Source organism: Heterocephalus glaber, unplaced genomic scaffold (assembly GCF_053883595.1).
Source record: "Heterocephalus glaber isolate CG9 unplaced genomic scaffold, H.glaber_assembly_v1.0 deba00001531, whole genome shotgun sequence".
Classification (NCBI taxonomy): domain Eukaryota; kingdom Metazoa; phylum Chordata; class Mammalia; order Rodentia; family Bathyergidae; genus Heterocephalus; species Heterocephalus glaber.
In genome coordinates this window covers 17,875,325-18,148,931 of record NW_028258329.1, presented here as the reverse complement: position 1 = coordinate 18,148,931, position 273,607 = coordinate 17,875,325, and the positions used below count along the sequence as shown (strand labels likewise).

The 273,607-nt window shown below is 47.5% G+C and overlaps 3 protein-coding genes, 1 long non-coding RNA gene and 2 pseudogenes across 16 annotated transcripts; 3 read left to right on the top strand and 3 right to left on the bottom strand.

Moving 5' to 3' along the window:
• Positions 1-20,860: 20,860 nt before the first annotated feature.
• On the bottom strand, positions 20,861-29,108 carry LOC147824881 (zinc finger protein 713 pseudogene; annotated as a pseudogene). Its single transcript, XR_015441759.1, has 3 exons — positions 28,906-29,108; positions 28,338-28,509; positions 20,861-25,571 (listed from the first exon to the last, which is right to left on the bottom strand). The product of XR_015441759.1 is annotated as a zinc finger protein 713 pseudogene (transcript).
• A 25,609-nt stretch (positions 29,109-54,717) lies between these two features.
• Positions 54,718-65,648, top strand: Mfge8 (milk fat globule EGF and factor V/VIII domain containing). 8 transcript variants are annotated; one of them, XM_021264807.2, is made up of 10 exons: positions 54,718-54,870; positions 57,446-57,571; positions 57,891-58,022; positions 59,980-60,161; positions 60,421-60,576; positions 61,252-61,396; positions 63,550-63,743; positions 64,592-64,747; positions 64,862-65,013; positions 65,150-65,648. In XM_021264807.2, exons 1-9 carry the CDS (start codon positions 54,798-54,800, stop codon positions 64,997-64,999), a joined length of 1,302 nt encoding a protein of 433 aa, XP_021120466.1. In that variant the 5' UTR covers positions 54,718-54,797; the 3' UTR covers positions 65,000-65,013; positions 65,150-65,648. The 8 variants fall into 8 exon arrangements, with proteins under 8 accessions (XP_021120466.1, XP_087044500.1, XP_004852806.1 ...); XM_087188374.1 differs by having other exon boundaries at positions 54,719-54,870; positions 63,553-63,743; XM_004852749.3 differs by having other exon boundaries at positions 54,719-54,870; positions 63,553-63,743; positions 64,862-65,648.
• Positions 65,649-65,781: 133 nt separating this feature from the next.
• Positions 65,782-92,641, top strand: Hapln3 (hyaluronan and proteoglycan link protein 3). Of its 2 annotated transcripts, XR_002397555.2 has the most exons (9): positions 65,782-68,706; positions 75,486-75,663; positions 76,718-77,086; positions 79,267-79,569; positions 80,194-80,282; positions 82,077-82,166; positions 89,575-89,831; positions 89,951-91,018; positions 91,394-92,641. XR_002397555.2 is itself a non-coding variant. In XM_004852747.3 (5 exons), exons 2-5 carry the CDS (start codon positions 75,534-75,536, stop codon positions 80,478-80,480), a joined length of 1,089 nt encoding a protein of 362 aa, XP_004852804.1. In that variant the 5' UTR covers positions 65,782-68,706; positions 75,486-75,533; the 3' UTR covers positions 80,481-80,987. The 2 variants fall into 2 exon arrangements, 1 of the variants encoding a protein (XP_004852804.1); XM_004852747.3 differs by lacking the exons at positions 82,077-82,166; positions 89,575-89,831; positions 89,951-91,018; positions 91,394-92,641 and having other exon boundaries at positions 80,194-80,987.
• Positions 82,536-145,428, bottom strand: Acan (aggrecan). 4 transcript variants are annotated; one of them, XM_087188371.1, is made up of 18 exons: positions 145,087-145,428; positions 118,672-118,748; positions 116,116-116,502; positions 115,085-115,259; positions 112,788-112,915; positions 111,888-112,181; positions 109,837-110,229; positions 108,107-108,281; positions 107,534-107,661; positions 106,030-106,323; positions 104,182-104,397; positions 97,809-101,231; positions 89,386-89,499; positions 86,385-86,543; positions 85,774-85,856; positions 84,981-85,125; positions 83,839-84,021; positions 82,536-83,448 (listed from the first exon to the last, which is right to left on the bottom strand). In XM_087188371.1, the coding sequence occupies exons 2-18, from the start codon at positions 118,739-118,741 to the stop codon at positions 83,381-83,383; spliced, it is 6,435 nt and encodes a 2,144-aa protein (XP_087044497.1). In that variant the 5' UTR covers positions 118,742-118,748; positions 145,087-145,428; the 3' UTR covers positions 82,536-83,380. The 4 variants fall into 4 exon arrangements, with proteins under 4 accessions (XP_087044497.1, XP_087044498.1, XP_087044499.1 ...); XM_087188372.1 differs by having other exon boundaries at positions 116,116-116,499; XM_087188373.1 differs by lacking the exon at positions 89,386-89,499.
• On the top strand, positions 126,908-135,807 carry LOC110350746 (uncharacterized). Its single transcript, XR_002397557.2, has 4 exons — positions 126,908-127,127; positions 127,870-128,015; positions 128,415-128,515; positions 133,409-135,807. It is a non-coding gene; the product is annotated as an uncharacterized LOC110350746 (long non-coding RNA).
• Positions 145,429-231,168: 85,740 nt separating the features above from the next.
• On the bottom strand, positions 231,169-231,766 carry LOC106010003 (ubiquitin-conjugating enzyme E2 N pseudogene; annotated as a pseudogene).
• Between the last annotated feature and the right edge of the window lie 41,841 nt (positions 231,767-273,607).

The following is a 273,607-nucleotide window of genomic DNA, read 5'->3' as shown; positions in this document are numbered from 1 at the left end:
ATACCCTCTCTGCCACTGCCACTAAGTCCTGAATACTCTTTTCTCCTAATCTGTCTACTTTCTGCAATTTTCTCCTAATATCTGGTGCCTCCTGGTTGACAAAATGCATTATTACAGCTGCCTTTGTCTCAGTTGCTTCCAGGTCCATGGGAGTATACCTACAGAAGGCTTCCTGAATTCTTTCCAGGAAGGCTGCAGGGCTTTCGTTCGGCCCCTGCTGTATATCTCCTACCTTGGCCAAATTGGTGGGCTTGCAAGCTGCCTCTTCAAGACCTCCCAACAGAGCCTGGTGATAGACCTGGAGCCTCTCCTTACCTTCTGCTCTGTTGAAGTCCCAATTGGGCCAGGACAAAGGAAAAGAAGTGTTGATAGTATCAATATTGGTGGTGGGTTGATCATTGTCACCAGGAACCAATTTCCTGGCCTCGTTCTGGATTCTTTCACACTCCTCTGTTGTAAACAGGATCTGGAGGAGCTGCTGACAATCATCCCAAGTGGGCTGATGAGTAAACAAAACAGTTTCTAATAGGTTAATCAAATCCCTAGGGTTATCAGAGAAGTTGGCGTGTTGAGTTCGCCAGTTATAGAGGTCACTAGTGGCAAAGGGCCAATAATGGTGAGGCTGGTTACCCTGCTCATCAGGGGGTCCAGCTGCCCTTAATGGGAGGACAGTGGAATCTGCCGGCCCCGCCGGCGAGGCCCTGCGGCGATTACGGGTGTTTTGGGCAGGGCTGTTTCCTCTAGTGGCGCCCGCCTGGGCTGGAACGGGGTGTGGGTGGTAGGGAGGGGGAAAGAGGAGATCTTCATCAGTTCCTCCTTGAAGAACTGGGTAAAACGGCGCGGTTGGCTTGGTCTCGGTTTGCCTTTTTCCGTCGCGTTCTCTGGAAATCTTTTCACAGGCTGTCAGGATTACCTCCGGCTGCTGTTTCTGTGGAGGCAAAAAGGACTTGACCCATGGTGGGGGGGTCGCAGATTAAACTCTCCCAAGTGACAATGTAGGGAACCTGATCAGGATGCCTGGTGTAGGGATGGAAAACAGCTCCACGGACCCTGAGTATGATCTGCAAATCAAAAGTTCCCTTGGGGGGCCATCCCTGCTCAAAGGAAGGCCACTCCGAACTACACAGAAGGACAAGTCTGGACGTTTTTATTTCTAGACTTAGATTATGAGCGCGCTCTTTAACCTCCCTAAAATGGTCCATCACAAGGGATAGAGGAGTGGTCACGGTCTGTCCCATCGTCTCAGTCCAAGTCAAATGGCAACAATAATACACAGCGATAGACAGACAACCAAGCACAACAGAGAAACAAGAGACAAGACAAAACAATCCTCCAGAGGCAAAACTGAAAGTAGGACGACGGCCTCATGCCGTGCCGCGGAAGCGACCTGCACCATCCTTCCAGAGGTTGTGGGGCACTCCATCCCCTCCAGAAGGGTCTGGAACGTCTTCCAAGACCCGGGGTTGGCGGCCCGCCTGCGCGTCCACTTAGACCATCTGCCGACCTACTCAGAAATTGGGCCCCCAAATTACAGACAGAAAATTTCATAAACACAGAGACACTCACCAGCCGGTATCGACCCTCTGGTTTGGGGTCCTGGGGGTTTTGGGGATCCCGGATGAGCCCCCAAATGTTATGCCCAGATCGCGAAGTCCCAAAGACCACCAGGAAGCCGATTCCGATGTAAGCACACGAGGGCCATTTATTCAAGCTCGAGCAGGGGCTCCCAACCGTCACCGACTCAGCGGATCAGAATTGAGAGCCCCGAATTTCAAATTAGCGGGGTTTTTATTGTGGTTACAGCAAGGTTTGGAGATTTTTCACTTAGCAGTTACATGATTGGTTGGCATTTAGCAAGCATGAAGTGTATATTTCTGATTGGCTAGGCCCATCGGGGATTTGAGGGGTGGTTACATGTAGGTTTTACGGGGGAAAAGAGGGACAAAGGTTAGTGGTCGACTGTCACGTACTGATGATGGTCAGCACATTGACAGATTGTTCTATAGATAGTGGACCCGGAACGTTCATTTCCTGGGCAAACAGATGGTTGAGTAATTAACTTGGGAACTTTGCTTCGTTACAGATTGTGTCTTTTGTCCCAGAGCAAGCACATTTTAACCATTAATTTGTGAGGACAATAGAGACTAGGGGAATGGTGGATTTTAGCAAAATGGAGTCGCTTTGGTCTCACAATATCAGATCTAAAGTGTAACAGTTTAGGTATGGTTTGGGACTGTGTCCCCAACACGATTGTGTGCTGGAAGCTGGCTCTCCAGTGTGGTAGTGGTGAGATGGTGGAAGCTGTAGAGGTTGGGCCCAGTGGATGGTAACTAGGTCACGGTGGCTTCATTTTCATGCAGAGGTTAACTCTGCACCATTGGAGTAGGTTGGTTTTTTTTTTTCCCATTAAGTTTATTGGTACATTTTAGGTAGGAAATACAGATACTTTCATCATTGAGATCTTGTACCTTTCTTTACATGATGCACCTTGGTTCTTATTTTTTCCCCATTCCCTGCCCTCCCTTCACCCCCCCTTCCCTATTTACAAAGCCTTTGTTTCCATTTTTTTCCTTTTCTCATATTTTTTCTTTTCCCTTCTTTCCTTTCCCCTCCCCTTTCCCCTTCTCTTTCCTCTATTCCTTTAGACCTTTTCCTCCTATTACACAATATCAATTACACATTTTTAAAATTACAATATCAAGATCTGGAAGATATTACCACAGATTTTACAGAATTTAAAAGGATATAGAAAGCATATTACAAAAATCTTTTTTGAAATAAATTTGACAACTTTTAAGAAGTACCTTGGAAGACAAATTAATGAAACTAACTCTGGAGGAAATATATATATATTTTGGTACCGGGGATCGAACTCGGGTCCTTGCGCTTGTGCAGGAGGTGGTGAAACCACTGAGCTAAATCCCCAGCCTGGAAATATATAATTTGAATAGCACCTATTAAAGAAATTAGATTTCTAGCTTGAAAACCTACCTATATGACAACAGCAGGCTCATATACATTTTAACTGATAAATTATATGAAACATTTAAAGCAGAAAAAAGAAGGAACACTTCTCCCCTCATTTTAGGAAATCAACATTGTGCTAATATTAAAACTGGATAAAGTTAATAGAAGAAAAAATATGAACATAGATAGAAATTTGTTTAACACAACAAACTATTAGAAGTCATATCTGGCAGTATGTAGAAAGTGGTTTTATTATAGAGATGGCAGTGTTGGTTCAGCATTGGAAGATCCACCCCCAAAAGTCATCATTCTAATAGAGGAAAGGAAAAAGCCATATGATCCTGTCAGTGATTGCAGAAAAAGTATTGAACTAAATTCCACAGCTGTTCATGGTAAAAGGTATCAGGAGACTAGAAGTAGAACAAGGTTGGGTTTTGTCGGAGTGGATCAGTTCTCTTGAGAGCAGGTTGTTAGAAAATGAACATGCTTGATCTCTTCTGTATGTGGCCAGTTCCCTTTTTGCTCTTCTGCCATCGTGTGACACAGGGCTCTCACTAGGATGCCAGTGCCATGAGCAAAATAAGCTTCTTTACTTATACATAGCCAGCCTCAAGTATTTTGTTATAGCAACACAAAATAAACTGGGACAGGTTACATTGAACCTGTACCTGAGTTTGACTAGTGTTACCATCTTAACAACATAAGTCTTCCAATCCATGGACAGGGGATGTCTTTTCATTAATTTAGCTCATTAATTTCTTTCGATGATGTTTGTAGCATTTAGTGTACAAATCTTGCACCTCTTTTGTTAAATGTAATTCTTAGGTATTTTTCATGCTATTGTAAATAGAATTTCTAGAATTTCATTTTTGAACTGTTTACTTCTAGTGCACAGAAATATGGTTGAGGTAGGTGGAGTGATGTATGCTTGTAATTTCAGAATTCTTGAAGGCTGAGGCAGGAAGATTGCCTGTTCAAGCCTGATCTGGGAAACTTTGTGAGACCATATTTCAAAAATAAAATAAAATAAAATAAATAGGATTGGGGATGTAGCTCGGTGTGAAGGCCCCGAGTTCAATGTCTATTACCACAAAAAAGAAAAATAATAAACCTATATTGATCTTGAATCCTGCAAGTTTCTTGAGTCTGTTTGTTAGCTCCCATAGTTGTGTCTTGTGCCATCTGTGAATAGAGGCTCATTAAGTCACTCATTAAGTCATTAAATTACTTCTCCTTCTTGGTTTGTGTGTGTGCGTGCATGCATGTGTGTGTGTGTTTGTGTGTGTGGTGTGGGGTATCAAAACTAGAGCCTGTTGAATGCTAGGCAAGTTCTTTACACTGAGTGAGAGCCCCAGGCCACTTCTTCCTTTGCAATATGGATGCTTTTTATTTATTTTTCTTTCCAAGTTGCTCTGGCCATACCCTTTAGTACAATGTTGAATGGAAGTGGTAAGAGAAGACATTCTTGTCTTGTTCCTGATCTTAGTAGGAAAGCAGTCCTTTACTGCTAGTATGGTGTTAGCTGCAAGGTCTTCATAGGTGCTCTGTATCTGGTTGAGGAACTTCTTTCCTCTTCCTCCTCTCCCTCCTCTTCTTCCTGTTCCTTTCCAGTGCTTCCTAGGGCCTCTCACTTGCTAGGCAACTGCTCTTACTACTGAGCCATATCCTTAGCCCAAAGAAGGTCTCTTTTATTTCCACTTGTTGATTTTTTTTTTTTAATCACGAAAGAGTGTTGGAATTGTTAAATACTTTTTTCTGCATCTATTGAGATGACCAAGTATTTTTTGTTCTTTATTCTGTTACTATGATGTATTATATTGATGGATTTTTAATATTAAACCAACTTTGCATCCCTAGGCTAAATACCACTTGGTCATGATGTATTAATTCTTTGGTTGCTAGTTTCCATTCACTTTCTTTCTCTCTTATAGCACATACCTCATTGCTTCATAGATTAGATTAGTTTTTAACCTAGCTTCATAAAATACCTATTTACATTATAAAAATAACCCATGAACTCCATAAAAAAATAGTAATTCCTTCTATATGAAAAGATGTAACATGAAACAGCAGACTCCTGCTTCATCCTTCCCCAGACCCACAGGCAGCCCTCTTCCCATCTCTGTTTTTGAGCTCTTCTGGTGGTTACCACAGTAACACTAAATAATTTTTGTGTTTCATATTTATTTTTCAGTTTTTCTTTTTTAATTTCTTACAGTCTTGGGGATTGAACCCAGGGTCTTCATACTGAGCCATATCCTCAGCCCTTTTTATATTTTTATTTTGAGACAGAATCTCATTAAGTCACTAAATTGCCCACACTGGGCTTGAACTTGTGATCTTCCTGCCTCAGCCTCCTAGAGTTATGTTTCATATATTTTGATTTATCAACATTTGGCCAGATCTGGAATAATTGTCAAGCTCATACTCTCTCAACTCCCTTTCCACTTTTCATCTCCCCTAATATCAGTTATCTATTGATTTTCTTCTAGTGGTTCAATAGATTGTGTTTTCAAAGTTGGCTCAACAGACCTCTTACTCCAAAAGCTCTTTAGCAATGTTAATTTAGTTGTCCTCCAGTAAGAGGTAAAATGTATTTTTTTTTCCTTTGAATTTTGGCAGGCTCTATTTCAGTCAATAAAATGCAAGAAAAGTGATCATTTGACCTTAAACAATTTGCAGAATCTACCTTCATCTCTTGGAATGTTCCTTCTTAGACCTCAGCCAGCATCCTGTAGGAAGCCCATGCAACCAGCAGGAAGGCCTGCAGGAGGAGAGCAGAAGCTCTGCCAGCCAGCATCCCCTCTAAGCCTCAGCCAACAGCTGGCTGTTCCAGAGTCTCCTGCTATCCCAGGGCCTCAGAGGCTACCATGAGAAACAGAGCTACATGACCAAGCTTTGCTTCAATTCCTAGCTCACAGAATCCCAAGCAAATAAAATAGTGGTATTTCAAGCCCCTAAATGTTGTAGTAATTTTCTCACCCAAGAGTATGTGACTGACAAGAAGGGCTACTTTATAATTCTAAATTCTATATATAAACTTCTAATTATCAATTCACCTCTATTACACAAAGTAAAACTTTGTTCATGCTGCTATCTTCCAACACTTACCCATCTCTGTGCCTATATCATTACTTTTACTTTTGCCGATGTTTATAACATGTATATTCCATCCTCTATGATAAACAATTCTACACATATGAACATACACTGTGCACTAAATTATTCTGTGGATTATCTAAACTAGCGGGGTCCATTATGGTGGCCTTGAACATGGATACTCCGAACTGGTATGTGATATATTTGTTTTTGTTTTTGTTTTATTTTGTTTTGGTATTGGGGATTGAACTCGGGTGCTTGCCCTTTTGAGACAAGCGGCAGAACCACTGAGCTAAATCCCCAGCCCTGGTATGTGATATAAATGTAAAATAACAGAATGCCAAGACTTAGTGCCAAAAAAATTTGTTTTTACACTGGGTGTGATAGTGCACACATTTAATCCCAACACTCTTGAGGCTGAGGCAAGAGGATTTTGAATTCAAGGCCAGCCTGCACTACATAGTAAATTGAAGGCTGGCTTGTACTATGTAGTGAGACCCTGTTTTATGAAAGGCAAAAAGAAAAAGTAAAATATCTCACTAATATTTATTTCAGTTAAATGTTGAAAGATAATGTTTTGGATATGTTTAATTAAATAAAATAGCATTAAAATTAATTTCACCTGTTTCTTTTTCTTTTTTCAGTGTAGCTATTGGAACATTTAAAATAACATATGTGGTTCATGTTATATTTCTATTAGTAATTCTTGTTTAGAGGTTGGCTTTAAGGGTAGACCGTCAAAAGATATGTCCTTTTCCTAATCTCTGGAACCTATGAATATGACCTTATTTTTTTATTTCCCCATTTTAATATTTTTCTTCCCTCTTTATTAGTATATGTTTGCAATACACAATAAATACATTCATTGTGAGGTATCGGTACTGTACAGCAATATTGGTATTGAACTTCTTTGGAAAAAAGTCTTTGCAAATGTAATTAAGGATCTTTGTTTTGTGTTGTTGTTGCAGTGTTGGGGAGAGAACCCAGGGCTTCACACAGGCTGGGTAAGCAGCTCCACCACTCAGGCCCAGCCCCAGTTCTAGCCCAAGTCAAGGATCTTGAAATGGGATTATCCTGGATTATCTGTGTGAGCCCTGAATCCCGACAAGCGTCCTTAAACACAGAGGAGAGGTGCAGAGAAAGGGGAGGCAATGGATATGACCACGAAGACAGAGACCGCAGCAATATGACCGCAAGCCAAAGGGTGTCTTCCACAGGTGCAGAAGGCAAGGACCCTTCAGTGGGTCCGCACCTTGTCAGCTGTGATTTCAGACTTCCAGCCTGCACAAGTGTGAGAAAGTAGCTGTAAGACACTAAATTTTCATTGTTTCTGGGGATTTTAACACTTTGAACTTTTTTTCCCCAGAAAAATGCACGTGGATTGTGTGTTACAGGATTGTAGAATCAAAACTGAGAATCTTGAAAGTATTCTAGAATCCAGTATGGTTGATAAATTTGAGGCTAGTTGAATATTTCTTCTTTTGCAGATGACCTGTTTTTCTCTCCAGAAACTTTCAGAAGTGTTTTTTAGACATGCCTGCCTGCGTGTCTAAGGAATTTTTTGTTGTTTGCAGAGTGACGCAGTCTCATCAGGCTGTGTCCAGGAGGTTTTTTTTTTTTTTTTGCTTTGTTGACATTAGAGCCCTGCCAATCAGAAGATGCCTTTCTTTCTTCTACTTAGGAACATTTTCTTCTGTGACTTCCAACTTCTGCTTTCTGTCTTCCGCCCCCCTCACCTCGCCTTGTTTTTCTCTGGAACTTCTTGGTCGATGGTCCATCCCGTCTCTTATTTGGTCTCTGTTTGGCACCTTTCTATGTGACTCCTGTAAGTGCAGGAACTCCCCCAGTATCCTGCCAGGATGGCTCTTGTCTCTCACCCCTTCCTCTCTGGATGGCCAGGTGATCCCACCCATTCTTCCACTCTGCTCAAGCCACAGACCTCTCTCCACAACTGTCATGGTCTCCACACTTCACTTCCTCCTGCCTCCTCAGCCTGTCCCAGGTACTCTCAGCATTGCAAGCCGAGATCACTTTCTTCTCTGTCGCCAACTCCCTCCATATCCTGTGCTGGCAAATGGATGCACCACCTGGCCAGCCTCCCCATGCTGCTGACCCTTGCTCTGCCTCCTCTGTGGCTGCCCACTGAGCCACTGAAGGAGCTCCTGGGCCTGCACCTGGCCCAGCCTTTCCCTGCCAAGGGTTTGACAGCTTCTGGTGCTATTTATGACAGTCAGAGTCGTCCTCAGTTCTGTCCTCACTGTCCTCAGTTTTGTGGAAATGAGAGAAAAGGTGGGAAAGAAGGAGCTAGGAAGGAGGAAATAGAGGGAGAGAGAGAGGGAAGAAGGGGTGGAGAGGAAGGAAAGGAGGAGGAAAGAATGAAGACTCAGGGTCAGGTGGCTCCTGAGAGGGGAAAGGCTGCCAATAAACTTATTTTGTCCTGAAGTCGAGATAAGTCACACTCAGAATAGTCTGAAAGGGGAAGAGAAGTGAGTGGTATATATGGAAGGAAAGGGTGGGAATTTGGGGGAGGGACCCAGGAGGGGGCAGGATTCCCACCTCACTGGGGTGCAGGGGGTGCTCCTCCTTCTATTCCAGGTCCCTCCAAATCTGAACAGCACCTCCTGAGATGAGACCTCGGCCTCAGAAACCCCAGGGAAGGGGGAACAGTTCAGATCTATGAAAGCAGTAAAATTCAGTCTGGCTCTGGAGAGTAGGATGATGGAGGAGGGAGAGAGAAAGCTATCATAAGGCAACATTCCCCAATATTTTTGGCCCAGGGATTGGAAGACAATTTTTTCATGGACGGGGGTGGGAAGGATGGTTTTGGGATGATTCTTAGCACATTACATTTATTGTGAACTTTATTTCTATTATTATTACATAATAATGTATAAAAAGAACTATCCAACTCACCATAATGCACAATCAGTGGGAGCCTTGAGTTTGTTTTTCTGCAACTAGATGGTCTCATCTGGGAATGATGGAAGACAGTGGCACCTGAAGTGTGTTTCTTATGCTCTGTCTACTCTATAATCTCCTTTTGGTTGCTGTCACTGCAGAAAACCCTGCCCCACAAAAATAGCATATTGGAAATGGAAGCAAGATTTTCAGTGCTTTTGTGGCAATCTCAGGATACACCATCTTGACTTTAATCCAGAAAGTATAGAGATTTGCAGTTGTTTCAAACATATTTTTAAGGCCACATTCATTTGCAATTTCAAGCAGTTTATCCAAGTCTAGCATGGAAAAAGTTGATTCACCTGGCTTATTCACAAATGGGTCTTGGATCCATTCCCTCCCAGTTCAGGATTTTGTAGTTTGGAAGCAATGCTCAGACTCTTTTGAAAGCTGATATGGGTGATCATGCTCCATTTGGGAGAAAGAAGGGCTTGGGTAGGTCTCCTTCCAAATATCTGCTGCTGTTTGGGACATATCAAAAAACCCAATGTTCACTTTTCACCCTGTAATTCCAGTTTGGCTTTGAAGGCAGCCACTTTATCCACTGACTTGAACACAGTTATCTTTCTTCTCAGAAGTGACAGACTGACTTCATTGAGCAAGTTGAAAATGTCACATGAGAAGGCAAGTTTTGTAACCCATTCTATGTCACTGAAATGTGCTGCCAGTGGTGACTGTTTTTCTAAAAGAAATTTCTAGAGTGGTTCTTATAACTCACAAACCCTGGCCAGTGATCTTGCCTTTAGAAAGTCATCTAAATTCTTTGTGTAAGAGAAGGGGTATTTACGCTGTGCATCTATCTCCTCACAGAGCTGCATGAACAGATATGAGTTAAGGGCATGTACTTTAATGTGGCTGATAATTTAATTGCATCATGGGGAACATTATTAAGTTCAGGTGACATTTTTTGTCTAGCCAGCATTTCTCTGTGGAAGGTACACTATATAGACTCACATTTAGAAGTGACCTCTTTGATTTGAGTAATGAAACCAGAAAGCAGTCTAGTTGTGGCGGCCACTCTGTCCATGTATATACCAACATAAAACAACCAGTTTGCTTTTCCTGATATATAATCATTCAAAGACTCAAATAGTTCTGCCCCTATGGTGTTGACTGGCAACAAAATTGCATATAACACATCCTCCTGAAAGATATATTGCACAAAAACAACCATTGTTGCCTTGTTGTCAACCTTGATAAATTTATTAACCCAGATTGTTTACCAAGGTGACTTGTTAATCCTCTCTAACAATTGTGGCTCAAGATTCTCCGCTATTTCATCAATTTTTCTAGACATGGTGCTAGCCAAAAGAGGAACATGTGTCACGTTTTTGAACTGCAGTTCAAAAGTTCAGTACAAATGACCTTAGCAGCCTGCGGAGTCAACTCCAAACCAATAGTAAAGGGCTTCTTAGCTTTAGCAATGTGCTCAGCGGCTAAGAATGATTCTCTCAGTGCAGACACATTAGATGAAGTGATGGCCTTCAATAATTGCTTTTGTTCTTTGTATTCATGTCTTTTCTTTTAAAAGATTCTAAAGGCTTGTCTTTTAATGCAAGGTTCTGGGTCTCCGTATGGCAAATTTTAAAGCTTTCTTGGTTTCATTAGATAGTCTGTTGTCACATATTATGCAGAGTGGGCTTGGAGAATGTGAATCACCTGTTGCAAAAAACCTGTAATTTAAATGAGATTCTTGGTATTTCCTTTTAAATGCAGTTTTATTTTCATTGGAAGCCTTAGATCTTCTGCTCTCTCTCTTTTTTTTTTTTTTTTTTTGTACCGGGGATTGAACTCGGAACCTTGCATGTGTGAGGCAGGCGCCAGAACCACTGAGCTAAACCCCTGGCCCTCTTCTGCTCTCTTATCATCAGGTCTTTCCCCTTCTCAAACAAGTGCTCCAGTGATATTTGTATTTTATTCATTTAGCTTATGGGTTTGCCAAAACTGTGACTGAGGCAAGAGCACAGTGCAGGAAAGAGGTGAAGATGGAAGTGGTAAATAAAATAATGGGCAGGCAACAAGCTGAGTAAAATAAGTGTCAGATTCTGACTTACAGCCTGCCACAAGATGCAGCTGTACAATTGAAGTACATCAACTCATTTGCCACTCTAAAGGCTGCCACCCAATACAGCTTAATTCTCACTTGCCACTCACTGATAGGATTTTTGTAGAAGTCTATAAGCAATTGATTTGTTATGGTCTCTGTGCAGTCAAATCTCTCTGCTAATGTAAATTTGCCGCCACTCCCCACCAGTAGCATCACCACCTCAGCTCCACCTCAGATCATAAGGCATGAGATTCTCATAAGGAGCACACAACCTAGATTCCTTGCCCATGCAGTTCACAGTAGGGTTTTTGCTCCTTGAGAATCTAATGCTGAAGATGATCTGGCACAGAAGGTGGAGCTCAGGCAGTACCCGAAGCAATGGGGGAGAGGAGGGTAGATATAGATGCAGCTTCCATCACTCACCAGCTACTCACCCCCTGCTGTGCAGCCCAGTTCCCAATAGGCATGGACTGGTACTGCTCTGTGCCCCAGGGGAAGGGGACCCCTGTTGTACGTGATGGCTGGGAGTTCTCAAATCTGTAGTACAGGTCAGCAGGCTGGAGACTCAGGCAGGAAGTCACCCTACAGGTGTTAGGCAGAATTCCTTCTTCCCCAGGAAATCTGATCCTTTGGCCTTAAAACCTCTCAACTGTTATAGATGTCAACTGCATCTATGAGACAGTTTCACAGCAGCACCTAAATTAGTGTTTGATTAAATAGCTATGTTATTTGACACTATAATACTACAGTATGATTCCCACAGCTGTGCCAAGTTGACACATCAAACTAACCAGCACGGAAGGTAAGGTAAGTTAAAGAAAAGCCTAATGTTAAATTAGGTCTGAATTCTGTGTAGTTTCTATTTCAAAGCAGCAGAGAATCATGTGGAGTGAGAAATAGGAGTGCCCTAATGTACCTCACCTTTTCTTTTCTTTTTTGCAATGGTGGGGATTAAAGGGCCTTGTGCATGCTAGGCAAGTGCTCTACTACTGAATTCTATCCTCAGTCCTATTTTATTTTATTTTATTTTTTATTTTGAGACAAGGTCTTCCTAAATTGCCCAGGTGGGGCTCAGACTTTTGATCCCCAGGCCTCAGCCTCTCAGAGTGCTGGGATTATGGGCATGCACAACCATGCACCGCTCTGGTCAGCTTTCTTGTCATAGTTACAGCTGGCCTTTAGCAGCATTATTTCATAAATGTGGCTAGCAACAGAGAGAATCACTTCATACCACAGAGTCTGTGGAGAACAATGACAAACTAGGCACTGTGGTAGAAAAGTCAGTGCTGGGATGGAGGGCTCTTTTTCAAGGTCATGGCACTCCTCCAGGTCAGAAAGGGGCCAAGCCCTGGTCAGGGCAGCAGAGATTCCCCTGAGCACATGCACAGAAGGCAGCCAGCTGACCACCCTCACAGGGTTAAGGGTTTGGCATCTGGGACCTTATGGCAGGGTGTGTGCGTGTGTGTGTGTGTATGTGTGAGTGTGTGTTTCCCCTAATAAACAAAGCCAGGGTTCAGATGCTGGCCACGGAAGTGCTGTGGTTTCCAAGGACTGTAAACATCTGGGTGCAGGAGGAGGTGTGGGTGGCTGTGTGGGCAGACCACAGCTTGATTTCTTTCTCTGTTGTTCTGGCAAAAGAATCAAACTGCTAAACTAGTAGAATTTTAGATCAAAAATAGAACTGTACTGAGCTGTAGTGGCAGAGCGCTTGCCTAGCCTGCATGAGGCCCTGGGTTCTGCCCCTAGTATCTAAAATAAAATGAAATAAAAATAATTAAATAATTACCAAAGGAAGGTTTGGAAGGGGCCGTAAAAGTCATCTGGCCACAGCCCACTAAGAAAAGAAATCCCACAAGTGCTAAGTGACCAGCCCAAGGCCACAAGGGAAAGCTACTCTGGGCTGTTTGTCCTGAGTGAGTGGTGGCAGTGGACGGGATTCCTTCAATAATCTTGAATTCTTTTTTCTGTTCCGCCCCAGGGTTTCCAGATGACAGTGCTCAGGTGGGGAGGCCAGGCCACAGCTTAAGGGTCTTGTGTTTGGGATTCCAGTGGCCAAGTCAGGTTGGAGACGGGCACCTTGAAGTCCTGCTGCTTTGTGTGTCCAGATTTTCCAGGTTCTGTTGACACTCTGCCTAAAAGCATTTTTGAATGTCCTGTGACCAGACACTAAGTGGGTGAATCAGGGCAAGAAGCTCCCGGGGCCTAAACATCTGACTGAGCAGGACTCTTTCTTTCCTTAATGCAGACCTTGCCCAAACTGACTGGTGTCACTCGTCTGAGTTACACTTTAGACTCAGATGCCAGTTGGGGCGGGGAGGCTTCTGGGTGTGAGTGGAATGTATGAAATGTCCAGTTAAATAAAATCCAACAGGTTGTGTTATACCAGTAACAAAGCCAACCTTTATGGAGCCCCTAGTGCCTGCTAAGTGCTGTTCCTAATGCTCTAAGATGCTCACTTTTGAAATTCTAAAAAAAACTCCTAATTGAGGAGATATCAGTGTGAAAATACAGGAGGGTTGGAGCTCAGTGGTACAGCATGTACTTAGCACTTGCAAGGCCCTAAGTTCCATTCCCAGGACACCTGCCCCCTCCCCAAGAAAAGAAAGAAAAGAAAACACTGGAACACTGAGGTCAGAAACTTGTTCTAGATCTTATAGCTAGAAAACAGCAAGGGCTGGGATTCGAACCCAGGCAACCCTCACTCTGAGCTCACAGCACGCTGCCTCTAGTGAGGACCATTACTAAGGTATCAACTGAGCACTTGCCTTGGGTAGAGCACTGGGCTAGTGCCTCAGAGCTACCTTGTTTTCTTTACTCCTCCAGGAATGAGACACTGAGGAAGCTGAAGCAGGAGGGTCACAAGTTAGAGCCTAGCCTGGGCAACTTAGCAAGATCTTGTCTCAGAATAAAAAATGGACTGAGGATGAGCAAGATGCAAAGGCCCTGGGTTCGAGTGACCCCCAAAACCCCTCCTCTCCCATATTCTTAAATGTTGATCTTTGCTGAAGAGAGATAAAGGGTCCAAAGCATTTATTTTGATCTTTTGTGTGTGTGTGTGTGTGTGTGTGTGTGTGTGTGTATTTGAAAACTGCCATAAAAACAAAGTCAAACAAAAGCAATGTTCTAGGTCCCAATGGGGTCCCAGCTTAGGGATTTCCCAGATGGGTGGGGGTGGGGAAGGGGAAGGAAAGGTTAAACTTTGGTCAGCAGAATTTCCCCAAGCTTTTCAACCATAGAGCCTCATTTGTTTTCTCTGAAACATTTTATAACATGGGAAATCTGTGACCTTTCTTTGGTTTTGTTTAACATTTTGAGACTGAGTCTCACTATGTAGTCTAGGCTGAGCTTGAACTGGGATTCTCCTGACTCAGCCTGCTGGGTGCTGGGATTACAACTGAGGCCTTTCTTTGGAGAGCAAATCTCTCATTCATGCTGCTAGTTTTTGCCATCAGAGCTCTGCCTTCTGGTGGCTATTGTCCGGGGGTGGGGGGTGGACAGCAGAAGACAGGAGAGCAGGAAGGGGGCACTGGAGCTGGGGGACAGGGTACAGTGAGCGGCTCACAGGGCCCCATGCAGCATCCAGCCAGGCCCTGAGAAAAGTGCTGAGCTCCCCTGGGGGAAGGGAATGGGATGCAGTGTTTCCAGGTCACTGCAGAAGATAGCTGGCAGGAGCCAAGGCAGGCCGGGACTTGAAATTCCCCACGCTCATTGAGAGAACTTCTCTTTGTTACATACCTTTCCATTTACCCAGCACTTTCCCACACAGCAGCTTACCACACAGCACTCAAGGCAGATGAGCAATGAGTTGTCAGTCCCCCTGCTGCACAGTGCCCAGGGGAGTTTACAGGACTGACAAGGTCAAACAGTCAAGGTCATGGAGGGAGAGCTTGCCCAGTGCCCTTTCCACCCTGCCTCCCAGCTTGAGGCGAGAGGGGTTGGAATCTTTGCCCTTGGGGGATGTTAGGTCTAGAAAACGTGGCTCTAGTTGGGTGTGATGCTGCACACCTGTAATCCTAGCACTCAGGAGCCTGAGACAGAAGGATCACCAGTTTGAGGTCAGCCTGAGCTACAGGGCAAGTTTAAGGCCACCCTAAACTATATAGGAAACCCTGTCTCCAAAACCATAAAGCAAAACAGAGCTAAATAAAAATGTGGATGCAGCCTGGGCATGCCCAGAGGAGGACAGGCAGGGGAGTCAGACAAAGCCAGGCATGAAATGAGTCTGGATAGAAAGGGGTTAAGAGTCAGATTTAGGATGCAAAGAGGATTCCTGAGCCCCCAGGGAGCCGTGATCTTGTTTCAGGAGTAGGGGCAAGGATGAGTCCAGAATGGGTCCAGGAAGGCCTTTGGGCCTGGGGACCCTGACCGGACCAGAGGTGAATGTGTTCCTGCACGGTGCCTTCTCTGTCCTGGATGCCTGGCCACCCCTTTCCTGGGAGTCCCCCTGTCACACACCATCAGCAGCCGGTCCTTTCAAAGTTGGTTGTCCCTGGCTTTATGCACAGTTTCCATTTCCTGCACCTTGTGTCACCACCAGGGATTTATTCTGAGTGCTTCCTACCTAGTTTGTTTCTTTGTTCCACACATTTTTAAAAGAGTCATTTGATTGTTTTCCAAAGAGAAACCAGGCGGGCTGTGATAATCCAGGCTTGGAAAAGGTGGTCCCAGTTACAGTCAGGAGCAGGAGAAAGTTTAAGATAGGAAAAGTTCAAAAAGTACAAAGTGGATCCGGAAGATCCTAATTTTAAAATTGTACCTTCAAGAAAGCTTAAGCTTCAGGACACAATCAGAGTTACCCAAGGTTACAGTTTTTGTTTTTGTTTTTTAAGGTCATTTACCCTAAATTCCTCAGCCTTAAGAAATAAGGTTGGCCTATACTTTTCTGATATAAACTGGACCTTTCATTTATTAATGGAGACTTTGCTTTCTATAGTTACAAATTCTGCAGATTTCCACCCTCAGAAACAGATAAATCTACCCAATCCTGCACCACAGCCTGTTCTGTTTACTGAACCTACCTTTGCCTCTCACGGATGTGACCTGAAATGCTTTTCTGTGCCGAATCAAGAACCTATGTCACAGGTGGGGATGAGTTAAGATCCCCATCTCCTCTTTGGGGAACCTCCTCAGAGCATCTAGTGACAGGAGGGACATAATTGTGATTCTGGTTTGCCTTTTTTTTTCTTGTTTATTGTGGTAAAATATATATAACATGAGATTCACAGGGGCTGAGGCATAGCACAGTGTAGAGCACTTGCCTAGCATGGGCAGAGCCCTGGGTTTGATCCCCAGCACAGCAAACAAAAAAGAAAAGAAAAGCAAAAATAAAGGTATTGTTTTAAATGTTCTGAATTTGGTTATTAAACCTAGAAGTCTTTTTGTGGAGTTTTGGGGGTCTTCTATGTAGAGTATCATGTCACCAACAAATAATGATAATTTAACTTCTTCCTTTTCTATTCTTATTCCTTGTATTTCTTTCTCTTGTCTAATTAGCTCTGGCTAATGTTTCCAGAACTACATTGAGTAAGAGTGGTAATGGACATCCTTGTGTTGTTCTTGATTTTAAAGTGAAAGCTTTCAGTATTTGACCATTTAGTATGATATTGGCTGTTGGTTTGTCATAAATGGCTTTTAACAGATTGAGATAAAGACCATCTATCCCAATTTTCTGTAGGTTTTTTTTTTTTTATCATGAATGGGTGTTGGACTTTGTCAAAAGCTTTTTCTGCATCTATTGAGATGATCATGTGGTTTTTGTCCTTGGCTTTGTTAATATGGTATATTACATTCATTGATTTGCATATGTTGAACCAGCCCTGCATCCCTGGGATGAATCCTACTTGGTCATGGTGTATGATCTTCTTGATGATTTGCTGCATTCTGTTTGGCAGTATCTTGTTGAAGATTTTTGCATCTATGTTCATTAGGGAGATTGGCCTGTAGTTCTCTCTCTCTCTTTTTTTTTTTTGGAAGTATTGCTCTCTTATATTTATTTTGTTTATGATACTACAACACTGCTTTAATTAATGTTCATATAATTTCAAAGCTTCATAGCATAAAACTTACATTTGAATAATAATAGTTATTTCCTACAAAATTTCTGTTCATTTATTTAAAAAGTTTTATATCAGATTTGGACCATGGCTCAACATATTTTTGTTTATAAAATAATTTTTACTAGTTATAACCCCTACTGGGAATATAATGTTACTTGTTTAAAGCATACATTTATTTGGTTTCTATGCATCAGAAGTTTATTTATAAACTTTCTCTCCAAAATGAGTAATTTGAGGCAGAGAAGGTGAGCCAATCCCAGTGCCTGGGAAGAGGCTCCCCCACTGCCATTCCACAATCCTAGGGCAGAGAAGGTGAGCCATGTGGACGCTAGAAGCACCTCCCCCCGCCCCATAGAAATGAGAAGACATGTACACAGACCTCAAAACCAGACTTCCAGGTCACCTACAGCAACCCCAAAAGGAAACGAGATGGAACAATCTGATACTCAACCACCTGGACTCCCTGAACTGGCAACAAAAAAGGATCTGGAAAAAATGAAATCAGAAATAATTTCTCAGATAACAGCAAAGATTGTGCCCATAATGCAAGACATGATTAATAAATCTAGAGAGGACACAGATAAAAAAATAGAGGATCTGAGGAACATGATGGAATCCCAACATAGGAAACAAATGGAATCCATAAAACAGATGCAAACAGATTTCCAGGAGATTAAAAACTCCATCGAAAGTCTACATGGCAGAATGAACCAATGTGAGGATAGAATTTCAGATATAGAAGATAAGATTGCAATTAGTGACCAGGAAAAGAAAAATTGCTTTAAAATTGTAAGGGACTATAAGAAATCAATCCAGCAGCTGCTAGACAATGCAAAGAAGAATAACGTAAGACTAATTGGAGTCAATGAAGAAAGAGGAGAGAGTGCAGATGACATAAAAAAGCTGTTCATAGAAGTGATGGCAGAAAACTTCCCAAGAAGGGGAAAAGAACTTGACATACAGATAAGTGAGGCATATAGGACTCCAAATAGACTTGATCAAAAAAACTCTACACATAGGCATATAATAGTTAGGATTCCAGAAACCCAACAGAAGAACAAAGTTCTACAAGCAGTGAGAGAAAAGAAACAAATCACATACAAAGGAAAGTCCATCAGAATCACAGCAGACTTCTCAGTGCAAACCCTCAAGGCAAGAAGAGCTTGGAGTGACATATTTCAAGCCCTGATGGAAAACAGTCTCCAACCCAGACTGATGTACCCTGCAAAACTATCTTTCAAAGTTGATGGAGAAATAACATAGTTTCATGATAAAGAGCACCTCAGGAACTTCATGAATACCAAACCAGCACTCCAAAAAATTTTAGACAACATCCTAGGAAAAGACAGTGAGGATCACAACCCCAGGAAGCCCAGCAGAATGAATCTGTTGGGTGTGAGAAATTAAATGCAAAGAGGGAGAATCCAACAAAAACAAAAAGTCATGACAAGGCTTTTAAAACTTTTAACTTCATTTCCCTCATGAGTATATAATTCAATCTTGTTATTGTTCTTGATTAGTATTTTTCTGGTTCTAGTGTTGCACACCTTTCCTTGTGCTGTACTGGCTATTTATCATCTTCTTGTGTCTACTTTTTAATTGGGTTGTCTATTAATGAGCTCTAAGAGTTCTTTATTCTGGTCATAGGTTATATGCATTATAAGTATGGTCTGTTTAAGGACTACTTTTCATTTTAAAGATGTCATTTAAAGTTCTAAATTTTGATGGAATCTCATTTATCAATAATTTTTCTTTTATACATCATGTTTTTTGTATCCTATGAAGTTCTTGCCTACCCTGAATTCATAAACATTTTCCCTTATAATTTCTTCTTAAAGTTTTATACTTTTAGGCTTTCTTATTTAGGTTCATAGATCCCTTCAAGTTATTTTTAGGTATGGAAATAAAGGGTTGAGGTTAATTTTTTATATACGGATACCAGGTGTTCTAGTGCCATTTGCTGAAAACACTATCTCTTCCTCTGCTCTTGAATTGAGTTTATATTCTATAAAATGTTAATGTTAAATAATCTTTCAAAATATAGACAATATATGTGTGGTTCTATTTCTAGATTCTCTGTTTCATTCCAATGATCTATATGCCTTTCCTTACACCAACACTGCTTTGATTACTGTAGCTTTAGAGAAAGTCTTAAAATTAGGTACTAAACATCTTCCAACACTGTTTTTGTTGTTGCTGTTGTTGTTGTTTTTACTTTTCTAGGTCCTTGTACTCCTACATAACTTTTAAATTTCAATATCCAATTCTTCATTTATAGCAAGTATACACAGACCTGAATTTTTATATATACCTTGTGTTTTCTAATCCTGCTAAATTCAAATACAAGTTTTTAGGGCACCTAGAGATTTCTTAGTATTTTCTCTGTAGATGATCATTTCATCTACATATAAAGATTTTGCTTCTACCTTGCAATCCTATCCTAATTGTGTCATTTTATTGCCAGACTATTTTGGTTTGGGCCTAGGTTTCAAAGTTTAATGGACAGATGAAGAGTAAGCATATCTGACCTTGGTCCCCACCTTAAAGAGAAAGCATTGTATCTTCGCCATTCGTATAAGACATTTTTGCTGGAAATGTGGAGTACATGTCTTTAATCTGTTGAGAAGTTTCTGTTCTACTTCTGGTCTCCTGATAGCTTTTACCATGAACAGCTGAGGAATTTAGTTCAATACTTTTTCTGCAATCACTGACAGGATCATATGGCTTTTTCCTTTCCTCTATTAGAATGATGACTTTTGGGGGTGGATCTTCCAATGCTGAACCAATACTGCCATCCCTATAATGAAACCACTTTCTACATATTGCCAGATCTGACTTCTAATAGTTTGTTTTGTGAAACAAATTTCTATCTATGTTAATACTTTTTTCATCTATTACTTTTACCCAGTTTTAGGAGTAGCACAATGTTGACTCCTTAAAATGAGGAGAGAAGTGTTCCTTTTCTTTTCTGCTTTAAATGTTTGATATAATTTATCAGGTAAAATGTATATGAGTCTGTTGTTGTCATATAGTTAGGTTTTCAAGCTAGGAATATACCTTCTTTAATAGGTGCTATTCAAATTTTATATTTCCTCCAGAGTTAGTTTCATTAATTTGTCTTCCAAGGTACTCCTTAGAAGTTGTCAAATTTATTTCAAAACAGATTTTTGAAGGGCCAGGGATTTAGCTCAGTGGTTCCACTGCCTGTCTCACAAGCACAAGGACCCGAGTTCGATCCCCAGTACCAAAAAAAAGACAACAACAAAAAACCCCCCAGATTTTTGAAATATACTTTCTATATCCTTTTAAATTCTGTAAAATCTGTGGTAATGTCTCTTAGATCTTAATATTGTAATTTTAAAAATGTATAATTGATACTATGTAATAGGATGTAAAGGTCTAAAGGAGCAGGTGAAGTGGGAGGGGTAGCGGAAAGGAAAGAAGGGAAAAGAAAAAATATGAGAAAAGGAAAAAAAATGGAAATAAAATCTTTGCAAATAGGGCAGGGTGGAGGGGGTAAAGGGAGGGTAGGGGAAGGGGAAAAAAATAAGAACCAAGATATTCATGTAAAGGTACAAGATCCCCATGATGTATGTAAATGTATTTTATACCTAAAATGTACCAATAAACTTAATGGGGGGGAAAAAAGAAAAGAAAATAAAACAAAACAAATAAAACCCAAAATGAGTAATTTGTTATTGAATAGAAAGGTCTGATAAAAAATTTCCATATTTATAAATTCACAGTTTACCCTGCCAAGCACTGGGGATTTAGCTCAGTGGTTCCAGTGTCTTCCTCAAAAGCACAAGGTCCCAAGTTCAATCCCCGGTACAAAAAAGAAAACAAAAACAAAACAGTTTACCCCGCTACAACTTATATGCTGCTAAGTGAAGGCCTGTGGCTTAAAGTTTTCTCACATTTATAGTCACGTAATTTCTCACTGACATGGATTTTCATATGTTGATTAAGGTGTGCACTTTGGCTAAAGGCTTTCCCACATTCATTATATTTGTAGGGCTTCTCTCCTGTATGTGTTCTTTCATGTTGATTAAGATGCGTCCTCTGGCTGAAGGCTTTCCCACAAAAACTACATTCATAAGGTTTCTCTCCAGTGCGAAGTCTGTGACGTTCAGTAAGAGATGTGGTGAGGCTAAAGGCTTTCCCACATTGATTACATTTATAGGGCTTCTCTCCAGTATGGATTCTTAGATGCTGAGTGAAGGAAGAATGTTGATGGAAGGCTTTCCCACATTCATTGCATATCAAAGTTCTTCCCCTGTGTAAATTCTCTGATGTTGAAGAAGATGTATTCTCTGGGTGAATCTTTTTCCACACTCATCACCCTTATAGGGTTCCTCTCCTGTGAGCACTATATGAGGTTGGGTATGAGACAAATTATGGCTGAAGCCCTTTCCACATTCACTGCGATTCTCTCCAGTATGAGTATGATTAGTGAGAATATGTTGATTGAAGATTTTTCCACGTTCAGTATATTCATAAGGATTTTCTCTTATATAGTTTCCCTGATAATAAATCAAGTCTGAATTATGTTTGATGCTATTTTCTGTTGTGTCATAATTAAGGGGCATTTTAATTGAAGGAATTCTCTGATAAGGTTTGAGTTCTTTTTATAGTTCTCTTCAAATTTGTTACCTTTAATGCTTCTTTCTTGTGTAATCTTTTGGTGGATGAAAGATACTTGTTCCAAATGTCTCTGCTGAATTTCTTGGCTAAATACAAACTGATAATCAAAATCCCAGAGTCCTCCTAAGATGGAATACCAGAAACTGTCTCCGGTTAGTCTTTCCATAATGATGTCACAGGTTTGATTTTTATCAGAAATATTCTGGTTTAGAGTTGACTTTTTGATTTTAGGTCCATTATCCCCATCTAGGTGAGCTCCCACAGGGTGGCCTCCTTCTCTTCTCCACAGCTCTTCCTGCTCTTGGTGGGTGATCATTGCCAGTTTATAAACCTGATGCTCCAGAGCAACCAGATTCCTGTAGTTCTCCAGCATCACGTCCTGTAGAGGTTCTTCCGAGCAGGATACAGCTGTTCCCACTCCTCCTTGGTGAAGTCCACAGCCACATACTGGAAGGTCCGGGATTCCTGAGACCTGACCCTCTGTGATCCATCATCCATTTCTCTCTCCTTCGTGTTCCCTTCCTTAGTCACAACATTACAGGAAGAACATGGGCAAACACAGATGGTTTCTTTGGATACTGGCATTCAGGCCCCAGCAGAATGCTACACCTCTGCAGTTCTTGTGTGGCAGTGTCACTGACGCTTTGTTCTCCTCCAGCACAGCGGCTCAGTTGGAGGCGCTGCAGCACTGGCAGCCTCAGCATCTCGGAGGATCCTTGAGAGCTGGTTTTCCAGTCTGAATGTGGCTCCTGCCTCCAGTCATTTATCTAGAGACATTTTTTCTCTGAGACTCAAATTTGTCTCCTGTCAGGGATCTCATGAGATACAATTTTAGGTTGAATTCCTGTAATAAGATTCACCAGAGTTGGCAGAAGAAATTCCAAAGTCTTGGTAACTCAGCGACCTAAGGAGTATTTCACCTGCTTCTTCACTTCGTTCTTTCTGAGATCTAGGATCCTGCATTAAGTTAGCTCTCCTTAGTGTACTCTAATCTGTAAGTTTTTCAAGCTTTCTGTTTTTCACAAGGTTGACATGCCTCCACATCCATAGACCCAGGGACCGGGCCATCACCTCCTGCAATGGCCCCCAAGCTGCACCTGAGCTGTAGTTCTCTTGTTCGGTTGGATCCTTCTCTGGTTTTGGTCAGGGTAATGCTTGCTTCTAGGAATGAATTTGGGAGTATTGCTTCCCTTTCAGTTTCATCAAAGAGGTTGAGAAGTAGCAGCACTAGATCTTCTCTAAATTTCTTGTAGAATTCAGCAGTGAATCTGTCATGGGCTGGGCTTTTCTTTGTAGGTTTTTAATTCCATCTTCAATTTCATTGACTGATAATGATTTATTTAGAATTTTTATATCTTCTTGATTTAGCATGGTAATTCATATGTATCTAGGAATCTGTCCATTTCTTCTGTGTTTTTCATCGTATTAGAATTACAGATTCTTGTAGGTATTGATGATATTCTGGATCTCTGCAGGATCTGTTGTGATTTCACCCTTTTCATTCCTAATTGCATGAATTTGAGTCTTTACTTTTTTTGATAAGGTTGGCTAAGGGTTTGTCCATTTTATTAACTCTTTCAAAGAACCAACTCTTCGATTCATTGATCCTTTGTATTGTTTTCTTAGTCTCCACTGCATTGTTTTTCTCTAATACCTTTTAAAAATTCTTTTCTTGTATTGGACTTCTGGGATTTTTGACTATGATGTATTATGGAGAGGTTATTTTCTGGTCATGGCTATTTGGGGTTCTATATGCATCCCTCATCTGTATGTTAAATTACTTTACCTTAGAGGGGTGTGGTGGCTCATGTCTATAACCCTAACAATCAGGAGGGTGAGGCAGGAGAATCACCACAAGTTTGAGGCCAGCTGGGGCTACATAGTGAGTTCAAGGCCAACCTGCACTACAAAGTGAGACCCTATCTCAAAAAACAAACTAGCAAAAAAATCTTAGCTTATTTGGTAAGTTTTATACTATTATTTCAGTAAATAGGTTTTTTATGCTATTTGTGATATCTTCTTATTTTTCACAAATTCCAGTTAATCTTAGATTAGTCTTCTTTGAGTCATCTAGGAGGTCCATTTTTTTCATGTTCTCTTGTTTTTAAGGTATCTCTCATTAATTGGTCACTAACAACAGCCCTGACTTCTAGTTCTGAGACTGTCCTCACACTGGTCACTTTGCTGCTCATACTTTTGACAGAATTTTTAATCTCTTGAATTTCTATTTGGAACCTTTTTATGGATTCTAAGTCTTTTCTATGCGGCTCAAGCATGTTTTGCATCATTTTCTTTAGCTTTTCTACCTTTTTGTTAGTGTCTTTTTAGACTCACTGATAATTTTGTTTATTTGGCTCAATATTTTATTACTTATGTTTTCTGTGAGCTTGTCAAATGCCTTATTGGTCTGTTTTTTTATCTCCTTTGATATCATTCGAATAATTGGGGTGTGGCTTGGTTTTTTGTTTCAGTCTCTTCCATGCACCATGGATCAACTTTGGGGGAATTGGGAGTTTTTGGAGGCATTTTGTTGGCTTATCTTTTCATGTTTCTGTGTTTGTTTGTTTTTGTTGAGGCTCCTGGGTTGATTGTAGTGGAAAGCTTTGTTTCTCTTATGAAAACCTCTTTACTTAATGTTCTTTTTTCTGTGGTATCTCTGGGTGTGGCTAACTATTGGACTTTCTCTGTGTCTCAGGATTCAGTCATTTCCATTGGGTGGCAGTATATGGCCCAGTACCCAGTTTTCCAGGAATGGACTTCAGTATTGTTATTAACCCCAACGTTATCCAGTTATCGGCATCTCAAGAAGACCAATTCATAGCAAGAGCTATGTCATCTTGGTTATAGTAATAAAATCAGCATCAATTATAGCACCAAATATGAATTGAATATTTACAAACCCTAAGGACCAATAAAGTACTACCCCGTCCCTTAGAAAAGAGATTTACAATTATAGCATAAACACTAAGACAAACCAAATATTGACCTATTAGGGACCTACAGTAAATATCCTCTAAATGGAACAACTTTATTTCTGCTATCAGTAACACAGTATTCAACAGCAATAGCGTAAACTAAGTCTAGAGATTCCTAAAGCTTAGTAGTTATACTAGTAAAGGTGGAGCAGTTGGGGAACCAGAGAATGAAAAAAAGCAAAATTTGAAAAATTATTTGATGAGATATGAGAAAGAGGAGAGAAAGGAAGATAAGGGATCCTACTGAGGAGTAAAAGGCAATTAATAGTAATAGAGAATAGTCACTGGGAAGAAAAGAGAAAAATAAACAGTGCTATCACAGGAGTTGAAAGATAAGAAGGAAAAGAAAAAAGTTGGAAGAGAAAAGAAACTAACAGGAGAGAAAAAAGGAAAAAAAAGGGTGAAAAACTTCAATCCCTCCCCCCTAAATCCTGATAAAGGCAAGAAAAAAATAATACAGAATAGAAAAACCAAAAAAGATTGAATCGAAGAAAACAATTCCTGTGTTATTGAATGAGTAGTTTCTTCCCAAATCTGCAGTCTTGGGATCCAGACAGTCATGATTCTCTGCTTTGAGGTGCTCTCCTTGCATTTGAGGCCCCTGTTTGTTCCCCATGACTGTGGTTACTGTCCAAGCCAAGGCGTGGCCTTGCTCCCAGTGGCAGATGGAGACTTAATGTCCTCAGCTCTGGGTCTGGTTGCTCCCTTTGCTCCCCAGGTGTCGTCTTTGTCTGGAATCAGGTCAGTTGGTTAGTCTTGACCTCTGCTGCTCCATGCTGTTGCTCCCTGGGGGCAGGCACTGCTCCTGCAGCATGGGTTGGCTCCCTGTGGTTTTGGAGACAGAGTTTAGCTTTGCAGTTCAGGCCAGACTGGAACTTGCTAAGTTGCCCAGGCTGACCTCAAACTTGTGATCCTCCTCTTGCCTCAGCCTCCTGAGTGCCACAATTATGCAAGTGATGCAAGGTATGGATCACTGACTTTTTTTTTGTAGTACTGGGGATGGAACCTAGGGACTTCCCGCTGAGCTATATCTCAGCCCATATTTTATTTTTAATTCTGAGGCAGGTTTCCCTAAGTTGTCCAGACAAGATTTGAACTTGGCACCTTCCTGCCTTACCCTCTCAAGTGCTGGGATTATAGGCATGTGGTTTGATTTTTGATACACAATTTGAACCCTAATTTTAATGTCATGGTGCCTCAGTTTCCCTACCAAAACATGTAAAGTGAGACCAAGCCCCTCCTTTTTTTTTCCTTCATTATAGGGGATTGAACCCAGGACCTTCACATTGAGCTATATCTGCAGTTTCTTCTTTTTTTTTTGGTACCAGGGATCAAACTTGGGACCTTGTGCTTGCGAGGCAGGTGATGGCACCACTGAGCTAAATCCCAGGCCCTGCAGTTTCTTTTTTACTTTTTGAGAGTCTTACTAAGTCACTAAGTTGCCCAGGCTGGGCTCAAACTTGGGATCCTCCTGCCTCAGCCTCCCAGAGTGCTGGGTTTATAGGTGTGTGCCACCTCACCCAACTGTGTATGGCTATTTAACAAGTCCAGTTTACCATGTCTCAGAAACCCTCAATCACTGAAGGAGGACTCGTGTCTGGGGTCTTAGGACCTCTGAGCATAGCTGCAGCCTCTCCTGTCTGTGACTTGAGCCAACTCCCTTAGCTGTCTATGCCTGAGAGCTTCATCTGTGGGAATCAGCATTGCTTCGTAAGGCTATGGTGAGGGCAACAATCACGTGTAGCATAGATGTCCATGCAGCCTGCAGAACCTGCCAATGTGACCTTATTTAGAACAGTCTTTGAGATGTAATTAAATTAGGGATCTTGGAATGAGGAGATCATCCTGGATTACTCAGGCATTGGTCTAAAACCAATACCAATGACAGAGGTGGAAGAGAAGACACTCAGTCTTCCCAGTGGAAGAGGTGTATTATTCAGTTTTCTTATTGCTGGGACAAAATACTTGACACCTGCAACGTAAAAGAGGAGAGGTTTATTTTGACTCATGTTTTCAGAGATTTCAGTCCATGGTCCGCTGGTTCCAGGGCAGGAACATCATGGCAGAAGGGCCAGACGAAGGAAAGCAGCTTCTTTATGGAAAGAGCCTGAGAAGAAAGGGCCAGGGACTAGATACAGACCCCAAGATTGTACCTCATGTCCACTTCCTGCAGTCAGCCCCGCCTCCCAACAGACCATTCAACCATGAACTCACCAATGGGTCAACCTGCATGAGCTTAATGCCCTCATCACCCCATTACCTCCCCAGGAGCCTCTTAAGCCAGTGCAGCTGACAAGATTAACTTGTACAGGAGGAGGAGGAGGCCATGTGAGGGCAGGGACAGCTTGGAGTGATGTGGCCACAGGCCCAGGAACACGGGAAGCCACTGGGAACTGGAAAGGGCAAGGAAGGGTCCTCCCCTTGAGCCTGTGCAGGGAGCTTGACCTAAAGAAACACCTTGATTTTTGGTTCTGGTTTTCAGAACTCTGCGAAAATCAATTTCTGTTGTCTTAGGCCCTTCAGCTTGTGGTCATGTATTACAGCAGCCCGGGAAAGGTAACCGGGCATGGAAAGGAGAACCCTTCCTAAGTCTGTGCTCCGTGAGAGTCAGCTACTGCCATAGTCAGCAGTGATCTCATTCCCTGGATGGGCTGACCTGCAGTCCAGAGTGTGCTGGGCCTTACACTGGGACCAGGGACAGCTCTGGGCTCTGCATTCTTTAAAAGGACGTGGCTGCCTGGGCTTCCATCCCAGTTCACACTCCCTCTCCGGGGAACAGGAGGCTGACCCAGAATTCCTGGAGATCTCTGGATTCAGCCCAGGTCCTCCAGCATCTCGGAATATCCGGCTACAGGGAGTCCCCTGGGTACTGTTCTAGCAGGGGCTGGGAAAGGGCCTTCAAGGACCAGTGGGGGTGTCTACCCTACAGGCTCAGGGACACAGTGTGCATTCTGGCCCAGTGCACCCTGTCCCTTGGAGGCAATGCCCAGCGGTCCTCACCCTTGTTGAGGGTGAGCTCATCTCCTTGAAAGCCCTGAAGGCTGAGGCAGACAAGTACTGCTTTCTCCAGTGATGATCAGTTGGACTGTGGGCTTTGCTTCTGGGGGAAAATCAGGATTAAATTCTAGGCATTTCCAATAGGGCCAGGCCGAGTGAAGAGAGGCTAAAGGGAAAGGACTGGGGTCCAGCCAGGAAGCAGGTGAGGCCCTCAGGTCCCCTGGGAACAGGGTCTTTTGGCCTCTGGTGCTTTGAAGCAGCAGCAGAAGGTGCTAAAGTTACATTTCTTTCTCCGTCCTCTGCTGGGACTGTCTTCTCAGGATCTCAAACTACTTACAAGATCTCAATCATTGTGTCTGCGTGATGGCTGGATCTCTGCTTTTCAGGCTTAACTAAAGCTGTGAAGACTCTGACACTGGTCGCTGGGGCATTCTGCAACTAGAGGCATCACCAGTTGGCTTATCCTGTCTTCTAAAATTTAAGTTTTTCTCGCAACTGAGAGGTCCTGAGTTCAATCACCAGTACCAAAAATAAAATAAATTAAAATAAAATAAAATTAAATTTAAGTTTTTGTAGAATGAGTCCCCCCCACACCTTTTTTTTATGAACAAGTTCTCACTATGCAGTTCAGGCTGGTCTTGAACTCACGATGTAGTCCAGGATGGCCTCAAATTCTCGATGATCCTCCTGTGTTGACCTCCCGAGTGCTGGGTATTATAGGTGTGTGCCACCACACAGGGCTTATAAATTGAGTTTCCTAAAGTAGCTATACATTTAAAGAAAGAAAATGAGGAAAGTAATCTCAACTCTCCTATGTTCCAAAGAAGTAGCCAGTATGTATTACTCAGGGCTTTCTATATGCCAGACACTAATTTAAATCATTAAATATATTATCTCATTCAATCTTTATAACTACTCCTGTGATAAGTATTGTTATTATTTTATTCCTCTTTGTAAGGATAGTTTCAGATTTTATGACACCATGAAGCTTATAAAATCAGGGAAAGTGCTCCTTGCTAAGAAAACTTAATTGTAATTATACAATTATAAACACAAAATTAGGTACAGAGCCTCAGACAGTAAGGGGTCCTGAAGCTTGAGCTCCCTCAGCTTCCTGGCCTGGTTGGGAGATGCAGAAATGGACCATCCGTCCACCTCCTACCTTTGTCACCAGGATCCTCTCCTTGCAAGGGCCTCTCCTCTGTGCTCAGCTTCAAGGTTCCACTCCACTTCTATCCACCTGCGGGATCATTCTAGACCACCTGTGCTGCTGCTGGGAGTCTCTTTGGTGTATGTTGTGGTGCTAGGGATGGAACCCTAGCCTCCTGAATGCTGGGGAAGCGAAATCCTGACCCACCTCACTAATCTGTTTTCCTGTCTTGAAATACCCCTTTCCCTTCCTTCCTGCCTGACAATGGTAGATAACAGAGCCGGGCATTTGCAATGGACTACTTACATGTTGTCTGTGGATTATGTCATTTAGTTCTCAAATAAACAAGGTGGTTGCTATTTTTCTCCAGATTCTGGGAATTGAAACCAAGGCCTTCACACTGAGCTACATCTTCAACCCTTTTTAGTTTTTGTCTTGAGACAGGGCCTCTCTAAGTTGCTAATTTGCCCCAGGCTGGACTTGGATTTGTGATATTCCTGCCTCCGTCTTGCAGAGTGCTGGGATTCAGCTTGGTGGCTGTTTTTATCATTTGTGCCCATTTCACAGACAAGGAAACAAAGCCTTCAGACTGTCAGGTCACACAGTTAGGGAGTGGCAAATCTAGAACTCCAAGAGAAGATAACAATGTACTCCTAACCTGTCTGGTGCTTAGCATTTCCTTTTCCTTTTCCTCCTCTTCCCTCTTCTTCTCCTCCTGTTTCTCCTCCTCTTCCTGCTCTTCCTCCTCCTGTTCCTTCTCCTCCTGCTCTTCCTCTTCTCCTCCCCCCCTTCCTCCTCCCCCTCCTTTTCCTCCTCCCCCTCCTTTCCCTCCTTCAGAATCTAGCTATGTAGCCCATCCTGGCCTGGAACTCACAATCTTTCTGTCTCAGCCTCCCAAGTGCTGGGATTACAAGCATGTGCTGCCATACCTAGCTCCAATTTACCTTCTGACTAAAGTAGCAGCACTGAGCCTGGGTGTGGTGGCACACACCTGTAATCCTAGCACTTGGGAGGTTGAAGCAGCAGGATTGCCATGAGTTCCAGGCCAACCTAGGCTACACAGTGAGTTCAAGGCCAATCTGAACAACATAGTGAGACCCTGTCTCCAAAAAACCAAAAATAAATAAATAAATACTTAAAACAAACAAACAAACTAGCAGCACTGAGAGTTGCCTTAGACCTCCGGTAGCAGCCCCACAGCCTGGCCGAATGCTAGCACAGAGTGGGTTAGCAGAAGAGGAGTCTGCTGGGCACGGGAGGGGCTGGGGCATTTTGAAAAGGGATTTGCCTCAGGTGAGTGCCGGGTGTGGGAGAGAAGTATGCATTCGCTCTGCAGATGGGCCCCTCTGGTTCCTGGCTTTGGGCAGAAGCTCCCTGCCTGGGGCCCAGTCCACACTTCCTGTCATGACCAGGGAGAACTCAGCCTCACCCTTCTAAAGGCACCCACAGAAGTCTAGTACACTACTCTGATTTTTCCCTTGGCACTTGCGTCTCTAGGAATCTTGCTCATTTTTCTAGTTTCTATAAATGTCCCCAGGCCTCTGGGACTTGGAGTCCAATCCAAGAGCCACCATTCTCATTTCTGGCTGGGTGACTCTTCAGGACCTCAGGGTCCCTGTGTGTGGCAGGGACCCCTCTGAGTGGGCACGGGTGCCCTCCCCTAGGCTCCAGGGCACTTCCTGAGGTCCTGCCAGGATGTGCCACACTGTCACTAGGTGCCCTGCTGCCTCCTCATCTGTGTTCTCCTTTTTCTTTTTTGGTACAGGGGATCAAACTCAGATCCTTGTGCTTGCACAGCAGGCGGCGAAACCACTGAGCTAAATTCCCAGCCCCCTCCTCATCTGTGTTAACTCCCTTTGTGCCCACAGCAATCCAGCTGGCCCTCCTTAGTACCCTGGCTACCCTTGTTTTTGTTTTTTTTTTGGTACTGGGGATCGAACTCAGGACCTTGCATTTGCAAGGCAGGCGAGGTGCCACTGAGCTGAATCCCCAGCCCTAGCTGCCCTTGTTTTAATCATTCAAACTGACTTTTAATATATAGTAATTGAGATAATTAAAACACTTAAAGCTGCAAAAGGTAAACAGTGGGCCTCTGAATTCTCTGAAGGAGGTCATTATGAAAAAAACATAAAATACATATAGATCTTTTTACTTCTCATTATTCCCTTAAAAATGCAGTATAGCAATTGTTTTCATAGAACTTACATTGTTTTAAATTTTTTTAATTTTCAGAGAAAATTTTAAGTGTAAGAGAGGAAGTGTGTAGGTTATATGCAAATACTACATCTGCCATATCTCCAGCCTAGTGCTATGCCACTTTTTATGACAGACTTGAGAATTCTCAGATTTTTGGCATCGGGAGGAATTCAGGAACATGTCCTTCACAAATACCAGGGAATGGCTCTCAAAAAATATCAGCTAGGGCTGGGGATTTAGCTCAGTGGTGCCACCGCCTGCTTTGCAAGTGGAAGGTCCTGAGTTCGATCCCCAGTACTTAAAAAAAAAAAAAATCAGCTATTGCCAGACATGGTGGTGCATGCCTGTAATCCCAGTTAGTAAGGAGGCTGAAGCAGGAGGATCTCAAGTTTGAGGCCAGGATAGGCCACTTGTCAAAAGCCTGTCTGAAAATAAAAGTATAATATAGGGCTGGGAACAAAGCTCAGTGGTAGAGTGCTTGCCTAACCCAAGCAAGACCCTGGGTTCCAATTCCCAGTAATGCAAAAGTAAATAAATAAATGAGTTAACTGTTCTGATGTCCCTCTATTACAGATGGGGAAATGGACACTCAGTTGAACTACCACTGTGCTTGGAAAAGTCCTGCCCCTCCCCTCTTCCCAGAGCAGCCAATTTCCCTCTCTGGAAGGGATCCAAGCAGCACAAGTTTTGTTTACCCTTTCAGATGCACTTTATGCACCAAAGCCAGTGTATAAATAGCACCCCTCCTGCTGTGAGGGGCGCACCCTGCACCATTCTGCACCTGGCCTTTTGTAACTAATGCCCCCCCCCCGTTATTTTAAAGGGATTCCACGGCTTGCAGGTTAGGAGCAGGTGGCAGGCCTAGGTCTCTGGATGCAATCCTCAGCCTAGCCCATTCAGTGCTGCTCCTCAATGAGCCTGGGCAGCTCCAACCGCCACACCTCCTGGTGCCAAGGGAGCTGGGAAAGGACCAACCAGTGGCCCGGACTGGCAGAGGGTTCGAAGACCTGGAGAGAAAAGGGTTTTGTCCTCCACCCCCTGAAGACTGGCAGGGGTTGGCTGCTTGGCTTTCTGTCTACCCTCTCTGAGAGCAAAAACGTTTTCTCCTCCTGCCAAAACCCGGTGGCCTCCTGGCGGGCCCCGTGGTGGCCCCCCGAGGGCCCTGCTCCCACGCCATGCCTCCTTTTGATGGCCTCGCAGGAGATGGCAGCTGCGGGGTCCCTGCCAAGGCCTCGGGATCTGGCCTCCCTGGGAATAGTGCATCTTCCCCATCTCCATCTGGAGTTGGGGCTGCCCGGGCAGGAACGTTCCGTGCCCTGCTCTGCACCAGCCGGCCTGCTGAGGATTGGCCGGGGCTCGGGCCCCGGGCGGGGGCGGGGGCCCTCTCATCAGGAGTTAAGTGTGTACTTGCACTTCCCCTACAAAGAGCCCCGTTTGTAGCCTCCCTGTCACCCGCTGGCTGCCTTCCCCAGCTCTGCTGTACTAAAAAACGGCTCTATCCAAAAAAGTCTGTAGGGTGGAGGCAAGCAGCTTCCAAAAAACGGCTCTATCCAAAAAAGTCTGTAGGGTGGAGGCAAGCAGCTTCCGGTGCCCGGTTGGCCTGGGAGTCTGCTCCCCTCACAGGCTGCTTGCAGAGGAGGGAGCGGGAATGGGACTGCTTGGAGGGCTTTCTCCCCTGGGACCTGGTGCCTGAGGGCTGCCAGGCAATGCAGAGACCGCTCTGTCCCTGAGCACTCAGCCCAGGAGTGGGGTCTCTGCTCCTCCTTCCAACTGTGAGAGGTCCAAGCTGGGGGAGGACAGAAAAGGGGCCCCTGGGGAGGGGCGGGGGGGAGGGCTCAGAGTCACCCTCTGGGAAGTGGCCCCCGAACCCGGGCCTGGTGCTCACCAGGGAGCCTGTCCGACTTGGCCGCGAGTGGGCACCTGTGTTCTGGATGTAGGGCCTGTTTCCTGGGCACTGAGAGGCAAGGTACCTGTTGGTGTCCCCCCTCTGACAAGGGACCTGGCAGACACTGCATCCTCAGGAGGAGGGGGGAGAATTTAACGAACCATCTGTAATTTTCCAGGACCATTTTGCAGGTGGGGATAACTACTCCGGATCCACTGTGGCTTCTAATTGCAGGGGTCCCGCTGGCTTTCTGGATCGCTCCCCACCTTTGCACTCTAATCTGAACAGAGTGGAAAGGGGGCTTTTAGCATAATAATGAGACAAAGTTGAGTTAGCGGAGGGGTAGGAAATCTTGGTGAATCTGGGAGACCTGAGCCCAGCCTGTGAGGCTGCATCCTCCCACCTGGGAGGGAGCCAGGAAGAAGAGCCGGTCTCTGGATCACACCTGGCACGTGTGAGGGCCCCGCTTACAGGGAGTCACAGAGGACAAAGGGGAAGGGGGGGAGCAGAGAGAAACAGGGAAGCCTGGGTCTCTGTCCATGTCTGCTCTTTTGGAAAAAATAAGGTTTCTTGTGTTCTGGGAAATTCATGATTGACTAATAAAAAAGGTTTTTATTTTCTTTTTTCAGTAAGGGACAGCCTCTGACATATCTTCTTCTTTTTTTTGGTATCAGGGATCGAACTCAGGACCTTGTGCTTTCCAGGCAGGTGGTGGCACCACTGAGCTAAATCACTGGCCCTGACATATCTTCTTTTTAAAATTGACACATAATGATTGTACACATTTATGGGGCTCAGAGTGACTGCTCAATACAAATATGCAATATGTTATGATCTGATCAGGGAATTGACGTATCTGTCACTTCAGATACTCTTTTTGTGTTACAAACATTCAAAATCTTTTCTTCTAGCTTTTAAAAAAATTTTCTTGGTACTGGGAATTGAACCCAAGGCTTTGGCACTAAGCTACATTCCCAGTCATTTCATTTATATATATATATTTAAATTTGAGACAAGTTCTGGATAAATTGCTAAATTGCCTAGACTTGGACTTGAACTTGCCACCCTGCTGCCTCGATCTCTCAGAGTGCTGGAATTTTAGGTATGTGACACCATGCTCAGCCTGCTATTTTGAAATATATTATTATTTCAGATAATAATCATCATCAACCATAGCTCTCTTGCTGTACTATAAAACATAAGGAGTTATTCCCTTATCCAATTGCATCTGACCACTGATGGAGGAATGGGTAAAAACAATGTGGAATATATACACCATGGAATACTATTCAGCCATAAAAAGAATGAGATCCTGTTATTTCTGGCAACATAGATGAGCCTGGAGCACACTGTTATGTGAAATAAGTCAGGCTCAGAAGGACTGGTCCTGCCACTTCTCACTCATGTATGGAAATTGACAGTTGCTCTCATAGCAGCCAAAAGCAAACTGATACTTGCAGTGGCCAGGAAGGGTGGGGAGGTGGTGGAGGGAGGATGTAACACCTTCTTGAGTACTGCAGCTGGGGCTCAAGCAGATGGGCATATGGCTAAGATTCCACCTACTGCTGGGAGGAAGCTAGAGAACTGAATGGTCTGATCCCTGGGGTAGAGATAGAAATTTGGCATCAAAGGCAAAGGGCATGGTGACTTGAGCAAAAAGTAGGACATAGAGTAATAGAACTGGCAGGCCTATCCTCTTTCAGGCTGGTTCTAGGTTCAGCAAGAGCTGAAGAACACAATGAACATGAGAACAATTATTGAGCATCCACTGTATGCCAGGCATTGTGCTCTCCAAGAAGACTTGTTTCCCCTCCAGGGATCAATGCTCTTGTGGAACAAAAAAGGATAAGAGAACAAAACTAATTTTAGCTCCTTCTGTGTAGCCAGGATCACACAGGTAACAGGTGCTTCCTTTCACATCAACACTTTGAGAAGTGTGTGCTTCCCACCTCATTTAACTCTTTGCTAGTTTCTTGAAATTGTGTGTGTGTGTGTGTGTGTGTGTGTGTGTGTGTGTGAGGTACTGTGGCAGGAGATTAGGGTGTGGCAAACTGACTGGGCAAGTGGGCATGACCTGTCAATCACAGAGTTCCAGGACGCTTGTGCAAAACAGTTCCCAAAGCCTTGCTCCTGGGACCAATCAGAAAATACTATCTTCAATTCTTCTGCCAAGAACTCAAGCAGGGTTTTGATAAGATAGCCTAGACCTGCCCTCAGCCTGAGGAGTGGGAGATACAAAAGATGGCTGCCATTGAGCAGCCACTGAGCTCTGGTTCACCGTAGTCTGATCTCACCCTACAGAGTGTACTACTTTTAATTGACCCACACTTGCTTTGCAGAGTACATTTCTTTTCTTATCTTTTTTTTTTTTTTTGGTACTGGGGATCAAACTTTGGACCTTGAGCTTGCGAGGCAGGCACCAGAACCACTGAGGTAAATCCCAGGCCCTCTTTTCTTACCTTTAATGAATGTAAACTCTTGCTACCTTTTTGTGCTTGTTTTGTCCAGTTCTTTGTTCAGGACAAGGGGAACCTAGAAAGGACCTCTAGAAGAAGTCCCAGGACCTCAGAAAACTGGTCACAGTAGTGGAAATTGAACCCAGGATGCTCCACTGAGCTATATCCCCTGCCCTTTTTATTTTTCTTTATTTTGAGACAAAGTCTCTCTAAGTCGGTAAATTACCCAGGCTAGGCTCCAGGTTTGGATCCTCCTGCTTCAGCTTCCCAGTATGCTGGGATTACAAGCATGCATCACCACTTGCCCTGAAATTCTTAATCATTTCTGAACAAAGAGCCTTGCATCTTGTTTTGCTCTGTGCCCAGCCTGGTCACCTCATGTCCTGATGTTACCTTGATGACTAATGACACTCAAAGCCTCTTGGTTCTCTTCTGCCCCTTTGAGTTCTTGAAGTGTTTGGGGGGGCTGGGTCAGGGGTTGAGGAGGTCATCTTTGCATCTTCGAATGGGATGCACCCCCATGTTCCCAGCCTGAGCTGCCCTTTTAACGCTGATGATTCACATGTCTATCTGTATAGATCAACTTGCTCCTGGGGGCGCTATTCCAACAGCCAGGATGGTTCCCCCACCTCAAGTTACACATCTAACACTAAGATCCAGGGAGCAGGAGCCCCTTCCTTGCACCTGCCCCAGCTTGGGACCCTTCGTGTTCCTGGCAGGCCCAAGGGTGTCACAAGGACCTGCTCAGTATGGGAAAAGTGGCCTTGTATGTTATAGGTCCCATTCCTCCTCAAGACCTTGGGGATAGGGAAGATATGGGGGTAACTGACTCAACAAGTATGAGCTATAGGGTTGGAAAAATGAAGAGGGTTTTCTACAACTCACTTTGCTTGTGAGAGTTTTATTTATTTATTTATTTATTTATTTATTTATTTATTTATTTATTTGGAGACAGTCTCCCTATGTACTCCAGGCTAGCCTTGAACTCACTATGCAGCCCAGACTGGCCTCGAACTTGTGGTAATCCTCCTGCCTCAGCTTCCCAAGTCCTGGGATTACAGGCGTGTGCCACCATGCCTGGCTGCTTGTGAGACTTTGAAGGGGCCTAGGCCAGATACACCAAGTTCACCTTGCTGAAGGCCACCTCGCTGTCTGGCAAGAGGCGCCCTAGGCATTAGTTTAGTCTAGATTCCACATATAAACAAGTTAGTCTTGAGAATGTGCTGAGGAGGAGGGGGCTCTTGCTCAAGGCCTTGTCCCAGGCACCTCCTCTTCCAAGGTTGGGAGACACTAGGAGATGAAGGCAGAAAGGCAGAAGTCTAGGAATAGGGATGGTCCCCAACAGCCCTTAAAGGCTTAATGTCTTAGGATTAAGAGGTCGTCAGGGGCCCAGAGGGGTTAGGGGCTCCATGCTCTGTTGAGAACTAGAGGGAGAAACAAAAGTCCTTGCAAACCAATCTTGGTAAGAAAATAGTTTTTCCCCTACCCTCTTATGATCTGTACCCAAGGACTTATAAATTAAATTGATGAAAGGCCAAAGATTGCCAAGAGAAAAGAGTTGATGCATGTGTGTGACACCAACACTCTGGACTGCTCAATGAAGAGCACTCAAAGGGACGGTGTATTAGTCAGCTTTTTATAACTAACTATAGCCAAATACAGGAGGCAGCTAACTTTATAAAGGTAAAAGGTTAGGGCTCACAGTGTTGGAGGTTAAAAGGCCACGATCAGATGGGAATGAGAACAGGAAGTTACAAAGACCAAGCCAGGGCATGGTGGTGATGCCTATAATCCTAGCACTTGGAAGCCTGAGGTAGGAGGATTGTTGCATGTTCGAGGCCAACCTAGGCTACATAGTGAGTATGGGGACCTTAACTCTGATGCCACAGTGTTAGAGATAGGGTTGAACTGCAGGTGTTCAGATCATGAGGATTCCACCCTCATCAACGGATTAATGAGAATCAAAGGGCTTGGGGTTGTGAGTTTGAACTCTGTTTTCTCTCTCCTATATATGTGTGATCTCTCTCTCTCTCTCTTTCTCTCTCTCTCTCTCTTTCTGTCTGCCCTTCTGCCGTGAACTAGGGATTCTCCTACCTCAGCCTCCCAAGCAGCTGGGATTTATTCCCAGCTTTATTCTCCATGCACCTTTATTCCCCACTCACTTTTAGGCATTCTGTTATAGCAACACAAAATAGGTAAGACATATAGTACACCTAACTTAGTAGGAAAGGGACAGAGACAGAGGCTCCTATGTAAAGAACAAATAGAAGTCTTTAGGAAAGACAAATGGGGTTTTCAGGAGAACAAAGGGGAGATAATGTTTGCACACTGCTTGTCTAAAAGGTCTGAATGGTCTTCTGTCTTGGGGTAGAAAACTCCCCAGGTTGGGAGTTAGGGTAGATTTACTCTTTTTTTTTGAGACTGAGTCTCACTATGTAGTCCAGGCTGGCCTGAGCTCACTATTGGCCCAGGGTGGCCTCCAACTTGTGGTGCTCCTCCTGTCTCCTTCCTGAGTGCTGAGATTACACATGCACACCACCATGCCCGGCGGTAGATTAACTTTTGATCTCTTTCCTGGGAGTCGACTCACTCCCAAAGACAGAATGTATGGGAATTCTGCTCGCAGAAGTTTCTGCTCTTATTCAGATAAGCAAAGTTGCTGTAGCTGTTGAGTCTCAAATATCTTCAGCTTAAAACAATCATTATAGGGCAGGGGATTTAGCTTAGTGGTTTCGCTGCCTGCTGCGCAAGTGCAAGGACCCGAGTTCGAGCCCCTGTACCAAAAACAAAAAAACAACAAAAAACCCCACAATCATTATATAAACTGGGGTCTGAGTGGGTTCCATATTGCACAGTGAGTGCTCAATAGAGGTTTTTGAATGACTGCATGAGAAAACACAGCAGGGGTAGACAGAGAAGGGGTTTTTTGTTTTGTTTTGTTCTTTGGTGGTACTAGGGATAGAACCAAGGGCCTTCATGCCAAGCTACATCCCGAGCCCTTTATATTTTTCATTTTGACAAAGTCTCACTAAGTCACTAAGCTGCCCCAGCTGGGCACAAAATTTTGATCCTCCTGCCTCAGCCTCCCAGAGTGCTGAGATTACAGATGTGCATGATCATGCCTTCCTGGGAAGCTCTGTGTGTGTGTGTGTCCTTGGGATCCAACTCAGAGCTTTGTGAATGTCAGACAAATGCTCTGCCTCTGAGCCACGTCCCCAGACTGGAGCTACTGCTTTATGGCCAAGCTTGCAGCGCAGGGATTTGGGTAGCAGACAGAGTCCACACTCCATCCCCTGATGAGGTTGCCAGGTACAGCCCTGCTGGGCTGGCTCCCCTGGAGTCAGTGGCATGTTTGGGAATTGGCAGCGGCTGGGCCCACCCACCCTGCCCCTGATACCTCTGCTTTCCTGACATCTGCTAGGACTCAGGAGTTGATTCCGAAGAGGATTTGAGGCTAGAGCTTCTGAGCAATAAGGTTTGGAGCAAGAAGTCAGAATTGTTTTTTCTTCCAGTACCAGGGATTGAACCCAGGGCCTTCACACTGAGCTACATCCCCAGCTTCCCCCACCTTTTATTTTTATTTTGAGACAGGGTCTTGCTATATTGCTAAACTGCTCAGGCTGGGTTTGAACTTGCAATGCTCCTGTCCCAACCTCCTACAGTGCTGGGATTACAAATCAGAAATTTTAAGTCTCCTATTCAAGTCACTGGCAGGGGTTGACTGTCTTGGACAAAAAAAAAAGGAAATGAGTGTTTGACAAGTTCTCCTGGGGCTGCTTTCTGGCTTGAGATGAGGGTAGAGAAATAAGACACCCAGCTCCCCTGTGGGTCGGGGGTCTCTACATGGCGGAGGCTCCTGGACCCTCAGAGCAAGGCCCTTGGTGGGTGGAGAAGGACAGAGAGCCTGGTGCTGGCTGGGATGAGCCACGCAGCTGCTCCTGTGCCGCCCCCACCCTGCCAGCCTGGGCTCTCGCTGCCCACCCCCCTTCTGGGTGTCGATTTCAGAGTGAGGACTCGATGTTCTTCCTGTGGACTCAGGCGAGAGACGCGCTGTCCAGATGTCCAGCTGGTCCAGTGAGAAGCCGTGAGCAGCTCCTCATAAAAATAGCCCTTCCAGAGGCCTCTCCTCCCATCCTAGTCCTCTGTGCATGTTTCTCTTCAGCAACAGATGTGGCCCCACGACTGTTCAGGGCCAATGGGTGGCCTTGGCTGGTGTCTGGGAAGGAAGAAAGATGATTTTCTTCTCTCTCTCTCTCATTTGCAGTACTGAGGATTGAACCCAGGGCCTCCCCACTGAGCTAAGTCCCCAGCTGCTATTATTATTATTATTATTATTATTATTATTATTATTATTATTGACACATGGTCTTGCTAAGTCACTGTTTCTCAGGCTGGGCTCAAACCTGCGATCCTCCTGCCTCAGCTTCCCAGAGTACTGGGATTACAGCCATGCACCACTGCACCAGGTTTAGGAGATCACTTTTAAAGAAACAAAGTAAATGTGCACAAGCACCTGCCTGGCAAAGTCACTGGGCAGTTAATGCATGGAATTGGGATTCAAATCCAGGTCCAGGCCCTAAATCTTTCTGGCCTGCACTCAGCTGAGGGTCTCAGAGTAGCAGACACATGGGGAGGGAAATGCACAGGGCACCTCTCAGCTGAGCAGACACTGGGCACCAGTTCCAAGTGTCAGGGCTGTAGGTGTTCAGAGAAGGGAAACTGAGTCAAGGCTGAAGGAGGAGCCCAAGCATGAGAGTGGAGCACAGCGGTCAACAGAACTCTCCCCCAGGTATGGAAAGTCACTAAAGGAGGCTCAGATTCTGACCTTCGAGAAAACAGTTTTAGACTGAGGCGTGTTTATTCTCAGCCTGGCCTCCGGCCCTTGGCCTCTGGCTGGGGAACAAAGCGGGGTTGTTTGATCCTGGGCTGGGCTGTTCGCAGCCGCCGCCGAATTGCGCCCAGAGCGCCTGGCTCCGCGAGAGGCATGCGGGTGGGCTGAGGGGTGTGCGGTGTGAGGAAGCAGTGTTTGGGTTTGCTGGGGCCCTGCCCACCTGGCTCAGGCATCCTGGAGATGGGCAGACCTCTGAGGTCGCTTGTCCTCACCGTCCCTCTCACACTCTGTCCTCCAGACATAGCTCTTTGCTTAAATCCGGGTCACTGGAAGCTCACCACCATAACCACAGCCCCACCCCACCCCAAGGCACGCAGCGCTCCACCATGGTGGGAGAGAGCATCTTCGTCCTGGATGCATCTATTTCTCTCTCTCTCTCTCCCCTTCCTTCCTTCCTCTTTCTATCTTTGTCTATCTGCCTGTCTCTCCCCCCCCCCCGCCCCCATCACATCCGGGGCCTCATCCCTGCTAGGCCAGTGCTCTAACCCTGAGCTACACCCCCCGCCCTCCATCTGCTGTTCTCTCACATCCACCCCAGCTCTGCTTCTGCCAGGAGACAGTCATTCCATTCCTTCAGTGACCTTTTTTTTTTTTTTTTGGTACGGGGGATCGAACTCTGGACCTTGAGCTTTCAAGGCAGGCAGCGGAACCACTGAGCTAAATCCAACCCCCCCTTCAGTGACTATTTGAGTGGCGCTTCCTTTGTGCTGGGCACCATGTCCATCCAGTCCCAAAGATAAGGAGATGATCTGGTTTAGGTGAAAAAGATAGATAATAGGCAATTGATTTGAACGTATCCTTTCCCTCCAGGCTGAGGAGCCATCGTCTCTCTCCCGGACCATTGTGCCAACCTCCTACCTGGTCCTGCATGTCCCCATGTTCCACACACTGTAGCCAGAATCATCCTTTTGTTGTTCTGCAGTACTGCAGGTTGTACCCAAGGCCTTCGTAGCAGCCCTTTCTTTCTTTTTTTTTTTTTTTGGTATCGGGGATCGAACTCGGGTCCTTGAGCTTGCGCAGCAGGCGGCGAAACCACTGAGCTAAATCCGCGGCCCATCAGCCCTTTCTTTTATTTTGAGACAATGCCTTGCTAAATTGCCCAGGCTGTGGAACTTGTGATCCTCCTGCCTCGCTTCTCCTTAATGGCCTTCAGTGGGATTTTAAAAAATGTAAACTTTTCACAAAGTGCATTATGTATGCGAAACGTTACCCGAGGACCTGGGGTGTAGCTCCTTGGTGGAGCGCTTACCTGGGGTGTGTGTGTGAGGCCCTGGGTTCCATCCCTGGCCCCACAAAAACAAGTAAACAGCAAATAGCAACAAAAACAAGAAACAGGGCAGAGGATTTAGCTCCATCACCTGGCTGGCAAGCGCAAGGCCCCAAGTTCAATCCCCGGTACCAAACCAAACCAAACAAAACAAAACACCACGAAACAAATCCTAAGTGCACATCTTGATGAATTTTTCCAGCCCTCCTCCATGAGCAGCTGCTTTGTCAACTTCTAGGTCATTGATTTTCTTGTTTGACTTTGATATTTTGAGGGGGCTGGTTTGCTGGAGATTGAACCTAGGGCTTTTGCATTGAACTATATCCTTAGCCCCTTTTTATTTCTTGAGGCAGGGACTTACTATGTTTCTAAATTGCCTAAGTTGGGCTCTCCCTTTTTGTGCTCTTGCCTCAGCCTCCCAGAGCGCTAGGATTACAGGTGTGCACCACCACACACAGCTTGACTTTGCCCTTTGTATATACAGAATTACAGGTCATGCACACCTTTGTGCCTGGTTTCTTTTATTCAACCTTCTGTTTACTGAATGAATGGTAAAAAGTGTAGATTTTGCCAGTTGCTCAAGAGGCTGGGGATCTAAAGTTTGAGTTCAGCCTGGGCAATTTAGAGAGATTCTGTCTCAAAATTAAAAATAAAAAGAAAGGAGGATCCAGCTCATTGCAAAAGCTGTAGGTTCAATCCCCAGTACTGCAAGGAAAAAAAAAGCATAGATTTTTAAATCTATATGCAGAAAAACAAACCCACATAAAACCCACTGGAGAAGTAAACTACATTGGAACACTGGCAGTATTTTCTACAGCCTTACAGTTCAGCAATCTCAGGTAAATTCCAACAAGTAGTAGGTACACGTTCACCAAAAGATAGGTACAAACATGTTAATATTAGACCCACACTAGAAACCAGCAGGAAAGCATAATTTTTTTCTTTTAAATTCTTTTATTGGTACATTTTAGGTATACAATACGTTTACATTTATCATTGGGTGTTTGTACCTGAACGTGATGTATCTTGGTTCTTATTTTTCCCCCATTACCTGTGCTCCCTTCACCCATCCACCCTTCCCTATTTACATAGATTTTGTTTCCATTTTTTTCTCCTTTCTCATAATTTTTCCTTTCTCATCTTCCTTTTCCCCTTCCCCTCCCGCCACCTCTACACCTTTGGACCTTTTCCTACTTCAAATTATCAATTATTCATTTTAATCACTTTAATCCTTATTTACATTTTCAGTTTCTCACACTAGAGAAACTATTCTGTATTTACACATGTGTGTCCTATTTATTTCACTTAAGAGTACGGCCTCAATATGGATCCATTTAGCTATTAATGTCTCTAGTTTCTCATTCTTTATGGCTGAGTAGTACTCCATTTTAAAAAACCACATCTTTTTTTTTTTTTTTTGGTACTGGGTACTGAACTCGGGTCCTTGTGCTTGCACAGCAGGCAGTGAAACCACTGAGCTAAATCCCCGGGCCCTTAACCACATCTTCTTTATCCAGTCTCCGGTTGATGGGCACTTGGGCTGTTTCCAAGCTTCAGCTATTACAAACTGTGCCGCTATAAACATGGGGGCACATGTAACACTGTGGTATGATTCTTTTAATTCTTTGGGGAAGATACCCAGCAGGGGAATAGCTGGGTCAAATGGGACCTCTAGCCCTAGTTCTTTGAGGAAAGCATAATTAGTACCCATTTTACAGATGAGGAAAGTGAGGCTCAGAGAGAGGTAGAAGAACTTGTCCAAGGGCCTGCTTGGTGTAGGCAGAACCAGGACTCAAACCAAAGCACTGCCAGGTCTGGCCCCTGTCTGATGCCGAGGCCTCTTGTCTATTCAATGATGTTGGCCTTTGTCCTCTTTGTCCCTTAGCCAGGATTGTGTCCTTCTCAAGAGCATTTTTTAAAAAACAAGTTTTATGGACTGGGATGTAGGTCAGTGGTAAAGAGCACCCCTAGCCTGTGTGAGGCCCTGCATCCCACCCACAGCAGCCCCTAAGAAAGTATAAAATTTTAGAATTGTGTCAAATGTATAGAGAACTTGCAAAGGAGCCAGGGATGATTGCGTATGTCTGTGATCCCAGCACTACAGAGGCCGAACCAGGAGGATTGCTGTGGGTTTGAGGCCAGCCTGGCTACATAGTAAGTTCAGGATCAGTCTGAATTAGATAGTGAGACCCTATCTCAAAATGAAAAACAAAAAACCTCAAAACAAAAACAAAACAGCAAAAAAAGAAAACTTGCAAAGGAGCTGATGGTGTAACTCAGTGGCAGAACACTGGCCTACCATGTGCAACCCCCTGTGTTCCGTCCTCAGCACCCCAAAAACATGATCAAAACTAGAAAAAACTTGTCAAGAGAGTTCAGAGTTCCTGTCTACATCCAGCCAGTCTCCCCCACTGTGAATATCTGGTGTTACCTAGGATGTTTGTCACAACTCAGAAGCCGGAGTCAGCACCTTCTTATTGACTGACCTTTGTATTTTATTTGCCTTTCCCTAGCTTTTGCACTAATGCTCCTTCTGTTCCCAGACCCCAACAGGATCCTGTGTGAGATGTAGTCATCGTGTCTCCTCTGGCCTATGACAACTTCTCGACTTGCCCTATTTTTTTTTTTTGGTACTGAGGATCGAACTCAGGACCTTGTGCTTATGAGGCAGGCGCTGGAACCCCTGAGCTAAATCCCTGGCCCTACTTGTCCTATTTTTGATGACCTTAACAGTTTGGGGGAGCCCTGATGTGGTATTTCTGAATGGGCCCTCAATCTGGCCCTCAATCTGGGATGTTTTTTCGGGAGGAAGCCCACAGAGAGGGTGTGCCATTCTCTTCAAACGACATTGGGGTCCCTGCTGTCACCACTTCACTGATGTTCATCTTGGCCCTTGGTCAAGGGGTCCCTGCCACCTTTTCCATGCTCTGCTCTCTGGAAGTGAGTCACCAAGTGAGGCCCCTGCACAGAGCCAGGGAAGATCTGCGTCAGTGATCTGCAGTTCTTCTCTAGGAGGCTTATCTCTTCTTCCCTATTTCTTTTCTTTCACGCGATTATTTATTTAAACCAGAGTGGACCCCATACCTATCTATTTATTTTATTCTTTGGGTTATAATCCAATATTACATTATTTATTTTGTTGCTTATGTCTTTCTTGTGGGGGGTACTGGGGATTAAGGCCAGGCCCTTTGCCCTCAGTTGCATACCTACATATCTCTCAGCCTTTAAAAATTTTTTATTTTGAGACAGGGTCTTGCTAAATTGCCCAGACTAGGCTCCAGTTTGTGAGCCTCCTGCCTCAGCCTCCCAGAGTGCTGGGATTACAGCCATACCCAGCTTATCTTTCCAGTTTTGATAATTGAGAATACTTTCAGGTTAGCTCTTGTGCCCTTTGACATGCCCTCATCCCCCTTACTTCTACACCACCACCCTTTTCAAGGCTGGGGATTGAACCCAGGCCCTTGCACACACTAGGCAAGGGCTCTCCCACTGAACACACCCCGAGCCATCCTTTGGTCTCTGAAAAAAATCTTACTTTCTATTGTTAGAAGCTCCAGGCTTATCTTGTATCTTCCCTGCTCTAGCCCTGGAATTAGTGGTTCATCCAAAGAATCTGGTTCTTTTTGTTGGGGAATAGGATTAGAGACCACAGTTTGAGCAGTGGGGTGCTCACTGCTATTGGAGTGCCCCTGCCTCTGGGTCTTCTCTGCAGATACAGCTAGAAATATATACATGCTTCTCACCAGGTCTACCACACTGCCATCAGTGTTTCTGTATCAAAGTGGGACTCCTCTGACTCATCTGGTGCTGTATGGTTTGGTCCAGCCTCCCCTTCCTAATCTATACCTTCCCTGTCCAACAGCAGGGAACCTGGTTCCCCGTCAGCCCTCCGTTTACCTGTTTGCCCCTTCCTGTGCCCATCCTAGCCGCTTTGCCACAGGCACCACCTTCGCTGACAAGTACGGTGAGACAGTGAGTGCGGTTCCTTATGGTTTCTAATCACTGGTGCTGCCTCCCCCCACTTACTAAGTTGATTCTTTTCTCCCCAGGTACCTTCAGGGAAGTTAGGTCATTCATTTACAATACAGCTAGATTCTTCTGTCACAGTCTGGGGTCCCTCAACATCTTGGCTGGATATTTACAAATATGCACACATTAAAATTCACTCTTTGTGCTGTAAAGTTGTGGGTTTTGGTGGTTACATGGCATCATCCACCACCACTCTAGTGTCATACAGAACAATTACACCATCTAAAAACTTCCTCTTTCAGCTAGGAGTGGTGGTCCCAGCTGTGATCCCAGCTACTCAGAAGGCTGAGGCAGGAGGATTTGCAAGTTCAAGGGTAGTGAGACGTTGTTTCAAAATAAAATAAAATAAATGCTGGAGAAGTAGCTCAGTGCTAGTGTGTCAGCCTAGCATGTGTGAGGCGCTGGGTCCAATTCCCAGTACCATAAAACAAACAATGTTTTATGTATTTATATGTTTCCCCCCCCTTCCGTTGCTTGTGTTTGGAGTGTCATATCTAAGAAACAATTACCCAGTCTAAGGTCAAGAAGATTAATATCTGTTTTCTTCTCTATGGAGCTAGGCCAGGTGTTACATTCCTATAATTCCTGCACTCTGGGAGGCTGAGGTAGGAAGATCACAAGTTTGAGGCCAGCCTGTGCAATCTGGCAAGACTCTGTCTCAAAATAAAAATATAAAAGGGTTGGGAATACAGCTCAGTGTGAAGACCCTAGGTACTGTCCTCAGTACCCTAAAAAGAAAAAAGAGTTTTACGGTTTGGGCTACTGCATTTAGATCTTTGATCTGTTTTGAATTAATTCCTCTATAAACTGTGAGGTAGGGGACCAGCCTCATTCTTTTGCAAGTGGCTATCCAGTTCTAACACAATTTGTTGAAAATACTGACCTTTCCCCCCACTGAATTTTCTTGGTGCCCTGTTAAAAATCATGTACCAATAAATGTGCTATAAAAAAAAGAAACCTGTCAAGCGCAAGGACCCGAGTTTGATCCCCGGTACTAAAAAAAAAAAAAAAAAAAAAACCTGTGCAGAAAAAATATCAAGTAGATAAAAAGCATTCAAGAAAAAAAAATCAGTGACTGTAGAAATATGGATTAATTTGTGGACTCCATCCTGTTCTACTGATCTTATATGTCTCTTGTAATGTCTGTATTAAATAGTCTTGATTACTGTAGCTTTGTAGTGTGTTTTGAAAAAAGGAAATGTTAGTCATTTAAACTTTTTAAAAAGATTATGTTGGTTATTCTGGGTCCTTTATATTTTCATATGAATTTTTAGGATCAATGTGTTCATTCTTGCAAAAAAGAGAAAGCTGAAATTTTGACAGCAATTATATTGACTCTGTACATCAATTTGGAGAATATTGCCATCTTACAAGTCTTTCGACCTAATATTATCTAAGCCTTTAATTTCTTTCAACCATGGTTTTAGTGTACAAGTCTCATACTTCTTTTGTTAATTTTTTTTTTTCAGTACTGGAGATCGAACCAAGGCCCTTTGGACCTAGATACATCCCCAGCCCTTTTAAAATTTTTATCTTGAGACAGTCTCTCTAAATTACCCAGGCTGTACTTCAATTTTTGATTCTCCTGCCTCAGCTTCTCAGAGTGCTGGGAGTACAGGTGTGTACCACCACCCCTGGCTTTTTTGTTAAATTTATTCCCAAGTATTTTATTTTTTAATCCTGTTATAAATGGAAAAATTTTTTCTCATTTAGCAAAGTGTTTTATTCAAAAGCTCCTCAGCACCATGTAGTTGTCAAAAAGAACAAATATCACCTTTTCCTGCCTGGAATATTTTCTTAGTTACAATGGATTATTTCTAGCATACAAAATACAATCAAGAGTGCTCCCTGGTTGGCGTGAGAACTTCTGTGTTGTCATCACTGTCACCATGGCTTTGGGCCTGGTTGGTGCCACATCCTCTTGGGAGACCTGGATTCTCTGAACCACTTTCGTGCCAGAGTCTGGGCCACAGGAAGCCCACAGCAGAAGAGAACAGAGCCTGTGGAGGGCTCTTCCTAGGAAGTTCGATAATTTCAGCAGCTGGACAACATTCATATTAACATCTGTCTGTCAGCGGAGTTGTCCCATCCTTTCACTGTGGTGGCAGGGACTCAGCTCTGAATTCTAAACAGGAAAAGTACCCAGATCTTTGTCTTTTGATGGCTTCTGGTTAACCAGGAGTACCTAGTCTTGTGTCTAGTGGATGTCTAAGGCAAGATGTTCTTGCCCGTCAGGATGGGCACACAGCTGTGATGGGTGCCCTAGGACCCTATGTCCGTGACCCTTCCTCCACTGGACACAGGCAACATTGTTGGAAAGCCAGCAATTCCAGAGCAGAGGTATCAGTACCTCACCAAGGTAGAGCACGGAGGGACTAGGGTGTCTTCTGCTTCCCAGGTTCTGGGGTTCTGGGGACTCCTTCTAGAGGTCCTTTCTAGGTTCTTGTCCTGAACAAATCATTGGACCAAACAAATGCGAAAGGTAGCGAGGGATAACACTTATTAAAGGTAGGAAAAGAAGAGTGTGGGACAACTAAGAGTAGGAAAAGAACACTCTGTAGGGTGAGAATGGATGACTGTGAAAGAAAGAGTGCAGCCTCCAAGAGCTCAGTGGCAGCCATCTTTTATGTCTCCCACTCCTCAGGCTGCGGGCAGGTCTGGGCTGTCCTATAAAAAACCTGCTTGAGTTCTCCTGACAGGAGCTGAAGATAGCATTCTCTGATTGGTCCAGGATCAGGGCTTTGGGCACTGTTCTGGACACGTGTCCCAGAACTCTGTGATTGACAGGTCACATCCCCTGGCCCAGCCAGCCTGCTATTCTCTAATCTCTTGCTTTCAATGGTCATGACAGCACAGACAAACTCCCAGTGAGGAAGGCTGACGTGATCTATAGCAAAGAGCATTTTCTGATTACAGAACAGACTCAGGAAAGTATTCAGTGTTTGGAGCAATTGGCAGGGCTGAGAGACTTGGGCTACACAGCCCAAAGAGGCCTCAGCACAGAGCAGACTGATTAGCAGAGGGAGGGACAGCAAAGGGAGAAAGCAGCAGCCCAGGGTGCCCCAAGCAGCATCCCACTTTTCCGCTGCACAGAGGCCTGGAGCTGCTTCACCTCTGGATCCTCCACTGCCTTAGTGGGCCCCATCCTGGCACTGTGGATCCTCACACCACCCAAGAGGGACATCTCAACCTGGGGGGGGAAGGAGCAACCCCTGCTCCTTAAGTGTTCCCATGCCCTGGCTTCCGGAGCCCTCACTAACCCAGGGGCTGTCAGGGGAGGGGTTCTTGTGCCTCTGCTCATAGGAATGGTATAGTATTTGTCTTTTTCGCCATGCTTTGTTTTGTATTTTTTTGTACTGGGGATGGAACTCAGGACCTTGCACTTGCTACGCAGGAGGTGGAACCACTGAGCTAAATCCCCAGCCCGTAGTATTTGTCTTTTTAAATAAAAAATTTAAAAAGTTTTTTTGCATTGCTGGTGAAGTAGGATAAAAGAAATAAAAGATAGGTAGAAAAGAGCCAAGGAAATCATATCTAAAACTGCACTTTTAAGAAGACTGTAACTTCCAGGGCTCAGTGGAAGTTCCTCCCACGGCAACATTCTTCAGGTTAGATTTTGTCTCCTTCGGGACCAGACCCACCACTAAAAGGCCATATGTTGGCTCAATTAAGAAAGTGATTGACCCTAAGATAAAGAAGAAAGCTGACAGAATCCAGAGAATGTTTAAGTTACCTATCTGCAAAACAAAAGAATAGCCCATGCCTGTGAAATGGGCTAGGGCCCCCCCTTTTGGGGGGCTCCTTTTCCCCAGGAATTCCACCCCCTTAAGGAAAGTATAAATGTCCCCAGCACCAATCTGTAACGTATCTCATTTTTCTGAGCATCCATACTTCGTACCTAAATCTGTCTAATAAACCTGTCTCTTTCTGATGAGTCCCGAAGATTCTTTTTGCGCCACAGGTCAGGGAACCTGCTGCAAAAGGGTGAGTTAAGTTCCTATTTCAATTTCTCCTAGACCTGGCCCAGTGGCACCGGTGGTTGAACCAGGACCCAGGAACAGTGTGTTTTAAAAGTCTCTTGCTCTGAGGCTGGAGCTGAAGAAATAATTGATTTAAAGATTTGTGTGTGTGTGTGTGCTGGGGATTTAATTCAGGGCATCATGCATACTAAGCATGCGCTCTGATAATTGATTTTTAAGAAATATTAGTGTGGAGCACGTCCTTTTGTATTGCTTTCAAGTTGGACTAGATAATCTCAGCACTGATGTTTGGGGGGCTTCATTATTTATTCTTGTATGATTTATCCTGGGCAAGAACTTCACTTAGTGCTTACGAGGTAAGCAATGTTTGTGCTGTTCCAAATCCTCAGCATTTTTTTTTTTTTTTGGTACCGTATATCAAACTTGGGACCTTGTGCTTTTGAGGCAGGTGGCAGAATCACTGAGCTAAATCCCTGACCTTGTCAGCATTTTTTTTTTAAAGACAAGCTCTCATTATGTAATCCAGGTTGGTCTTAAATTTGCAATCCTCCTGCCTCAGCCTCCCAAGTGCTGGGATTATAGGTGTGCCACCATGCCAGGCTTCTTCTAAGCTTGTGTGTGTGTGTGTGTGTGTGTGTATGTGTGTGTATGTGTGCACTTTTTTTTGAGACAAGGACTTGCTATGTATTCTAGGCTTGCCTTGAACTCTCAGTGATCCTCCTGCCTCAGCCTCCTGAGTGCTGGGCTTGTAGGTCTGTCTGCTCCACCATGCCCAGTACTCCTCGGCTTTTCAATCAATTCTTTTACCACTGTCCACATGAACACTGACCAGCTATGGCATAGAGGCGCCTGCTGACTAGAGGGCTTTGGCTTGGCTGTGCCAGGCCTGTACTCCATCCAGCCTCACTCATAGGGGACTAGAGACCGATTTGAGATCTGGGTGCAGTTAAAGCCAGGCTGGGCAGGGACCCCACTTTCTAGGCTGAATCTGGAATCTCCTTACTTCTTGGCGGCCTGATTGGGTCACCATGTCCTGCAGCCTGCTCTTCCTGGGCTATTTCTTGGCCCAGTACCGAGGAAGTCTGCATCTCTTTTATATGTCCCACAGCAAACCTGGTCTTGCATTTTCTTTCTCGTACTTTAAAGTGAGATTAAATCATGCCTGAGGATCTGAGTTTTATCCTCAGAACTGCACAGCAAAAGAAAGTAAGTGAAGCCAGGCATGGTGGCAGCCACCTATAATCCTAGCACTTGAGGGAGACCGAGGCAGGAGGATCACTGAAAGTTCTAGGCCAGCTTGGGCTACATTGTGACCTAGACTACAGAGGAGATCTTGCCTCAAAAAACAAAACAACACCCCCAAGTCCAGAAACAAATAGAACAGTAAGATTAATTTGACTCCTATCTAGTTGAAAACTTCCTAGGGGAGAAAATTCAGTCTACTGATTTGATATAGATAAATGAATGCTACATGTTTAAAAAGTGAATCAGACGGGATGTACAGTTAGTTATAGTCTTGAGGTTTGTGTGAAATTAGTGCCACTTAAAAAAAATTTCCTTGTCTACGTCAGGGCCCAAAGCTTTTGCGGGGAGAGGGTGGAAAAAATTCAAAACTTTCTTATATGAAAGCATTTTTCACTAAAATGAGCTTCATACTTTGATGTAACACAGACCTTGTTGAGGACAGGACATAGAGAAACAGCCTTTTTATTTTGATACATTATGGATGTTCAGTTTCTGTCTTTTCTTTCTTTTTTTGTACTGAGGATTGACCTGGCGCCTCCTCACTGAGTCATATTTTCAAAATTTTTTAGTTTTTATTTTGAGACAGGGTCTCTCTAAGTCACTAAGTTTCCCAGGCTGGGCTTGAATTTGTAATCCTCCTGCCTCAGCCTCCCAGAGTGCTAGGATTATAGGCATTCATCACCAGCCTGACTTCTAGTTCTCTAAAATTTTCTTTTGTTCTGAGATGGAGTCTCCCTAAATCGCCCAGGCTGTACTTGAACTTGTGATTCCTCCTGCCTCAGCCTACCAAGTAGGTGGGATTACAGGTGTGTATATGCAACCATGTTTGGTTATTTATTAGCTTTAGCAGTTGCTTTTGTGTGTGGCTTCTTCAGGGTTTTCTATCCCTAAGATCTATGAATAGAAGCAGAGATAGTGAGATAGTTTTACTTCATTGTCCTGGCTGGAACCTCTTGGACAGTAATGAATAGAAGTGATGAGAGCAGACATCCTTGTCTTGTTCCTAATTTTCAGGAAACACTGGATCTTTCACCATTAGCTGTAAACTATGGGCTTTTCATTGGTATTTTCTTATCTGGTCAAGGAAGTTCCCTTTTACTCCTATTGCCTTGAGTGCTTTGTCAGGAAGGATTGTTGGGTATTATCAAATGCTTTTTCTGTTGAGTTGATCACATGTGGTCCTTCCCACATAGTTTATTTATTCGCAGTCCTGGTGATTGAACTGAGGGCCTTTGAACTGAGCTAGATCCTCAGCACTTTTTTGTTTTTTATCTTGAGACAGGGTCTTGCCAAATTCCTAAATTGCCCAAGCTGGGTTGGAACTTGCAGTGCTTCTGCCTCAGCCTCCCAGAATGATGGGAGGAACAGTTTTAAAAGGACCTCCAGCCAGTGTGTGGCTTCTTTCTCTTTCATTTTGTTAGTCTGATGGAACACAGTACTCGCCATTTCTTTCTAAACAGTACTCACAGATGATTTTTTTTTTTTTTGCTTAAATTCTTTTATTGGTACATTTTAGGATTACAATATGTTTACATTTACCATTGGGTGCTTGTACCTGTACATGATGTATCTTGGTTCTTGTTTTTTACCCATTCCCTGTCCTCCCTTTATCCCCTCCACCCTTCCCTATTTTCATAGACTTTGTTTCTATTTTTTCCTTTTCTCATAATTTTTTCTTTCCTTTCCCCTTCCCCTCCCACTTCCCCTACTCCTTTGGACCATTTCTTCCTATTTCAAATTATCAGTTGTTCATTTTAATCACTTTAACCCTTATTTACACTTTCAGTTACTCACACCAGAGAAATTATTTGGTATTTACACATGTGTGTCCTATTTATTTCACTTAAGAGTATGGCTTCAATATGCATCCATTTAGCTATAAATGTCTCTAGTTTCTCATTCTTTATGGCTGAGTAGTACTCCATTTTATAAAAAAACCACATCTTCTTTACCCAGTTTCCAGTTGATGGGTATTTGGGCTCTTTCCAAGCTTTTGCTATTACAAACTGTGCCGCTATGAACATAGGTGCACATACATCGCTGTGGTATGATTCTTTTAATTCTTTGAGGAAGATACCCAGCAGGGGAATAGCTGGGTCAAATGGGACCTCTAGTCCTAGTTCTTTGAGGTATCTCCATACTGATTTCCACAGTGGTTGGACCAGTCTACACTCCCACCAACAATGGAGAAGGGTTCCTTTCTCCCCACACCCCTGCCAGCATTTGTTATTTGTTGATTTCTTGATAGCATCCATTCTTTCCGGGGTAAGGTGGAATCTCAGTGTTGTTTTCATCTGCATCTCTTGAATGATCAGTGATGTTGAACATTTTCTCATATGTTTATTTGCTGCTTTTACTTCTTTGTCTGAGAAATGTCTGTTCATTTCAGATGCCCATTTTTGAATTGGGTCTTTAAATTTGGGGGGTCTGATTTTTTTCTTCTTTATATATTCTAGATAGTAGTCCTTTGTCTGAGGTACAGCTGCTAAAATTTTTTTTCCCACATTGTCGGTTGTCTCTTAGCTCTGTTGGTGGTTTCTCTTGCAGTGCAGAAGCTTTTTAATATGATGAGATCCCAGTTGTTGATTCTTTGTGCTAGTTCCCATTCTACTGAGGTTTTGTTCATAAAGTCTTTTCCTATGCCAAGTCTTCAAGAGTTCTACCTAACTTATCTTCCAGCAAGTTTAGTGTTTCTGTTTTAATATTTAGATCTTTAATCCACTTCGATCTTAGTTTAGGGCAGGGTGATAGATATGGGTCTAGTTTTAATCTTTGGCATGTTGAAATCCAGTTTTTCCAACACTGTTTATTAAATAGGCTATCTTTCCTCCAATGAGGGTGGTTGGCTCCTTTGTCAAAGATGAGGTGGCTGAGTACGTCTGGAGTTGTTTCTGCATCTTCTAACCTATTCCACTGATCCTTGGGTCTGTTTCTTTGCCAGTATCATCTGTTTTTATCACAGTAGCTTTGTAGTATAGTTTCAAGTTGGGGATTGTAATGCCTTCTGTTCACAGGTGATTTTTATAAACAGCATCAGTTGGTGAAAAGCTTGCAGTGACCAGCAAGTGCTCATTTCCTTGCTATTGTTGGGGGCTGCTTTCCTGCCTTGGAGACAGAGGTGAAGAGAGGCCACCGAGCTCTTAAGGCCCAGGGTGCTAGGATATTTAACTTTTGGACCTTTACAGATCAAGTGTATGGTTGGATTCCTCTGCAGGTCTTTTTTCCATTTCCGATGCTGCTATGAAGCATTAGTTTAGGCGTCATTTTGCACGTGGATTTCTGTAGAGTGAGTGCCCATGACAGAAATGCAGTGTTTCCGTGCCGAATCTGTCATTTTGCTAGGGGTCACTGAGCGAGAAGCCGAGCCCATTCACACTCTGTGCCAACACAACGCATGCCCGGGCCTAGCGCGGACGACTCCCTCCTTGCCCATCTGATCAGTGAAACATGGCACTCGCTAGAGTCTTCCTTCTCGGATGAGGAATAAGCAGCTGCGTCTTTGCAGATGTCTAAAACTTTTTCCTGGTCCTGGGGGTTGAATCCAGGGCCTTCACACTGAGTCCCCCCATTTATGTGTGGGGGGTATTGAACTTAGGGCCTCATGTACTCTAGACAAGGACTCGAACTTGCAATTCTCTTGCCTCAACCTGTCACGACCGCTAGGATTACAGGCGTGAATCATCCTGCCCGGCTTGAAGTCTAAAATTTAATCTTCCTAAGTTTTTTTTCTGCCTGGTCCATTCGCAGGCCCGGCAGCGGCCGCCCAGGGACTCGAGCTGCGGGGCGTGGCCGGTGAGAGGGGACCCCGTGCTCCCTCTGCGTGCCGGGCCGCAGAGAGCCCCGCCCTGTCCATTCCCGCCCACGGGGCGGAGCTCGCGGCCAGTGGGAGGTGCCGAGCGGCCCGATTTATTCCGGGCCGGGCGCACAGGCGGCAAGGACCCGCGCCGGCCACAGCATGCAGGAACCCCGCGTGCTGGCCGCGCTCTGCGGCGCGCTGCTCTGCGCCTCCGGCCTCCTGGCCGCCTCGGGTGAGTCGCTGTCGCTATCGCCGTCGCCGCCCTCTCCGCCGAGCCGGGCTCCCGCCCCCGTGCGGACAAACTCGGGCGCCGCGCCGAGGACCCGCGCAGGGCGCTTCCCGGCTGCGCCCAGGGGGTGAGCGCCCAGCGGCTCCGGTCCCGCGCGGGGCCCTGGGCGGGGACAGCTGCCGCCGCGCCGGGCGGGACGCGGGCACTGGGTTACAGCCCGGCCGCCCCCAGGATGGGGCTTACACAGAACAAAGGAATCCGCTGTGTCTGCCTCTCTTTTGCCGTCTGTAGAATGAGGCCATGGATCTGCATCCGACGCTGCCTGCGCCAGAATTCCTGGACTCATGCGGGACTGCGTCTCCTCCCACCGCTTTCCCCGCAGCTCCCCCCGGAGTTGCCTGCTGCGCCCCGCTTTGGACTTACTTTTTTCTTTTTGGCGGTATTGGGGATTGAACCCAAGGGTTTCATGCTGAGCTTCATTCCTAGCCCCCTTTAATTTTTTTTTTTTTTTTTGAGATAAGTTCTCGCCAAGTTGTTAAATTGCTGGGCTCGAATTTGGGATCCTCCTGCTTCAGCCTCCCAGAATACTGAGATTACAGGCATGCGCCACCGCTGCCCAGCAGTGCTTTGGACTTTTGCGCCCCCAGTCGTCTGTGTTTGACCAGATAAAAGAAAAGCCGCTGAGGCGGTGGGACTGACTGGCTGGCTGGAGGGCCGGGGAGCTATTGAAAAAGGGCCGCCCTTGGTGCGGGGGCTCCGCCTCCCTCCCTCCTGTGGCCTTGGCTGCAGGCGGTATCTTTCCTGGTCCTCCTCCCCCGCCGAGGCCCCAGGGACTGTGGGGCCTCTGGCAGGCTGCTCCGCAGGATGCTGCACTCCCTTCGCTGTCGGGTGACGGCAAGGGCTTCTCAGGCAGTCCCCCATCATCTCATAGGAATGGGGTCTACTGAGGCAAGGAGGTCCCAGCTGGGTTCCAGCTCCGCTGTCCTGTGAAATATCTGCCACCCGGGCTGGAGCTGAAGCCTCCTGTACACCCCAGCCACCCGGAAAGATGTCCAGGTCTTCGCAGCGCCCCCCCTCCCCCCCAACCTGCGGCCTGGCCAGAGGCCCCGGTTGGTGGTTCCCCTGGAGCCGGACCCTGAAAGCCAACCCTGGGCGAGTTTGTAGAGGGCGATTTGGCTCTTCCCGGGAGGAGGCACCAGGGCCACCTTAGACAGTGACCCCGCCTTTCCCCTTTGCCCCCCCCCCCCGCCCCCAGCCGCACCGGGAGGGTGTGGCTGGGAGGGGAGGCCTTGGAGCCCAGGCTCCTGGTCCTAGCAGTGCCCTCCTCCCGCTGCCGGGTCAGAGGCGGGATTAACCTGCTATTTAAAGCCAGTGACTAATAGCTCTTTGGGAGCTGCCTGAGCTCCCTGGGCTCCGCTGAGGAGGCCAAGCTGATCACGCTAAGGGCCTCCCGCCTGGGCTCCCAGGGCCTTGGGACTGCAGGAGGGCCGTTGGCTCAGGCAGATGAGTCAGGGGGAGAAGAGTTTTCTCTGGGTCAACGCTAATGGCCAGTTTGGGTGGGGGACACATACAGTCCTTTAAATCCAACCCAGCCTGCTCCTGTGTTCTCTGGAGGGGTTGAGTGCACATCTGTCACCTAGGGCCCCACCTGGGAGCCATGATGGCCTCCCCAGCCCTCCTGCCACCTCCTTGGCCGTCGCCCCACAGTCTCTCAAATGTAGCCTGCTTCTCACCCCTCTGCCCTGACTCCTTCCCTCGGCTTTCATCCAGGGGGCTCAGCCTGCAGCCCTACGCCCTTCTCACCTTGGGGAGCCCATCCAGATCTGCACCCACTGGGGCGCCTCACCTCCTCCTTCCCAGCATGGAACAGGCTTCCCACTCCCACCTCACATTGAAACTCTGTGTGTGTGTGTGTGTGTGTGTGTGTGTGTGTGTGTGTGTGTGCGCGCGCGCGCGCGTTTTCCTGCTGGACTGTACTGGAGAGGTTGGAGGAAGGGTAAAAGCTACTGATCTGCTGCATACAAACTCCAAACTTCTCTTTTTTTGGTACTGAGGACCAAACCCAAGGCCTTTGCACTGAGTTACCTTCCCAGCCCTTTAAAAAATTTTTTTCGTTTTCATTTTGAGACAGGGTCTCCCTAAGTTCAGTCTGGGCTCAAACTTGCGATTTTCCTGTTTCAATTCCCCATGCACTGGAGTTACAGGTGTGTGCCACTATGCCTGAGAGAAACTTGTCATTTTTAAGGTCCCTCCTAGTCTAGCCCACCCTGCTCTTCCGCCACATCTTATTCTCCAACATCGTATACCCTCAGTGCTTCAGCTTTTCTCTAGAGTGCTCTTCCCTAAAGCCCCAGTCTGCCTCTGACCAGATTGTCTTTTAGACCCAGCTCAAATGTCCCCTCGCTTGTGAACCTTCCACTCCCTGGCAGGATCCCATGCCAGAGGATCAGTTCAGTTCCTGGCCTCCTCTTTCCCACTGGTCCCCCTGCACCTCACTTCCATTTCAGAGCCCAGCATACACGTGGCAGTTGGCCTTCTACATGTTTATTGAGTATTTGAAGCGGGGTTGCTGTTGCAGGTGACTTCTGTGACTCCAGCATGTGCCTGAATGGTGGGACCTGCTTGTTGGGCCAGGACAGTGTCTCCTCTTACTGCCTCTGCCCTGAGGGCTTCACTGGCCTCCTTTGCAATGAGACTGAGAAAGGTAAAGGGCCCTGCAGGGGCCTGGCCTGCTGCGTCAACCTCCAGCCTCTCTCTTCTTGGGTGGGTGGTGGTCCCCACCTCTCCCTATGGCAGCCAATGTCCCCCTGGAAACTCCCAGGCCACTTGGAAATCTGGGCAGATTCCATATTTGCTGTATTTGGGCAGATTTGCCTACTCATGTGCCTGCTGGCTTCAGCACAAGCTGCGCCAGGCGACTGGAGGAGGGGACATCGCGGCAAGGGTGGGCTGAGGGTCTTTCTGTGCTAGGCCCAGCTGCCACTTCTGATCATCTGCCCATCTTCCCTGCCTCTTGTCCCCAGGTCCCTGTTCCCCAAACCCTTGCTACCACAATGCTGAGTGCCAGGTGGTTGACAGCTCCCACCGAGGGGATGTGTTCACCCCGTATGTCTGTGACTGTCCTCGGGGATACGCGGGCATCCACTGCGAGACGAGTGAGTTCCCGGGTGCTGCTTGGCCCAGGCTGTGGGCTGCTCCTATTCCTTGGGGAGACATCGAGGCAAGGCCAGAGCCTCAGTGAAGGGGGAAAGGGTCGGGCTGTCCCTTCTTTTGGCCTGGCCCTTTCTCCTGGGACCGCGGGCCAGGCCTGATGTCGCTGCTGGGAGCGAGGGTTGTGGTGACCCTGGCGGTTGTGGGAGGCCTGTTTCCTGAGTCAGCGTGAGCCACACACAGTATTAGGGTTAATTCTTGGGATTTCCTGCCAATCAGGGCAAATAAACACATTCTTAATCTTTTGGGATCCAGGAGTTCAGTAAATCAGGTTTGGCCCAAGTTTGACCTATGCCCTTGTCACAGAGGTTAGGGGGGAGAGGGGGAGGCCTGGGCAGGCTGGTTTGTCCCCTCCAGTCAGGTGGCCAGAGGCCCAGCTTGTGCAGAGGGCTGAGCCCCCACTTGCTCAGTTATCCACTTGGCCGCAGGATGGTCCGAGAGGGTGCCCAGACGGGGCCCCCACCCTGTGCCCCACTGCCTCAGGACTCTACCTGCCCCGCCGGTGCAGGGGGTGTGTTGTGCCCAGGATGGGTGGGTGAGGGGTACAGGTTCCTGCTGCCCAGCAGGTCAGCAGCTGAGTGCCTGGGGCTGAGGGTAGGCAGCATCTGTCCTCCAGACAGATGTGGGCTGGGGCTGGGAGAGCACGCAGGGAGCCCAAGATGCCCTGGGCTCAGAGGAGGCCGGGACTGAAGCCAGAGGTGTTTGAGCCTGGGCGGCGGAGGAGGGGGCGGGGTTGTTAAGGCAGACAGAGCCAGGGCTGGTAATTACTGTGCTGGGTGCTGAGGTAACTACAGGTCTAGGTCTGCCTGTGTGGAATTACTGCCCCCCCTTTGGTTGCTGAGGATGGAACCCAGGGCCTTTGCACTGAGCTACATTTCCAGCCCTTTGTGTTTTTTGTTTGTTTTTTAAGACAGGGTCTCAGTAAGTTGCTTAATTACTGAGGGTGGGCTCCAACTTTCAGTCCTCCTGCCTCAGCCTCCCAGAGTCCTGGGATTTGCAGGCATGCGCCACCACACCTGACTAATCTGGCCTTCTTCGAACTTCTTGGCCTGGGGTCTTCCCAGCTGGATATGGTCATACCTGAGACACGAGATGGGAGGTGACCTCGTGGGCCAGGGGAGCCCCACAGAGCCCTTGGCAGCCCCTCCTTGATTGTCCTGTGATGTTTCCCTAGAGCCAACACTGAGGTCACACAACGGGTTCCTCGGGGTGGCCCTGGGGGGGCCATGAGGATGGTCCTGGAGGCAGAGCCAGGTCGCTGGCTGTGCCTGATCTCAGGCGCCTGGCCACTGAGCAAGACACAGTGCTGGCCCTGAGCTCAGCATCAGCTGGGACTCTGGGTCGGGACGCTGGGTCTCTGTGTCCTCACCCTGGCATGTGAGCAGGAGAGGCCCGGCCTGCTGGGGGTATGGTGGCTGTCCCGAGTCCTTGGTACCATGTTGCCGGGGTGACGAGGGTGATGGGCGGCTGGTGGGTGAGGACCCTTGGGTGGTGCAGAGGGCACAAGGGAGAATAGAAAGGTGTTCCTGCCTCACCCAGAAACTCCTGCTGGGGTGTTCTAGAACACCAGGCAGGTTCACGTATCGCTGTGTTCCATTCTTGATTGTCTAAAAGCCACCCTCCTGGGAACACCGAGGAAGAGTGTCACACTGGTGTCCCTCCCACAGTCCACCCACACCTGGCTGCTGCCGCCGAAAGCAGAGCATGTGCCACAGCCTGGGGGACACTCCCTGCCAGACACATCTGTCCCGGCTGGGTCTCTGGCAGCGCTGGGGCCCAGGCCCCCTCTCCCTCTTGGCACTGCCCTCTGCTCCGAGTTAGCGTCTGAGGTGCCCTCTGGGGGCGCACCCTCTGTGTCCTTGTGTTGTCCTCTGTCCCTGACTGGCCCCATCTTCCCTGCAGACTGCATCAGGGGGCTGGGCATGGAGGGGGGCTCCATCGCTGACTCGCAAATCTCCGCCTCGTCCCTATACTTGGGCTTCATGGGTTTGCAGCGCTGGGCTCCGGAGCTGGCCCGGCTGCACCGCACGGGCATTGTCAATGCCTGGACGGCCAGCAACTATGACAGAAAGCCCTGGATCCAGGTTCGGAGGGGACACTTGTGGCCAGGGTGGGGAGGGGCAGTGGTAAGAGGAATGTGCCTATGTCTGGGGGGTTGTAGCCAGGCCCAGACAGGTGACAGGTGGCTGTGCTGAAGGTCTGATGGTGGAGCAGCCTTGGGGACCTGGCGGAGGCGGGGGTGGGGCAGTGGGTGGGAGAGGAGGACAAGGCCTTGGGCCCTCCCCTGGGGCCAGCGGGCCTGAATCTTGGCGACGAGGTGCTGTCCTCCTTGTCCTGGTGCAGGTGAACCTCCTTCGGAAGATGCGGGTGTCAGGCGTGGTGACGCAGGGTGCCAGCCGCGCAGGCAGTGCCGAGTACGTGAAGACCTTCAGAGTGGCCTACAGCCTCGATGGACGCAAGTTCCACTTCATCCAGGATGGAGAGGGCTCTGGGGACAAGGTGGGGCTCATTGGGGTTCCAGAGAGGGGCTAGGCTCAGCACCCCATAGAGTTCTAGCGTAGGCGGAAGCAAGGGCACCCTGGGTGATTGGATGGTAGGTGCTGCTTAGTGTCTAGAGATGGATCAAACCATTGTATCCACGTTCTGTGGTTAGAAGTCATAGCCCCACTTTATAGATGAGAATAGAGAATCCCAAAATGGTGCCATGACCTGCCAGGCGGAGTAATGTTGGTGGAGCTGGACTTCATTCTTAACGTTCAGGGTTCAGAATGTATATAGGGTTCAGAACATTCAGAGTTTGCTGTGTACAGTTGTGCAGATTGTACACAGGTCAAGAATGTCATTACTAAGTGGACACCATTCACAATACAGACACAATACATCATGGTTCTAGATTTTGGAAAATTATCCTAATAAAGTGTCATGTAGAAGGAGTGCCTTTTCCTAGTATGCACAGAGGTACTTCTAGGTTATGGGTAGCCTTGCACAAAATGTGGAGGGATTTATATCCGGTTCCCTCAATGACCAAGGAAGTTGCCGAAGGAGAATCTGTACTGGGGGCGGGGGGCACCGGGGAAGGGCTGTTTGAGCCCCTGCAGGCTCTGCCGAGTCCTCACTGTCCAACTGTCCAGCCTGTCTGCCCACGCTGACCGCAGTCCCGGCCCTCCCTGCTAGGTGTTCGAGGGTAACATGAACAACAGCGGCCTGAAGCTCAACCTGTTCAGCACCCCGCTGGAGGTCCAGTATGTGAGGCTGTACCCCGTGGCCTGCCACAGGGGCTGCACCCTGCGCTTTGAGCTCGTGGGCTGTGAACTGAACGGTGAGTGTGGAGGCTGCGGCCAGCTCGGGGGTAGCCTTCTCTGCTCCCTCTTTATTGAGCTGGGCAGGGCCAGCATCAAGCCCCAGGGACCTGGGTCAAACCGGAAAGGGACATCAGAAGGTCACCTGTCTGGGTATGTGCTGTCTGCCACTCCATGGCTCTGGATGCTCTGGTTAGTCAAGAGAAAACTCCAGTTTCCAAAGTACTTTCACCCAGCCTGGTCGGGCCCTGGTGACTCTAGAACACAGGTGCTGGGGAAATCTTGATGAGTGGCTGGATGAAGGAAGGAGGGAAGTGGCACCCAGGTACATCGTGGAGCAGGGTTACACAGCTGCAGTATAACACAGGGCGGGGAGCCTGGGAGCCTAGGGCTTCTTGGATTACAGGATAGGAGCTTTTGCTTCCTACTGCCCTATCCAGAGAGAGTCCTAAATGGAGAGATGGGAGGAACCAGAAGGGAGCAGGCTTCTGCTGAGCCAGCAAACACCATTGGAGAGGTTGGAGTGCATGGTTTGTGCTGATAGATGCCACCTTCAGGTCTGAATATTTCGGTTTTTTTTAAAGTCGCAGCGCCACCTTCTGGCCCTTGGTAGAACTGCATATATCCGGCAGCCAGGCCGAGGAAAAAGGTGGCGTGGTCACTGCCTGCTTTGTCGAGCTCCACCCCCTTCCCTTCTGTGGCCCCTCTTCCCGTTACCTGGTTTCACATACCATCCAGAACCACTTGGACCTGGGTCTTGTGGCTTTCTGGGTTTCATCTTTTGTGTGTGTGCGTTGCTGGGGATGAGCTGAGGGCTTCATGCATGCCGGGTGAGCACTCTACTGCTGAGCTACACCTGTAGTCCTCCTGTGCCTGTCTTTCTCTCTCCTTTCTTTTGTGATACTGGGGATTGAACCCAGAGCCTTTGCACTGAGCCGCATTCCCAGCCTTTTTAATTTTTTTATTCAGGGTCTCACTAAATTGCTACGTTGCCTAGGCTGGAGTTGCACTTGTGACCCTACTGCCTCAGGCTCCCAGAGTGCTGGGATTACAGGAGTGCAGTGCTGCACTCTATCTCTGTTTGACACGCATCCTCTCCCAGGCCCACTGCCTTTCGAGCCATGTTGTTTAAGTGGGGACTGAAAGGCTTTGCCTTCTGCTAGAAGGAAATTTAGGTAACGGGTGAGAGAGAGTCAAGTCTGTGGCCTCTCCTTGGGGCCCTGCCCCTCACTGTCTCGACCTGAGGCCTTTGTGCTTAAAGTTGCCTGTGTGATCACTGCTGGCTCCGCTCAAGGCCCTGAGATCGAGCCTCCCCTGTGGGCGGTGAGGTTGCCTTGCCTCCCAGGGACAGGAGAGGACAGGGTGTGCATGAGCACAGGGGTGCCTGTGCCTGCAGCAGCACCCAGGACATCGGCGTGGGTAGGAGCTAAGGAGGTGTGGCTAGAGTAGGATGCAGGGTGCCTGGGCCCCAGGGCTCTGACTTCTCTAACTCCTGGGTGCTGGAGGGCAGGGGTGGCAGAGCCTTTCCCAGCAGGCCTGCAAGTCCTGTGCTTCCTGCCTCAGCCTCCGTGTTCTCATCTGTAGCATGGGTGACTCATAGCTGTACCACTCAGGTTTTCCTGGGGCTGAAGTAGCAACTGAGGTCAGCACTGGGCAGACAGTAGTTGTCTTATTGTCTGTGTGGTGCGGCTGTTGGTGGTGCGCAGGTGCGAGGGAGGGCACTGTCCATCTCGTGGGCTGGGTCCTGGAGGAGGGCGGGAGGTAGTGTGGCGGGGTCCCCTGGTGTCCGAGGAGATGAGCAGCAGGAGGTCTTGTGTGGTCTTCGAGGCACCGGTCAGGGTGAGGGGGCCGAGGCCGCCAGGCTGCATGAGGAGAGAGCAGGACAGGCGGTGGCAGGTGGGGTATTTGGATGGAGCTTCTTTCTCTTGTTCATGAGGATGACAGCCTGGGTATGGTGGCAGCACCTGTAGCCCCAGCTACCTGGGAGGCTGAGGCAGGAGAATTGCTTGAGCCCAGGAGTTCAAAGCCAGTCTGGGAACCTTGAGGCTCTGTCTCAAAAAAAGTTCAGGGGCAGATCAGGATCCACACTCTTTCCACTCTTGCCCCTTCATGGATTTGTGCTCCCGCCCAGGGAGCTGCAGATCTCAGATGGGGTGATGATCCCCCTTGCCAGCAGGATGCTCCGAACCCCTGGGCCTGAAGGATGGCACCATCCCCGACAGGCAGATCACAGCCTCCAGCAGCTATAAGATGTGGGGCCTTCGAGCCTTCAGCTGGTCGCCCTTCTTCGCGAGGCTGGACAATCAGGGCAAGTTCAACGCCTGGACAGCACAGAGCAACTCTCCCAATGCCTCTGAGTGGCTGCAGGTGGGCATCCTGGGGGGCAGGTGGGGTGACCGCACCCGTGACCTCTGTCTGTCCACCCGGCCAGGCTTCTGCTCCCGGGAGACGCAGGCCTTGTTTTTCTTTGGGTTTCCTTGCTCCTCTTCCCACGCACCCTACCTTTCTCCGTTTGCAGGTGGGAAAAGGGTGTGTGTGTGTGTGTGTGTGTGTGTGTGTGTGTGTGTGTGTGTTTGGGGCAGGGCCAGCTGCAGTGGCTGCCACCGGGTTCACAAGGAGGGAGGGGGACACTGAACCCAGGAATCTCAGGGCCTCCTCCCCCTAACTTGAGCACAGAGCTGATGCCCTCTGACTTGGTGGGACTAAAATACAAGAATGATGGAACCAGAGCCCGTGTTATAGATGGGGAAACTGAGTCCCCTGGCTGGCAGCGAGTGGGGCTTGCAGGCTGGATGGTGGGACTCTGTCCCAGGCTGGTGGGGTGGGGGCCTGAGGTGCCCAGGTGGGGTGGGTTCCATGCCAAACTGCCCGTCTTGGGAGCCCCCAGGACTGATGCAAGGGACCTCAAAGCAGTCTGTCCCACTGCAGGCTGTGGCCTCTCCCTCCCGTCCCTGTCCCATCCTACCGTGGTGCCCGGCTGAGTCAGGGCTGGGTGTGGAGTTGGCAGGGCCAGACTGAAGTAGGAACTGTACCACAGCGAAGTGCCCGCTGCTGCATGCGGCCAAGGGCGTGTTATTCTTTGTGCCCGTTCTATAGATTAGGCCGCTGAGGGCCAGGCAAGGAAGTAGGGGTCCCTAGGGAGCTCCCCGGGGCACCTGCCTCCTTCCACCTTCCCAGTGGTCCCGGCAAGGGACACATGGTGGTGTCTCCTGTAGGTTGACCTGGGCTCCCAGAAGCAGGTGACGGGGATCATCACCCAAGGCGCCCGTGACTTTGGCCACATCCAGTACGTGGCTTCCTACAAGGTGGCCTACAGCAACAATGGTGTCAACTGGGTTGAGTACAAGGAGCCAGGGGCTGTGGACAGCAAGGTGGGTGTCTGTCACCCTCTATTCGCTACTTGGGAGCGGCGGTGGGGGTCTGGCCCTGGGGGCTTGAGGGGAGGGGCTGACTCTGGGGTGACCCCACACCCTCCCTGCCTCCAGATCTTCCAAGGCAACTTGGACAACAACTCCCACAAGAAGAATGTGTTTGAGACGCCCTTCTTGGCTCGCTATGTGCGCGTGCTGCCTGTGTCCTGGCAAAACCGCATCACCCTGCGCCTGGAGCTGCTGGGCTGCTAGCATTTGCCCCGCAGGTCAGACCTGAGGGACCTAAGTGACCACAGGGCTGCCTCTCCACACCCTGCCTCCTGCCTGCTGCAGCCCCTTGTTCCCCTTCGGGCCTTAGAGGAGGCACCCAAGGCTGCCATCGTCCCTCCCCTTTCCTTCCAGCTCTACAGGCCTCCCCTTCCCAGGGCCTTCGAGGGTCGGTCTGGGATTCACTGGGATGCACGCTGAGTCAGGTGTGTGGCTTTTCGGCACCTCCACGGATCCCAGGCCCCCAGCTCTGGGTTGACTCTAGAGGGGCCTCTGGGCTTCCCAAGCCCCTTGCTGCAGCACACCACATTCCCGAGTCCCCAGATGGAGGCCCGTGTCCCCAGACAGCAGAGTCCTCCCACCCCCCAGGTGCCGGGCCAGCGATTGCAGCCCGGGGCAGATGCTGCCAGCCAGCTCTGCGCCTCCCCGACACGTCTCCTTATCTCGCCAGAGACCCCTCTTGACCCTGTCCCTAGGAAGAAGACGGAGGGGGTGCTGGGTCTGTGGAGAGACAGGAGACTGGAGCCAGCCTGGCGGTGAGCGGGAGGCTGGCTGGGTGGGCAGGGGTCTCTGTGCTGTCCCCTCACCCAGGCCACGGGCAGCTTCCCAAATATATTTGTATTCACCACTGGAATCGGCTGTGCTTCCTCATTGCTCGCCATCGCTCTTCCCAGGGGCACTTACTGCATTCTGGCCCCCACCTCCACCTGGATTCTCCGGTTACCTGTCCAGCTGCATAGAGAGCAGGAGGTGGGACACTGGGGGCGGTGCTGACCCACCTCTTCCCCTCCTTTTCCTTCTCCATCTCCATCCCTGTCTGGCTTGGCCATAGCTGCTGCTTGGTGCGAGGCCAGGGAGTGCCTGGCACTGAGTCTGTCTCCTGGCTTGCCTCTGTCTCCTTCCCACGCCAGGAAGACCGGCAGCCACTGCGGGCTTCCCCTCCAGCAATTTCCCCTTTCTCCGCCACCGGAGCACTGGGCTGCAGAAACTGTTAGGAGCCTGCAGAGCCTGGGCTGCTTCCAGAGCTGGGGCAGGCAGGCCTGGTGAGGGCAGTGTGGGGAGGGAGGAGCGGATGGGGTACAGCTGGGTGGCCACGGGGCCTCCTGGCCCGGCACACAGGTTCTGGGGAGGCTGCTGCCCTGTGTGCTCCGGGGCTGGCAGGAAAGGGGTCCTTTCTCCGCCTCCCCTGTACAGGGGCTGTCCAGAAGCTGCCAGAGCCCTGGTGAGCCAGGAAGAGGGCAGCAGGCAGGAGGCACTGACTAGATGTGAAACGGGCCAGTGAGACGCCTTTCTTTCCCTTCCCCTCCCCACTCCTCTCTACTTTTCTTTTCTATATATTCTGGAGCCCAGGGCCCTCACACTGAGCCCTTCTTTATTTTGAGACAGGGTCTTGCTAAGTCGCCCAGGCTAAGCTCACACGTGCCCTCCTGAGATCACAGGTGTGTGCCACACCAGCTTCCTCGTGTTTGAGGTTCTGGGGCTGGAGCTCAAGGTCTCCACCTGCCAAGCAAGTGCTTTGTGGCTGAAGTCCACGACCAGCCCAGCCCACCTGTGTTTGCAAGATGCATTGTCTTGACCAAGCTCTGGGAGCCAGACTGAGACAGCACAGGCTGCCTCTCGGCAGCAGGAGGTCAGCCACGTGGCCACCAGCGGGTGGGTGGGGCTGTGCTGGAACCATATCAGGGAAACCAGTCTGGAGGTGGCTCCTTCCAGAGAGGCGCCTGTTGCCAGGGCTTCTCACTGGCGGGGACAGAAGGAAAGGCCTGGGCAGTGGTTGCCATATGAACTGGGGGGCTGGACACCTCACCCGGGGCAGCTGTGTGGTTCGGCTTTGGAGTCTTTCTGGGGTTTCTGGCCTCTGGACTTCCCCAGCCCTGCTCTGGCCTCCCCTGGGGAGCAGCGTCTTTCCAGATGTCTGCTCGGGATGCTTTTGCTTCCCAGTGACCCACCGTAGGTTGAACCTTGTGGGACCCAGGAGCCCTCTTTGCAGAAGGGGAAACTGAGCCTCACTCCCATCTCGTAGCTGGCCCACCTTCACCACATCGGGTACTTTTGTACGCAGTCCTTTTTGGCTAGCCAGGCAGCGTGATGGACAGTGGTCACGAGGCTCTTGCTTGGCTTGGAAGACAGGTGACCTCTTATTCTGTCTTTCTCTCATCTTTGTAGGCTTCTAACGCCCCCTCCTGGGCCCTGCACTGGGGTCCCCTCAATTGGCTCCTCCTTGATCAGTCTCTTCCATTTCCAGGCTGTGACTTAATGTTGCCTCTGCAAATTCGCTTTTGCTCCCTGACCGCAGCCTGGAGCCAGCGTTCATTCTCCCCACCTGGCCCAGGGGACTTACAGTGACAAAGCTGCTGCTCCTGCTGTCCCCCCACCCTGTGGCTATTCCCACTGGAACCTGTTCCCCTGCCTCTCTTTGGAACCCAGGCTCCTTTCTGTTCCAGGTTTAAATGGTCAGGACTCAAAGCCTCAAGTCAGACAACAGGGGTTCAAATCCTGCCTCAGAGTAACCTTGGGGAATGCACTCAACCCCTGGTTCTCAGTTCATCCGACTCCTTGGCCTGGCCAGGACTAAGGGAGAGAAGACACAGAAGCACCAATGCTGAGTCTGGCCCACTGGAGGCCACCAGAACTCTGGCTATTGTCAGAGTTTCCTGATTAGCGCTTGCGCAGGTGTCTTTCCCCTCCCCTCTATCCTGCGTAGGATCAGACTTCTCTTTCCCTGCAGAGGAACCTTCATGGGCTCCCTTTCGCCCATATGCCTGGCGCTCAGCTTTAGGAGCAGTTTACTGTCTAGTTCACCACTGCAGCCCTCTGCACTCTCACTTGATAAGTGCAGGCACACACGGGTGCACACACGTGCGTGTGCACACACGCACTGTCCTGAGTTGTGTAAGGAAGAGGCTCTGGGCCCTGTAACTCTGAGGCCCTCTCCCAAGACGCTGACTGACTCCCGTAGGCTTCTCTGCTGAGGAGACAAGGACGGTGGTGGTGGTGGTGATGGAGGCTGTCCGTCTGGCCGGGGAAAGAAAACACCCTGTCGAAACAGATGCCAGAATCCTAAGGGAGGCCCCACCTCTGGTGGTCCTTGGCAGAAGCCTGACTGCCCCTTGGGCTGCTGGGGGTGTCCCATCCTTCCCTCCCTGCCCCCACCCAGGCCTCCCCTTCAAGCCAGCTTACTAGAGAGTCTCCTGCGTGCCAAGCCCGAGTTAGCCCAGCGACCATTTCCCCAGGAGGATGTCCGCACCGCCTCGCTCTCCCTGGGGCGCAGGCCTTCGGAACTCTTCCTGCCCTCTTCTAAACGGGAGCAGCCATAGCCCACCCACAGAGTACTGGAAAGGAGCTTCCCTGCTCAGTCCGACTGTTTTTGGTAAACCAGGGTGTTCTTATGCCCCTCACCCCCCAAACGCTCCCCTCCCACCTGCGTCTGGGCTCCCACCCAGACACTCCCTGGGTGGCTTCGGGGTGGTCCCCAGCCCGCCCAGAGGCCGCTCAGGTCCGAACCACCTCCTCCCCTGGGCCTCAGCCCTGGGAGGGAAAGGGGCGTGTGTTTCTTTAAGGGGCTGGCCTGGCGGGAGCGCGGGGCTTGCCCGGAGCTTCCCTCCAGGCCATTCAAGATCCCCAAGTCGTCCTCGCGCTTGGGCCCGGGCAGCCTCTGACCAGGACAGCCGTCGAGGAACCAGCTGGGGACGGTACTTGGCTCGGGGGTCTGGGCTCCTGGGGCGTGCAGATTCTTCCTTTCCTCCTTGGGTCTCCGGGGCAGGGCTGGGGGTCGGGGAACTGGGTCCTGCGGAGCCGGGGCTGCACTCCACTGTGATCTCCCACCGGGGCGCCCTGGGCGCGTCGAGTGTGAGCGACACGGAGCGCGGGCAGCCTCGCGCCGGTTCCTGTGATGCAGCTCGGGGAGCCCTGGAGATCCCCGCTGGGCTAAACCCTTCCCCCTGGGCAGCCTGGTTCCCTCCGTGTCGTCCCCGCAGCCTCCACGCGCGTGGCGCCCGGCTCTGTTTCCCGCATCTGTGGGTGTGCGGGGCCGCGGGGACCTGGGAAGGGCTGGGGACAACCTGCGCCGGGCGGGCGCAGGGATTCGGGTGGGTTCCAGGCCTTGGACTACTGGGGTCCTGAGCTAGAGACTGGGATGCGGGGGGCGGGGGGCTGAGTGGTAGAAGGCGTCTCCCAGGGAGGAGGCACGCGGGACCTCTAGGGCCGGCCCTGCCACCGGATGGCCACGCGCATCCCCCGCGGTGCCTCCGCCTCCGTAGTGGGGGCAGGCGATGGGGCCGGAGGGGCGCCCGGCGAACACCCCAAATTGCACTTTCCCGGGTCGGGAAACCCTGTCCTAACCCGGGCCCCCGGGTCAGATACCTCTGCTAAGATCTGTGCTCATGGCCGCCCTCTGCTGGCGTCTGGAGACTCGTCCTCGCCGGGGGGGGGGGGGGCCCTGAGGGTGTGACTCTGTGGGTCTGGTGACAGGTGGCACCTCCTTCCCTCCCAGGCGGGGGCCCGCTCATTGTTCTGCTGGGGAGGGGCCTCCGGCAAGTCGCCCCCGGACGGCAGGAGACTTGAACTTTCTCTTAGCAGGAGATAGTTCGAGTTCGCCAAAGATAAAGCCTTGGGTGGTTCAGCCCCCTCCGAGGCTCTAGCCTGTTTCCCCAGCTGTGGAGGGAAGGGAGTGAGGAGGAAAAGACGCACTGGGGTAATGGGAGGCTTCGCTTTGTAAATGGCCAACAACAGTTATAGCAGCAAATGCTGTGAGCTTGCTCCTGATCAGGCAGTGCTCTGTGCTCTGCAGACACGGTGTCCCTTGGTCTCACAGAGGTTTTCTGCCTGGTTCGTTGTGACTCTCATTTTGCAGAGGAAGAAAGGGAAATTCAGAGAGGTTCAATGACTTGCCCGAGGACACGCAGGAAGTGGGTGGAGCCACACCGGATCCAGGTAGCCCACTGGCTCCCAGAGCCCCAGATCTGCCAGTCCACAGGAGCTACTCTTCACCGAGCACCTGCTGTGTTTCGGGAAATGGGTGTGATTCATCTTCCTGAACCCTCACTACAGACCTGCAGGGAGGGGCTGTTAGAGCCCCCTTTTTTCTTCCAGCACTGGGGATTGAACTCAGGGCCTTTGTGCGGAGGGACTCCCCTCCACCCCGCCCTTTTTGGTTTATTTTTGAGTCAGGGTCTTGCTGAGTTGCTAAGTTGCCCACACTGGGCTCAAACTTTCTGTCCTCCTGCCTCAGCCTCCCAGAGGCCTGGGACTACAGATGTGGAAGTGGAGGGACAGAGAGGTTGAGTAACTTGCTCAAAGCCACCCAGCAGGATGTAGGTGTGCCCAGCTCTAACACTGGGCCCAGGCAAGCCCAGCTGACTCATACAGTGACCTACTGCCAAGGGGATTGGGTTGTCTGGTCTTGGGCCTTCTGGGTGGCCCTGAGGGGAGGTGGCTGGGGTAGCCAGGGTTAGCGAGAGGAGGCCAGGACGCTCACTAGGATGTGAACTAGGGTTCTGTGTTGTATCTCGGTGCCTGGGACCATGCTGGACACGGCAGATGCGTGGTTCATACTTGTACAGTCAGAGAGGCCGAGTCTCAGCTCTTTCATCTACCTGGGTAAAGTTAAGCAAACTTGGCATTCTAACCTCAGCTTCCTTGTCTGTCCAGTGAGGGTAATAATTCTAACACCGTGAGATCCGCAGGTAACCAGGTCCATGGAAGTGTGCTGATGAGTACAGGTCAGCCTTTAAACACCACCAATCACAAAGAGGATTGGCTGAAAAGATTTCAGACAAGTTCTGCCTCTATCATTTCCTGGCTGTGTGACCTTTGGGTAGTTGCTTCATGTCTCTGTGCTTCTTCTTTTTTTAAATTTTAGACAGGTTCTCATAAATAATTCAGGCTGGCCTCTAACTCAAGATGATCTTCCTGCTTCAGCCTCCCAAGTGCTGGGATTACAGTCATGAGCCACCATGCCCGGGATGTCTCTGTGGTTCTGAATGCATATTTAACTTGTGGATGAAATGGAAGAATAAAATTTTCCTTGCAAGGCATGAGGTGGGGGCTCTTGGAAGCTGCTAGATGTAGAAGCACTTTAAAAACCAGGAAGGAAGTGTGGGGCCCAGGAAGCAGGGTGTGAGTGTGTGCCAGGGTCCCTGAGGCTGGCCGAGAAGGGGTCCTGGGGAGGATGCTTCCCAGAGAGCCCCAGGTGTGACAGGCTGTTTGCCTCTGTGCCTGTTTCTGCTCTGCAGCTTTAAGGAGGAGGACAGTATGGGTATGAGGAATCTCACAAGTTCAGTAGTGATTTTTCTCAACACGTGAATGCTGGAGATTTCTGATCATTAGAGAGCAATTCATTGTATGATTCCTTACAATGAATGTTAACAGTCCTGCAGAAAGCACTTTCTGTAGTTACAGGGGTGACCGAAATACACAGCGAATGCTCGAATGAAAATTCTATTCGAGTAAAAGACTCATTGCCATGGGTCCTCTTCAGAAACTTCTCCCTTGCTTTGAGCACACTCATCCCATTGTTCCTGCCACTTTCCGAAGCACCTCTGGAAGTCCTCTTTTGTGAGTGTCTGTATGAGGCATGATCAAAAATACAGTGAAGGTTGCTGCTGAGTGCCAAAAAATGGGAAGGCAGGCTCATAAAAACATGACAGTGTGTCCTCCTCCACCTTACTCACCAGATCCGACACTATGTGACTTCTGTCTCTTCCTTAAAGTCAAAAGGACCATGAAAGGTAAATGTTCTGAATCAATTCAGGACTTGGAGGTGGCCATGACAGCACAACTGAAGACGATCATGAAAGAGGACCTCCAGAGCTGCTTCAGAAAGTGGCTAGAATGATAGGATAGGCATGTTGGGAGCAAGGGGGTATCCTGGCAATGTGTCTTTTAATGTAACAGTTTTTAAAATTTTAGCATTCGCCATACTTTTTATTATACTGCCTGCATGCACGCATCTGCCCCTTGCCGTCCCAACTGTGCAAACATCAGGAACCAATGATTCCCCATACCCTCAATAGCCAAACTCGTCTTCCCAACTTAAGGCCACTGCAGTGCTGGGGTGTAGCTAAGTGGTAGAATGCATGCCTATCTTGTGTGAAGGCCTGGATTCCATCCCCAGCACCTAAAAAAAAAAAAAAAAAAAAAAAAATGCAAGGGAGAAATACCTGTGTGACTGGTTTAGCTACTTAAGAGAACTTACCATAAGTTTTCTGGTTAAATTAGAAATAGAAGAAAAAATTGTAGAGACATCCTTGAGTTTCAAAAAATGATTGGAGATAACTTTGCATTGGGTCAGACTTCGTTTTTTTAAACTTTTTTGCTGTGCTGGGGAGGAGCCAAGGGCTTGGCATAGGCAAGGCGAGCACTCTACCACTGAGCTACCTCCAGCCCTGGGTCAGACTTTTACTTTTGGTCACTGTGGTTTCTGTTGGCATCAGATGCCCCCAGGGACCTCTGTCTCCAAGAAGGAAGGCCTTGGCCCAAGGTGAGGGCTGCCGAGGGCTGGGGACCTGGTGTTGGCACATGTGTTAGTGGAGGATTAATGGCGCTGGTGTTTTTAATTAGGATTGCTTTTTGTTTCTGTTACCACTCAGATGCCAAAGTTGCATATATTTTGAGGAGTCTGCTCTGACTTTGTTTTTCCCCAACCTTGTTGTTTTTAAAATACATGACTTTACAAAAATACATATGGGGGGATGCAAATGTCACTGTGACAAAAACATCTGCATTCACTCATCCTCAGGAAGCCCTGTGCGCTTGGGGAGCATTGGTGGCAGATGAGCTGCCCTGAGAGGCTGCAGATGCTGCAGGTTGAGGCGGGCAGAGGGACGGGGTGGACCTGGGGTGTCTGGTTCGGCACCCACAAGCCTCAGTCCCCTCTCTGCTTCCCTCTTGATTCCCAAAGTGCAGCCTCAGGGAGGAGAAAGGAAATGGGCTCTCAGCAGGGTCAGTCATGTGCCAGCCACTAGGCTGCATGGTCTGTGTAGTCATCTTTTTGAGTCTGACATGGCGAGTTCAAATCTGAGCTCTGCCACTTTCTAGCCAGGTAACCTTGGTTAGGTTATAAATTCTCTCTATGCTTTGGTTTTCCCATCTGTAAAATGGGGATTTTAGCAGGTTCCAGCTCTGGGGGTGGTGGTGGGGAGTCAGTGAGATAGTAAGGTGCTCAGTAACTCAGCTGTTGGCGTTTTTGTTTTTGTGGATCCTACCCACCCCTTAAAGTGGGTGTGATTTTTTTAGACCAAGTGAGCCTACGCTGTGTTCACAGGGACACTCAAAACGTGGTGGTTTAGTGCAGGGGACTTCCTCATGGGACAGTGTGGGTGGGGGAGGGCCAGTTGGTGGCAGCTCTACTGTTCCCTCGGAGTCCATGTGTCACTACCATAGCTGCCAGCAGGCTGGGGAAAGCCTGCCAGGGAAAGGCAGTCCCAGGAGGTTCAGTGCAGGACCTGGACATTGCACCTGTGGTGTCTGGTCCTTGCCATTTACTATGGCCCTCCTGGCTGCCCGGAGACCTTGGCCCCGTCTGGACCTCTATCTCGGTAAGGAGGAAATGAGAACAGAGCACTGAGAAATACGCCAGGGTGAGTCTTCTCTTAGGGGCCCAGCTCACAACTGAGGAAACTGCTCAAACTCACATAGCTAATGAGTGCTGTCAGCCCTCTGCCAGGTCTGTGGGGCTGCAGCTGTGGAAAGCACACTAGACTAACTGCAAATGGAAAGTATTTGGGACAAAATCATCCATATAGACTTTTTTGTTATTATTCCCTAAATAATACAGTATAGTATCTACAGAGCATTGACATTCTTTTTTGAGACAGGTCTCATTAAATTGCTAATCCGCACAGGCTGGGCTTGGGTGTCCTCCTGCCTCAGCCTCCCAGAGTGTTGGGAATACAGGTGTGCACCACCACAGCTGGCTGAGTGTTTCCCTCGTATTAGGTATGATAAGTAATCTAGAGCTGATTTAAAGTGTACAGGCAGATGTGCATAGGTTCCATGCAAATACTGCATATACTTTGTATGAGGGTCCACCATTGGACTGTGGTATCCTCAGGGGTCATGGAATGAATCCCCACAAATACCAAGGACAATTGGTGTGGAGATGGGATCTGAACCCGGATCTTCCAGTTCCCCAGCCCTGACCTGGGTGGCCCAGTTTCCGGTCACCAAGAGCTTCATGGGTGCCAGCAGGGGATTCATCTTGGACCAGAGCCGAGGCCTCAGGGGTCACTGTGCCGCTTGAGAGCACAGTGCTGGGGCCAAGTATGGGCTTCAGGGTTTCTGCACCAGGATGGGAGAGGAGAATGGCAGACTCTGCCTCTCGGCTTCCTCCCCTCCCTTGAGACCTCTTCACATTCTGGAAACAGCTTTCCTCCAGCCTATCCCCCCCCCCCCCCGGCCCCCGCCAGTGCTTTGCTCTTCTCCCTCCTCCGTCCTCATGGTGTCCCCTCCCCTGTCCCCAGCACAGGCGTTCATGCCACACCTCTAGTGCGGCGGCAGCTGCTTGTTCGGCTCTGTCCATGTTAAATGGCACCCGAAGCGTTCTCCATGCTGCTACACGATAATCACGGCTGTATTAGTGAATGCGGCTGTCACTCTGTTCTTGCTGACCCTTACCCACCTTCCACATGCCCAAAGGGCTGTTTTCAGGGAGCAAATCTGACCCTGCAGCTATCCTGCTGAAAACCGGGCCTCTGGGACAAGCCTGACACTGAGGAGAGGACATCTACACACCTCTCCCCTCCTCTCCCCTATCAGTCAGGTCTTGGCAGGACGCAGAGTTCATTCTAGTTGGATCCCATAAAGAGACCCTAATGGAGCGCTGTCTTCTGGACTGTAGGTTGCCGAATCCGAGGAGGCAGTCAGGGGGCGGAGTCAGGGAACAGCAGCCGCTGTGGGGGAGGCACACGAGCCAGAGGGAGCAGGGGAGAAATAATGACGGCCACCGCCCCTTCTCCTGAGTGTGGCTCATTGACTGAGGGTCCTGGGCCCAGGACGAGTGACCCACAGGATCCAGTGGCTGTGCAGAGAGAAGGGCAGGAAGCGGGCCTGGACTGCAGGGGAACAAATGGAGGGCATCCAGCCCAGCCCTGTCTCCAAGTACTGTCCCTGGTACAGGCCACTTTGCAGGGACTGTCCCTGTAGGACCAGCCTGTCCTGCAGCTCAGAAATCCCCATGTTGTCAGTCTTTCTGGAGCCTCCATCCTGTCCTCAGCCCTGTTATGAGGACCTCCTGCCTGTACCTCCCTGCCCTTCCCAAGACTGAGCTCCTCTCAGGGGCACCCAGAGTTGGCAGGGGCAAGGGTGGGGTGGGTGTGGGGTCAGCGAGGCACCAGCCTCAGGCACAAAGTATAAGTGGGAGAGGGTAGGTTTGCCAAAATCCTAGTGCTCAACGCATGATTTTTAGTGCAGTACAGAGGGACTTGGGGCCCCCAAAGTGGGCTTCTCTAGCTTGTTTTCTTTCTCATCCCAGTTTACCTCGGGGCTCCAGCCTCGCCCAGGACACCCTGGTGCTGCCACCATGCGTGCCTCAGTGGGCCTGCTGCTCCTGGTCCTGCTTCCCCTGCTGCCCTGTGTCCCTGGGCTGCCCTTCTATAATGGCTTCTACTACAGCCCCAGTGGCAGGAACCTTGGCAACGGCCACGGGGAAGGTGAGTGTCCCCAGGGCTGTCCCCTGGCTCCTGGGATGAGGACAGGCACAGCACAGCACAGCAGCCTCTGGGCTCTTGGGGTGGACCAGCCTCACTTCTAGGATGAGAAGTGGCTTAATTGCTCTGGGTTTGCCAGCTCCTCAGACACGGGCCAGGTCCACTTAGGGATGATCACTTGCCTTTTTTATATTTTCCCCAAAGTCCTGCCAGTTCTTCAAGATATGTCTTAAATGCAACCTTCCCTGGTCTCCCCAGTGGAAAGAGGGCCAGAGGTCTCATAGATTTGACTCTGAATCTTAGTTCTGCCTCTTACTAGCTGGATGGCCTTGGGTGAAAACAGTGGTGGGACTTGTGCCCTGTGGGGTCTCACACTAAAGATCAGGTGACCTTTGCTCGGTGACCTGGTCCTTTGGCTGCCTGTTGGGCTGTGCCCCCTGTAAGCCTGAGCCCCTAGGAGAGCCTGCTGCACAAGTTCTGGCCTTAGCTCCCAGGTATTTAGAAAGAGTTCTAGTGGACGGCTGCCCACACACTGAAGGGGAGGCTGCGACCTCCAGAGCCCAGTGTGTCAGGAAGGACGTCCTCAGGGGACATGCCTGGAGAGGCTCTTACTGCCTGCTGTGCCAGTTTCCTCCCACCTTCTTCCTTCCCTCCCTTCTTCTTTCCCTCTCGCCCTTCTTTTCTTCCTTCTGCAGTACTGGACTTTGAACCCAGGGGCTCATGCATTCTAAGCAAGAGCTCTACCACTGAGCTGCATCCCCAACCCTTTAAATTTTTTGTGTTTTAAGACAAAGTCTCTAAGTAGCCCAGGCTGGCTTTTAACTTGCCATCCTCCAGCTTCAGCCTTCCAAGCAGCTGAGGTTACAGGCGTGACACATCAGTTAGCTTTTGGTGCACAACAAACTACCTAAATATAGTGGGCGAGACAGCAGACATTTCCTTAAGGCAGGAGTCCACAGCTGGGTGCCTGGCCCTTGTGGGCCGGGTGAGGGTGTGGGTGGCTGTGCCCAGCCCAGGTGGGCTTCGGCAGGGCCCCTCTGTGCCACTTCACCTCCAGGCCTCTTCAATGGAGTGAAGCTGGTGGTGGAGACGCCTGAGGAGACCCTGTTCACCCACCAAGGCACCAGTGTGACCCTGCCCTGCCGCTACCACTACAAACCGGCCCTGGTGTCCCCAAGGCCTGTGCGCATCAAATGGTGGAAGCTGTCAGAGAATGGAGCCCCGGAGCAGGACGTGCTGGTGTCTATTGGGCAGAGGCAGCGCTCCTTCGGGGACTATCAAGGACGTGTGCACCTGCTGCAGGACCGGGAGCTCGAGGCCTCACTGGAGTTGCAGGACCTTCAGCCTGAGGACTCCGGGCGCTACCGCTGTGAGGTCATCGATGGGCTGGAGGATGAGAGCGGCGTGGTGGAGCTAGAACTGCGGGGTGAGGCCCCAACGTCGGCCGGGTGATGTGGGACCTGGGAGGGAATCATCCAGGCCTTTGTGCTTTACACACACGAGCACATCCCATCCTCACAGGAGCCTGGGAGGAAGCTACTATTCTTACCACCCCACTTTACAGATGAGGAAGCACAGGGAGGTCAAATAACACAGCTCATAAATGGCAGAGCTGATATTTGAACCCAGGCAGCAGCCTCCAGAATCCATTGCCTTTATTCCATCAGACTCACATCTCATTCAGAGAGAAGAAAATGGGAGCTGGTCCCACAGCTCGTTAGAGCCAGAGCTGAGCTTCAAGCAAGGCTTACAAGTAACATAAATGAACAAGGCAGGCCAGGGAGTGCTGGGGCCCAGGGCACATGCTGAGACCTGGCCCATCTAACGGGACCTGCTGTCCTCAGGCCCAGCTGGTGAGGACAGAGTGCAAGCTCAGGGCTGCTGGAGTTTCGAATTTGACAAAAACAAAACAGAACTTATCTTTTAATGCAAAAGAGCTGAGTTTTTATGTAAAAGTGTCCTACTTTTAGAAAAGCTCCATTGCTGAGCAAAGCAGCCAGACTCTGCCAGCCAAGTCTTATGTGTGGGCCCAGGCTGAGATCTAACTGCTCTGACTCCTCTGTCTCTGGCATGGGGCCGTGTGCTGTTGTCTCCCCTCCCTGCTGGGGAGGCAGCTGTGTGGAAGAAGAAGCCCTAATGCCACCCAGCCTGTCTCACCTGGGAAAGCCTCCCCCTGGAGCTCCTGTTCTCTCCCATGTGAAGAGGGGAATAGCAGTAGCTCCTCCCTTACCTGCCTCAGTGGCCAGGAGGAGAGATGCCAGGAGGAGTTTTTGTGGCATCTCTGCCTCTGCAGGCTCAGAGGGACCACACTACTCCTGCTGATTTGGGAATGATGGAGGGTGGAAGTAAGATGCAAGAGTCATTCATCTGGGTCTGCAGGGGCAGACTAGAGACCCAAGGAGCTCCCACCCTGTTCCTGGGGCTGTAAGAGCTGGGAATTTGAGGGTGGGGCCAGATCCCCCTGCTAGCAGAGACTGTTTCTGAGCTGACTGTTGGGGCTGAGAGCTTCTCTGCCCCTCCACCTGGCTTTGCCTAGGTGCCTGACTTCCTGCCTCAGCAAGACCGGAGGTCTGGTGCTCAGGGTCTTCTCAGGTCCCCAGCCACAAGGAGGAGCTCCAAGGACTGCCAGCCCTGCTTCCTAACAACACACGTCAATCAAGGGTCCCCTCCTAGGGTTAGCTCCACTCCTTAAGTTTTCATCTGACTGGATAGGGACAGAATCTTAGATGATTAAAAAAGCTTTTTATCATAGTAAATTTTCCAACATGCATGGTAACTTTTGAGGGGACCCTGTTGCCCCTGTCTGACCCTAGTGACCAGGAGAGAGGCCTCTGTCCCAGGACCTCCCTGGTCCCCTTTATTTAAGGGACTTCACCACTCCTATTCCCATAGCTTCTGTGGCCTCTCTTTTCCCTGAACTTGCCTGAGAAATTTTCATATTAATAATGATGTATACAGTTAATCCTCTGTATCTGTGGGTTCCACAGCTGTAAATTCAACCAACTCACAGATCAAAAATATTCAAAAAAAAAAAAGAAATATTCCAAAAAGGAAAAGTAAAATTTGGTGCATGCCAAGCACTATGCTGAATTCTGGAGAATGATGGTGTAGACACTGTGTTAGGTATTATAAGTAACCAGAGATGGCTCAAAGCAGTGGTCCCCAATCTTTGTGATACCGGGGACTGATTTTGTGGAAGACATTTGTTTCACAGTTGGGGGAGGGCATGGCCCTGGGATGATTCACGTGCATTACATTTATTGTGCACTTTATTTCTATTATTATTACATTATAATACAGGTGTCTCTGCTAATGTAAATCTATATTTGCAGCTGCTGTCCAGTGCTAGCATCACTGCCTCAGCTCCACCTAAGATCATCAAGCATTAGATTCTCATAAGGAGCAGGCAATCTAGATCCCTCAAATGTACAGTTCTCAGTAGGGTTCTTGCTCTTATGAGAATCTAACTTCACTGCTGATCTGACTGGGGGTGGGGGGATGAGGGTGGGCTCAGTGATAACGAGGGGCAACTGTAAATACAGATGAAGCTTCTCTTGCTTGCTGCTACACTATCTACCCTCTAAGCCCCTCTCTTCCCATCCCCAGGTGTGGTCTTTCCCTATCAGCCCTCCCAGGGCCGCTACAAGCTCAACTTCCCAAAGGCACAGCAGGCCTGTGAGGAGCAGGATGCAGTGGTAGCCTCTTTTGAGCAGCTCTTCCGTGCCTGGGAGGAGGGCCTGGACTGGTGCAATGCTGGCTGGCTGGAGGATGGCTCTGTGCAGTACCCCATCACCCTGCCACGGGAGCCCTGTGGGGGCCTGGGTCTGGCACCTGGTGTGCGCAGCTACGGCCCACGCCACCACCGCCTGTCCCGCTATGACGTGTTCTGCTTCACCGCTGCCCTCAAGGGTGAGTGTGATGGCCATCTGGGACCTGTGGGAGGGCAGCATCTTGGGGGCTTCTGGATCCCTCCGCCTTCCCACTAGACCCCGGCCAGGAAGTCTGGAGCACCAGGAGGTCTGAAAGCAACAATGTCCATGGAGTTTAGAGTTCTTTGAGGCTGCTGCTTCCTGTCCATCTTCAGTTTGTTCACTTATCAGATACTTTCTGAGTGTCTGTTCTATGGTGGGGCCTAGCCTAGGCTCTGGGGCATCATAGACACATGAAACACATTTGTGTGCTTAAAACAGCCCAGTTTGTTGGCAGATAAACACATGGGATCTGAATTTGGCTCTGTGCTGTGTCCCAGGACCTTGGCACACACTGGGTGCTCAGTAAATGACTGAATGCCTGAAAGGCTCTAATGGGCCCTGTCTAGGTTGGATGCATTCAGGGAAGGGTGGCAGGGGAGGAACCCCAGCCCCATGGCACATGGGATGGTGGGAAGGTGAGATGAAGCCTGGGAAGGTGACCCCCAAAGTGCCGATGTGGATACCCACAGCATGTGGCTGCCTGGGCTCAGTTGCTGCAGTCCCTGTCCTCACTGTTCAGCCCCCTGCTGGCTGCCCAGCGCTCACCCTCGCTCTCCTCCAGGGCAGGTGTACTACCTGGAGCACCCGGAGAAGCTGACGCTGACAGAGGCTCGTGAGGCCTGCCGGGAAGATGGCGCCCACATCGCCAAGGTGGGCCAGCTCTTTGCTGCCTGGAAATTCCGTGGCCTGGACCATTGTGACGCTGGCTGGCTGGCAGATGGCAGTGCCCGCTACCCTGTGGCTCACCCCCGCCCCAACTGTGGGCCCCCTGAGCCGGGGGTACGGAGTTTTGGCTTCCCAGACCCACAGAGCCGCTCCTATGGTGTCTACTGCTACCGCCAGCGCTAGCCCAGTGCCAGCTCTGCAGCCACCTCCCTCCCTCCCAGATCTGAATTTATGGACTGGTTCCTTTTCCCATGTGGGTTGGGGCAGTTTTTGTAGTTTTTATATTTTTCAACTTAAACAAAATTTAAAAGTATTATACCAACTGCCAGCTCTTTGGACTCCCCAGGCTCTCCTGCTCAGGACATTTGAAGTCCTTGGGGTTTCAGAGGGGTCTCTGCCATCACAGAGGCCACAGGGGCTGATGCCCAGGATGGGCACAAGGGCGCAGGACCTGGTGGCTGCAGCTCTCCCTCTGCCTCAGTCTGGGGAGGTTAAGGGCTGGGGTTGGGTGGTGGTGGGGCCTTTCTCATTCCCTGAGTCACTCCCTAGGCTTCTGGGTGAAATTCCCTCTCCTCTCCTTTCTTCTCTTGGTTCCAGAATCTGTGTCTTTCTCTCGTTTCCCTGTTTGGGGAAAGCACTCTGGTTTTGTGTCTCCTTTGGACAATAAATGGTGCTGTGGCCCTTCCTCCATTCCTGGCCTCCCTGTATCTCAGTCTCAGGGCTCAGCTCTGTCAGGGTAGTGGGTTCAGCTCTGTCCTGGGCTTTACAGGTGGGTGGGCAGGGATTGTGAATTTGAGGCCAGCCTGGGAAATTTAGGGAGACTTTGTCTTAAAATTTAAAAAAAGGATATATCTCAGTGTAGAGCACCTTTGGGTTCAATCTGCAGTATGGCAAAAAACCCCAAAACCAAACAAAAATGCATTTTCTTTTCCTTTTCCTATCCTTCTCCCTCCCTCCTTTCATAGAGCTAGAGATCAAACCTAGGGAATCATTCTACCACTCAGCTATATTCCAAAACACTAAATGTGTGTGTGTGTGCGTGCACGCGTGTGTGTATGTGTGGTACTAGGGCTTGAACCTAGGGCTTTGCACTGAGCTACACCCCCAGCCTTCTTTTTAATCTTCCTTTAAAAAAAATTTGAGATGGGGTGTCATTAAGTTGCTAAGTTACTCAGGCTGGGCTAAAATTTGCAATCCTCCTGCCTCAGCCACCCAGAGTGCTGAAATTACAGGCATGCAACACCATGGTTGGCTCTAAGTTGTGTTTTTGATTTTTGATATTTTAAAGAAACACTTGAAAGTCAGTTTAACTTACCATGAACCACATAATTATTGAGCCCCTTCTATTTGACCAGGGGTCTACCTTCTTTTGCCCACTCTATCCCTCCCAGAGCTGTAAGTAACTGGTCACACCAGCCAACACCCAATAATACACACAGCCACACCTGAGAAGATACTGGCTCGCACAAACGCGCATCAGCAGGCTCTGGCAACACCTCGTGGGCACATGCAGTAACCACAATGAAGGAGGTGTCCTGAGGGGGAGGTGGCAGCCCTGGGGGAAGCCACTTCCTGGCCCACACGCTCTGGCTGACTCTCAGGGTTTGGGGAGGATTCACAAACTCTTAAGTCAGGTTTCTCTGATACCCTGTAGTCTGTGTAGGGGCAGGATGTGGTGCCTGTCTGCTAGCAGCCAATAACCAGTGTGACCTAAAAATGTGAGAGCAAAACCCACTGTTCCCACTGTCTGCGGTTTGGTTTTGCAATTCTTTCTTTCAGATCCTGATGCTCTGCTCTGCTTTTGGACTCAGGCTACCAACTTATTCTTCCCATGGCTGCTGACAGTGTGACAGCAAAGAGCCAAATGAGGTACGGCGATCAGGGTCTCACTGGAGTTGTTCTTTTGCAAATCCACACAGCACCAAGGACTGACCCGTATCATGTATGTGACAGGCATTCCTGGCACACTCACTCACACACACACACACACACACACACACACACTTCTCATACACTCCCGGAGAATCCATCCAGACAATGTGAATCCATCCAGACAAAATAAACAGATGAAGCTGTCTCAGGCTCTGAACAGACAGGAGTTACACCACGTGGGGCCATTTGATCAAAATGTGTCCCCACGGCCACCATTCCTGAGAGCCCCTTTCCGTCGGCCCCAGATTGTGGTTTGCCCGCTCCTTAAATTGAAAAAAAAAAAAAAAATGGGAAAAAGCAAAGAAATAGATCTCTTCCAATGTCTTTATTATTATAATTATCATAATCTTTAGTTTTTCAAAAATATAAATAGGTGCACGGAACCCTGGTGCCTGCACCGTCCCGGGGAGGGGGGAGGGGAGGGGCAGGGCTGCACGCCCCCTGGGAAGGATGTGCCCCCACCCAGCCCTGCCGAGAGATGACACCTGCTAGGGTGGCTGACTGGGTGAGAGGACACTGGAGGGGGGACCCTTGGAGGGAAGGTGACCCCGGCATTGCGGAAGATCCTTCTGATGGGGCTCTCTCCTGTCACTGGGCCCCCAGGCTTCTCTTGTTCCAGATGGTGCGACCTTCCTGGCTCCTTGTGTCCCCTACATTCAGCTGCGGTGGTAGGGTCTGAGTCCTTCTGGCCTCAGACTCAGCCCCAGCCCCTTCCAGATCCTTTCCACCCACTCCTTCCGCCCTAGCTCTTCCTGGAGGTGAAATGACCAACCATTGCACTGCTCTTGGATAAAGTCAGGGAACAAAAAATAATCTTCTTTATTTAACTTAACCCCTTCCCTGCTCCCCCTGTCCCTGCGCTTGTCCCTGGAAAGGCACGACGGGAGATTGAAGAAATGTCTCTCCTCTCAGTCCACGGGTTGTGATGAGCTTGCTTTGCTTTGGGTTTTGGGGACAAATTAGATGTGGTTTTGGAAATTTGGGGGTGGGTGGGTGCATGCACAATGTGGGATTTGGTTTTTCCTTCTTTAATGGGATTCCTTATAAGACAAAAAGCAACAAGAAGAGGACACCATTGGGGGGAGATGCGCGGTCTGGTCAGCCTGGTGGGCTCCTGGGCTCAGCATCCTGGGCAATGCCTGAGGCTCCTCTCAGTGGCCCAAGCTCGGAGGGCTTTGCCGGGAGCTCTGCTTCTGTAGTCGGCGCTTGTAGGTGGTGGCTGGAGCAGAGGGACACAGGAAAGGATGGTGAGCCGGGGAAGTGGGGTGGAGCCCTGGCTCCCCCGTCTGCCCCTCTCTGCTGGCGCCCCTCCCTGTGGATACCCAGGAAGGCAGCCTGAAGCTTTACTGGGGCCCAAGGTTGATTTTTCTGTGAGCCTCCTTGGGCTTAGAGGGTGCAGGCTGGGGTTGGAAAGGCCAGCAGGCCACCATGTTCTCCTTCATTCTCTCAGTGAACGTGTCCTCAGCTGACCAACCCTGTTTCTCCTGTGGCAGGGGCAGTGATCCGTGAGCTTGGTGCTCTGGGTCTATCCTGGGGACAGCACAGGATCCCCAGGGGATAGCAAGCCAGGGCTGTGGTCAGGGGACAGGAAGGGGATGAGCATGCTCACGGTCTGTGCAGGTGATCCGAGGCTCCTCCCAGTGCCCGCTGGGCTGGCACCGGATGGTGGGGACATGGCGCTGGACAAAGCCCTCTGTGCACTGGTACCGAACCAGGGAGTTGATCTCATACCGGTCCTTCTTCTGCCCCAGGGTCCTGGCATGCTCCACCACAGGGGGGTCTTTGCAGGCCACTAAGGAGCAAATGCCCTTTAAAAAGGGGTCTCTTGGGGCTTCTGTGATGACACATGTGGCCTGTGCCCTAGGTACCCTGGGAAGGGCACCAAACGCCCCCTAGCGGTGAGCCCTGACTGCCTGCAAGAATCTGGAGCCCTAGAGCCTAAAACCTGGGTTCCTCTCTGACGTGCCCTGGCAGGAAGGGGATTCCAGAAGAAAGGGAGGGAGAAAGCTGGGGAGATAGGGGGAGGGCCAGGCAGACCATCTGTGGCTTCCTTATGGAAACACCTAGGGCCGGGGAAGGGAGGACCCAAAGGAGGTCTGGGGACACAACATGAGCAGAAGTAGGTGGGTGTGTCTTACCAGTTATCTGTATCTACAGACCTAAAACCTGACAACTCTGATACTGTGACCAATGGACTTGGGAACCCCAGAGACAGGGTGCTCCTAACCCAGGTGCCCTCAGGGGTGGCTTTCTGCTGCTGATATCCAAGGGTCTGTGGTGTATGTGTATGTGTGTGGGGGGAGGTCCTGTCCTCTAGTCTGGGATCTTCCCCTCTTGTTGTCCCTGTGAATGATCCCTAGGAATGAGCTGGCCCTTGCCATTGGCCCCAGGTTTCTGGTTCTGGGAGAGGCTGCCAGGTCACTTACCATCCTTTGTAAGGATGTCCCCATAAGCCAGGCGTACCTGTAATCCCAGCCCTCTGGGAAGCTGAGGGAGGAGAAGTGTAAGTTTGAGGCCAGCCAGGCAACTTAGCGCCTTAGCCAGATCCTGTCTCAATATAAAAACTAAAATAAGGGGTAGGGATGTAGCTCAGTGTTTCCAGCCCTGTGTTCAAACCGCAGTACTGGGGCAGGGGGTGTCCTCACAGGCCCCTGCAGCTGGAACACAAGAGGACTTGTCCCTGGCCATGCAGTAAGAGCCTCCCTTGCAGCAGAAGTCTTGGTTCCCCTCTCAGGCCTCTTGCTGCCTTACCTGTGCCCTTTTTACACGTGAAAGGCAGGTGGTAATTGCAGGGGACATCGTTCCACTCGCCCTTCTCGTGCCAGATCATCACCACACAGTCCTCTCCTGTGGCAAAGAAGTTGTCCGGCTGGTTGGGACGCCACTTCTCAAATTGCTGTGGACAGGAATGGGAAGGGGTGAGGGGAAAGCAGGAGCAAAGAGGCTGGCCTGTCCCCCATTTCTTCCCCGGCCAGCCTCTCCTGTCTTCTTTCTCTTTCAGCCCAACTTCTGGCTCATCTCGTGGTGGTGAAGGCTGCTGGGAGGTTTGTGGCCAGGGTGGTGCTAGTGCCACGAAACCATGGGCCCTCTAGAGGCTGCTTACACAGCTGGCTCTGGCCTTTTGCAGGAGCCCAGACCCCCAAGGGTTTGGTCCCTGATGGGATTCGGCTCTTCACTGCCGGGCACCATTAATGCTCCTGTTGCCCACTGGGTATCTGTGCTGTCTGTCTGTGTCCTTATGTAGACATGAGTCCTTCATGGGCAAGGAACTTCTCACAAGTCTGTGGATCCCTCATGGTGGCTTGGTATCATTCTTTCATTTTCCTCCTGGCTCCCTACATGGCCTCATGCCTCTGCTCAACCTGCCCAGCCCTGTGCTGGTCCCCAGGGGTAGAAGGGGAGGAGACACAGCCTAGCCCTCCAGGGCTCTGCTCCACTGGCTGCTCAGGGAGCATGAGCATGGCATTTAGAGGCATCTCTCTCTCTCTGGGGTCTTTATCCCACCTCCCTCTGCTCTGCGGCCAGTATCCCTGATGGAACTCACCAAAGGATGTCCATCTGACCAGCGGAAATCCCCTTCAATAGTCCTGTCATTCAGGCCGACCCACTGGTAGTCCTGAGCATTTCCTGGAGAGAAGGTGGGTTGGGACCTGGGGTTGGACACCCTGAGGATCTGAGGACTGCAGCTCATGGAGAAGGGGCGAATGGAGGAGGAGGAGGAACTTCTAGAGTCCCTCACAAGGGTCTCAGGACATGCATGTTGGCGAGCACTTTGGACCCCCTTGCCCCAGGCTGGCATGGATTGGTGACAGCCAGAGTTTTTCTGGGACTGCCCTTGACTGGCAGGAGGCTGTCCTGGATGTGGCCAGAGCCAATCACCTCAAATTCCACTGTGTTCTCTCAGGGAACTTAGGCTGTGGGAGGGCCCCTTTGTCTCAGTCCTCATTCCTGCCACCTCTCTGGACCCATTCTGCCAGGTTCTTACTTTTATTGGTTTAGCAGTACTGGGGCTGAACCGAGGGCCTCATGCATAGCAGGCAGTCGCTCTACCACTGAGCTCCATTGCTCGCCCCCAGTCTGCTGACATCTGACGAGCAAGGCCCTCTGCCCACTTGGCCACTGTCCTCAGTCCCCAGAGGTCCCCCCCACACTCACTGTTGACAAACTCCTGCTCCTCGGGGGTGATGATGCTGCTGAGGTGTGACTGGTGCTCCCGACACCGCCTCTCGGCCTCTGCCCAGGTCTCACGGTCAGGGAAGTGGCGGTAGCAGTGGCCCTGGAATTTGGTCCAGCCCTCCTCGCACATCTCCTGGTCTGCAACACAGGTGAGGGCCTTGAAGGGGGCTCCAAGCCCAGCTGGGCATCTGGTTGCTGCCAGTCTTGTGGCCTGGATTCCTATATTCACCCCACCTTAAATGCTGTGCCCTCGAGGAAGGGACAGGCCCCATGGAGCCAGGTTCATGTTGGCAGCCTCGAGGCCTGGCCCCCAGGAGTCTCTGAGCATGCCCCACCTCTGAGAAATTCTGGGGACACTTTCTCTCCCTGATGTGGTGCCACCCCTTCCTCCTCTCGCCCCCCACATCCCAAGCTTTCCTCCTGCAGATACCTGCTCTGGAGGCCTGGCAGAGTCTGCAGGCCAGGTCAGTAGAGGTGGGAAGGGAGGAGGTTAGGAGATTTGAGGCACACATGGTGCATCAGCTCCGAGGGGCTCCAGAGACAGGAGCTGTGGGGAGCTGGGGAGGCAGCAGGGGCAGGGCTGGCAGGAGCTAGAGCTGGCAGCCTCCTTCCTGCAGATCCTTGGGTGAGGACAGAGGGTTTAAAGAAGACACAGAGCTCTGAGGTCACCGATCAGAGCTGGCCCTGGCTGGCCCTGCCTCTCAGAGAGCGACACAGTCCTTCTGTGATCCAGAGGCCTGGGCTCTTATATTTTGGTGGCAGATGGGGAGAAGGGAGATGCGTCTAAATTTGTAGTGGCTTCTCCTTTCTGGAGAAGGGGCTGATTTGGAGGGCTCGGAGCAGCCTAGGAGGACAGAGGCAGGGACATGCCAGAGCCAGCCCATTCAGGCTTGGAAGAGGCAATTGTGAGGGTCTCTTCCTAACTTGGAATCCAGTGACATTACATTGGTAGTTTTAAATTGGCCCTAGGAGAGCATTTACACCTCAGAGATTAGCAGATGCTACCAGTCAGGGCCCCTTTTCTTCTGTGAGAGCCAGGTGTTAAACATCTGCCAGGGCAGCACAGAACAGAAGGAACAACAAGTCCCTCTCTCCCTTCTTCTCTTGACACCTCTGTGTATAGGGCCCTGGGCTTGGTGAAGAGCCATGAACGTCTTAGGATGTGTGATTCCCCTCTCATCGGGTACCAACAGTGTGTGGGTGTCTCAGGGAGGAAGGCCCAGTGCCTGAGAGACAGGAGCCTTAGGCCACACAGTGGATGCTTGGCCAGCTTGGCAGAGACAGCTGGGATGAGAGGGGACAGGACAGCAGAGGCCCGGAGCCTGAGGAGAAAGAGGTGGAACAGCAGGAGGGACTGGGAGAGGCCTGGGGTCCTCTTGCTACCAGTGCCCTCCCTCAGGGGGTTGCAAGGGCTGGGAAGAGGCAGGGAGGCTTCAGAGATAGCTTAGCACCATGAGGAGGACAGAGGTCCCATGCTAGGGCTGCCTGGTGTGTGTGTGGGGGGCAGTTCCTGGGCCACCTCAGTGTCGGAGGGGTGAGCTGGGCGGGCAGAGCCAGTGGGTGGAGCTCCTGAGGATGGTTGGACAGGGCTGTGCAGGATGGGGCTCTGGGAAACAGAGACAGATTCTCAGGGTGGCTGGAAGGATGAGTGGGGCTGGAGCCAAGGATGGGCACCATGGGGTGGGAGAAGGGATGTGGGCTTGCTTCACAGGGCACCCAGTCCCAGGGCCAGCTTGGAGCTCTGTCAGGGTGCAGAGGCCCCCTCTCCTAGGCAGGAGCCCCAGAGCTGGTGTCTGTGTGGACGTTGCAGACTCTTCTCCCCTTTGGCAAATGTTTTGGCATCCTGGGGAGAAAAATCTATGTAGCTCTTTTCTCCCACCCCAGCTGAGACCCCATGCATTAATTCCTTAAGGTCTTGGGGTGAAGATGGAGGGTGGAAGGCTGCAGGGCAGGAGGAGTGCCCAGGCCTTTTCTTTCAAAAGTCATAAGCTCCTCTACCAGCCTTAACCCTGGCAGGGCCTCCAGGGAATGTGCCATGTTCTCACACTACTTGACCCCAAAGGGAGACTTCCCAGGAGTCTCAGCTTCTTTCTGGAAGTTTCTGGGGGTCCAAATTGAGCGTTCATTGAAAAAGGCTTTGAGCCTCTGCACTTTCTGTTCTCTGTGAGCCATGGCTCCCAGCACCCCAAAGCCCCCCTCTCCCCTTTCCTAAGTTGGGAAGGCCCTGGGATTCAGGAGGCTGGGGAGGGCACAGGGAGACCTAGGGGCTAGGCCTGGCCCTGAGAGGCTCCTGGCATATAGGTGCAGAGCAGAAGGGTTGGCCGGGCCCCAAATGGGCAACTGAGCCCCTGCCCCTTGCAATGACATTTTGTTCTCTCTGACCAGAACTTTGCCCTTCACAAGGGAGGAAGAAAGGAAGGAGGGCAGGCATGGCATTGACATGGCAGCTGTCATGGTGTGACAAAGAGAAGGTGACATGCAATAGTCCTTGTTCATGCATGACTTGAGCATGACAAGCAATACAGGAGGCAGACACTGCCTGTGAACATGCTGGGAAGATCCATGGCTGTCACTGGAATGAGAACCAATCACCCTCACCCATAGCTTCCATTCAGACAAAAGCAGGGAATCAGCCATGTCCTCTTAGTCTGTCGCATGCACCAGGTTTGGTGGTGGCCTCAGAAAGTCTGAAAGCCCTGGAGAAGGTTAGTGTTTTAAAGGTTCCCAAAGCCCAGTCTGGGCATCTCCTGTGGTCAGGTCAGCCAAGGCCTGGAGAAGGGTTTTCAAGGGGCAGAGTAGAAGAAAGGGAGGGAATCAGTGGGGGCAGACAGATGTCTCAGCTGTGGGCCCTGGAATGGCTGTCCGGATGGACCTGGGTACCCACCTGGGACCTAGATCCTGCTGTTAGGAAAAAAAAAAAAAGGTAAGGTTGTGTGTGTGCAGCAGTTAGTAACATTAGCTGAAGCCGAGACGGCCGTACCGATCTCACACAGGTCCCCTCCGTAGCTGGGAAGGCATAAGCATGTGAAAGAGTCGATGGTGTCCATGCAGGTGGCTCCATTCAGACAAGGGCTTGAGAGGCACTCATCAATGTCTGCAAGAAACCAAGGGCCACCATTAGGACTCCTGTCGGCAATTCCAGCCTCACAGTACTGTGGCTTCCTTATAGGTGGCCAGCCCTGCTCCAGAGCCCTGGAAGGGGACTGGCTGGTTTTCCTGAGAACTGTTGCTACTGCTGCTGCCGCCATCTTGGAATATGCTGAACCAAGGATCCAGAGAGGGGTTGTCTTGGATGTGTGTGAATCCTGATTGCCAAGCTTGGAGCTGTGGAACCAGGCTTCCCAGCAGGTAGAAGAAATTTGGTACTTGTGAAGTCAAACGCCTTTGGGAGAGTGAGTGTGACATTCTTCCCAGATACTTTCTCTTGTAAGTATTTTAAGAAGCCTGACTGTGAACTGGCTCTGACCATGGTGGTGGGCAAGAACACTGCAAGGCAAGTTCTTGAAGCTTGACTAAGGTCTTCCTTCCCCTCATTTCCTCCATAGATGTGAACCAGGGAAACAAGCAACCTGGAAGGGATCTGCAGAGTACAGATTCATGAGACAATGGCCATGTGGGATATTTGCATGAGACCCATTAGCCTTTTGAATCACAATGTCCAGATCAGCTCCATCCTAGGCAGTTATGACAAGCATTTGAAGCTGGCCAGGTACTTAGAAGGTGGCTGTTCACCAACAGTGGGGTGGAATATAGGCTTTCCACCAGCTTCTTCTGGCTCTTTGTCCCTTTTCTTCTTCTGGACCTGAGATGTTCTTTCTGGTCAAAGTTCTCTGCAGGAATCAAACTGGTAAGTCATTGACCTTTGCCTCAAGTAGTCAAGAACTCTAGTTCTAGTAGTATCTCTAGTCTAGTCTCTCTGCGTCTTTTTGAAAATCCAGAATACCTCAGGATATATTCTGCTCTCTTTGTGTTTGTATTCCAAAGCTCTTGCTGTTTTTTTTTTTCCTGGGTTCCCTCCCCTAGGAGCATGATAAAGGGTTTTATGCAGTTCCTTTTGCCAGGAGATCAATAAAATTCAGCAACAAGCAGGCTCCACAGGTTTACGGGGCATCAAGATATGTCGCTGAAAGAACGCTAAGTCTTGGTGTGTACTGCTGAGCTCATATGACCTTCAGGATCCGAGGAGATGTCGATCGGGTGGTCTTCACTGAGCCTATTTTGGGAATAGGGCCCCTGAGTCCTAGATATGTTCCAGGACTTAGTTCTTACCTCCCATAGAGAAAACCAAATCTTAAAGTCAAGCCTCTGATAGGACGGCAAACACCTTTTCCTCTGGATCTTCACACTTGTGTGTAGCAAACATCCCGGGTTTGTGCAGTGGGTGAGCCCCAAAATCCCTGGTTCTTGTTGTCTCATGAAGCTCCTGATCTCTGGTTCTCTCTCTTCCTATTAGGTCCTTAGCTTCATTTCATGGAGTGCACACCATGGATTAGAAACCAACAGTTCCAAGCAAACCCAAAATGCATGGAGGAACTGGCTGAAATCCCAGCATGCACTTGGAGTCCCAGCATGCACCAGGATTCCCAGCAGCAGCAGTAGCAGCAATAGGTCAGGTCAGTTGGCAGGGTGGAAGCTGGGGCAGCTCTCCTGCTTCAGGAAAGCTATGTCCTCTTTTGTCCATTAGAGTCATTACGGGAGATGGGAAGCATTGGGTGAGGGAAATTAAGCAAATGTAGGCGCTCAAGCAGTTGTACAGAGCAGGGGATGAGGTGGCCTCTGAGGAGAAGAGTCAGACATCAACCCTGGGGCCCCTGGCTGATCCATGGGAAAAAGGAGGGGAAGGTGTGAGGCCAACAGGGAGGTCAGGCCAGGTAGTTTCCAGGTGTTTCAGAGGCTTAGAGCTTGTGCCTCACCCAAACCCAGGTGGCACAAGGTCCTCCAGGTGGGAGAGGGGTGCAGTGTTGTGTCCTTCTGTGTCTGCCCCCTAGGGGACAAATCTGAGAAGTCTTCAGGGACTGAAGGAACCAAATCCTGGCCTCAGGAGCTGTTTTTTCACAGGGCCCTGAATTCACAGGTGAGGAGGGAAGGAGGGGCCAGCATCCTGAAGACCAGGTAGCCTTTAGAGGGGCTGAGTGAGTCTTCAGCAGTGCAGAGGGGGCCGGTATCCTAGGGCCTTTCTCATTAGCTGCTCAGGCCAGTGGCACTGCATCTCCTCTTCCTCTGGCTGCAAGAGCCACTCTGGACCTGGCTGCCCACATCTTTCCGTGAAGGGCAGTGGGGACAGTCCTCGGCTTCTGGGATGAAGAGAGGAGTTGAGCGAGGTCCAGCTGTGAGCTTATTCTGGGGAGTTTCAGACAAAGGGACAGCAGGTGGGGGAGGGAAGGGCTCTGGGCACGGGCAGACTTAGTGAAAGAAGGAAGGAAAGGACAGGGAGCAGGGTCTGAGCAGATGCTGCTGATTCTCAAGGGCCCAGACGTCATCACACTAAGTGAAGAGCAGAAGAGATGGAGGAGTCCGGAAATGACACAGAGCATCCAGCCTTTGTCCTACATTGGGGGAGAGAGCCGGCATGACTCTCAGCACCTCGTTACCATTTCTGCTACAGCCACCAAAGGCTCACCCATCATCACTGGGGTTCTCTTCCCACTAGATAACTGAAAGGGATGGTTTGTTCCTGAACAAGGCCCTCCAGTCAAATCTCTAATGTAGGAGAGAAAATAACTGAGCGCCCCCTGGTAAAGGCTAGAGGAGGAGAGATACTTGCAAATAATCACTCTGGTGTCTGACCTAGAGACCTCAGACCTCTATCTTGAATAGTCATGTCCAGTTATGCCTGGATCAGAGCCTAGGACCTTCAAGTGAGCAAGAAATGTAAATGGAGAGTGACAGCAGGTGGTTTTACTCAAGTGATTCACAACTGAATCATAAGGAATACTGTATGAATGTACTCTTCAAGTTATTCAGTGCACAACCTGTACAGCTGTTTATGATGACCTGGGACATAACTTTTTAGGACAAGGATGGAAGTGAATCCCTTCAAGAAGCATAGAGAAAATTTTTTAAATCAATGGGTGTTCTGCATCCAGCAAAAATCTAGGATCAGTCAGGATGGAGAGATAAGTAGATACAATGACTTCCTGGTTGGGCCTCTTACACAACTGAGAGAAGAGTATATTTATGCTGAGAGTGTATTTATCAGCCCCAATTGCTCTTAAAATAAATATCATTAAATTAGGGAGTATGTTATCTATACTATTTCAATTCTTCTACAATTTAGAGGTTGATCTTACTTCAATATCTTGCATCTTAAATTCAACTAGGTGACCATTAAAATCTGCTGATGGATATTTTGGTTAAGTCAAGAGGCTATAAACTGAGTGTGGTGGCACATGCCTGTAATCTCAACAGTCTAGGATGCTGAGGCAGGAGGATCACAAGTTTGAACCCAGGGCAACTTAGTGACTTAGGGAGACCTTGTATCAAAATGAAAATTAAAAAATGGGCTGGGGCTAATACCCACTACAGACAGAAATATATATATACACATACATAATATATACTATATATACAGAGAGAGAGAGAGAGAGAGAGAGAGAGAGAGAGAGAGAGAGAGAGAATCTGCCAAAAAATGTATAGATCAGGAAAAGAAAAACTTGTATGAATATTTTAACATTAAATGTATTGAGACATCCTGAGATTAATACAAGTTATCTTTGGCCTCTACAATTACAAGAGGTGATCAAAGTGGTGGCCATTGGCTTCCAGATATTTATTAGTACTGTGAACTGCTGACGTGTGCATACATTTTTTTGGCAGTCTCTCTCTCTCTCTAAATATATATATATATATTATATATATATATATATTTTTTTGTACCAGGCTTTGAACTTGGGACCTTGCGCTTGTGAGGCAGGCACCGGAACCACTGAGCTAAATCCCCAGCCCTCTAAATATATATATATTTTTTAACTTGCTTGAAAAGAATAGAGGTTTCTCTGAAATTCAAACATCTCCCCTAGAGGGAGAGAGAGTGTCAGATCATAAATCATATCTCCAAACCTAGAAACCAAAAAGTGGCAGTGAAATAGAAAGGGACTGACTAATTTTTAAAAGTTTATTTCCTATAACCCAGGAGTTAAGAGAAGCTCATACAACAGAATGGATGACTGAAAGCTAGACACGAGGTGTGGTTAGAACAGTATGTTTTAAACTTGGCTACACATTATCATTATTGGAATAGTTAAAAAAATTTTATTTAAAGATTTTTTAAAAAGTCAACACTAGGGTCCCTTTCCAGACAACTGAGTAGGATATCTCAGGGTGGGGGCCAGGCATGATGCTTTTAAAAAGCACCCCAGCCCCCAGGTGATTTTCAGCAGCCACTAGGACTGAAGTCTGAGTCTGAGCCCCATGGGTGCTGTCAGCAGAGGATGTGGGGAAGCTGCTGTTGCTTTGTAAGTGGTTCAGAAGAGGGGAGCCCTGGGCTGGGGATTTAGCTCAGTGGTTCCGCCACCTGTCTTGTAAGCGTAAGGTCCTGAGTTCGATCCCCGGTATGGGGAAAAAAAGAAGAGAAGAGCCCTGTCTCTCACTGCTGAGGAATCTGACTGTTGATTAAGCAGATGTTTATTTTGAAGTAAAAAGTACTGATTAGTAATTTACCAAGAACTAGTTTATGCAAAACTGGCTGAATGGCAATAATTGTCAAATTTTTTTTTTTAGGATTAAATATAGCTGTTGACTCCTTTATCAGGTGGCGATGTTCCCTGAATATAACGATGATAATGATAATAATAATAGTAATAATAACAATAATAATAATAATAATGGTGCTTTTTGCTAACAGTGGCCCTTGGAGGATAATGGTCCAGGGTCTTTTTTCTTTTTCTTCTGGTAGGTACTGTGATTGAGGCCAGGGCCTTCACACTGAGCTGCATCCCAGCACCCCCCCCTTTTTTATTTGTACTGGGGATTGAACTCGGGATCTTGCGCTTGTGAGGCAGGCGGTGGAACCACTGAGCTAAATCCCTGGCCCCTTAGCCATTTTCAGTTTTTATTTTGAGATAAGATCTCACTGAATTGCCCAGGCTGGGCTTGAACTTGTGATCCTCCTGCCTCAGCCTCCGAGATGCTAGGATCACAGGTGTGCATCACCACACCTAACTTCTCCTGGGATTTAAAAAAGCCCCAATGCCAAAGTCCACAGAACTATTTCAGTAAGACTCCATGGGGGTTGGTCCTAGGGGTCACAATGCTTTTAAAGCTCAAGACCCCTACCATGGATTTCTACTGATAATTGAGTAGACTGAGGGCTTGCCTGAAAATTTGAATCAGAGTAACTCTGATTCTACAGCCTCCTTCTCTCTTGACTCCCTGGAAATCTGGTGATGGCTTTTCAACACCAGCAACTTCTATTATGTTCAAGAGAGCATTTCTTATTTAGCCAAGTGTGTTAAATGAGTGTACTGAGAGCCTGACTCGTGGTTTACCTCACTTAGTGGAGGTAGGCGAATGAATTAACCTCTGTGTTCCAGTTTTAAATGGGGGTGACTATCAACCTGACTACCAAAATGATGGGGGAAAAACCATGGGAAGGAAAGCCTGGTGAAATCTATATGATCAGAAAAAGGCTGTTCTTACAACAAAAGAGATAAGTTTCACTGTCACCTGCTTCTACCAACTTTAGACTGCTGAAGATCTGAGCCTTGTTGTGACTTATGATAACAGTATCACATTTTTGCCTCGGTTATCAGGTTGGGAAGGAGTTGCTCAGAATGGAGTTACCCACTGGCATGCAGAGGTCCAGGCCATGGTTCTTGGGGCCACTATAGCCCAGTGGAAATACAAGGAATGATAAAAATATAATGATTATTCAAATAAAAATAAAAAAATTACAGTAAAAGACACATTGCCATAAACCCTCTCAAAATACTCCACTAGCTTGGAACATACTTATTCTGTCATTCTTGCCACTTTCTGAAGCATTTCTGGAAGTCCTCTTTCCTGAGGCTGCCTTGATGTCTTGAATCAGTTCAAAATATTTACAGCAATTTCTGTCAAATAAAAACATTATGGTGTGTCTTTAGCCACCTTGTTCACTGGATCTGGTACCATGTGACTTCTGGCTCTTCCCCAAAGTCAAAATAACCATGAAATGTAAATGGTTTGGATCAATTCAAGACATTGAGGCAGCCACAACAGTGCAACTAAAGACACTCACAAAAGAGGACTTCCAGAACTGCATCAGAAAGTGGCAAGAATGAAGGGATAAGTGTGTTGGAAGCAAGGGGAAAAATTTTGAGGGAGATATAGTTTTGTCTTTTACTGTAATAATTAAAAAAATTTATTGTATTTTAAAAAATGTTAAATTCACTGTATTTTGTGATCACACCTCATATTGTGCCCTGTGCAGTGAGGATTATTTATCCTCTGTTTTTGGAGGCCCACAGTGTCCTCAGGTTTTGGCTCTATGTGTGGGCAGAGGCTGACGGTAAGGAGGGGAAGAGTAGATGGATATCCAGCCTCGTGCCTGCTTATGTGTACATACTATATATGTGGGAAGTATACAGTGTATTTACATCATGGGAGGGTATATACTGATGTGTTAATTTGCATTATACTATGTAATTTATGTAAATCCCAAACCCTTCCTTGTGTGCCATGTAAGGGCTATTGGAGGCTCTTTGCTAAGCAGGGTTTACCTGGGAAGCCTGGCAATGGTAATCTCTTCCCTAGGACTTATTTCTTCACTTTTGTGTCTCAGGAATGAAGTCTTTCTATGAACAGCTTCAGAGAGAAGGTGGGGATCAGAGTGTTGGGGCAGTGGAGACAGCAAACTAGAGAACATGAGCTTCAAGGCAACTGGGTAACATCTGACATTCAAGAGATGTCATTGTGGCACAAGCCTTGGATGGTCCCCAGAGTGACGGGTAGATGCTAATCATCTCAGTTTTGGGGTGCCTCCAAGCAGAGGACCCCCAGGTTCCTCACCCATCCCACCAGCTGCCTGGCCCACAGCAAAGAACTAACAGCCTCCCGAGTGATGGATGCCCTGAGAAACCTGCCCTGGTTCTGGCCGCCCTGCAGCCACAGATGCCATTGCTGAGTGACAAGTTCTCTGGTGTTTTCTGGAGGGCAAAAAGAACCCAAACTCCACTTAGACTTAAGCTTGGAGGCCCCATCCCCATAGGCTTCCTTCTGCATAGTGCAAGGCAGTGGCCCTCAAAGAGTCCCCTCCAGGGACAGAGGGGTATGTCCATCATACCACATACTCACCCTGAGATTAAACTTTCTTTGAAGTCTCAAGCTTTAGCTTAAAAATTCAAGTGCACTTTGCACTCTACTCATACAATAGTCATTGGCTTGCTAGAAAACTATTCATCAGCCTACTTATTTAACAACTTTTTTCTCCTAAACCCCCTTGTTAACTAGATGCTCTGGAAAGATGTGCTGTTTGTGCTGTGGCTTCTGTCCCTGATGTCTCTGTCACTTCCTCCTTCCCACTCTGAGAAGCTTGAGCCTCAGCTGGCCTCACTCACCTCCTTCTGCCTGTGGTCCCCTCTGCAGAGGAAGTAGTCCAATGGCTGATATGGGTCTTACCTATGTTACAGTGCTCCCCAGTGTCAAAGGGACACAGACATATGACATGTCCCTCTGTCTCCTGGCAGGTGGCAGTGCCACAGGGCTTCTCCACACAGGACCTGGCAGGGCTGCAGGTCCCAGGGGAGAGGTTAAGGATCAAGAATACAGCTGCCCAGGGACTGCGAAGCTCTCAGCATAGTGGGAGGCATGAAGGGTCCCCATACAGAAAGCTAAGAAAGAACAGCTACTGGGGCCTGGGATCACAGGCAGTGAGACAGTCACAATAGTAGAGTGGATTCTCTTCCCAGGATGGGGTGGGGACTCTGGGTCTAAAGCCACGCCGCAGCCAAATGACTGTACTTCCTTGAATTGTGCAGGTTTTAGCCCTACACAAAATAAATATTTGGACCTAAATGTCATCAGCAGATTCACTCTCTCATCTCGCACTCACTCTGGGGCATGGTGCCTGAGCAGAATTTTCAGCATTATCTAAATAATCATCCTCCCCTTGCCTGGTGCCAAGTACAGAGGTTGAGTCTAAACAGAAACACTCACGGTGGGTAATTCCACTGCAGTGATAAGAGGCACTAATCTTTATAAGTGTGCAGCCTGTGCAAAGTAGGATGCTAAATGCTTGCTTTTTGTATATTTATATTTTGTTTAGGCTTCCTTGGGACTTTTCTTACTTTACAGATGAGGCTCAGAGACTTGTCTGAGATTGCACAGCTGATCTGTGGTGGATCTGTGCTTGTACCTCCTTCTATACTACAGCTGCCTACAGTTTGACTGGCCCAACTGCATTAAAGGAAAGAATCCTGACAATACCTGCAATGGTGCTTTCTGCTTCACCGGATCCCTCCGAAGAAGTGGGAACAGCAGCGTCTGTGGGGAAGGTGGCCGTTTCGGCTGTGTGGGTCTCTCCTCCCGAGTACAAAGGGCTGGAGAACTCCATTTCTAGATGGACCTCTCCAGGGTGCTTGGGCTGCTGGGTCCACTGGGTCTCTGGGGCGCTGGTGCTGATGGTGACATCCATCCCTGAGCTGTGACCAGACAGGTCTCCGCTACTTTCAGTCCTGTCTCCAGAAGCCACGGGAGTGGCCAAAGGTGCACCCGAAGCCTCTGTGATCACTTGAGAGGTGGTGGTTGACTCCCCCCTGACTTCTGGGGCAGCTGACCCCTCCTGGGGGCCTCCCAGAAAGGTCCAGGGGCTGCTGCTCACACCCAGGCCTGAGGCTCTATCAAGATCTGCTTCGTGGAGGGCAGAGGTGGTTTCACTTGAATCAGGGGACCCAGACGCCTCTCCACTGGCCTCAGGGACAGCAGGTGCCCTCACACCAGCCTCAGGGTAGGCAGAGGACTCACTGTTGCCTTCCAAGACTGACGATGCTTCTACTCCAGAGCTGGGAAATGTTGCTGTTGTCCCACCAATGTCCCCAGATGCAGAGGCTTCCCCACTGGGCTCAAAAAGCTGGGGTTTGTATGTCACAGGGGGTCTTTGGCCGAATTCCTGGGAAACAGTTGCTTCCATCACACCCTCCACTAACTCAGAAGTGATTAACGTGACTTCTGGAAGTCCTGAGGCCTCCCTGCTGCTGCTGGTGGCTGCAGAGGAGTCTCCACTTATATCAGCAGTGCTGGAAAAGTCCCCACTAAAATATGGAGTACTTGGTGGCTCTCTGCTGGGTTCTATCACCCCAGACTGGAGTCCACTTTGGTCCAAAATTCCAGAATGGTCTCCAGACACTTCTGGTGCTCCAGAATGAGCACCACTAAGTTCCAAAATGCCTGAAGACCCCTCTCCAGCTTCTTGGGCTGTTGGATGCTGGGTTACAGATTCCACCAAGGTTCTGTCTATAAGAGAGGTAGTGGGGAACCCGGATGGAAGTCCACTGCCATCATATGCTCCTGAAGGCAGGCTGCTCCCAGCCTCAGCTCCAGAGAATTCTCCACTGACCTCAGATGCTCCACTCGGTAGGCCACTGAACTCTGGAGCTGGGGATATAAACCCACTGGAACCGATTGTTCCAGAAGACTGTCCACTGATGTCCACTACCCCAGATGTGCCTGACAGATCCGTCTCCCTAGAAGGAAAGCCACTGAATTCCACAGACCCTAAGCCTTCTTCTTCTTTAAATGTAGTAGGGGTCACTTCCACCAAACTGGTGTCCACAAATGTAATGCCAGAAGATTCTCCACTGCCACTCATGGTACCAGAAAACAGGTCAGGGATTCTGGGTGTTGTCCCACTGAACTCAGGCAGCCCTGATGGCTGTCCACTGAGATCAGGCCCTGTGGATGTTTCTCCACTCAGGTCTGTTATGCCAAATGTTTGGCCACTGCCAAAAAGAACCCCAGATGCTTCTCCACTGATATCTGGTTGTATGGAGGGGAGTCCACTGAGCTCAGTCACTCCAGATGTCTCCCCACTGGAGTAAGGAATCTCTGAAGGCTGCCCACTGACCTCAGAAATCCCAGATGTTCCCCCACTGATGTCAGGAAACCCCGACGGCTGTCCACTAACACCAAAGAATCCAGATGTTTCCCCACTGATGTCAAGAGATCCAGATGCTTGGCCACTGACTTCAGTTCCCAAAGGGAGTCCACTGGTTCCTCCACTAATGTCCAGCTCTTCAAAGGGCAGCCCAGATATTTCTCCAGTGCCACTGATGCCAATGGTCCCCCTCCCTTCCAGTTCACTTGCACTGGTGGCTGTGAACACTTCCACCAGTGTAGTATCTACTAGGGAGACTGTTGGGAACCCAGATGGAAGTCCACTAAAGTCAGGCAGGCCAGAGGATGGGCCACTTCCAAAGTCCACTCCAGAATACTCACCACTAAATCCAGAGGGAAGACCACTTTTGTCTGGAGCTTGTCCACTTCCTACAGTTTCAGAAGGCAGTCGGCCAAAGGCCAAGTCTCCAGAAGCAGACCCTACCAAGTCTTCTTTTCCAGAAGGCAACCCACTGAGGTCCTCTTCTCCAAAAGCTGAGGTCTCTAAACTCTCTCTTCCAGAAGAAAATCCACTGAGGTCATCCCCTCCTCCAGAAACAGAGGTTTCTAGACCTTCTCCAGAAGGAAGTCTGCTGATATCCTCTACTCCAGAGGCAGAAGTCTCTAGACCTTCTTCTCCAGAAGGAAACCCACTGACATCCTCCACTCCAGAGGCAGAGGTCTCTAGACCTTCTCTTCCAGTAGGAAGCACACTTATATCCTCTATTCCAGAGGCTGAAGTCTCTAGATCTCCTGAAGGAAGACCACTGAGATCACCTACTCCAGAGGCAGAAGTCTCTAGACCTCCTCCAGAAGGAAGTCCACTGACTTCTACTCCAGAGGCAGAAGTTTCTATATCTCCTCTAGAAGGAAGCCCACTGACTTCCCCTACTCCAGAGGCAGAAGTTTCTAGACCTTCTCCTATAGTAGGAAGTCCACTGATTTCCTCTGCTCCAGAGGCAGAAGTCTCTAGACCTTCTCCAGAAGGAAGTCCACTGACTTCCCCTACTCCAGAAGCAGAAGTTTCTAGACCTTCTCCTCTAGAAGGAAGTTCACTGACTTCCCCTATTCCAGAGGTGGAAATCTCTATATCTTCTGCAGAAGGAAGCCCACTGACTTCCCCTACTCCAGAGGTATAGGTCTCTAGACCCTCTTCTCCTGAAGGAAGTCCACTGACTTCCCCTACTGCAGAGGTAGAGGTCTCTAGACCTTCTTCTCCTGAAGGAAATCCACTGACTTCCCCTACTCCAGAAACAGAAACTTCTAGACCTTCACTTCCTGAAGGAAGTCCACTGACTTCTCCAATTCCAGAGGCAGAAGTCTCTGGAACTTCCCTTCCAGAAGGAAGCCTACCGAGGTCCCCTACACCAGAGGCAGAGCCCTCTAGGTCCTCGGCTCCAGAAGGCAACCCAGCAACAGTAGGAGTGCTGGACCACTCAATTCTGTCTCCATGTCCCGAGGGCAGACCTGAGCCTACTGTGGAGGTGAGACCACTGGAGTCAAGGTCTCCAGAGGGCAGTCCGCTTGCAGTGGCTCCTGGAGCTTCTCCACTGCCTGTAAAGTCGCCACTGATGTCAGGGGCCTCAGATGCCTCCCAGGAGCCTGGCAGCTTGGTAGCACCAGGCACCTTGGAAGAAGGTGTGTATGGCTCCTCTGAGGTGGAAGGCGTTTCCCAGGCGGAGGACACTGAAGTTGCCCCAGGGCTCCCTGTACTTTCCTCTGCTGCTGTGCCCGTGGGAGGCCACGTGGGTGGGACCCCTGCAAGAAAGGAGGAAGCCAGGTGAGGTGTGGGTGGAGTGACTCCACTCCAGGGTAAGCCTGGGCAGGAACTGAACTCCACCCTTCCTGGGGAAACCTTTCCCCCAAGGGTACATCTGTATTCAGATGCTCTGCAATGGAATTGCTTAAATGTCTTGGGGAAAAAGAGAGGAAGGAAGATAGGAAGAAAATGAGGTTTCTTTGCTTCTTTTTATTTTATTTTTGGTACCGGGATCGAACTTGGGTCCTTGTGCTTTCAAGGCAGGCGCCAGAACCACTGAGCTAAATCCCCAGCCCTTCTCTTCTTTTTTTGAGACAGGGTCTCACTATGCAGTTCAGGCTGGCCTCACACTTATGAGGATCCTGCTGTCTCAGCCTCCTGAGTGCTGGGATTACAGATGTGCACCACCATGCCCAGCTAGGAAGAAAAGGAAGGAAGGAAGGAAGGAAGGAAGGAAGGAAGGAAGGAAAGAAGGAAGGGAGGAAAGGAGGGAGGGAAGCAAGGAAAGGGAAGGGAAGGGAAGGGAGGGGACCAGGAAGCTATCAGGTTGTGCTTTGTGAGACCCGAGGGAACTACGTCCACACAGCCCACTGGATATGGGCTGCCACTGATGACAGCCGCAGCTACCCTTCAAGTGCATTATCATCTCCTGCACCTAAATCTGTGGTTTTCAAAGCCTAGGCCCTGGGCCAGCATCCCCTAGGAGGTTGATGGAGATGCAAATCCCCAGTCTCTGTCCCAGCCTTGCTGACCCAGAAGCTCGGAGGGTGAGACCTGCCTATTTCAGTTGGTGCTGTTTGTTTTGTAATTCTCTTTCTTTCTTTCTTCTTATTTTCAGCACGGGGAACTGAACCGGAGGCCTTTGCACTGAGCCCCCCAGCTCCCTCTCTTCATTCTTATTTTGAGGCAGAGTCTTGGTAAGTTGCAGAGTTGCCTCGGCTGAATTTGCAATTCTCCTAACTCAACCTGCCAGATGCTGGGATTACAGGCTTAATTACATCTGGACTCCCACTTCAGGTTGTGCTGTCTGTAAACATGCATTTGCTTTTTTCAATTCTGAGAGCCTTATAATAGAGGATTTGAAAATAGAGAAAGAAAGGGAAAACCTCACCATGCTAAAAATCATGGTAAATAATTCTTTTAGCAGTTTTCTTTGGCATTTAGAAAACAACTAGCTGGATCTTGAACCTTGCTTGTACTTTGGGGCTTATTTTCCAGGTACACCTGAGGGCTGGAGGGGCTGGGGAGGCTTCCAGTCCCCCTCTAAGTTGACTGTTGGAGGGCATGAGGAGGGAAGGATAGCTGTAGGGGCTATGTGAGTTTAGTGGGATCCAGAAAAGCATGGCTATGCATTAAAAATATGTATGAGAAACAGGATGCCATGACCACTCAAAACCATTATCTAATAGTTCTGTTAAATACATTTAAATGATCTTTTAAAAACCAAAGCAATTGAAAGAAAAAGTCACAGTGTGAACAATAGCATAGATGGCCCCAGATGTGGCTGAAACCAGCAAGGTGGTCAGGAACTGAAGTTAAAGATGTGTGCTGAGCATTGTGCCGCTGGACAGCTCCCCACAGAAGGTGGCCCGAGTCCTGTGCTGGGCTAGCCTTCTGCCATGCAGACAGGACTCAGCTGCGCTTGCCCTAGTGAAGGGTGAGGAAAGGGGCATGGACCAAGGGCCAATGGCTGCTGGGCAGTGTCCTGGGCCCAGAATCCTACCAGCTCTACAGATGCCTCCTCTCCTTCATCATGGAAAGAGGGAGGCTTTGCATTCCTAGGACCTGGAGCAGGGCCTGGCACTGCCAAATGACTTGAGGGCCATGAGTGGGATGAATGGCTGGGTGGATTGGTGGGAAGCGCTGAGACATTTTCCTTCCCACGCGTATGTCCCCGGCTGCTGATGCTACTAGGCACACACATTACTGTGCATTGCTTTCATTCCATAACCCAAGCTGAGGCCACTAGATATTAATAATACTCTGTGAAAAAAAACACAACTTTTTTGGGGGGCATACTGGGGATCAAACTCGGGACCTTGTGCTTGCGAGGCAGGTGGCGGAACCACTGAGCTAAGTCCCCAGCCCCTAAAACCACCCCTCCAAAAAAACCGAAACCTGCCCCCCCAACTTTTAATGGCCCTATGATCAGGTTCTTTTAGGATCTACTGCATACTTACACTGCACATTACCCTATCCAAGCCTCTGAGAAAGTCCACAGTGAGGAAATCTGTAGATCTTTTGGCAAGCCAACATTTCCCAAACTTCAGTGGGCACAAAACACTTCCAGCAAGGTTTGGGGACTGTGGCTTTCATCTCATGAAGTCCTTTCTGATTTAATCAAGATATTTAGGGTTTAGGAAGTTCTGGCTAGGCCTGGCCCAGAGGAGGGACATGGAAGGAGAGAAAGGTGAGGGGAGAGATTCAGACTTCTAACTACCCTGTCCCTGTTCTTGCCCCTCTATTGGAGATCCTCCCATAGGGAGATTCAAAAAGTTAGGAGAGCCAGGGATTTAGCTCAGTGGTACCGCTGCCTGCCTTGCAAATGCAAGGTCCAGAGTTTGATCTCTGGTACCAAAAAAAAAAAGGTTAGGAGAAGGTGTCTGTGTAGGAGGACAGTGTTACTGAGCACCTCTGATTGGCCCAGGGCTGGCCACTGAGGGGTGTGTGCAGAAGAAATAAAGGAAAGGGAGCAGAGAGAATGTGTGTGTGTGTGTGTGTGTGTGTGTGTGTGTGTGTGTGTGTTATGAACAAGGCTATCCCTATTACTCTGGGCCAGGTCCTAGAGGCCAGCTAAAGTGGTCAAAGTTTCCCTGGTAGCACATCAGGCCAGTGTCAGGGCTGGGGACACAGGTCAGGTCCCAGGGAGAAAAACCACCTGACCATGTACACCACAGGGAGACAGGGCTGTGTGGCTTCAGGACATGCCTGGAGCCCTGGCACACTGACCTGGCAGAGGGGAGGAGCCCACTGCAGTGTAGGCCGGTTCCCATTCCGTCTGGTTTTCTGGCTTAGTGGTGAAGTCTAGAACTGCAGTTGTCTCCTCCCTTAAGGGAATAACTGCCACACCAGGCACCGCTTGGGTGATGATCCAGTCCTCTACACCTGCAAAGGGTGTGGGTGTGCCACCCTCCTCTTCTCCCCGAGAGGGCGCCACTGGAACACCTAAAGGGGATGTGGTGGTCAGGAGACTTGGAAAGGAGCCAGGGCCTCTGGGGTGGGCCAGGCTGTGCAAGAGCCTTCTAGCCACCCCATCCATCAGCAGTTCAGTGAGATGGCTCTATGCCCTCTCCATTAATGAGACCTATTTGCATCAAGTACACAATCTTATTCCCATTTTACAAATGGGGAAATTGAGGCATGGTGCTACATTTATTGCCCAGGGCTAGTGACTTAGAAGTGGCAGAGCTAATCTTTGAATTCAAGCATCTGGTGCAACATCCACATTCTCAGCTACTGTAGAATATGGTCTATCTTGGGAACAGGGATTGTGGTCAGAGGGTGTCAGGACTAAAAGCAGGAGGGTGATATTTAAATTCCATGCAGCCATCCTGGCATTTGGAGGGGTAAAGGCAGGATTCATTGACTGGGGTAACTGTTCTGGTTCGGGGTGTGTATGTGTGTGTGGGGAGGCCTGCAGAGTGGGGGAGATAAGGAAGGAAAGGGAACTTTTCTGCAGGATAATCCAGGAAGCAGAGTCCACTGAGTGTCAGGGTGGGGCATGGGGCTTCTGGCAGGGAATTTACTGGGAGATTGATTAACTGGGTTCTGTTGCCCAGGGCACAACTAAGGCCTCATCAAATCCCCTGGGAGGAGACTGGGAAGCTTCTTTAGGCTGGTTGATTGGGGTGGCATTCTGATTGGGTTTAAAATGTGACCCTAGAAGTTTGGGAAACTTGGGGGCCCTCAGGGTTTTGTGTTTTTTTTTTGGTACAGGGATTTGAACTCAGGACCTTGCACTTTCAAGGCAGGTGGTGGAACCACTGAGCTAAATCCCCAGTCCCTCCTCAGGGTTTTTATTTCCCTTAACATTATCTGGAAATGATCATAGACTCAGAAAGTTGCAGTGACACTCAGCTTTGATGTACAATATGGAAAATATAGCCCACATTATTCTACATGGATATTCTGGCCTGTGCACCCAACCCCTACTCATCCAATCAGAGCCCAGCAATGCCTTAGCCCCGCCCTGGCCCTGCACATGATAAAGCTTGATGACATCACTCTCAGATGTCTAAGGGGTAATGATGGTTGATACATCAGTGTTGCCCTAGCCTGGGCCAATAAAAACATTGTTGAGTAAATACTTTCTTGGCTAAGCTCATCACCAAAATATTGACAATCAGGAGAGAATTTGAGAAATTATAGCAATCTATCTATCTATCTATCTATCTATCTATCTATCTATCTAGATATATCTATATATATCTTTTGCAAATTCTTCGTATGCATTATCCCAGTTCAAAGCTGTCTGTTACTCTTTTTGAAGCAGGAACTATTTTATCACCATTTACAGATGAAGCAGAGGGACAGAAATTAAGTCACTTGCCCAGGGTCACCTAGCTCTTAAGTAGAGCCATAATTCAAACTCAGGTCGGTGAGGTTCGAGGTTCTTCACTGGCTTCTGTCTCTCGGATCTTTAGAAAGATGACCTTGCCTTATGGTCAAAGCCTAAATCAAGCTAGCTCCAGAGTTGCCCCGCCCCATCCTCCTTGCTCTGCTGCGTGGTGATGGCAGTCAGAGGCCAGGAGGGGGCGCCCCGGGGAAGGGGTGTTGGAGGACAGCCAGAATGCACACCTCGGAAGCAGAAGGCATGGTGGCGGGACAGCGGGTCCAGGAGGCCTGTCTGGTTGGGATAGAGGTAGACTGTCCTCACGCCCGGCTTGTCCCCTCCACAGGCTGGCCGTGGGGTGACGATGGGGTAGCGGAGGCTGCCGTCGGCCAGCCAGCCGGCGTAGCACTTGTCCAGGCCGCGGATCCAGGCTGCGTAGAGCTGGCCAGTGGAGGCCAGTGTGGCGTTTTGTGATTCACAGAATGCCAGTGCCTCGTAGAAGGTGAACTGCTCCAGGCTTGTGGTGAAGAATACCTCCCCTGGGGACAGAGGCAGGTGACAGTGTGACCGTCCAGCTCTGCTCCCCAGGGGCAGAAATCCCCAGCACCCACAACCCTACTGGGAGGGGCTGACACCAGCCATCCGCCTGGGCTGAGGGGTCACATGCCATAGGCCAGGCCTTTACATGCCTTGGGTTTTACTGGACTCAGCTTCCGGTGCTATAAGAGGCAATGACCCAGCAGAGCTGGCTCAGTTGGGCACACTCTCTGCAGGACGCAGCTTCTGCTCTTTCCTTTCTTTGTGGATTCTGTCACAGGTAGGCTCCTTCTCCTCGGCTAAGACCCTCCCATCCCAGCCACCTGAGCCTTGCACTTACCAGGGAGCCGCAGGAGTGCTGTAAACCAGCCCTCCCACCTGTGAGCTCAGCAAGAGCAGGGTGAGTCTCAGCATCCAGCATAGCACCCAGGTGCCTATCTGTGTGTATGTGTGTGGGACGCCTACGACTACTTAACACTGCTTGTGCCAGGTGCTTTTCACACACATCTCACTTAATACTAAAAAAGGGCCTCTAATGTAGGTACATTTTGTAGATGAGTAAACTGAGCCTGAAGAGGTTAGGCGACCTGCCCACAATTTTTCCACAACACCAGCATTCCTCAAATTGTATTCAGTGTGACAGTGATTTGATAATTTTCTTTCTTTCTTTTTTCTTTTCTTTTTTTGAGACAGGTTCTCGTTATGAAGTTCAGGCTGGCCTCAAACTCATGACAATCCTGCTTCAGCCTCCCAAGTAATGGGATTATAGCTGTGTACCACCACACCTTGCCAGGTGATTTTCATTGAAATTAAAAGATGTGAAATAAAATAAAATAAAGGCCTGTTGTTGCAAAAGCTTGAGTTAGGCCAAGGTAAAGAGATTTCTTATTGCAGGAGTTCTCAGAGCCTTTGATTTGCTCATGGGCAATGGACTCTCTAAGAGCAGACAGCATATGTGACATTTGTTGGTAATGGATTGATTTAGGTACCCACAGGACTTTGCAAGGAGCCAGGGCCCTGCAATGCTGGGGCACCACCAGAGCTCTGGGGAAGAGACATGGGCTGAAGGTAAGGGGCTGCATGGCCCTTTTTCCTTAAAGGCACCTTTGCTCCTGGAAGGCAGTGAGGGAAGGAGCTGGGGGTGCTAATTCTCTTCCTCTTGGTCCCCTCACCCCTGCCCATCTAGGGCCAGGAGGGAGACTGTGGCCTTACCCTCGAGCTTGTCCACGTAGCAGTAGACATCATAGGTTTCTGATGATGGGCGCACGCCATAGGTCCTCACCCCGGGGCTGCTGTCCTTGTCACCCACACACGGTGTCCGTGGGCTCACAATGGGGTATCTGCAGAGGGCGTGGGATGGGAGTTTGAGTGCCTGTCCTTCAGGTGAGGGGTGCTGGAATGTGGGCACGGTGTGTCTTTGGATGTCTGATAGGATTCAAACCCGACACAGTGAGTCCCCCGGGGTCCCTGCTTCAGAAGAGGGCTGGCTACCCAGAAGGGCACTGGGCCATGCTGGAAGGAACCACAGGGCTACAGGAGGGATTTTCTAGACCAGGGGCTTCCTCTGTATGTCTCCTGGGGCAAAATGATGAAGAACTTAACCCAGTACCCCTTACTGACTTTCAGACCAGGCTTCTGTTCGATGGGGACATTTATGGAGAAGCTATAGAGTCACTCATAAGCCAATTGGTCCACAAGGTGCTGGGTGTTGTGTCGGGCCAGGGCTCCTTGGGCCTGGGCCCTGGAGGTTGGGGGCTTGGGGTAGGGGTGTGTGTGGCCCTTTACCTGACAGTCTGGTCCTGCAGCCAGCCAGCATCACACTGCTCGTAGCCTGCCTCGTAGGCAGCCTGGAGCTGCTCTGGGGAGGCCATGATGGCACCCGCGCTCAGGCATGCCTGCTGCGCCTCCTCAAAGGTCAGCGAGTAGCGGGTGGGCCCGGGGCGGTAGTGGAACACAACCCCTGGGTGGGGTGGAGAGGGAGAGGAGCCAAGGTCATGCTCAGCTGCCCATGGGCCATTCTGAGCCCACCCCCTCCCTCCTGATGTATTGGAATTATCTGGGGAATTTGGGCTGAAATCTCACTTGGTGGCACCGAGGGTGGGAGGGCAGATGGCAGGGTCCATCTGCTTTTCCCCTGGCATGCCACCAAGACCCTAAGGAGGCCACACCAGAATGCCCTCCTCTTCGTGGACTTGAGTTTTGGGAATAGCCATGTGATTTTCCACCTCTCTGGACATTTACTGGGCACACGGACCAGCCCCCCCCCCAATCCCCTGGGCCACATAGTAACTGTTTCACGTTTCGGTGACACACAGCCTCTGTCATAATCACTCCACTGTGATCAGCCTAAGTCAGCCACAGACAACCCATCAGCAAGTGGGAATGGCTTCGTTCCAATCAAATCTTATTTGTGGACCCTGAAATTTGAATTTCATTTAATTTTCACATGTCACATGTACTCTTTTGAGCCCTGTCCCTCAACTCTTTAAGAGCAAAAAATCCTTTCTTTCTTAGTTCACAGCCACATCAGAACAGCAGGCTTTGGTCCACTGACTGCGGTTTGCTGAGCTTTGCCCTGGTAGGGGGGACGGGCAGGGAGAGGCCTTAGGGTTATCCAGGTTTTTGACTATGTCCATTTTGGGGCAGTGCATGATGGGGCAGGGAGGGGCCCCTGATAGGAGAAGCCACAGTTCCCCACTCTGCTTAGATCTGCGATGCTTTTATTTGCTTGACATGTAAGGGGTGATCAGAATATATGGTGAATGCTTAGATGAAAAAAGTATTACAGTAAAGGACACGGTGTCTTTATGAGGTGTGATAAAAAACATGGCAAATGCTGCTGCCGAGGGCCATCCAACAGAAAGGCAGGCTCATAAAAACATGACGCTGTGTCCTGATCCACCTTCTTCACTGATCTGGTATCATGAGATTTCTGTTTCTTCCCCAAAGTCAAAATTACCATGAAAGGTAAATATTTTAAATTGAATCAGGACATCGAGGCAGCCATGACTGCAACTAAAGACACTCTGGAAAGAGGACTTCAGACCTGCTTCAGAAAGTGGCAAGAACAAGGGGACGAGGGTATTTGAAGCAAGTAGGAATATTTTGAGGGGGATCAAAGGCAATTTGTCTTTTAATGTAATAAAATTTTTAAAAATTTAAATATACACCGTATGTTTCAATGTACCCTGGACTCCGCATATGATGTCATTGGAGATTTATGATTTGTGGCAGAAAAGTGGACAAGACAGGTGTGGCCTGTCTTTAACTATGAAACCCTCTTCCATCCCCAGGTTCCGAGAGGCCCACTCAGGCCTGGCAGGTGGGAGAGAGTGGCAGGACAGATGGCTGTTGCTGAGGGGCAGCCCCAAGTGGGTACACACCTCTTTGTTTTACAGACAGGAGAGAAAAGCTGGAGCGAGGAGAAGTTGGTCCCAGGTCCCAGGTCAAGTGCAGCAGGATGGCTCCTGACCCATAGGCCTGCCTGAGGCGTCCCCCCAGGGATGAGTACTTACCACCTGGCAAACGGGGCTGCCCAGGGACCTCTGCTGCACCTGGGGCAATGGTCATCGGCAGGACCAGGTCCTCACGGGTGAAGGCGGTGCGGTGGGATTCCTCAGGAAAGCCCCAGGGCCTGGTGACCTCTTCAGTCTCATTCTCAGCCTCAGGGAAGGTAGCCGTGGCCTCCACGTCTGGGGCAAATGTGAAGGGCTCCTCGGGCCCCAAGGCGGTGGGGGAGACCTCAAAGATGGGCTTCACTGTGAGGATCACGTTTCCTCGAGCTTCCCCCTCTGTGATGTTTCGAGGGAGACGCAACTCCACATCGGGCCAGGTCACCGTCTGGATGGTGATGTCCTCCTCACCACCCACACTGAAGAAATTTTCTGGGATGTCTGTAAAGTCTTCACCTGGGCAGGGCACAAAGGCAGGCATTAACCATTCTGCCATACCTCCTTCCTTCCCAGGGCGCTGGGCCCCTTGCCTGGCCCACGCAGGTCCTCCGCTGTCTGACTGCAGCTGTCCTCTGGTATCCATGGGGACAGATTCCAGAGCCCCGAGTGGACACCAAAATCTTCAGGTCCCTTATATAAAATGTGTACTATTTGCACAGAACCTACCATACACCCTCCCATGTCCTTTAAATCATCTCTAGATTATTTACAATACTTAATACAATACGAATGCTATGTCAGTGGCTGTTGTGTAGTTTATGGAGTAACAGCAAGAAAAAAGGTCCATACAGCTTTAGTATAGACACAGCATTTTTTCCCCAAATATTTTTGAGCTGAGATTGGCCGAACTGGCAGATACTTGCAAAATATCAGCCAATCAGCATATTGCTTCCGAAATCAGTCACAAGCCTGATGCCCTTCCTACTTGATCCCATCTTATGAGCCCTCCACCGGCCATCCAGTGGAACAGGGTAAATCAGTTATAAAGGGAAATGGTCAGATCTTGCAGAGGCTGTAGTTCTTGAAATGGATGAAGATGGCATTGGAGAACCGCCAGCCTCATGGTCCTGGACAAATGAGGGGTGGGCAGAAATAAGCCAGTTACTTAAAGAGGAAATGTATATGGTGACACTTCCGAAGAGGGTTAGACTACCAAGAGTTTAAGGGAGGCTGTGGAGGGGCAGAATCCTAGTTATTTTTGCAAAACTAACTCTCTTTGTGTAAGATCAAACTATGCAACTAAAACATGAACTGGTCTGTCATTGTAACCAATTCTGTTGAAAAAGTTTTGAAACTCATCATCTATGTTATTCATTTTTCTCAAAAAACAAGCACTTATTATCTAACGTGTGTTAAATATGTAAGAAAAATTGTTTTTAAAAATTTAGTCTAATTTTTCATAATAAAGCCCCTCACTTTCTCTATTCTTTCAGTAACACTTAGGCCTTCTTTTAAATTCAATATATTTATTTTCGGCATTTTTTTATTTACTTGCAGTACTGGTAATTGAACCCAGAGTTTTCACATTGAGCTACAATCCCGGCCTTTTTAAAATTTTGAAACTGGGTCTTGCTAAGTTGCTAAACTGCTGAGGGTGCGCTGGAACTCTCAGTCCTCCTGCCTCAGCCTCCCTGAGTGCTGAGTTTACAAGCATACCTCACAACGGCTGGGTTAATTCATTTTAGAAGGGCGGCAAAAGCGCCCTCCCGTGGGCTCATGGTCTCATAACAGGCCCCTGCCGTCTTCCCCAGGGTAACCCCCTCTCTCTCGTACACACACCATGGCAATAAGGCTCAGAGCCTTGACTTTCCCACGGTTGCATGGTCATGGGCGGCAGAGCTGAGATTCAAGCCTGAGAAGACTGACTCCAAAGCGCATGCGTTTAACCTTGTTCTGTGTGGATCTGACCAGGCAGAGCTAGGTATGCTGTGGCTTCCTGCGTCTCTGCCTTAGGAGCCAGCAAAAATGGGGGCAGGTTTGATAAAACAGTTTTCAGATACCCTTAGGCCTCTTGAAGGGGCAAACAAATCCCAGCCCCCCCTTTCCAAGACCTTCTCTTCCTCTGGGACCTGATGTCAGGGGTGTGAGCCCTCCCGCGCCAGCTCCAGCCCTACCTGTGTAGCAGATGGCGTCGTAGCGGGATGAGGGGTCAGGGTACCCGGTCTGGTTGGCGTGCAGGTAGACGGTCCTCACGCCCAGGAGGTTGCCCCCGCAGTTGGGCCGGGCCTTGGAGATGGGGTAGCGGACGCTGCGGTCGGCCAGCCAGCCGGCGCTGCACATGTCCATGCCACCCTGCCAAGCCAGGTAGAGCTGGCCCGTGGTGGCCAGGCGCGCGCCCAGCCGTCGGCACTCGCTGGCGGCCTCCTGGAAGGTGAACTTTCCCGGGGACGTCGCATAGAAGACCTCGCCTGTGCAGGACACGGGTGGCCTGGTGAGGTCTCCCTCCCACCTTCCCTGGCCTGAGTCTCCCAGCGACCTATGTCTTTCCTCTAGGTTTGAACCCACAAGTCCGTATCTCAGATCTTGCCCTTAATCTCCCATTTTTCCATCTTTTTTTCTGGGCTTTTGGGGCAGGACAGCACTAAAACAGGGGACCAAGAGAAAAGCAGCGAAAATGGCCATTCGTGGAACAAATGTGAAAACCGGGAGGAAAATCTCATGGCTAAAAGCGTCTTTGCCTGGCCGCCTGCTGGGCAGCTTTCCACCACTAGGGGCGCCTTCTATGCATCAAGATGTTGCCAGTTCAAAGCAAATCTGTAATGTTCTAATTCCTATGGGAAAACAGGGCTTTGAAGGCCTGATAGTCAGAGACCAGAATCTTGCCTGGGAGGGGCAGTGCCAGGTGAATGTCTTCCTTCGACAAAAGCTTGTGGGCCCAGTAGTGACATTAGACAGTTTGCAGACGTTTGGGGTCACTGAGCCCCTCTCCTTCTCCCTGGTGGGCAGAGGGATCTAGACTGGTAGCACCCTCAATCCCATTATGGCAGAGGAGGATATGGGCAGGGCAGCCTCACCCTCCATTTCCTCAGCGAAGCAGTACACGTCATAGGTCTCATTGGTGTCCCGGATGCCGTAGGTCCTCACCCCAGGAAACTCATCCTTGTCTCCGTAGCAGCCTTCCCGGGGAGTGTGGATGGGGTACCTGTCAGGGATCCGAAGTGGACTTTGACCCTGGGACAGAGGGGCGTCCATGGTCTGTGCCCTGTCCCCTTGTCCCTTGCAGGAGGAAGGGCACCGGAGCATCGATTGAATTTGACTGTGTCTGCTCCATTTCTGTCCTCTCTGCTTCTACAGGTATTAAGGAGTGAAGGCAAGCAGCCTTTTACTGAATATTTATTGGTACCAGAGACTCTATCAGACTTTTTCTACAGACTTTTTCTGTAAAATGCCAGATAGTAAGTCTTTAAAATTTTTTTAAATTTTGTACTGGGAATTGAATGCAGGGCCTTTGCATTGATTTACATCTCTGGACCTTTTTTATGTTGAGACAGGGACCTGCCAAGTCCCCAAGTTCCCCAGGCTGGGCTTGAACTTTTGATCCTGCTGCCTCAGACTCCCAGAGGTTTTTCAGCCCACAGAGTCTCTGGGGTGACCACTCAACTGAGGTAGGAGGTAGTGCAAGAACAAGTAAACAACCCAGAGGGCTTGGGCAAGAATTGAGATATCAGACAGAGCAAGGACTGCTATGTCAAAACATCGGGAAACCAACAGAGAAAGGTTATGCTGTACCCCCAAGACCCCTAGGCATGCACAAAGCCACAAACATCAAATTCTGGCCCATGACCAACCTTATTTCCATTGCAGTTTTGACTCTCCCTCCCTATGGGCATTGGGCACCATGACACTTCCTCTAAATCCTTGTATGGTCAAAAACTCTCCCTCTAGATAGGTGGCTGAGTCAGGTGTCCCACCGGGTCATGACTCCTGTCCATCCCCAGCTGTGGCTCCTCCCATAACCCCAGGACCTTCAGAGACCCAGTGCCTGGCACTAGGTATGGGGACTCTTCTCACTGGCCACTGCCACCCTGAGGAGTGTACTTTCACTTCTTTCCCTTTAATAAACGTTACTCCTCTGTCCTATCTTTGTTCAGGATGCAAAGAGCCTGGAAACAACTCTCCTGAGATTTTCCATCCCATAACATAGCTATCATGGTAGCATAAAGTGGCCACAGACAATATATAACCCAGCGGGGGCACACCTGTGTTCCAATAGAACTTTACTTTCAGAAGCAAGGGGTTGTATTTGGCCTGTGGGCTGTAGATTGTTGGATCCTGCTCTGTATCACTCGACTCACATCAACTTAAGGAGGCAGGTGCTATAAAACTCTATCTTACTTTTGAAGAAATGGGGTCCCAGAGATACAGGGTCACACAGCTTCCAGTGCCAGCACTGGGATTTGAGTCCAGCTCTTTCTGAGGTCAAAGTGTGGGCTCTTACACCATGCTGGGCTTTTGTCTTACTTTGCTCATGTATTGGTTCTTATGTTTAGTGTTTTTTGTGTCCTGAGCTCTCTTTGGTATGTGAGATCATAAAGCCATTTTGCATTGTCTCCTCCTGAGGCTTAGAGGTTCTGGCTTCAAGGGTTAGAGCTATGATCTGTCTGGAATGAAGAGTACAGCTGTCCTCTCAGCTCACAGCACTGTGCTGACACCTCCAGGGCAGGGCTCTCTCAGTGCTGCTTTGCTATCTATTGGGCGCTGCCCGCAGTTAAAAGATGCACAAGAAGCTTAGTGTATATATGTCTTGATGTATTAGAAACAAGAACATAAGGTGATTTACAAAAATATATAAAATATCAAAGTTAAAAAAACCCAAAACAAACTGAGTGCGGTGGAGCATGCCTGCAATCCCAGCACTCAGGAGGAGGCTGAAGCAGAAAGATTACAAGTTTGTGCCCAGCTTGGGCAACTTAGCAACCTACCGAGACCTTGTGTCAAAATTAAAAATTTTTAAAAGGCTGTGGATGTAGCTCAGTGTGAAGGCTCTGGATTCAATTCCAGGACCCAAATAAAACAGAATCAAACCAAACCAGACCAGACCAGACCAGGCCAGATCAGGCTAAACCAGTAAGTGAAGAAGCCTGGGCAAAAGAGTAATGAGTGGCAGCCATTCCTCCACGGAGAGAGAATGACCAGGGTCTGGGATGGGGCCTTGTGTTGGGCTAGGCATGGCCTGGCCCTAGTCAAGGCTGGCCGGGTATCACCCTGGCATGAGGCCAGTGCTGGGCAATGATCCCTTACCCCCTGTGCTGTGGCCTAGGAGCCGGCCCAGCCCCGAGTCCCTCCGCTAGGCTGGTGGGTGGTCACTCACCGCACAGTCTGGTCAGCCAGCCAGCCGGCGTCACATTGGTGGAAGCCGTCCTCGTAGGCGGCCTGTAGCTGCTCTGGCGTGGCGATGATGGCGCTGTTTTGCAGGCAGGCCCGTTGGGCCCTGTCGAAGTCAAGGGTGTAGCGCGTGGAGATGGCTCTGTAGTGGAACACGATGCCTGCCAGAGGCACATGGTGAGACACCTGGTGAGGGGCAGCGCTGGCCATGAGGCCCCCCAGAATCACAGCAATGGTCAGGGGACCCTTAGGAGCATGGACCCCCTCTCCACCTTTGCATGTGGTCCCTGTGACCTTGTTGGAATACTAATGGGGAACTCACTACCTCACAAGGCCTTTCTTTTTGTTGTTTTGTCTTTTTTGGGGGGGTACTGGGGATCGAACTTGGGACCTTGTGCTTAGGGTTACCACTGAGCTAAATCCCCAGCCCTGGCCTTTCTTTTTGAATACTTATAATTCTGATAATCAGAAAGTTCTTTGAACTAAACTAAAATCTACTCCTTCATTAGTTTCTTTGTTACTCCAGGATCCCGGATTGTTTTTCAGGAAAGAAACACTCAGGGTCCCCAGCGCCCTCAGCCCAGGGTCACTCTGCTAGAGAAAGGAGACCAGGGGATCTTCAGCCCTTTCTTTGGCTTCTGGAATTGAGAATGAGGAGTTGGAGGAGTTGGAGGAGGAGGAGGAGAAGGAGGTAAAAGACATCCGACCCATTTCCAAGGTGACTTTAGGCAAAACATTCAATCTCAGTTCACTTATCGGCAAAATGAACATGGTCACCAAAGCCCACTGAGCCAAGGGTTTGTCATGAAGCCCAATCTGCCATCTCCCTGTGACCGTGGCCAGGGAGTACTTAGCCCCCACTCAAGTCCACAGAGAACAGTATCACCAGCCCAGTGTCCCAGAGAGGCAACCGAGGCTGAGTCGCTTGACCGAGGTGCCAGCCGGCCTGGTCCTCACTGTGAGGACACCACCTGGCTCTTCCTGCGGGGGAAGTGGTGTCCCTGTGGGGGCCCTCACCTTTCACCATGACCTCCAAGCTGTCCTCGCTGTCCTCGAGCCCATGTATCACCTTGCAGCGGTAGACCCCAGAGTCGTTCGAGCGCAGGTTCTGGATTTCCAAGGTGGCATCGCTGGGGATAGCTGGGTAGCTGGGCAGCGAGACCCTGTCCTGGTAGGCGCTGTTGACCCGGACATGCCCCTCAGTGGCCACCAGCAGGAGCACTTCCTTCTCCTTGGAAACGCGGCTCCACTTGATCCTCGGGGAAAGGGGGGCAGTGGAGGGGGCGGTGGTCACGGGGTGCACGGGGTCGATGAAGTAGCAGGGGATGGTGAGTGAGGTCCCCAGGAGGACCTTCAGCGGGGACGGCTGGGGGATGCTCACACTCAGCGCACTGTCATGGCCTGCTGGAGAAGGTGGGGTGAGGGACAGGCCTGTTAGTTCCCGAGAGGACCGCCCGGCCTCCCCCAGTCCCCTAGAAAAGCAAAATGCTGTGGGTGTGCTGTCTGTGACCAGGGCTGGGAATCCCCAGGAAGCCTTGCTACGCCCTTTGCAAGATCCCTAATGTCTGCACCGTGGGTCACAAACTGTACAGCCAGAAAAGCATTCCAGAAGAGGGAAGGGGAGACACCACAGTGTGGACTGCCTCTGTTTCTCAAACTGGGGTTCCCCACGGGGACACCAAGCCATAGGATAAACAGGATCCATCTTCTCGGAGTGATGGCCTGACTCAAAGATTTTAGAAGAGAATTGTACTGGGGTCTAAAAAATTATTGTGGGGTATGAAAATATTCTACACAACTTTTAAAGCTGAGGCACAAAACTTTGCGGATATGTCCCATTTGGGGACATCTGCTAGGAGTGTTAGGTAGGGCAACTGGGTGAAAAAGTCTCAGAAGATCAGACATTTCAGTCAGATGGGTTCATAGCGTGGGGTAGGATCGACTCCATGAGAACTGTGCGGCACATTGGTAGGGAAGAAGCACTGTGTTTACCAAGTCCTTTTTGAAGGAAAAGGTGTGCCTGCCATGGGAGGGAAACAGCTTTCCCAAAAGTAGCACCTTTCATGTCCAGGCCTAAATTTATGGAACCCTGACTTTTAGGAGTGCCTACAGGTGGAAGTCAAAACACTTCAGGTGTTTGCAGGTGGCTGGGAGTGGCAGGGCGAGGAGAGGGCAGCAGGAATGTGTGGAGCTCAGCTGTGGTCTTTGATGTCTGGACAGTCACCACCAGCCCCTGCCAAGACACCTCCATCTGAACACTCAGCCCTGGCACCATCGGTGGGTCTAAGGGGACAGTTCAAGGTCACTGCAGAGCCCGGCTGGGCAGCTGCCAAAGCTCTCAGCCAACTCTAGTGGTTCCCTGGTGTGAACACACCACCCCCAGGGATGGGGAGGGTTTTTTTGTGTTTTTGTAGTGCTGGGGATTGAATCAAGGGTGTTTGTGCTGAGCTACATCTCTAGCATGTTTTACTTTTTATTTTGAGACAAAGTCATGCTAAGTCATTAAGTTGCCCAGGCTGAGTTTGAACTTATGATCCTCCTGCCTCAGTTTCCTAGATGTACACTACCATACCTGGCAGGGGCTGGGTATCTGTGGGACCTAGAACAACTGTACCAAGGGAGGGCCATAGATCATAAGTGATCAATCATGCCAGCTAATTATGAAGCAAGATGAGGTATCTTCCTACTTGGCAATGGTGTTTTTCAAAATGACCTAAACAGCCAGATTCAAATTTAGCATTCTTAGATTCCTTAGAGCTTTGTATTGGGATGTAGTGGCCTGGTGAGAGAGAAGGAACCAGGGCCCATCTTAGTGGCCCACTGACTTTGCACTGAGAGGGGGATCTTGCGTGCATCCACACCCTGTGCAAACAGCCACTTCTCAGCCCCTCCCTGGGGCCTTGGGGGGTGTGATCCTCTGGGGTGGGGGAGGGTTCCTTGGTGATCCTGGAAGTGGCCAGGGCCCATGTGGACAGGGAATTTGGGCACCCTGCACCCTGAGAGTGTGGTGGATGGGTCCCCTTGCCCAGCAGACTTGCACTCCTTGGGGGCGGGCCGGGGCAGGGGAAGGTCCTATGTCACATGGACCTGCACAGGACTCTCCCATGTCTGGTCTAAGGGGGATTCATTCCACTTTGGGGTCAGTGGAGGCTGCTTTGTTCATTTGAGTGGGGGCTTGGTTATCAGGAATGGAGCAGGTGCCTGCCCTGTGTGTGAGACCAGCGCATCACTGTAGGCTTTTCTGATGCTCCCAGCTCCTCCCCAGAAGTTTCATCTCTGTTGGTCTCTCTGGGTCCCACCCTCAGCTGTGTGCACAGTGTGTGGTGCAACCTTGGGAGAAAAGTACCGGGCAGAGGTCCAGCCAGGAGCTGTCTCCTCACTGTCCTTGGTACAGGGCAGGCGGCCAGGAGCCAATGGTCTCGGTAAGGTTCTCCCAATGCAGCAAGGATAGGAAAAACAGGGAAGGGGAAATTGTGTCCCTGAGACTAGCAGCACCAGGTTCGGCACCCAGGACTCAGGACCTAGCACGCAGCACCTACTGGATAAATGGGCTACGTGTGGGCATGTCCTTACCTGAAGCTTCTTCTGAGATGACAGCCGTGATGACCCTCAGAGTCACAAAAACCAAGAGTAAAGTGGTCATAGTTCACCTGAAAGAGGGAGGCAGAGGTGTCATTGGGACGGTTGAGACGTGGTGATGTGGAGGAGGGTCAAGCGAGCTACCATGTGCCCAGGACCTGCAATCACATCCAGACCATCCTTGGAGAAAGCATTTCTTTCCTCACAGAACCTTCACTCATTTTTGCATTTAATTCCAGGCACTGTGGCAATGGACCCAGACTCCCACCTTCCCACCAGCGAGCACTTCTCTGAATGAATCCTGTGACGGTTGGCATTAGCTGTCAACTTGCCTGGGCCACAGGGACCCGAACATTTGTTCAAACACTGTTCTGGTGTGTCTGGGAGGTGCTTCTGGATGAGATCAACATGTGAATTAGTAGACTGAGTAAAGTATGTTCTCCTCCCCATCGTGGGTGGGCCTCATCTCATTGGGTGAAGGCTTGAATAGCACAAAACATGAAACTTCCCTTGAAGAAGAGAGAATTCTTCATCTCTGATGTCCTTCCAGCTAGGATATCATTGTTTTCTTCTCTTTGGACTTAACTGAAACATCAGTTCACCTGGGTCTCCAGCTTTCCAAGTTGCCTTCAGAACTTGGGAGCTGCTGGCCTCCATCATTGTGTGAATGACTTCCTTATAATCTCCCTCCCCCCCCTCCCTCTCTCTCTCTCTGTGTCTGTCTCTCAGAGTCATGTGTTGCATAACAACATTTCTGTCAGTAATGGGCACCATATCTGATGGTAGTTCTTGGTGTAAATAAATCTACTTTGTTGCCAGCAATAGAAAAGTATAGCACAGGCAAATATATATGGTAATGATAATAAACTACTAGTTTACTCCTTTAGGTATTTCCTATACTACAATTTTTGTCATTATTTGACCATGTACTTCTTCAACTTACCAAACAAGCTTACTATAAAGCAGTGCATTGTGCCACGGGGCAGCAGCCTCATGCACCTTGTCTTTACTGTGACCCTTGGTCACATTAAGAGGCCATGTAGAGTGATGATCTGTGTCAGCTGAGTGCACTCTGTGATGCTCACACAATGACAAAATTGCCTAATGATGCAGTTCTCGAACATATCCCTATTGTTAAGAGATGCGTTAAAATATGTATAATATGTGGTGATCAAGACATACTGCAAATGTTTAAATAAAAATTATTATAGTAGGACCTGTTGCCATTAACTCCCCTCCCGATGCTCAGTATGCTCCCCCTTGCTTCAAACACATCCCATCATTCTTGGCAATGCGTTTTTTTTACTGTAATAAGTTTCTTTTAATTAAACATTCATTCACCGTATTTTCAAATATATACATAATTAGGATACCCCAGAGAAACATAACTCTATGTTCCCTAGGCCCAGAGAAGTGACAAATGGCCCAGCCTCCCCACTGGCATCTGGGCCTGCTATCAAATTCAAATCCAGGGACTGTCTGTGCCCGTTTCAGGTGAGATTCCAGGCCCAGGTTCCAGCTGGGGAGACTTTGGATAGGCTTCGGGACAAAGAGATCTGTTACTTAGCGAAGTGGGATCCCCGTGGCCCTCCTGGTGGCCCAAACAGGACTTCATGTGAGTGAGAAAGACAAACCCTCCTATTGCCAGCTGCTGAACGACCATCATGCTGTGTATACATCAGGGACAATACCCAGTGGCTGACACAGGCAAACCCCAAAAAGACTCAGCTGAATTTATGAGCCATCAACCAGGGCAATGGTGTCATCCTGGTTGTTTGTGGAAATGACAGGGGTTTTGGCCTGGACCAATGGCCTTGAGGGTGGCAGTCATACTGCCTATACCCGTGACCTACACTCCATGGCCTGTACCCAGTGAGGTCCCAGGTTGCTCGGTCAGGTGCACCTGCCCTGGTGCCCACCCTGCCCTGCCCTCCTTTCCAGTGGGATGAGGGAGAATTTATGGCTCAGAGGAAGGAGGCCTAGTGGCCATGGATGGAGGCCATGGATGGGGCGCCAGGGCTGACAGGGCAGCCAAGATCCCAGCCTTGGCTGCCCCAGAATCTGGCAGCCCAGCAGGGGTCGCTGTTGGCCCAGTGACCTTCAGCTGAAGCTAGATGGATTTGGGGCTGAAGGAGCACCCCAAGGGAAGGGGAGCTAGAGGTCACTTGTGTTCCCAGCCAGGAACACCAGGCCCAGGTTCTGGTGATCCTCTCCTGCCCACTGACTGTGACATCTTCCTACCACCAACCCACCCCTCAGGCCGCACTTTGTCACCCGAGAAAAGAAAGGGTCACCAGGGTAGGTGCACGTGGCCCTCACACCACAGGAAGTCTGGAGTCTCCCAGTCCTGAGAAGTGGCCCCTTGCTTCTTCTCCAGGGTTTTTCTGCTTAGACACTGTCTTTAAAAAATATCACTGGAGGGCTGGGGATTGAGCTCAGTGGTTTCGACGCCTGCTACTCAAGCGCAAGGACCGGAGTTCGATCCCCGGTACCAAAAAAAAAAAAAAAAAAATTAGACCTCCGGGTCTGGACTCCGAGGGTCCACTGAGCCAATGGCTCTGGTGAGAGCCAGGGTGACCAGGCATGGCTGGGAACAAGGGCCCTGGGAGGCGGGGGCCAGACAGGAAGGTGTCATCTTGGGGTGGGGTGTGGCCTGGCCCAGATCCCTTCTTCCTAGAGCTCAAGGACCTGCATTCAGAACATCCTAGCCTTTTCTCCCCCAGAGCCGGGGCACTGGGAGCTCTGTGTGTCCTCTTCCCGCTTGGAACAGGCCCCCATTGTCTGGGGAGGAGGTGCTGCCCGCAGACTTGGGCTGGTGCGGTTTTTCTCCCTGGCCTGGATCAGGAAATGAGGGAGGAATGCAAAGGGGTTTGAGGAGAGTGGGGGTGGCGGCAGTGGACTGGGCAAAGAAACCAATTTTATTTCTTCTTTTTAAAGACAAACTTCGGGATAGAAATATCGCAATAAATATGCTCTTGTGTTTGTGTGTGTTTTCTCAGCTGTAAAGAAAATAGGGAGAAATTCCATTCTGTCTGGGTTCCAGCGTCTCAGAGACTCACTGAGGCTTTTATGTGAGGGGGAGGTGGCTTGGGCAGCCGGGCCAGACAGGGAAGTCTTTCTCCCCGGGAAACGAGGAAGCCGAGGGCTGAGGGAGCGAGGCCTGGGTGGGCTGGCACGGAGAGTGAGGGGAGTGGGGAGGGGAAGCTGGTGAAGGCCAGGCCCCACAGCCCGGTGTCACAGATGGGGTGGTCACCAAGGAAATGGCTTCCTTGGATATAATTATCAGGAGGCATGGGAGGGGAAAGCAGGCACACACGGGCTCTCCAGTTGAGCAAGCTGTGTGTGTGCTCGAGTGTGTGAGGCCCGCAGCTAGGGTCAGGGACACCCTTCACCTCCACATCAGAACAACTCTAGGCCATGGTTATCTACTCCACCACGGCTTTGCCCTTGGCCAACTATGCCCTTACCTTACTTGCCCTGAATTCCTCCTTCGGAAACATGAGCAGTAGAAACCCAGTGGGACCTGGTCCTGGTCCCTTTGGCCACCTAGTGCTCGGTCACCCGGGAACCAACCCACAGTGGCTTCACAGATGGAGTGAGACATGGCACCAGTCAGTTCTCTCTGGGTCTTCGGCGTTACCCACCCGACCACACCACTTCCTCTCGCCTCCCGCCTAGCAGGCCTGAGTGGGCCTGGAAGAGAGTTTAGAGGCTTCCTGTCCTGGGTTGAGGGTTGGGCTAGATGATTTTCCATAAAGAATAAAGCTGTTTTTGTCTCAAAAATAATGTCACCGCCCTCCCAAATATTTGGAAAATAGGGAAATGGAGAAAAAAGCATCACCGTGGTCTTCTAACCCAATCATCATTTGTGTTTTGGTAGCTTTTCTTCTAGTCTTTTTCCTTGGGCATCTACTTGGCTATGTGCTTCTGTGATTGCCACTTTTTGTCTCCCGTTTCCATTCTTCCCCAGAACACTGCACCCAGTGCCTGTTTTTGTTCCTTCAGAACAGAGGACGATGGCTTGTTGCCATCACAGCCTCCCTGCCAGGGATCAGCCCAGGTGGTGCAGGCTGGGGCCCCTCAGCCTCTTTGTGGAGGGACACGTGCACTCCCTCACCAGGAGGCCCATTCCCTCGCTGGGATGCTCTGTCAGAGCTCAGATCTTCCAGGATGCAGCAGAAAGGGCCCAACCCTGATCTAATCTCCACCCACAGCTTCCACCATCAGGGGACGCAAAACACAGCCACGCTTCTTTCATAGGACCCATTACAGTACTTCAGGGCTCCACTCTGCCACCCTACCTGTGGTTTTCTCATGGGGACATTCCTGGTCCCTTCAGCCAGCCTTCCTTATGTGACATCCAGGGCTCCTTTTCCTTCTCAGAGCCACAGACAACCAGAACCAGGACAGATCTCAGCGAACATCAAGTCCAACTCCTTCATTCTACAGATGAAGGAACTGAGGCCCAAGGAGGCTGTATGGTCCACTCAGGGCCACATAGAATATCAGAGGTGGAGCTAGACCTGGAGCCGAGTTCTACGGCCTGGCTCTCATAATCCCAGCATCTGTGAGCTTCGAGGGGTGATGACTTTGTGGAGCTCCTTTGCCAGTCTCCCTGGCACCCAGTGTGGCACCTGGCATGGGCCTAGGGTGTAGGAAGTGGCTGCTGCTGAGTGAACCCAGGGAGGCCCAAGCATCTCACAGTCATCAGTCCTGGGCTTCAGAGGGAGGAGACATAGGAGACCAGAGGCCCACGTTGGCTCAGCACCCACACAGCACCCACCCCCTGCTGACAGCTGATGAATTTCAGCTGCTTGCTCGTGGTGTGCATGGCTGTGTTGACTGGTGATGGCAACTCAAACAACACATGGCTTTGGGAAGAAGGTCACAGCCCACATGTAGCCCAGAGGAGTGAGAGCCAGGATGGTCCCTCCCTGGGGCTCACTGGAGAACCTGTGTGTGAGATCCAGCTCGCCAGAGCAGATTTTAAGCATCTCTTTCCCAAGTCTGCATTCAGTGATGTCACACTGGTAACTCTCTGTGGGAGTGTTTACACCACAATAATTGGCAAATGCTATATGTGAAGGGAGAATTTTATTTTTTTCTTTCCTTTTTGAGAGTAGATTTACCAGCTCAAAACTGGAAGAAACTCACAGTAACTATAGAAAAGTCTGGAGGATAACAGGCTTTTCTATTTTTCCACCTAATGAAGACTCATTCTCCATCTCTTGCTCTGTCCTGCTTGTCTCTGGGTCCACTGAAGATGACTCTGCAACCAAAGCCAACCTATCAACCCTAAGGCAGGGCTGGATCATCTTCATCTTCATGTCATGTTTCCTGCCCAGCCAGAGCCAGTCACATCTTTGTGCGTTGCCTTAGTGAGCATTTGCTGGCCTGCCTGATTGCCTGCCTGCCCTCCCTTCCTGAACCCTGAGGACACTGTCTCCTCCATGCAGCCCTATCCATTATCCCTGCCCCTTCATTCTGCCACTTCCACACCCACTTTAGCATTCAACTTTCTCTTCTGCTTTTCTACTTGATAGCTTTGCCGTACCACGCAGATTATGACTTCCTTGGAGTTGAAAATCAAGACTCAAATTAAAAAAAAAATACTCTGTGTTAATTTAGTCCTGAGAACAACGGACAATGGTATGTGACACATCCTTGTTGGATGAGCGAGTGGATGCTGGGATTTGGTAGACCAGTAGGACCAGTACAATTCACCAGTGATCAAGGGCTCTGTCGCTGACTTAAGTCTTGGAGATGGGATTGGAAAGGACCAAGGTCATCCATTCTCCTGGCTGCAGGCCTCAAGTTCATCACTTATTTGCAGGCTAGGGTTTTACAGAGCCTGTTCTCTTGTCACTTGCTCATGGACAAGATCCGCCCCCCCCCCCCCCGACATCTGTGCAGAAAAGCAGTGGCATGTGGACTTGACATTGCGATTCCAAAGTCATCCTAGGGAAAGCGCTAGGGGCCCACGCCAAGGGCACATCTGGCCAGAGTGGCTCCAAGGACAGCTGGAATATTCCACATCATTTCTAGACATGGTGAGAGAGTGTGGGGAGGAGGAGCCAGGAAGCTGGATCCAGTCCCTGCTCTTCCCTGACTCACCGGGGAACCCACCTGAGGGCTCAGTTTAGTCTTCCTATCTGTAAACTGGAATCACAATGCAAGATTTACTCCCAGGGAAATTGTGAGGGTGATTTTTGTGAATGTTTTGTGCCTAATATTCTGTATATTTTCTTCTCTCTCTCCTTTCCCCCAAGTCCTTATTTTCTCTCAACTTTTTCCATATCTTTGATTTCTTTATTAAAAATTTATCACTTGCTCTATCATCGCAGAAACATCTTAAATTAAATTCCATGAGTATTTTCCTTCTTCTAAGGTAATTAAGTGGGCCCTCTGAGGAAGGCCTCTGCAGTGGGCCCCAGTCTTGTCTAGGCCTTTGCTTTATCTAGGATTCACCACCAGCAGCTCTGTGGGAAGGCAGAGGAGCCCACAAAGGGGACAAAGGTTCCCTCAGTCACTCATGGCCTTGGGGGTGGAGGCCAAGCTGCACCCAGAGGCTGCTCACAGGAGCTAGTGGGCTTGGGGTCCTCACTGTGACCTAGTGAACTGGTTGTATGATTATTCATCTCCGACATGGGGGCCATTGGGAGGGTGGGGAGGCACTGCGGGAGGAGTCAGGCCTAGGCAGTGGAACCGGGAGAAGGAAAATAAGACACGGAGGGGTCCTCCCTCCAAGTCATACTTTTACCCTGGCTGCTCAATGCCCTCTGCTAACCTGGCCTTGGCATTGTCTTCCAGCTGTGAGCTGTTTGGGCCCCGGGGTGGGGTCTGGCCCTGCCCTGTCCCTCCTTCCTTCGCTCACGCAGTTTGATCCTCCCAGAACATGCCAGCACCTGAGCTTCCTAGAGGCTCAGCACAAACGCTACCTTCTGGAAACTCTCCCCAGAACCCTGGCCTTAAACTCTCCTTTCTGCCCATGGCCCTTGTCATTTCTGTTGTTAGGACCATTTTATTAAGAAGCACATCCTGCCTTGTGGTCTCTCTCTCTCTCTCTCTCTCTCTCTCTCTCTCTCTCTCTGTGTACTGGGAATCGAACCTAAGACCCGAACACTGAGCTACATTCCCAATCCCTTTAAAAAAATTTTTAAAGAAATTTTGTGATACACTTTTGCTAAGTCACTGAGTTGCCTGGGCTGGGCTTGAATTTGCAATCCTCCTGCCTCAGCTTCCCAGAGGCCAACCACTTATGAGAATGGGGATGGCCAGGGAGGGCAGTGCTGTGTGGTGAGAAGGGACTGATTTTGGAGTAAGATGGTTCTTGTTCAATCACAGCTCTGACAGCGACAGTGAGCACATAGCCCTGGCTCAGTTATTCAGGCTCTGGGAGGCTCAGCTTCCTTCTATCTGAAGGGCTGACAGATAGGATGGATGGTCCACTGTGGGAATGAACTGAGATGCTTCATGGCCTCTGCGAATGCCATCTCCTTCCTGAACCTTTGTGGCTGGACCCCCTTATTGAGGACAGAGCACACCTGTGTCATGCATGGCCAGCCCTGCACCTGGCCTAGTGTGAGCCCTGATGGCCCCACGGGCACTGGGCTCAGCCAGCTCATGGGAACTCAGGGGACTCACACCCACGTGCAGGCTATGCCATCTGACCTGCTATGACAGTCAGCAAGAACAGCCCTGCAGGGGGAGGGTCCTGCACTCACCGGAGACCGGATGCAGGATGCAGGTTCAGATAGCACTGTGGGGCTATCGAGTGAGAGCCTGATGCTGCCACCACTGTCCCTGGGGACACAGGCTCGTCACAGCTTCTCTGTGGTCACTGAGGACAGCCGCTCCTCTCTACACTCAGAATCTATTCAGTAGCTTCACGTGCAGGACCACCTTTAGGAAGCGCCTGTTGTGGACTAGGAACCGTGCTTGGAGCTACACGTAGACTATATCGCCACCTTAAAAGAACTCTGTAAAGACAGGTGTTGCTAGCCATGCATGTGGTACACATCTATATCCCAGCACTCTGGGAGGCTCAGGTAGGAGCATCCCAAATTCCCCAGTGGGGAAATGGACAGAGCAGGCCTGGCTCAGGCAGGCTGCATGAAAATGCTGCAGAAGGTGGCACTGATTTCTCCTCTATCTGCCGTCCCTGCCTCAGTCCCTCCCCCTTGGACATGCGTTCTCACTAGCGACATCTTTGACTTGGATCTGTTGTGACAACAGATTGGCTGTTTTTCATCTGCTCTCTGAGGTCCACTTGGGACCCATGCTCTGCAATTTCCAGAAACGGCCTCTTCTTGAGACTGTCAGGAGACAACTTGGCATGATAGAAGATGGGCATTTAAGAACTCAACCTGAATTCATACCACTGACTTAAAACTTGCTACCTGGGTGACCTTGGGAAAATTTCTTGTCAACTCTGGCTAGAACTTGCATGGGTGAGCACTCTGGAGATTGCTGATTTCCTGGTTCCTGGGCAACTTGCTCTAAACTTCCTCTTGTTCCCTCAGGGTTTGTAAGGCTGCTGGGAACTCTGGTCCTCTTGGGAGGGTTGCAGAAGGGGCTGGGAGGAGGGCAGCTCGTATAATACGAGGATTTGATTTCGGCAGTACTTGGGATTGAATTCAGGGCTCTCACACTGAGCTACCCCAGCCCTTTTCAGATTTTTAAATTTTGAGACAAAGGTGTGGTGAGTTGCTCTTTTGCCCAGGCTGGGCTTGAACCTGGCATAGTCCTGCCTCAGCGTCCCAGAAGGGTGGGGTAACAGGCATCTCTCACCATGCCCGGCTTCACACAGGGATCTTGAATGAGCGGGGTGCTGAGCTTAGGTGGAAAGGGGCAGCCAGAGCACAGGGAATTGGCCTGTGAAGTTCCAGAGCGGGTGAGTGCTCAGCTCCTTCCATGGCCGCACGACCTGCCCTGCTCCTGCTTGTTCGTCACCCCTCCGTCCCCACACCCTGAGCCCTGTCCCCTCCTGAGGCTCTCATACCCACTCTTCCTCTCCCTGGCACACACTTCTGGGTCTCTCCCAGCTGCCCTCTTCTCATCACTCCAGTCACAGTTCAAATGTCCCTTCCTGGCCGATCTGTCCCTTCCTCTTCCCCTGCTCCCATGCCACGCTTCCCCTTCCCTGCGTTACTCTGCTTTGAAAGTCCGGTTTGTCTGTTGTCTCCTTCCTAGCAGGAGACTTGCTCCGCGAGGGCTCTGTCTGCTCTTCTTGCTGCTGGCACAAAGTATTTGGTGAAGGAATGAATGAATGACCAAGTGAATGGAGCAGAAGGAAGAGGCAATGTCCCTTCTCAGTCAGTCTGGGGACAGAAAGTGTGGTAAGCCTGAGAAAGTGTCTGTAGGGTCACCCTAGAGGTGACAAGGCCTTCTGGCCTTGGCCCTGAGGAGGAGCCTCAGGAAGGCCAGTGAGGGGGTGCTTTCGGGGGAGCCTGGAGCCCACCCAGGCTGGGGAAATGGACAAAAGAGGACTCAGCACTGGCCCATGAGGCCGAGAGAGGCTGCAGTTCTGAGGTCCGGGAGTGAGGGGCGTCCAGGATTGGAAGGGGTGACTCCCACCCTGCGGTGGCTCTTCCCAAGGCTGGGGGTGGGTCGTGGTGGCTGCAGCCATTGCGGACTCAAAGCCGATGTGTGGAGAAGGGTGCTCGCCGGGGTGAGGCTGGCTCAACACCATTGGGCCCTCCCCATCTCTGCTCTCCTCCCTCATTTCGATTTCTCAGGAATCGCGGTTGGAAGTGGGAAGCACAGCAAGGATCCATGTCTCCAGCTTCGCCCGCCCAGGACATCCACATGGCACTGTTTTCTCGGTGGAAAAACCCTGGTAGGTGGGACTTGCCCCCTCCTGTTCTCAGCCTGCCGCTCCAGACTGGGGAACTTGGAAGTTTTCTCTGCATTAATTTCAGACTTTGTGTAAATATCAGAGCTGGGGTTTGGAAAGGAGCGTCCTTCAGCCCAAACTTTCAGCCAAGCACAAGCCCCTGTCTTGGGGCAGGGATCGCAGGCCAGGAGCTGAGTTCGCTCCACTGGCTGCCAGGTTGGCAGGGGCGGGGCTTGGGGCCAGCACGACTTGTTGGTGGCCTCCCTGGTTGGGACTTGAGCCCAGGCTTCTAAAATTGTCCTTCACAAAAGTTTTTGGAAGCTGAGGGTCCTGGTGGAAATACCTACTTGGGAGAAATGGCCACAGGGTATGTGGAGTAACGGCTGAATTCCTAGGAAAGTAGAGTCCCAGGCATCTGGGGTTCAGCTGAAAGAAAACAGGGAATGAGCTGGGTGTGGTGGCCCACGCTTGTAATTCTAGCAGTCTGGGAGGTTCAGGCGGGAGCATCGAAAGTTCGAGCCTCATCAACCTCCCAACTTAGGCTCTATCACCAAACAAACAAATGAAAAACAAAAACCAAACCAAAACAAAAACCCCTGAATTCAATCTCTAGTACAGAAAAAAAAAAAAGAGGAAAAGAAAATGAGGGCTGATCAGCCTGATTCCTTAAACTCTGGGGACAGATGCTCAGGTTCTTGGAGTTCAGCCCTGGGAGCCATTCAAAGGTAAGAAAGGTGGTGGTGGGTTATTGGAGTCAAAGCTCCTTCTCTTGACCCTAATTTGCATCCCTCAATTCCCTGGGGTGGGAAGGACCTCACAGAACACAGTCACTTAGCATCTTTGGGGTCACATTTGTGTTCGAGTGCTGCTGGGAGCCATGGACACAGTGGTTAGAAAATGCTGGCCATGCATGCGGGATTTCGTGCACCACTTCAGGGTATCCACAGAGCAGCCCTTTTGTGTGGTAAAGGATTAATCTCATCCAAAGGAAGTGTGGCCTGGCCCCCAGCTCCTGGAAGGGTCCTTAGGCTCTTGGAGGGTCCTGCCTATTGAAAGCCTACTTACCTGGGGTCTTGGGTCATGCCAGACAGGCTAAGAGTGGTATTTATGGTGGGGATCTTGGACCATGAGGGGCAGGGGATTAAGGTCAGCTATGTGGATGACCTGTCATGTCTATGTGACCCACCTCCTAGTAAAAACCCTGGACCCAAGTCTCAGGAGAGCTCCCTGGGTCAGTGAGGTGTTGCTGGAGAAATAAGTATCATCCCTATGACTGCAGAGGACAGCTGGGAGCTACGGTTGGTCTCTCCTAGACCCTGCCCCACCTGCTCTTCCCTCTGCTGACTGAGATCTGTACCTTCTCCTGGGATCCACCATAACTGTCAGTGAAGTGAGTTTGCTGAATTCTGGGAGTCCCTCTAGCAAATCAGCAAACCAGAGTATGGTCTGGGGAACCTCCCCAAAAGGCACCTTCCGGCTCTGCCATTCGAGTGTCCTGCCCAGGGTGGATCAGTATTGGCAGAGGGACAAGACCTCTGCACCCTGGCCACTCTTCATTGACCCCCCCCCCCCCGCCGGCAGCACACCCTTTCTGGCCCTCCTGTGGCAGGAATATGTCTTTCCTCAGGAAAAGCTCCAGGCACTGCTTGGGTTTCCTCCTGCCTCCTCTCTGCTCTTGAACAACCCCACGTGGACGCCTCTCGAATAGAGGCTGAGTGGGCTCTGCAGAGGAATGGGCTGTGCGTCTAGTCCAGGGCTCCCTAGGTGGGAGGGCTGAGCTACGATTTGGGGAGCCTCTGGCAGTGAGAATCAGAGCTGCCTCCCCTGGTAGGGAGATTTGAAGAAGATACCATTTGACCTGTTGACGCATCAAGGCAGGACAAGAGCATTCTACAAGGAGAGGGCTGCATACACAAAAGCGTGGGTCCTAGTGGTGTAGATCAAATACAGTTAGAAATAAAGCTGGACCAGACCCTAAAGAGCCTTCATGTCCGGGCTTCCTTCTCCAGGTAATGGGAAGGCTCTGGGGATTTCAGGGAATGACCATGTTTTCAGGAGGAAACCGCAGCCTGCATCATCTTCGTTTGGCTGGGCCCTCCTCCGCAAAGTCCTCTAAGATGTCCCACCGTCACTGAGCTCACCGTTGTCCTCCATCCCAGCAGGAGCAGCCATCTGCCTCTTCAAGGAGGCTGTGCCCCTGAGGGTCTGGGTCTCACCCAGGCTTGGCCGCCCGCCCTCCACTATGCCTTCACTACCGCCTCCACTGAAGACGTGGAGCCCAAGCCAGGCACTATCTCACTCCCTGCTCACAATATTCCTGGGTGAAGCACACTATCACTAGTCCTATTTTAGATCTGAGGGGACAGAGGATCAGAGGGGCCAAGAACTTAGCGCAAATCCCACAGCTGATGGGTCTGATTCCAGAAGCTTTGCCATTAAAGGTATTACCCTGTTCCCTGCGTCCCATGTAGGGGCCAAGAGCTGGAGGTGGAGCCCCCTGGAGGTCTGTCATAGTCACTACAGAACCTCAGCTTCATTTAAGTCACGGTTAAGGGGCTGGAGGTGTAGCTCAGTGGTAGAGTGCTTGCCTAGCATTTGCATGGCCCTGGGTTCCATCCCCAGCACTGCAAAAAACAGAACACAACCCAAACAACAACAACAGCAATAACATCATGGATTAATAGACATTTGCTGAGTGCCTACTACAAGAGTTCTTGGATTGGGTTCAGGGTCAAAGTTTGATGGAAAGGACAGAGCCGGCAGGACACCCTCGAAGCTGGAGGCTCCCTGCTCCTCCCACCTCCTCCCTGCTGTGCTCCTGTAATGACATCACCCTCACAAGCCAGCTATCTTTCTTTATTTTTAAAAAGATGGATTCTTTTGTGCCTAAACTTGTCTTAAATTACCCATTACATAAAATTTACCATCATAATAATTTTCAAGTGTACGGTTCAGTGGCATTTAGCATCCACGCTGTTGTGCCACCATTACCGCCATGTGTCTCCTGAACTCTCTATTTTGCAGACCTGAGAATCTGTCTCCATTACACAACAGCTCCATCTCTGCCTCTGCCTACTCCTGGCAACCACCCTTTTGCCTTCTGCCTTTATGAACTTGATGACTACCTTTCTTTCTGAGGAGGGAAATTGATAGTGTTTGCCAGCACTGTATCTAGATGTGCTTGTGTGCTGCCCCACTGGACAGCTTCCAGGGCTTTTCCCTGGTGTATCCAAGGAAGCTCTCACATGCCCAGGGTCCTCCTGGTGCCACCCTGCAGTCGGCATCCCCCACAGCAGGGGACACTGTCACATACTCCACAGAGGAGCTTCATCTTCTTGGGGTTGGGCTGTGACCCCACAAAGGGAGACATCGGGTATAACTAATGCCTACCCCCTGGAAACCTCTTAGGAAGGCGCCATGTTGGAGGGCGCCATGTTGGAGAGCCCCATGCCATCTCCCAGTGAGTCCAACACAATCATCCTTTACCCATTGCTGCACTGGACTATTGCTTTGAACAGCAGTGGAAGCAGTTGATTTTTTCCATTATAGGGAAATACTGGTCCTCCAACACCAGACATGCGCTTGGTACCTTGAGGTGCTCCCACCCTGGGGGGAGCAAAGGAGCCAGACCAACTCTGAGAGTAGCAAATTGAGGCTCTTGTCTCTGGCTTACTGGGGACACAGAGCCAGCAGGAAGAGCCCCTGCAGGATTTCTCACTACCGAGTTCTCTCTCAGTGATGCCATGCTGCCCTGTAGCTGAGCTTCAAAGCCAGTTGCACTTGGTGGTAGCAGCTGTGCTGATTTTCCCTGACAGGAAAATTCCCTCAAAGCTGTGTCAGCAGCGAGCAGGACTGGGGCAGAGATAGGGCTCCCTGCACCACATGGACGCCGAGTTGTCACTGCAGATGTCGAGCTTGGATACCTGCACTGCGGGCTCCTTGAGGGCAGGGAAGACTTCCCATTCCTCCTTTGATATCCCCTGCTGTGTCCAGCACAGGGCCCGGCACAGGGAATGTTCAAGTTGGAAAAACTCTTTACTGACTTGGAAATGTGTTGTTGCTATGTCATTAAGCATGGAAAGGAAGTTGTAAAATAATATATAGAAGACAATTTCACTTTATTTTTGTGCATATCTATTTGTGGAAAAGAAATTGAACTGTGATTATCTTGGGTGGTAAGTTTATAGTAAATTTTAATTTTTTCCACTTGAGTATCTGTATTTCCTAAACTTTCTGTGCTGTACTTTATCTTTTTTATTTTTATTTTTATTTTTTTCGTACCGGGGATCCAACTCAGGACCTTGGACTTGTGAGGCAGGGAGTGGAACCACTGAGCTAAATCCCCGGCCTGTTTTATCCTTTTTAAAGGTAATATCTTTTTCAGGATAAAATGAAGTTTTATGCCCTTATTAAAAATCTACATCTGGGCTGGGGGTTTAGCTCAGTGGTTCTGCTGCCTGCCTCGCAAGCACAAGGACCCAAGTTCGATCCCCGGCGGTACCAAAAAAAAAAAATCTATGTCTGAGACTGTCACAGGTGAAAGCATACTCTCTGGCTCTGACAGGCCTTAGGAGCACTGGAGTCTGAGTGTCAAAGCCATAGTGTCCCCGCCGGTGACCAAGGTGGCAGTCAACTGGGGTGCAGGGTAGGAAACAAGCTCTCTAAGGATTGAAACTCTTGGGAATCTGCTGGGAAATGAATTTTCTTGTCCCAAAAGATTGTGGCCCCAAGGTCTTTGGAGCTCACAGTTCCAGCTCAAAAGGTGATCCTGACCCTGGGATCCCAGGGACCTACATGAAATTCTTGCTTCCAGTGTGCAGGAAGCAACAGTCCCTTACATAAACACCCTGGCTGGTGGGTCCCAGAATGAGTGCCGGCCTTTGCTTCTTATTCTAGGACCAGAGTCAAGACTGAGAAATTCACCTCCTCTTCAAGCACAGTGCACAGAATATCCTGGAAAGCATGGACTTTGGATCAGACAATCATGAGTTCACATTCTGGCTCTACGGTCTTCCAGCTATGCCTCAGTTTCATCATCTATCAAATGGGGGCAATTAGACCCGCTCCATTGAGCCTTTCCCGCTTCAGCGAGGAGGGTGTGCACACAGTGAGCTCAGCTCAGATGGCTCAAGGGCCTTTACATCCTCCGTCTCTCAGTCTCCAGTTAGCATGAAAGCACTGAGCAATGGGAGATTTGTCATTTGTTTATCCTTTCTCCCTGTATAGAACTTCCTTTAAATCTCTCAGATGAAGCACAAGTCAAGAGCATAGGAGCAAGTCATTAAAGAGCATTACAAGTTGAATCATGTCCTGCCCACAGAAGACACCTTGAGGTCCTACCCCTTGGTGACTTCACTGTGACCTTTTGTAGAAGTAGGGCATGTGCAGATGTAATTGAGGTAAGTTGATAGGCCCTCGTCCAGTGCGACCAATGTCCTTATAAGAAGGGGAGATGGCCAGGGAAAACAGGTACACAGGGCGAACAGGGACACCAGGGCTGGAGACCACACCAAGGCAGCCAGAAGCCAGGGCTGGATCGCCACATCAAGCCTAGGAAGGGCCGAGGAAGGGGTCTTCCTGCAGGAGACAGAGGGAGCAGGCCCAGCTCCCAAACTGTGACACAGTGCATTTCTGCTGTTTTAAGCCACCTCACTTGGGGTGCTTTGTCACAGCAAAGAGAATGAGTACAAAGAGTAACTTTCATCACAGGACTGTATTAATTTAAACCTTTAATAAGGAGATGGCCAGTCTCACTTGGTGGCCGACCTCAGCGTCCCTTAGACTACTGGGGAAGTTAGTGCTTCTGTCTCCTCCACCTTCCTTGCCTCTAGGGAGACAGAACTTTCTCATCCTGGGATTGTTCTCAGTGGTCTTTCTAGTTCTTTCTCCTCTGCCCCCTGCCCTGACTCCAGTCTTTATGAGCTTGTGGCCCAGCTCCCGACCCTCATGCTGTCACAGGTCTCTCTGCTCCCCTGCAGTTCCTTGGGCTCTCGCATTTCTAGAGAAACAGAGGGAGAGAGAAATGGGTTCTGTCCTCTCTCTCTCTCTCTTTTTTTTTTGGTACCATGGATGGAACTCAGGACCTTGCACTTTCAAGGCGGGTGGTGGAACCACTGAGCTACATCCCTGGCCCGGTTCTGGCCTCTCTTGGCTCCGCCTCTTTTCTTCTGGAATCCACATTGGACAGTGTCTCAGCTAGAGGCAGAACTGAGTTTGTCCAGCTGCCTAAACTTGGTTGGAATCATTAGAGGTTCTCTTGTGGTGTTTAGAATTCTCCACTTTCCAGTCCCAGGAGAGGAGGAGACGGGGGTAGGAACAGTTGCCAGTTCTGCCCCACCCCCTCACTCCCCACATGGCTCCTGGCAGCACAGCCATGCTGGCCAGCCCTGAGAGCCCCCGAAGGGAAATTATTACCAGTACATCCTTTGCAGTGCAACATCTGTAGTGCAGCCCAAAGAGAAGGGTCGAAAAGTGAGGTATGGGGAAGACTGCCTAGTAAAGTTATAAAGAATGTGCACTGCACAATTCCAGGGGGCCACTAGGCACACAGACCACAATGGAATGGCACTCCCTAGGGTTATGTAATGTAGGGGCTCTGGGCACAACAAGGCCTATTGCAGTTACCGGGCCTTCCAGGAGCCAAACCTGACTTTCTTCATCTGCCCTGTCCCCAGTTAGCTTGAAGGTGGCAGAGGAGATGGGGCTCTTGTTGCAGTCCTGAAGAACCTGCCTGTTCTCAGAGTGGAGAGGAAAGCAGCCGGAAGCCCGGGCTCAGGCCAGAAGAGGCAGGTGCAGCAGGACACGGTCACCCAAAACAGGCTGGGCTCTGAGACATCAGGAATGGGGCCTGGGCCAGATGTGCATAAAGGGAGCTGTGCTTTGAGCTTGATTTTTTGTGGGATGGGGTTGTACCATCTCACTCCCCTGCCTACAAACCTATGGGCTGAGAATCCTCACACCCACTTCACAGATAAGGAAACTGAGGCCCAGAAAGGCCCATCTCTCTGTCAAAGGCACACTGCTGGGGAAGAGCATACTGGGCTGGGAGTCCCTCTCCCTGATCCGCTCCTAGAAGACACTGGCTTCCTGGATGTTCCCACAAACCCCAGTTCCAGGTGTGTTAATAAAGGTGACAATGTGCTACAGTCTCGGTCACAACTGAACAAAGACAAGATGGAGCTGGAGTTTCTGGGATAAGTACTGGGGGTGAGACCAGAGTGAGCTGTCACAGCGTCCTTTGTGACAGGGGCTACCCTCGGAGGTGGTAACCTCAGGAAGACCAGCTGCTTGACCTCTTCCTGCCATGTCACAGGGTGGGAACCCTGCAGCTGGGAAGGTGGGAGGGCGGGGGATGAAGAGGGCCTGTGGCAGGTGGGGTGGCCCAGGGCTGAGCCTGAGGACCCAGAGTGCTCGAGACCTAAGCAGGGACAGGTCCCCGAGAGCAGCTGCTGTCCGAGCGGTGGGGAAGGGCCAGGGAGCTGGGGGGTGACGGGCAGACAGACGCAGGGGGCAGCCCTCTCCTCCTGGGGTCACTGGCACCATCCACTGATGACGGAACCTGAGCTGTGCAGAGTCCCTGAGTCCCCGAGCCAGGGTGGGGACATACTCTTCTGGGTCCCCTTTTCTCATTTATGACAGAAACAGAAAACAGAGTGTTCTGTACCAATGACTTCAAAAGATGGAGAATGGGCTGTCCTGATAGAGCCTGGCAGGAGACCCCAAAATCGCTAGCTCTGCTATCTCCACCCACTTCTGTCCCCCAACCCCTGTATCCCCAGAGCCTGGCTTGAAAAGCACCTCACTGAGGGTATTTGTCGGGTCAACAGATGGCTGCATCAGGGTGGGGCAGGGGGCCACCAAGGAAGTCCCACCAGGGAAATCCCACCAGGGACTTCCAGTGACCAGCTACCGAAAATGTGACAAAGGGTAGGCAAAGAAGGCTTCCAGGAGGAGGCAGCACTTGAAGCTGAGTGATGGCATGAAGGGGTCATGCCCATGAGGTGGGAAGAGCATTCAGGCTTGGGAACAGAGTGGGCCAAGCCTGAGGTTGGAAGGATGTGAGAGATCAGGGGCTGGAGGGCTTCGGTGGGGGGGGGGAGGGCAGGGGATACTGAGTCTGGGGAGCTGATGGGGTGGGTAACGGGTGTGTCAGCTCCAGAGGGCCTGTGGGCCACAGAAGGGATTAGGCTGACTGGCAGTGGGACAGGACCATCGCTCCAGTCTTTGGGGATCCTCAGCAGTGTGCACTGGCGGAGAAGGAATATGCAAATAACCCCAGCCATCCATTCATCCATCGAGCTGTGGGCATCTGAGGACCAGCCACTCCCCCAGGACTAAGGAGAGGCAGCATTAGCCACCATTTCCCAGCTACTACACCCGGCCAGAGCCTTGTGTGCTGTATGCAGGGATACTGGGGAACTGGGATCCCTGGGTCACTGGTGTGGCAGGTGGTGCTCAAAAGGGGGGTACTTGGGGAGAGGTTGAGGGGTCTAGGAAGCTGAGGCTCTACCCCAGTGCCAGGCCCTTCCTCGGGCACCCCATCCCCACCCACTCCCGTCCCTTGGGAACGGATGTGAGGGCCATCTCAGTAATCAGACGCTGTGACCCAGGAGACTTTGCTAAAATGTTATTGAAACAAGTCACAGTAGAAGCCAGCATTGCTCGGGGTTAGGAAACCAGTGGGGATTTCAGAATGACACTTTAGGGGGACTGATGGGTGAAGAAGGGGTGAAGGTGCCCTGTGACTGGGCGCTGAGGGCCTGGGGTGGGCACGGTGCCTATGGTGAGGGTGGGAGACCAGCACTCTACTGGGACCCTTCTGCCCACTGTAGGGCCACCGCCCACCCAGGGAGGCTACTCAGAGACTCCCAGGAGACCAGCACCCCCTGGTGTCACCCAGCGAGCAAGCCAAACTCACAGGGTTGGCCCTGGGCTTACATGAAGACCAGCCAGGCATGGATGGAGAAATGTCCAGCTACAAGGTGTGCTTGGGGTTGGGGTCCACCCCAGTAAACCCCACTGAGGTCCCACCTCTAAATCCAGAAGGAGCTGGACATGATAGTGCAAGCCTGTGAATCCAGCACTCTGGGAGGCTGAGGCAGAAGTTCCAGCCCAGTCCGGGCAATTTAGGAACTTAGCAAGAGCCTGTCTCAAGATAAAAATGAATAAATAACTAAATAAACAAGTAAACAAACAAATAAGAGCTGAGGATGTAGCTCAATGAGGAGGTCTGGGCTTCAATTTCAAGTACCAGGAAAAAAAATTCCAGATGGGAGGAAAAAAAAAAAAAGTAACTGAAATGAGCATCTACCAGGCCAGCCTTTAAATAGGAGGCTGCTTGTGTGAAAAGAAGAGGCTGGGCCTAGCTACTCTGAGGTGGGGAGTTGCTAGGGGCTCGGGCTGCCTGTCAGGTTGAAGATTTAAGTCTGACCGATGAGGTTTTCTGTCCCCTGGGGACCCAGCACAGCCCCCTATTCTTGCTGCAAGATCAGACCTGGCTGATCACCTAGATCTGCATCTTCACAGAGCCCCTCAATCTGCAAGAGGAAAGAAGAGCTCCTTGGTCATACCTGTCACTGAATCACCATGGTGGCTTCCAGCCTTTCAGCAGCAAAGGGGCCCATTTAATTTCACTGGGCTCAGAATTTCCTGAGGAAGAGTGGAGCCCTTATATGTGCACTCCTATGCCTGCCCTTGCATGGCGTGTTCTAGGGAAGCCACTTCGGGGAAGCCCAGCCTAGCTCCGAGGGACAAATGTACTTTAATCCAAGCCAGAGCCATCTCAGCAGGAGCAAGGAGACAGGGAGAGCAGGCCTTGATCTTCTCACTGCCCCCAAGGGTAAATGAGCAGAGGTGGGAATCCTGTCTTCAGGGAGGGAAAGGCCAATGACCCCAAGATGCAGGGCTGGAGGAAGAGCTTAAAGCCAAGTCCCCCAAGATGAGCTGTTGGGGTTTAAATCAGGTTCACACACCTGGAGTCACCCCGGGGCAATTCCAACAGCAGCATCCTACCTCACCCCCTTCTCATGAAGCAGATGCTCAGGCACCTGCATTTTAAAAGAGCTTCTCAGATCCTTCTGATTCTAGGACCAAAGGCCACCTCCTGTGATGGGCCCCAGGCTTCCTTGCCAAGGCCTTGCAAAGATGAAAAGCATCCAACACGTTCCCGAGTTATCCTAAATGAAAGACCCTAGTTAGCAAGACAGACTCCATATTGCTGCTTGACCCACCTGCCTGCCCTTTAGATGAACTCAGAAGGAGGAAGCTTAAAAACCTCCTCCCCTTAGAAAGTCTCTTTAGAAATAACAATTAATCAACTATTGTTTTACAAATGTTCTAACAGCAGGACGTTCCGCTTCTGTACCTTTTGGTTGCTTTATTAGTTCTATCCCATAGGGGGGCCTAGAAACTGTTGGCCTCAAAGGTGTATAAAACATGTTTGTCAACCCCCAGTCGAGGCGGAGTCCGATGCTCGGCTCGGGTCCCGGCTGGTAATAAACTCCTGTGTGGATTTAATATCGGTCTCTGGTTGGTTCTCTCTCACTGGGTGTAACCCTAAAATCCAGATGTTCCCCTGAGCGTCCCAGACACACAGGCAGAAGTGTGAAGCAGAGGGGAGGTCAGGCCAAGGGGCTGGGCCTTGCTGGGGAAAACCCCTATCTATGCCCAGGAAGCCAGGCCCTCAAAGGGAGTCTAGGTTCCCTTACTTGGACATGCCTTTTCTGAAGGGCTTTCTCCCCAGAAGTGGCCTGGGGACAGCAAGGACTTGGAGGGCAGAGCGAGAAGGTGGTCCTGAGGTGTACAAAGGGTGCACCCAGGGCTAAATCTGACTGTGGTTGGGTTCTGATCAGATGGCACAGGGTTTCCGTGACCTGCCACTTCCTGTAGCTGATTTGCACGGGGCCTCGGTGTGAAGGGAGGCCCTCAGAGCCAGGTCGAAGGCTCTGCCAATAGCAGCCCTGGACCAGGCCACCCCCAGGCCAAGTCTCCCTATCTGCATAATGAAGTCCTTCTCTGCTCTCTTACGACCCTATAAGATGGAGGCTCAGGGGCACTTGGTGACCTACCCAAATCCACAGGACTTGGTTTACTGTAACTCTAGTTCACAGACAGGAAAATGTAAGTATTCCACGAGGAGCCTGCAGGGAGATAGTAAGTCTCTGGCTCCTGATCCTGGTTAAGCCTTTCTGTCTCTCGGGCTGGCACAGCACGACTGCTGTATCTTCAGTACCCTCCAGAGGGCGCTGTTGCCCGGAGCTGTATCCAGACCCAGTGCTTACTGGGAACCAGAGGTCCCTCCCTGCTTCTTTACCCCTCGCCCCACCCCTCAAGGGATGGAGGTGGGGCCAAGCGAAGTACTTCCCATCTGGGTATTACAGGTCCTCTCCTTGTCAAGAACTGAAAGGAAGTTGGAGTGCAGTGGTCTGTTCATTCCTTCATTCATTCATCCATCATTTATAAGCTCAACTATTCTGTCTGTGCCTGGCACTGGGTTAGGGACAGCACACACCAAAACACAAAAGGCTCCTGCCTTGGGTTCAGGGCACCGCCACAAGGGACCTTTGTAGACTGTAGGGTCTCAGTGGATCTTGACCTGTGGCGACAGACTTGGTTTCTCCCCTTTGTCACAGAATCAATGCCCAGGTCCTGTCACTCCATGTCCAGTGGTCCTCCCTCCCTCTGTGTACTCTGGAGGTCCCAGGCTCTCACTGGAGGAGCAAGTCCTCCTGGCTCTTCTCATTCCTGCTGGGCTGTGTGTGGGGGCGGGGCTGACCCCACCCAGCACGAGGCATCACTAAGGCAACCGTGCCCCAAACAGCAACCTTCTTTGGCTTCAAGATCACATGTCCACACCTGCTGATGCTGTAATTTTCCATAGCACAGCCTTGAAAGGCCTCAAAGATAGTAATAACATCTGCTTTTTCATTATAGATCTACTGTGTGCTGGGTTCTTTATCGGCTTTCTCTTGAATCCTCACCATTGCCCCACAAGTCCATTTCACAGATGCAGAAACAGGCTGAGAGGGGAAGGTGTGGTGCCCAAGAGCACACAGCTGGAATTCCAACCTAGATCTCTTCCCAGGATCCCCGGGGCTCTGCCCTTTCCCCGTTTGCATTGGTGTCTGCTCTTCATTGTCTACCAGATCCTTACTCCCACTCTCACCCCCCACCCTGCCCTTCATCCTCCTGCTGCTTCACACAATCAGGCAAGGCCAGGTCCACAGAGCATGGAAGGTGGGGCCATTTCTCAGCCTTGGCATGACTGGCATTTGGGGCTGCATGATCTTCTACTTTGTGTGTATGGTGGTGTGGGTTGTCCTATCTAGCCCGAGATGTTTGGCAGTCTTCTGGCTTCTCTCCGCTACATGCTAGTGCACCCCCCCCCCAATATGGTGACAATGAAAAATGCGAAAACATCTCCAGATGCAGCCCAAAGTTTCTTGGGAGGCAAAAGAACCCTCAACTGAGAAGGACTGCTTTACAGAAATGAGGGGTCAGGGTCAAGTTGATCGCAGCCCCTCCTCCACATTACATGGTGAGAAGGCAGAGGCAGAAGGCAAGAAGAATGAACTGGTTTATTCCTGCTGTGTAGACCACACTGATCATAACGCTTGGTGAGTAGCAAGTACTGCTGAAAGATGACTGAATGAAGGAATGGTCTCCGTGGACATGGAATGTTCTGGGATGGGGGGCTGAACATCTAGATTCTCACACACATTCCCACCAATCTGCTCCAGGTGGCCTGGGGTACAGTCTTTCTCTTCTCTGGCTCTGAAGACCCCTTTGTGATCTCTTAAATAAGGGACATCATAGGCCCTGAAACTGTGGGCATTGGGTCTGGGTAGTGCCAGAGGCCCAGGGGCTGAAGAGGGGTTGTCCCCAGGTGGGGCACTGGTGGGTGCCCTGTCCTGTCTTTCTCTTTCTTACTCTCACCCCTCAGATCAAATCAATTACTTAACAGGCAGCCCCTCTCTGCAAAATCAGAGACATAGCTCCTTTTTCGGGTGGACATCTTAAAATGAAAAACATGTAACCTCAAAGGTAACCAAATACCCAAATCGTGATGCCCAAGATCATATACCCCAAATCCACCTATTCATGAGTTTAACAAAAAGCTTCTTTAGGATACACTGTAAGGCCATTGAGAGGGAGCAAAGTCACCTCTCACACACCCCAGGCAGCCCGCAGGGCCCGCCCTCCAGTGCACACACACACATGCTCACTCCACTGCTTACAAGGAGGCTCTGAGTTTTTAAAAGTAAACTCACATATTTCCGTTCTTGCCCTGGATTCAACTTTTGAAAAAAGGAACCGTTTTACTGGTTTCCTTACAAATTCCCCCTCTCTCTGGTCCTCTTACTGCACTCCTTCTCCCTCTCCAGCCCTACGCAGGGCCCAGACCCCTTCACAGGGAGGGGGCAGACGCAGAGCCAGTAACAAGATGTGCTTCTACCCTCAGACCCCTTTCCAGGGTAGTACTCAGCTGTCCCCTCCCCAGTGCCACTTATAAGCAGAGCCCCCCAATGCCTTGCCTCCTCTCTGACTCTGAGTCCTCTTTCTTTTTCTTTTTCTTTTTTTGGTACCGGGAATCGAACTCAGGACCTTGCGCTTGCGAGGCTGGTGCCAGAACCACTGAGCTAAATCCCTGACCCTGAGTCCTCTTTCTTGAACTTGCCTTTCATCCATACCCCAGAATTTCATCTCTAGCTGTCTTCACTCCTGGACACTAAAGGTCAGGCCAGGCGGTGGTGCAGCTGCAGCAAGGGCACCCCGGTGCCTGCACCTGGAGCTACCAAGCAGGAACTTCTCAGAGATAGAAACAGCATCATGCGACAAGTGTCTTTCAAACTTTCTCTGACCACAGCTTGCAGCAAGAAACACATTATGCAAATATCAAATTTTCATACATTTACATATATACATACACCATGTACACCCATACCCTCAAAGAGTTGTAAAATACATAACAGGGAATAAGTTTCCAGAAACAGCACTTACCCTTAGCTACCTGGGAGGCACTACAACCTTATGTATTATTTCCCATTTTATTAAAATCCCCACTAAATTGGTGTCGCAGGCTACAGTGGGCCAAATCCTATGTTCCTGCAGACCTAGATAGGCTAAAACTGAGACTCCACGCAGAGGTCTGCAGGCTTCCCCTGGCTCAGCCAAGGTCCTCCTGGTGCCCAACCAGAAGGGCCTTGGGAAGGATCCAGTTTGAGAAGGCATTATTTCAAAAAATCCACACTAAAAGTTGGGACACAGTCTCTAAGAGAACATTCTAAACCTGTACTATCCTGAATTCACAGGGGGCCCTGGGAGCTGTCCCAGCTGAGGAATACAGATTTGTGGGGCTCACTGCAGGCAGGACAAGGCGCCCGCATTATGTCTTGTTTTATTGAGACAGTCTCCCTTTGTAGCCCAGGCTGGCCTTGAACTTGCGATCTTCCTGCTCAGCCTTGGAGTGCTGAGTTTACAGGCATGCCCAGTGTCCCCAACTTACGTCTTTTAATCCTTGCAAAAATCTATTCCTGGAGTTCCCCCCTCCCTGTTCACTAAGTGGCTGTAGTGGGATTTGAACCTGGGTCTGCCTCGAGCACCGTGTGCTCCCAGGGCGCCCTCTGCAGCCTGGTGGGGGCAGGTGGGGACAGAGTGCACCCCCTGGTGTGCAGGGTGGGGGGGGGGGCTTCTGGGATGGGGGTGCTTGCCTGAGCTGGTGAGCTGGGCAGGGTGTGGCGAGGGCTTTCAAACACTGAAGAGAGAATTCCAATGTAAGTATGATTATGTAAGGATGATTTTCATGGAAAATTTTAGGAAAAGGGAAACTTCTTAATATAATAACAATATCAAACAGGTACTGAGTCCTTGTCCGGTTGTGGGCACTGAGCTAAGTGTTTTGCTTGGGTCGCCCACTGTGTACCGAGTACCCATTATGAGCACAGAGCCTGGCACCTGGGTGACACTCAGGAGGCGAGTGAATATCTCATCGGGCCCTGGTGCTAGGAACTGCACATCAATGCATCTAAATTAAACACAGCTCAAACAATTCCAGAGTCTTGGAGTTTCCAGCATTTTGTTCTTTCTGATAATTCCTTCCTTAAAACTTTTACTGTAGTTTGTCTTTAAGATTAGAAACATCTCCTACCCACCACTCCCACCCTTGTCGGGCCAGGGGGGTTTCTTCCCATTGCTCCCCAGGTCCTGGGCTCAGTGATCCACAGGCCAACACCCCAGATCTATCTTCACAGTGCCTCGGAGACCGCCCTGCTGAGGGCACATAGATAACTGATTTCTCCTTGTCCACAGCAACCCAGACGGCCAGGAAGAGAGATAAAGACAGAGTCCAGAAGACTTCTAGACTCTTCAGTCAGGATGAGGGTCTGGCTACAGGCTTCTCTAGTCCCGTGCCTGCCCCTCAGCCACACCTTTTAGCAACTCATGGTGCCTTTCTGGGCTCCCATGCCTTTGTCATGGGTGAGAAGAGACAGCTGTGCCCCCAAGGCCCAGCGTACCCCCAACTGCACCCATTGCTGCACCAGGGCCAGAAGCACCCCATTCACTCAATTCAGTCTTACACCTTCCTCCGGTGCCTCCTGGCAGCCACTCCCACAGCACCGGGATTCACACATGGATCAGAATGCAGAGTGCTGAGCTGCTTCAGGAGGAAACCCTACTGGAAGCCCTGCCTTCAGGATGGAAAGGAGGATAATGATGGGGAGTTTGGGTTGGAGCCTGTCTCCCACCCCGAGACAGCCCGCCACCCCCGGAGCTCGCTCTAGCCTACAATGTGGCTTCAGCTGAGATAGTGACAGCTTCCTAGCCCCCCCCCCCGCCCCAGGGTTGGCAAGGGTTCCTGCTCCACCATCCTCGGCTTCATTTTAGAGGAACCCAGAATGGGAAAAGTGGCCCTAGTCTTCGTGCCCATCTCCCTCGCTCTCCTGACCTGAGAAATGTCCCTTCTTGGTGGACACGGACACGTTTGGAGCGCTGCCCTGCCCTGTCCCAGGTTCTGCCAGTTTCCTCCCAGCCCTTCCCCACCTCTTCAGGCGCCCGGCGGCCCCTGCCCTAGTCCAAAGCGTCAAGGACGTGGGACCCCTGCTCAGGCACCTGGTGGGTACCTGGCCCGCTGTCCACCTCATTTCGTGGGTTCCTCCTGCCACCAAGGAGGAGTCCCTATTCCCAGGTGACAGACTCAGTAACACGAAGTCTCCACCAGACCCAAAGAGGCACCGCGGAGATCTGAACTCACTTTGCCTCGTACTGCACATCCTTATATCCTTCCGCCTAGGACCAGAACGCACCCGGGAGTGTGGCGCAAGGCTCCCTGCTCCTTCATTCCGGGCGCGAGGAGACCAGAGCCCCTCCTCCCGCGTTCCTCAGCCCCATTCACTCTGAATCCGCAGGAGCCGGAAAGTTTGCTCAACTCCTCTGCGGATGCCGCTGGGGAGATGCGGCGCTCCGGCGGGGAGACCGAGGCGGCCGAGGCGGCGCAGCCCCAGCACCGAGGCGCGCACCTCAGCACTTCTGCCGGACGCCTGGAGAGAGCCTTTCCCCGGAGGGAAGGTGACGGTTACCTTGAAGAGTTGGGCTCCCTCCTCCAAAAACTTCAGTCCCGTGCACCTGGCCAGGGACTCTCGGGGCCCGGAGGCCTGGGTCTCGCTGCGCACTGGAGGGGACGCTCTGAGCGGGCGCTGCGCACCCCTCCTCCGGTCCGTAGGTCCCCTCGGGCGGTGGCCGCAGCGGCAGCGGCTGGGTTGCGGAGTAGCGGCTGATCGAGGGAAGGGACACAGAAAGGTGCCCGGAGCCCCTTGGCACCCGCGTCTGGTGCCGGTACGGAGGAAGCGAGGGAGGGACCTTGAGCAGGGCGAGCGCGTCCTCAGCTCTGCGAGCCCCCTCTGGAAGCGCGGGGAGGTAGGTGGGCGGGCGGGCATGGCTCGCGGTGACACATACATAGGGGCGGGCGGGGGAGGGAAGGGCACACGGGTGGCGAGGGGCGGGCGGGAGGGGCGATCGCGGAGGGAAACCCCACCCCCGGGGGGCCGAGGGGCGGCCGGCGGGGGAGGGGAAAGCAGAGGCGTCCGGTGCGCGCGAGACCCGGCTCAGAGAGGCGCGCGCTGGGGAGGCCGCCCGGGGCTCAGGGCGCGCGCGGACCCGGCGGCTCCGGCCCGGAGGAGCGCAGGGCAAGAGGGCCGGCGTCTGCATTGCGGCCGGGAGCTCCGCAGTCGGAGGGGCCCCGGAAGGCTGCACCGCAGAGCCGTCCCGAGCGCCCGGGTTCCGCGGCCAGCGCGGCGGGCTGGGGTTCCCGGCGCCCAGCGGAGGTCTGCGGCTGGGATCTCGCAGGAGCCCCTCCTCCCGGGCTGCCGTTTGGAAGACCCCTCACCGAGGAGGCCGCCTAAAGTTTTGGGGGTGGGGTGCGCCAGGGCTGGCGGGGGAAGGAGGAGGGGGTGGCAAGGCGGCCGCAGGGAGGTGCTCCAGGAGCCGGGATCCTCTGGGCCAAAGGCTGAGGTCTTCAAAATCCAGGAGAGACCAAGGACGTCTCAAACCGAGGAGGAAATCGCCCTACTGCGATAGCTCCAAGATTCCTATAGCGCTTTCGGGGGGGTGGGGGGAGAGTAAAACACTAACAGCCTTTGAATACCTTCTACCTGCCCTTTGTAACACAGCATAATATCTCATTTAATTTCTCTAAAGAGCCCAGTAAGGTAAATATTACAACTCCCCCCCCCCCCCACCGGTGTGAAAATGGTGCCCGGAAAGCGGCGGGCTTGCCTACTCTACGGAGTTCTGAGTTCGACCCCAAGGTCACGCTTGCTCTGTACATAAGCTGCTGCGTAAGCCACAGCACTCTGAGGGATCCAGGCTGGCCAGTGCCCTTCAGGGTCCCTGTGACGGGAGTTGATGTGCTTCACAGTTAGATTTCAGTGCCATGGAAACCACTTGGCCCTCTCATTAGTCACAGACTGAAGGAAGGAAAGAAAAGTGGGTTCTTTGTGGGCCGCACATTACAGAGACAATAGGCCAAGCATTTCCTTGGCTAATTGGAGGTGAAGTGCCTCAGTTTCCCCAGGGTGACTGCACTGGGATCCTGTGAGCATCTTACTGGCCATATCTGCTTGGGGCAGGCCTGGCTCTGGCCCAGCCACTTCTTATCATCCCCTGACATCTCTCCCCTGTCCAGAGCAGTGGGGCAGTCGGGTGGCTAGAGTGTCCACTCCACCCACTTGCCCCTGGGAGCTGTGAGAAATTCTGATGCCTGGGCCAGGTGAAATGAGCCTTCTAGATAAACCAGTTCCTAAGAGCCCAACAAGAGGGGTCCTGGATTCCCATGCCAGAATTCACCTGATTGTCTAGGTGAAAACCCATCCTCTGTAAAATGGGATCATATCTCATACACAGCCCAGTACTTCTAGGGTAGATGAAGGGCAACTCAAGTTAGAGACCAACTTGAGGCAGTTCATCTTTGGGCAGTTCATCTTTGTAGTGAAGGGAACACATGTTTATCGATCACTTGGTGTTTAATGAAGGTAAGAAACATGTATCAGTCTCAGGCACTTATTATGTGCAGAATGGCGCTTCTCATAGCAGCCTCACGAGTGGACATGACTCCCATTTACACACTAAGAAGTGAGGACTCAGGGCCACTGGGCTAGTGTGGGGATCTCAGTGCAGACTGACAAGACTCCACTGTGCCCACCTTGAAAGGATCCATAAAACTGAGGCTGCTGGGAAAGTTCACACTCTAAAGACTGCATCCTTCGAATCAGAGGACATTGATTGTCAGTGTCAGCAAGTCCTCAGTGGCACATAGACCTTCTTCTGTCACACTCAAGAGTCCTGTCCGTGTTCACATGTCTCCTGCACGTTGTCCGTCCTCTGCTAGAAGACTTTGCAGTTGCCCTGTGCCTTTGCCAAATGGCTCATCTGCTGTCCCTCCCCAGTTTTCTCTGCAAAGTACAGGCCAGCGGATCCACTGGGATCATAATAGAAATGTGGAATCTCAGGGCCACCCCAGCCCTGCTCACTCAGAATCTGCACTTTAATCAGATCTCCCAAGGGCTTTACACACCTGCCAGGTGGGAGAAACACTGTGGTGATGTCATCCAGCAGGTTCCACTCATACAGTCGCAGAGTCACAGCAGGAGGGTGCTTGAAGCTGGGAAGAGCAGCCCTCTTCCCACACTGCCCTCAGGTGGAGCCATAGCCACACTTTGCTTGGCCATGCCATGGGGTTGACCTTCTGAGCCTTCTCCATTGTCATGTGGTTCTCATATTTTGGCAGCTCTCAGCTTTTAGAGAAGCTTCTACTGCTGCCCCACATTGGATTCAGCAATGAACAAAATGGGTCCCTTCTGACCTCACTCCTGTCCCTGCCCTTAGGGCCTCCTGCCAAATGACAGATCTTTCTGTACTTAAAACCAGTGATTCTGTTGCTCTCGCCCTCACCACCTTCTCCTTTGGGATTGGGCGCCCTTGCTTCTTTCTCCCTTGTCTGTCTCCACCAGCAGAGCTCCACCTATCCCTGTCCATCTCCTTGCGGGACTCAGTTGCCTGTGTCCCATGTAAAGAGTGATCCAGAGCTAACACAGTCCTCCTGCTGGGAGGCTCAGCCCCCTGGGGGTGCTCACCTCCTTTATCCAGGTCCTATGCTTCTGTGAGCTTTGCTGATTGCTGCACCCTAACCCATTCTGAGCTTGCAGCTACCCATGCTGCTGTGCTCCAGAGTTGCCCATGGCTTGGTATGATGAGTGAGTTCTCTAATCTAATCGTCTTTGCTTCTATTGAAAATTACCCTAGTAATTTCCGCTCAGCACTCCAGGTCATCCTGGGTTCCGACTCTCATTCTGTGTGCTTGCTGTTGCTTTCAGTCACTGATCTTCTACAAATCTAAGCAGCGCATCTGTGTTCAGGTTTGCCCAGGACGGAGGTTCAGGCTGAGTTCTAGAGCAGGGCAGCCCTCCTAGGATGGCACGGTTCTGTATTCCAGTTACTGTGCCTGTGCAACAAGTCACTCCAAAGTTAGTGGCTTTGAACTGTCATAGTTTAATATCTTTCATGGTTTCTCTGTGTTGGGACTTGGGAGAAGCTAGGTGGGCAGACCTAGCATGGACCATCTCCTGAGTGCTGCTGCAGACTTGTCTGGGGCCTGAGGACCCACATCTGAGGAGGCTCACTCACACATTTGTCAGGTTGGTGCTGGGTGGTCTCAGTTCTCCTTTGGGACCTCCTGGGAGTTACTCAAGTGTCCCCATGACATGGTGGCCAATCGCCACCACAGGGAATGGTGGAGGCTAACTAGAAGCTGCAATGCTTCTGTGTCCTAGCTTTGAAAGTCACACACTGTCACTTCCCCTGCACTGTGTTGGGGCATACTGGGCCATCCCTGAATTAGTGTGGGAGAAGATACACAAGGCCATAAATAGTGGCACATGAGGATCGCTGGGGGCATCTAGGTGACTGTCTTCTATCTGCCACTAAACTTACTCTTAGATGATGAGCAATCTCCAAGTCCATCTGACTATCACCGTGGAGTGCTTGTTTCTGTCTTGTACATGGGCGCACCACATAAGAGACTTGCTGAGTCTGGATGTAAGGCATTTACAGAATTCCTCTGAAGCATTTATCTAATACCCCTGTACAAGCGAGTGGTCCATTCTGCTCTCTGGAACAACACAATCTGTCCCTATGTGTCCAGGATAACCAGCCTCCGGGCCAACAGAATTCTCATGTCACCCCTGCATGTCTCTGCTCCATGGCCTCCAGCTCCTTCAACAGTTTCTCAAGGAAGGTTGCTTCCGGATTCCTTGATCTCTGGAAACACTTGTTTGTGGATGCCTCTTGGAAGTGTTGTTTCCAGCACTGGACACAAAGCCCAGCAGTGGACTGGGAAGCGGGAAACTGGACACTCTTCCCTCTCACCATCTAAACATCAGGTTCCTACTCATGTGGCCAGAGATGGGCGCTTTTCAGAGCTTCATCATATCTTTTGGTTGGCAATGAAGTTAGTGGACAAGTAAAACCATCAGCCTGATTTCATGCTGGCCACCACAGAAGGAATTCCAGTCTATCTTGAGCCACAGAGCAGAGGGAAGGAAAGGGGAGATTCTCTACATGTTCAGTAGCCTTGGGTGCAAATCCCAGCTCTGGCACAGGACCTTAGGGTCAATGGAACAGATTAAAAGATGCAGAAACAACTCCAGATACACTTAGCCACCTTATCTTTGACAAAGGAGCCAAACACCTTCACTGGAAGACAGACAACCTCTTTAATAAATGGTGCTGGAAAAACAGGCTTTCCACATGCCAAGGATTGAAACTAGACCCGTATCTTTCACCATGCATTAAACTAAAATTGAAATGGATTAATGATCTAAATATTAAAACAGAACCTTAATCTGGTGGAAGATACAATAGGTAGAACCTTCGGGCAGGTTTCTTAACCTCTCTGGAGCTATTTTCATACCTGTCCAATGGCGATACCACACAGAAACAGTTGTGAGAATTATAGTAAGCTCTGCAGTGTCAGTATCTAGCAAATGTTCCCACTCGGGTGCACCAGTCTCTTCTGGGTTTGTAAAAGAAGCTAAAAATACACACATCGTAGGAGTGTGGCAATGATAAATACTATATGCAATATGCACAGAGAATATTGGGATCCTTTCTAGAAGCAGTGGGGCTCTAGAAATATGATATAGAAAAGCTTCCTTGTGGCAGAACTGGGCCGGAGAGTGGAGCCTGCTGAGAACTAGTGGAACGTTTGAAAAGTGCCATTTTTTCCTTTAACACTGTCCAAGTGACAAATGAAGAAGGAAATGTTCTAATAATAAAGAACATGGGGTAAGTTAATGAAACACTTACAAGCATTTATATTATGGCGTGTGAACATCTGGGGCAATTATTTTCAGAAAAATCCAATATTTGGCTGAATGAAAATAAGAATGTCAAGTGGCAAGGGCTGGGTGTGGTCAGTCCCAAAAGATTCTGATGGCTGGGACAAAGGAAAGGACAGCTCAGGTCTGAGTGCAGGTGGAAGCCGCTTAGAATTCCAGGTGGGGTCAGGTGAGCAGGTGTCCAGGGAAGCACATGCTTTTGGCAGCCCAAGCCTCTGTCCTCCTGGCCCAGACCTGCTTGGAAGATAGCAGTGGTGATGACAATGGTGGCGCTCAAGTTGTAAACCGACACAGGAGCCCCCTCCTCAGCATCCCTGTATGCACACCAGCAAAGTCTGAAATGCCACAATTTCCTCTTTTATAAATGCCAGGATTTTACTGAAAATAGGAATCTGCTAGGAGTTCAAGGGAAAACAATCAAACTTCAGCTTCGAGTGATGAGCTTCCTGAAACGTGCTTTTCCATTTCTTCATCCTAAGTGACATCGTACTTTCCTGCCACAGTCCGTCACTATTCCACACAGACTTGATTTTATAGCTCCAGGGAGTTGTTTTCTTGGCATTTTAGTTGTTGCTGTTGTTGTTGTTGTTGTTGTTGTTGTGTGTGTGTGTGTGTGTATCCCTTTAAGGGAAGAAAATGCAGAATATATAAAGGACAAAAGTAATAATTAATTGGGTTATCTTTTATTCTTAGGGCATTTACTTGTTAGCATTAGCCCTCATACCTTAACATCTTTTAATAGTAACCATCTTTTTTTGAGTCTCACTTTGTAATTCAGTTGAACTCACTATATAATCCAGGCTGGCCTTGAACTCATGGTTATCCTCCTACCCCCGCCCTCCTGAGTGCTAGGATTACAGGTATGCGATATCATGCTCAATAGTAGCCATTTATTGAACACCTACTGTGTGCTATGTTCTCAGCTAGGCACCTTACCAACGTTTCTCCTTCTGTCCCTTTTCTTTTATTAATGCTATAATAAATATGACATGTAATATGTGTAGAGAACATTGTGATTCTTTCTGCAAATAAAGCCTAATACTTAAGGGCATCTTAAGTGTGCAACTCAATAATTTTTTTTACATATAGAAACATGATTGTAGTCACAACTCAGATCATATGGAAATTTCAATAAGGAAAATTCCCTGTTTCCTAGAAGATTCTCTGAGGTCCCTTCTAATCAAGTACCCCCACCCTGGAAGAGCACCATTCTGACCTGACAGATAGATCATCTGTGTCAGTTGTGGCACTTGCTGTAGAGTAGTCTCCCCTTTGAACCCTCTTGGATCTCCTCTCACACTGGATATAGACTGAAGAGAGATTCCCCTCCAAAGGAGCAGTCACTGCCCAGCTCCCACAGAATGTCACCATGAGGAACTCAGGGCAATTGCTGCCTGATCCCTCATTTCTGTAAGAGTAGTAGTTACTGTGGCTGTTTTCCTTGAGAAGCCAAATATCTGTACTTTTGTGTAAAACCAGATGATGACTAATAAAAAAATGCTACATATGGGGTGTGTCGACACATTGACGATGTAAGATGCATCCCTGATGGTGGTGTTGGGGAGGGTGTCATACTCCGGCAATGGCAGTGAAAGCAGACAGGAAGAGTCAGGTTCAGCCTCAAACCTCTGACCTGAAAGGCTGGGAGATGTGGAGTCTTTGGGACAGCACCAGGACAGCAGGAGGTGGCTGGCCTGGGGAGAAAGGACAGTGAGTTCCACTGCAGACAGTTGGGTTGTTAGAGGCAGAGAGACATGGTATGTGTGTGTAGGGAGGCACAGCCGGCAGTCAGAGAGATGTGGGTCTGGACCTCAGGGAAACGATTGGCCTAATATAAGAAGGAACATTAAATTCAATTGAACAAATGCTGTTTCAACTGCATACTGTAATTAAGGAAGAACATAGACGAGGTAGAAAAGGTGGAGAAACTGTTGCACAGAAATGCAGGGATGCTAAGGAAGTGGAGAGACACACGGGGAAGGGAAAACGCTGCTCAGGAGGCAGCTCTGGAGAAGAGGAGACAGGGGCGTTGTCAAGTGCTGAACTTTCATCAGACACGGAGCAGAAGCTGAGCTGTGTGACAGCTGCCCTTGGGGCTGGCAGGACTTGGTGGCTAAGATGGTGTTTGAGGTCTTTGCCGCTGGAGTCTTTGACGAGGCTGGAGCTTTTTGACGTTGATCCCTAGGCCCAGGAAAAGGGGGCTACACAACTGTAATCTTAGGGCCTGGGTATTACTTAAATTTGAAGCCTTTCATCAAGGCTGAAGTCTGTAACCTAGAAGTCACCCCAGCCTTCCCAAGAATCCCTGCTTAACAAGGTCTGTGTGATTCAGGACTAGAATCTGGGAGCTATGTGAGGGCAGTTTAACCTGTGAAGGATGAAGGAAGAGAGGAGAGATACAACATTCAGCTGGCAGGGAATCATCTTGTCGCTTGCTGCTCTTTTTTGTCTTTCATTGTCCAGAGTTGAAAAAGGAACACCCCTTGGTCCCAATGTAGCAATGTAGCAAGAGCCTGTAGGGCTGTTAAAGTCCCTCTGAGGGAAGCCTTCAGTCAGCTCTGAAGCTCTGTGTGTGTTAAGGAAATAGCAGGCACTAAGTAGTACAGCTATCACAAGGACACTTCCCATGTAATCCAAGGACAAATTAGAGTGTTTTAAAGCCTTAACAAGCAAATATATATGTAGGAGACAATACTATGCAAAACGCACTGATCAAGAGGAGAGAGAGGACAGATACAGAGTGGAGAATAGTTAAGAGTGAGTGAGGTCATGAGAGAACAGAGAATTGACAAAGAGAACAAGCAAAGTCCATGAAATAATAATAATATACTGACATAATGACATAATAATGTCATAATAATGTATAATAATATACTGATCATTGGTACATTTTAGGTATACAATATAATCACATTCATCGTTGGAAATTTGCACCCGTACATTGTCTTTCTTGGTTCTTATTTTTCACCCTTGCCCAGCCCTCCCTTCAACCCCTCCAGTCCTCCCATTTACAAAGATTTTGTTCCTATTTTTCCTTTTTCTCATATTAATCCCATTCCCTTCTGTCCTTTCCCCTAGCCCTCCCACTTCCTTCCCCTTTGCCCCTTTTCTTCCTATTTCACATGACCTATTATACATTTAGTCCTTATTTACACTTCAAGTTTCTCACACCAGAGAAACTCTTCGGTATTTACACATGTGTGTCCTATTTATTTCACTTAAGAGTATCACCTCAATGTGCATCCACTTAGCTATAAATGTCTCTAATTTCTCATTTTTATGGCTGAGTAGTACTCCATTTTATAAAAAAACCACATTTTCTTTATCCAGTCTCCAGTTGATGGGCATTTGGGCTGTTTCCAAGTTTTAGCTATTACAAACTGTGCTGCTATGAACATGGGCGCACATTCTATTGTATACCTAAAATGTACCAATGATTAGAATGAATAATCGATAATGTAAAATAGGAAGAAAAGGTCCAAAGGGGTAGGGGTAGTGGGAGGGGCAGGGGAAAGGAAAGAAGGGAAAGGAAAAATGCTGAGAAATGGAAAAAATGGAAATAAAGTCTTCGTAAATAGGGAAGGGTGGAGGGCGTGAAGGGAGAGCTAGGAATGGGGAAAAAAATAAGAACCAAGATGCATTATGTAAAGGTACAATTCCCAGTGAGAAATGTAATTGTGTTGTATACCTACAATGTACCAATAAAAGAATTTAATACATTTAACAAAAAAATAATAATATACTGAAATAATGACACTGGAGGGGCAGAAGCGCTTCCTCCCAAAGTACCCTGGTCTGAAAATGTGCTGCTGCCCGAGCCAGGTGAGCTCAGTCTCACTCTTTGTCCAAATCTCACACGTGGGCATTTTCTCCCCACCCCTGGCCCCTCTTCATGCCTTGGTTGGAAACGCAGCTTTTCCAGAGTTGAAAGCCAGAACACAGGGCCCTATTCACCTGCCAGGTTTGCAATTCTCCTCCAAAATTCCTTTAGCTGCAATGGCTTCTCCCAAGTACACTGTGCATCTTTTCACATTTCAAACATAAACAGGGGCGTGGCCCTGCCTGGCAACCCCCCTTTCACCCTCCCTGTAAAAATAGACGAGGGCTGAGGTGGGGGAGCTGGGACACAGAGCGGGTTTTGTGGGTCAGCTGTTTGCATGGGTGTTCCTGACCCTCTCTGCCTATTTTGGGGAAGGGTGTCTCTGGGGAGCAGCTTCAAGGTAGATTCTTGGGGGATTTGTAATCCCTGACACCTTCCATTCTGGACACAAGACACATCTCTGTCATTGTGTGTTTAACACCATGATGTCCCAAGGGCAGGCACGTTTACCTGAGGTAGCTGGCAGGGTGTCCACCCAGGGGGTTGTGTGGGATAGAAACAGTGGTGGGGAAGGAGTGTGGGAACTGTTCCTTTGCATAAGCTGTTGGCATGGAAACCTTTGCAGGGATGATGAATTGTAAGGGTCAGAGTCCTGGGTGTGGGGTGAGATTAAAGCAAGGCAGGAGCCTTGACTCCATGCGCAGATGAAGGGCTTTTGGAGATAACCAGGCGCTACTTGGCCAGCACAGAAGGGGCATGAGGATGAGGACTGCAAGTATGCTGCGCCTAGGCTGCCGAGAGCTGTGCTGGTGACGTGGGGCCTCAGTTTCCCCCTCAGTAAAAGGGCACTGCAGAATCCTCATTGAAAGGTGTAAGCCGAGGTCCTATTGGTTCTCTGCTTACCACTGCTCAGAGATGGGGGCTGCACCCATGGTGCTGTGGGCCCTGAGGCCTGGCCTTGCCTGCCTCCCTCTCACATCTCCTCCATCTCCACTTGTGCTTGCTCTTACGTGACAGAACTGCGTATCCTCACAGAGGTCTTTTTCCACTGCCCTCCCCTCTGCTCTCCACCCTACTCCACCCCTGCTCACCGGACCTCCGTTTTGTGCCTTGTGTCTGCTTAGGCTCTGCCTCCTTACTCACCAGACTGTGAGTTTCCTGAGGGCAGGGGCACCTGTCCTGGCTCCCGTCAGTATGTGACACATGAGGTCCCTCAAAAGATACTTGTTGAGTGAATGAATAGGCCTATTTTGTATCGCCTGGGTCTGGCACATTTTGAAGCCCTGTAAATGAATCATAATTACTCACATGCATTGAGCACTGTGTACTATGAGTTGTTCTAAGCACTTTATGTTTAGTAACTCATTCAGTAACCATGGTGACCTGGTTTGTAAAAATCCATCACAAATTATGGCTTTTTACAAAAAAAAGGGAAACAGAAGTCCAGAGAGGTGAAGCACCTTGCCCAAGATCACACAGCTAATGAGTGGCAGAGCTGAGTTTGGGTACCAGATAATTTGGTTCCAGAGCCTGTCTGTGCCTTAGACTTCCACCATCCTGCTGGAGGAAGCAGGGAGTGAAAGATAGCAATTAGCTTACTGCAAGTGTTCTTACATATTTGTTTATTCATTCTCCCCTCTCTACATATTTGACCAAAAGGATAAAATTTGGTCTTTATAGAATGTAGTAAAATAGCCACTTGTGTGCTATAATTCCCAGCACTCTGGGGGTCTGAGGCAGGAGGATGGTAAGTTTGAGTCCAGCCTGGAGAACTTAGCAATCTTGTCTTAAAGGGGCCAGGAAAGTAGCTCAGTGTGAAGGGCCTGGGTTCAATCCCTAGTACAAAAAAAAGAAATGTATGGTCAAGAATGTTAAAGGGCAAGGAACTTCTTTAAAAGTAAATGGATGAGGCCTCAGTAGCAATTAGCCAGCCTCTGTCTGCCAGAAGACTCTCCTTCCCATGGATGGGGCAGGGTAGTAGGAGCTGTTTCAAGGATTTGAGAGAAGGGTGGCTTGACAGGGAAGGCCAAGGCCAGAAGCTGGAGCTGAGCAGGGTTGGGAACCAAGGAAGAGTATAGAAGCTGTACCCCTCCCCCCACAAGATAGCACCTTAGAGGTCTGATGAGGAATTGAGTTACACTGGAACTCTTGGAGGTGTGATGCTAAAGATGATGCCCTAGGGCAGCTTCAGGCCAAGACCCACAGATAAGAGTTCTCTGGGCCAAAGAGAAACCCCAGAAGAGGTAAAATCCAGAATTAAGCTGGGCAAGAAGAGCCAGAGTTTTAGAGTCTGATATCAGACATTGGTTCATAGGTCACAGCTCACCTCTAGGAATTTGGTTGCCAGCCTGGGTTTTGCCACTTACAGCAGTCCAGCCCTCACCCTGACCCCCCATGGAGTCAGCCAGAGCAGGTAATGGTCACATGGTTTCCCTGGAAGGCCTGGTGACCCCATCACTGGATCCTTGCTGCCAGAAAAGGGGTTCTGGGCATTTGGTAGAGGCCCATTGGGTGCCCTATCTGCCCATGGCCTAGCCTTCCTCTTCTGAAAAGAGAAGAAGGTGGATCCCATCCTCTCCTCTATGGCTGCTCCTCCCCAGCCACGAGCCTTTAGGACACAGAGGCCCCACTTAAGACATACTCTGGGTCCCAGTCTTGCACACAATGTGGCAGGTACAGGGTGCTGGCAAGGATGAGGTCTCCTCCAAGCTCTAGGATTGATAGCTCTCCTGGAGGCCCATTACTTCCTGTGGCTTTATTTCTTATCTCTTAGAGCCAGATAGTGGAGACTGCTGAGATCTCCAGAAGGTGAAAGCATCACTAGGAATTGGTTGTGACTCTGCAAGCTGCCTCAGACTTCCTACCTGGGGACCCCTGGAAGGCTTAACCACTCAGCTTGCAAGTGGGGAGCTCTGCAATGCTGGCAAAGATGAAACATCTTGTGCAGTTAAAGCAAAGAAGCCAGGAGCCATACCTGGAGCCCACAGGGTTCAGCTTTCCTGGTCATGGCTTGTGCCTGGCTCCAGAAATCTGCTCTTGTGGAAGGGGTGTAGTAAAGTCAGCAAATGGGAGATCAAGCAGTTTCAAAAGGTCTCCCTTATGCAAGGCACCTAGGATTAATTCCAGGTGGTTGTGCTATGAATAAGGCCCGAATAGCTTCATGTTGCTACATTCTTGCTCCAGAAAGGCCCCTGAGGCCTGGAAGTCCAGAAGCTGAGTAACAGAGACCTAGAACATGTGGATCAGATGCCTTTAAAACTTGTTTTCAGGAGAAGTTTGGAAAGGCTTAGAGATATGGGCTAGAGAAGCCCTAGAATGTTGTAAGCAGAGTTTAATGGGTGATTTTGGTCGGAGTTTAAAAAGATCAGAATGATGATAGAAATGCTAACGGTAAAGGCCAAGCTCATGAGATTTCAGATGGGAATGAAGATTCTTTTGGGAATTGGACTAGAGGCCATGTATGTCACAATCTGCAAAAAATTTGTCTATATTTTGACAATGTCCTGAGACTGTGAGAGGATGAATTCAAGGACTATGAACTAATTGATCTGATAGAGAAAATTCCAAGGTGGCCCAATATTCAGGCTGTGACATTGGTACCGCTTGCTGCTTTTAGCCAGATTTATAGCAAGAATTGGGGGCAAAAAGCAGAACAGAGAAATTTGAAAACTAAAATTTTAGCCCAGAAGGAATCTCGTGTAAAGTTCAGGCCAAAGTAGGCATGGGTGCTGAAGAGATTAGTACCATTAAAATATCAAATACTTTGAACTGGGGGACAGGAGGAAAATGTTTTAAGGACATGTTAGGGATCACCAAGACTTCACCCACAGCAGACTCAAAGGTGCATAGTGTGAATCTTTCATTTGAAAAAAGACCATCTGAGATCCCCTATTCAAGCCATCCAGACACTCAGAGGCCACAGCAGCAATGGTCCAAGGGTGCCTGGCTACTGCAGGAGGTGATAGTAGACTTTGGCATTGTCCAAGTGATGCTGGATGTTTGAGTATGTGGAATACAAGACTGTGAGTTCATTGAGACTTCCATCCAGGTCTCAAAAGAAGGCCTGGGATGTCAGACACTGTGCCCCTGAGAGGTGGGTGAATGAAGCTATAGAAAAGAAACCAAAGGTACAGTGGCAACCTCAGGAGTTGGACATACCAGAAACATGGAATGTCACTGAGGAAAGCTACAGGCTGTGGATGGAGCCAGGCCAGAGAGAGGGACCCTGTGGGCTGCAACCAGCAAGGGTTGTCCAGTCCCTCTGGAACTTATATCTCACCACAACATGACCCACATGCTGGATATGGAGCTTCAGGACTTAATGTTCACCCCACTGGGTTTTAGTCTTGATTTAGTGCAATTATTTTCTATTCCAATTTTCTTCCTTTTGGAATGGGAATGGTTTACTCTGTACTATTGTACCTTGGGATTATGTAATTTGTTTTTTATTTTTACAGAAGTTTACAGCTAAGAGTTTGCCTTGAGTCTCAGAAGAACTTTGACTTGGATATTTGGAAAGTGCTGGAACTGTCAATATTTTAGGGAAGGGATTATTGCATTCTCAGTTGTATGCAGGACAGTTGTAACATGTTAGGCAGAATTATGACCTTGCGTTTATGTGGAGATTAAGTAAGGTTTGAGATGTGTTTGGGTGTCAAGTTGACAAGAGGTAGAACATGGTGGTTAAGTTTAATTGTATTAAGTTGACAGACTTGAAAGCTGTCTAGAGGATTAGTAAAGCATATTTCTGGGTGGGTTGTGGAGGCATTACCCTGAGTACTGTATTGGATCCTTTACACCTTCTTCTTCTCTGGAAGTATTTCTCTGGTCTGCTTCTTGACCACTATGAACTATGCTGCTCTGCCATTCCTTTCCACCATGATGTTCTTGCTCTGAGGACTGGATCCTCTGAAACCATGAGCCAAATAAATCTCTCCTCCTTTAATCTGTGGGTGTTGGGTATTTTGACCAGCAACAGGAAAGCGGACTAATATTTGTGGATTTGCTGAAGAATCCAGGGAAAGGATTAGTATGACTGGCTCATGGCCTTCCTGGGAAAATGACAGGAAGACAAGAGGCAAGAGGCAAGAGAGAATTCCTGGACAGGTCATCTTGAAGGAGGCATGAAATCCTGAGGTGGGGGGAGAAGATGCACAGAGGATGCAGAGAATACTAAGGGACATGAGCAGGAGGTTGCTGATCTTGACCTTCCACATGTCAAAATTCTACCCATCATCAAGGCTATCCCATTCTGAGAGCTTTTTATCAATCTCTAGGGTCAAAATATATCTTCATCTTAGATTCAGTTCTTGTGATGGCTGCCTGGTGCAGCAGTGAAGTATGGGTGTATTCCCCAACAGCCTGACCTCCCAGTGCGCGTGACTTCCCCGAAGGCACCTCTAGCCCTGCATCTGCTACTCAAATGTCTGTGAAACCAAACAAGGTGCCAGCAAGTTCTGGGTCCTTTCCCCAGCTTCCAGGTTCCCTTTCTCTCTAGAGGGTTTCAGGACTAAGCATCCAGACAGTTTGTTTAAAATATAACCTGGACTTGCTGAATCAGACTTTCTAAAATTATTTCCCTAAATCTACACTTTTTTTCCCCATTAAGTTTATTGGTACATTTTAAAATACAGTTACATACATCCTTGGGATCTTGTACCATTACATGATTATCTTGGTTCTTATTTTTTCCCCTTCCCCTGCCCTCCCTTCACCCCTTCTAGCCTTCCCTATTTGCAAAGACTTTGTTTCCATTTCTCATATTTTTTCTTTTCCCTTCTTTCCTTTCCCCTACCCCTCCCACTTCCCTTGCTCCCTTAGACCTTTTCTTCCTATTATACAATATCAATTATACAATTTTAAAATTATAATATCAAGATCTAGGAAACATTACCACAGATTTTACAGAATTTAAAAGGATATAGAAAGCATATTACAAAAATCTGTTTTGAAATAAATTTGACAACTTCTAAGAAGTACCTTGGAAGACAAATTAATGAAACTGACTCTGGAGGAAATATAAAATTTGAATAGCACGTATTAAAGAAAGTATATCCCTAGCTTGAAAACCTACCTATATGACAACAACAGGCTCGTATACATTTTAACTGATAAATTATATCAAACATTTAAAGCAGAAAAAAGAAAGAACACTTCTCCCCTCATTTTAGGAAATCAACATTGTGCTAATCCTAAAACTGGGTAAAAGTAATAGATGAAAAAAGTATTAACATAGATAGAAATTTGTTTCACAAAACAAACTATTAGAAGTCAGATCTGGCAATATGTAGAAAGTGGTTTCATTATAGGGATGGCAGTATTGGTTCAGCATTGGAAGATCCACCCCCAAAAGTCATCTTTTTAACAGAGGAAAGGAAAAAGCCATATGATCCTGTCACTAGTTGGAGAAAAAGTATTGGACTAAGTTCCACAGCTGTTCATGATAAAAGCTATCAGGAGACTAGAAGTAGAACAGAACCTTCTCAACAGATCAAAGACATGTACTCCATACTTCCAGCAAAAATGCCTTATATGAATAGAGAAGAAACAATGCTTTCTCCCTAACGTGGAGAACAAGGGCAGATATGCCTACTCTTCATCTGTCCATTAAACTTTGAAACATAGGTATAAACCAAAATAGTCTGGCAATAAAATGACACAATTAGGTTAGGATTGGCAAGGTAGAAGTAAAATCTTTTATGGTGATAAAATGATCATCTACAGAGAAAATATTAAGAAATCTCTAGGATCCCCTAGAACTTGTATTTGAATTTAGCAGTATTAGAAAACACAAGGTATATACAAAAATTCAGGTTTATGTATACTTACTATAAATGAAGAATTGGATATTGAAATTTAAAAGTTATGTAGGAGTACAGAGGACCTAGAAAAGTAAAAAGAAAAAAAATCATTGTTGGAAGATGTTTAGTACCTAATTTTAAGACTTCCCCTGAAGCTACAGTAATCAAGACAGTGCTGGTGTAAGGAAAGACATATAGATCATTAGAATGAAACAGAGAATCTAGAAATAGAACCACACATATATGGTCCACTGAGTTTTGAAAGATTATTTAACATTAACATTTTATAGAATATAAACTCAATTCAAGAGCGGAGGAAGCGATAGTGTTTTCAGCAAATGGCTCTAGAGCACCTGGTATCCGTATATAAAAAATTAACCTCAACCCTTTATTTCCATACATACAAATAACTTGAAAGGCTCTATGAGCCTAAATATGAAAGCCTAAAACTATAAAACTTTAAGAATAAAATATAAGGGAAAATGTTTATGAATTCAGGGTAGGCAAGAACTTCCTAGAATACAAAAAACATGATATATAAAAGAAAAAAATTGATAAATGAGATTTCATCAAAATGTAGAACTTTAAATGACATCATTAAAATGAAAAGTAGTCCTTAAACAGACCATACTTATAATGCATATAACCTATGACCAGAATATATAAAGAACTTTTACAACTCATTAGTAGACAACCCAATTAAAAAGTAGACACAAGAAGATGATAAACAGCCAGTACAGCACAAGGCAAGGTGTGCAACACTAGAATCAGAAAAGTACTAATCAGTACAATAACAAGATTGAATTATATACTCTTTAGGGAGATGAAATTAAAAGTTTTAAAAGCCTTGTCATGACTTTTTCTATTTGTTGGATTCTCTCCCTTTGCATTTAATTTGTCACTCCCAACGGATTCATTCTGCTGGGCTTCCCAGGGTTGTGATCCTCATTGTCTTTTTCTAGGTTATTGTCTAAAATTTTTGGATTGCTAGTTTGGTATTCATGAAGTTCCTAAGGTGCTCTTTATCATGAAAGTATGTTATTTCTCCATCAATTTTGAAAGATAGTTTTGCAGGGTACATCAGTCTGGGTTGGAGGCTGTTTGCCTTTAGGGCTTGAAGTATGTCACTCCAAGCTCTTCTTGCCTTGAGGGTTTGCATTGAGAAGTCTGCTGTGATTCTGATGGACTTTCCTTTGTATGTAATTTGTTTCTTTTCTCTTAGTGCTTGTAGAATTTTGTTCTTCTGTTGGACTTCTGGAATCCTAATTATTATATGCCTATGTGTAGATTTTTTTGATCAAGGCTAATTGGAGTCCTCTATGCCTCACTTATCGGTATGTCAAGTTCTTTCCCCCTTCTTGGGAAGTTTGCTGCCATCACTTCTGTGAAGAGCTTTCTTATGTCATCTGCACTCTTTCCTGTTTCTTCATTGATTCTGATCAGGATTATGTTATTTTTCTTTGCATTGTCTAGCAGCTGCTGGATTGATTTCTCATGGTCCCTTATAATTTTAAAGCAACTTTTCTTTTCCTTGTCACTAATTGCAATCTTATCTTCTATATCTGAAATTCTGTCCTCACATAGGTTCATTCTGCTGCCTAGACTGTTAATGGAGTTTTTAATCTCCTGGAAATCTCTTTGTATTTGTTTTATGGATTCAATTTGTTTCCTATGTTGGGATTCCATCATGTTCCTCAGCTCCTCTGTTTTTTTATGTGTCCTCTCTAGATTTATTAATTATGTCTTGCAGTATGGGCACAATCTCTGCTGTTATCTGAGTAATTATTTCTGATTTCATTTTTTCCAGATCCTCTTTTGTTGACAGTTCAGGGAATTCAGGTGGTTGAGTATCAGATTGTTCCATCTTGTTTCCCTTTGGGGTTGCTGTCGGTGGTCTGGAAGTCTGTTTTTGAGGCTTGTTTACATGTCTTCTCATTTTGATGTGTGGGGGGCGGTTTGCTGCTGGCACCCATGTGGCTCACCTCCTCTGCCCTGGGAGCCATGGAATGGCCGCCTGGGAGCCTCCTCCTGGGTGCTCAACACTTTCTTTTAAAATGAACTTTAGTTATGTGTAACAAAATGTGTCCATTGTAAAGGCATAGTTTGGTGAGTTTATACACTCATGTGAGCATCACCACAGGCATGATACAGAGCATTTCCTTTCCACCAGAAGGCTCCACATGCCCCTCTGCAGTCACCTCCTCCTCCTTGGCACCACACCATCATTGGTTTTTTTTTTGTACTAGGGATTGAACTCAGGACCTCACACTTAACAGGCAGGCACTGTGCTGCTGAGCTATGTCCCCAGGCCTCCATCATTGCTTTTTGACACTGTAGATTAGTTTTACTTCTTCTAGAATCTCATAGAAATGGGTTGAATGATGCCTCTAGAGATTTCAGGGGCCAGGGATTTAGCTGAGTGGCACTGAGCCTGCCTCACAAGCACAAGGTCCTGAGTTTGATCCCCAGTACCAAAGATTTCAGGCCCCTAACTCTTAGAATCTGTAAATGTTACTTTATTTGGAAAAAGTCTTTTTGTAGGTGGGATTAAGAATTTTAAGATGATATGATTCCAAATTATCCAGGTGGGCCTTGGGTGCCATCACACGGGTTCCTTATTAGAGAAAGGTAAAGAGAGAGTCAATGCCTCATCACACACACACACACACACACACACACACACACACACACACACAAAGAAGGCTATGTAAAGATGGAAGTAGAGATTAAAATGAAGCAGCTAAAAGCCAAGGAATACCAAGAAATGTCATCAGGCACCAAAGCTAGGACAGGCAAGGAAGGGACTCTTTCTCAGAGCTTCTAGATAGAGTGTGGCCCTGCTGAAACTACAGTTTTGGGTTTCTGGCCTCCAACATTGTGAAAGAATAAGTTTCTATTGTTTTAAGCCAGGAAGGTTGTGATAATGTATTACAACAGCCCCAGGAAACTGATGCATGTGGAATACATTTTAATCTGTTTAAATTCTGCTGCTCAGCTTGATTTTATCATTTGTACCTTTTGTTATATGAATAAACCACAATTTGTTTATTCATTTCTCCTAATGACAGATGTTTAAATTATGTCCAGATTCAGAATATTCTTTTTTTTTTTTTGGTACTGGGGATCAAACTCGGATTTTTGCGCTTGCAAGGCAGGTGGTGGCACCACTGTGCTAAATCCCCACCCCCAGATTCAGAATATTCTGAATAAAGTTGTTATGAACATGTTTGTGGACACACTTGTGTGTACATATATTTTTATTTGTGTTGGATAGGTATCTCAGGAATAAGATCATTGGGTTATATGATAAGTATATTTTTTAACCTAATAAGAAACTATCAAATAGTTTTTCAAAGTGGTTCCCATAAACAATGTAAGAGAATTTCAGTTCCTTGATAGTCTTGCCAATGCTTGATTTTGTTAGTCTTAAATTTTAGTTATTTAAATGAATGTGTAGAGGAACCTTACTATGATTTTAATTTACATTTTGCTAATGATTAATGATGTTGAAAAAATTTTAGGGTGCTTGTTGACCATTCGTATGTCATCTTTCTGAAATGTTTGTTCACATCTTTTGCTCATTGTGTGAATTTTATTCATTGTGTGTGTGTGTGTGTGTGTGTGTGTGTGTATGTGTGCGTATCTGGTGTTTAGCTTCTTATTGATCATTTAGGGATCTTTATATATTCTGGACACAAGCCTTTTATTGAATATAAATACTATAAATATTTTCTTCCTGTCAATGGCATTTCATTATTACTTCCATGACAGTGCATTATAAAGAGCAGAAGTCTTTAACTTTCATTGTGTCTAGATTTTCAAAGTTTTTTCCTTTTTTTTGTTCTATCTGGGAAGCTGAGGTCAGCTAGATTTCCTAGGTCATCTATTTCCTAGGAAATCTACAAAAACAATGTTTTTTGTTTTACTTTTTGTGAAATCCAAGTCACAAAGATTTTCTTCTATTTTCTTTGAGGAGTTTTATAATTTTAAACTTTATATGTGGTATAAGAGTTAAGGATTTTATTTTATTTTGTTTTCATTACATATGCTCGGTTTCTAGCACTTTCGTTGAAAAGGCTGGCTTTCCCCCTGTTGACTTCCCTTGGCATCTTCATTAATAATCAACATGTGAGTCTATTTCTGCACTTTCCATTCTTTTATATTAATATCTCATACTAAGATCACACTTTCTTGTTACTGTAGTTTTATATTTTATATTTTGACTTGAAATAAGTAGGTTAAGTACTTCTTTTTCAAAGATTTTTTAAGGTCATTTCCATGCAAATCTGAAAATCAGCTTAACAGTGCCTTCTGGGATTTTAATTGGGATTGAGTTGATTATATTTAGGATGAACTGACATTGTAACAATATTAAATATCCTTCTCCATTAATATTGTATATCTCTCCATTTATTTAGGTTTTCATTAATTTTTAATAGTATTTTGCAATTTCCACAGTGCAGGTGTATTTCAAGACCTAAAATTTCAAATTTTACCCTGAGATCTTTGAGACGTACAATGTCCCAAAGTTCTTGCCCTAAGGTGCCCTGTTCTTAGCAGATATGCCTCCCACCCAAAAGGAGTCTCCCCACTTGTCCATACCACGTCAACCAGACCAGCCATACTCAACAAGGTCCCCAATCTAATAGGCTTCAGTTTCCTGCCACACTATGGAATTATTCAAGAAAACCAATCACATCTCCTATGGGAACCAAGGGGCACCTTACTTGTCATTACTACAAAGCCTGCCACCCACAGTCCTGCTGGTCCTCCTTGTTCCCAAGTACAATACCCATGGGGCCATACATGGCATATGGCGTCCTTCTCTCCCTGGGCTTTGAGACAATGTGACAAAGAAATTGCTGTCATCTCATCTGTCTGGTGTGGAGATTTGTGTGTTCAACTATCTTATACTTTTTCAGGAGTGGGGAGGTGGGAATCCCTTCTTCACCAACAGGATGAACAGGAAGTGGCTAGAACAATAGCTCTTACCTGTCTTTGTTAAATGCATCTCTGAAATAGTTATTTTTAAGTTGTGATAAAATATATATAAAATTTAAGAAAAACATTTTAAAGTGTATAGCTCAATGGCAAGTAAGTACATTTACATTGTGCAATCGTCAACTCCTTCCATCCCTAGAATCTTTTTCATCTTGCAAAACTGAAACTCTTTACCCATTAAACAGCAACTTTCAATCCTTCAGCCCCTGGAAACCACCATTCTGTCTCTATGAATTTGGCTACTCTGTTTCATGCAAGTAGAATCACATAATATTTGTCCTCTTGTGACTGCCTTATTTCACTCAGCATAATGTCCTCTATATTTATCCTTATTGACGCATATGTCAGAATTTCCTTCCTTTTAAAGGCTGAATAGTATTCCATGGTATATCTTGCCACAGTTTATCCACTCATCTTTCAGTGGATCATATTTTGACATCATTGTATGGTATTTGTAGACATTCTCGCTTTGTCTTGGGATGGCCATCTCACACTGTCTCTAAATGTTCTGTCCCTAGTGGAAAGTTTTGATCTCAGGAGGTAGAGTGAGAAGGCCTTGTTGGCTCCACTGGAGTTCTGTGACTGTTGAGCCTTTCACATGACTTTATCTCAGTCCACCCTGCCTTGTTTGTTTGCCATCTGGGTTGATTTTCCTTGTAGGATTGACCTCTTGGCCAGTTTTGCTCCACACCTTAAACCATTTGGCCTTTCCTCCCTGCCCTCTCCCGCTTGATCAGCACCTCTGGAAGTATAGTCCAGCTTGATTGCTCAACATGTGCAAACCAAGCTAAAGAGCCAAAGCTCCATGACCCAGGAGGTGTCAACCAAACTCAGCTTTCTATGGTTTTCTTCCTGGCCTGGTCCAGAGCCTTGCAGTTCTGGAAAGAGAACCAGCAATTGTTCTCTTCCAGGATGACCCAGAAACACCTGCAAGTGCTGTTGCCCTTGGAAGAAGATGTAACCTGGATGTAGAGGAAGGCAGCTGCTCCAGCTCTGACTGCCCTGAACTAGTGGTTTTCAGCCTTAGCTCCAGATAGGTATCACCTAGAGAGCTTTTAGAGCTCCTGAGGCCCAGGGTGCATCTTAGAGAAATTCAGCCAGCATATCTTAGATATGGGATCCAGGTTTCAGTATTGTTGTTACAGTTCTCCAGGTAATTTCTGTACCCTACTAAGTTTGAGAACACTGCTCTAATGAGACCAACACCGATACAATAGTTTGAGGCAGACCAGAAGGGATCGACATCAGTTTTATTAGATTTTCCTTCCTGGACCCCATCCTTCCTCTCCCCCACCCTTTCCCACTCTGATTAAAATTATAGGTGTATCAGTCCTCTTTCTCTTTTCTTTAAATTTTCATTCCATCTCTGACTGATATTATTCTAGCATTGGGTCAAGCATCACCTTCATGTGCAAAATACACTGCCTCAGGCTGGGGAACAGGAAACAAAGGAAGTGATCTCTCCAGATGATTCTGAGGATGCTCTTTTGAGAATCACTGCACTGTGCAATTAGATCCTTCCCATAGGGTCACAGCTAGACCCTCATTATCCCACATTAGGGAGGAGGAAGCTGACTTTGGATGAGTAAGTAACCCACTCAAAGCCCAACGGGGTGCAGGAGCCAGCTTGCACTGGCTCTTGGGGACCAGTTCTGTGGGCCTCTTCCTAAGTCTACACTTAGTGATATCACTTTGGAAGCTTAAAATTGGCCACAGTAGAAGTATTTGTACTGTGTAAATTGGAAAACGCTATAAATAAGGACATCAAGCTCATCCTAAGAGCCATTGACATTGTTCAAGTCACTCATTGCCCCATGGCTAGTAAAACTGGGTCTTGAACCCAGGCACTCCTGCTACAGAAGGCATGCTCTTTGCCACCAGGTTAAATTTACTCTGGAAGGCTGGGGAAGATATACTGGGGCCACAATGTGGAAATCTTTAAGTGCATGCCAAAAATCTGGGCTTTATGCTGTAAACACTGGATTTTTCAGAGTTTTGAATAGGTAAGTGCTATGTTTAGGCAGGAGAGCTAAATTGTTGGCTGTGACTTCTTACTTTGCAAATATGGTGAAAAATGAAATGGGGGTGTATAGTAAGGAGTCAAAATGATCTTCTTTATCAAAAAGGGCCTGTGTGGCCAGGGGCTCACTTGTGTGCACAGGAGGTCACGCAGCATTGGAGAGCAGATACCCCAGCCTCACAATGCTTCCTTGTTCTTCAAGAGAAAGTTCCCCTGTCCTCCACTCTATCCATTTACCACAATGTGTACTGGACTTAGTGCAGCAGCTGCTGGCCAGAGCTATCCCAAGAATTTCCATCCAGGTCAAAATTCACTCTGGCACCACTGTAGCTGAACATTTGGTACCTGCCTGTACACATTTCCCAGGGCCAGGGAATCTGAGACTTTGCAGGCCCCTTTCCTGTCAGGCAGCCCTGTGCTTCAGGGAGGCTGGCCCACCTCTAGCCCAGAGGGCGAGGCCTGACTAGATTTAAGCCAGTGGTTCTCAAAGCTTCTGGTCTCAGGACACTCTTAGAAGTCCCAGGCTAGGGTGTATCGTAATGGTAGAGCACCTGCTTCACATGAGCAATGGGCATATAGATATGAAATGGCCATCAGATATAAAAACAAAACCTGAAGTCCTTCTGTTTATGAGTGTCATATCAATCAATATTATTGTATCAGAAATTAAGTCAGAATAAAAAATTTATTAACCTATTTAAAAAGAACACTAGACCCATTGAGTGACGTGTCTACATAAGCTATGTATTTTTTTTTTATAAGAAATTACTGTATGTTTTAACACAAAAAATTTTGTGAGAATACCTAGTTGTAAAAGAGAAAATAGCCCCTTTTACAGCCTTTTCAGAAGCAGATTAAAAATGGTATCATAGAGGCTGGAGGCAAAATACAGCCTCCCTGGGACCTGGAATCAGACACCTGAAAATGACAACTCAGTAGAAAGAGGAAGTAGAGGTCTTGGAAACAAGAAATATCTGACAGTAAAACTAAAAACTATAAGAAATTGGAGAAGCTGAAGATAATGTAGAGAAAAGAAGAAAGCAGTCTGGAACCCCAGTTCTCAGGGAGGAGGTCCTGTCTCTGCAAATACAGGGTAAGCCAAGAGAGAGTGGGCAGCCCCAGGGAGAAGCAATGGACCAGCAGTGATAGCCCCAAGAAAAACCCATGGTTAGTATAAGTACAAATACAGTACAGGGTTTTGCTATGAAAGTGATTCCTTTCACATGGCAGACTAGAATTGGGGAAGAAATTCATTGCAGCACCTGCCATACTTGTGAGTGATATAATCAGAATCCATTTTTGAAGGGGTTTATTATTTAGGATTGAGCTGCTCCAGGAATCAGAAGTCACATAACAACTACACTTCAGGGTTTCTGAGGTTACCCTACCACAGTGACTGGGTGGGAGACAGCCACAAGACAGAATCAGAGAAGGAGTTGGCTAGTTGTTCTTAAGGAACAGTGAACTCAAATTGTGAAGGACACAATGGTTCCATCCTCTGGAGAGAAGCCAGGACAGTCATGTATGGTATTTCTGAGGGGGCTTGGTCTAAAAGTGCATATTAACTCTAGTGGACTGCCCTTGTCTCTGTCCACTTCCAGCAAAGAGCCCAGTGGTCTGTTTGCTTTTCCCATCTGCCAATGGGATCAGATATATGGCTTAACTTGGACAGTTGCCACATCCTGGGTTATAGGAACAGAATGGAATCTGGAGCAAAGAGAGCCCCACATAAACCCAAAGGCTGTAAAGCTAGTTGGAGATAGCAGTGACTTGGGGCACACAGAAGAGCTAAGAGCACTAAGAGCTGCTGGAGTGAATATATGTCTAAGGCAGACACCACATCATTGACTGACCATGTCTAGCAGGAAAAACTGGACAAGACTCAGTATTCACACAATAAAAAGTGGCATGGAAACAAAATAGGCCCTAGTTGTGATTCTCTGTATCTCATCCATGTCTGGCAGATTCCAAAACCCTAAAAAGAAAGAAGTCACCCAAACATGCAGAGGGATGTTTTTGGACTTATTTGTCTTTTGTTTTGTTTTGATTTTTCTTTTTTCTATAATTTTTGCTCCTTGCTTTCATTATTTTTCTTAGTTTTCTTTTATTTGTATGTCTTTTTTTGTTACTTTTACCTAATTCTATTAACTTTCTTTTATTCTTTAATTGAACTTTTCCTCTCCTTGTCTTCCTTTTCTTTTTTTTCTAAATTTTTTACTTTTTACATTTAATTCTTCCTCTTCCTCCTCCACTTTTATTGCTACTATTAAGCTTTATTAATTTTTGGCTAGAGGGCTATACTATTTTTACTGAATTCTTTTCTGTTGTTAATGGTGGCATAGTTTTGCTTTTAATAGATATTTACTCTATGTCAATATTTGGTTTGTCTTTGGCTCTATTATTAGTGCTGAGTTTTTTCTATTGTTAATGATGGCATAGTGGTTGCTTTTAATTGGTTGAATGCCAATATCTGGCTTATCTTTGTGTTATCAACATTATTGCAGCTCTTTTTCTTCTCTCTCTGTGGTGCCAGAGATCAAGGTCCCAGAAGAAGATTGGACACTAAGAAGATCCTCAAATATTGTGCTGAATAAGTCAAAGAAAGGTATAAACACATAGCCAGACCCAAGGATATATCACAGGGAGACTGAATTTAACTAAAGAGACCTCCACAGTAGTGACAGATTCTCTACCCTAACTGATCTTCAATCCACAGCACAAAAATAATAGAAATATGAGAAAGCAAGGCAACATGATGCCTGTAAAAACTCATAACTTCCCAAAAGTTGATTTCATGGACACTGAAGTAGAGGAAGCTATAGGCAAAGATCTCAAAAACCAAATATTTGAAATGTTTGAAGAGAAGAAATGTATAACCCCCCCCAAAAAGTTTCATGAGGTCAAAGAGAATTTAATTAAACAGATAAAGGATTTCACCAACAAAATATTTGATAAGGTTAAAAAAGAGAATAAGCTAATTGAATTAAATAAGACAATACAAGATATGAATGACCATTTTGGTAAAGAATTAGAAAGTATGAAAAGAAAGCAAGCAGAAATACATGAGATGAAAAATTCAATGAAAAGCATGAGCAGTAGACTTGACCAATGGGAGGACAGAGTGTCAGAAATAGAAGACAAGGTGGATGTAGCAGATCATAAACTCAATAATATCCTAAAAATGAAAGACATCAGGCAAGCTGGATCTAACAGCTTCTACATGATTAAAAAAAACCCCTTGAGAATTATAGGAATAAAAAAAATTAGAAGATGACTCAAAAAATTATTCACTGAAACCATAGCAGAAAAACATCCATATCCAGAGAAAGAATTCAGTATTCAAGTACAAGACACACATAGAACCCCAAATAGCCACAATCAAAAAAGAACCTCTCCACAACACATCGTAATCAAAATTCTAGAAATTCAACAAAAGGAAAATATACTAAAAGCTGTTAGAGAAAAATTGCAGTAACCTATAAAGGTAAGCTTATCAGAATAACTGTGGATTTCTCAGCATAAACCTTAAAAGCCAGGAGAGCTTGAAGTGAAGTTTTTCAAGTCCTAAAAGAAAACAATTGTCAACCCAGACTTTTATATTGTGCAAATTTAGCCTTCAAAATTTATGGAAAAGTAAAGACTTTCCACAACAAAGAAATCCTAAAGAAGTACATGACCACTAAGTCAGTATTGAAAAAAAAAATCTGAGGGAAATCCTAGACAAATAGGGAGGTCACCAGCATCAACAAACCCAAAGGAAAGTATACATCTTATTGGGAGAGTAGTTGAATAAAAGAAAAAAAAATAAAGGAAGCAGCACTGGAAAAATAAGGCCATGACAAGAGTCAGTAGTATCTTATAATAATGACTCTCAATGTCAATGGTCTTAGCTCCTCAATCAAAAGACAGTCTGGCAGATTGTATCAAAAAACAAAATGCAACCATACATTGTCTACAGGAGACACATCTAATCCAAAAGGAAGTAAATAAATTGAAAGTTAAAGGATGAAAAATGATACTCTATTCAACTAGAGCCTCCAAACAAGCAGGAGTAGCTATCTTATTTTCAGAGACAGCAGACTCCAAGCCCAAAGTGAGCAAAAGAGACAAAGATGGCCACTACATGGGGTAAGGGGGAACAATTCAACAGAAAGAGACAACTGTAAATATCTATCTATGAATGTCAGAATACCCAACCTGTTAAACAAAAACGACTGGGTTTAAAGGGACAGATAAATACCAATACAATCATAGTGGGTAACTTCAATATCCTGCTCTCACAACTAGACATGTCAACCAGACCAAAAAAAATCAATGAAGAAATATCAAAGATAAACCACATCACTGAACAAATGAACTTAACAGATATCTACAAAGTATTTCATCCAAAAATAACAGAATACAAATTTTCCTCAACCATAGATAAAATTTCCCAAAATAGATCATATCTTAGGTCATAATGGATGCTTAAATAAATACAAAAGAATTAAAATGACCTTGTGCACACTATCAGATCATAGAGAAATGAAGCTAGAAATCAATAGCAAAAAAGTCAACAAAATGCAAATACACGAGGATTAAATGATACATTATTGAATAATCAATGGATCACAGAAGAAATCAGGAAAGAAATAAAAAAGTTCAAAGGTACCAAAATAAATAAACAAAAAAAAAAGCTCATAGGATCAAATGACAATGGAAGCTCAATATATGAAAACCTATGGGACACAATGAAAGCAGTTCTAAGAGGGAAGTTTATAGCTATAAATGCACACATAAAAAGAATAATGTGGTCCCTAAATCAATAACCTAATAATGCATCTCAAAGTCCTAGAAAAACAAGAACAATACAAATCTGAAACTAATAAGAGAAAAAAGATCAGAGCAGAAATTCATGAAATTGAGATTAAAAAATGTTATAAAAGGTCAGTGCATCAAGGGAATGTAGGAATAGGGGAAATAAGCGGGAGGGGAAGGGAAAAGGAAGTAAAAAGGATCAAGATGAGATATGTTTATGTAACAATTCCCTGGTGGTGGATATATTTAGCATATATCACAAACATACATTAACAAAAAAGGGAAAATAGTCCTTTTAGATAATTGTGGAGTTTAAAAAATACTACAGCAAAAGTCAACAAAAGGTAGTTGTAATGTGATAACTCAAATGAGATCACAGTGCTACATTAAAATGTGTCAGTGTATCTTGCACATTGGGTGAATCTTCTACCCATTGTGATTATTGGCAAAGTCCTGATTCATGAGCCCCTTCCCAATGTTGACACATTTTATTTTGCAACATCAAAAGAATCACTTTTGCCTGTGTCACCACCAAAAATCTTTACTGGGAAATTATCAAGCTCATGATGTCAAACACAAGTTTTCCAAAATTCATATTTTTGTTTGAGAGCTTTAATTTTATTATTGGCCACTAATACTATCAGTGCTTCCCCTTGAAATGCCTGCTCATTTTGTTCATTTTTCAGAAAATTTCTGCTGAAAACCAAATTTTAATAACTGTATTTGGTTATTGGTTTTTTCATATAAAAATGATATTCTCATACAAAGAACTAAAAAAATTAGATTCCCCATAACAAAAGACCCAATTAAAAATGGGCAACTGGAATAAATAGATATTTCTCAGAAGAAGTACAAAAGACCAATAAATACACAAAAAAATGCTTATCATCGCTGGCCATGAAATGCAAATTAAAACTACATCAAGATACCTTTTCACTCTAGAAAGAATGGTTATCATCAAATATCTAATAATAACAAATGCTGGCAAGGATTTTGGGGAAAAGAAACTCTGTGTTTGGTGGGGATATAAACTAATATAACCATTATGGAAACCAGTGTGGAGATTTCTCAAAAAAACTAAAAATAGAAATTCCATTTCACTCAGCTATCCTTTTCTAGGTACCTTCCCAAAAGAGTTAAACCCATCATATTACTGAAATACATGCACGCCCATGTTTATAGCAGCACAATTTATAATAGCTAGATCTTGGAAACAGCATATATGTTCATCAACAGATAAATGGATAAGAAAAATGTGGAATTTATACACAGTGGAATACTACACTGCCAGGAAGAAAGATAAACTTGAGGCATTTGTAGGTAAATGGATGCAACTTGAGAACATAATATTAAATGAAATAAGTCAGACACTCAAGCTTAAATATCACATCGCTTCTCTTGTATGAGAAATTATATATATAATATATATATATTATATATATATATATAAAATCTATTGGACTCCTCCAAATAAAAGACCCAATCAGAAAATGGGCAACTGAAATAGACACTTTTCAGAAGAACTGTCTCTTCAATATTTGCATATATATATATGATAATAGGAAGTATAAAGAAGTTCAAGTACTTCTCCAAATTACCCCTTCTGTCATTTCAAAAGTACTTGAGGGCTGGTGGTGGTGCATGCTTGTAATCCCAGAACTCAGGAGGCTGAAGTAGGAGGATCACTGCAAGTTCAAGGCCAGCATTGGCTACATAGTGAGTCAGCCCGAACTTCGTAGCAAGACCCTGTCTCAAAAAAAAAGTACTTTAATATATGTTAATTTGGTCCATTTATACTACTAGCTTATTGTAGTTTGTTGAAAAGAAAGCTTTGTGTTACTGTTTCTTTTTTGTACAGATCTTTTTGGTCTATGTCTTGTATTCTGAGTATTTTGAAGATAATGATACACAGTGTATTAACTATTAACTATAGTTATTCTCTTATTTTGCTATGAAATTTTGCTTCATTTTTTCATAAAAAAAAGATGTTCTCTGAAAAAAGCAGCTCATTTAATTTGCGACTTGGACAGTTGTATAAGTGCTTTGTCCTTAGGTAACCATTGAGCTTTGAAGCAGCCAAAATCCTTGCTGCTTTCTATGTACTTTTCCTTTCCTAATGCAGGACACACTTATTTGTTTGAATGTGTGGCAGTGTCACACAGAATGACTCTGAGTGCAGGCTGCACCTGACTAGGGACTGAGGCCTCAGCAGTGTAACCCACTGGGCCTTTTGCACCATGGCTAGAAATGTCAACACAATCATCCCAGGATACACAGCAGGATTCAAGTGTCTTCAACACTTTGCAGATGTCCGCATCACTAGTGTCTGTTGCCAAGTGTTCATATTAAAAGAAGAGTTTCTTCAATGACAAGTTGTGCTGATATGGGACCACTACAGTTTGGATATGGGCCTCCCTCCAGGTCCAAGTGTTAAGGTTTAGTCCCCAGCCTGTGGCACTAGTGGGCAGTGGTGGAAACTTGAAGACCTTGTAGCAGGTCTCCAGGTTGCTGAGGGAGGGCCCTGGAAGGGGATAGGGGGCTACCTTTCTTCTCTCTCTCTTTTTTACTTCCTTTGCTCCCCTAAGAGCTGCTGTCATGATGTGCTGCCTCCCCTGCCCCACTAGAGGCTTAAAAGCAATGGGTCCGTTTAATCTTGGATTGGAAGTTCCTAAACTGTGAGTCCAGATAAACTTTTACCTTTTAGGTAATGTGTAACAAAATATTCAGGTATTTTGTTATAGTAATGGAAAGCTGACCAGTACACAGACAAATACCAGCAGAATGGCCAATCCAACTGCATGTGTACATCCATCCATTTGTAAGGCAAAAGCACAATTGGGCCCAGGAGACAATTATTCAGGCTTTAATTTGACAAGTTGCTGTAACAGCAGGAAGGGACAGTGCTGTTACTTTTACAGGGTTTTGATTCCGCAGGCATACAGCAGTGTCCACTGTATGAGACTTTATTCATTTCTTCGCAGTTAGTGCAGTTGGATTACTTACTCTGTAAAATGTTTCTGTGACATTTTTTATTTCTAGCTTGGAAAACTAACAAACTATTTTTGGCATTTTAAGAGCTTACGACATCTGTGTTTAAAGCATATAGTACCTTTTTCTTTAGACTCTGATCTTAAAATGATACCCTGGTGAACGTGGTCCCACTGGGCTGGAGCCAGGGTATAATAAATGAGGTGCTTAGGGTGCAAGATTTAAAGAGACAAGAAAATGCTCACTCTGCTGGCCCAGCACTTGCCTACAGCTGAAAGTGATGTCTCTTTCAATTTTGTGCCCTACATGCCTTGTGTGTGTGTGTGTGTGTGTGTGTGTGTGTGTGTGTGTGTGTTTTGCTGGAAATTAAACTGAGGACCTCACTCAAGCAGTCTAGCATGGAGCTACATCCTCAGTCCTTTTTAAGGTTTTTATTTTGAGACAGGGTCTAATTAAGTCTCTAAGTTGTTTAGGCTGGGGTCAAACTTGTGATCCTTCTGCCTCAGCCTCCTGGAGTACTAAGATTACAGGTGTGCACTACCATGCCTAGCTTCTAAGCATCATTTTAAAAGCTAATGATTTGCCCTTAAATATAAGATAATACATTCTATAAATTAATTTCTTTTACTTTGGAAAGCAATATTAAATTCTCAAATAATAAGTGTAGGCAAAATGTAAAAATTCAGAAAAAATTTTGACCATTTAATAAATAGTATTTCAAAGTGAGACCACAAATTGTGCTTCTCATGTCCCCTATAAGTGCAAGGAAAACACGGGATTCAAGGTAATTCATTCTTGGATGATCATGAGGTTAGAGATTATTACAAATATAACTTTAGCTAATAAGAACACAGTAGAAGACAAACTGAATTCATCTTTGAGAATGTATATATTTGTGCCTAAGCTAATTTTCCTTATAAAATTATAGGCAACACAGTAGTACACAAGTATCTATTTGCATGGTCAGAGCCATGACAGGGTCACAGACCAGGCAACCTCTGGAAAACCCCACTGTTCACCCATGAGAAGATGAGCATAAAAAGGCAAACAACACAATTACCTTTCTGATGTAATTATGAACTTTGATCTCACAGACCTACTAAAAGGGTCGCATTGTGAGAACCACTGGTCTAAAATCGTGTGTGTCCCTTGTCAGTGAGGGGTGAAGCATTGTCATGTGACACCATTGTGGCCAGCGAGACAGGAAAAGAATTTTGGGGTGGTTGCCTGGAAGGTTTTCTTGTCCTTGAGAAGGAAACAAAAGAGAGAATCTTTTCTCCCATTGGACATTGCTGGGGCTGGATATAAAGCTTGCACCTGTTGTAGGCACCTCGTGACCTTGAATTGTCGTGAGTGTCTGCCTGTCTTTCTTTCACAGCCTGAATCCAATGATTAGCAAATTCTATGATTGCCACTATTAAAATATACTCAGCATCTTACCACTCCCATTCACCCAGTCCAGGCCATCCTCATTTCTTGCTTGGGTGTTGCAGTATTTTCCTAACTACATTTGCTCTTCCTTTGCCCCCTATATATCCATAGGGCAGCCAGGATGAGTTTTTAAGGACAAAATTCAGCTCATGTTACTCTTGTGTTCAAAAGCTTTTGGTGACTTTCCCTTGTCATGGTTGAAGTCCTTACCATGGCCACCAGGACCCCCTGACCTGGCTCCAGCTGGCTGTCCCTGCTGCTCTCTCTTCCTTACTCTTCTCCTCTCCCTGGTCTCCTCCTTCTCAGAAAATCTGGGCTCCTGGCCTCAGACCTTGATTTACCCCTGTCTGAAACACACTTCCCCTAAGATATCTTCATGGCTTATTCCTTGGTTCATTCCTTTGGTTCATTTACGTTCCCACCACCCTCAACCTCACTCAGGGCTCTTTTTCCTTTTATCCTGCCTTATTTTTCTCCATGGTAATTCCATCTTTGGAGTACTATAGAGTTACTGTTTACTGCCTGTCTCCCCCATCCACAAACACGTTCTATGAGGAACTTGTTTTGCCTGGTGCTGTAATTCCATCACCTGGAAAAGTCCTTGACACTGATAGAGCTCATTAAATAAGAATTACAGGTAGAAAAATAGTAAATGGAGTATGGCAAACAGTTAATAAGAATTTCACAGAATTGAAGAAAGAGAAAATAACTTGTATTGTTAAAGTTGATGAAGTAAAAGATGGGACAGGTTGACTCAAAGCAAACAAATCCACAAGCTAGACGAACTACAGGGAGCTCTCAGAACAGTCAGCACAGGCACAGGGGTAAATTCTGAAAGTTTACAAAAAGCAAAAGAAAGTCATGAACAAATACAAAGACTACATTGACATCAGATTGCTCAATGGGAGGAAGTAATGAGACATGAGAAATTAGAACTGTAAATAACTTAGATTTGTCATTCTCTGAAGGAGAAATTTTAAATAAGGGAAGAAAATGGCTTATAACCATTGGGAGTTAATTCTAGGTGACACCAGTATAGGAGGGAGGGGACAATGGGGAGTGGATGTAGACAGCCAGCAAGAAATGAGTGCCAAGGGAAAGAAATTAATAACATAAAAGGTAAGTACGGTTCTTAAAAAAGAAGACAACTAGAAGAATAGAAATAGAATATAAAACTTTCAACCTAGCAGAAGAAAATCTGATCCATGCAATGGAATGCAGAACAGAGAGAGAAAATGTATAATGATCAATACAAGAAACATAAAATAAGACCTAAAATACCAGCAAGTAAAATAATAGTAAATGAGTTAAGTTCATGGGATTAGAATCAAAAGAAAATCAGGCAACTTGTCAGCTAGAGACTGTGGAAGATGCTTGTATTATTCTGAGCCCTTTCTTCTTTGCTGCTTTTCTCTGTGGAGGTTGAAACACTGCACTGTTCCTTTTTTGGGTTTTGGTGGTGGTAGTGGTACTGGGATCAAACACAGGGGGGCTCTACCATTGAGCTACATCGCAATTTATTTATTTATTCATTTATTTATTTGGAGCAGAGTCTCACTAAGTTACCCAGGTGGGACTTGAATTTGGGAATCCTCCTGCTTGAATGCTGGGATTATGTGTATTCTTTTCTTTTCTTTTTCTTTCTTTCTTTCTTTTTATTTTTTTGGTACCAGGGATCGAACTCTGGGCCTTGCGCTTTTGAGGCAGGTGGCAGAACCACTGAGCTAAATCCCTGGCCTATGTGTATTATTTTCTTAATCTCCATTACAAGTGGGGTGACAATAAGCCCATTTCTGGCTAATTAGACACAAGTAGAAGTCTACTGAATCACCTTGGTGATCCAAAAAGAAATAGAAAACTTGCACAGACCAATAAACATAAAAAGTTAGAATATTAATCAGACTTCCCCCCACCAAAAGCCCTAGAACTAGGTGGTTATATCACCCTTGAAAAAGACAGATAAGAACCAAATTATACAAGTTTTCTAAGAGATAAAAATGAAATAAAATGATTTTACAAGGCTAGCCTAATCTTGATTCTGAAACTGATAGAGGAACCACAGAAGAATTATAGACCTTTTTCATTTATAAGAATAAACACTAAAGTCCTAAAGGACTAACCCATATATATATTAAAAAAAAACACATCAGGATCAAAATGGGTTTATCCAATGAATGCAAGGAAAGTTCAACATCAGAAAAAGAAAAAGAGTCAGTATCACTCATGATATTAATAGGCAAAAGGAGAAAAAACACCCCAAAGACAGAGTCAATTCTTTTTTTTTGGTACTGGAAATCGAACTTGGGTCCTCACACTTGCAAGGCAGGCAGCTGAACCACTGGGCTAAATCCCTGGCCTCAAAAAAGTTCTTTAGATGTTGTTTATAAATACATTGAAATAGTAAAATTAAGGTCTCCAATGAATGTAGAAATAAATGAAGAGACAGACCTATGCTATTTATAGCAACTAGACATGGGTGGTGGTTAAGCAATTTTAAAAAAATTATGTGTGGTTTGCAGTATACTTCAGTGGCAGATCAGGATTCTGGATGGGATGACCTATTGTAATGATACAAAATGTGCTTTAATCTACAATTCCCATCAAATTCCAGCAGGGTGTGTGTATGGGTGTGTGTGTGTGTGTGTGTGTGTGTGCTTACTTGGGAAAATAGCAAAAAGCAGCAATAAGTGGGCAATTTACGAAAGGTAAAATGTGAATGGCTAAGAACTTTTAGAAGAGATACTTTATTCCAATACCTATAAGAAAAAAAGACAAAACCCACCATTTTCTCTATATATTCATTTATATAAATATATTTATATTATATCTATTTTGAGACTGGTTCTGAGCATATATATATACACACACACACACACACACACACACACACACACACACACACATATATATATTGAGCCATGTATCCCAGGCTAACCTTGGACTTGCCAATTTGCCATCTTTCTGCTTCAGCCTCCCAAGTGGTGGGATTATAGGCACACACCACACCTGTTTAACCATTTTATATTTAAAAGATTGGCAACCCTTACAAGTTGGCTAATACCGAGTGCTGGTAAGATGATGAGGAAACAAACCCTCAGGCAGCTTAGTGAAAGTTACAGTCATTCTGGAAACCAATCCATCAAGGAGACCATGTGGAGTGTGTACCTTACCAGTCTGCAACCAGTCTGGGCTGTGTCTAAGGCCAAGATTTTCACGCAAAGATCCATAAAGGGACACATACTTAGATTCTCGTTATTGTAGTATCTGCAGCAGCAAAGAGTTAGAGATAACTTGGGTATCCATCACTGGGTAAATGGATAGAGGTACTGGTGGCATGTGCTGCACTTTGTGGAAAGGTCCTCTATAGAAGGGCTGTGTAACTGCCGCAATTCTATCTCCCCAAAACAGTGCCACCATTACAGGGTGGGAAATAGAGTGACTCTCTAGCAGTGCCACTGGCTTAGATTAAAATCACATCTATCCACCATGACACTGTTTTATCAAAGGCACTTAAATGTTAAGAAAACCTATTAAATTGGCCATGGTGGTGCACACCTGTAATCCCAGCAATCTGGGAGGATGGAGGCAGAAGGATTGTGAGTTCAGGCCCAGCCTGGTCAATTTTGCAAATGTGCAAGGCCCTGTCTCAAAATAAAAAATTAAAAATAAGCTGGGGATATAGCTCAGTAAGGCCCTGGGTCCAATCACCAGTACCAGAGGGGGAAAAACAAAGAAGGGAGAAAAGGACGAAGGAAGGAACAGACTGGAAAGGAAGGAGAAAGGGAAAGAAGGAAGGCAGACCAGCCTAGCAAATGTGGAGAGGGAGGGAGTGAAGGTGTGGGAAAGGAAGGAAGTTGAATATGAACCACAGTGTAGAGGGTCTTCCTACTTTTGGGTACCTGAACTCCGAAATAAAATAAAATCAAACAATATAATAAAAAAATTAAAAAGAAGCCCAAAGGTGAAAAATGATCTGACTCCATTAGGGAAAGGGTCTTCTTTGTCACCAGGAGAAAGTTCCCTGCCCACCCACCCCAACTTCTTCCATGGGGGCGTGCTCCCGCAGCGCACTAGGCAAGTGTGCGCCCCGCGAGTCAGCCTAGCGGCTCCGGGCGCCCGGACCCACGCCTCCCTCCGGCCTGGCCGGCTTCCCCGCGCGGGCCGCAGGCAGAGCGCACTGGCCGAGCAGCCTGAGGTCACCCGGCCACGGAGAAAGGGCTCCTCTGTGCGCACTTGTTTGCTTTGGTTTTGAGCTGAAAAAAAAAAAAAAAAGATTTCACACATAATTAGGGCTGTGACGGCGAGATTATGTTCGAGGTGCTTTTACTGGAAATATCGGGAGGAGGGACAAGGGAGGGTTATGTTCCTCTCGCAGCTGGGGCTGGGAGGAGGAGGAGTGACCCGCTGGGAGGAGGAGACAGCAGGCAGGGTCTGAGCCCGACGCAAGCCGCTGGAGCGGGCGCACGACGGAGGTGCTGGGTGTGGTGTGTGTGTGCACGTGCGCATGGGCACGCCTGTGGGGTCCGTGGGGCCTGCCTGGGGGTTGTTGGGAGAGTGCGGGGGTGACAAAGGGTGGTAGCTGCCAGCCACTCCAGCGTCTCCTTCCCTCCCCTTCCACAGCTCTCCAACTGAAGGGAGACTGGAGGGGAGAGAGGCCCCGGAGAAGCGGAGGATGGGAAGAGGAGCAGGAGAAGGGCGCCGGGAACACCTCCGCCTGTGTCTGCACAGGTTCGGGAGCCGAGTTCTGGCCCTGATCCTGGGTGTGGCCAGTGGATTTCTGAATCTTTCTGGACCTCAGCTGACTTCTCCCTGAGAAGGGATGGACCATCAGCCGTGAGCAGAACCACAGTCCATGAAGAACGATGTTCAGAGAACACTAAATACCATGATTTCCATCTTGGAGCTCCACAGTGTGCATGGTGTGCTAACGGCTGTGAGAGGTCCCTTAGGAACGCACGGTCCTCCTCACTTGGAGTTCATCTTGCTGAGCACTTGCCAAAACATTCAAGTACAGCGTCCCCACTTTTTTTTTTTTTTTTTGGCATAGCGTCTAACAGCTTGTGAGTTCCAGTTACTACCTCTGTATAACAAACCACCCAAGCTTAGTGGCATAAAACAACCGTTTCATTATGTTCATGAATATTCTGGATCAGAAACTGAGGACGAAGTGGGGATGGCTTGTCTTTACTCCTTGAGGTTTAGGGCTGGGGTGACTCTGCAGCTGGAGCCATCATCCCTGATGGGCCTGGCAGTTGACCCTGGCTGTGGTTGGGACCTCAGTGGAGGCTCTGAGCTGGGGCACCTACATGGTTGGACTTACTACCTAGTGGGTTAAGGCGAGTGTTCTAAGAGACCCAGGCAGAGACTCTTGTCACCTTCTGTGACTTAGCTTGGGGTATGGAAGACCCTTTACAGGGCACATGGAAAGCACATGTAGTGGCTCACATCTGTATTTTAGCTGCTTGGGAGGCTGGAGAGTGCAAGTTGAAGGCCAACCTGGAAAACTTAGTGAGACCTTGTCTCAAGATGTATGAAAGGGCTGGGGTATAGCTCAGTGGTAGAATGTTTCAGTAGCATGTGTGAGGGCCTGGGTTCAGTCCTTGGTATTGAAAAAAAAAATGAAGCATGTAGGAAGAAGAGATTGTTGCCACCATCTTTAGAAAATAACACACTCTGAGAAAGGGTGAGTTCAAGCTCATGGACTTCTAAAGACCTTTTGAAATCTGATTCCACCAGAATTCCATGCTCTGGATCATGACCCCTATTCCTTCTCTCTCACCTGTGCCCGGACTGCTACTTCCAGATGGGCCACCCCACATCCTGCCCCTTACCTGATTTCTCCCTAGCCACGTGGTGCTGCATGGCCATGGTCATAGCCCACCAGGCCTGTAGGACCCACAGTTTACTTGTCATCCTCATTCTAAAGTCCTTCAGGGTTGGTTTTTCTTTTCATTCTTTGATGAGAGATTTGGTTGGGAAGCTTTGGGGAGGATAGGGTTGGGCAACTACTGGAAAGTTCATCTCATGCCTGGTTTTGGAGAGGTCATTTGCCCTTGACCACTTGAGATAATGGGAAGTATATACTGTATTTGGTCAAGGCCCTGGCACAGACATCCTAAACCCTTGTAATTCTCCAACTGATGGGAGCCTTTGGTATGCTAGTGAATGGCTTTTGTGTGAGGAGCTGAAGATGGCTTCAGGATTGGGGCTTGAAGCCCCAGAAAGGCCAAGGCATGATTAGAGGGTTAGAACTTTCAGCTCTACCACCCTATGGCTCTTCTTTGGGAAGGTGTGGGCAAGATTGAGTTCAATCACCAATGGCCAATGATTTGGTCAACAATATATATACCATAAATATAGAACCTTCATAAAAATCTCTGGGCTGGTAGGGAGGGTAGCTCGGTGGTGAAGCTATGCTCAGTGTGCTAAAGGCCCTGGGTTTCATCTCCAGCACCTTCAAAAAATGAAACAAAAACCCCCAAGCCCAAAAGAAAACAAAAAAATCTCTATACAATGAGGTTTCAACACATCTGTGTGTGTGTGTGTTCAGAAGCCCCTATGCTCAGGACCTCTCTAGACCTCAACCTTTATATTTTTCATCTGGCTGTTTGCTTGTAGCCTTTGTAATCAGCCAGTGATAGTAAGTATGGGCTTTTCTGTGTTCTTTGAACCACTCTACCAAATTATCAGGCCTAAGGAGGGGATTGTGGGAAGCCCTGAATTTTAGCTGGTCAACAGAAGTAAGGAGACCCAGGACTGTGATTGGTGTCAGAAGTGTGTGTGTGGGCATGGTCTTGGGGGACTGAGCCCTTAACCTGTGGAGGCTGCACTAAGTTCTGGTAACTAGCGTCAGAACTGAATTGAGTTGTAGGACACCCCATAAATACCTGCAGTGTTGGAGAAGTGGTTGGGCAGAGAAAAGACCATTTGATGTCAGCAGTTTTGTGGGTAAAAATGGTTCTTAGTGTCTGTATTCCTTGTGCAGTTTTCTCCACTTCTAAATCCATGTCTTTTTCTACAGAACTTTCATTTTCTTTCCTTCAACCAACCTAGAAACTGCTGTAAAGACTGGCATAATTTATGCTGCTGGATTTGTCAAGGAGAGAGTGCCAAGCATCTAGGAAGAGAAGTCAGTTTAGGGTTGAAAGTGAACAGAGGTTAGCTAGGTGAAGGCTATGTGAGGGCTTGTAGACCTTGTTGAGCTTTTGGATTTTATCCTGGAAGTAACTGAGAAAAAGTTTCTAGAGATGGATTGCTAGATTCTCATCAATGTGACAAACTATCTGGCAAAAACTGAGTGAAGCGGAAAGGTTTATTTTGGTTCATGGTTTTGGAGGATTCAGTTTATAGTAAGCTGGCTCCATTTCTTTTAGGCCTGTGATGAGGCAAAAGCATCATGGTGGGATGGACATGGTAGAGGAAAGGGGCTCATTTGATGATAAACAGGAAGCAGAGGGAGAGGGGGAGAAGGAGAGAGCCTTGCTAGTGAGCTTCTTCCTTCTGCTTTTATTCCATTGGGACCCACATCCTACTGGATGCTGCTGCTGACATTCAGGGAAGGTCTCCCCGCTCAGTTTGCTGTCCCACATGCTATTCATCTCAGAAACACCCTCACAGACATACCTTCACTAATTTCCTAGGTATTTCTCAATCCAATCACAGTCAAAGGTCAAGATTAACCATGGATGGGACAGGATGATGGTTTTCATCTTAAAAAGAAGGGATAAGAGGGTGAATGTAGACAGCTGGGGAGGTACTTTAGTGTCGACATACATGGGAAGAAGAGTATGGTATGTTCAGATATTCGCTGCAGGGCCTGGCTTCAGGAGCTATGTGGTACTTTTTCTGTCAGAGGGAATCCTGGAGAAGACTGGTTGAAGTGAAAGGAGGAAGAGATGGATTCTGGGTATGGTGACTTCAGACTACCTCAAGATTTAGTTGTCAAGGAGGGAGCTGGGTGTAAGGCTCAGTGACTTAGCCACGAGAGTCAGCACCCTGAAAGTGAAGATGTAGAGACCCTGCCCAAGAAGAGGGCACAGAGAGAGGAGAGAGGAACAGGCCATTGAGGAGGTGCCTAATGATATGTGAGATTCCTAAGTTAACACTCTCTGCTTGGGAACTTTAATAAAACTGTGGGTGTAGCCAACCTTACAGATCTGGATGGAGCCAGCTAAACCTATGGCCATTCATCGGGCTCCTGAGTGGGAACTAAGCTCGGCGGAGGATCTCTGTCCCTACCCTTGCATGGAGAGAGAAGATGAGGCTCAAGGTGAGGGCTCCTTGAAGTGGAGGGATCAAGTGAGGTCCGTATCTCTTCTGTGTTTGCAGAATTTTGCTATGATAAAAATGAATAAGGCCCAATGCATGGTTATAGAAATTATGGCAAATTAAAAAAAGAACTTTTTACTTGGAAATGATTTCCAACTTACCGACAACATACAAATAAATAAATAAATAAATAAAGCCAGTACAAATACCTCTGTAGTCATATACCCAGATTCATTCATTGTTAATCTTTTATGTATCTGCTCTATCATTTTCTCTTCTCTCTCTTCATCTATCATCTATCTATCATCTATCTATCAATCATCTATCTATCTTCTCTCTCTGTGTTTATACAATTTCTTTTCTGAGCCATTTGGGGATAAGTTACATTCATCACTGTCTTTCACCTGTAAATATTTTTGTATCTGTTTCCTAAAAATAGGGATACTTAGGGGCCAGGGATTTAGCTCAGTGGTTTCACCACCTGCTGCGCAAGTGGAAGGACCCGAGTTTGATCCCTGGTACCAAAAAAAAAAATAGGGATACTTGGGCAGGTTTTAGCTCAGTGGTTCTGCTCCCTGCCTTACAAGTGCAAGGTCCTGAGTTCGATCCTGGTACCCCCCCCCCAAAAAAGGGATACTCTAATACTTCACCATAGTATGGTAATCAACTCCAGTAAATTTAACATCAATACAATACCTTTATCAAATCTTCTGTTTGTATTTCAATTTTGTCAATTGCTGCTGGGGTGTCTTTGCTTCATGCAATTATGGTGTATTGAAAAATATTAACATGTACTAATGCTTTTATAACAATAGAATCATGCTCTTTGCAAGTGAATGCTGGGATGTATGAAACCAGATTATTTCATAGTGACCTGTGTTTCTGTCCTGGGACACTGAAGCTGAGTGACAACCATTCTCTTCCATTGATTCTGGAAGCGAGGTCTGTGCACGCCCTACCGAGGTCGCGAGTCACGAGGAACATGCCGAATCAGCCCACGACCCGGCAACAATCCACTGGACACCCCCCGACTCCTCTGTACAGCCACCTGGTTCCACACTACACAGACACAGAGGACACTGGACCACCAGACCATGGTACTGAGTCCCGCCGCTCCCGGCCCAGAGTAGGGGGTAGGGGCTTCTGAGCCTCTGTCCCACTGCTCCTGATCCAGAGGAAGGGGCTTCCGGGCCACCATCCCTCCCACCACTCCCGGCCCAGAGGTAGGGGCTTCTGAGCCGCCATCCCACTGCTCCTGGTCCAGAGGAAGGGGCTTCCCGGCCACCATTCCTCCCGCTGCTCCCAGCCCACAGGAAAGGGCTTTTGGGTCACCATGCCTACTGCTGCTCCCTGCCCCTGTCCCACCTCTCCCAGCTCAGAGGAGGTAATCCGTGCAGGCGCTAACAGCCCCCCCCCAGTCAAAATGAGAAAACACGTAAATAAGTCTCAAAGCCAGACTTCCAGATCACCTACAGCAACCCCAAAGGGAAATGAGATGGAACACTCTGATACTCAACCACCTGGACCCACTGAACTGGCAACAAAAGGGGATCTGGAAAAAAATGAAATCAGAAATATTTTCTCAGATAACAGGAGAAATTGTGCTCCTAGTCCATTGATCCTGGAAGCAGGTATCTGTGACAATATGAAGAGCCTCATGGGAGAGAATTTCAAGGTCCAAGTTTGAGGCAATTTGTGGATGTAAAATCTGAGCCAAACAGTCCTGCCCTGTACCCGCTTTGCAGCCACCTCCTGATGGCAGGTGAGCATCTGAATAGCGTGGATCACAAAGTGCCTCTTCCACTGCAAATGCCTGGTATTGTTTACTTGCAGAACAAGCTCCCCTCTGTGACCCTGTTGGTCTAGAGCTCGCCAGAGATGTTGACCTTTCCCCAGCTGGGCACCTCAGTCCATCCGGTCCCAACAATAGATCTCTCTTTTGCTCCTTTGGGCTTCTCCTTTTTTTCTGTAAACACTTGTAAAACATGCTGGGCAGAGCCCAGTCAATGCCAGAGAAGAGCTCAGGTTGGCTTTAATGTTGAAGATGACCAAGGGCTTGTGTTTTAAGGAAAAACATGAGTATTTAATTTTGAAAGCCATGGCCTCACCTCCTGACTCTCAGTGCCTGGGTCTTGGGCTCTAAGTCTCTATAGGTTGCCCAAGGGAAAGTGGGGCCACAGCACCCAGGCAACCTTCAGGCCTTGGCCCTTCAGGGGAGAGGCTGGATACCAAGGCCTTCGGGCTTAGGCAGCTTCTTACCAGGAACATCTTCAACTCAGCACACAGCTCTTATTTACCTATAGTCCCCTGCAGGAGCCTGTTCTGGGTATAGGGCATTGAGAGATAGGTCCATTTCTTGCCTCAAAGAGCTTCCTTTTGTTTAGCAGGAAAATAGACTCAACCAACAGGAATATAAACTATGGCTTCTGCTTTTAGAGGGAGTGCAATTGCTATTCAATGCCAGTCCAAAGACGTGTGCAGTTCCTGCAACCAGGAGGAGGCTCCGTGGAGGGTGTGGCATGAGAGCAGATCCTGAGGATGAGGAAGAGAATTGGGAAGTCTGGAAGCTGGCCACAGACCTGGGTTTTCTCTCCAGTGATACTGGATGGCTTTGCCTGAGGTTGCAGAGTTAAACTGAGTTTGTAGGACAGGGTGGCCAGAAGGCTGGGGGAGTTGGAATTCTCTGATGTGGGACTCACTGGCACCTGGGACAGTGCTAGGGCTCTGGTGTGTGTACCACACAAGCCAGTGTCCTTGGTGTGAGTCAAGGCCAAAGCCAGGAGCCTCTGAGAGCAGTTGCCACCACTAACCTCTGTAGGACAGTCACTGAGAGGAGAAACTGACAAGGTTGGGCTGGAGTGGGTGGGGCAGGAAGAACATTTCTCCCTTTCAGACATCACCAGCCAGGCTGGGAAAGGATTCATCCATCAGTCTGAGGATAGGAACAGCCCTCCATTAAAACAAATTTTTGTCTTTACTCCTGTGCTCTGTTAACTCAAATCATAGTTTTCTTTTAAAAGCTTGAAAAAGGATGGAAACTTAAGGCCAGGAGGAAATGGTAGCAAACTTAAATTATTTAATAGAGAGAAATAGAACTTCTAATGCCATTGTGCTATCCATTCTTAAAAGTTTTGTGTCAGCTGGAGTTATAAGCATCAGAGCAATCCATTTATATGTAACAGATATGCTTTAATTAAATTCACAATAGGGTGCACTAGATGACCCAAAGAGCTCCAGGTGTGGCAACGGTGAGGAACAAAAACAGAAAAGGCATCGTATGTCTGAGGATCATCCTTGCCAGCCTGCTTTGGGGGTCTGTTATGGGAAAACCCTCTCATCCCACCAGCTGCATTTACAGTCCCTCTGTAAAATGTACTGACTGAGGCTTTCAGCACTCTCTAGTATGCCTGTGTACTTCAGCTCTCACATGGTTTTGCTCTTGCTGACAAAGAATCAGGTGCGTAGCTGAGTGTGGTGGCACACATCTGTAATCCCAGCACTCTGGGAAGCAAAGACAGGAGAACTGCAACTCTGTGCTCAGCCTGGGCAATTTAGTGATTTAGGAAGACTCTGTCTCAGAATGAAAAACTATAGAAAAGGCCTGGGGATGTAGCTCAGTGCAAAGGCCCTGGGTTCAATGTTCAGTCCAGGACCCCCCCCCCCCACACACACAGAGAAAGGAAAGTATGTTCAACTCCTACATTTATTTACAGAGGTCACACTATTGTAATGAAATAATTGAGACAAATACAAAATTAAATGATAAATTGAAGTATGAACAGGAAGACAGTTGTAGTTGTTATTTTTTAAAACTAAATGGAATGCTTTGGGGAAATACAATACAGACAAATTACTGGAGAAAAAAATGTAAATGAAATTAAAATGATTTCTTTTCTTCAGCCTAGTTTGAGAGCAGCCTGTCTAGAACCAGATCCTGGGAATCTTAGTCTCAAGCCTCCTCTACTTCCAAACTTCTACACTCGCGATTCCCTTTTCCTGCATGACCTTTCCACTAAGTACACATGGAAGACATATATGCCTTGCTCCCTCTTGTCCTTTCCATGCAAGTCCTTGCTGTCCTGCTACTTTCTGGGTGAGCCTTCCCTGACCACCTTGCTTCAGACTGCAGCCCATTCACCACATGCATTTCCTTTCCCTTCCTAAATTTATTCTCTTCTGCACGTATGGACACTTGGCATGCTCTACATTTTACTTACACCTTTTATAGACTGTTGGTCTCCCTCTTCCTTTTCTCTCTGCACACACTAGAACATAAGCTCCATGAGGGCAGGGGTATTTGTACATCTTATTCACTGCTTTGTGCCTGGTGTCTAGGTTAGTATTTGGCCTCAATAAATATTTGTTGATAGACATAGAACCTTTTTCAGCACCAGGGCCAGGCTGGCCTAGCTAAGCAATGCACTCCATAGCAGCTTCTGGGAACACTATGATCTGCAGTGTGTGTGTGGCCTTGGTGACTCTGGTGAAAGGCCTTAGGAGAAAACACAGTGGGAAGTCTCTTTCTTGGTGGTTGATGCTCAATACTCAGTAAATTTCCACCTTGAGCTAATGACTGCTCCTAAGAGCCATTTGTAATTATAGCTGTGTCCTAGGGCACCCAAGGCCCTCCCTGGCTGATGTTGGGTTGGGGGGAGCTTTGGGTGGTCCTGTGCTTCTTGTCATAGCCCATTCTTTCAGGGGGCTCTGTCTCCTGTGGAACACATCCTTTGCACAGATTATAGAGGTAGCCACAGCTCTGCACCAAGGCTGTTGATTTTGTGTGTGAGATGTAAATTTCTTAGTGATGATTCATGATGCCAACAAGAAATGCATTCTTGGAGTGAGGGGACTGGTGAGGACCTCAGCTGAGTGGAGCTGCGGCTGCTGCCTCACCCCCACTCCACCTCTGAGCAACAAATGGAGCCACTCAGGTGCCTGCAGCACCACCCCAGCCCAGCCCCCCGCCTCTGGCCTCCTGGCTGCATTGGTACCTGGTTCCACACTGCAGAGGCACAGGAGGTCGCAAAGGCCATTGTCCTGAGCTCCAGAAGATAGAGCAGAAGTGAACAACAGAAAGAAGGCCTCTCTCAGGCTCCTTGATGAAAATTTAAGCCCACTGGAAAAGTGAAGAGAATCTCTGCAATAAAGGCACACCAGACCACCATAGTTGGTAAGTTGGAGGGAACACCACCTCCCATTGGAACCTGGACTATCTTCAGGGGAAGGGCAGCTGGAACCTGCAGTAGAACCTTGCAGAGTTCAACCCTGCAGGAGGTCAGGGAGCTCAGCTTGGGACTTGCAGCCAGAAATCAGCCTGAATCTCATGGGTCTGCTGCTGGCTTGCTGAGACTAATTAACTTATATCTGCACACTGCTGTCCACATTGTCTATTGTGACAGCAGAGACATACCCTGAAGGAGGCCTTTCATGTTTATTTTTTATTTGTTATTCTCAAAATTTTTTTATTTCTCTTATTTTTAATTTTCTCTACTCTTTTCAAATTTTTCTTTTTTCTTTCTTCTTTTTTTTCTTTTCTTTCTCTCTCTCACTCTCTTGCTCTCTCACTCTCCCACATTGTTCTTCATCTCCCTTTTTTTTCCCCTGTTCTGGCCCTAATTCAGATTGCTTCTTTCTTTTTCTTTTCTTCTCTTTTTCCTTCTCTCATTTGTCATTATTTTGAAAGGAAAGTAAAAATAGTTTCTAGCCTCCCTATTGCTGTTAGGTTGTTCTGTTCTCGACTTTGTTCTTTCATTCTAGTTTTCCTCTTGTCTTCAACAGTATCATAGAGTTTGTATGATCTTCCTCTTTCCTCTGGCCTCACTGCTCACCTTTTCATGTCTTTCTACCTGTCTATCCCTCCTTCCCCAACTCCTTCTAAGTTCCTGTCCTGAAGAGTAAAGTTGCTATATTGAAGCGTTTATTCACTATAAACATATTTTGTGCTGGTCCTCAATTTTGATTTAATTCACACAGTTAAAGGTGGTTAGTAACTACCACAAATTGTTATTTTCTAAGCTGTGCTTGATGCTATTGAGTTGCTGATTTTATCACTTCAGCTAAGGTGTTGTGATTGATCTAATCAGTTGTCCTTGCTGTTATAATGAAAAAGAGATAGCTTCAGAGTCATTAGAGACTCAAATCCTAAATACCAGCTATATCTGGGAAACACCTCTGAGAAGCAATCTTTCCATAAAGGTTCTAAATATAAGCAACAAAGATACTTACAATAAGCAATATTGAAGTATCAAACCAGAAATTAAACCAAGGACAGTACCAACAACAAAATACAGAAATGAGAAGACATTTAAGCAAGGCATAAAACCAGACTTCCAGCCCACCAAAGGCAAGTTCTGGGGCAAACAAGGTGGAAAAGCCTGATGATCAACCACTTAGAAGCCCTGAACTGATAGCACAGGAAGTAACAAAACAGAAGAATGAAACTCTAGAAAAATTCAAAACAGAAATAATTTCCCAGATAACTACAGAAATGGTGAGCAGAATGAAAGACATGATTAGAGACTCTAGAACAGAAACAGATAAAAAAAATAGATGAGTTCAGGACCATAATGGAAGCCATGAATGCCCAACATAGGAAAGAAATGGAAACCATGAATGCCTAAATAGGAAAGAAATGGAATCCATGAAACAGATTCAAACAGATATCCAAGAGATTAAAAATGCTATTGAAATCATACACAGCAGACTGAGCCAATCTGAAGACAATATCAGGTATAGAAGACAGGATGGCAGTCAGTGACCATAAAAGGAGAGATCTCTTAAAAATAGTAAGGGACCATGAGAAATCAACCCAACATTTCCTAGATGACATAAAGAAGAATAATACAAGACTGATAGGAGTCCATGAAAAAACAGGAGAAATTACAAATGACATAAAAAACTGTTCACAGAATTAATGACAGAAAACTTCCCAAACAGAGCAAAAGAATTTGACGTACAGATAAGTGAGGCATATAGAACTCCAACCAGGCATGATAAAAAAATCTACACCTAGATATATAATAATCAAGATCCCAGAAACCCAACAGAAGAACAAAATACTACAAGCAGTACATGCAAAGGAAAGCCCATCAGAATCACAGCAGACTTCTCAACACAAACCCTCAAGTCAAGGAGAGCCTAGAGTGAGGTATTTCAAGCCCTAAAAGAAAACAACCTCCAACCTAGACTGAGGTATCCTGCAAAACTAACTTTCAAAATTGATGGGGAAGTAAGGTACTTCCATGACAAAGAACACCTGAGAAACTTTATGAATACCAACCAGCACTCCAAACAATATCCTAGAAAAAGATAACTAAGGTTACAACTCCATGAGGCCCAACAAAGCAAATTCATCAGGGAAGGCCAGAAATTAAAGGGAGGGGGAGAAAAATAAAAAAGAACCAACAACGAGAAAATAACATGACAATGATAAGTCAATACATACCAGTTATAACCATCAATGCTAATGGCCTCAATTCACCAATCAAAAGAAATAGACTGGCAGAATGGATTAAGAGGCAAAATCCAACAATATGCCGTATACAAGAAATGCACCTAGTTCAAAAAGAAACTCATAGACTGAAAATAAAAGGATGGAAAACAGTTCTCCATGCAACAGGAACCTGGAAAAAAAGAAGCAGGAGAGGAGTAGCTATCTTATTTGCAGACAAAGTAAATTTCAAACCAAAACTAATTAAGAGAGGCCAAGAAGGTCACTACATCCTTGTAAAGGGAACAATCCAAGAGGAAGAGATGACCATCATAAATATATATGCACCAAATACTAATGCCCCCAACTATACAAAACAAATATTAGGGGACATGAAAAACCAAATAAGCACTAATACAATCGTAGTGGGAGACCTCAATACCCCACTGTCACAAATAGACAACACAAACCCTCAATGAACAATGAAACCCTCAAATCAACAATGAAATACTAGAACTGAAGCAAGCTTTTGAACAAATGGACTTAATAGATGCCCACAGAGTGTCCCACCCCACAAAATCAAAATATACATTCTTTCCGACTGCACATGGGTCATTCTCCAAAATAGACCACATACTAGCTCATAGAACGTGTTTAAGTACATGCAAAGGAATTGAAATTATCCCATGTGTATTATCAGACCATAGTGAAATTAAACTGGAGATCAATAGCATAAGAAACCACAAGAACCTCACAAACACATGGAAATTGAATAACACTCTCCTGAACAACAAATAGGTCGCAGAGGAAATTAAAAAAGAGATTACACAGTTTTTAAAAATAAATGGTAATATACAGGTAATATAACAACATACAGGAATCTATGGGACACAATGAAAGCAGTTCTACAAGGGAAATTCATAGCAGTGAATACCCATGCTAGGAAAACAGAGCAAGCTCAAATAAACAACCTAATGCTGAATCTTAAGCGCCTAGAAAAAGAAGAACAAGACAAACCCAAAGCTTGTACAAGGCAGGAAATTATAAAGATCAGAGCAGAAATCAATGTAATGGAGACTAAGAGAACGATACAAAAAAAATCAATGAATGGAAGAGTTGGTTTTTTGAAAGAATAAATAAAATCAATAAACCCTTAGGCAACTTTATCAAGAAAAGGAAAGAAAAGGCTCAAATACATGCAATTAGGAAAGAAAAAGAAAGTCACAACAGATCCAGCAAAAATCCAGAGGGTCTTCAATACCTATTTCAAGAAACTGTACTCTAATAAAATGGAAAACACAGAAGAAATGGACTGATTTCTAGATACATATGAGTTACCAAAGTTGAATGAAGAAGATATAAAAATTCTAAACACCCCAATTATAATCAGTGAAATTGAAAACATAATTAAAAATTTACCAACAGTGAAAAGCCCAGGTCCTGATGGCTTCAATGCTGATTTCTACAAAACATTTAGAGAACTATTGCCACTACTCTTTAAACTTTTCAATTAAATTGAAAGGGAAGCAATACTTACAAATTCATTCTTGGAAGCGAGTGTTACTTTGATTCCAAAACCAAGGAAAGACCCAACCAAAAAAGAGAACTACAGGCCAATCTACCTAATGAACATAGATGCAAAAATCCTCAATAAGATACTGGCAAACAGAATACAGAAGGTCATCAAGAAAATCATACATGCTGACCAAGTCAGATTTATCCCAGGATAGGATAAAGGATGGTTCAACATATGTAAATCAATAAATGTAATACACTATATTAACAGAGTCAAGGACAAAAACCATATGATCGGAATGAGGTGAGCCAATCCCAGCCCCAAGGAGGAGGCTCCCCCACCACCATTCCACAGCTACTAGGACAGAGGAGGTGAGCCAATCCCAGTGCCCAGGAGGAGGCTCCCCTGCCACCATTCCATGGCCCCTAGGGCCGAGAGGAGGTGAGCCACAAGCACCAGCAGAACCCATACCCCCACCATCCATGGAAATGAGAAGATACATAAACAAGCCTCAAAAACAGACTTCCAGATCACCTATATCAATCCCAAAGGGAAATGAGATGGAACACTCTGATACTGAACCACCTGGACTCCCTGAACTGGCAACGAAAGAGGATCTGGAAAAAATGAAATCAGAAATAATTTCTCAGATAACAGCAGAGATTGTGCCCATAGTGCAAGACATGATTAATAAATCTGGAGAGGACACATATAAAAAAAATAGAGGATCTGAGGAGCATGATGGAATCCCAACATAGAAAACAAATAGAGGGGCCGGGGATTTGGCTCAGTGGTTTCACCGCCTGCTGCGCAAGCGCAAGGACCCGAGTTCGATTCCTGGTACCAAAAAAAAAAAAAAAAAGAAAACAAATAGAATCCATAAAAAAGATGCAGACAGATTTCCAGGAGATTAAAAACTCCATTGAAAGTCTAGGCAGCAGAATGAACCAATGTGAGGACAGAATTTCAGATATGGAAGATAAGATTTCAATTAGTGACCAGGAAAAGAAAAATTGCTTCAAAATTGTAAGGGACCATGAGAAATCAATCCAGCAGGTGCTAGACAATGAAAAGAAGAATAACATAAGACTGATTGGAGTCAATGAAGAAACAGGAGAGAGTGCAGATGACATAAAAAACTCTTCACAGAAGTGATGGCAGAAAACTTCCTAAGCAGGGGAAAAGAACTTGACATACAGAGAAGTGAAGCATATAGGACTGCAACTAGCCCTGATCAAAAAAAACTACACATAGGCATATAATAGTTAGGATTCCAGAAATTCAACAGAAGAACAAAATTCTACAAGCAGTGCGAGAAAAGAAGCAAATCACATACAAAGGAAAGCCCATCAGAATCACAGCAGACTTCTCAGTGCAAACTCTCAAGGCAAGAAGAGCTAAGAATGACATATATCAAGCCCTAAAGGAAAACAACCTCCAACCCAGACTGATGTACCCTGCAAAACTATCTTTCAAAATTGATGGAGAAATAACATACTTTCATGATAAAGAGCACCTTAGGAACTTCATGAATACCAAATGAGCAGTCCCCAAAAAATTTTAGACAATATCCTAGGAAAAGACAATGAGGATCACAACCCCGGGAAGCCCAGTAGAATGAATCAGTTGGGCGTGACAAATTAAACCCAAAGGGGGAGAATCCAACAAAAACTCATGACAAGGCTTTTAAAACTTTTAACTTCTTCTCCCTAATGAGTGTGTAATTCAATCTTGTTATTGTATTGATTAGTATTTTTCTGATTCTAGTGTTGCACACCTTGCCTTGTGTTGTACTGGCTATTTATCATCTTCTTGTGTCTACTTTTTAATTGAGTTGTCTATTAATGAGCTTTTAGAGTTCTTTATATATTCTGGTCATAGGTTATATGCATTGTAAATAGGGTCTATTTAAGGACTACTTTTCATTTTAATGATGTCGTTTAAAGTTCTAAATTTTGGGGCCAGGGATTTAGCTCAGTGGTTTCGCCTCCTGCTGCGCAAGTGCAAGGACCCGAGTTTGATCCCTGGTACTGAAAAATAAAAAATAAAATAAAAAAATAAAGTTCTAAATTTTGATGCAATCTCACTTGTCCATTTTTTTTCTTTTCTACATCATGTCTTTTGTATCCTAGGTAGTTCTTGCCTACCCTGAATTCATAAACATTTTCCCTTATAATTTCTTCTTAAAGTTTTATAGTTTTAGGCTTTCATATTTAGGTTCATAGATCCTTTCAAGTTATTTATATGTATGGAAATAAAGGGTTGAGGTTAATTTTTTATGTACGGATACCAGGTGTTCTAGAACCATTTGCTGAAAATACTATCTTTTCCTCAGCTCTTGAATTGAATTTATATTCTATAAAATGTTAATGTTAAATAATCTTTCAAAGCTAAGTGGACCATGTATGTGTGGTTCTATTTCTAGATTCTCTGTTTTATTCCAATGATCTATATGTCTTTCCTTACACCAACACTGCCTTGAGTACTGCAGCTTTAGAAGAAGTCTTAAAATTAGGTACTAAATGTCTTCCAACACTGTTCTTTTTTTTTCTTTTTACTTTTCTAGGTCCTTTGTACTCCTACATATTCAATTCTTTGTTTATAGCAAGTATACATAGATCTGAATTTTTATATATACCTTGTGTTTTCTAATCCTGCTAAATTCAAATACCAGTTCTAGGGGGTCCTAGAGATTTCTTAGTATTTTCTCTGTAGATGATCAGTTCATCTACATATAAAAATTTTGCTTCTACCTTGCCAATCGTATCCTAATTGTGTCATTTTATTGCCAGGCTATTTTGGTTTAGGCCTATGCTTCAAAGTTTAATGGGCAGATGAAGAGTAGGCATATCTGCCCTTGTTCCCCACCTTAGGGAGAAAGTATTGTATCTTCTCCATTCATATAAGGTGTTCTCACTGGAAGTATGGAGTACATGTCTTTAATCTGTTGAGAAGGTTCCGTTCTACTTCTAGTCTCCTGATAGCTTTTACCATGTACACCTGTAGAATTTAGTCTGACACTTTTTCTCCAACTAGTGACAGGATCATATGGCTTTTTCCTTTCCTCTGTTAAAATGATGACTTCTGGGGGTGGATCTTCCAATGCTGAACCAACACTGCCATCCCTATAATGAAACCACTTTCTACATACTGCCAGATCTGACTTCTAATAGTTTGTTTTGTGAAACAAATTTCTATCTATGTTCATACCTTTTTCTTTTACTATCTTTATCCAGTTTTAGGATTAGCACAATATTGAGTTCCTAAAATGAGGGGAGAAGTGTTCCTTTTTTTCTGCTTTAAATGTTTGATATAATTTGTCAGTTAAAATATATATGAGCCTGTTGTTGTCATACAGGTAGGTTTTCAAGCTAGGAATATACTTTCTTTAATAGGTGCTATTCAAATTTTATATTTCCTCCAGAGTCAGTTTCATTAATTTGTCTTCCAAGGTACTTCTTAGAAGTTGTCAAATTTATTTCAAAACAGATTTTTGTAATATGTTTTCTATATTCTTTTAATTTCTGTAAAATCTGTGGTAATGTCCTCTAGATCTTGATATTGTAATTTTAAAAATGTATAATTGATATTGTATAATAAGAAGTAAAGGTCTAAAGGAGCAGGGGAAGTGGGAGGGGTAGGGGAAAGGAAAAAAGGGAAAAGAAAAAATATGAGAAAAGGAAAAAAATGGAAACAAAATCTTTGCAAGTAGGGCAGGGTGGAGGGGGTGAAGGGAGGGCAGGGGAAGGGGAAAAAACAAGAACCAATATACTCATGTAATGGTACAAGATCCCAATGATGAATGTAACTGTGTTTTATACCTAAAATGTGCCAATAAACTTAATGGGGGAAAACCCCATATGATCATCTCAATAGATGCAGAAAAAGCATTTGACAAAATTCAACACCCATTCATGATAAAAACCCTGCACAAAATTGGAATAGATGGTCTTTATCTCAACTTGATAAAGGCTATCTATGAAAAACCAACAGCCAACATCATACTAAATGGTCAAAAACTGAAAACCTTCACTCTAAAATCAAGAATAAGACAATATAGTTCAATATAGTTTCAATATAGTTCAATATAGTTTTGGAAACATTAGCCACAGCAATTGGACAAGAGAAAGAAATAAAAGGAATAAAGATAGGAAAGGAAGAATTTAAACTGTCATTATTTGTTGATGATATGATACTCTACATAGAAGACCCAAAAAACTCTGCCAAAAGACTTCTAGACTTAATTGACAGATTCAGTAGAGTAGCTAGATACAAGGTCAACATTAAAAAAATCAATAGTCTTCTCATACACATAAAACAGACTCCTGAAAGAGAAATTAGGGAAACAATCCCTCTCACAATAGCATCCAAAAAAATGCAATATCTAGGAATCCATCTGATGAAGGAAGCAAAAGACCTCTACATTGAGAACTACAGCACTCTGAAAAAGAGATCAAAGAAGATATACGAAAATGGAAAGACATCTCCTGTTCCTGGGTAGGAAGAACCAATATAGTGAAAATGGCCATACTTCCTAAACTGCTACACGGATTCAATGCAATTCCAATTGAAATCCCAACAGCATATTTTGCAGAACTAGAGAAAACAATCCAAAAGTTCGTCTGGAACCAGAAGAGACCTAGAATAGCAAAAGCAATTCGAGGCAACAGAATCGTGGCAGGGGGTGTCACAATTCCCAACTTGAAACTGTACTACAAAGCCACTGTGATAAAAACAGCATGGTACTGCAAAGAAACAGACCCGAGGATCAGTGGAATAGATTAGAAGATGCAGAAACAACTCCAGACATACTCAGCCATCTCATCTTTGACAAAGGGCCAACCATCCTCAATGCAGGAAAGAGCCTCTTTAATAAATGGTGTTGGGAAAAACTGGATTTCAACTTGCCAAAGATTAAAACTAGACCCCTATCTTTCACCATGCACTAAACTAAAATCGAAGTGAATTAAAGATCTAAATGTTAAAACAGAAACACTAAACTTGCTGGAAGTCAAGTTAGGTAGAACTCTTGAAGACATTGGCATAGGAACAGACTTTATGAACAAATCCTCAGTGGCAAGGGAACCAGCACAATGAATCAGCAACTGGGATCTCATCTTATTAAAAAGCTTCTGCACTACAAGAGGAACCACCAGCAGAGCTAAGAGACAACTTACAATGTGGGAGAATTTTTACCAGCTGTTCCTCAGACAAAGGTCTACTACCTAGAATATATAAAGAACTAAAAAAAAATCAGATCCCCCAAATTCAAAGACCCAATTCAAAAATGGGAATTTGAAATGAACAGACATTTCTCAGACAAAAGAAGTGAAAGCAGCAAATAAACATGTGAAAAAATGTTCAACATCACTGGTCATTTGAGAGATGCAGATGAAAACAATGCTGAGATTCCACCTCACCCTTAGAAAGAATGGCTGCTATCATGAAATAAACCAATGACAAATGCTGGTGGGGGTGTCGGGAGAAAGGAACCCTTCTCCATTGTTGGTGGGAGTGCGGACTGGTGCAACCACTGTGGAAATCAGTGTGGAGATACCTCAGAGAACTAGGACTGGAAGTTCCATTTAATCCAGCTATTCCTCTACTGGGTATCTTCCCAAAAGAATTAAAAGAATCATACCACAGTGATATATGCGCACTCATGTTTATAGTGGCACAGTTTGTGATAGCTAAAGCTTGGAAACAGCCCAATTGCCCATCAAATGGAGACTGGATAAAGAAGATGTGGTGTTTTTTTATAAAATGCAGTACTACTCAGCCATAAAGAATGAGAAAGTAGAGACATTTATAGCTAAGTGGATGTACATTGAGGCCATACTCTTAAGTGAAATAAATAGGACACATATGTAAATACAGAATAATTTCTCTGGTGTGAAAAATTAAGTGTGTAAATAAGAATCAAAATGTATAATTGATATTGTGAAATAGGAAGAAAGTGTCTAAAGGCATAGGGGAAGTGGGAGGAGAAGGTGAAAGGAAAGAAGAGAAAAGAAAAAATATAAGAAAAGGAAAAACATGGAAACAAAGTCTTTGTAAATAGGGAAGGGTGGAGAGGGTGAAGGGAGGGCAGGGGAATGGGGAAAAAAATAAGAACCAAGATACATCATGTAAAGATACACGATCCCAATGATGAATATAACTGTATTGTATACCTAAAGTGTACCAATAAACTAAATGGAAAAAAAAGAAATGCCTTCTTGTTTTGGTTTTTTTTGGTACCGCAGATTGAACTCGGGTCCTTGCACTTGCGCAGCAGGCAGCGAAACCACTGAGCTAAATCCCCAGCCCCAGAAATGCATTCTTACAATCTTGTCATACATGCTGATCTTGAGTGAATTAGGGCTTCCTGTGGAACAAAGGCAGGGTCCAAAGACCATGCTAAGCGTTGCACCCTTTATTTCTGTACAGACCTGACTTTTTGCTTTGCTGAGATGTAATTGAAATCTCAGAAGAATGAGTTAGGAAGCAGGCTGAATGATATGCAGTGTTTCGAGAAGCCCTATTGAGACTCAGGGGTTGTTCTGACCAGTGTGGGAGAGTAGACTGGGGTTGACAAACTTTTTCTGTAAAGGATTAGATTCTAAATATTTTTGGCTTTAAGGGCCCTAAAGCCTCTGCCAGCCATTCAATTTTGTTGCTTTTATTTTATTTAATTTTATGTTGTTGTTGTTGTTGCTTTTACATGAAAGAAGCCATAGGCAATATAGCCAAATGGGCACAGGTGTAATCTAATAGAGCTTTGTTTACAAACATAGATGATAACTTGGATTTGGATTATAGATATATAGTAGTATATAGATAGATTATAGTTATACAGTAGTTTGTTGACCCCTGGATTTTATTATTGTTTGGCAATTATTGATCCTTTCTCCCTTCCTCCTTCCCATTAACTTTGGCCTTCACCTTGTAACTTTGTTTGGCCAATGGAGGTTAGCCGGGGCATCTGTATGTGGGCTTGCCTTTCTGGCTTGGTCATTGCCTTAAGAAGGTCATAGCCTGGATGGCCCATTGATCTAGGGGTATTATCAACACATAGAACAAGTCAGGCTGGATCAGCCAACCCCCATTATACCCATGAGCACATGAATGAGAATAAGGGACTGCTGATGTAAGTGACGGAGTTTTGGAGTGGCTTGTTATACAGCATGGCGGTGGCAGTAGCTGACTGACATAGTCAGATATTCTACTTATCCATCTCACAAACACACCGTGTGAGCTACCTTCTCTCCCAGACCTGGCCCTCCTTGTTTCCTTCTTTCACATACCTAGTAACATAGAATGCTCTGACTGTCTTGTCCCTGGCCCCTAGCCATGTCAAGTCTCCAGGTTCAGTTTATTGTGCTCTTTCATTGCTCTTACAACAAATCCAATACTTTTGTCCCTATTGTTGTTACCTTTTATCAACTGGCTCTAGTATCATTGCATTATTCTTCCAACAGATCTCTCTCCTGTCTCTGATATTTCGAATGGGTCTGTTATGTTAGCCCAAAACCATCTTTCTGAAGCAAATATTGAACCACATTTCTCCCCTCTGCAAAAGCCAGGAATGGCTCACATATTGATCCCATCAAGGGGTTCAAATCTGAAGTATTAGGAGGAATGAAGGGGCCAGGATAGATTTCTTTTAGCAAAAGCTACTTTGGGTCCTGGCCTTCTTTGGAAATGATGAACTTACAAAAACATACTTCTTATTAGCATCATCAGTTATTACTCAGAACAGGCAAGTAGTATTTCTTGAAGTCCTACTTTGTAATAAGAACTTATCTTATCTGATTCTCAGAAGAGAAAGAAAAATCATATTTTTTGTCAGCTTGGGCTGGTATAACATAACATTGGAGATTAGGTGGCTTATAAACAGTAAAAGTTATTTCTCACAGCTTTGGAGGATGAGAAGTCCAAGATTTAGGCACCAGAAGATTCAGTGTCTGATAGGAGCTACTTCCTGGCTCATAGCTGGCTGTCTTCTTACTGTGTCCTCCCTGGTGGGAAGAGGATGAGAGGTCTCTGTGGTGCCACTTTTATAAGGGCACTAATCCCATTTGAGAGGGCTCCACCCTTACAACCCAATCACCTCCCAGAGGCCTCACATCTTTTTTTTTTGGTACTGGGGATCGAACCCGGAACTTTGCTCTTGCGAGGCAGGCAGCAGAACCACTGAGCTAAATCCCCGGCCCTCTCAGTGTTGTTTTAATTTGCATTTCTGTAATGGCCAGCTATGCTGAACATTTTTTCATGTATTTATTGGCCATCTGTACTTTTCTTCTGAGCAGCATCTATTCATCTCAGTTATTTGATTGGGTCTTTTATTTGAGGGATCTAATGTTTTTAGTTCTTTGTATATTCTAGCTGTTAGTCCTCTGTCTGAGGGATAGGTGGCAAAATTTTTTTCCCATTCTGTAGGTTGTCTCTTCATTCTGTTGGTTGTTTTCTTTGGTGTGCAGAAGCTTTTTAATTTTTTAGGATCCTATTTGTTGATTCTTGGTATTATTTCTTGTGCCACCATTCAGAAAGTCCTCTTCTACGTCTATGTCTTCAAGAGTTTTACTTATTTTATCCTGTAGCAGAGTAAGTGTTTATGTATTTAACAGAAGATCTTTGACACATTTTGATTTTAATTTAGTACATGGTGAGAGATATGGGTCTAGGCTCAATCTTCTGCATGTGGATATCCAATTTTCTCAGTTTCATTTATTAAAGAGACTATCTTTCCTTGAGGGTATGTTTTTGGCCCTTCTGTCAAATATTAAATAGCTGAATATGTTTGGAGTTACTTCTGCTTCTGCTGTTCTGTTCAATTGATCTGCATGTCTGCTTTTGTGTCAGTACCATCCTGTTTTTATCTCTGTAGCTTTGTAACATAGCTTCAAATCTGGGATTGTGACACCTCCTGCTTTGCTATTGTTACCCAGAATTGCTTTTGCCCTTCTGAGTCTCTTCTAGTTCCATATGAATTTTTGGGTTATTTTCTCTAGATCTGTGAGGAATGCTGTTGGTATTTTGTTTGGGATCATGTTAAATATGAACATCAGTTTGGGAAATATAACCATTTTGACTATATTTGTTGTGCCTATCCAGGAACATGGCATAGCTCTCCGTTTTCTGATATCCTCTTCAATCTTCCTTTTCAGAGTGATGTAATTTTCATTGTGGAAGTCTTACACTTCCTTGGGTAGGTTGATTCCTAAGTACAGTATTTACTTTTTCTTGATGTTACTTTGAATAGTGTTGTTTTCCTAATTTCTTTCTCAGTGAATTTATTATTTGTGTATAGGCATGCTATTGATTTTTGTGTGTTGATTTTGTGTCCTACTACATTGCTGAATTTGGGTATTAATTATAGGAATGTTTTAGTGGAATGATTTGGGTCTTGTATGTAGCAGATCATGTCATCTGCAAGTAATGATACTTTGACTTTTAACTTTCCTAAATGTATCCCTTTTATTTCTGTCTCTTGCCTGATTGATCCAGTTAATGTTTTGAAGACTGTGTTGAACAGGAGAGGTGATAGTGGACATTCTTGTCTTGTTCCGGATTTTTGATGGAAAGCTTTCAGTTTTTCCCCATCTAATATGATGTTGGTGGTACAGTGGTTATAACTGGCTCTTATCAGATTGAGATAAGGTCCTTCTGTACCTATTTCTTCAGGGCTTTAATCATGAATGAATGTTGGATTTTGTCCAAGGTTTTTTCTATGTCTATTGAGATGATCATGTGATTATTTATCATTAGCTTATTTATTTGGGCTTGCTCTGTTTTAATGATGTGGGCATTCACAGCCATAAACTTCCCTCTTAGGATTGCTTTCATTGTGTACCATAAGTTCTGGTATGTTGTACTGGCATTATCATTTAATTCTAGGAAAGCTCTTATTTCTTCCTTAATTTCTTCAGTAAGCCATTGATTTTTTAAAGAGTGTGTTGTTTAATTTCCATTCACTTGCATAATTTCTATGGTTTCTTTTGCCATTGATTTCTAGTTTCATTGCACTATGATCTGACTATATGCAAGGTAAATTTTTGATTCCTTTTCATTTACTTAAGCATGCTTTGTTGGTTGATATGTGGCCTACTTTGGAGAAAGTTCCATGTGCTGCCGAGAAGAATGTATATTTTGTTGTTGGGTGGAACACTCTGTATTTAAATCCATTTGTTTGAAGGTTTGCTTAACCTCTGATATTTCTTTGTTAATTTTTTGTTTAGTTGATCTGTCTATTTGTGATAGTGATTTAAAACATGCCCCACTATAACTATATTGATATTTATCTGATCTTTTATGTCCAGTATCTGTTTTATGAAACTGGATGCACCATTTTTTGGTACATACATGTTTATAATTGTTATCTCTTCTTGTTGAATAGTTCCCTTAAAAAGTAGCAACTTCATTTGCCTCTTCTTATCAGTTTTGGCTAAAAGTCCAGTTTGTCTAAAAATAAGGGAGCTACTATTGCCTGTTTACAGGTTCCCATATTGTTTTCCATCCTTTGATTTTTAATCTGTGAATTTTGGTGGGGGATAAATGTGTTTCTTATATACAGCATACTGTTGGATCTTGTTTCTTGATCCATTCTGCCAATCTGTGTCTTTTGATTGGCAAACTGAGACCATTCACATTGATGGTTTTAATCGATAGGTGTTGACTTGTTTGTGTCATTGTATTATTTTCTTGCTACTGGTTCCATTTCTTTCTCTTCTACTTACTTGCTCACTCTGCCTGTTGTATTCATTCTATTGGACATTTTGGCATTGTTAGCTTCATTGTCTCTCTCGAGGATATCATTTAATTTTGTTATGAAGCATTTTTGCAACCATCATTATGCAGCAGGATGGATTGTGCAAAAGGTTGATGGGAAAAGGGTCACACTGTTTCAGAGTGTCACCTGACAGCCTGCTTATTTATTGTAAAGAGTTCAAAGTAACTTTGCATTGGAGAAGTTTGTGAAGAGTCATCTAATGCAACAGATCCAACATATCATCACCAGTAGTGGAACAACTGAACATCTCAGGCTTCCTCATGTGTCAAGGAAAGAATATAACATTGCCTAGGTAGTATTTTTGCCAAAAAAGGTTTGACCTAAATATGAAGAGGAAATTAGACACCTGAATTGTGGAACTTTTGACAAAATCAGCCTGAATACTTCAATAAAAAGGGACATGGGACTGCTGTAGACTAGAAAGAGACTGAAAAGATGTGACCACTAAATGTAACACATGATCCTTAATTGGATGCTAGATTTCTTTATATATATATGTTAAAAAATTATCATATAGGCACTTTTGGGACAACTGGAGAGAGTTGAATATGAACTCCCCATGAGACCATTATTATACCAGTATTGATGTCTTGGGTGTGATGATGGTAACACGGTTCATGTAGGTGCTAGTTGCTAGGCAATGATATACATTCTGAAGTGCAAAACATGCACTCAAATATGCATACAGTAGGGTACAGTACAAGCACTCGGCCAATGTTAGTTATAGGGGAGTCTCAGTAAAGGATATTCTGGTGTTCACTGTGTGACTCAACATTTTTTCTCAGTTTAAAGATTTTCAAAATAAGAAATTAGGGAAAATTATTATAGTTATTTTCTTCACAAGATATAATTATTGTAATGACACATACTATTCCAATTCATTTAGCACATCTTATTTATTTACTTAAGGCACTGGGGATTAAAGCCAGGGACTTCACACTGAGCTACATCCCCAGTCTTTCTTATTTATCTATTTTACTTTGACACAGGGTCTCCCTATGTCCCTAAGTTGCCCAGGCTGGACTTGAACTTGTAGTCCTCCTGCCTCAGCCTTCCAGAGTGCTGGAAGTATAGGTGTGCACCTCTACATCCAGCTATTTAGCATATATTTTTACTGTTATAAGTTGTAAGTGTCCTTATAATTAAACTTTAGCATACTTTTGTAATCATTTCTTATGTTAGACTTCTAATTATTGTGCCTTAGGAAAAGTTTATTATTGTTTTTAATTTAGGCTCTATTCTCATGCTCTACAATAACAAGAGAGTGGCCTTGTCAAGAAGATGCCAAGCTGTCAGAGTGACAGGAGAGAACATCTCCAGGGCCTTCAGAGGTCTGGTGAAGGGTGAGGATCACATCAGAGAAGGTAGATGTTTACACCATGGGCAGTGCTGGTTCTAGAAGCACGTGAGAGACAGCTGGCGAGCTCTGCACACTCACAGACCCAGATCCTTCCCAGTATGGATTTGCATCAGTGTCACTGGACTGGGGCTCCGGCACGGGGTTGCTTTATGAGCTCCCCAGGCTATCACAAGGTGCAGGCAGTGCGGAGAAGACCTGGGGGTTAGGGTGAGGAAGCGATGGTCCAGGAGGGGAGGGAGTCAGAGGGAGGGAATGAAGGGGTACTGAGCAGCATAAGGTGGCACCAGGGAGAGAGGACACGGAAATGAGGAGGAGGAGGGTCTTGAAAACCTCACGTAGGTAGGATATGATGCAACTTCCTTTTCCTTCCTGGGGATTTCTAGTAAATGTGCAGCTACTGTTCAGTGCTCTTGTTGTTGGGATTTTGGAGGTAGGAAAGGGGTTGGGGACTAGATAAATGCAGAATTGGTCTAAGGTGGGCTTGAATTCTGGTTTCATTAATTCACAGTGGGAGTGGAGTGGACAGGCTGGAGATGGCAACATGCTCTTCTGTCCTGCCCTCTGGGTACCAGGGCACAGAGCTGGCACTAATGCATTATTCTTCTGTCCTCCGGGACAGTGCACTAGAGAGGTCACAGAATTATAGTAATTCTATTATTTTGTTATTAGATTTAAGAGACACTTGACTTCTGATTTGATTAAGGCATAAGATGGATTCCAAGTTTGTATCCATTCAAAGCCAAGAGACAGCTCAAAGCCCAACAGAAATGTCTCCTTGACAAGGTTCATTTTAGTCTCTTTCTCTATCAAAGGGCGTGTTTGCTCGCTGTTACACGCTCTTCATGCTGTGAAGTCTTCCTCCTCTAAAGACACACCTGGAGAAGTTGAAGCAGAGGTTCGTTTTCATAGTTTTCACCTTCATCTTCCATCTGCATCAGAAAACTGCACATTATCTTCCTTCTCCATAAGTGCCTGCTATGCCAGTTGATTAAAGGTAAGAAATTGTGCTTTATTTGTAAGTACTTTTTTTCCCTTCTTTTTGTCATCAATGTCTTTTTAGGATAGCAGCTACAAAAAAAAAAAAAAGAAGAAAAAGACAGGTGAGACTGCTTCAATGAAAGCGACAAGTAGATTTATCTGATTTCCTTCTGTAAGAACACATGATTCTTAATAACAATGTATAGATGAAAGATAAAATGTATGTTTTTTTAATGTGACAGGGGCTAAGGTATAGCTCAGTAGTAGAATGTTTACCTAGCATGTGCAAGGCCCTGCGTTTTATGCCCAGCACTGCAAAATTACATACATAAAATTTTAAAAATAGTGACTAAAAGACCATCTCAATTAGCAGTTAGGAGAGTTTAAGAAACAAAATAGTGTGCTATGTAGTCAATTCAGTTTTCTTTTGCCTGTTGGTTCAGAGATTTGGCGGGGGGGGGGGGTAGTACTGGGGATTGAACCCAAGGCCTTTGCTCTGAGCTACATCCCTAGCCCTTTTTTCATTTTAAAACAGCGTCTTGCTAAGTAAGTTGCCCAGGCTAGGCTTGAAATTATGGTCCTCCTGCCTCAGTCTCCCAGATTGCTGTGATTACAGACATGCACCACCATGTGGGACTCTTCAGAGATTAAAAGAGTAATTTGAAAAAAAAAAAAAGAGTAATTTGAAGGCCTGGGGAGAAGCTCAGTGGTAGAGAGCTTTTCTAGTGCCTGGTAGGCCCTGGATTTGATCCTCAGCACTGTCAATAAAAATAAATAACACACTACAAAAAGGACAAGTTGAGATGCATTTTGCTCCCTCATCAATTCTTAGCCAATTCCCCATTTTGGAATTTATTATAGCAAAGAAAAAATAGTCTTTTAAAGCAATATGTGGGAGACATTCTTTCTCTGAAAGGATTCTGGAGGTTAAAGTCACACACTCAAATGTCTGCATGGATCCAGCAAGAAAAACAGCAGAGTAAGCTTGACACTGAATGACCTCTGGAACTTTTGGTGCTAGAATAAGGAGCGGTGGAGGGTATGGAAAACTGGAAAAATCAGCTGTGACTAAAAGGGACGGCGGTTCTCAGATTCAGCATAGCATTTCATTTAAAAACGAGGAGCCAGAAATCTTTATCTTTATCTGATGTTTCTCAATTCCTAAGTGTTGTTTCTATAATTCAACAGTAAGGAGACAGAGAGAACCAGTGTGTAGGTAAGGTCTGGTTCTTGGTTGCCAGTCTGAGACACCTTATGGGTATGAGAAGCTGAAGTAGAGTGTTGGCAGAAGGGGCAAAGGCATAGGGTGTTCTGGAAGAACATCTGGTGGACTTGGAAATGAACAAGGAGGTAAGTGGAGGAAGGGCCTGAGCTGAGGAGGACTTGGGATTGTGCTGCAGAGGAGAGCTTGGAGGTGAAGAGGAGTGTGAATGTGCATGTGCGTGTGTGTGTGTGTGTGTGTGTGTGATGTGCATATGTGAGGGGAAGTGTAGCGATGCAGCTGAGGGCGGAGTGAGGAGAAGCAGAGGAAAATGAGTTCAGTTTAACAAGCTGCGCTTGAGGTCACGACGCAGCATACTTTCGAGGAAAGGACAAGGACAATGTAATTAACCTTGAACTCAATATGTGCCTACAGCGTTGCACAGCTGCATGCAGTACAGGATCACATCCGGTGTCCATATTACCAACAAGGCATTGTGCTCTGTTCTACATCATTATCTTAAAAACACACACACACAAAAGTCTTTTCTCCTAAATTACTGAAACAACGTGTGTTTTTGTTGCAGAAAATCAGGAAAATGCTGAAATTGAAAAGGAGAAAATTGTCTATAGCCCTAGCCCCATAGCAATGGACACTTTCATATATAACCTAGTCTTTTGTTTCCATACATGCATGGAGAATATTAAAATATTTTACAAAATTGGAATGAAATCATTACTACATAGTAATCTGCTTTTTTTTCGCATAACATATCTTGGGAATTTTCCTATATCCTCCAATAAAATAATCTGCTACAACATGATTTTTCGTTTATCCCATTTGATGAAGCTATAAAAATTTATACCTAGTACCCTATTGTTGTACACATGTTGCTTCTGTATTATAAATAATGTCATGCCTAATGCTAAAGCTCAGTATATCTTCCTGGTTATTTTCTTAAACTCCCAGAAAACGGAAAATGTCAATGGAAGAGGGCAGTACTGAAAACTTAAAGCAAAATTTACTGTCTATAAAGGAAAATTTTGTTTTGAACAGTCTTTTCTTCTTTGGAGGCAGTTTTTCTGAGCAAAGCAGAGTTTGGGGGGAATCATGGACTTAGGGTTTAAGGAGCTAGGGTGTTTTGGGGATTGGTTGACCGTTGCTTGTGGAGGCATGTCACTAGCTGTCGTTTCTTGGCTGATAGAAGCACAGGCCTGTCTCTGACTGGCTGATTTTCAGAAGCACATGCCATTCATAATGGCTACTTTCTGAGGCTTGGATTTCCTGCAAAGCTGACCTTAATGTGACATAGAATTTTTTAACCCGTCGTGGTTCTTTGTTGTTACTATGGCCTGAGAACAGTTCTTTTCTTAAGAAAAGCTTTTTATTCTTGAGTCAATAAGCTAAATCGCCAAAAGTTAGTATGATATTTGAAGGAATATTAAGCACAGACTAAAATGCCTCTGGAAGAGATGTGACATTGGAATGACTAGTAACCTTGCTTCAAGAAGGGAAATTTGAGGGATGTGGTAGTGACCAGCTTGGAGTAGAGGCCCAGGCTTCATGGCCAGTTCCTACAAAAGTCACACTAGACTTTTTCCTAACAACTGGAGCTCTCCCACTGGAACAGAAGTATCATAAAGAGTGGGCTTCTGTATTTTCTGGGACATTCAGCATACAGGTTGGGTAGGAACGCAGGGTTTGGATTCAGTGGAATTGAGTGAATCGTAGCCCGGCTACTTGTCAGCTGTGTGACCTGCGACAGGTGGTTTAGGTTCCTGAACCTCAGTTTTCTCACTTATAAAGTGGGAAAAGTAGGGTATATCTTATAATGATGCTGTAAGATCTAGCACAGCATGGGAAGCCATAGTTCTCAAGACTTGTGGAGTCCTTTCCTCTGTGGTGATTTCAGTGAGTGTTATTGAGAACTTTGGCAATGGTATTGAGAGCACACAGCACTGGGACAGGTCCTGTGCTCTCTGGGAATTCAGAGAGTAGAAGACAGGCTCTGTGCCATGCAGGGGACCACAGAGAGATAAAAAGAATCATTCTGGGCTTGACATTGAGAGATGAGGAGGGGAGCATTTGCTACAAAAGAAAGAGGCACAAAAATATATATAAACCAACAAATCATGAAATGAACAAATATAATCGCAAAGGAACAATAACCAAAACAAAGAAGAAAAGAAAGGAAAGAAGAAAGTCACAAAAAATTCTTACTTTTTTGGGTAACATTTTTGCTTTGTTTTCCAAATTTTGTGTAATATTAATGCAACCATACAGAGAAATTTTATTCTCTGACCACTGCTAAAGAGTACATAAGAAAAAAAGAGGAAAGAATGAGGAAGAATAAGAGGACCATTGACATTTGGGTTACATTATATTTAAAAATAGCTTTATTTTTTAGGACTATAGAGAAACCCATATTTGGTGACATGAGTAGATTTTTAGGATAAATTTAGAGTGCTGCAATCTGCAAATAACTTTTAATCCATTAGTTGCATCAGTGTTTTTGTAGCCAGTGCGTGGTGCTGATTTATGTCAGCTTTTAAAGGAACCATTTAGAGAAATGTCATTTCCAGTCATTGAAATGAGAAGCATGAGAGTTTTCAGATTCACAGAAAGCTATTTTCTGAAGGTGGCTACATTCTAACTGTGACCTTCCTGTAAAAACATAGAAACATCATACCAAGTCATAAAATAAAAGCCAACAGGTCAAAGATCACATTCAAATAAAGCTTTAAAAATATTTCAGCAACTGAAAAATTCACTGACTTACCCAGCAGGCATAGATGGAGAACAGCAGTTGCCTGTATCCCTCAGTGTGCTGGGGACGCCATGATGGGGTGTCCCTGCTTAATACTGTCACACTTTACCTCCCCTTTTCCTGGAGGGATTTTGGTGGAATCAGGTCTGTGACCTTGTCGAGCCATGGAGCAGAGCCCAGAGCTGCAAGGCTCCTGTGCTCCTGCGACACGGTGGCTTTTGCCACCCTGCTGGCATGGCTTTGTTTTCAGCCAGATGAGAAAAAAGAGTGTTCTTCTTGAGTAATTTTGTTCTTTCCCTTGAATTTCTTTCTAGACACATAACAGAGTTGTTGCAGGCCTGCCTAGAAGTGTATCACAGCTATCTCAGCAGTATGGCGTGATTGAGATGTCATCAGACCCTGATTATTCCAAAGTTTGTTGTTTTCACTTTCCACTTAATGAAAAAATTAGCAAATTTTATCTGTCTCAGAAAAAAATAGAACCATGGCTCAGTTACATGTGGCATCTGTCAATATTTGCAGGGGCTGGTTAGCCTCTTGGGAATGGTCTCAAGTTGGATCCACACTTGGTGGTTCAGACGGACAGGGATGGTAGGGAGGGGTGGAAGTGCACAGGGAATGAATATTGGATAAGTTAGAAGAGAATCCACCATGAGGATCCTTCCAAGCCCCAAGGTCATAAATACTTTATTCTAAATTTTCTTTCATAAATATGAATTCTGTCACTATTGTTGCTCATTATTATGATTTTGGATTCATTTGCAATGATCTGTGGTTCATTCATTTTCTAGGATCCACAGTGTTTTGTTATATGAATAGATCATGATTTATTTATCACACTCATTATTTATTCATTCTATCAATGGGCATTTCATTTATTCCCATTTAGAGGGCACCCTTCTACTTCTGCACATGCAGAAGTTTCTGAGGGGAGGAATTGTTAGGTCATAAACTTTACTAGGTGATGGAAATTGTTTTCCAAATTGATTGTATCAAATTAGTCCTCTGCAGAAGTTATTTCTCTAAGGCATTTACATGACCTTGTGTTGTTGCCAGCACTTATTTTTATTCTTTCCTTCCTTCTACTTTCTTCAGGTTTACTATTTTTCTTTCTCAATTTGTTGACTAATTTTCAGTCTTCCTTCCTAACACAAGCACATAACACCATAAGTGTCCCTTTACTGTTTCAGCTTTGTCCTGTACCTTTTGCTTATAAATGAATTTTAAATACATTCTGCAACTTATAGAAAAATTTCAAGCAAAGTACAAAAAATTTGGCAGAGAATATTATAATGGCTTGTGTCTAGATGTCCCCCTAAAGCCTTATGCAGTCTTTTCCAGAGGTGACTGAATCTGGAATGTGTGATGCTGGGATTAAGGCCTTGTGATTACTAAACCACTGCATGTGCGTGATTGGATTGGTTTGGCACTGCCCTAATCCAGGTAGTCTGGATAGGATAAAAGAAGCAGGAAGATGCTTCTTAGCTCTTTTGTTGCTTTGCTCCTTTGTGTGCACCATGTTGTTTCTCCTCTGAGATGCTTCTGCCACCCTGCCTTGGAGCCAGCTGATTATGGACTGAAACCTCTACAATCTGTCAGCCAAGTAAACTCCTTCCCCTCTAATTTTGGGTGTCAGGTATTTTGTCTCAGCAATGAGAGAAAAGCAAGTAACACAAATATCCAGAGATAAGCCATAGTAAGAAAAGTATCTGCCTTTTTGGGGGGAGAGGAGAGGGAACTTCAGTGGGTAGACGTTGTTTAAAAAGTGAATGGATCAAATGCATCAATGTGCTGAAGATAGGGACAGCCTGGGTTCTTGCTGTTGGAGATGTAAAGGTACAAATTCCCAATGATGAATGTCATCATATTGTATACCTAAAATGTACCAGTAAAGTTAATGAATAAAAATAAATAAAAACATGATCTTTCATAGAAGAAAAACAAATGTAGAGGGAGATACCAACATGACTGGTGTTGGATTGGAACTGAAGTTGATAGGGTAAGGTTTGCAGGTTGTGGGAAACCACCTCATTGGTCACGCCCAAAGCAGGCTGTAAGCAGTGCAGGCTGTAAAAGTTTACCCCACAACTGGCTTATTTTAAGACATGAGTCTGACCAAAGCATATGAGATAACACACAGCCAAGGTCAAAGTGACTCTTCCCCAAATTCCATTCCCAGCCTAACACAAGAATGCTTTGTCTCTTCTTTTGTAAGCCTTGCCTGCATCAGCAACATATCCCTAGCAACCACATATAGTCCCCTCACCCGAATTTAACAGTGATTGTGTCACTAATAAATATTGATGATCTTGGCTGGCCAGGGCCTTTGCTCGTTCAAGCCTTTGCTTACTTAGGCACTGGTCATCCCAGTACCCCATCTCTGTCTCTGATTCTAAGTCTTTCTTCTCACCATGCATTGTAGCACTGAGCAGGGAGTTGGGATCGACTGCAGGGGTCTCCACAGGGGGTAACCTTCAGACAGCTTCCTTGCAGTGATGCCTACTCACCTGGCTCAACCTCTGACCCCATGAGCCTGGTTCCAGGCCACCCTATCACCCTATCACTGAATGGGCACCTCTCACTTACTTTGCTCTTTCTATCTAATGGCTTAGGATTGAAGACGTAGGAAAGTGTGGAAAGAGAGGGGAAAGGCACCTTGTATGTTTGGATATGTAGGATTTTCATTGTCATGTGGGCCTAAATGTTTTTTAGCTTTTAACTGTGGCTTTTTTCTTTAGTTATCTAAAAGTTTGTTTTAAAATTTTTGAAGTGTATGAAATTATTCTTGGATACTTTTTAGATTTTGATTTCTATTTTACATTGCGTTCAGATACATGGCTTCTATGATATTAATTCTGTCTTTTAGTATGGATTTCTTTGTGCCTGGTAAGTAATACTTTTTTGCAAAATACTTTTGCATAAATATTTTTATGTGTTCTTGGAATGTAATTTTCTAATTACTTAGTACATAGTTTTGTATATGTCCATAGATTCAGCTTAATCATATTATTCAAATCCTCAATGTCCTTAATAAACTTTTGTCTAGTTGATATCTCAATTACTGAGAGAGGTATAACTAAAGTTTCCATTACTGCCTTTTATAAGTTTGGATATTAAACTTATGTACATAAAAGTTTACAATTCGTATTGTGTCCTGGTGAATTATTCCTTTTATGATTATATAGTTCTTTCTTTCTTTCTTTCTTTCTTTCTTTCTTTCTTTCTTTCTTTCTTTCTTTCTTTCTTTCTTTTTTATTTTTTTGGCCCACTATGCAGCCCGGGTTGGCCTCTAACTTGTAGCAGTCCTCCTGCCTCAGCCTCCCCAGTGCTGGGATCACAGGTGTGCACCACCACTCCCAGCTAGTTCTTCATGTTGTCAATAATGATTTTCATCCTTAAGTTTAATCTAAGTACAGCAGCATTTATTGGGTTAGTATTTCTAGGTATAGTTTTTTAGTCTTTTATTGTCAATCTTTCATAGTTTTACTTTTTCTCTTGTAAATATTGCACATTATTGTTGTTGATTTCTAGATTATTTGTAATTTTGTCACTTTTTGTTTTCAATAACTATTTTTAAAGTCAAAATTGAGGAGACCTCCTTTTAAATGTTAAGCCTAGACTTTTAGCCTTTTTATCAAAAGATAATTACTGATATAGTTATTTTACCATCTTTATTTTATCTTGCTTTTCCTATGCATGTTATTCCTTTTTCTGCCTATTGTCTTATTCTAGTTTTTAGAGATTTCCCTGTAAATCATAAACAGTACATGCCAGCTAGTATTATTTCATTTGATCACCACAAAGACCTGGGTCATTGGTTATTGGGTGTGTGTATAGCTTCCACATTCTTGGTTTCCCTTTAGTTCAACTCTTATTATCAGCTTACACAGAACACAGGCTTCCTTGGGATCTACCAGAGCTCTTAGACTGAGAACATACTGTATGTTTTTCTCATTTAATGATATATCATGACAATTTTCCTGTTTCCACTATTTGTAAAATCTACGAAATAGTCTACAACCTGGTGTGGTGGTGCATGCTTGTAATTCCAGCTCTCTGGAAGGCTGAGGCAAGAGGCTCACAAGTTTAAGCCCATCCTAGGCAATTTAACAACTTAGCCAGAACCTGTCTCAAAAATAAAAAAATAAGAAGGTCTGGGGATGTAGCTCAGTGCAGTGGCCCTGAGTTCAATCTACATACAATAAAAATAAAAACTGTCTGTCATCATCTGTGAATTTGTGTCCAATTGCTTTGTTATAAGTAACGCTGTAGTAGACATCTTTGAACACTTGAATAATTCACTTTTTAGCATGAATTCCTTGAAATGACTGGTCAGAAGGAAGAACATTTAAAGGACCTTGCCAGGTGTTTCCACGTGGCCCTCCTACAAGGTCATGCTCCTTTATATAACCATTCTCCAGCAGAGTGCCTGGGGTCATTCCAGCAACTCCCTTCTCACATCAGCCTGACCCCAGTGTGGCCTCAGGCAGCCTCCCCAGAGCCCAGGGCGGAGACAGGACAAAGGTTGGCTGTGGCTGTGTGCCCTAGGAGTCCTGGGGTGGTGTGGCTTAAGTCTGGGGTCTTGAAGTAAAAACCTCAGAGCTTCTCCTCAGGTTCCCACCAACTGTCCCTGCACTTAGCTATGCATGCAACAGCAGAACCAGGCGTGGCCCCAAAGTTTCAGATCCTGGGCCAGGAGGAAACTACTCCCTGTGCCCTGAATTAGAGACACATCCCACCCCTCCAATGTTGTGGGCAAGTATCAGATGGACGCCTGTGCTTGCCCTTGTGGAAAGTCCACTTGTGGCCAATCCTGGCGAGCTGTTAACATGGGGAAGATTTGCATCCCTCTCCAGCTTTCCTCCAGGAAAAGGGAGGCGGGTGAGAGTGCCAGGATGAGGCTGAAGGAATCTGGGGATAGGGCCAGACCAGCCAGGAGGGGCTCGGAACCAGCAGTCCTGCTGCAGCCAGCCCAAGCCACAAAGCCCGCCCTTGTCCCGCTGCCTCAGATGCCCCCAGGATGCTGGGACCCTGTGCTCAGAGCCCCTGCTGTGCCCACGGCTTGGGGCCACACCAAGCCAGACGGTCTCTGATTGCAGGTACCAGCCATGGGTGTCAGGCTGTGGGTCACGGACATCTGTCACCTACAGAGGTGTGTAAAGGTGCCCTTGTTACAGTCCCCTCTGCAGAGGGCATGGGTGCAGGTGCCAGGGTGCTAGAGCAGGACAGAGGTAGGTGGACACAGTGCCTTGCCCCTCCCTCAGGCCTTGGCATAGCAGCTGGTCTGGGCCATCCCTGTACACTTGTCCAGATTCATCCCCAGCCAATCTAGGGCTTTTGGTGGGGCAGACATCAGAGATGCCAACACCCCTTTGCCTAGCTGCACATCCCCCCACCCCTGCTCATTATTTCCTGCTCCACCCAGCAAGGGGAGCCTGGCTTTGTTTCACAGCAGGGCAGATGGCAGTGAAGCACCCTAGTGCTAAAGGACCCCCACCCCATATGACATCCCTTATACTGTCATGTGCTTATTATAAACAGTGGATTCACTTCTTTTGTTTCTTCTCTGAGCATGCATTTATTGAGTGCCTGCTGTGTGCCAGTGCTGGGAGGCCCTGGGAGAACAAGGCAGATGTGGTCTCTACCCTCATGGCCCATGGGCTGCCTCCAAAGCCAGTCCCTTCACTTGCTGTTACAGTGTCTTTGGCAAATCTCTCTCTTTAGACTTTAATTTTCCTGAACTGCAGGTGAAATGTAACGACCCAGACTGTCATGCCAGGGTTGCTACTCACTATGCAACTCCTTACTGAAGTTTGGGAAAAAGAACTGCAAGGGGAAAAAATTATAATCCCAGGGAAATGGGAAGTAACATATGGAAAGTAAGTACCACTGTGGACCAGCCTTGAATCAAATCAGGGCCTGGTTTGAAACCAGGGCAGACCTGCTATTTCTCACTGAGTCCTGTTAATTTTCCTCAGCAAGTTGGAGCAAGATTTTGCAGTCACATCCAGAAAGCAGGGGGAGAAAGCTGTGATTTTCAGCAGCAAGACAGGTGCTATTTCCAGAGTAGGGTGGGGGTGCCCCGGGTGGGTGGCAGCATGGGGGACAGAGTGGTTAGAATGATCTAAACACAGGACCACAGGGCTAAATTCTCATTTTGTGCCCCAATACTGGCTCACTTTACATTTCTTTTCTGCTCACAAGCCTTTGGTGGCTCCCCATGATCACTGAGTTTGGTATAAACTTCCTATGGCCCTCCGCAGCACGGCCTCCAATCTATCTTTTTAGTCCCATCTCACATAATGCATCACACCTGTAGCTCCAGCCAGCTATGGCCACTTGCTGCCCATGCACCCCTCTGTCTTTGCACTTTGTAATCACCAGTGCCAACACTTGTTCAGTACTCACCCTGAACTAGGTCCTGAGCTTTCTCCATCCTGATCCTACAGGGTAGGAAGTACCATTACCCTCCTTTGCACAGTGAGGAAACCGGAACCCAGAATCATTCCTGACTGGCCCGGGGTAATCCGGTAAATGGGATGTGCACGTAGGCCTCTTTGTCCACAGAACATAAACTCCTGATGCTCCCTAGACTTTTGGAGGGATCATGGTGCTGTGTCCTGTGTGGCGTCACATTTAAATGACTGTGAGAATCCTCGAAGTTAGCAGTGAGATACCAAGAGCAAGAGTTAAAATCAGTTGGTCTGGGAGTCTCAGGGCACCTCAGTATCTCCTGTTAGAGCCTCCTTCCCCTCCTACCATGCTGCCGACCCCATTCTGCCATGCTCCCCCTTCTCCACTAGCTTCCCCTCGCTGACCCAATGGGCCATGAGGTTTTGGGTCGGTGACAGAAGCACCTTTTTGTCCAGGGGGAAGGAATCCTGTACGTCCAGGGGGAAGGAATCCTGTACTTCCAGGGGCTCTCAGGATCCCTCACACTGACCACTAGGACTTCGGTTGCAATTTAGGATCACTGATTGTCCATGAACCCCTGCCATGATGGATGGAGAGAGGGAAAAGAGTGATTGCCCAGGTACTGTGACCCCAGGAAGGAGCCCCCCATCTTCTCATGAACACTGGTCCCCACCCAACTGGCAGGCAGGGAAGGATGAGGTCTTCTGCGCTTTGCCAAGGACCTAGGAAGTCGCGAAGGGCAGAGGGGGTTGTGGGCTGTTGCTGCAGGCTTCCAGAGCTGTGCCCACTGTCTGTTAGGCCCCAGGGTCAAGTGAGGCAGTTGAGAAGAAAATTCTTGCTGTGAAGTGTCTGAGGCTTGCTCAGATGAGAGAATGGCCTCCTTTCAGCAGCCCTGCTTGGAGCCAGGACAAGATTCCCAGAGGGACAAGCCAGTGAATGGACATCTGTCTAGCCAGATGGACAGAGGCTGGGCCTGCAAGGGAGGAGGCTCAGGTTCTGGCTTCTGTTTGTGAAATCAGAGGCCTTGGGTGACTTCAGTAAATAAACACCTATTTATTGAGCTCCTACTGTGTGCGCAGCACTGTGGGGCACACAAAGAAGTACTGATTTGCAAAACCGCAGATCAGAATTTATCCATGCAAATAAGCTTGCTCCCAGGGGAAGCTGGGTATGCTCAGAATCAGTGAGGGCACCACATTTGAGGCTCCACCCCCAGCTCCAAACTATCTTGGATTTTCACTGTGGAGATGGCTGAGGTTTTAAAATTAAAAATAGCTAATAGTCATGAGGGGCCCACTCATTCTTTGCCTGCTGAGTCAGGCATTGTTCTTACTTTTAGGGAGTGAGAGTATCCTGCATGTGCTCCTGGTGTGCTGGGTGATCCTAGGCTTGTCGGGCTGATGACCAGTGGGGCTGGCAGTAACTCCTTCCAAGAGACCCCAGCTCACTGCCGGGGGCAGGCGCCCAGCCCTGAAGGGTACAGGACTGTGGCTCAGCCTGGTGTAACACTGCAAGGCCAGCAATGACAAGGCCCAGAGATAAGTGTACAGCAGACATCCTTGGGATGCTGGGGAGCAGACAGGAGGGGTCCTGACCCCATAGGGAGGGTAAGGGGAGGGGAATTAGGTTAGCTAGGCTTTCCTGGGCCGGGGAGCAAGTGATGGTATTTACTAAGCACCTGGTGGACTAGGCATGGTACTAAATGCTTCACATGAATAATTATCTTGCTTTAGTACCCCAGCCCTTCAAGATGGCTACAGTAGAATCCCCTTGTTCACATTTTACATGGGAAGAAACAGAGGCACAGGCAGCTTAAATAATTCTCCCAAGATCACACAGCAGGAAAGTGGATTCAAACCCAGTTGATCTGACACCTGAATCAGTGTGTTTAGTTCCCATACTCTTGCTTCAAGGAAAAAGGGGGTAAGGCAGATGGCTGACCAATAAGATACAATCAAGGATTGACGAGACTAGTTTGGCTGGCTCTGAAGCCAGTAGCCCAAGAGGATTTGTGAGGCATGGCGGTGTCCATGAATGGAGTGCTTGGTCTCCTATTGTGGAGCCTGGACACCCCTTGGAGGAAGAACCTGCTGGAGGCAGACAGATGGGTCTGTACCCTGGCTCTCCTCTCCTTGCCAGTTCCCCAAGCCCTGGGCATCTCTTTCCTCATCTCTGTGACACTCCTTTGACAGTGTTCTTAGGAGGCCTCCTAGTCAGTTTGGGCTGCTATAAAGATCACCACAGGTGGGTAGTGGGAATGGCAATCCTTTATTTCTGGTGATTCTGGAGGCCAGGAAGTCCAAGATCAGGGCAAACAAACCCAGAGTCTGGTGAGGGCTTTCTTCCTGGTTCGCAGATGGCATCTTCTCTTGTGTCTTCACGTGGCCAAGAGAGAGAAATCATCTCTCTCCCATCTCTTCTTAGAAAGGCACTAATTTTGCTCCTGAGAGTCCCACCCTTGTGACCTAATTACATTCAGGGACCCCACCTCTTAATACCGTTACAGTACGGGTTAAGATTTCAACATATGAACTTGGGGATGCACAGATATTCAGTCAATAACAAGGATTAAAAAGGATAATTCATGTAAATCATTAAGCAGAGTAACCACTCAATGAACATTGATTTGCTTTTCTCTTCCTAAAGAAGTTATTCAAACTGACTGTGGTGGTACATGCCTATAATCCCAGCACTCTGGGAGGCTGAGGCAGGAGGATGGCAAGTTTAAGCCCAGGGCAACGTAGACCCTGTCTCAAAATTTTAAAGGGGGGAGGGAGCATAGCTCAATACAAAGGCCCTGGGTTTAATCCTCAGTACTGCAAAGGGGGGGGGGCGTTGGGCGAAGAGGAGGGATGGGAGAAACAGAGAAGGAAGGACAAGGAGAAGAGGAGGAAATTGTTACTTGGAAGTGTTCATTTCCTGGCTCTTGTTAATTTCTGGTACTCAGCAAACTCTGATGTGGGAGAGATGCCTTAGGCAAGAAGAGAGAGGCCCTGAAGGCCAGGCTACTTCTCTGAGCCTTGTTTCCCCTTTGAGTCACTCACTACCTTGTAGAGGTGCTGTGGGAATCAAACGAGATGTTACATAGAAAGCACTTGGAACATTCCTGCTACATTTTTGGGTGGAGCCAAAGGATTTGGCTGATATTTGGCAAATTTTGTTCCACAAAAATGGCAGTTCCATATAGTTCAAGCTATGAACACGTAGGCGCCAGTATATAGCAGCACCTTACGATTATTATCAGTTCTAAGGTCAGTTTTCCTGTGTTGCACACATGCACGGTTCACTGAGGTGGCTGGGAGCCCTCACGGCACCCAGTGGTAGAATCGGGGTCTCTGGTGACTTTCTGCCTCTCCAGGTTAGTTGGAACAGCCCCTCTGGAAGAACTGACCCAGCCCTGCCCTCCCTGGCCATCCCGTCTTCCCTCATCAGGGAGGAGTGGGTGCTCTACTCACCCATACTCACCCAAATGCCACATCCTGCTGAGCTCAGGGGGAATTTCACAGCTTCAGTAGAAACCCTGATCCAGGCCTCTCTGTGGGGTGGCTGGGCCCCCCTCTGCTGGGGAGGGGAAAGCCTGGTGACCTTCACTATCAGCACAGCTCTGTCTCCTGAGCTGCCAGAGCCTGGCACATTTGATTCAGGGTGTTTTCTTGGCTTGGGAAGGGAGAGAGGTGGCTGGAGGTCCCAAGGTCACAGCTGAGGATGTACAGGTGGCTTTTACCTCCTGCTTTCCTTCATCCTCAAACTGTCACAGAACGCACTGCCCGCAAAGTCAAAAGACAATGGACCCATCAGGGGAATAGTTGCAAGCTGCATCACAGATAAAGGTTAACACATAAAGAGCTCTTGGAAATTGAGAAGAAAAAGAGCAAAAACTGAGGAAAGTTTTTATGAACACATAGAGTGATTTCTGGGATATCTTAATTTCAGAAGCCAAACTGGGCGTGGTTGTGCATGCTGGTAATCTCAGCATTTTGGGAGGCTGAGGCAGGAGGATTGTAAATTTGAACCCAACCTGGGCAATGTAGTGAGATCCTGTCTCAAAATAAAAACACAATAAATGGGCTGGGGATGTAGTTCCGTGTGAAGACCCTGGGAGGATGGAGAGAAAAAGCAAGATGGTGAACAGGGTACAGAGTGTTACCTTTTGTGTTGGAAATAACTGCAAATAATAGTATTTACATATTTGCTTAGTTTGCAAAACAAAAACTATAGAAAATCACATAGTAGTTGGTGAGGGGTGTTGGTAAATCGAGTGAAAAAATATATAGGAAGCCTTTTCTGAATACGCTTCACGTGTAATTTTAACTTTTGAACTATGTAAATATTTTACATACTTGAAAATAAAATTAATGGGTAAAAAGCAAACCCTAAAATGGAACACAACCAGAATAAAAAAAGAACTTATCTGTATTTTAAATTGGCAATATTATTTCATGGAGAAAAATAATGATTTCAAACAACTTTCAATATAGCATTTTGACTGGAGGGGAATATGTTCTAAAGAGAGAAACAACAAGAAGGAGATTTTACATCTCATTTCATAAGTTTATTTTTAGTGGTAATATTAGTATTATAATTTAAAACCTTTTCCTATGGAATAAAGCAAATAAGTAAATGTACAATTATATTAGGAATCAAGATTTTCAGTGTTAAAACAGATTCAAATATAAAAGAACTTTTGAAAATAAAACTTTCACTGTTATATTTGAATTAAAAACTTTTTTTGAGACAGGGTTCTTCTATGCAGTCCAGGCTGGCCTTGAACTCACTATGGAGTCCAAGCTGGCACTGAACTCATGGCAATCCTCCTGCCTCAGCCTCCTGAGTGGTGAGATTATAGGAGTGTCCTACCATGCCTGGCTAAAATTTTTAATATAAATGTAGAGTTTTAAAACATCTGTTTTCCCTCTGTCCTCTAAAAAGCACAGAAGCAGGGTCCTGGTGTTGACAGTGAGCATGTCTAGGGTTCAGATCTTGGTTTCTAAAGACTAAGGTGCTTTGGAGCCATGGCTGTTAGCAGATCCAGAGCTAGAAGAATATGTACAAGATGGGCCTGGCACCCCTCTCATATCAAAACAGGGGGGTTCTTTGGAGTCATATCAAAAGAACACAGGAACTTCCTCCGAAGAAACATGGCCAAATTTGAGTCAAATCACAAACAACAATGGTGAGAATTAATTGTGATGCTATGACTCAGAATTCACGGAGATGTCCTCCTCCAAAATGGAGAGAGAAACAAAGACGCAGAGAGAGTGTGTGTTGTGGTTTAGATCTAGAATGCCCCCTAAAAGTCACCCATGCTCAGAGGTGACTGGATCGTGGCATGCTATACTCAGCACTGGGTTCATCCGTTGATGGGTTTGTGGCTAAATGTGCTGTTGGGAGGTGGGCCTGGCTGGAAGAGGTTGGTCACTGGGGGTGTGCCACTTGGGGTACTTGTCCCTCCCCGACTCCTCCCTGCTCTCCCTGCTTCCTGGCTACAGTGAAGTGAGTAGCTACCCTTCACCATGCCCATCACACTGCCATTTCTGCCTTGGTGCAAGCTGATCATGAGCTGAACTCCCTAAAATTGTGAGTCAAATTAAACCTCTCCTCCTTTACTCTTTTAAGTTTTAGGTAACAGGTATTTTGTCCCAGTGACAAGAAAGCTGAGAGGGAGGGTGGGAAGGAAGGGGGGAGGGAGAGCAAGAGAGAGCAGGAGAGAGCGTAGATAGAGCAAAGAGAGAAAAATAGGGAGAGAAAGCTCTTTTTTTTTTAGCTGCAGAAAGTCAACTTACACATCTAAAAAGAATGATGGAATGTTTAAAAACATGTCACTATATTGTAAGTAATTCCATCACGGCTGATTTTTCAAACTAACAACCAGTGCCCCTCAAGTTGAGGCTTGGAGGACATTGGAGTCTATGATTGGCTTGTTATGGTTTACATCTAAAATGTCTCTCCAGCGTCGTAAGTGTTTGGGAGGTGATTGGATCATGCGATGCTATACTCATCAGTGGATTCATCCATGAATCCATAGCTGGATGTGCTGTTAGGAGGTGGGGCCTGGTTGGAGGTGGGGCACTGAGGACATGGCCTGGAGAGATGTATTCCTGTCTCTGGTTTCTCCCTTCTCTCGCTCTGCTTCCTGACTGCCATGATGTGAGCAGCTATCCTCCACCATACTCTTCTGCTATGCTGTTTCTGCCTTGGAGCCAGCTGAGCATGGACTGAAATCGTGAGCCAAAATAAACCTCTCCTCCTTTAGGTTTCAGGAGCCAGAGATTTTATCTCAGCGATGGGCAAGTGGTTAATACACAGCTCTGCAGGTCCATGAACACCCCTGGAATCCAGCCCCACAAAGGATTGGACCAGAGCAAATGTGAGGCCAACTCCTCTGCCTGCTTCTTCCAGTCTATTTCCCATACAAATTCAATGTTCATCCTCCCTTCCAGCCAGGATGCTCTCTTCTCTGCCCCACAAATACATCCAACTTTTTCTGCCCCTGTGAATTCTCACTCACATTTCACTGGCTTGCAATGTCCTATTCTCTCCCCACTGCCTCAATTCTACATTATATGTTCTGGTTTAAGTCTCATGCATTGTAAGGATCCCTCCCTGACCATTTTGGTTCACAACTAACTTCCTTCTTATTTCACCCCCTCTACTGCAACCACTGCATTCTCACCATCACCTCCAATGCCTTCATCTCCTTTACCTCCATCATTACTGTTTCTTTACCTTTGCTGCCACCATCATTCTCAGGCCCCCGCCATCATTAGCCCCTTCAGCTTTGCTTTCATTGGTTTTGTTTCTTGCCTCACCTCTACCATCACTGGTCCACCACTTCCACTACCACCTTGTCTCCGGTGCTCATTGCCTCTGATGTCACTTCCTCTTCCATCCTCAGCACCGTCATTTCCAGTCTTCACTGACTTCATCTCCATCTCCTCCACCACCATGCCTCCGTTGTCTATTGACACATCTACTGTCATCACCTCTATTTTGATCTTTACCATCTGTGCTTCCATGGCTTAATCACAGCCATCAATTCCACCATTAAGACCAGCACCACTAGTATCAATATTCCGGTCACCATTTCTTTGTTGTTTATCCTTAGACTCCTCCTTGTCATCATCATCAGGTTTTTATTAACTGTTATCTCTGAAACTGAGCATAGAAACCTCTTATCTGGGAATTGCCTTTAAGTGATATCCATGTAAAAACGAGACAAGAAGATCTGTACAGAGAAAGTAATCTCAGGTATTGCTCAAAGCCCATGGGCAAGGGCATTTGCCACTTTTGTTGGGCAACAGAGTGCCTGGCACATGTGAGTGTGGTGGGAGAAGAGGAGATATGGTCTCATCCACAGGCTCCACAGCTCCCCGCTCTGAGTCCTACTCCCTTATCATCAGATTCAGGGTCACCCAGGCTTGAGGCCAGTGATGTAGGAAGCTCCAGTGGTGCCAGGCTGGGCTGGGTGAGTGGTTAGTTCAGCCCGAGCCTTGGTCTGCCCTGTCTGCGAGGCTCAGTGGGAAAGCATGTTGCCCTATAAGACTCCAACCTCAAATGGTCAGGCATAAATCCCAAACATCCCAGCTTCCCCTAAAAAATCACTGTGACTCTCCCAACCCTGGAATTATCAAAACCCTCCTTGAGCCTATTTTTGTTTGCCTCCTTACCATCTCTAGAGCAGATTAATTCCAGATGTTTGCAGCTTTCTGGACCAAGTGCTGCTTCCCATTATTTCTCTCAGAGTCCTTTTCTTGAGGTTACTTGGGTTCCACCATTTTGAAGGGCTGAACTTTCTCTGTACTCTTCATGACATCATGCTGTGAGCACAATTCTTCTGCACCTCTGAGGATGAACAGGACAAACGTTTAAGTCTAGATCAGTGGCAGCCCTTTGATGCTCTGATAGAAGCAATTACTCTTTGCTGGCCCTCCCATTGCATGGAAATGCTTTTATCACTGGTGAGTGGGAGATAAAACCCAAAGGCTTTGTTATTCAACCAGTGCCTATGCATGTGTCTGCAGGAGAATGGTCTGGCACCTGCTTCTGCTCTGGATTTCTCCCTCACCAAAAGGCTCCCCTCCTGCTTTCCCTGGCCATCTGCTTAGCTCTCATCTCTCTGTGCCTTTGTGTGTGGCTCCCTCCTGCTGTGTTGCAGTTGGTGGTTTGCAAGGAAATAGATTTGATACAGGACACATAAATTTATGGGAGTATATTATACTATTCACCCAAAAAGTCAAATGCAGAGGAGTGCAAGAGATCTGTCCGTGCACTAGAGACCTGAAGAATCCAGCTGAGGGCCTGGATCCAACAGCAGTGTCCCATGTGAGTCCAGCCAGAGCCCACAGCAATGTCTCATGCAAGTTTGTATCAAGGATCTGCACCAGGAAGACCTAAAGGCCAGTGGTGGAAGCTAGAAAGTTTGGGCTGACAGGGTGAAGGGTCTGTGCCAGACAGCTGAGGGGTCTGGAAGCCATGCTCAAGAGGAAGACCAGAGCTCCCTTGAAGAGAACAGCAGCCTTTCCTGGTGATGGTGAGGGCCCGAGTTCCTCCTCTGACGAAGAGAACAGCTGAGTTCATACCAGGGAAACCAGCCACAGCGAAGCTTCCCCTGGGAAGTTAGCGGCATGCAGTCTTCCCCTCCTGTTCTCCTTTTATGCCACTGGCAACAATCCTCAGGTGGGTCTTTCATGCCCAGTACCACGCTGACTCAGTTCAGCTGGGCAGTCCCACTTAAACTGACCATTAGTTAATCCACTACAGTTCACCCCCGGTCAAGTTGATAACCAGACATATTTCTTTAAATCCTAGTCCTTCCACTTCTTCTGGACCAAGACTGGTGGAAGGTCTTTGAAGACTTTTCCTGATCCTCCCAAAGACCCCTGTATTCCCTCAATCTGAGCACTTATCACCCCCAAGTGCCCCTGCATCATCTCCCCCCAGACTTCGATCTGCACAGGGAGACAGGTCTTCGCTTCACTGTGGACTTGGAATAGCTGTGTCATCAGTTTCGGATGTCTCAGGTGAGTTCCTCAGGTGGTGGTTTTGACTTATCAGCCTTGTCAGGAGGGGTCACAATACAAAGGCATATGGGTGAGAAGATTCAGGATTTCTATGAGAGGAACTTGCACTTCAGGTGTGTATGGAAGGAAAGTGAAGGGGCCGTGGATGGGCCAGCCAGTGGTGCAGGTTGGTGCAAGTGGCCTGGGGGTGGCCCCACCCAGCTGTGCTTACAACAAGGCCAGGCTCAGGTCCTTGGCCGGGCTGGGGGACAGCAGCTGTTGTGCTGCAGGGGCTTCTGGGTTCCTATCCTTGGTTGGATGCACTTCCTAGTTTTGAAAAGACACCATTTTTCCATAAGACTTATAATTTCAACAGCTGAGCCAAACAGGTTCATTTTTCAGGAGATACTTCTTTGGAGCCATAGTTGGTGTCTTTCCTGGACTTTCAATAGGGGATTTAAAAATAGTTCTGTGGCTTCCTGTGGGCTGTTTACTTGTAAAACAGGAACAAATTCTATTTATTATTATTTTCCTACCAATATTTTCTGTAGTTCTTCCCACTAAAAATGACAGATTTCTTTGGTCCTCCCCCTGTCACCAGGAGGTTGAGTTTAATCAAGTTGTGTGTGTTGAGGTAGGAGGTTTACCTAAAAATATCCGGGTAAGACCCAGGCCACTCCTTGAGACCAAGCCCCATGGGTGGCCTTTTGTGTGAGCTCTAAAACCACAGTGCTTATCGTGGGCTATGCTTATTGACCTTCTTGTCAAACATCCCTTCCCTCCTGTTTGGATGAGGTTATTGCTGCTTTCAGAAAAGATGTCATGGTGGGCATGCAGTGGAAGGTGCACAACCTACGTAGGTGGACACGTGCTCCCTGTCCAGGATTTCCAGAACCCCATGGGCACAGTCCCTCCCAGGCAATGTCCATGGGAGGAGAACTGTTGAGCAGCATGGACAGCCAAGAGAGCAGTTAAAGGTCAAACTCTCTAGAAGCAGAACCAGCTCTACTGTGGTCTGGGCCCAGGGAACGAGAGACACAGTGTTCAAGAGTCTCACTGGGTAGCAGATGTCTGTTCAGGGCCGGAAAAAGGGAAACATTGCCTTCAAGGACTTTGCTCCCCCTGGCTACTCTGTGAGAGTCCCTTCCTCTCCCTTGTCCCCTCTAACTAGGCACATGTACTCTGTTTATGCAACCCAGGAGGTAATTCCAGTGGGCAGTTAGTGGGCTGTGGCTCTCACACTCAGATTACAGCTTGATGTGATTCCTGCAGCTAACTCAGGGCAGGATTGCCACCTCTGCCCACAGGCTCATTACTGCTCGTCCTGGAGGTCACTTGCTTTCATTCTGCATGTTGTCATTCTCTCCAACTCAGGCATGCAGCCCCGTGTGTAGCCCTTTCAGGTGCTTTATTTCCTCTCGCATCTAGGGCTGAAGTCCTCTTAAAGATAGACATTTTATTTTCATTTATTTATTTTTTATTCTTTTATTGGTACATTTTAGGTATACAGTACCTTTACATTTATCATTGGGTGCTTGTACCTGTACATGATGTATCTTAGTTGTTATTTTTTCCCCATTACATGTGCGCCCTTCACCCGCTCCACCCTTCCCTATTTACAAAGACTTTGTTTCCATGTTTTTCCTTTTCTCATATTTTTTCTTTTCCCTTCTTTCCTTTCACCTCCCCCTCCCACTTCTGCTATTCCTTTAGACATTTTCTTCCTATTTCACAATATCAATTATACATTTTGATTCTTATTTACACATTTAGTTTTTCACACCAGAGAAACTATTCTGTATTTACACACGTGTGTCCTATTTATTTCACTGAAGAGTATGGCCTCAATATGCATCCATTTAGCTATAAATCTCTATAGTTTCTCATTCTTTATGGCTGAGTAGTACTCTATTGTATAAAAAAAAACACATCTTCTTTATTCAGCTTCCAGTTGATGGGCACTTGGGCTGTTTCCAAGCTTTAGCTATTACAAACTGTGCCGCTATAAACATGGGTGCACGTATATCACTGTGGTATGATTCTTTTAATTCTTTTGGGAAGATACTCAGCAGGGGAATACCTGGATCAAATGGGACCTCTAGCGCTAGTTCTTTGAGGTAGCTCCATACTGATTTCCACAGTGGTTGCACTAGTTTGCACTCCCACCAACAATGGAGAAGGGTTCCTTTCTCTCCACAACCCCGCCAGCATTTGTTATTGGTTGATTTCTTGATAGCAGCCATTCTTTCTGGGGTGAGGTGGAATCTCAGTGTTGTTTTCATCTGCATCTCTTGAATGACCAGTGATGCTGAGTATTTTTTCATATGTTTATTTGCTGCTTTTACTTCTTTGTCTGAGAAATGTCTGTTCATTTCCAATGCCCATTTTTGAATTGGGTCTTTGAATTTGGGAGGTCTGATTTTTTTCAGTTCTTTATATATTCTTGATAGTAGACCTTTGTCTGAGGTACAGCTGCTAAATTTTTTCCCACATTGTAGGTTGTTTCTTAGCTCTGTTGGTGGTTCCTCTTGCAGTGCAGAAGCTTTTTAATAAGATGAGATCCCAGTTGTTGATTCTTTGTGCTAGTTCTTGTGCTACTGAGGTTTTGTTCATAAAGTCTTTTCCTATGCCAATGTCTTCAAGAGTTCTACCTAACTTATCTTCCAGCAAGTTTAGTGTTTCTGTCTTAATATTTAGATCTTTAATCCATTTCAATCTTAGTTTAGTGCATGGTGATAGGTATGGGTCTAGTTTTAATCTTTGGCAGGTTGAAATCCAGTTTTTCCCAACACCATTTATTAAATAGGCTATCTTTCCTCCAATGAGGGTGGTTGGCCCCTTTGTCAAAGATGAGGTGGCTGAGTATGTCTGGAGTTGTTTCTGCATCTTCTAATCTATTCCACTGATCCTCGGGTCTGTTCCTTTGCCAGTACCATGCTGTTTTTGTCACAGTAGCTTCATAGTATAGTTTCAAGTTGGGCATTGTGATACCCCCAGCCGTGTCTCTGTTGTCCAGAATTGCTTTTGCTATTCTAGGTCTCTTCTGGTTCCAAATGAATTTTTGGGTTGTTTTCTCTAGTTCTGTGAAGTATATTGTTGGAATTTCAATCGACATTCCATTAAATCTATATAGTACTTTTGGAAGTATGGCCATTTTCACTATATTGGTTTTTCCTACCCAGAAACAAGGGATTTCTTTCCATTTTCTTTTATCTTCCTCAATCTTCTTTTTCAAAGTGGTATAGTTTTCAGTGTAGTTTTCCTTTGTTAGGTTGATTCCTAGATATTTTATTTTTTGGATGCTATTGTAAAAGGAATTGTTTCCCTAATTTCTCTCTCAATGAGTCTGCTATTTGTGTATAAAAAGTCTAAGATAGCCATTTTAATTGTATCTGGATCAAGATATGGCAGGAATTAGAAATTAAGCTGCTATAGGCAATTGTCTGTATGTCGTTTTACTGAATATTCATCTTCTCTTCTGTTGCTAAAAGGCTAAGAGTGGAAGTGCTGGGCTATAGAATACTGTTAATTTTTATTAGATTCTACAGGACATTTTCCCTAAGTGACTGGACCAGTTTACCCTTCCCCTCACTGTAGACGAGAGTTCCAGTCACTCTGCATCCTTTCCAACACTTTGTATCATCAGCCTTTTTTATTTTTATTTTTAATTTTTACTTTTTTAGAATAACAAAAATATTTTACTAAAACATAAGATTTACGGAAGTTTCCAGACAAGCCATGCAAAATGGTCACAAGCTTTTTTTGAAGGGGGGAATCTACACTTGACAGCAAAGTCACAACGTTATTAGTGAGGGCTGTGATGTTTGGTAATGTTCCCATTTTGGTTTGAACAACTAGTTTGTCCATCTATAGCATCTAAATAAAGCTAGACTTGCCTAGAGAGTGTATTCTAGAGAATTGGTTAGCTGCTTTTTAACCAATGCAATTAGATCACCATAAAAAGGGAGGAAAAAGACCCCATAAAATTTTGAAACTCCTTTTCCCCTCAAAAAATAAAATAAAGAACACCCATACCCCTGCAGCTAACCTTGACAACTACCTTCATTCACAGTGCTTTGTACTTAAACCATGATGGGGAAGATGAATAAACGCAGAGGGCCACTGCATTTAATCATTTCATGACAATCCCAATGATACTTTTAGCCTCTGCTCATGTTTTACAACAGTAAATCAGGACAAGACATAGATTTTCTAATGTGCGTTTAATCACCAAAGGACTGAAAATGTCTAGGTTTTTATTCTGTAATGTTTCTAAGACCTAGTCCATTAAATGCAAACAAAAAAGGAAGAAGTCTTGGCAGAACTGGAGAAGTGACACAAACTTGATGATCAGATCGACTTAAATATTATTTATGGCATATAGCCTAGTCCATGCTCTAGCTGTTTCTATGACTTGGGCTTCACTGGCCTTCCACTGCTCTGCTACATCATTTGCTAATGGGTCGTCTGGATTAGGAGCACTTGACAAAGCCTGGATCAAGAGCAGAACTGTGTGGATCTGCAGTGCTGGGACCATTTATCTTTCAAAATATCTAAACATATTCTTCCCAACTTGTCTACATTAGGATGATAAATTTTGGTACTTTAGGTGCTGCCATTAGGTATTCTTCTGGAAGAAATAGTTCAAGTTTAAAAGTCCCTCCCTCAAAGGGGGAATCCTGGGGGCCAGCGATGACCACATGAAAATAATGCGTATTGCTCTCATCTGGTTCCACTTTAATGCCAGGAATTGGTTCTGCCAGCAAATTCTGATTTTCATTATGATCCTGTGGGGCAGCCCAGCCATCTTGTCAGATCCCGTGTTTGGTCTCTGGTCTCATCTCTGGCTCCCCATTTGAAAAAAAAAAAAAATTCTGTCTTTCTGTTGGATATGTAATAATGTCTCATTATGGTTTCAATTTTCCAGATGATTACTGATGTTGGATATTTTATCACAGGTTTAGTAGTCATTTAGATATCTTTTATTAAGTTTATGTTAAAACATTTTGCATGCTTGGTTATTTCTTTTATTGATTTGTGGAGTTTTCCAGTAAATATGGAGAAGAACTACTTTGTCAGATGTATGTATTACAAATATCACCTAGGCTTTGGGTAATCTAGTCATTTTCTTGATGTCTTTTGATGAAAGACTTTAATGAAGTCCATTTTTTCTTTTCTCTAGTGATTAATACCTTTTGTTTTCTGTTTTAAAAATTCTTGCTCTTCCCAAGATCATGATCATCAGTGGGAAAAATGGGAGCAGGGGAGGATTTGACTGGATAGAGTGGTTTCCAAGGCCTTATTTTTTTTGCTGGGAACAATCACCAGGTTATAAAGATCAAGAGGTGGGGGCTGAGGAGGTAGCTCAGTGGTAGAGCACTTGTCTAGCTTGTGTGAGGTCCTGGTTTAATCCCTGAGGACAAGGGGAGATAAATTGAGAGTAATGGTACTTGTTTACATTTTAGCTGCTCTATTCCCATTTCTGCTCTGAGTAACCTGAGGGAAATTGAGCTTTTCAAGGTCCTATCAGGGCACTGGTTATTTTCTGTCGAGTCCTAGAATGTGTAAACTTCCAGACTCCTAAATCATCAGCTCTACATGCCATCTGAGGCTTCATTTGGCTGAACCTTCTTACTTTATAGATGAGACCACTGCAGCTGCCAAGAAAGGGCACTGTAAAAATGAAGACTTGGTTGCACGCTTACCTTTGATTGCAAGAGCTAACAGCATTCTGTCATCATCCTCTTAGTCATCACAACTGCTAAGGTTTGAAAGACTTACTGTGGCTTTGACATGCAGGCACTGTGCTAAGCCTCCTCCCGAGAACCTGCCGGGCTCATAGCCCATGGGCAGATAAGGAGTTTGGAGAGGCCCAGGTCCCACCTTCATAGCTGCCTGTCTCAGGCTGTCTGGGTCCTCGCACTCGTACCCTGGCCTCTCTTATGCTTCCATTTCTCAAGCCCTTGATTATTGTAGATTTCAATGCTCACATTGTCTTTGAGTGGTCTCTGCCCTCTGGTCTTGAAGGTCTGAAGTCACACCTGGTGTCCTCGTGTGTTGTCCCCCTCTACACCAGCCCTAAGACTGAGTGTTGGGGAGCGTCTTCAAGAACTGCAGGCATGAGGGGAGTTCAACTCCCATCTTTCTCTTCCTGGTTTCTCACCCACTGAATGGTCTTGGACCAGTCCCCCCTGGAGCTCCCCCATGGACACAGCCTTGAGGAGCAGTGTGACGTTGCATTTTGTATGGAGCTGCGGAAGGCTCATGAGCAAGTGTGAAAGCTGAGTCATCTTCACACCAACCTACAGTTCTTCCTCAACTCTGGAGGCCCAGATTTTCTCAATTTTTCCCTTATTGGGTGGGGACTTTACAGATAGGAGCGACACGTTGAGAAGAAACCTCAAACTATCTTGAGATTACTTTCTCATTCTGCAGACCATGAGACCACATTTGTACGTGCGTGTGCAGAAGCACAAGTATACTCAAAGGGTCAGAGCCACAGGCCAGATTTAAGCAGGGCTGGAAATTCTGTTTTCTTTCTTAGTCACTTGGCCCACTACCTAGCCTCCCCTTCCCTGGGGACCCGTAATTTTGTGTTGGTGACAGGATCTTGTTGGGGTTCCTTGCCCTCCTCTGGATTTGAATTCAGCTGCCGGCAGCTGTGCTGAGACCAAGAGATAGAACCTTGGGGGGTGTGCGTCTCAGACAGTTTAAAGGAAGTCATGTCCCCTGGACATCTGCCACAGGCGAGAGAGTACTGGGACTGACAGCCCAGAAATCAGAGTACTTTTCCCCTCTGTTCCCAGAAACCCTAGACCAGAAGCAACTCTCAGCCACCTCCTTGCTACCCTACTTTCCCTGGGGAGGAGAAGGGAAAAGGAGGGACAGAAGAAAGGAATAAGGAGGAGAGAAAGAGGAGAAGAGGATGGAGGAAATCCGTCTTACTATCTAAGCTGTCAATCCATGATGCCTCTGGATCCTTCCTGGATGAAAACATCAGGGTGGGGAACCAGGAAACGCTCCATTCGTAAAGAAGAGGCTGTGGCTGAAGGGACCCCAAGGCATCTGTTTTTAAAGATAATCACAGAGTTGGCCTGAAGTGTCTTTAAAGTGTATGGGCCAAAAGTTGGGTCCTGTGAAGTCATACACATATGGAACACTGATTCAGGTACCTATTTGCCCATCCAACAGATCAGGGGGACCGTGCTGTGCTAGATATGGACATCACAGCACACAGCCGGGCGTGGTCACTGCTCCTGGGTCCTAGGCAGTTTCGGGGGAAGACTGCTGATGGGGCACCTGCTGAGTGGAGGGTGATGAGAGAGCTGGACAGAGAGGACACGGGTGGGACTGTTCAGGACCAGGGCTCCCCTGGCGCCCTCCCATTTGTCAGGGACAGCTCGCTTGTCTGTGCGCTGCCCAGGGCCACATCTGAGTGACAACAGCAGAGTTACGCACTTGTGACAGAGCCAATGAAAACTGAGTATCGATCGAATAAGAAGTGTGGAACAGATAGTCTGTTTGAACCAACCAAAGGCAGAGGGACAGTGAGGGGTGATGAGGATGTGGGATAGCAGGGAGGGTGGCGAGGGGCTGGGCTTTCTCCAGCTGGCTCAGGGCAGCACCCACAAGGCTGTGGGGACCACGGCTGGGACGCCATTGCTGACAGCCAGAGGCCAAAGCAAGGAGCAAGGACCAGCAGAGAGAAGGTGCTGGGTTTCCCCACATTCCACAGGAGATGGGGAAAATAGTGGCCTAGATCAGATGTGGGGCGGGGAAAGGGGGACCTGTTCTGTGACCAGGAGAGCAGCCAAGGAGAGGAGCCTGGAGGAGGAGGGCCCGCCCCTGCCCACCGCAGTGTGCCTGAGTGGACAGGACCTCCCTGCCTACATGAGGCCTCCTGAACGCTGGGCACGAGCACCCAGGAAGGCACAGCCACCAGCACATTCCCTGAACTGCCCTTGAAGGGAAGGACTTGGTGCTGGGCACTAAACCTGGGTCCTGGGTCAGCTGGCTAGGAACAAGGTCAGAGCTGGGGGTGGCTGAGCAAAGTGTAAGGCTGGGCTCGTGGGGAGTATTTGCCCTTTCCCTGTGTTCTTGGGGTGCCTTGAAAGGGGAGCCTCGGGCCCAACCCCAGGAAGAAAGGCTGTGGTTTAAAGGTGGATTAATCGGCTGGGCATTTAGCTCAGTCATTTCGCCACCTGCTGCGCAAGCGCAAGGACCTGAGTTCGATCCCTGGTTCCCCCCCCCCCCAAAAAAGTAGATTAATCCTTACTGTGGATCTGAAAATCACCAAGACAAAACTGCTCCTCAACCCTGGAACACCTTTGTTAGGTCAATTATGTTTTCATGCAAATAAGCTTTTACTGGTGTTTTAAAAAAACCTGTTAAGTCATAGGTATTCAAATTAGAAAGTACCTGCGGAAGTCCAGTTCCTTAGCTGGAAGCAGGTAAAATATTATCATCTGCATAAGGCAGATTAGGAGCAGGGCCTGGGCCAGCGGCAGATGGGCACGTAGGTGTGGGAGGCAGATGGGGCTCTGTGCAGGCCCTCGTCCCTCTGCCTCGCCTCATCTGCCTCCCACACTCCTTTCCTCTGGCGTCTTGGGATCTCAGGTGCCCTGGGCCAGCCGTGAGCTGATCCTGTCTTCATCCCCGGCCCCTGTGGTCTCTCTGCGCCACCCCAGCTCCTGGCTCTGGGCCTTGACTCTCATCCTCTCTCTGCTACGGCTGTTCTCTATGGGCCCAAGAGTGAACTGCGTCCCGGAGCTCAGACACGGGTGGGCTGCAGCACAGAGTGAGGCTCTGTCACCCATCACAAACAAGCCTTGCTCTGTGCACTGGCCACCGCTGAGGCCAACAGCTGGGGGAAAGCGAAGGAAAGAAAATCTGTTTTAAAAAGCCTGGGTGAAGGTGGCCAAGACAAACACACCAGCCAAGGGAACAGAAGGCTAGAAGATTCCAGAGGCAGTGCTGCCTGCCACTGCCATGGCGGACCAAGGGGCTGAGCAGGGGACAAAGGAAAGAAAGTGCCCAGGGCAGGGTCCTTTCTACCTGCAGTCTCCTGAGCTCAAGACCCATTTCCCTGGGGATGGGCCATTCCTCAGGGGTGGGGAGGGACTGGGTCCAAATCAAGCCCGAGCTGGAGCCTGAGTCCCACACTTGGGCAGCAGGGAAAGCAGTGAGTGGACAAGGCTGGCTTTGTCCTGGTGCAGGGACCCTGCCCTCCTGCTCTGGGCCCCTTCCAGGCCCCCACCTAGCTCACTCTTTACCATGTTGCCCTCTGTCAACACGGGCTCAGCCAGGGGGGCTGCAGGAATGTGGGCTTCCTGCCTTTATTGCTGTTCTGGGAATCGGACCTGGGTCATGGAAATGTACCCTTGGGAAGGACAGCCCATGGTGCCCAGCACGGGACGCTTACCCAGGGTGGCCCAGTGAGTCAGGGCCCTCATCCTGGGAGAGTCACAGGCGTGAACAGTAAGGGCATTTTGCTGCCACCTCGCTGCTCACCAGTCCGGGGACAGGGAGAGGAAAGCAGCAAAATGGCAAAATGGGCACAGGAGCGAGGACCCCATGGGGCCGGAGCCATGCTCAAACCTGGCTGGGAGAGCTGGAGGGCTAGAACCAAATGCAAGATGGCCTGGTGCCAGGGCAGACACAAAACAGGCTGGGGATAAGGAGCCTTCTTGGCCACCTCGCCAGCTCTCTGAGGCGTCCTGGCCATGCCTCCAGTGTCTTTTGCAAACTGTAGGAGGATTGGCCTGTGGGAGGGAGGGGCTGTGTCCCAAGAGGAAACTGAAATGAAAGACCCCAGAACCCAGAGACAAAGTGAGACTCAAAACAAGGGAGAACTCAAGTAAGTGTGACATTTCCCCGAGGACAAATGTTGTGTCTTAGAAAATAAGGAGTTATCTGCCACTGAGTGCATATGAACAAAGGCAAAGCGACGGCCTAGGAGGGGAGTCACAGATTAAATGATGACTGTGAAAGACTTCCTTTCTGGGCCAGCCCTGACCTAGGTCCCTAATTCCGGAAATCATATACCAGCTGAGACATCAAGGGTCTCAATCTCACTGAGCTTCAGCTTGTCCATTTGGAAAAGTCATCCTGCTGTCTGCCCCGTCCAGGTCATGTCACAGTAAAGACCCTCAGGACTGTCTTGACCTAAGGCACTGCTGGCGTGGGTTCTTAGGAAATTCATATGGCCAGTAAATGAGTGAGGCCAGAAGTTGCTGGCGCCAATGGCAAGGCCACGGAAGGCTCTCTTGGCACAACACACCTCTGTTCCCTGCACCGGCAGTTGGACTCAGCAGACACACACACACACACACACACACACACACACACACACTCTTCCTCCTCCTCCTCCTCCTCTACTTCCTCTTCCCCTGAGTCTATTTCATCGGGGGAACAGATCTGCCTCCTCTGGCTGTCTAACTTTCACTTTTTCTTTTTAAAATTGAGCTTGGGGATCATCTCCACTAAGATCTTTAGCACCTCTTCCCTCTGTTCAGGCTGAACCAGGGACCTTCTTCTTCTTTGCTCATCTTTCCCACAAGGTGAGCTCCTTGAGAGCAGGGGTGGTGTTTAATGCATCAGCAGGGTAGAGCGGCTCAGCATTGACAGGTGCACACTTCGGAACCCAGCACACCTGGTTAGAGGCCTGGATGTGCTCCTGACTGACTGCAGGGACTCTGCCTCCTGGAGCCTCTCGGTTTTCTCTTGGTATAAGGAGGATCATAAAGCGGACTCAAAACATCCAGAGTTATGAGTATTGAAGAAATAATGAGCTGGAGATGGCAGCTCATGCCTATAACTCCAGCACTCTGGGAGGCTGAGGCGGGGGATGGCAAGTTCGAGCCCATCCTGGGCAACTTAGTGACTTAGTGAGACCCTGTCTAAAAGATTTTTTAAAAAATTTTTTATGAAATAAGGAAGGGAGGGAAGGAAGGAAGGAGGGAAGGAAGGGACCCACATGGTGTGCTGAGCACAGGGTCAGGGATGAGCCAATGTCCAGAAGATTGTCTGTCGGAATTCCAACGACAGAGCCGGTCTTGGTCGGAACTGCAAGGGCAGGGACCAAATGGAGGAAGAACAGACTGAATGGGTAGATGCTTGCCTGCCCCTTGGCTGCCCCCTGGCCTCATGCCAGCTTCCTGTGCCCCCGAGGACTCTGTCTCCCTGCATGCAAAGGACGCATAGCAATCCAAGAGCAAGGTGAGCCCCTGTGCAGGGGTCTAAGAAGAGCTAAGGAATGGGGCTTTGTCCACGGGCCCCCAGAACTCTGGAGGCAAGCAGGACTGTCATCGGTCCCCCTTGCTGGTGCTGCAGCCTGGGCCCACCCACTCTTGTGCAAGGCTTGACCATGGCTCCTGGGCTGGGTTGAGGGAAAGTGGCCAGAGGGACACGAGCGCTGGCTCTGCCATCAGATGCCTAACAAAGCAATTCATTGAGGGCTAGCACCGCAAAGCCAGTAAACAGCCACAGAGGGGACACCTTGTCCCACATTCACAGCCCAGCACCGAGGTGCTATTTAAAGATCTGCGGACTGGAATAAGCCACGTGCATGTATTTGAGTTTCTACACAGCTCACTGGGATTCTCTCTGATGAACGACTCCACTGCCCTGTTGACCCAAAATAACCTCTCCTGCCCATCCCAAGCCAGTTTTGTCCTTGGAGTTTGATTTTTTTTGTTGTTAAAACAAACAAACAACTTAGTCTATTAGTCTTATTTCCCCCCCTTTCTGAAACATGGTTCAGCCAAGTCCCTCTTAGTGTGCTGAGCTTGGGCCAAATGTGGATGGTGAGAACTGAATTGTTTCGGCATCATCCGGCAGTGAAGAGACCAGGATCGTTGGAGAAGAGGAAGCACCAGGTGAAATATGGGCAGGCCTTTGACATTGCCTTTGAGAGGACACAAGAAAGCACAGTGGCCCTGCGCCAGGTCAACCCCTGCTGTCCAGCCACTCACAGGAAAGGAACTGAGCAGGCAGGTGCCAGGCTCTGAACCTGGAATGGATTCTGGGTGGTACCACTGGGGCAGGTGGGGGGATGATGGGCTTCTTCCCCTGTAAAAGAGGACAACAAAAGAACCAACTCACAGGGTGAGGATTAGGTGAGGTGCGGTGGGCAAAACATGGGCCTAGGCCTGGAAAATCATCAGTTCTTCTACGTCAGAGACAAAGAACCAAGGTTTGCAGAGGTCATGGGAGTTGCTCAAGGTCAAAAGCAAGTGGACAGTGGAAATGGGATTTGGGTCCACATAGCATGATCTGGCGAGCTGCTGAGTTGGGCTAAGGGAGGTGCTTCCAGCGGCCTGCTGAACTGAATTCCCAGAATTCTAGGAGCCACTTAGGTCAATGAGGTGATGGTAACAGCTAATGTTCAGTCAGCACTTCAAACTGCATATATTTAATACTTATACAATTTCTGTATTACTGACACTGTGCCAAGTACTACACACGCGTCATTCAACTCCTGTAATAATTCAACTCCCTTAGGAGGAGGCTACTATCTAATCTTTCTGTTTTACACATGAGGAAGCTGAGGCACAGAGAGATTAAGTAATTTCTCCAAAATCGCACGGCTAATTCATGCTGGGATTTCAACACAGCTGACTCCAAAATCCATGCACTTAGCTACTGTGTCAGTTTTTATAGGCGAAGACTTGATCTTGCAGCTTGTTCCTTGTCACCCTATTCCTTTGGACCCTGGCTACTTTTTCTGCCTTCTGTGGTGCATGTCACCCCCCAAATGACCACAGACTTTACTTGCTGATTACATCTATCAGTTATTGTCTGTAAGCACCACAAGGAGATTGTCCTGTGCAAACATCTCCCACACATGGTGTGCACTTAAACCTCAATGAACCGATCAATCACTAGATGGAGAGGCAAAGCGCTCCTAGCACCAAGTTGTATTAGGTACGTTAAATCATTCGTCCACCTACGCATCTGGTTGAATGCTGAGCCAGGACCCAAACCCAGATTTGACTCCAAACGATCTCCTTAATCACAGATTTTCTTTTAAGGAGTAACCGGTTTAGCTAATTGTGCTAACGTGTGTGGACGCGTGTGCCGTTGGCTCTCCACATTCTTACATTCAACAATTGTGGTTGAAAATATATTTTTGATGCATGTACAGCCTTATTTTCTTGACAGTAACCCCTAACCTCTAAACAATATAGTATAACAACTATTGACACAGCGTTTGCACTGTATTAGATATTATAAGTCATCTAGAGATTATTTAAAGTACTCCGGAGGATGTGCTTGGTTCTGTGCAAATACTGCACCCTTGCATATAAGGGACTCGAGCACCTGAGGATTCTGGCACCCTGGTTCCAACCCTGGAAACCCATCCTCCATGGACCCGAGGGGGCACTTCCATCTGTATATCTCCATATACATCTACACACATACAAACAAAACACAGCTAGCAAAGTCTGTGTTCCACTGAAGCTGACCTTTCTAGGTGTCCTTTCCAGGAACCAAAAATGGAACTCTTAAAAGTTGTTATAGAACCCAAAGAGTATGCCCCATGCAGAAATCAACACTAAAGCCACACTAAGCCAGGAAAAGTGTAAGGGAGTCCAACAACATTGTGCTCTTTCCAATGATGGGAACTTAGGAATAACCCAATGTTTTAAAAAAATTATTTGTGTGCAGGGCACAAAGCAATGGCTCTGCTCCCCACTGGGCAATTGGGGCTGTGCGCAAGAAGTAAGTCTGGCTGTGCATAGCTGGGCAACCCCTGTGTGCCTGAGGCTGAGCCAGCATGGGAGCACATGGTCCCCACCCCCAGGAAACCATCAGTGGGGACACAGAACTCAGGGCTCCAGGGTGCGGTGTGGAGAACTGCAGGACAAAGTGCTTGGGGAACACAGAGTTTCAGAGGGTCACGCAAAGCTTCCCAGAAGTCTCCTCAGAAGAGGGAAGGGACATTTCAGCCAGGATCCTCAAGTTCTGTCCATTTGGCCACCTGGTCTCAGCAGCATTGGGAGGAGCGAAGGTTGGCCACTTGCCCCCTCAGGAGGGCTGTGTCCAGGGTAGGAGTGTGGATGACAGGGTACCAAGCTACCCACCTCCCAAGGGGATCCTGTAGGACCAGCTTCCAGTAGTCCTAGAGCAGAGTTCCACCTGAGAAGAGTACCACCTCCAGGCAGCCTTCCCTGAATTCCACCCTAACACAGCTGTTCCTCCCTTAGGCTCAGTCTGCACTCCATCCGTACTGGACTCCAGTCACTTGGGTCAGGCCCTTTATTACTGTCCTTATAGTCCCCCCCTCATGCCCTGCTGTGCTCCAAAGATGTCCAGCAAGGTGGACAGTGGGTGTCCTTATCTAACCCCAAGGGACTGGTTGGCTGCCTAGCAGCTAATGCTCCTGACACTGGGCCGAGTGCTCTGTGTATGCTGACCTCTTTGCAGCTGTATCTCCATCCTCGAATCTCCCTGTGCATGAAGGTGCTGGCATTACTGCCACTCTGTAGATGAAGCGACAGAGGCAGAGAAATTAGCAATGACCTGGGTTACACAGACGGTAAAGACCAGAGCTGGTCCTTGATGGCAGGTGGCTGACTCTGGATCAGTCGGGCCCCTGCTTCCCCCATGAGCCCATGCAGCTGTGGATGGAACTTGAGAGGAGCCAGTGTGTGGACAACCCAGCCACATGGCCACTTCCTCAACTCCTGCTCTCCCCAGGAGGCCTTCTGCTCCCACCCTGGGTCAGGGTCCAGGGAGACCCCTTGCCCAGCCACCCCCCTCTCTGGGGGCCTGAGGACTGATCTCCTGGCCTGCGTCTGGCTTGTCAGACCTGTCCTCTACCCTTTCCAAAGGCAGAGGATCTGCTGGCTTCCCAAGGCACTTGAACCACAGGAGCGCATCCTTCTTCCCTTCCAGACACATTGCATGAAGATGGAAAAGACCACTTCGAAATGAATTTTTCAGCAGAAATGAAATTCTAGTAGGGTATTATATCACTTAGCAGTCTCAGACCCTCTCAATAGAGCCATGTCCTGAAGGTTTGTGATGTTTCTTTGCTGGCCTTGTCCTCTTGCCCTTTCCTCCTGGAGCTGTGGCAGCCCAGCCTGATGTCACAGCCACGTCTCAAGGGCTGGCACCCCACCCTGCACTGGCCCCAGGGAGGCAGGCTGCTTTAAGAACAGATCTCATCATGGGACAGTTCCTGCTGCCTCAGAAGCCCCAGCCTCTAGGGAACCAGGGCATGGAGCTTCAGCTCCTCCTGCTCCCAAATTGGAAGATTTCTGGCAATCTCAAAGAAGGATTTTATATTTTGTCTTTTGCTTTTCTTTAATAGCAAATGGATGGAAAATGCAGAGAGTCCTGTGCTCAGCAAAACCTCTGTCTATAGGAAATAGCTGGAAACCCCTCTGGTTACATAATGCCCATGGCCAATGCCCACCCTGGGGGGCTCAGTAAGCCCCCTCACTCTGTGCCCTTCACTACCTGGAGCAGGCCAGGCCCTGGGGAGCCACAGGCTCCTCGGTGCTTAATGTTGGTCTGTTTAACATAGACTCTTCCGTGTGCCCCCTCCCTGCTGCCCTGGGTCCTTTCCATGGAAAACCAGCAATTTCTATGATGAACTAATGTGGAGCTGGGGACATTGTCTGGGCCTTGCTTCCCCATCAAAAGGGCAGGGCTTCCATGATGTGGTTTCTGCCTGGAGCCAGCATTCCATGATGCTGGTTTTCTCCCGGATCTGGAGCTGGTAGGCCATGACAAAGAAGGGGAGGCTTCCAGGCAAAGCCATCAGGCTATGTGACTAATCCTGTCCTCTCCTCCACCTAGCAACAGTACCCAGACATGCAGGATGGCAAGCCAGCCTGTCCCACGTGGGATTTCTTCTCTTTCATTCATGCATCCACCCATTCATCCATCTGTTCATTCATTCTTTCCGATTCATGTGTCCCACGAGCACCCATGAAGTCTTCAGGACCCACAAGGGATGGGATCTCCTCCCTGACCTTGACCTACAGACTGATGGGGGAGCAGCATGCCAGTGCTGAGTGCTGAGTCTAGCAGGGGCCATGAGGACATGAAAGTCCCACAGGATCCAGAATGCACCCACCTTTGCAATTGATGCCCGCTCCCTTTCGACCTGGAGTGTGGCCCTGTTCCTATGAGGCAGGTGCCCTGGGCACCTGGAACATTTCACCAGTCCTGTACCCAGGTGTGTTGGGTAAAGGCGTGGAGTTACATACTAGTTGGGGAGCTGGAACCGGACCCAGGACCCCTAAGTGTTAGCAAGCTGGTAATTCTTACCCTGGAAAAGGTACATACCATCAGTGAGCCTCGGGGTTTAAAATAAGACAGAGAGAAAGACACTCAATTCATTATAGAATTCCAGTGCCAATGTGGTCAACTACTTCACCCTTCTCATAGTGGGTGAGGAAACTGAGGCAGAGATTGAATAATCATCAGATAACAGGCTTAGGCTGAGTGAAGACAGTGCTTGGATCCCTTACGCCTGGCCGGTGTCCAGCGGCTCCGAGTCCGGTGCACTGCCACAGTGGCTCACATTCCCACTTCCCAGAACTTGCCCAGGGAGGTCTGAAGCCAGACAGGCCCAACCACAGCCCATGATGCTGAGCTCGCAGAGGGGTGAGCTCATCTCCCGAAGTGGCACTACAGGACCATGGTGGCTGCCTGGGCTTCTGCTCCTGTCTGAAATCCTGGATGAAAATAGCCTGCCTGCGGTCTATTGATACCCAACCCTCTATCATCAGATCGGGGAAGTCAATCAAGTGTCCGGTTTCCCCCTGGGGCCCGAGGATTGCATGAAGGCCAGAGACGGTGGCCAACAGGAACAGGGCCATGGCTCCCTCTCCACAACTCTGCCGACACCAGAGGCTGCCGCTTGCCCTTTGCCACTCTGTAGGCAGCATTCTGGGACTGGTGACAAAGCCAGAGCTTCAGCCTGAACAGGCGCAGACTGATTACAGGAACAGCCGGTCCTCCTGGAGAATGCACAGGAAACAGCCTGGCCTGGAGTGCCCTGGGGCCCATAGAACTTCCTGTGAACAGTGGGGGCGGAGACCAGGAGACCAGGCTGGTTTGAGTCTGGGGCATTTGTGGCTGGTTCCGGCTGAGTCCCCAGGGACACAGGCTAATACTCAGGCCAGGGCAGAGGTGTGCACACCCAGGAGGATGTGCGCTCCTCCCTGCCACATGCGAAGGCAGGAAGGTGGGCCTCCTCCTCTCTGGTTGGATGCTGACCTGGGCCAACCACCAGGGGATGCAACACCAGCCTCCAAGCCACACACTCTACCCTGGCTGCAGCCGCATGCACGCCTTCCCCAAGAGAGCCTGCGCCTTGTGGGCTTAGATCCAACGAAGTCCACTTCACTGCTCAGCCGGCTCGCCTTCTGCTCTGCCTCTGTCGGCCTTGCCCTTGTCCGGGCCCCGTGTTCCACTCTGATGGTAGCAGCTGGGATAACACGGGGAACATATGCTGGGCCAGCAGTGTTGCACCTTTAGAATCCAACACAGGATTCACCTAGTTAAAGCATATTGCTGCTGAGCACAACACCGAGCCCAGCTCTTGAGGAGGCTGAAGCAGGAGGATTGCAAGTTGCAAGTTGGCCAGCCTGGACAACTTAGGGAGACCCTGTCTGAAAATAAAATCATATTAAAGGGCTGACAGTGTAGCTCAGTGGTAGAGCTCTTACCCTGCATGTGCAGAGCTCTTGTTTCAATTCCCAGTACTGCAAAAACAAAAACAAAACAAACAAACAGCAGATGGCTGGGCTCCACCCCTAGAGTTTGGGACTCCGTGAGTCTGGGCTGGGTCCTGAGAACTTGAATTTTGCCGGCACTCCCAGATGCTGCTGCTGGCCCAGGGAACACACCTTGCGAACCACTAGGTGCTAGGAAATGATCATATGAGGAGGGTGCAGCTTCAGAAGGTCTCCCTCGGAACCTGAGTGTGCCAGTCATGCAAAGGTCTCGGGGTCCCTACCTCTTCTGTGCCACAAGCTTGGGGCCAACCTGGTGATGCCAGTGGACCTGTCCCGGAATGATGTTTTTAAATGTTTTTAAATAATGGCCATAGGGATACATAAGACACACCTACACTGAACCCCCAACTAAATCCACGGGTTAAGAATCCTGGTTAAGAAGCCCTGGGGAAGGTGTGTTTGAGGGAGATGGAGCAGCAAGTGCAAAGGCCCTGGGGTAGAAATTAACTTGGCTAGTAGGAGGGGAAGGTGGAGAGGGGAGTGGGAACAAATGATGAATCACAATAATGGGGTCTGTGGAGACAGCTTTACTCTGTCCCCAGAGTGCTGGAAGCCATGGGGCCACTAAACAGGGCAGTAGGGTGAGCAGACTCAAGTACTAAGAGGTCCTTTTGGCGGCTGGGTGGAGAATGGAAAGTTAGGGGTTGGAGGGAAGGGGGCCCCACGCCCCCCACGCCCCCCCCCACGCCCTGCTGTTGCAGGCTTCTGGGTGACACACAGGAAGAAATAGAACAGAAGAGGAAGCTGTGAGTCAGGAGGAACCCTGGGGTGGCAATGCGTGAGTGGGCTAAGCAGGGGAGCTGACTTTCTAAATCACCACGTGTCCTTGGACCCCTGGCTTCCCTCAGGCTCCGGTGGGTAAAGGGGAGGGCTGGCCAGGCGTGGTAGAAGCTTGTAATTCCAGGACTCTAGGAGGCTGAGGCAGGAGGACGGCAAATTTCAGCCCAGGCTGGGCAGTTTAGAGAGACACTGTATAAAAATTAAAAATTAGCAGAAGGGCTGGGGATGTAGCTCAGCGCAAAGGCTCTGGGTTGGATCCACTCCGCTTGGCGCAGACCTCCAGCCTCTGGCTGAAGAGCTGTTTGCCGGGAGGTGATGCGGTGCAGGGCGCCCCAGTGTTGGCCTGCTGAGGAGGAAGGCGACGTGGGACCCGCGCGGTCCCCTCCCGCCGCAGCCGGGTGGCATGCGCCTCCTCCCGGCTGGCAGCCGCGCTGCTGGGGAAACGCGGGCCTGGAGCCGCTGGGCAGACAGCGCTGGCGCCCTCCTCCTCCTGTGGGGCAGACTGGCTGGAAAAAGGGGGCGGGCGAAGGCGACCAGCCGGGTCCGCGGAGGGCCGAGGAAATCTGCCACGAACCCTCAGGCTCCCCGCCCCTGCTCGGGGTCCAGGGTCTCACAGCCTGGAGAGGGGCCTCGCCCCGACGCCAGGTCACCTTGCAGGGAAAATGCCTTGTCCCTCTTCATCCCCACCGCCCCTCGTTCCTTGCTGGCCTCCTTGAACTTGCAGACCACCGACTGAATATCTGGGAGGCACTATCATTTAGTCAGTCAACAAACACCATTGGAAACCTATCTTTGTACCAGATCCTGGGGAATACACAAATGAAGACAGTCCTGTCCTGGAAAAACACTCCGTCTATCAGTTGAAACTCAGATCTACAGTAGCAGATAATAAGCATCTACTGTTTGCCAGGTCTTTGAAGCACATTCTAACCCTATGCTAAAGCCACAGGACACCATTAGCTCCATTTGACAGGTGAGGAGACAAAGACCGTACACAGCAGACTAAGATAAGAGTTGGATGAAATTTATATTCACAATATTTTAAAAGCCCACAAGAGGCCAATATCTCAATGTCTTAGAATATATAAAGCTCTCTAACAAACCCACTAGAATGACCACAATTTAAGACTGGAAACAGCAAGCATTAGGGAGGATGAGGAGAGACAGATATTATCACAAACTGGTAAAGATAAAGCAGCAGGAATTCTGTAGAGAAATGTTTGGCAGCACCGCCAGAGCTGAATGCATGGTATCCCATGATGTATTGATCTCATCCCCGACAGAGCTGAGGAGTGCGGGTAGCCACGTATTCAAGAATGTTCACATCAAGAACCTCAAACTGGAGACAGCTCAAATACCCATCAAGAAGAAGAGGTAATTAAATTCTGGTATATCCATACAGTGGAATACCATGCAGCAGTAGAAAAGAATAACCTAGCACCATGCCCAGCAGCATAAGCAATTCTCACAGACATAATTTGGGATGAAAGAAGCCAGGCACAAAAGAGAACTTACTGTATGATTCCTTTTATAGGAAGACTTAGAAAGGGGATGATCTAAGTTGATAGAAGTCAAAATAGCAGTTACTTTGAGAGGTTCCTGACCCAAGGGGACACAGAGCCTGTGCTGAGCTGGGCTGTCTAAATCCTGACCTGGGTGGTGGCTACATGGCTGTGTGTATGGCTTGAAATGATTCACGCTCCACACTGAAGATGTGTGCACTGTCTGTGGATTTTATTCCAACTCCTGCAAAGCAAAGAGCTCTGGCAATCCTCGAGGGGAAGGAAGGAAATACAGATGTTTTGCAGGCATAAGACATCCATTGGCAACGCTCAGAGAGAGAACTCCCAGTTGCATTTGAAAGGATGCACAACCTCATTAGTCATTAGACAAATATGCACTGAAACAAGATACCACTTTACACCAGCAGATGAGTGAAGCACATGGTACCATGTGTTGGCCAGAGTGCAGAGAGGTGAGGTGATACAGTCGGGGTACATCTTGAGATCCAGAGTGCCAACTTCCAGGACTCGTGCAGGACACAGGGGGCCAGGTGTGCTGATGTGTTCCTTGCAGTGTATACCAATGGGGACACTGACCTGAAAGCAACTTCGGTGGTCATGGAGGGGTAAGTAAAACACTGAGGGACATACTAGGACATGCTCTGTGGCGTTTAGAAGCTACACACTTCTAATTGCAGTATGTGCATAGGTTGATCTAAAAATATATAGTTGCAAGAAACGAGTAAGAAACACAGGTAGATTTATAGCCCAGTTCCACGTATGAGGGTCACGTCCACCACATAACAGCCTTGCCCGTTTTATGAGGATACACCTGCACCCATTGCATACATTAAACTTCCAGGTAGGGGCTTAAGGTGGGACAGGAGAATGAGAGGAAAGGTGAATGGTATGAAGGAGAAAAATAAAGCAAAATATAACCCAGTCCTTCTACTTCAAGAGAGGAATGAAAAACTATATATTTATACCAAGAAGTATATGTGGATACTCATTGCTGTTTTATTTTTAATAATCAAAAACTGGAAACAACCTAAAACTTTCTCAATGGATGAACAAGTCAGTGTAACAATGCAAAGACTTCTACTCAGCATTTATTGGAAGAAAGAACCATTGATGCATGCAACAACGTATGTAACTCTCAAAATAATTCTGTTGCAGAAAAGAAGATACACTGTGTGTTTTCATTTACACAAGCTCTAGAAAATGCAAATGAATCTACAATAACAGAAAGTGCTGCCAGGTTCCCTGTGGAGTAGAAAGGGGAAAGGAAGGGTCATGGGGGCAGCAGGAAGCTCTTAGGGTGATGGATGTGTTCATTATCTTGAGATGGAATGGGTTTCCAGGTGTAGACACATGCCCGAGCTCTTCCAACTATGCACTTTAAATACGTGTGTTTTACTGTCTGCCAAGTGTGGCAATAAGAGGAGGGTTTTGCATTAACTAATGGTGATAACAGACCTTGAACAACAGGCTATAGTGAAGCTTTCAAAATAAAGGATACAGTTAACTCTCTGCACCTGAAACTAATAACCACCACTACCACCACCAGTGACAGAGAAAGCAACTAAAGCAGAACTTGGGCTTAGATGGTGAGAGGACTCCCCAGGCTTCACGCTGAGATGTAGCTCCTGGAGCCACGCTCTCAGACTCGGATTTTACGTGGGTTCAGGGTACCCACGTGAGAGAAGTCACCTGCACTTGGTGAGTTGGTGGGGGTAGAGGTGGCCATATTCACCTAATCCTAAGGGTCACCTCTAGAAAGACAGACTGAGAGACCAGTGGTGGCAAGGCCCCTCCAGACCCTCTGTACCCAATCTGGGAGAGACACTGGGTTGTCACAGCTTTGCATGGCTGACCTGGAGTCTCAACATTAACCTTGATGTGGTGGTGCACACCTGTAATCCCAACACACCCAAGGAGGCTGAGGCAGGAGGATCACCAAATTGAAGTCCGGCCTGGGTAATTTAACAAGACCTTGTCTCAAAATAAAAAATCAAGAAGGGCTGGGGATGCAGCTCAGTGTGAAGGCCCTGAATTTAAAAAAATAATAACCTTGAGTAGGTGCCTCGTGCTCATCTGTGCAGATGGCTTTAACTCATTGAGAAGGAAGGTCCTGCCTGGGTCTCTGTCTGCCGGACACAATCCATAAACAGAAGGTTCCTTTCTTGCTCACTTCTTTCCCCAGGACACTTAAAGGCTCTGCCCAGCACCCACCCACAGAGCCACTGTCACACATGGGATTAGGCTGGGCCAGGTGGACCCTGGGTCGCAGGTTGGATACTGCACATCCCCTCAGCCAGGTGGAGAGAGGAGCTGCCCCGGGTGCCTGGCCATGAAAAAGCCCTATTGTGGGGTCTTTGGGGGAGAATATATTTATTTTGTTTCCTGAGCACTGTGAATAGGGCATTGTGCTGCCTGGGTGGAGAGGGCTCTATGTGGCCTGGGAGGGATTACTCGTCCCTCCCAGGTGACGGATGCAAAAAGGCCCCATCAGCCAGCCAGGCCTTCACTCCCCACAGGAGCCCTGGCTCCCTCTCTGTCCCTGGGGGATGCCTGGCTTCCCAAGCTCTCCCTGAGGTGCAGGGCCTGGCCTGGGCGGGTGGTGCCCTGCTAGGCTTCAGGTTCTGGGCCTGCTCACCTGGGGTGGGGCCCCAGGGAGCCATTTCCTCCAGGTTCTGCATCTTCAAAGGCCTTGCATGTGCATGTCTGATGCTGCTTTGTTCCCTTTTCTCCTTCTTTTTTATTTTCTTTTTCTCTTTCTTTTTTTCTCTTCTCTCTCTCTCTCTCTCTCTCTCTCTCTCTCTCTCTCACTGGGGACTGAACCCAAGGCCTTCATACTGAGCTACATCTCCAGCTTTTTAAATTTTTAAATATGAAACAGGATTTTGCTAAGTCACTATGTTGCCCAGGCTGGGCTTGAACTTGCGGTCTTCCTGCCTTATGACTCAGCCTCCCAAAGTGCTGGGGTCACAGGCGTGTGTCACCACACCTGGCTCCTGATGCTACTTGTGAGCTGGTTTCAGGTCAGCCACATAGATGGAGTGAGGGAGACCTTTAGCTGATGACTTGAACTCAGTTCACTGCTGGGTCCCATTGCCTGGGGCCCTGGATTAATATTTACAGAATCCCTGTGATTTGTGAACAGCATGGTCATGTTTCATTATGTTTGGTGTGAGAATGTACGTCTGTAGAGTATCAATTCATCCATAGGAAATGTTTTAAACATGGTCCAATTTTTGTAACTGTGCCTTGGCATTTCTTTATTCTCAGGACCCCGGTGTTTTCTGGGCCTCTGAGGGCCTCACCCAAGGGCTCCTCATCCTGAACGTATCTGGAATGAGGGGTAGAGATGTGCAGGCAAGGAGCCTGATCCTCCAGCAGCTCTGGGGCCAATGAAGGGGTTGCACCTTGGCCAGGCATCCCCAGGGAGGCCAAGGGGCAGGGGACGGTCCTTCCCAGAAATCGGCCGGGGAACACAAAGCTCAAGTCCTTGCTGGGGTATGCCCCAAATCTCCTGGATGCCCAGTTCCTGGGGCAAGCAGGACCTGCCTCCAATCCCTCCACCTTCTGATTCCAACCCTGCTGTCCCTGAGAGGCCTTGGGATGTCACTGAGCCTTGGTTTTCCCATCTGTTCAATGGGGATGGCACTGGTTGGTCCTTGAAGTCCCTCTTTGTTCAGAGGTCCTGTGAATCCAGGAGTGTGGGTACAGATAGAAATAACAGGACAGACCAAGTGACTTCACATGGCACCTGGTCATGTTGGGGTGCTGGCTGCTGCTTGTGGCCGTGTTGCCTGCCTCTCTCTCCTAGGTATTGATGTCCACACTCCTGGGGAGGTTAAAGACAACTGCTAATTACAGACCCCTGGCTCATTCTGCTCCTTGAAAAGAACCACAGGAGGGGACTCAATGCTGGCCTTTGGATCAGAGGGAGGTGGTGGAGAGGGAGGAGCTGAGAGTGGGCTGCCTGGTGTAGAAATGGGCTCAGCTCTGGGGAGTCATGAGCCTCCAACCAACTGTCCTGAAATAGCGTCTGACTTCAGCCTGTGGTCTAGGGTGACACGTGAGAGAGAGCCCCTCCCCCAAAGGCACAGGAGTGCCGTGTGCTCCCCAGCACAGCCCCCTGGTGGGGGGCACCTCTGGGTACCGCGGTGACCCAGCCCTTGTTCTTGGTCATGGCCTCGTACACACTGGTGAGAGGAAGGTGTGGGAGGGCTGGGTGGTCTGTGGGAACCTCAGCCTGGGTGTGACTTTTGAGTGCCCGCAGGCTTAGCTCAAATGTGACATTGCCCCGAGCGTCCCTGGACCACAGTGTCCTCGTCCCAGAGTAAGCTAGAAAGTTCCTGGAAGGATGGAGGAAGAGAGCGATAGAAGGATAGATAAAATAAAATTGAACTGAAGGAGGAATTAACTTTTGAGATGACTTGTATAAACAAGAGAGGGCAAGAAATTGTATTTCCTTGTTTTTGCTTGGTGGCAGAAATGAGAGGGACTGCAAAGGACAGGGCTGTCCTGGGCTGCGGGAAGGGGATGAAGACCTGGCAAGAGGAGGCAGAGGACCAGGCCAGGACAGTCTGCTGGGCTGGAAACAATGTTAGAGGAGCAAGTGAGGCATCTGGCTTGCAGCTGGAGCTTGGGAGAGGGCCCTTTCCAGGTGGCGATGTAGACCGGGAGATTTCATAGGTAGAGGTGATCACGGAAGCTCTGTGAGGGGTCAGTCCCCAAAGGGGAGCCCTTCGGTGAGAGAAGAGGGACAAGGGCAGTCCTTGAGGATGCTCACAGTCAAGGTGATGAGGGATGTCCACAAGCACTGTGGAAAAGGACATCTGTTATTTTTACTTTTAATTGACACGTGATATTGCACACATTGATGGAGTACATGGGATAATTCCGTACATGTATACAATTTGTAATGATTAAATGGAAGCAATTGATATTTTCATCTCTTTAAACATTTATCATTTCTTTGTGCTGAGAACCTTCCAACTCTTCTTTTGCAGTTCTTCACGAAACATACAATGAACTGCTGTCAGCCACAGTTCTGTCCTGTGCTGTAGAGCACAGAGCTTACCCTATCTGACTGTATCTTGATTCCCATTGTCCAACTTCCCTCCATCTCCCCACCATTCCTAGCCCCAGTGACAACCCTTCTGCCCTCTGCTTCTAAGTAATCTGCTTCCACAGGAGTGAGAACGGGCAGTATTTGTCTTCCTGTGCCTGGTTTATTTCACTTCACCCAGTGTTCTGGAGGAGGACATTTCTGGAAGTCAATGTGAGGAGACTTTGAAGAGCAGTGGTCCCCAACATTTATGGTACCAGGAATCAGTTTCATGGGAGACAAAATTGCTATGGACCCTGTATGTGTGGGCAGCCATGGTTTGGGGATGATTCAAAGGTGCGGGGTGGCCTCAATCCCTCCAATGCACAGTTCACAGCAGGGTTCATGCTCCTGCAAGAATCTGATGCTGCCTCTGACCCAACAGGAGGCGGAACTCAGGCATTGTGTGAGCACTGGGAGTGGCCATAATTACAGATGAAACTTTGCTCATTTGCCCTCCGCTCACCTCCTCTGTGTGGCGGGGTTCCTAACAGCCCCTGTGGCTCCGGGGTTGAGACCCCTGTTGTAGAGCTTAAAGGGCAGGAAAGCAAGTTGTATCTGCTCCTTGATGAATCTTGAGAGAGACTTCTGGGAGGCTGTTGGCAAGGGAAAGCCTCGATTGGAGGTCTAAGGAGAGACTGTGCTTCGGAAAAACAGACAGGAGTGATGTTTTGCCTCTAGCTTATACATTGTGCTGGTCAGTGGTGCCATATTGATTTTATACAGCGAGCACGTTCATCAATTACAGTCATGTCACCTGCAATCTGTGAGTCTGTTGGGACAGGGTCCCCTGAAGTGGGCATATGTTCTGTCTGTTTACTAGTGACAGCCTGGTGCCTTGGAAAGAGCCCCAGGCTATGGATAGACCTGGTCTCTGGGTCTGGGTCTAGCGCTAACCAGCTGGGTTATCTTAATCAGATAATTTAACCACAGGTCTTCACCCATCACTGACAAGTTCCTAACCATTTCTTATCTATTTCTTAGCTATTTCTTAGCTATTGTTGTTCATGTTGGACTCCCCCTAAACATTACTGTTATGGTTTAGATCTAAAATGCCCCCCAAAAGTCTCCTGTGTGGAAGGTGGATCATGGGCGCTATACTCATCAGTGAACTCACTCATTGCTGAGTTCAGTAGCTGGATGTGCTGTTAGGAGGTGGGGCCTGGTTGGAAGAGGTGGTCAATGGGGCTGTGACTTGGACCCGTGTATTCTTATCCCCAGCTCCTCCCTTCTCTGCCTTCGGGCTGCTATGAGGTGAGCAGCTTTGCTCCACCAGGCCCTTCTACCATGCTGTTTCTGCCTTGGAGCCAGCTGACCATGGGCTGAAACTGTGAACCAAAATCAGCCTCTCCTCCTTTAAGCTGCAAGTGTTGGATGTTTTGTCCCAGCCATGAGAAAACGAATACAACTACCTGGTGTACAGTCGCTGCTCAATAAGCATGCTGGCTGGGGAGATGGACAGGTGACTGACTAGGTAAATGACAAATTCTGGAGCCAGGTGCCCATGCATAAACCAAGAGATATGCAGTAAAACTTTCTCAAGTGTCCCCGCACCTCCAACAATCTATTCTTGTCACATTTCCACAGCCTTTCCTGTATGATCAGTGATGGGATCTTAGAAGATTACTGCTAAGCATTCCTTGAATGAAAAACAGCTCACTCCCAGTTACACTCTGGTTCTCCAGAGACACATTTCAGGACATTGTAGCATGTGGTTCTTGTGGAATACAACATGCCACAGTGGCTCCCAGTTGCTTGAAGATTATTCTCAATGACCGGACAGGATGTGTCCCCATGGCCACTTACTGGTGTGACAGATGTGACATCAGCTTGCCAGCTGTCAACACAGGCTGACACTAGGAAGTACCATGTCTGGGGCAGCAACTGTGTAAGAAAGAAGCTGACAATTCGGAAAGTGTCCAGAGGCATGAGGCCAGGATGGAGAAGGGTCTGGAAATGTCATAAAGAAGGAGTGGTTACAAGAATCAAGTGTATTATTCACCAAAAGAGGGAGACATGGTGGCTGCCTTGCATGTATGTACAGCCCTGTAACAAAAGGTGTTATCCAAGTGGACTTGGACCAGTCTTTGTTTTTTTTTACCTTCAAGGGCCTCCTGGAACAGACTGGTGGCTGTAAGTTATAGGGAAGCCAATTTCAGCTCAGTCTGAAGAACTTAAGCCTGGTTCTCACCTGAGTTATGAGAACATAGAATTGACTGTCCAATCATACTACCACACTACAGGCTGGGTGGCTGGATGAGGTGGCTTCTTGGGTCTCCTCCAAGTGGAGAATCCAGGATGCCAAATGAATTAGCACAATGGGAGAAAGAGAGAGCGCCTTGCTTTGTCAATTTGCAAACCGTCTCCTGCTCTTCGCTGTGGTACATCTAATTCCTGGCTCATTGCCTCTAAACACATTTTTCTACTCTGTGGTTTTGGCTTCCTAATAGAGATGAACTTTGAGGCTCTCTCCTCTCTATTTAAAAAAAGGAGAGTTTTAAAAAAAAAACCTTTTCCTAATTAAGAACTTAGAAGGTCTCAGGAAAACTGTACCCAAATGAAGAAATTCCGTAAGAAACAAACAATAAACCTTCAAGCCAAAATTACATGGCAGTGAAGGCCATATTCAGTTTGGCCCAAAATTCAGTTTGTCAAATTGTCCACAAACTAGAGCTCTGTCCACCTTCATAACCTCTTCAGGAATGAAGCATTCACCTGACCCAAGATTGGACCCATGAAATTCAAGTCTGGGAACAGGCAGGCGGGACCCTCTGAAGTTCAAACCTCCTGAAAGTGATGGAGAGGGAGAAACATGGTCTCCATGGCAACTGGAGGCCCAAGCATAACACCCTCCTTTTCACCTGGGACCAAGTCTTCCAACAGCCTCTGGGCCTGAGGTTTGCAGCCTGGAGCCTCCTATCTGGTGGGTGGTGACGTCAGTGGAGCCTCTGATGGAGTGATTTTCTTGGAATTATGCAGGGAACGTGGCTTGTAAAATAGAAATTAATCTATCAGCTGCAAGGCTTAAAATAAAAAGTGATTCACAGCCACTTTATTTGAGACAGCACCACGGCCAAGCAGAAGTAGTTGAGGGCTCCCCGACCCGGAGCTCAGTGGGGTTTTCTTTTCTTAGTGGCATGAGCTGTCAGAGGCAGAGGGCTCTCTGGGATCTGGCAACCCCCTCATTTTGCTCATGAGGTTTCTTTGAAGCTCAGTTCCAAGAGGTCTGGCGTCCAATAGGAAAGCGTTAACATTTTCCAGAAGCAGCCTCCACCGCCCTGCTTTAATATGAAAGTCCACGGCTTGTTTCAATTAGCTCTGCTGCTCCAGCTCCATGACTGGGAAAGGGGAGAGTGACAAGGGGGGAGTGACATCACTCGGGACCTCAAGGAAAAGCCGTGGGACTGGAGGACAGTGGCCAGCAGAGTCTTCCTGGCTCAGTCGGCAGCGTTGGAGGGAGAGGGGGAGCTGTATGTGTTGGCCATCTGTACTTCTCAGAAGCAGCTGTTCATTTCAGTTGCCCATTTTTTGATTGGATCTTTAATCTTGGAGATCTAACTTTTTGAGTTCTTTATATAGTCTATATATTAGTCTGACTAATATATGAGGAATAGGTGGCAAAAATGTTTGTCCCATTCTGTAGGTTGTCTCTTCACTCTGTTGGTGGTTTCTTTTGCTGTGCAGAAGCTTTTTAATCTGATATGATCCATTTGTTGACTCTTGGTATTATTTCATGGTATTATTTCTTGGTACTATTTTGCCTATGCCTAAGTTTCTCTGTATTTCTACTTTTTTTTTTTTTGGTACTGGGGATCGAACTCCAGTCCTTGAGCTTTCGAGGCAGGCAGTGGAACCACTGAGCTAAATCCCCAGCACTGCCTATGCCTAAGTCTTCAAGAGTTTTATCTGTTTTTTCTTCCAGCAGATCAAGTGTTTCTGTTTTAACATTTAGATCTTTTGGGTTTTGGTTTAGCATTTAGATCCATTTTGATTTAGTTTAGTGCATGATAAGATATAAGGGCTCGATCTTCTGCATATGGATAGTCAGTTTCCCAGCTCCATTTGTTAAGAGGCTACCTTTTCTGCAGTGAAATATTTGGCCCCCCTTGTCAAAGATAGGTAGCTGAGTGTGGCTGGAGTTGTTTCTGCTTCCTCTATTCTGTTCCATTGGCCCATAAGTCTGTTTTTTGTTGTTGTTGCTTTGATTTGTATTGTTTTTTGCCAAATTCATGCTGTTTAAAAAAAAACTTAAAAGAATAGGAAAAATTTTTTAAAAAGTAAAAGTGTGGCTGGCTGCTCAGCCTTGTGTCGCCAGGGGTCAATGCAGGAGAGGCACTGCACTGCAGACAACAGGACGCCATCTACTGGCCATGGGAATCAAGCATGCTCCTTGTTTGGAACCTGGGTGAGACCATCCTAGCTAGCCATATTTGCTGGGCACCTTTGGAAAGGTTTGAGCTGTTTGAAGAGGAGCCTTCTCTCCAGATGCATTCCCAGCATCCCCACTGGCTCCCCTGCTTGCTCCATCTCGCAGCAGAAGTAGAATCTACCATCCAGAGTAGATGTCACTGAGCAAGGACTCAAGTTCCCTGGAGCTCTACAAACCCACAGAAGCCCACCCCTACATGGTTTCTTTTCCCTGTGCCTGTGGTGTGAGTTGGGAGAAGGGAGGAGAAATGAAGGAAGTCGAGCTGACAATCACAAGTCTGTTCAGAAGCCCAGAGGAAAAAGTTAGCATAGACTAAGTAGGAGAAAGAAAATTTCAGGGTTTCCAAGAATACTTAAATAATTGCTGCCATTCCAGCCCTCAGATTGGTGGTTTGTTTGAGTAATAGCTCTGGCATGACTCCTTTATACTGAACTTTGTCTCAGAGGAGGCCGGGCTGCCTCTACCATGTCTGCAAGACATGTCCCAAGGGCGCGTGGTCTTTTGAGGCACTTGCCCCACGGGGCAGGCGAAGGAATGAAAAGGTGGGCTCCAAGGCAACGTGGCGAAGGGGATGTCACCGTGGAGGACTATGTCCCAGAGCTCACAAGCTCTCAGTGTCTCAGAAGTCGGCTCTGAGGGTAGATTCTCTGCCGCGCAAATGCCTGACGCATCTACCATCCAATCAGATCTCAGCATTTATAAAGAGGCTTTAGGTCATTATCCAGAGACACTCTTGCCTGGCTTGACATTTCCCTGGGCTGAACAGGATGCTGGTTGCTGCAGGGTTTCTGAGTATCTGTTTGGCTGCCGAAGGTCTAAAAAGACTAAGTGTGGGTGTCTGTGCATGCAGGGTTTGCTCATTACTGCCATTTCAGCAGTGATTTGTGCAAGGCACCTCTTTTCAACAGAAAGATGCTGGCACCTTGCAAAGAGGGAAGGCAGGGTTCCCAGAGTTCCCAGAGTGTGAAGGTAGGAGGAGCTGGATCCTGAAGGCCTGGTCTGGTCTTGGCTCTGCCATTAAATGGCTTTGTGGTCAGTGCAAGACGCCTCATCCCACTGAAAAAGGTAAGAGCAGGACTCAGCCATGTCCTCAAACACTGTATAGTTTGTGACCCATGAGCTAGCAGCTGTAAAATGAACTTGGGGGAATAAAGACTTGCGGATCCCTCAAGCAAGTGGCATCCAGCTCACCCGGTGAAATGTAAGGACATTCGTAGCTTCTTGCAACTCATATTCAATGTAGAACCCTTTGTTGGTTTAGGTAGATGATGGCTGCTGGCCTTTAAGCTTCTCTTTTGCAGCAGGCACTGCCCTGAGTTACTCAAGTGCACAACTGCATTCATCCTCCCAGCAGGCTTTCCAATTTGCACCTGAGCACGCGTGACCCGAGGGCCGTGGATGTCACTGGCCTTATCTACGGGACTGCTCTTTCCCCGAGGAAGTCTTGCCTGCCTCCTCCTGGCAGTGTGTCTACCCTTGTGCCACGCTGGAGTATGGGCTGGACCGTCCAACAGCTTCTAGAGAACAGGATGTGAGCAGGGTGCTGGGATGTCACATCTGAGGGGAGTCAGACAAGACTGACCTCTGTCATGTTCTCACTGGCTGCCTCTCTCTCCCTCCTTCAGGAAGCAAAAAGCCACTTGGTGAGCTGGCCTGGGCATGGTCCACGGAGGCAACATGAGCTTGGGAACCACATGCCTTCAGGTGACTGCAGCCGGGCAACACCTCAGAAGCTTCTCATTGTGGAAGAGATGGTAAGCAGAGCTGTCAGCTAAACCACACCGCGACTTCTGACCCGAGGAAGTGGTGAGACAACAGATATTGTTGTCTGAAGCCACTAACTTTTAGACTGATTTGTTACTTGGCAGTAGATAGCTGATAGAAGCCCAATATCCTCCACCCTACTGTTACCCTTTTGAGAAGTACAGAATATCGTTCTCTCTCTCTCCATCTTCGCACTCCTGCAGGTTGCACCATCTCCACTTGGAATGTTCTCTTCTCCAGTTTCCAATGGCCCCAAGGGACAGGCAATGGCCTCTGGGCTTTTCACTGTCTCTGGCAAAGGTGGATGTGTCAACACCCTTCTCAGAGGGGGCATTGCAACTGGCACCCTGTGGTACGAGGTCTGCCACTCTCTGATTTCACTATTCCTGTCTGGAGATCAGTCCTCCACTTACCAGCTATGTGTGACTCTGGCTTCTCTAGGCTTCCATTTTCTCATCTGTAAAATGGGGAAAATAGAGTCCCTCGCTCACAGGGCTATTATTTGTTTTTGTTGTGATTTTTGAAAAAGGGTCTCCCTACATAGTTTAGGCTACTCCTGAACTCACAATGTAGGCCGGGCTGCCCTTGAGCACAGCCCAATTCTCCTGCCTCAGCCTCCTTCTGGGATTAAGGCCTACACCAACACTCCTGGCTTTACAGGGCTATTGTGAGGATTCACTGAGGTAATGTATGCTAAGTGGTTAGAACAGTGCCCAACGCACAGTGGGTGTTCAAGTGCTGCAGCTGCAGCAAGATTGGTGAGCGTTGGCATGGCTCTGTCCTCTTTCCACTACTCCAGCAAACAGGAAAAGACAGCTGGGTCACAGAAGAGGCCCAGTGCTGTCACCTACCTTTCCAGGATCTTTCCAAAGTCTCCCTTGCTCAAATTCAAAGGGAATTAATCTCTGGTGATACTGAGGATCACGGTGAATAAACCACTTCAAAAATGGAGATGCAAATATTGTTCCTCTTATTCTTTCCCACAAAGGAAAATAGCTCTCTGCACTGCCTCTTGCTCTAGGGCTTCTCCATCTCTAGCTGGTCACAGGTTCTAGGCTTCTGCTGTCCACACTGGGGCAGGGAGTTGGTCTGATTCCATCCCCCCACTGAGGTTGGAACACCTCCAACAAAACTCAAGTTGAAGAGCCGGGGATTTAGCTCAGTGACACTGCGCCTGGCTCAGAAGTGCAAGGTCCTGAGTTCGATCCCCAGTACTGGGGAAAAAAACCCCCAAAAAACTCAAGTCGGATTTATCCCAGGGATGCAAGGATGGTTCAACATACGTAAATCAATAAATGTAATACACTATATTAATAGAGTCGAGGACAAAAATCATATGATCATCTCGATAGATGCAGAAAAAGCATTTGACAAAATCCACCACCCATTCATGATAAAAACCCTACAGAAAATTGGAATAGAAGGTCTTTATCTCAACCTGATTAAGACTATCTATGAAAAACCAACAGCCAACATCATATTAAATGGTCAAAAACTCAAAACTTTCATGCTCAAATCAGGAACAAGACAAGGATGCCCACTATCACCACTCCTGTTCAATATAGTTCTGGAAACATTAGCCTCAGCAATTAGAAAAGAGAAAGAAATAAAAGGAATAAAGATAGGAAAGGAAAAAGTTAAACTCTCATTATTTGCTGATGATATGATACTTTACATAGAAGACCCAAAAAACTCTACCAAAAGACTTCTGGACTTAATTGACAGATTCAGTAGAGTAGCTGGATATAAGGTCAACACTCAAAAAACAATAGCCTTCTTATACACAAATAGCAGACTCATTGAGAGAGAAATTAGGGAAACAATTCCTTTTACAATAGCATCCAAAAAAATGAAATATCTAGGTATCAATCTAACAAAGGAAGCAAAAGACCTCTATGCTGAAAACTACAGCACCCTGAAAAAGGAGATTGAGGAGGATATAAGAAACTGGAAAGACATCCCTTGTTCTTGGGTAGGAAGAATCAATATAGTGAAAATGGCCATACTTCCAAAACTGCTATATAGATTTAATGCAATGCTGATTGAAATTCCAACAATATACTTCACAGAGCTAGAGAAAACAATCCAAAAATTCATTTGGAACCAGAAGAGACCTAGAATAGCAAAAGCAATTCTGGGCAACAGAGACACGGCTGGGAGTATCACAATCCCCAACTTGAAGCTATACTACAAAGCTACTGTGATAAAAACAGCATGGTACTGGCAAAGAAACAGACACAAGGATTAGTGGAATAGACTAGAAGGTGCAAAAACAACTGAGGACATACTCAGCCACCTCATCTTTGACAAAGGAGCCAACCACCCTCATTGGAGGAAAGATAGCCTATTTAATAAATGGTGTTGGAAAAACTGGATTTCAACCTGTCAGAGATTAAAACTAGACCCATATCTATCACCATGCACTAAACTGAGATCTAAGTGGATTAAAGATCTAAATATTAAGACAGAAACACTAAACTTGCTGGAAGATAAGTTAGGTAGAACTCTTGAAGACATTGGCATAGGAAAAAACTTAATGAACAAAACTTCAGTAGTGTGGGAACTAGAAGAAAGAATCAACAACTGGGATTTCATCTTATTGAAAAGCTTCTGCACTGCAAGAGAAACCACCGACAGAGCTAAGAGACAACCTACAATGTGGGAAAAAATTTTTAGCAGCTGTAACTCAGACAAAGGACTACTATCTAGAATATATAAAGAATTGAAAAAAAAATCAGATCTCCCAAATTCAAAGACCCAATTCAAAAGTGGGCATCTGAAATGAATAGACATTTCTCAGACAAAGAAGTAAAAGCAGCAAATAAATATATGAAAAAATGTTCAACATCACTGGTCATTTGAGAGATGCAGGTGAAAACAACACTGAGATTCCACCTCACCCCACAAAGAATGGCTGCTATCAAGAAATCAACCAATAATAAATGCTGGTGGGGTTGTGGAGAGAAAGGAACCCTTCTCCATTGCTGGTGGGAGTGCAGACTGGTGCAGCCACTGTGAAATCAGTATGGAGATACCTCAAACAACTAGGATTAGAAATCCCATTTGACCCAGCTATTCTTCTGCTGGATATCTTCCCAAAATAATTAAAAGAATCATACCACAGTGATATATGTGCACCTATGTTTATAGCTGCACAGTTTGTAACAGTGAAATCTTGGAAACAGCCCAAGTGCCCATCAACTGGAAACTGGATAAAGAAAATGTGTTTTTTTTTATAAAATGGAGTACTACTCAGCCATAAAGAATGAGAAACTACAGTCATTTATAGCTAAATGGATGCATATTGAGGCAATACTCTTAAGTGAAATAAATAGGACACACGTGTGTAAATACTGAATAGTTTCTCTGGTGTGAGAAACTGAGAGTGTAAATAAGGACAAAAAGGATTAATAACTAATAACTGATATTTTGAAATAGGAAAAGGTCCAAAGGGGTAGGGGTGGTGGGAGGGGAAGGGGAAGGAAAGAATGGATAGAAAAAATTATGAGAAAAGAAAAAAAATGGAAATGAAGTATGTAAATAGGGAAGGGTTTAGGGGTGAAGGGTGCACAGGTAATGGGGAAAAAATAAGAACCAAGATACCTCATGTACAGGTACAAGCACCCAAAGATAAATGTAAATGTGTTGTATACCTAAAATGTACCAATAAAAGAATTTAAGGGAAAAAAAAAGAAACAGAATCCCCCGAGAGGTGTTCAGAGGGTGGAAGCTGAACCCAACGAAGGTATTTGGAGGTGGAAACTTCGGGAGGGCACTGGGGGTGGATGAGGCTGTGGGGAACCCTTTCTTCTTGGAGCATCTGAGGGACCAGAGTTCCACAGAATGTGCTTTGGGAACCACCAATCCACAATCCCACAAGTGGTCAGCAGCGTTGGCCACCACCACTGTATCCCTGCTCTCTGGAGTCCCAAGAACGAACCCAATCGCTCATATGCCAGAGAGCCCCCCAGAAAGCTCTCAGGTGTCCTTGGGCTCTCTGCTCACACTTCCGGCCACTTGTCCCAGCATTCTGCCGGGTAGGCTTCGCAGGCTGTGTCTGTGATGATACATGACAGTCTAGTACACGGGCCAGGAAAACCTTCTCGGTTTCTACTTCAATTTTGCCTGCCTCTTTAGACATGTCACCATCCTGGTCGCTCCTCACCAATGAGTCACAGAGCCACACGTACTGGTGCCCACATCTCCCGTGACATCCATCTTGAGCACTCATTGGTTCCCCGGATGCTCTTCATCTGTCACATTCCACAACTCTCACATGCAGTCTTTTGCTCGGCACCCCAAACCCACCTCAGGGCCTTTGCACAGGCGGTTCCCTCTTTCTGGTGTGTGGCCACCTCTTTCCTGTCCTTCAGTTCTCAGCCGAAACATCACCTCTTTCCAAAAGTAAATCCTCCATCACTCTCCACCCCAAGATTCTGTTTTGTTTTCTTTGTTGGGCTCATTGCTGCTCAGTTATTTTGTGAACTCATGTGCTGAACGACACCTAACTCTGCCATCACCACACGCTTCTGGGTTAGAACAGCCCCTGGGACTGCTGTACCCAGTACGTTTCCGCTGAAGGGACACCTGAAGTCTGTAATCACAGGAAGGCAAATGAGGATTTTGTCACCCAAGATGACCCAGGCACCTGTGCCACATATGGTCACCAAGGTTGCTCCTGCGGATTGATCAGACCCAGAGGCAGAGAAAAGGCTTCGAGCCTAACTGACCGCCTAACACAGGCTGATTCACGAGTCACTCCCTGCACCACCTGGCTGGCTCAGCACAGCCAGGGCCCGTGAAAGAGGCCCTTGTCGCCTTCGACCACGTGGTCATTCACTGAGACTGGCTCGCCTGGCAGAGAATTAGTTTTTCTTACAGCTTCAAACCATCTTGAAGCACACAGGCCGAGCACCGGGGCACAGGTCGGGGAGGGAGGGATGTGTTTATTTTGGGAGGTTCCTCTAGGAGCCCGCTCTGAGCTTGGATGCTTGTACCCCTTTCTCAGACTTCCTACCCAAAGGGCTGTTTTGCTTTCTGGAGCAGAGGTGAGGTGGGGGGCTAAGGAGGGGTTCAAGGGTGGTTAAGGGGTCAGGAGAGGGACTCAGGCCAGGTCTGGTCCCGGGAACTTCACATGCCCAGCATACTTGACCCCTCCACATTATTAATGCTTGCTGAACATTTGTTCCCTAAATATATCCTAAATCTCTCAATCCCGATCCCCAGGGCCATCCTTGCACCCCTGGACTGTGAAACCAGCCTCCACTCTCCTCCCAGCAGCAGGAGGGACAGTTTCAAAGCACACCCTGAGCCTTCACACTAAGCTACATCCCCTAGTCCCCTCCTCCCTTGGTTGAGATGGGGTTTTACCAAGTTGCTCAACTGCTCAGGCTAGAACTTGCAATCTTCCTGCCTCAGCCTCCCAGAGTGCTGGGATTATAGGCATATGCCACTACACCCGACACAGCCCCTTCTTAAAACCCTTCCATGAAGCATCACCCTTCCAGCCAGACCCAGTCTTCCTCCCCAGCTCTCAGAGTCTCCAGTGAGTGCTCCTGCAGCACGGCCCCTACAATGTGGTGCACGGGGAGGACCATGGAGCTGCGACATCCTCCCCATGCCATAGCAGGCCAAGACTCAGAAGCCTGAATCTGAGAGCAGTAGGAGACGGAACAGGTGGATTCTGGGAAGGGTTCCTGGAGTAGATGACAGTCGAGCTAAGCCTGAGGCAGGGGAAACTGGGCTGACAGTGTTGTAAAGGAGACCAGGCATGTGCGGGGTGGGGGCTCAGGAATAGGAGCACCAGAACCCCAGCGATCAGCTTGCCAGTCTGCAAGTGGCGCATGTGCATGCGCACGCCCACACGCGCACGCGCGCTCATATTGAACACAGTGAAATGAAACACCAGGGGAGAAAACGACAGGAAGACTTGAAAGACAGCTGTAGTAGGTTGAACAGCGTCTCTCTCCTGATGAAGGCACGTGCATGGGGAGCCTCCGCGGAGACCGTATGTGGATCGGGGTCTCTGCGGACAGAGAGAAGAAGCCACGCGGAGACGGGGGCAAAAGCTGCATCAAGGCAGCCGTGAGCCAAAGAGCTGCTAAAACTCAAGCAGGCGAGGAGGGGTCCTCCCCAGAGCCTCGGAGAGCTCCGGCCCTGCTCACAGCTCGATGGCATGTGAGAGGGAACATTTCACTTGTGTTAGGATGTTAGGTTTGTGGAAATTGGTTGCAGCGACCCTAGGAAACCAAGATGAATTTCTTGAAGTAAAAAATGCAATCTTTATCAAATCAATTAATTAATTTTTGGTGGCACTGGAGATTTAACCCAGGGCGTTTACACCGAGCCACATTCCCAGGCCTTTTAATTTTTTAAATTTTGACACAAGGCCTTACTAAGTTACTGAGTTGCCCAGGCTGGGCTCAAACTTGCCATCCTCCTCCTGCCTCAGCCTCCCAGAGAGCTGGGATATCATATTTTTAAATAGTTTGCAGAACAGTTTGTTGGACCCCTTATCATAATCCTGTGGTCCCCTACACCATGAGACTTCTGATCCATCCCAGTGCTCACCGAGCCAGGCAGTGAACAGACAGAGGAAGGCCCAGGAGGGGCTGCCAACTGACATGGCCGAGCCTAGAGAGCACACAGAAGTGAACGTGTAAAGCGGGAGCTCAGCAGACACCTCCCCCAAATGTGTGCGTGCCAGTCCCCGTGTGTGCTTAGGAGCACAGGAGATAGTCGGAGGCTGTGCCCAGGGAGGCTGGATGACAGCGACACGGCCTGCATGGAGGGCCAGGTGCTGCTTTGAGAAGAGAGGTTCTGCCAGCAGTGGGGGCTGAGGAGTCTGCGAGCCTCCCTCCCCGGGGCTCCATCTGTCTTTCACTTTCCAGCCCCACGCTCCCCAGGGGTGTGATCAGTAAAGACGACGAGGCGCCGTGACTGCAGGCCGGCGGCTGGCTCGGGGTGCTGGTCGCCCTTACACCCTGCGGGAAGGTGGGAGCTCTCGGCAGAGAGCTCCTGCTGTGGGGATCCTGCCGGGCTTGGCGAGGTGTTCTTGTCCCCCATCTTCAGCCAGAGTCTGTGTGAGCAAAATGCACCCCTTGCTGCCGGAACCGCCTTGGAACCACCTTGGAACCGCCTTCCGTGGGTGGGTTTTGAAAGGACAGTCCCTGTCTCTCTCACCATAGTGTCCCATGTCATGACATTGAAAGGCCTTAGGCTCTTCTTTGGTTTTCTCCCCAGCCCTCCTCATGTGTGGGGACACTGGCTGCCTCTGAGACCCCACCCCACCCCTCCCAGAGGTCCTACCACAGCTGCCTCCTCTCTCAGACCCTGCTCATTAACAGGGCCTTGTCCCTTGAGTCCCCAAGCCCCCTGGGATGTGGCGAAAGGCCTCCCACCTCTGCTTCCCCTCGCTCCTCACCTCCAGCCTCCTCCTTGTCCCCAGCTTGGAAGCTGTGCCAGGTCTCTCCAGCCTGCAAAGTCCTCCCTCAGGTAGAGCCACTGCATCTTTCCGGACTTGTACCAGGACAACAGCGTTGGGAGTTTAAAAGCAAACATTGTCCTGATTTTGTTCTGTGGCTCCTCCACGCCCTCTCCTCAGAGGAAAGCTGGGTCTATCCAGGCACACAGTAGGAGAAAATTCAAAGCAGTTAACACCTCACCCATCACTTGTCTCCACTGTTTTCCTCTTACCCCAAGGGATATCCCAGTTCTCCTTAGCACCTGCAGTTTGCTAGGTCTCTGCTCTCTGCTAGCTGGGACTGTGGCACTTCTGATGACAGCTCCTGGTGATAATTGCAGCTGGGGCACCTGTAGCCAAGACTAGCTTGCTGTGGAAGGAGCCCATGGCCTCAGTGATGGAGGTATCTGCAACCAAAGCCTGGGTGAAGGACCTCTTGCTCTGCTCCTGGGGGTCCCACCTACTGAAACGCTGGGCTGTACAGAAAAGCACTTAAAAAGCCACAGCTGTGGCATTTGTGTCTCATGTTACCAATTCCTAGCCATGGGACCTCAGAGAAGGCACTTCAAGTCTACGACTGAGCCTTAGTTTTCCCATCTGTAAAGTAGGAATAGCAGTACGACTCACTGTGCTAACCAACCCGACTCCATCTTGAGTCTTACCACCATTGTGTGCTTTTGCTTGGACAGAGCACCCAAAACCCACATCCTGTTTAGCAGTAAACTTGCTGCAGCTGCAGGATGTTTTGTGGCTCACCTAGTGTGTGAAACTTCCTTGTCCTCCCCACTAACCTGGCATGGTTCTGCTTCTGTAAAATTCTGCTTGCTTTCCCCTTGAGCCCTCCCCAACTGAAAGCATGATTTAAAGGGAGAAGTCAAACCATTTTTCAGTGCCGAGAGAACTTTCCAGGCACTAGTCCCTCTCGGTTGCCGGCTTTAATAAACAGACTCAAATCTGATACAGAGTGTGGCGCATCTCTATTGTTCTGACTTGCTCGTCCATAACACTCACTATCCCTTTTCTAGAAGCCAGGGGTCAGACAAGCTCTAGAATGTTGACAGGTGACACAATGCAGAAGGTATGTGTGCCTCACATGCCCTCAGCTAAAAGCACTGCGTAGTCAAAGACATCAAGATTTCTGCAGCTGCACTTTTGAACATTCATACTAAATGAAGTAAATAAAGGCCATAAATGGCCTCATAACAATTCAGGTCAAATTTTGTTACCTAAGTGTCTAATTACTTTTTACGACACCCACAAGTTAAAGGAGGAAAGGTTTATTTTGTCTCAAAGTCTGTAGATGCTTTAGTACATAGCTGGCACCAAGGCAGGGTAGTGTGGCAGAGGAGAAACAGTCTATTGCAGGGCAGGCAAGAGGCAGCAAGCAGGGAGCAGGAGCAGCAGCAGCAGCAGCAAAGCCTCCCTTTCCTTTTTATCCCATCCAGGCTACAAGCCTTTTGGATGATGCTGCCCACACCCAGGATGGGTCTTCCCATTACTCACACCCAGAACTATGATAAACCAATTAGTAGACTAATCCAGCTCCATACAATCTTAATCCCAGTATCATACTCTTAGTCTATGTTCACATACCTTAGACCCAGCCACCTCCAAAAAGGCCCACTGTTGACTACATGAGGCTTTGAGGGGACATCTAGATACAAGCCATAACACTAATGAATTCATTTTATTTTCTTGTTTGTTTTCAGAGTCTTGGAGGTTTGGATTGTAGAAAAGAGCCACACTTCACCATATCCCCATAGAAATGGCACAGCAGAAATACCCATGGCTCTGAGGCCAGGTCAAAACCCAACTATAGGGCTGGGGACAAGGCCAGTCTCACGACAGGCTGAGGTGGTGGCAGGGAGAGTGACTGTTATGGGCTATGCTGACCAATTGTCTGAGCCGTTGACCCAAACCAACAGGTCCTAATTGCCTAGACTCACTTAGAACTTAGAGCTGCTGAGCAGACATTTAGCCTGGGCCTGGGGACACCTAAGCTTCCCCCCACTGCTGCCTTAGCCCCTGGACACTGGTGCCCCCTCCTTGCCACTGCCCTCCACCTCAGCCAGCACTTAAGGGCACGGACCAGCCCAGGGGCCAAGTGGTTAGGCCCGGCCCAGAAGGCCCAGCACCCTGGCTTGGGAAGGGTCCTGGCAGCCCCTGGACACCTCCCTTTAAGGGCACATGTGCATGTCCTGCATACATGTGCAGGTATGTACATGTGTATACATGCATAAAGCCAACTCCATTTATGGGCACTGGAGGCCAGGAAAGTGGAAGCCATTTTCCTGTCTTATTACCAGCCACAATGCCTCACAGCACAGTGTCCTTTGTCACCAGTGCTAGTGAGGCTGGGCAGGGAGAGGGCGGGGGGAGGATCAGACCCCTGCAGGGATTTAGAGTGTGTTCCTCCTGGCTCCCTGCAGGGGTAGCTGGGCAGATGGGGAGCCTCCCAGGAGGGGGTTCTATGTCAGTAAGTGTGCCCTGCACAAGTTGGGCATGAAGGAATCTCATGTCTTATGGTTTCCTAAATCAAACTGCACAAACCCTGGGACCTTCTCCCAGGATGGTGAGAAATCCCATTGCAGACCATCTTCTGTGGCTTAGCAAAAGCATGAGGAGGAACAGGCTCAGCATAGCCCTGCTGAGATGCTCATCGTCCAGGCCTGTGTGGTTCGTGGGGGCAGCTGCTCCATCCCTCCCTGCCTGATACCATCAAAGGTCATTTGTCACAACTCCAAGTCCACAGTCCAGTCCCCTCATTGTCGAGCTCAAAACAAAGTTTAAAAGTCCCACTTAGTCCCACCCTCTTGTCATAGAGAACATGAAGCCTGACCCCAGGAGGTGGCACAGCTATGCTATGCGCATGGCAAAACCAACGACAGAACCAGGTTTTCTGGATCCCAGGCCAGTCATGTTTCCACCGCCCACACCCTCCTTATTACAGGCAAAGAGGCAGCAACTTCAGGGCTGGAGTGGTGCCCCATCCACCCCAGTTCTACCACAGACTGGCCACGTTATCCCAAGGAGGCCACTTCACTGCTGAGCAAGTCAGATTCTACCTCTCCAAGTCGGGGTGGGTGGTGGGGAGCCTGGTTTCCCCAGCCCTGGCCTCTTGCCTGTACCCCTGGATGGAGCCAGTCTTGGAGACTCTGCCTCACAGGTGCAAACTGGCCTCCCCTCCCCTTCTGCTCCTTCTCTGCCTGTTTACCTGGGGCCTGCCAGGACCCTATTTATTAGCTAATCCTTCCTGATTAGACAGACCCTTCCTCCACCCAACCTTTGCTTGGTGGTAAACATATTTCTCTTTCATAAAATGTGTTTCCTCAGTCACTTCCCAGTTCTAAAAACTCTCCAGCGATTCTTCTCAGACACACAAATTGCTCACACGTGGCTGCAGTCTGAAGGAGCCCATGCTGCCTTCTTCCTACACATTCTGACTTGCCATTTCTTACGGGTTCAGCAGAGGATACTTTCTCATCCTGTCTGGGGGATTCGCCTGTCCTCTAGTGAACCAAAGCCCTTCTGTGAAGAGTGGAGGAGGAAGAGACAGGGAGATATAGGCCCCATGGCTGGGTACAGAGCTGGGAACAAGGCTGGGTACAAGGCTGAGCCCATGATTGGGTCCAGAGCAGAGTTCAAGGTTGGATCTAGGGCTCAGTCCAGCATTGGGTCCATGGCCAGGTCCATATCTGGGTCCTGGGCTGGGCTCAGGGCTGAGTCTGTTGCTGGGTCCAGGGCTGGGTTCAGGGCTGGGTCCGTGGCTGGGTCCAGGGCTGGGTGCAAGGCTGGGTCCTGGGATGGGTCTGTGGCTGGATTCAGGGCCAGGGCCAGGGGTGGTTCATTTCGGGATCCAGGTCTGGTCCAGTGGTCCTTCCACAGCTCTTGTCAGATTGAGATCATAGCAACATCTGCCTCTGAGTCTGACTAAATGCTCTTGGTCTGGGAGACTTGAGGATGAACTCTGGATACAGTGGGAGCCAAGCCCAAGAGATCATTTTTGTAGTTCTAATTCTATCACAAGCTATCCTTGTGAACTCTGTCAATCTCATCCTGTGGGAGGAATCTTATCCTGTTTATGAATTAAACAGATGGGGCTAACATTGTGGGTTTGCATGTTTTGTGGAGACTGTGGGGCTCAGTGAAGTTTTCCCACAGCCTGGTATAGATGGTGGAGATCACAAGGCGAATATTGGCCTTACCCATTGTCTTCTCTAATCAGAACAGCCGGGCATAAACTATGCCTCCACCCAAGACTTCATGTGAAACAGACTGGAAGCCATCCATGCATTCATCTTTAGAATCCAGCTGACAGATGATCATACAGCCACAGTGAAATATTATACAGCCAGAAAAATGAAGATGATCTCAAAATACTAGTAAGAAAATATCCAGGGTTGGGGATACAGCTCAGTAGTAGAGTACTTATCTAGCATGGGCAAGGTCTTGGGTTTAATCCCCAATGTTGAAAAAAGAAAGATTCTGTATTGAGGACCCCTGAAACATTACTGGAAATCTCTGCAGTAGGCTTTAGTCTCCTGCCTAGTGTATAATGCAGGCCTGGGAGTGGGGGGAACTAACAGGAAGAACTAAGAGAGACAGAAAACAGGGTGTTAGTGTGACCAATGCTGGTGCAACCGACAAAGGCCTTGGGTAGTCCAAGTCACTGATTTTTATTGTTCATCAACTGGGGTAAAGGGAAGCTATGTGCAAGGGCAGTTCTATGTGCAAGGAGGTGCAGTCATGGCATTTCTATGGAAATTAATGTAAACAAGGCTTAAAAGACAAGACAGATCCTTCTCAAATTAGGAACAGAATAGACAAAATATATGGTTGTAGTTAGGACATTGTCCTTCTAGTAAGATTTTAGTTGTGGGAATGGAATTTGGGTGTGCATTACTCTGACCTTGGCAGGTAGGCTTTGGCCAGACTCACTTCTATAAACAAGCCCGTTGTAGAGTTAACTCTTTACAGCCTGATTTGGGGCATAATCCATATTGCGGTCTTATGCAATTTGGAAAACCTGTCCAAGATATATTAAGTAAAAAAGGCAAAAATACAGAACAATACAATATATAGTGTGCTATTTCTTATATAAGAAGAGGGAGAAAGTAAACATATCTGTATTGTTTGATTTGTATAAGGAACCCCTGGAAGTTTCCCTTGAGGTTAATGTATACTTCCTGCGGTGATGGTGGGGTGGATAAACGCCAGGCAGAAGTGAGATTTATCAGTGCATACCATTTTATAGCACTGAAATTACTGAACCATGTAAATACGTCACCTTTTAAAGAAATAACACATTTAAATTTTAAAAATACACCAAAGACAAAGAGGGTCAGGGGAGAGCTAGTTGGCCAATCTGTAAGCCCTCATACAGCCTAGATGGGCAGGCTGCTGCGAGGCAAAGAAAGGCCACAAATCCTGTCCCAGAGGCAGAGGCCAAGGATGAAGCCTTGGGCCAGAATCTGGGAGGAGGAGGAGGTGGCCCCGGGTCCACCTGCTGCTTCTGCGGGACTCCCCTCCTCCATCCACCAGCATACCTGGAGAAGGCCCCAGACCCTGCATTCCCTCCCTGCCTGGCCTGGCTCCTTCCCTCAGGGTAGAGGCCAGGAGCTTCCCCTGTCACCAGCTAGCCAAGGGCAGCCCCATGCCAGCAGGAGCTGCAGCTGCCACTTCCTCCTCCCCCTCTCCATACCCGCCTCCTCTTTCCTCTCCCTCCCTTTCCTCCTCCTCCTCCTCCTCCTCCTCCTCCTCCTCCTCCTCCTCCTCCCCCCCCCTTCACTGCAGGGCTGTCTCCAGCCAACAACACCAGCCCAGACTGCGGCCTGAGCCGAGTCCAGGACAGAGCTCAGGACACAGATGTTCCCATTCTCTGGGTCCCTGTGAGCTCCTTGGCAAAATCATGCAACCAGCCTTCTTCAATCCACCTTTGAGTGGAGAGAAGAGGGGCCCTTCTCTCCTGTGGCTGCTGGCACCTGGCTGCCGGCCCTCTGGCCTGGCTGAGGCCAAAGATCCATGCAGCCCTTGTCTGTGTGGCTGGCTCCTGGCAGAAGGTCCCTGTAGGAAGGCGGCTGGGCTGGGAGAGGGCGGCAGAGGCTTCAGGCAGCCCCTGTCTGAAAGTCTCTACCCTCTGGCTTTTCCTGGCAGGATGGGAAACGGCCTGGCTGGTGGGGGGCGGGGGGGGGGACACCAGCAGGAGCCCAGGGTGAGGGCTCTCTGAGCACTGAGGTACTATTAGGTGTTACACTTTGCCATGAGGCCGACTTGTGTTCACATCCAGGCTCTGCCCCAGACCTTGAGCAAATTCCATGACGTCCTCTCTCAGCCTCAGTTTCCTCATCTGTAAGATGGAGAAGGCAATAATAATATCCCTGAAAATAAAATGGTGTAGGGGTCATCAATCACCCAGTCAGAGTGTGGGTGCGAAAAAACATTGTCAACCCTCTCCCTCTGGGGTATGAGGTTCGAGATCAAGGCCAAGCAGGGTTTGAGATCCTGAACCCAACTGGCTGGATTCCAATCACAGCCCTGTCACTTACTAGCTGTGTGACTGCGGCCAAGTCACTTCAGCTCTGTGACTGTGAAGACGTGGACCATGGCGCACTGTTCATGGGGCCTCTGGGAGGAGCAAGGGATTGAGAGCAGCAGCCGGCACAGTGAGCACCCTGTGTGTCCCTCTTCCGACTGTTACGTCCACTCCTGCCCACCTCAGCCCCTTTTTAGCTGACGCAGCATTTGAGCTGTACTCTGAGGGCGGCTTCTGTCTCCAACCGGGCTGGATGGTCCAAGGAGGGGCAGGGAGCCCAGCCCAGCCTTCCCTCAGCATCTGTTTTCCATAATTCCCTTCAGCTAGAGACCAGGAAGGTGCGAGAGCTTCCTTGGGTACCAAAGTCATCCAAAACCACCCGTCACGGGGTGGGCGGGGGTGGACGGGGGTGGGCGGGGGCGGGCCCGGGCCGCCTTCCCACCCCACTTCGGGGCCACGGCCCCTCTTGCGTGTCTGCCGGGGGCTGCTCCCTCAGTCCTGGCTGCAGCTGCTCGCCACTCCGGCTCCCGCTGGCCACTGCTGCTGTCTGCACGCCGGCCCCCATGCTGCCCAGAGACCATGCCGGTGCTTCACCAGCCCAGGGCCGCTGCCACCCTGTGGCACTCGCACGGCCTATCCGGGATGCTTTCTTTTCCCCCTGTACTGGGGATTGAACCCAGGATCTCCACACTGAGCTACATCCCCAGCCCTTTATATATTTTTTATTTTCAGACAGGGTCTTCCTAAGTCACTAAGTTGCCCAGACTGGGCTCGAACTTGCTGTCTTCCCCTTGCCTCAGCCTCTCAGAGTGCTGGGATCACAGGCATAAACCACAAGGTCAGACTCCCAGAGGTTCTTTACAGGAGCTCCTTAAAGAAAGAGGGTGTGGTTCTTTCTCAGGCAGGAGGGACTTCGGACTTGCCAGCCTCTGCAGGTCCCCTTCTCGTCCCTCATCCTCTGTCCCCCTTCCATGGGCTTTCTCTTCTCCCCGCCTATAAACTCTGCGTAGGCTTTGTTCTTGGTATCAACCAAAATGTGCTCAAAGATGAGTACGTACAAAGGGTTTTCCACCTCTTCAGGAAAATGGGACTGAGCCGTGAGCGGCCTTTTGCACTGACAATCTCTGGGTGTTATCGCTGCCCATTGTGCAGTAGGCTGCAAACATCTGCACTTGAGTTCAAGACAAACACGAGCCTCAAAGAGAAACCCTAGGATGCACATCCACCCGGGCAGAAATGTTGTCTGTTCTGCCTGCTGCTGAGGTCCCAGTGCTGGGAAGAGGGGCTGCCACGTAGAGGGAACTCAA

Excerpts from the sequence above, each read along its gene's own strand:
- Acan (XM_087188371.1), bottom strand. The coding sequence starts at position 118,741 with ATGACCACTTTACTCTTGGTTTTTGTGACTCTGAGGGTCATCACGGCT. Across the intron at positions 112,916-115,084 it reads CTGGCTGACCAGACTGTGCG|GTACCCCATCCACACTCCCC; the intron begins GTGAGTGACCAC and ends GATCCCTGACAG. Across the intron at positions 85,126-85,773 it reads GGTCAGATGGACATCCTTTG|CAATTTGAGAAGTGGCGTCC; the intron begins GTGAGTTCCATC and ends TCCTGTCCACAG.
- Mfge8 (XM_021264807.2), top strand. The coding sequence starts at position 54,798 with ATGCAGGAACCCCGCGTGCTGGCCGCGCTCTGCGGCGCGCTGCTCTGC. Across the intron at positions 57,572-57,890 it reads TTGCAATGAGACTGAGAAAG|GTCCCTGTTCCCCAAACCCT; the intron begins GTAAAGGGCCCT and ends TCTTGTCCCCAG. Across the intron at positions 64,748-64,861 it reads CAGGGGCTGTGGACAGCAAG|ATCTTCCAAGGCAACTTGGA; the intron begins GTGGGTGTCTGT and ends CCCTGCCTCCAG.
- Hapln3 (XM_004852747.3), top strand. The coding sequence starts at position 75,534 with ATGCGTGCCTCAGTGGGCCTGCTGCTCCTGGTCCTGCTTCCCCTGCTG. Across the intron at positions 75,664-76,717 it reads TGGCAACGGCCACGGGGAAG|GCCTCTTCAATGGAGTGAAG; the intron begins GTGAGTGTCCCC and ends CTTCACCTCCAG. Across the intron at positions 79,570-80,193 it reads CTTCACCGCTGCCCTCAAGG|GGCAGGTGTACTACCTGGAG; the intron begins GTGAGTGTGATG and ends GCTCTCCTCCAG.